This window comes from Solea senegalensis, linkage group LG1 (genome assembly GCF_019176455.1).
Source record: "Solea senegalensis isolate Sse05_10M linkage group LG1, IFAPA_SoseM_1, whole genome shotgun sequence".
In the NCBI taxonomy this organism is placed as follows: domain Eukaryota; kingdom Metazoa; phylum Chordata; class Actinopteri; order Pleuronectiformes; family Soleidae; genus Solea; species Solea senegalensis.
In genome coordinates, this window is record NC_058021.1 from 37,800,322 (window position 1) to 38,088,679 (window position 288,358).

General features: G+C 41.1%; 4 protein-coding genes across 15 annotated transcripts in view; 2 read left to right on the forward strand and 2 right to left on the reverse strand.

Annotated features, from left to right (window-relative positions):
* The window catches only part of LOC122765438 (beta-secretase 2-like), an 8,032-nt gene extending 7,609 nt beyond the window's left edge, over nucleotides 1-423 (reverse strand). The window contains exon 1 of the mRNA XM_044019692.1: nucleotides 1-423. This exon is cut by the window's left edge and continues 289 nt beyond it. Within this exon, the coding sequence (XP_043875627.1) occupies nucleotides 1-5 (5 nt within the window). The 5' untranslated portion in view covers nucleotides 6-423.
* A 13,649-nt stretch (nucleotides 424-14,072) lies between these two features.
* ntng1a (netrin g1a) lies at nucleotides 14,073-196,373 on the forward strand. Of its 7 annotated transcripts, XM_044022799.1 has the most exons (12): nucleotides 14,073-14,193; nucleotides 16,341-16,428; nucleotides 60,068-60,133; nucleotides 101,428-102,092; nucleotides 139,906-140,549; nucleotides 165,906-166,078; nucleotides 180,094-180,120; nucleotides 183,727-183,771; nucleotides 185,127-185,186; nucleotides 186,762-186,929; nucleotides 188,877-189,011; nucleotides 196,059-196,373. In XM_044022799.1, the coding sequence occupies exons 4-12, from the start codon at nucleotides 101,844-101,846 to the stop codon at nucleotides 196,313-196,315; spliced, it is 1,758 nt and encodes a 585-aa protein (XP_043878734.1). In that variant the 5' UTR covers nucleotides 14,073-14,193; nucleotides 16,341-16,428; nucleotides 60,068-60,133; nucleotides 101,428-101,843; the 3' UTR covers nucleotides 196,316-196,373. The 7 variants fall into 7 exon arrangements, with proteins under 7 accessions (XP_043878734.1, XP_043878760.1, XP_043878768.1 ...); XM_044022825.1 differs by lacking the exons at nucleotides 183,727-183,771; nucleotides 185,127-185,186 and having other exon boundaries at nucleotides 14,074-14,193; XM_044022841.1 differs by lacking the exons at nucleotides 186,762-186,929; nucleotides 188,877-189,011 and having other exon boundaries at nucleotides 14,076-14,193.
* prmt6 (protein arginine methyltransferase 6) lies at nucleotides 78,497-80,935 on the forward strand. Its single transcript, XM_044022848.1, has one exon. It carries the CDS (start codon nucleotides 78,499-78,501, stop codon nucleotides 79,663-79,665), a length of 1,167 nt encoding a protein of 388 aa, XP_043878783.1. The 5' UTR covers nucleotides 78,497-78,498; the 3' UTR covers nucleotides 79,666-80,935.
* Nucleotides 196,374-214,847: 18,474 nt separating the features above from the next.
* sulf1 (sulfatase 1) lies at nucleotides 214,848-250,590 on the reverse strand. 6 transcript variants are annotated; one of them, XM_044041577.1, is made up of 21 exons: nucleotides 250,343-250,590; nucleotides 237,861-238,160; nucleotides 236,872-237,111; nucleotides 236,127-236,278; nucleotides 233,494-233,663; nucleotides 230,410-230,560; nucleotides 230,149-230,324; nucleotides 229,880-230,008; nucleotides 229,373-229,429; nucleotides 227,052-227,178; nucleotides 224,769-224,976; nucleotides 224,041-224,287; nucleotides 223,846-223,942; nucleotides 223,656-223,750; nucleotides 223,448-223,519; nucleotides 222,703-222,875; nucleotides 221,909-222,051; nucleotides 221,534-221,657; nucleotides 220,274-220,307; nucleotides 218,537-218,587; nucleotides 216,857-216,966 (listed from the first exon to the last, which is right to left on the reverse strand). In XM_044041577.1, exons 2-21 carry the CDS (start codon nucleotides 238,033-238,035, stop codon nucleotides 216,933-216,935), a joined length of 2,655 nt encoding a protein of 884 aa, XP_043897512.1. In that variant the 5' UTR covers nucleotides 238,036-238,160; nucleotides 250,343-250,590; the 3' UTR covers nucleotides 216,857-216,932. The 6 variants fall into 6 exon arrangements, with proteins under 6 accessions (XP_043897478.1, XP_043897494.1, XP_043897485.1 ...); XM_044041568.1 differs by having other exon boundaries at nucleotides 223,448-223,522; XM_044041586.1 differs by lacking the exon at nucleotides 218,537-218,587 and having other exon boundaries at nucleotides 216,512-216,966; nucleotides 223,448-223,522.
* Between the last annotated feature and the right edge of the window lie 37,768 nt (nucleotides 250,591-288,358).

The following is a 288,358-nucleotide window of genomic DNA, read 5'->3' on the forward strand; positions in this document are numbered from 1 at the left end:
GCCATGGTTGTTGTTTTGCTGTAATATGTGTGTATAAATTATGATAGCAGCAGAGAGGAGTGTCGTAAAACAAGACTGCAGCTTCTTCAAAGTTTCCAGCTCAAGTTTTCAGTTTAGCCATAATGAAAACGCCTGTACTAACGTGACCGCCATTATGGAAACACAACTGTATCCCCGTTGCTACGAAGAATAAGGGGAAAAAAGAAGAAGTCGCTTAACATATTTAACATAGCAACATGTTGAAAACTGACTCTATCTCCACTGAAAACATGTTTGGCTGCTTCCATCCACTCCTCCTCCTACACCAAGCTAACCGAAATAGAGAACATAATTTCCGGTCAACACCTTCAAAATAAAGGACTCGTGAACAATTTTAGGCACCTAAAATTTTCTTAAACATCCGGCACACGGTCAGATTTGTACATTAGAAAGAATATGGCATACATAACCCCAATCAGTGGTTCCCAAACTTTTCACAGTCCTGTACCACTGCAGACATTTGACCACACAGAGTCTCTAAGTCAATTATTTCCCACCAAATAGATCTATTTTAACTTAATTAAATAAAAAAAATAGCAGAATTTATCTGTGTGTCTTTTAATATTTTTTTTTTTTTTTTTTTTTTTTTTTATTTTGCCCACCTCCTACAACAACTTGCACACCCCAATATTGGAATCACTGGCATGGATGATAGTGTTTTCCCACTATGAATTTTGGATAATAATAAATTATTATGGTGTCAATATTGATTGAAATAATTGTAATTACTGAGAGGCCTTCTGTTGTGTTTACAACTGAATATAATACACATCTTTACAATATAATGAAAAGAATAACTAAATGAGATTAATTTATTAAGATCCACCCAAAAGACAAATGATCTACTGTGAATTGTTGTATGTTGGATGACACATTAACATCAGAATTACTCTATTTTACAGATCAATTGTATCAGTGATCTGAAATAGCACACTTTTCTGGAAAATAGAATTATAAATCCCCACAAGTATCTTTCAAACAACAGACATTCTGACTACAAATATATGTAATTGCTTGCACTGAAGTTTTACATTCAGTCACAGTGATTTTAACAGTGATGAGTGAATGTTGCGTAGACCAGTCCTGATTTAAAATCCTGAGTACTGACTTAGACAAGACAGATTAAAATGTGTCTAGGAAATACAATAAAATAATATGAAGAAATGAGTATAAGTAAACGTGAGGTAGAATCTTGTATTTATTTATTTTTTATGCCAGATGCACTTCCTGACACAACCCTCCCACTTGGGGACTCAAACTGGCAACCCCCCCCACCCCCCATGTGTATTTTTTGAGGAATAATCTGAGTAAAAATGTTCAATTAAAAGTAATCAGATTACTCTTCCAGTTCACAACATTAAAATGAATCATTGCTACAGATTTACTGTAAAAAATAATAATGATCACAAAATAAGAGTGCCATCCCACACAGTTTTCCTTCTGCCCTGCCCAAACACACCTGATTGAAACTCATCTAGTGGGCTTTTATTGTGAAATCAATCTGGCCCAGTCGTTATCACTTCATGTGTGCCTGCCAGAACCAATATCCAGACTCAGAGCCAAGTATGAACGTAGAGAAGCACAACATGGATTGTTTGCGTCACTTAATCCATTGCCCTTGGATGTCTCATTATGGTTGTTAAGTAAAGCGAACTTGTTAGTCATGGTCAAGGACATTTCCTAATAATCTGCAATGTGCAAAAGTTGTAGTTATATAAAATCAATCATACATTTATAAGGTAGATGAGGTTTCTCAACCTTATCATTATATTTTAAGCACAACACCCCAAACAATTATGTGGCTGAAGTCATCCAGAAATCATGGCAGTCAGCATCAGTGTGTACAGAGCATCACATGTTACCTAAAAATAAAAAGCTTCTCTGTTTTATTCTGTACCTAAGCCCCAGCTCCTGAAATACAAGCTCTGGTGTAGATTAGTGCCAATAAAAGAAATCTCCATCTTCTTTCACACATTAGAAAGTGTGTGGTATTTGTCCATTGCATGTTTCAGCTGGGACAGTTTAATTTGCTGCTTTGAGACTTAAAAAAAAAGAGGAAGACCGATGTCACAGGCCTTCTTTATGCTGGTCATTTCACACAGAGACAACCACTGTCTGGCTCTGACTTCCTCATGAGTCCTCAGCTACACTGTCACATGTTTATCCCATTTCTCCCTTTCTCTCCCCCCTCTCATGGAACTTAATCACTCCCGTAACAATAACCTGAATTCCAGTAAATTCATCTTTCTGGTGCATTGCTTGTCATGCACTTGGTCTTGTGAATAACCCATTTAAGCACAATTCCCTTTTCTTCTTCACTGGGATACTTACTGGCCTGAGAGTATAAAAAGGGGGGAAGGAGGAATGCATTGTTTACTTGTCTGTTACTACAAATGAAATGCTGTGGGTCCGGATGTAGATCATGTGTGTTACAACTCCTTAGCTTAAAGGGTTTTTCTGACTCATTGATTTATTTTCTTCTAATCATTAAACCTATTTCGAAGCCGACAATCCTGCAGGACATGAACCAAATACTAATGATATGATATGATCAGACTTCATTTAATGTAACAGATTTCAATCAGTGACTATGATGGTGTTTCATAAAACAAGAAGAATTATGTTGACTGAATTTGACCAATAGCAATTTTTCCAGGAACTGCAGAGTTTATCTTAGTTATATTTTACTGACAACCTTGTGTTTTTTCCTTTAAGCCAGCGTGTCGCCATGGACTTTCTTCTTGCAGTTCCACTGTTTACCACAACAGGGCACTCTGCACCATTTCTCTGTGTTAAATCCAATCTGAGGGCCTGTAGCAGCATCTGTGTGTGAGCATTTGGGCATCTTAAGAGAGCCAGTGGCCCTATTTTGTAGTACAAATGTCCTTTGCTGGGACATTGCTACTTTATCTCACAGCTGTGATCATTACACCTGATGAGAGAGGAGGAGTGAGCGCTCTGCATTATCTCATGAGCATCCACTCCACCTTTGCCTCAACAACACTCATACAGATCCACTTGATCTCAGAAATTAGCTTGGGATCTTCAAGATATTTCCGTTACAGTTCCTGTACATTAATGAATTACAATCCAGGGAGCATGTCCATATTCAGGCTCACAATAAGTGACAATATGACATTTAAATGATATTTCTAAATTGTGATAACTGTTGGGGATTATTAGTCTATTGATCATTGTAGAATTACCTGAAGTAGTATAAAAAGTCAACAACTTTAGGTTAAAAGGTCAATAAATTGACCTGTGTGAATTCCACTGATCACATCTACATACTATATTATGGTCGTCCAAATAGTAGAGTCAGTACGTATCTAAGAAAGAGCAGCTGTGACCAAATAGCACATACTGTGCTGTGGTGGCAGTGCTGTTCTGGTGTCCAGCCCCTCCTCAAATTGTCTGCTGACCCAGCCACATCAGAGCACCCCCTCCTGCTACCACTGAGTGATTTGCAAGGCAAGGCTGTCCTTCAACAGTTGGTTGCTCCTGCGTCTGGAAGCATTTATTTCCCCTCAGCCTATCAAGCTGCCACTGGCCTCAGCCCGCTGTGATTGTGCTGACCACCAGACATGCTGCTGAAATAAAATGCACGGGCTGCAAGAGTTAGAAAAAAAAACACAGACATCTTTTTTCTTTTTCTCTTTGCTCATTTCTGAACGGTATTCACAACATTCTCCTTCATCTGAGACGTTGGGATGTCTTCCTTACATTAACAAACAAAGGGTAGTATATTATGATTCCTGACACGAAGCACAGTTTTATCAACAAGATCACATATTGCACCTCTTTTGGGCAATCACGACAGTGGTAGACACTTTGTTAGGTGGGATTAAATCAAATCTGCCCGAATCTTCTGCTTGAGTGGTCAGATCAAAATATTTGTCTTTTCTCACTGACGATTTGCTTTTGGGGCTGAAGGTTTATTTGTCGTCTTAAGGTTCTTTTCCTTTTCCTTTTGCCTAAATTGAGAAAGTTGTACAGTTATTGAGACGACTTTGTCACTCTTTTGTCGCGCTTTTCTTTTTCTTTTAAAAAGGCAGCATTTCATCTGCAGCAGACAGGTACAGTGTGTAGGCAGCAGATTCAGTTCCTGTCATTTTACTAAGCCCTGCAAGAATACTGAAGTAATGACTTAGCTGATGATTTAAGGAAAACAAAGTGTAGAACACCCACACTTCACATCAACATCAAGTTTGTTACAGCCAATCAGTTAACTGACGTTTTGTCGGTGTAAACTTTCTCTGCAGTGCATAACTGATTTTTGACAATTTCAAATCCCCAGGAATAACAGAAACGCCAACAGATCTGATGTGTTCTCTTATGTTTGCACGGCTGTTGTTGTCACTGTTCTTCTGCTGACTGGAGCCTGCTCTACTTATGGACTATTACATGCTTTCACAGCCAAAGGTTGCATAAAGACAACAAACCATGAGGTAAATGTCAAATATAAATATCAGAATTCACTTTGAAAAAGGCCAGGAAAATACTTAATACTTGAGCTGCCCAGGTGTTAGCAAGGGAGAACATGCTAATGAAACTGAGAGAGGGGTCACGATGTGGAGCAGTACCCCGTCCTGCACACATCTTAGTGACGATAATCCTGGCACAAATCAAATCCCACTGCCATAGTGAACCTGGATAATTGCAGACGGGTCTGATAAGCCCTTGTAATGGAACTCTGTCAATCAATTCATGCCATATACCCTCTCTCTCCGGGGTGTTTGCTCAGATTGAATGAAGAAATCCAGGAGCCACTGACATTTAGGTCTACTGCGCTGCTGATTGTGGGAAGAATGTCCCGGATTAATTTCATTTACTGAGAGAACGTAAAAGCAAATTTGCCGTATGAAAAGCAATTATGCCGCTGCTGACTGGAGCTTTTATGCTCGGTAAAGGTCCTCCTCTCATCGTTCGTCTGAACGGTAAAGAGTTCCCACGATTTACTGCATAAGTAGTTTATGAAAGCAAAACCCAGACCTCATGGCGGGTGCTGTTATGGCCACAAGGTCACTGTGATGTGAACTGTGAGCGGTTATTTTTCGACGAATCTGTCGATTTATTTTCTTGGTTAATTGATTAAATGTTTGGCAACATGACCCAAACTTCAAATGATGACGTTCTCAAATGTCTTGTTTTGTCAATAAACCAACTTATTAAGTTTTAATGATTTGTATTTTTGTTATATGGAGCCAAGAAACTATAATATTTACTTTTAAGAAACATAAAAATGTAGAGATAGATTAAAAAAACTCACAAACCATTTAATCAAGTGTAAAAAATAGTTGACGCGTAATTTGTTAATCGTTTCATAATTGATGAATCAACTAATTGTTGTGATCCAAAGTGAACCATTTTAAGAATAACTAGAGCATGTTTTACGATCTTGATTTGTGTACCATTTGCTGTTGGTTATCAATCATTGGACCACATTTGTACGCGGTTACAGCCAAACAAACAACAAGGGACATTTGATGAAGCAAAAACAGATTCAGTGCATTTTTTATGAAAAAACATGTTGGCTCCACTTACAGGAAATGAAGTTGATTACCATAATAAGTAGTGCAGAAATTAACAGCCAGATGTTTAATCAATTTCTCTTCACTTATTGTTTTTGTGACAGAGCTGTTGTGCAGAGAATGAGGATTCGGAACAGGATCACGTTCTAACAAAGGGTAAATCAAGATAGATATAAATAGATGTTGAAAAATGACAAAACACATTTTTTAGAATAAAGCATAAACGTGTGTTAAAAATGTATTAACTCCGCGTTTACATTAACATGCACTGAAACCTGCATCCTTGCAAGTCAAACTGAATTTATCGACTAAATTATAATCCATCTCCACAAGCTATTAAATAATAGAATATCTGACATATTAATGCATGTGGATGACTAAAGATGATTAAAGAATGCTGACAGGGAAGGATGAATAAGTGAACCAAGAGTGGAGGGAGTTTGACATAAGTAATAAGGTATTTCATCACACTTTAAAAATGCCTTTAAATATTTTTTAAGCAATGGAAATTTGGAATATTAAGAAACTGTAATGCTCCGTGTGTAGTCCAGCACAACGGCTCTCGAACAGTGATATTTTACAAGGAAACACAAGCAGTCATTTCATTCACGTACCGTCTACACAACACACATTAAGTATGAATAACACTCTGCAGTTAGTGCTGAATGATTTCCCGGAAACATCTAATTATGTTTTCTTCCGACAAATATTTCAGTTTGATTTGTGAAATCATTCTTTAAAGTTGAAGCTTCAGTTTAATACTTGCTGAAATGATATGGAGCATTGCAGTAAGTATTAGCGTCTAACAAATGTAGACATTTGGGTGGAGTGAACCTTTCAAATCGCAAGTCATATGAGAATGAAAACGGCACACAGGGTTAGACAACCACCATAGAAATGTCTTTTTATGTAAATGATGTCTGTGTAGGTTGGAAATTGTGGGCAGGAAAACCGCTTTGTTGAGAGATTTTCATGGACCTCAGCTAGAGCGTGCGACATCATCGATGATTTCACCACGGAGCACGTTTCTAAAATCAGAAAAGGACCAAAAAAAAAAGCCCATTTAAAGTTTCAACCATGTCTCTAAGTATGGCAACACTGTGAGGCTCCAAATTGCCCTGAGTTGGTCATCAACCCTTCTCCATTCATTCCTATGATACATTTTTTGCACTTTTGTTGGCAATTTTTGTCGCCATGGTTACTCAAAATGCTTAGAAAAGACATTCCGGCCAAACCACATGTTTTGTTATGGGATATGTGGGTTTTTTCTCAAAGCTACAGGACAAGTTTCACGATGAAATGTTGGCAGAAGAAAAATAGACACGGGAGAATAACAATAGGTGCTTTTTTTTGCAATGCAAACCAATGGGGAAATCCAGAGTAACCAATAGAGAGATTGGCGCCAGAGACGGAGCCAGAAACCACATCATCATGGGCTTTTCTAGCAGTGTCTATATACTTTTCCTCTCTACGTTAATGAATGAGCATTATTCAATTATCACACTGATTTAAAAGTAATTGGTGGAACATCCTGCTGGACTACATCATCCATCACCTCTCAGTACTTCATGGTTCAGACAAACACGTCTGAAATTGGAGTGAAATGCAACTTTTACAGCTCTTTAATGTGTCCACAGCTTTGCTGCCTCAGATTCTATATTATGTGGACCGTGGTTCCAACTTTTCTCACTAATTGTGCTCGCAGAGTGACTTTTCTGTCTCTGAGCAACTCTAAATGGTAAAGCAATAATTAATAGTCCCTTTTAAAGTAGGACTAACATCCATTAGTCCACAGAGCCTTGCAAAAATGTCTGGTTAGGATTTTGAAATACATTGGAAATTATGTTCCCATCACAGGCTGATCTGAGATATGCTGTCGGTCCATAGATTAATCCATAGATTGTATAACAATTTGAGGTTTTAATCATGCATACACATCAACCTTCTCAGTTCTAACACAAACATGTCCCATAATATGTGTGTGACCACAGATCACACACATAAACACAAATATGTTTTTATTTTTGCCCATAGAAATATTAACAGTTGCCGGGAAACAGGCCACTGCACTTAGAGCAGATCCACAACAAAACGGTGAAGCAAAGCATCACAGAAAGGAAAGCTGAAAAATCAATCATGGCCTTTATATTCACAGCTTCAACTCCAACAAACCCTGCTGCTTGAGTGCCATGAGCTGTTCTCTCTTTTCTTCCCATGGACATGCCCCCTCTGAGGTGGGAGAATAGTCTGTCTGCATGTTAGAGGTCACTTTCTACCCACCTGGTTTTCTGTCCGAGTCCCAGCAACTCTACAAACTTCAGGGGAACACTGGTTTAAAACACACTGGTCACACAGAGAGCTGTCAGTGCACTTGCTTGAGTGAAAGGCACCTCGGTCTTGTGAATGTCTCCCAGTGTCGACACCGTGCCCAGTGCAAATGTGTTCTCTTGTGTGGGCCCTGTCAGAACAAGGAGGCTGCACCAGTATTTTTAGACTTCACAACATGTTCCGTTACTGAGAGGAATCAGAAGCAGACAGGTCACGTCAACCTGAGAGAGAAGCACAACAACCTTGTCAACTTACTTATTCAGCACACACATGCTAATGATGACTGTGCATGTCAATATGTACGCCTCGCAAGTACGTAGTCCGACCATGCGCGATTTTAGTGCATTAAAAAACTGTATTCAACTAAATGCAAAAAGAAAATCTAAATAAACAAAATACACAAATCACCATATGCAGAAACACAAAAACAGCAGCAACATGTTACAGTGTGTGCTAGGTTGCATCCACACAAAATGGTCCCTGGCAACAAAGACTGAGTGCCTGAAAGTATATTAATCAATTATCTCACCCCTCACTGGTAAAATGTCACTTAGATATTAAAATGTTCAACTTCAAATGAAAACAAACACACACACACACACACACACACAATGACAACAATGTCATTTTAACAAAAAACAGAAGAAAAAAAAAATCACAAGCAATGCTCATTGCCACTATCGTTGGTGGAGAACATTGAATTCCTATTACATTCAAACATTAAGAGAGCTTAACAACCACCTAGTTGCATTGCTAAACAGTGGGATATTTTCTTTTTTATTTTTTAATTTCATTTTTAACCACAGTACTGTAATGCTGTGGGCAGCACTAAGCAGACTTTTCACTTTATGTAATAAAGCAGCAGCAGGAATTATTTCACAGGAGTAAATAGGAATCAGGGTCCAGTGAGAGGCCCTGGGGGCCAAACTCTGCCAGGTTGCTGGTCTCAGCACAGCTTTTCCTCGCCAAGCCTGTCTCATTAGTAACACAGGGGAATGTCATAGTAAGTAAAACAAAGAAAATGTGGCTGCTGTTTCATACTTTGTTCTAGTATTGATGCGAGTAGATTTTATGTCCATTGTGTGTATTGGTGTGTTTCCACTGACTCGGCACGGCATGGTTAAGTTGTGTTTCCACTAGCAAAGTACCTTTTTATTTATTTTTTTTAGTACTTGCTCTGGCGAGCTGAGTAAAGAAAGATAATTTTCACTGTGCAGCGCACATGAACAATAGGTGAAAGGTCTATTCCCCAACCTGTGTGAATAGCTTCAACATATCTGCACAAATGAAATGATTGACACCTCACATCATTCCCACGTGTGTGTGTCTGTGTGTGTGCGTGCAGGAAACCACCATGCAAGTTAGAGACACTTGTTAAATGTTCGGTGAAATAAGGAGGAAGAGGAAGGGCAGAGGAAAAGGTCCTTGACAATGATTCTAGAAATATTACATCATTCTGTCTGTGTTGTAATTGTGTGTGATGAAACACAATAAAGGAAGATGAGCATTCAAAGTGGTCCATGGCGAATAATGAGATTCTCTCCCTTTGACAGAGGGTGAAATGAAATGTGGTGAGGCCAGGGCAAAGATAAACCTCTAGGGAGATACAGCAAGAAACTTCATTGAGGTCTTATTTAGCATGGCCATCTTTTGCATCTTTTATGTCGCTTGACAGGTGCACCGGACAGTGCATGAATTATCGCAATCTGTCATGCCAAAGGGGCGGAAGGAAAGCCCTATAAAATGGAACTTAATTGAGATAGACTGTATTGCCGTTTGTGTACTTTAACCTCAAGTGTCTCCTTTTGTATTTGGGCCACTAAGCAGTACGTAGCATTAAAAAAAGCACATACTGAAAAATAATTAAATGACAGGGGTAGGTCGAAGCAGACTGACCAGCATCTGTCATTGGATCATTTGCTGGCTTATTTCTCAGGCGACACCGTGACCTTTCTTTACATAGTTGTCACACAATCTTGAACCCTTCTTGAACTTCTCATCATGAGGCTGCTATCCTTAACGACTTAGTCTGGAGGTGCAGGTCGAGAAAGAGTATAGGCCAAATTGCTGATAAAGATATTAGTGAATAGTGTTTTTCTGATAATGAATTTGGAGAATGTAAAAAAGGGATAGCTGCTTCTTTTTTAAAGTAAATTTAGTGTGAAGAAGTAGTGTATTCTGAACTGTACGGACCACAAGTCATTAGTCTTTCTTTCAGTCAGATAAAAATACTACATTAATCTCATTCAACAAAATGGCCGCTGCACACAGCTCCTACATAGACACACATAGATCCTCTTCATAATAATACCTTTTATAACTTGTAACGGATCAATACGCACCTGAGAAAGTGGACAGTGCCGCTTCAATGATTAAATGTCACAAGCATGTGCACTCATGACAACATTCCGGCTAAATCGCTGCAGCAGAAATGGTAACAAGTTCAAGGTAATGGATTAATCCGAAGGTCTGAATGAAAGAAATCTGCCATTATTTATTGTTAAACCATTAAAGCAGTATGTGTCACACTAAGAGGTTTGATATTTTGGGCTAAGGAGCTTGATTATTACATGCATACAGGTGGTTGGTTTAGAGACCTGGCGGCGGCAGCAGCAGTAGCTGCAAATCAGTCAAAAAAAATCAGGGCTACAGACAGCAGGGAGTTTGAAAGTGGAGCAAATTTATAGGACCATATGCACACAAACACAGGTTTGCTCAGCTATCCTTTTAAGGACTCTCATTTATTTCCATTCATTTGAACAGCCTAAAAAAAACCCTTAATCAGAATGTGTTAAAGCCTAACCCTGACCTTAACCTAACCACTATTTAAATCTTAGCATGAAACTTAACCAGTTCCTTAGAAATTAATTTCTGCCTCGTTATCACCAGGTATTAGTCTCCATGAGGACGACTGGTCCTGACACGGTCAGTGTTAATGCCAGAGAGAGAGTAACTGCGCGAGAGGGGTCCACTATCTGTACCTACGTATATTGTATTTTATAGAAAACACGTCAATAACACTCATATTAATTTAATGACTTTCAATGTCATTGTGCATCGACTTTTATCGGCTTAAACAGCGGGGAACAAAACATCCTTGCAGGTGGTGGTGGCAGGTGATTTTGAGTGTGTGTGTGTGTGTCGGGATTAGAGACACAGTCTGTTAAAACGCAGTAAAACAAAATCTCCCCTCTGCTAATCCATATGACCAGATGATGCGGTGTTGCAAAGTCCCTTTAATCACTTATAATGAAGTTTGAACAGAAAGGAGGCAGCACAAGCGCCCGTCCCTCCCCCCCAGCTCTGTCTTAAAGCTCACATCAACAGAAACTCGATGTGGACGCGCTGCTGATTCATCCAATCACTCAGGCTACTGTCAGTGTACAAATGATTGCATTTACTACTAGTATTTCACCACTAGAAGAAGCAGGTATCCTATCTGGAAAGGAAATTTCGCCTTTGGCACTTTCAACTAGATTAGGAGGAAATCATGATCAAAGGTGGTGGGATTATATTGGATATTTGGGGGCTGGTGGGTTGTGGACCTTAATGTATCCATACTTCACAGTCAGGATTGACCTAGTTATAGAGGGTTGGGTAAGGAGAAAGTCATTGGAGGAAGTCAAAAGAAGTAGCAACACTTGTGGTGAATATTTGGAACGATGCCACTCTCGGACTCTGTATGATCATGCGGATTTGTCAACATGACACGTGAGAACATACAGCACCAAGCATATGATGCTAAAACCTTTCAATAGAACAAATAACTGAAATGTGGTCTTGACAGACACCCTCCCTTAGTGTAAGTGGCTGACATCTCAGGTCACCACACGAGGAAGGCTTTTACTGTAATTTAAATTTAAAGGAATGGCTTTGCTCTGTGCCTGAAGCTTAGAGAAAGATTTCCCCATAAAGCTCTTGAAACATTACAACAATGTTTCAACTGTACATCTCCAAATTAAAATGTTTCTGTCCTGCCTATCCTCTCATCTCTGTGTACGGAGAGGGATTAACTTGGCAGAGAAGATTCTGACCATAATTCACTTCAGCCAGACCTCATTCCACCACTGAAGGACAGGTCACATCTAAATATACTATTCATTTTCTGTAAATAATATACATGTTTGCGTTGCTTTTGATACATACACATTTTTTTTAGTATTTTACTGTCAGTAAATGAATCCAGCTGAAGAGAGGTTGCACAGATATTTGGGAACAAATGAGGGTTGTGAAAGTCACTGCTGCAGATAATATTTTATTAACTGCATTAAAATCAAGTACTGAGGGATCACAATGAAAATTAACATACCGTGATTTAATAAGGAATGCTTAACCAAAAACGTTTTTTTAGTCTATCTCGCATCTGAGTTTTTCAACATATTAGGTTGGCTTTTTTGGACAAAAAAAGTGTGTAACTCAATTCATTATTTATAGAATTTGTAGTAAAAGTTTCACTTCTTAATATTTTATGAACTGATATTTTTGAGATTAATAACATTTTCTTCAGTCTGAATCAGAATTGGAAGAGGTTGTCTCTAAAACATGTTCATTAAACTTAAAGCCACTGCCTGAAGACAGTTTTTTTTTTTTGCATAAAAACCATAAACATGTGATGGGGACTAGCTGGCCAAGCACTGAATGAAAGTTAAATAAAACTAGCACCCTTTATGGCTCACAGTATATTTCCTGCACTCTCATTACTGTCAGCATAGATTTCTTGAGGCCCTGTCACAGTTAGGTTGCTGGAGAAACAACAAAAAGATAACCTTCAACAAGAGTGAATAGGCTCAAGATGTAGAAGTATTTCATTACCAAACATTGAGTAAGGTTCTGGAAGGTCAATTAAAATAGATCTGTTGGATGTGAAACAAGTAGATGGGCATGTGCACCCCAAGAACTGCTGCAAGAAAAAAAGAAACAAAAACCACTTCACACAGTGTGAGTCTCCAGATTGTTGCTGCTACCATGGTGGATGAGAGACAGTTCATTAACAGCCCACTGAAGACCATGGCCCTTGTGTATCCAAAGCACTCACGGGTATTTACTACAAAACACTTCACCACAGAGTATCAATAAAATATGCAGTGTGCATGAGACAGCTGAAGTTTCCTTCCGTAGCTAACTACTGTGTTAGACAGCATGTGTGTTGCCACATTGTTCCCTTAATATCTAATTGGTTCATATTATCATATTCATATTACTATGGACCATCATATTATGGACCATTGAAAAGGTAAAGGATCAAAGCGGTGGTACACCCTGGACAGGTTGCCAGTACATCGCAGCTCCAACATGCAGAGACGAACACTCAAACTCACACCTACGGTCGATTTAGAGTGTTTAATTGACCCAATCTGCAAGCTTTTGGACTGTGGGAGGGTACATTCTTTACGGATACATGCAAATATGCAATTGTCAAACAGAAAGGTCCTTGGTTGAACCAGTATCCAAACTGGTGACCATCTTGCTGTGAGGCAAAGAGGCACCTGCAAAAAGGCAGGTCCTAAATTTCGATACCTTCGGTGTTAATCACGTGATCAAGATCTGCTAATGCTGCCGGTGATTGGCTGTAGCATTACACGTGGTTGCGGCGTGCAGGAAGAATACAATGCTGTTACGCCCACAGACCGGGTTCTCGTGTGTCTGTGTTGTTAACTACACGAAAGTGTGCTGTGACGAAGGGGCTGAAAATGCCACCGAGGTCGATAGTGTGGCTCCATTTCAACAAACGTAATACTCATATAGAGCGCGACGCAACTTGTTAAATAGTTACCGCCACTAAGATCGGCGGCAACACGACACATTTAACGAAGCACCTGAACGCGCACGGCATCAACCTCAGAGCAGAAGAGCGGAAGCGCGGAAGCGCAGACATCCGCCTGATTTAAACTCACCGCCAGACTCCGCTTCATCCATGACGAGTACAGAGTACTGACGGCGCTGTAAGTTTACGTGTTTAGTTACGTTTGTTTACTTAAGTTAACGTTACTGCTGCGTAATATGTGCTTGAGCTGGGATCCATGTAACGCTAACTTAAGATATTAGTGTGTAGTTTTATGTGATGGCTATATAGCTAACTGAATATAGACAGCAACTGATAAAGTTTAGCCTGTTAAAATCTATTGCATCGGCTCACTGTTATGTTTATCTTGTTCTCACAGTAGCCTCTGAACCTGATGTGAGGAGGAGGACAAGGCCAGTCAGACCGAAAAAGAAAATGAGTAAAGAAAAACAAGACGAGTACCACAGTCACAACTTTATTGTTGAAGGTGTGCTACCCCTTTCTACAGTGGAGGTGAGTAAACTGTTGCTATTGTTGACCAGTTAAGCCTAGGTTATCTCAGCCTAGATTATGATTATGGTTTTTGAGTAATAATAATTCTACAACCATGTTATTGTTATGTTTTGTGTTCTAATGTCAAATGGGGAGATAAGACATTGATTTTACCTCTGTACGTTTCTGTGAGATTCTCAGTGAAAATGACTTGTCTCTTGTTTGCAATTGTTCTTTTTGCACTGAAAATAATTTGTAGTTCATTTTTTTTTTATGTAAAAAAAAAACTACATTGAGTGTAAAAATTCCAAATCGGAAAAATAAAAACTAAGGATGGATTTTCTCCATAATGTGGAAGTAATTTTCATTTTTAGAAATGATACCCAGCCCTACATGGGACAATGTCAACTGTCCCATGTAGCAAAAATGTGTTCAGAATCGATTTATTTTCAGAATTCCGATTTTATCAAGTCAAGCATTTTTTTTTTTAAATTACAGCCTTTCTTTATTGAATTCACCCCTCTTATTTCCATAAGCATCAATAGGAATTGGAAGCTGCGCAGACAGTTCCTACGTGTTCATGTCAAAAGTACCACTTTCATTGAGGCCATAGAACTGAACTCCTGTCAGACCATATAGACAAAAATATGCACAACACAATAAAGGCCAGACTGAAGGACTGCTTCACTGCAAAGGAACTATTAATCCTTGGTCACCTTGGCTAGTGTTGCCTGGTTACAGAGTTTGACCAGATGGTCAGCTTTTGTAAGAATCGCTGGCTCCTAACATCTTGTGTGTCCCAGACGCAGGGTGATGTCACCTACGTGATGCGTCTGTGTCGAAAAGATATGGCTCCAAACAGTAGGAGTGAGTCAGATCAGCGTGTTGTGAAATGAAGTTAGACAAACAACAGTGTTTCAGTGGCAAATTACAGTGATTTACCGTCAAAGATAGTTGTCTGAATATTGTCAAATTATGGCTCACTCATTGATGATGGGATGATTGTGAGTTTTGAATCAATGTTTTCTTAAAATATGCCAGGGAGACATACTCGAGCCATCATTCTTCATCCTCCCATTGAGCTAAAAAGGTCTTTAGATGAATGCTTAGAGTTTTAATAGTAAAGGCAGGTGTAGGATGAGAATATACAATAATAAATTATTTGTATTGTATCCATTTCTTTATGCATTGCTCACCCTTTCGTCTTTTCTATGCATTCTTTGTAACTGGCATGTGTTGTGAGAGTTGGTTCCTCACCTGTTTGTTCACCAGCTTGCTGTCATCAGGACACAACACACAAAAGTCATGACAGATACGAAGGGGGGGAACCCACTCCGAAATGGAAGATTGAGTTTTCCTTTCCTCCCCCACAACCCTTTTTGTTTGCCTTCCATTCCTCAAAAGTCAGCGTAATATCCATCTGGCTCTTTCCCACCTCTGCTGCACCTTCTTCTATCTCACAGCTTAAAAGATAGAACTGAAATGATTATCTTTGCCCAGAGATAATGGGCCACGACTCCAGTGTAAACTCATTTGGAGAGCAGATGTTCATACATCATATTTCACTCACCAGAACACAGAAATGATTACTCTGAAACCAGCTGAACCATGAGTGGAAAACTTAGTTTGAAGACTTCCTACTTTGTTGATGAACCGTCACACCAAAGTGTCTCCTGCTTCCAAGTGCTGTGGATTCTCAGTCAATCTGCAAACGACGGGACATTACGCTGGTGTTCCTCTACCTTCCTCTATGTCACACATACTGTAGCTGTGGCTGTTTTCCATAGATTTCCAGAATTGCATCACCTGCAACCGGGCTCCCGATACCAGATGTCACTTACACTGGTTTCCAAATCCATACTTTATCAGTTACTGTCCTCAAAATGGGAACATAATTTACAAAATTGGCATCATTTAAGAAGACCTGGAATTACATAAGACCATTAACTCTTTACTGACATTATAACTCAAGTAAGAATTGAAACTCCATTCAAACTGCTTTTTTTGCAACATCACAGAGGAAACTGGAGAGACAGAATTTCTGTCCATTTGAAGCTTTTCCATTATCATTTCTGTTTTGGTGCAACTTAACTCAGTGGACATCAATATTTATCTTTTAAGCTGGTGGCCAAATCCCCTCAGTGCTCTGTTTTTTATGTCATTGACAGTGAGGAGGAGCAGGTTCCAGACCCAGACGGTGGAAGTCAGAGCAGCACCTGCTTGGCTCTCAAAGACAAGTGTGGAATCGTCTTTGTGGTGAGTCTTACTGCTACACACATTATGTCATTCGGTGTGGACATGTTTACTACAGTTGATGACCAGGTTGTGGTTTAACATTTGCAAGTTTGCAAGTCCTCCATCCTAAACCACCAGATAGTATTTCTAATACAACCCCAAGCAACCTTTTCCTAACACAAGTAAATACAACTGATGATAGAACATCACATAAATGGTTATAAAGTATTCCGATAATCTATTCACAATAGAGACTCAGTGGACTGGTTTTATGAAAAGAATGGTGATCTGGGAGATAGAGAAAAGCTGATATTGCTAAGGATGATTCCCGAGTGACGCTATACATAATTGTTAGTTTCCCAGCATATAACAGTGATGTGTTTAGCATTAGCAATAAGACAAGGCAGCGCCACAGCTCTGGTTCTCTTGTGGGGTAATGTATTTACACAGTGGGACTCTGAATCACTAGGTTATAAATGGCTTAAGGCTGTGAAGTGAATGACAAACACTCGCGCTAACAGGCATTCATTAACAGAATGTTTGATATGACAACACACACTGTGTGAAGTACAGTGGGAGAGACTCGACGTGCTTTATCAAAACTAATAACTGCACGAAGCCTTTGCACAGCAAAAACCCATCCCGACTTGTTTTTTTTAACCGTTTAAACATATAAACTCAGACTGCTAAGATTTTAAATCTAATACAATGAATCAGTGTTTTGTTTTGTTTTTATGTCGTAGATTCTTTGTGCAAATCATCATTTATATTCGCTGCTGCTTGCGGGCATGTATCATGTTATTATAAGGGCTTTGCTAAGAGCTTTTTACTTAGGCGATGGGAGAACTCTTATCCTCAGGACATATGCATCCACAGGGGGACTTATTCAAAGGCCAAACGCTGAAGGTCATACACGCGTCAGCAAATACAGCGATATTACAGAATGTTATAGAGTGTCATTCATGGAGGCTGTAGGGGACAACATGTTCAACACATGATGACTCAACACTGTACAGGATGATCATGAAAGAACGATCCTGTTTGTCCACATCGATTCAGTCAATTCATACAGCAGATCAAACTACGTTTTGACTTAAAACGCTTTCTAACCTGAAAACCTAAGACTTGATGAAGATGTAAAAATGCATAACTTTTCTTCTCCTCAAATATTTGTAAGCATAAACTAGAATATTGCTGCAGCTATGTTGTGGGATACTAGTTTTACTTTTTACAAACGATGCAACATTTTATGGAAATTGTGTCTCGTGCAGCTTAGTGGTTGGTGGGTGTTGTTTTATGACTGGCATTTGAGAGCTGCCTTTCAAGGACGAGCATTGTTATGTCGTCTTCCAGTGACTAGAGAATGTCATACCCCAGTGTCTTCTAAGAATGTTCATACACAATAGTTTTTGCTGAAGTGACAGTTTGGTGTTTTAAACTCACTTTATCCGTTTGTGTGGTAATTTTGTGAGCATGTATGTTGCACAGCAGATCAGATGAGAATGTGCAAAGTGAGTAGTATTTTGTAGACTTTGATGTTGAGCTTAGAGTTTTAGATTTGTAGGGTCATTGTTGTCACGTGTCACTGGATTTAGTCAAGTACATGTACTTATTATGATATCCCAAAGTTCCATTGTACTGTTTACAATTTCAGCGTGTGAATAAAAGATAATCATGAAATAACTCAAGTTAGCTAACACTCATTGAGAACTATAAACTGTTCACAGTTTCTATTTTGTGTGAATAAAGAGTCAATAGTGGGTACATTTACGACTTAATCTGCTTTAGTGTTGGTTGTTCTGTTCCTTGAATTTCATACTGTAACTACTGTTGGCAATAAAATATCCTATAACCTGTAGTAACAATACATACATGCCTCTAATATTTAATCATTCTCATATGAGGGGCTTTTAACTGGGATAGAAGTAAAGCCTCTGAATGTTCTTTCATATATTTCAGACTGTATACCAAACTCATTTACCATAGACCACTCGCTTCTGTTCTCAAGGTGGAGTCTATGGACCCTCAGGTGTTTTTGAGGGGTTACAATGTGTCCCTAGCAAAAGAGGGATAACTTATTTTGAACTATAATTCTTCCCTCAGATATCATATCATAGATATCATCACACACTAGGTACACATACAAGGTGTTTAATTATGTGAAAGACTTGGTACATTTACATTAATTTTGCATACTTTTTATTTTTCTTTGCCACTTACCGTTCAATGCTTGACCGTAGTAAACTGTGAATCTCAAACAAATATTGCTAAAACAGTTGTGATTTATTTTTTCTGCATTAGTCATTGCAGCCCAAAGTCAGTGTTTGTGTCGCTTGGATCAGGATATTTTTGCCTGATTTTTCCAAACACAGTAGTTGGAATGACCACCTTCACCCAGGTGACTATGCTGTCAGTTAAAGTGTCTGTAGTGCTGCTGTCGCTTGAATCTCAGGGTTGTGGGTACTTGTGCTGCAAGGTTAAGATTAAGCCTGTGATATAACCATGAAAAAGAAAAATATGTTTTAACCACCGTTACCCTGTAAGTTCTTCACTTTGAACGAACTACAATTTATAATTGAACACATGCTCATTTGCAAAGTCTACACTCAACTGACATCATCTGTGGCCAATATCTGTGACGTGACGTGACGTGAACGTGATCAGCACATATTCTGTCCTCGTCACTTTTTTCATTATTATACAACAGCATAGACCTGGCTGCCATAGCATATGAGCTCACCACTAAATCCGACCACTTTCTCTGTGGTGAAATGACGCCTCTACAGCTACAGGTCTGGGGTTAGACGTGCTAGTGGGAAACTTCCCGTAGCTACTGCGTCGAGGCGACGCAGAAGTATAAACCTGACTTGTTCTAACTTTATTTAATGTGACAAAACAACAACAGCTGTGTGAGATACGTTATATTCCATGAGAAAATACATGAGAAATGACTGTACCTTGTTGGATGACATTGTTGTTTTCTACAACGCTGTGCTGATCTGAGGCGTGTCGTGTTGTCTGAATGTTATTTACAACAGTGCAATTACACTCTGCAGCTGTGGGGGGCACTTGTGAGTCGAAAATCTAAAATGTTGCCTAGTATTACTTTAAAATAAAAATAACTTTTTTATGCTTTTTGTTTGCGACAGTCACATTTTAAAAAAGTCATCTGTTTGCACATCACACATACTGACTTGAGTCAAAATGATTTGCAACGCATGCGACAGCGCTGTGACTTTCTCCGACTGCTTAACCAGAGCCATAAAGGAGAGAAAAGCTGCTGCAGTAAAAGTGCAAATGCTCTGTCAACATTTAATAATCCACAAGATTTATCGGTTTTATTTCTGTCTTGTGGTAGGTCAGTGTCTGGGTCTGAATCTGGACCGTGTATGGTCCCTCTGTACAGATCATCACACTCAATATTTAATATAGCTATTATCAATATTCCACCTATGAAACCTGTTTGCTCTTAATGCTGCTGCACCTACATGAACCACATTGGCAGGTCTTTCTGCAGATACCCACGCAAAGTGATGCAGATTTTGTACTATTGGTGCGATAAGCCACATGACCTTTTAAATATTATACAGATCAAATATGTTGGACTCTGATTTACTGGCCCTGAATCCCAGGAGATGTTAGTAAGTGTCATGGTATATAACAGTTAAAATCCCAAGAGTAATAATGTCTAATGTCATAATGTCTAAAATAAATAAAGTGTAAATAAAGTAAATCAATAAAGTAATAAAGTATATTTCGTAAAGTAATTGAAGTAAAGGCCAGTATACCGTAGGGCTGCAAGTAACGATTTTCTTGATTAATCAATTTCTTGTTTGGCTTGTAAAATGTCAGTAAATGTACAAATCTGGAAATAATGATGCTCTCGAATGTCTTATTTTGTCCACAAACCAAAATGATTCAATTTGAATGATTGAAAAACAACACACAAATAAAACAGGCATACAAATTTAACCCATCCTTTTTACACACCAGAAGTGAACACACACTGGGTGCAGGAGTAGTCTGCTTATCTGCGCCTGGGGAGCAATGGTGCTCTGGGGCAACCCAGCCCTTGACCCGTCCTAGGATTTAAACCCAGTTACAAATTACACTACTACACTGAATTAAGTTCACTCTTTACTTTGTGTGAACTAGATTTTTGTTAATTAAAAGTCTTAACTTTTGCTTTGATTACAGCTCTGTGCTGGTTACACTTCTCTGCTCAGATCACACCATGTGAAGTTACTTTCCTCTGATATTCAGTCGTTTCTTCTTTGCTCCTCATCTCTCCCTTGAGTATGTGTCTCACTCCCTGTTGTTCGCACATGGAGCGTGTCTGCTGTGCAGCTGCTGCTATGTTTTACACAAGGTTTACCCTTTGAATACAGCTCTGTAATCAAATAAATATCAGGCCTCGTCTTTATGAGGCTGCATCTCTGTCGGCCCTGCAAATATTTTATAATAAAGTATGAAATATTGATGAAAATGAAGTGCGTGAACTAAAACAGTGGGGTGCTTTTACTTTGAAACAGAAACAGGAAATTTACTTGCGGCAAATGTGATATACGTCATTGAAACTGTGGTGAGAAATAATCCTTAATAATTATGTTTATATTGTTGTGAAAGTTTTCACATATTCATCCTCTATTTTATGGAAGAGCAGGGTCCTGTTGCACAAAAGTAGAATTAAGATATCCAGGATATCTGAGAAAGACGACCTTAACCTGTGCCACTAAGGTCATCCTGGCTTAGTCCATCGCACAAACATCAAACCAGGGCGAGAAGGCATGGCTGGTCAAGCCAGGTGTAAGTTATCCTGCGTGTGCGTGTTCACGTCTCTTTAGAAGTAGATGTCAATCACAGATTTACTGATGCAAAAATGGAGAAGAAGTGTGGTCACCAAGCGAACAACGGCTTATAATGGAAACTTATGAAGAGATGAAACACTTGATACTTAAAAAAAAAAAGGATCAAAGAAAAAGCCTGGCTGAACTGCGAACCGACTGGACTGCATATGTAGCATACTTGCAGAGCTTATTTGAACTGATGTTATGCTGTTATAACACATTTTGCCCCTGTGTCAGTATCAATATTTTGTTAGCTGATGGATGGAGAGAAGGCTGACAAACACAACTTAGATGTCTCTTTGTTGAGGACATAGCGGCTAAATAAGACAAACGGATAAAGGATATGGACTCAGTTGTCATTTTTATCAGGTACATCAAGCTAGAACTACCTCCGTCTAATAAAACAGCCCCTGTAATAAATTACATTAAGTTTGTATGTTGAGTCATCTGTGTTATCATTTTCGAGGTTGTACCTCATTAAACCCATGTTTCTGTTATCAGGCTCACATTTACCAAAATCATTATGAGAGAAACAACGACGCAACCACCACTGTCATTTATTTTAATTCATAAATTACAGTCTTACACTTCATAAAAAAATTGGAATCTATAAAGTGGAAGACACAAACGCCACACGCTCATTGTAACTCAAAGCAAAAAGGGGGGGCAGCAAAATGTCGCGACTGGCATGAGTGATTCGTGGTAATTATTTAAGTGTGTGTGTCCGCACTATAATTGTGCAGCGATGTTGCTCCTCCTCTTTAGCAGGCTAATAAAATCCTAATCGTCATTATCATGATGTTTCTGAGTTAACAGTTTCCCAAGATACATTTCCTCACTAATTGAAATGTCTTCCAGTATGACAGACCTTTTGTCTGCAAGCCATAAGTGCAGTGAACTGAACAGCATGATAATGACGTTGAAAACATTCCAATTTATTCCCTGTAACCAGGCATTCAGACTGGGGGAGGGGAGAAGTTTGCAATGAGGCTTATAGAAACTCAATCAAAACACTATTAATGACATGCAGGGTTTTATTGACAATCTCCCCCATATCCAAAATCATCAGGAAACCATCTCACTGGTCTTGTTCAACAATGGAAGGATGACTGAGAAGCTTTTGCTCTCCATGAAAGAGTTCTACAGTGACAGTGAATTTATCAACACGTGAAAACACAATAGCCAGTGACGCGCTCTTGAAACCACGGTCATCTGCACCAGACGTTAGGAGAGGTTAACACGGGCAGTTAAGTTTTAAATAGGCTGAAAATACGCCAGACAGATGAGAGCGCAACTTCCTTTCCTTTCTTCCTGTCTGTATTCTGTAATATATGATACAGATTGCGGGCCCCAGTTGGAACAAGGGCCTTTACTGTTTGCATGTTCTCCCCGTGTGTGCGTGGGTTTTCTCCGGGTTCTCCAGTTTCCTTCCACTAGAGCTGAAACGATTAATGGATTAATTGATTACTAAATTAATCGTCAACTTTTGTTGATAATCGATGAATGGTTTGAAGCTTTATTCATGATTAAAACAATATTTTCAATTGTTTAAACTTCTTGTGGACAAAACAAGGTTTTCTGATATTTTATGGACCAAAACGATTAATCGAGAAAATAATCGACAGATTATTGAAGTTTAGTAAAACCTTGTTCATGTCTCTATTAAGCTGCCCTCATATCTTTCTCTCTGGTATTTAGTGGAGCCTTTATAAGCACTGCATAAATAGGCACTATAGCTCTTCCTTGAGCTGAAGCACATTTGCAGGACAGTACACCCTGCGAATACTGTTGTTGATTTAATCTTCACAAATTGAGCGCAAATGTAAAAGTTCACCTGTCAGAGCTGTGATTTCTGTTGATATTTTGGAAGGTTGCATACATTTCTGACGTTCATGTCTGCCAGTAAATTCCTCTTGTAGAGCTGAAGGTTTCTGTAGAAGTTTGACAGAGAGGGAGTGAAAGACTTGGTAGCAAACATAAATCATGTTGAAAAGAAGTGAGCGGCCCACACGCATTTCCAGAGGACTCTGTGAATACAAGCGCACTTCATCCATACATTAGAAAAGTGGCACATTTACAGCGTTTCCCTGCGTCATGGAAAAAAAAAAACTTGTGAGGTTTATTGTGTGTAAGTAAAAGAGTGAAAGCAAACTTTTGACCCTCTGTGTCTGTGTGTGCGTGCAAGTTTTTTTGCCCTTGTGCTTGAGGATTAAACAAACTGAAACTTCTTTTTTGCCACTGAAAGAGAAATAAATGCGCAGAAAAGCGATTGAGTGATAGAATGAACAGACAGGCTGACAAAAGTAGTGACAGTGAAATGATACCGAAATGATTAAACTCAGAATCCTTTAAACTAGAAAGAAATGAATGTGAAACCTCTGACGATGAAATTATGGAATTGGTATTAGGAAAGGTGGCCCACCAATCCCCTGATGATGAAATCTACAGGCAAATCATTAAAGTGAGTCACTTTTCTGATGTAATTTGTGGTGAACAACAATTAAGGCCCTGGTATACTTCTGCACACAGTGCGCGTCGACCCAACGCACATCGTGCACATGATGCGTTTTCGTCTGTGAACCAGACGTGTCCGAGGGAGCTGTAGCATTGGTTCTCTTCTTCTTTGGTAGGAATGCATCCAATTCCCGGCATCCAGACTTGTAACGCCGCCCGATGGTGAAGTCAGATACTACAGGACCCTCACGCACGAGTATACCAGGATCTGTGATATGCGACATATGCGCGGAAGTATACCTGGGCCTTTAGCAGAGAATAACTTTCCTACAGGACAGCCCGGTCACAACAGTCTCCTTTGATGATGTATTTGAATAAGCTCCACAAATGCAGCTTTTAACTGTAACTGCTCACTCCAAGGTTGACCACCAGCTACCTTCCTTGTCAGTGGCAGTGTTAGGAAAAAAAATAATTGTGGAGAGAGAGTTGTTATGAATAAAAAATGATAAATCCATGAAAAATTTAGCCCCGTCTATGCTGAGATTTTAGATTCCGACTTTGTGTCACTTGCAATGTACCACAGACTCAGTGATGACTTCAGGTTGGCGGCTGACGAGCTGAGACCTTTTCTTTTTTTGCGCCGTAAGCTGATGTCGTGTTGCATCAGTGGGCAAATAAAAGAAGGTGTTCCTTTGACTCATAGCTTAAGTCTTTGTTAAAGAAAGTGTCTCGTTCATAAACTAGGCATAATGACTCACTTTTGGCATTTTGGGCATTTGGATGAAGATATGACAAAGCACCGAGACCAGATTCATTAATGATTGCTTTTGTCAGAAACGGTGATGAAAGTGCTCCCAGTTAAAGTCAAGTTTAATTAGCTCTGCCAAGGATGTTCTGCTTTCATCGCCATGGGTTTATCTGTAAATTTGTCCTTCTCTTGCAACTTCCTGTCTATAGTTTTTGACAGATCAATCAGTTTTTCAAGTATGTTCCCATTAAATTAAGTTAGGAATCTATTCTTGTTATCTCTTATAATAGGCAAAAATATGTATATAATATCACTGCATACGTTTATGAACACAGCATTTTGGCTGTTTTTGTTCTATTACTATGTTAAAATGTACAGTTTATATTGAGACTATAACTCTATATGTGCAAAACTGTTTTTTTTTTGCTAGCTTATGAAATATAAATTAATCTATTATTTATTTATATTTTATATGATTGAGTTTTCTTAGAAATAGCAAATACATTGTGTATGTGCAGTGAAGTAAAAGGATTCCTAAACAGAAGCATCTGCTAAAGGAACTGTGCCATTTTTAAACACATTCACAAAGTGTGGAACTTGACAGAAGACGTACATAACTAAGCTATGGACATAAACATATCAGAAGTCGTCTACTGTGTAATGGCCCCTTAATGTAATCAATATATTCATCACAGTTGACATGACACCAACATATCAAAGGAATGACAGTCGTCGCTCAGTGCACCTCACAGACCTGAGCCTTCACCCTCTAAGCAGGTGTTTATTTTCTTTAATTATAATCATGTGGAAATGAAGTGAATAGAATTGAATAAACAAAGCCTTGAGCCAAAGCACGGATTCTATTTACAGTGGATAATTGGTATGGGTATGTCTAGACTCTAGCCTATTAGACACAGCTTAGTCGACCACGCCACCGCTGATACCATTGCTTGTATTAATCTGAGCAAATAATGAAAGGGAGAATGAAAAATGCACCTGAGGCAAATCTGTGGATTTTCTCGGAGAATAATAAGTGGGAAGCAAAGATGACAAGCACACTGCAGCGATGCATCAAGGAAGGAGTGAGGGTCATGCAAGATAGATGGATCTCTCATCCGCCTCACTCATCCATCTCCCTCTTTATTTGTGAGAAAAACATACAGAGCGTGGCATTTATATACACAAGAGTTTGTGTTCTCGTCTGTAAGCGAAGCGTTGTGATTGGTCATCCGTCTGTCCACGCCCACTCCTGCCTGTAATCTTTCCAGGTCCACCATACTTTCTTGTTTTGCAAAGAGACAAAACCTTGATTAATTAATGCTGCTACAGCTGTGTGAATCTCCATGACTTCAGTAGCCATCAATATATGACTATTGTGTATTGGCAATACAAATAACTTGATGCGTTTACTTGCTTTCAAGTAGGGTTTGAGATCCTGGAAAGGCTGTGAGAGCAGGCTGAATTTTGAATTGAAAAGTCTAAGCGTCTTTCTTTAGACTTCCTTCCACGTTGTGTCAGTACATTCATTAATTGGTTACATCGGGTTGTGAAGAGGATTTTAAGCAGTACGGTAAAAAACAAAAAAATGCTCCAGAAAATGATCTCCCACCCTATCATTAACTTGTCATCACTGGACTGTCTCACTGTACATGACTTATGCTTAATCTTTGGAAAAATCATCTAATAATTGATCATATATGAAATTCCTTTTAACATTAGGAATTAGATACAATGTGCAAGATAAATTATTTAATAATTTCTCCCGATCAGAACATATTGGCACTGTAGGCTTTTAAGTTTCCACACACACATAGAGGTGTTTTTGCTCAGGTGTCTGACTGCTGGGCCTACTTTCTTTAAATCTGACTATAGGGAGCTGAAAACAGTCTGAAAACATCTAAAGCAACAGCAACTGCAGGGCAGGTCCTGGGCGAATGATCACATTTCTCAGAGTCTTTTGAAAATCAGGTTCCATTCAATTTGTTGTAAAAATACAGATATATGGCACCCAGTGACCTGTTTAACCTCTTACGTATTGTTATGTTCCTCCACCTCTTCAAATTGCTTGCTGAGAACTATTTTTTTTTTTATTATTATTTTTTGTCTGTCTTATGTCAAAGGCTTTCTAGCTGTTTCTTTGCTGAAGGTGAGAAGTGTGTGAAAGCTTGAAGACTGTCACAGCCTCAGTCTAGACCTCCCAAAGGGCAAACCTCAGTGCAGGGTGAAGTGGCTTCAGTGCCATCACAGTGAGTGTGGGAGTCCATTTATTGACCTTGAATATCTCAGTGGACTCAAACATGTTGTTTTTTTTGTTGTTGTTGTTGTTGATGTTGTTTTTTTAACAGTGGCTTAAAGTCTTCCCTGCCAGCAGAATAGCGGAGTAAACATTTGCCTGCAGGAAAGATTTGTCATGGATCAATTGTCAAAGAGCCATAATTAGCTATAGATGGACTGATGGGATGAGTATAGATCATTTCAATTCATCTGGTTTACTTTTATGTTTCTGGCTTTCTCATTCATACTGAGGCAAACATGAACATTAATGTATGTTTCAGTATGATATCCTGTATATAGGTATAAGACTGTCAACTGCATCTGTTTAAACATAGAAATAGAAAAAAGCAGCTGAAATGCAAGAGCAAAAATCTCTCTTTAATGATTTGACATTTATTGCAATAATTATCATTTTAAAAACAACTGATAACATTGTTGGCCATAAAATCCAGCCCAATGAGATAAGAAATGTTAGCGCCCCAAAAATATGCCTATATTAATATTTAACCTTCTCATAGTCATAGTGAGCTCTGTTTCCCTACAAAACCACAGCGGTGGTGGCTGGTTTTGCTTTTCCTCTGAGGGTCCGGTAACATAAGCAGTCACTTGGACGGGGATGAGGAAGCTGTTTTTAATGATCCCCTGGGACGACTGGTATATTTACCATAATCGCAAGCCTGAGGGAGCATCAACTTCTAATCACCCTCATCTTCCCTCCCCACTGCAGATGAAGATCAGTGCTCATTATAAACCTCATAAAGCACCAGGCTTTAAGATGATTGTCTTGTCTCCCTCTGTGCTGAATGGCTTATACAAACTGTAGGAGACACTGCTTTGTGTGCTTGAATCATTTTTTTCCCGTCATAATTTGTTTCCAGGGACATGACTTGATGGTAATGATAATGAAAAAAAAATTTAAATAAAACTTAAACATTTGAAATTTCAAACTATCACTGTCAAATGAAATCAAATGGAATAAGTAAATTACCTTTGTCATGTTGCCTTAATGTTGCTGCTACTGTTCTAACAAGCCGTTCTAGTTTTATTCGACTGAACTGAACACGTCGCTGCAGTGCCCATAAATTCTTCACTGTGCAGTGATGTTTTCTTTTTTGTTTTTTTAAGTCACAGTACATTTTGACTGGTGAACCCAGGTACAGCGATGATTCTGTTTTGTTTTATTTGGTTTCCATTCATTATTCAGTTTGGTTCAGATGTCGAGAACGATGCCATTTGTAGACAGAAACATAAACAGTCACGCTTCATGTTATTCTCTCTGGAACCTGTAGTGACATCAGAGGCGTATCCATGGCTCCCCTTTGTTTAGCGTAATCAACAGCTGTTCTTGGTACAAATTAAATCCGAGAGAAGCTGCAGTTCACTAAAGGTTTACTAAGGTAACAAACAACACATTGAGCATATGTGAGTAAAACTGTACTGGCTTGCAAAGCTGATGTTAGTTGTTCATTTTTTTGATTTTTGACATCCTCACTTTCCATTTCAGCTTTTACTTGGGGTGTGAGTCATCCTCACAAGTCTGATGCCACCATTATGTCATTTCCATCTGCCTTACAGCTGTGAATGAACACCAGCCATTTCATTGTCTGCTATGATGGACCTTTTGGTTGTTCTGTCTTTGTCTCACTTCAGTGGCCAATTAGCATGACCCCCACTTTACATAATTACATATATGGGTAATTACTGTATCATACACACACACTTGCCTTGATTTTGGATAATGTGCGCACATTATTATCTTCATTTATTGCGTTAATGGTTCATATCATGTGGTCAGGGCGTGTGACAGACTTTGGTGAAGATGGAGTGAAATGTTATCACAACATGATGTGGCCAAATTAAGTATTTTCAGAGAATAGTAACTGGGTTATATTTAAGTTTGTACAAGGGGGAGAACATATTGCTTCCTGGGGGGAAAAAAACGTTGGTCTACCCTATTCGCAGATCAAGCGAATTAATCCCTTCTTTATTCTTAATCCCCTTCCTTATCATAAGATTATGAAAATCCAGATCCCTCCCTCCTCTCAGATGTTAAATTGCACCAATGATATAACTCCTGGCAGAAAAGAATGGAACATTAGGGTGAGAAAAAAAAGGGATGAAAACGGCTGCCAGCTCTTGTGGTTCAAGTGCTCTTTGTTTTGAATAGCCCTTCAGTAATTTCTGATTCCTCCACTCAGTGAGTGGAGTCCACTGTGCCATGAATAATGTCAGGGGGCAGTCAGGCTTTGGTATTCAGCGGTTGACAATCTCCTTAAACAGAATCAAATTGCGAAAAAACAGCTTTCACATGCACTTTCATTTCTGTGTGCAGGGGCACAGTTGTTTTCTCAGCAGAGGGCGTTTTGCACTGACACTACATCAACCTCGTTCACTGTGTCTACACTGTGTTTGTGTGCATGTGGACTTCTATGTTTGTGAGGACAAGTTAGAATTAAAAAATGTACAGAGTGAGGACACCCTGTTTGGTCCTTGAATTTTTAGAAAATTTGAGGGTTAAAGTTTGCTAAGAGTAGCTGTAAAGCAGCTATTCCTGAAACCGCTGGTTGAAATTTGAGTAGATTATCAGATTATATATCAGTAGCTGCTTAATAATTGTTTGGGTTCTGTTAAATGTCTCTCTGATAACCTACATGTCAAAGGTTTCTAATAATCTAGCAGTACATGTGTCTTACTTTTAGTGCAGAGGGAAAATGCTGAGGACAAGCTTCAGTTGGGACAAATGAAGTTGCTGAATTTTGTGTTTATCATGACATGTACAGAAGTACCATACATTTTGTGTGGAAAGACAAACAGAAAACGGCAAACTCCGGGAGCATGTGCCACTTCTTATTAAAAAAAAAATAAAAAATAGTTCTAAAAGTTCTAAAATTCTCGGTCCTACAGTTATTTGTGAACCCAAGCACAGAAACTTTAAAGTCACTCAAGAATAAAACTGATAAAAAGTGCACATCACAACCAGTGCTTTTTATTTTTTTTTACTGTAAATGCCTCGTTGATTCGGTGACTGAAAAGACTTGTATGTCAGATGACGTGAGCACATCCCAGGGCACCTTTTGTCTCAGGTTAAATTGAACAATAATTAAGTGTTTGACACTTTACAGAGGGCAAACAGGAGAAAGCTGCACTACCTGCCGCTGGTAGCATGGGGCATCTCTCTGAAAATACTGCATCATTAGCACATTATTAGTTTTCTAAATGTCACGCAGCCACGGAGGATACGACGAACTATTGGGGGACCGCCTTCATGCACGAGCCATGGCTCTTATTGTGCGTAAGGGTCCGATGTGACCCCTCAGAAAGTCACACTGGAGATCGTGATTAACCTTCTGCAGAGGATGACAGGGCGTGTGTGATTCTGTGTGCATGTTTGTGCTCCTGCCTCTGTGTTTGTGACCCTTATTTGTATGCATAGTGAGATGGAGGTGGAACGGGGGGGGGACGGGGGCATCCTGATAGTGAGAAAGGGAAAAAAAAAATAGAGTGTACTCATAAATCAAGTCAGTCCAGTCACTTTGCTATTGCAACTGCATTTTATTTCCCTCCTCCGTGTTTCCCGCCATTTGACTTCTCCATCTCCTGCTCTTTTAATCTCATCAACCTCAACAAGTCCAGGGGGGAGGGGGGGGTGGCGGTACGGGGGATGGGGGGCGCGGGCGAGCTGTCCACTGAGTCAGATGAGGTCTGTCGATATCTCTCATCAAACAGGAGCTGATCAAAGGCCTGCCTGTGCCCATGCAGGCAGAAGGATTAAGCCACCACATCATGCACAACCTGCTTGACAAAAAAGCCTCTCTCAACACGAATAAAGAGATTAAGTCAACAGTGAAATCAAATTCAAGGGGAATCGTAAAAAGGGGCCTGGGCTTCACGCTTCTCACCTGGAAAAAAAAGTCATTGTGTCAGTGTGATGCTGATTTTTCCTCATATTCATGATCACACCAAATGTATTTAATTTATCAGCCATTGTCCTGACTTGACAGCACCTCATTATGAGGCTCACACTGCCTGCAGTGTTCAAATATGTGTGTAACACGTGTTAAACACTTATGAAGAGTGGATCTACTACAAAGTTACAGCAGCATAAAGTTCATTCATTCACAGTATCGTTCTCTAACAAATCAGACATTATTTTCTCACTCAAACTAAATTTTTGACCCCTAAATTAAAACGAGACTTAGCCTTTTTTTTGTATTTGTTGTTGAGCTGTGACAGACGTGTAGCTGCTGAGGACAGGGAGCAGGTAAGCCTGAATCCAGAGCAATTTGTAACTGCTCTGGAACAATGTGGCGCGTCAACGTTATTTCCCAGTCCCACACTGGTTTCCACTTTCACTGTCCACCTTACTCTCCGTCATCCAGCCCCCCGGAAACAAGCGCTCCTCCTCAATAAAGACGACAGTTTATGATCGGACGTCGGTGAAGGCTAGATGTGTGGACAAATACCTGCAGGAGACTGTCAGGATGAATCAACCTGCAAATACGTTGTCTCCCTGGTGAGCTGTAGAGAGGACAGATGGTGTGATAAGAACTTGTGGCCCCATGTAGGAGACAGGTCTGACAAGTGCTGTGGGTTTTTTCTCTGCGTCTGTAGACTGGAACTTGTTTAGTTTCACTGAGATTTTTGAAATATGCAGCAGTATCTTCCATTTTCAATCTCAGTCATAGGGTATTTATAATAGTATTTTATTTTGTGTCTATTTTCTCTGCAGACACCTGTTTTGTAAGAATATTATTACTATTTAGAGAAAGTATAAGAAATGAAGAAGATACCATAGATTAATGTTTTCTGTGTTGTCTCAGCGGTTGAAACTGACCAGGGTCAGGTTTTTTCCAGTGCTCGTCGGAGGTGATGTGACTTTGAAGTCGTCTCTCTTTGACCTCAGCAAGACTTGCTAATGAAAAACAGGTATTCTTAATTTGCAATGCTCTCTGTCACATTTGTTTCTCACAAATAGATGAGACAGCTAATGGAAGCAGAAACGGCTCAGAAAGTGTACATGCATGCACGCACGATTGGCTGCGATATGTTGTGTTTTCCATTACCTCAGGTAATACATCGATGTCCCTTGGATTGGGAAATGCAACACACTCACTGACACAGTAGATGAGATTGTCACATGTCTGTTAACCCTTTAACACCGAGTATCGCAGACTAACACTTTCGCGTAAGCACACTCTGTATTACCGTAATTACACGACATTATGTGCTCTCGGAAAAATTCCAACGGTTTTTGAAAGCTTAGAAGTTGCACGTCAAAGGTAGTTATTATGGTAATTTCACTGCAGGAAGCCGGCAAATCAACAGCTTTGTCACCAGAGAGGAGAGAGTTGGAAAAACGCCTGTACATATTCTCCATTTTTTGGCCTGTTTTTGGACATTGAGACAAAAACTCAGACAAATGTTATTTTAAATGTTTTATAGTGTTCAAATTTCAAATTGAACACGGAAAATCTGGTGTTCATTTATTCATGAATTACACAAAGTGCATCACTGGGGTTAATAGATAGCGTTAACGAAGAACGGTCAGACTTGTTTGAACAGCAGCCAGAGGTTCCTGTAAGCAGCTGCCTAGCTATGTGAACATTAAAATAAATGAGGCCCACAAGCAACAGTGTTTTCAACCTATTTCATTAACAGGAACAGCGGAGGTCAAGTTTAGCTTGGGAAAACTAAGACACCGGTCATGGAGAACAGGTTCTAGTTTGTTGAAAATAACATTTTACTGTTTACTTTGGCAGAATGGAAAGGTGACGCCATGCTGTCATAACTGCACAAACTTGACCTTCATGGAAAAGTTGTCAGAAAAAAGAAGTTTAAACAGAACTTTTAACTTCAGAAAGCAAAGGTACATGTGGAAAAAAAAAACAAAAAAAAAAGAACAGTGCAGGATTTCATGGAAAGACAGGTGGATTGCACAAGCTTTTGGGTATGTGGTTCAGCCAGGGGCACGGGGAACATTTTACTGCTGGAGGGGAAATGGATTAGAATTAAATACCAGCAATTTATAATTCCTGGGAGCAAGTCTCAACTTCTAAAGACAAAAAAACCAAAACACTATTAGATTAAAAGAATTGAAAGAGAATCAACCTAAACATCACTCTGTGGAAAGACCTCACAAAAGCAAAGTATTCACGACAGCCAAGATTCTCACTAAACTATAAACTTTCTGAACAAAACACAAACTGATGGAGTGTTAGCTGCTACAAAGTGTTTATACGCTGCTTGCCAGAGAATGTGTTATTTAGAACTGTCCATGCACGTTTGTTTCAGTCCCTTTTTTGTTATAACTAGTGCAGTCCCCATTCAATATGTGCATGTCTACCAATATCTCTTTCCTTTCTCATCCAAGTAGAGATGAAACAATAAGGAGAAAAACAATGTGATTCAGTGACTCACTTTGAGAGATGTCTATACCCGAGTATTGGATACACAGTGATGAACAGGCTCTTCTGTAGGTGCTAACACCTAAAACATTGTACTTAAGTCAATAATCTTTAGGATTCTCGAAACCTTCTTTGCACGCTGTGTGAGGGGACAGAAGCGGCTCTTTTAGCTTTCTGTCCGTCGCATTTCTGCCAATATGTCTTGCATTTTTTATCCAGACGCTGCCAACGTTGGCACTGCACACACTGGTGCCCGTAGTAAGTCACCTGTCAATTTAACTGTTGGACAATTAATTATGCGATTCAACAGTCAGACAGATATCCCTGCATTCATATACTGTATGAACTGTGTATAGATAGATAGATAGATATACAGTATGTATATATATATATATATATATATATATATATATATATATATATATATATATATATATATATATATATATATATATATATATATGTGTGTATAGAGATACATATACACACATAAATAAAAGCACAATTTTACTCAAAATAAACACTTTCAACTTTATACATTTTGAAAATCTGGTAACTTTTCACAGAAACGGCACTTTAAACCAGGGTTGTCCAAACCTTTTCGTGGCACTGTATTCAGATTCTTCTCGGGTGTCGTTTACAGCAGCACTTAAACCATTTTTCCCCCTGATTTTTATCTTTTTTTCACTCATCTTTCTATTTTGGCCTTGCCATGCAATTACAGCACCCATTAATGTCTCCATTCTCTCCCCTGCCCTCGATAAAATGCCCCAGATCAGTGTCAGATGAGGACTGAAATAGTCTCCCTGCCACATGCATGTAATACACCGGCCTGGACGAATGATTCAATATTTATTCACAAACGTTGCAAGCAGACGACTTCAGTGCTTATGATATTTCTTCTGCATACACAAGCCAAGATGTGTTGCTTTGGAACCCTTTTTATAAGACATTATAACAATATCTATAGTCAAGTTAGTTATTCAATGGCTTATTTAACAGATCTATAATGTATTTTCTTCTTTCTTTTACAAATAATAATCCTTTATTTGTCATCAATAAACCACAACAGCCACAACACTATTTCAGAAATCCTGGCAAGATCGACTTTTCTTTCTTATATTGCAAGATATTGTCTTGAAATCCATTTTCTCTCAGTGTTGTCATGCTCCTTTTTTGACCTTCAAAGGCACCTTGGCATGAAGAATGTGTACATGTAGAGATTCTTACCAGAGTTGACAGTACACTCAGAGGTGTTTGGACAATATTGCTGTGGGATAAAACTGAGTGATCATCCTGTTGTGTGATGTGTGGGCGACAACTCACTGGCGGGCAGTTGCCAAAGGAACTGGAGTGTGCAATCGTGATGCATGGCATCGATACTTTACATGGGACATAAAAGGGACTCTGCATTGGTGTCAAACGTGCACTGGCAGACACAGTCGGGGTTATGATCCACTCAGACCACAGTGGAGACCAGTGTGGCCGTAACTGAGACAATTTTACAAATGCTGTCACATAAAACTGTGATAATACTGTTTCATGTCGTGGCCAAGAGAGGGAAATTCTGGAGAAGAGACACCTTGAAGACCCATAAATAATTTTTTTTTTAAAAAAGAGAGATTTTAAACACAGAAGGGATATTAAATTGCGGGCGGGGAAAAAAAAACAACTTACTGAATTCATTGTCCACAGAAGTCTCCGTGCATTAAGAGAGCGAGCCCACATGAATACCAAATGAGTGATCTTGCGTGTGAGGATGTGAGGATAACGCCACCACAGGGAGAAGAAATCTCAACCCACAAGCTGCACTGACCTCAGTATCCACAGGATCAGACATTATGAAGCATAAAGACGACTGGTTCGTCACGACCCGGTTCACATGCAGCTTCAGTACCAGCCAGCTGATGTAAACAATGTCATTTCAGAGGAGATAATGATGCATGTGAGACGCACAGTGCCTCTCGTTATTCAGCTGCGTGGAGGGGAACATTTCCCCGCCCTCTCGTGACTGCCGCAGACACGGGCGCCGAGTGAAATCCTGCAGTGTAACGTTTATCAGCCTGTCATAAGAGTCTTTTTGAATGAAAAAGGCTCATCATCTAAGTCCAACCTTCTTGAAGGGTGGCGGACACTAATGAGCAGTCATTCATCACTGTAATAAAACCAGCAGGGAGATTATTCCTGTAAGTCTCTGTGCTGCTGCTGGTGAATGACTGGTCATCAGCATGAGGTATGGGTGACTCTCAGGTGGTATTATGGGCTGCATTGCGTTCTCGTGACTGGATGTCAGTCTCAAAGGTGCTTTGATTGAATCTTTAATTCCAGGATGGTAGATTGTTGATTCTATTTTTAGACCAGATGATGACCTCTGTATTCTAATACACATAATGAAGTGCTACAATTTTGAGTTTATATTTTGTATATGAGTTTAGCTGTTTATAAAAATAACATATATCTAAATTAAATAGTTAAAAACAAATGAAAAATATATAAGCTTAAGTCAATTAAACTGTAAGTGTCGATACTCATTGTTTAGTTGAAAGTTCCCATGGGGCAATGCTTTGAGCTAAATGCTACTTCAGCATGCTAACATGCTCACAATGACAAACATGTTGATGTTAGCAGGTGTTTAATGTTAATCAATGATTTGATTAGTTAATCACGTTTCAGTAACTTATCAATAATTATAAGTCTTAGAGTTTTTAAAAAAAAAAAACAATAGTATTCTGTTCTTCAACCTTTTGATGTTCTCATATTTTATTTACTTACTTTTAATGCCAGGCCATGGGTATAGTTAAATCATACACTTCTAGAGACTATGCATATCATGAGTTATGTTTACAAAAACAATGCATGTCACATCAGTATATCTACTTCACTTTTATTTTAGCAACAAACCCCTAGACTCATGCTAAAAAACAACAACAAGTATCTAAAGCAATATTGCAACAAGAGTATTGTTGTTATAAAAACAGAACGTCACCACTGGTGCCTTCATTTTGGAAACACGCTGCTTGTCACAGACAGGAAGTTGCCTGTATCTAGAAGATCTGGTCAACAATGAATAGCTGTTCGGAACTTGCTATGGATCACTTGCCAATGAGCTAACTGTGGTTTGCTATGACACGATATGAATAATAAATCATAGTTGATTTAAAATGATTTAAATTTAACAAAAAATAAGATTACAATACTTCAGCAAATCACTTATCCCATTCCAGTGGTTTTATTACCAGATGATCTTCCATCCTTCACTTGTAATGCATAAAAGTATTTGGAGCTCACCGGATGAATGCGATTTAATATCTGATATTAAAATACAACTAAAAATCACAAGTCTATCATGTTATGTTTTTTTAATCCTAATCTGCTCATAAAATATGAACAAAAAGTGTGCTTCAATTTCCAAAGACTCCTCAATATCAGCTCAAACGTGGGTCCTCACACTTCTATATAGATATATGCACATAAACAGTGTCTGCTGCCTCTGAACGCTTTCTCTATAAACACTCTCAGCCAGCCAAATGTCTCCTCAAAGTCACTCCACTTCTTTTGTGGAAACCCAGTAGGATCCTGGGGAAGAGTCATGGCGCTGCCCCCAGGTAAAGGCCCACTCTGCCACCTGGCTTTTACAGGGAGAAGAAAAGCATTTTAGAGTGTATGGCTGTGCTTCTCTTACCATTTTATGGAAATACTGTTATGTTTCAAGTTCTTTGTTTTGGATAAACAAAACGACGAGATGGAAATGAGGATGAATAGTGGAGCCTAGTTGCAGTGCCTCAGGGAGCTTTTTTCAAACATGATCCCATTGAAATAAATGTCATTTTTTTACTGCCTTTATTGGAGAACAAACCACTCCCCGATGAGCCCATTAAAGCAAGCATTTTCTCATGTAAGGTTGAGCTAAATATTTATTTTACTCTGTGGCGGTTTTTCTGTCGGTTAACATGAGAGCTTATTATTATCAATACCTTTTTGTTCTGTTGTCGCTACTGTCTGTCTTTTTGAAGTTGGGGAAACTCTGCTGTGAATCGGGAACTTTTTCTGTAATAAATCCAGCTGGGTGGAAAAAAAAAAGTTATTTTTCCTTAATCAATCTGCTTTCTGATCTTTTTCGTGCTGAGGCCAGTGAATCCAATCAGAATGCAACCCCTAAGCCGTCAGATTGCACCAACAGAACTTGATGGTCTCCCAGCTAGTAAGCTGCCTATCAGATAATAAGGGGGGACTTGGATAGCGGCCGGCGTGCTACAGTGACGGTGGTCCTAGCGTTTTCAACTTACGTCCGCTGCGTCTTCGCTGGTCCTGTCTCACTCTTCTCTCCAGGGAAATCTCACAAGAACAGCTGTCCTTATCAGTGTGTCGGCTCCCTGCTCACTGCCTGCCTCTGCTGCATTCTCCATGACAGCGGCACTGAGGTAGCTGTAATCTGCCAAGACTTCAGCAAAATTAAACCGCCACCCAGGCCACAGAGGGAGAGGCAACAGGGAAAGATTTCCTGCTCGCTGTGATATAGCAATGGAGGCCTTAGACATTAATATAGCTTTGCATCTGCTCGAAAGAAGCACTGCTAAGCGTACAAATCAGGAGAGCTTAGCGCTTCCTCTGATGTCTTAAAGGGTCAGTTCACCTAAAACTTAAAACAGTGCAGTTTATTCACACGAGTGCTATCTCTGTCCTCCGGTTATCTATGATTGACTTTGTCCAGTGTCACCTCACAGTAATGAAGCTCAGTGAAATGCAGTCCGTGCTCCCGTTTGACGAGTTCTGAACCAAACGTTTTGGCGGATCAATCTCTGTAATTCACCCGCAGAACAAAGTGCTGGGCTTGTACCTCGTCACAAAACTCCATTTGACGTGTATCACAATCACACGGTATCATATAAGTTGTATGGCTTGAGACTCTTGCAGTGCAGCATGCACCATTTTGTTTTAGGCTCCTTCGCACTGACGACTTCACAGACACTTCGACACCAGAAAAAAAACACAGAATTAGAGCATATTTAGTCCTTCCACTGTTTGTGGCAAATGAATGGAAGTAAAAATGAACCCAGTGTGAAATAAATTAAGCAATATTTGGATTGTATGTAGTTCATAGTTGAGACAACCTGCCTGGTATAAACAGGTATGTGAATCCAAAGATGGACAGAACTCCAAATGTGAACTTCTTCATGTGCACATTTAAGTGTCGGGAATGGCTTCAAACACAAGTCTGTCAAGGCTTTTTTATGTTGTGTTTGACGTAGACATTAGATGTGATGCACAAAATAGAGGTGTTCACAGCTACTAGGAGCCACTGCAGAAGGGCTAAAGAGCTGCATGTTAACCTATGGAGCCACAGGATGCAAGCCCCGGTGCTAGATCATTACACTAATCAAGAAGCCACTAACAGTTAGGTGTTTGATGTCTCAGTATTTTACTATATACAGAAATACTTGAGAAAAACAGGACTCAATATAACTTTGCAGGTAAAGAGCTACAGCACACGTTCTATATCAGCTCATAATTGTGAATAATCAATAGGAACCCTGATAGGGGTGGAATGGTGGTGTAGCTGTGGGTAAACGGATGTAACAGTTAAAAAGGGAATTCATTCATTCATTCATTCACTCAATTTCTACTGGTTTATCCTCAAATGAGCGTCAGCTGACATAGGGCGAATGGTGGGTCACACCCTGCCACTCCATCACAGGACAGTGAATTAAGAGTGTCCCATTAAACTGATCTGTGAGGCAACAATGATAGCCACTGCACCCCTACAAAACTAACTGATTGTCATGAATGCTCCGTGATTTGTCACCGCCGAGGAGCTTGTGCCACTTCCACTGCTTTTCTGAAGCGTTCTGTTCTGCTCTTAAGCTGTTGTTAAGCCCCTCCACCGTGTCGTCAACATTGTGAGTGGTTCAGGGTAAAACAAAGTCAGTTCTGTGAAACCCAATTCTTCTTCTCCTTATGTGAAGTATCTTGGGAAAGCAGTGCAGCTCATCGAGGGCTAAAACAAGCAGAGGGAAGAGAGGCGTGAGGATTAGATAAAGTCTGGCACATACTGAGATGATAATAAGCAACACAAGAATGTGAGGCGTAAGAGAGAGAGACAGGGAGAGACATCAACCGCGAGAGGAGGTGGTTATACTGTAAAATTATTAAAGGCTGTGCAATATAGAATTTCATGATTTGAAAAACACAAACCCAGGTCTGTCAGATGGCTCTGCCTCACCATCTGTTATCTGCTGCCAAGATGCACAATAGGGGGAGATTTCTGATGCTGCATCATTTTAAAATCTAAACATAATAATACCTATTGCATTTTTCTATCATTATTATGATTCAGCATTCTTTGAATGATAGTTTATAGTTTCTTAGAAAGTGAAGCGATTGTTGTTGCGCATTCAAATAAATATGTGCAGTTACTGTATGTGTTGTAAATATTTCTAAAGCAAAAACATACCGTATATGTGCAGGGAACCATTTGCTAAAGGTGATCCATCAAAAGTCAATTGGACTAAAACTATGCATGCACAAATCTTTGAAGCACAACAGAATACACTATAAGGATCGAGGTCTCAGGTCCCTATTATTCTCCTTTTGTAAGTCACATGTGTACTTGATGATAAATGAAGATCTGCTGGTTTTATCAAACCCCAATCGTGTACTGTTGTCCACGGTCTTCAATCTTGTTGACTGACATCTTTTCCACGGATCTAAATGCACGTGTCACTGATGCTAATGAAATACCAGCCAGCTGAACGTCATTGCTGCCGTCTGTGTCCCAACAATGAGCCCTTTTTCAAAGTCATTTTGATCTTTATGTCTTCCAACCATCCATCCATCCATCCATCTACCACTTTATCCTCCATATGAGGGTAACGGGGGGTGCAATGTGCGCTAGGCGGGGTACACCCTGGACAGTTTGCCAGTCCATCACAGGGACACTAGAGACAAACAACCCTCCACTCTCACACTTATGGTCAATTTCGAATGTCCAATTTACCTAATCCCCATATTGCATGCAAACTCCATGCAGAAAGGTCCTTGTTCTGACCGGGTCGGGAACCTGGGTCTTCTTGCTGCAAAGGCGAGAGTGCTAACCACTGCATTTATGTCTTACCTCTATCTTCATGCAAACTTTGAATTAACTGGACTCCCCCAATTTTCTTAACACACGTCATGAAACGTATAAGTGGACGTTAACTGCTTTTCAGACTTTTTTTCCCCACTTTTCCATCATGTGTCACCATTTTGTTTGTCACCCTGTTTGTAGATTGAATTTAAATCGGGAAAGGTGACTGTTGCCATATACAGTAACACATTACTTAGCAAAGTGTTAACAGTGAACGTACTGGAAATACCCTGCTGGTATTTTTGCTCCATGGATCCTCTGGCCCCTTCTTGTCCGGAGCCTGTGAGTCTGGACACACAGACTGAGGGCCAAAGTGCTCCTGACTCACTAATGCTGCATGGACACACATGCGTGTGTGCACGCTCACACGTACACACACACACACACGCACTAAAAAGGGACATTTCTTTTGCAAAACCCCCCGGCCTGTAAAGTGCACTCGCTTTGATCACATATACTGTTTACAGAGCGAGGGAGAATCTGATATCGTCTCGCAGTATTATTCAAAACTATTGATTTTTAACTTTCATAAGAGGAAGGTGCATTATAGTAATATGATGCCTGCTCATCTTCGCGTTATGATGAATGGCCGTAGATGGCTCCTCAATCACTGGAGCTTTTACTCGTGTGTGTATGTGCACTGCCTCAAAGATAATTATTTGAAAATGTGTTTATTCCAATCTTTGTGTAGCATTTTTAGCATGAATTACTTTTTTTTAAACCTTACAATAAAACACAAAGCAGTGAAGAAGGGCAACTCTGTACTGGTCAACCTTGGTTGTTTCTAAATGTGCTGTAGGAATACAGTTGACTTGACCTCTAATAATGCTACTGACAACCTTTTATTTCACATTAACAAGGATGAGCATTGCATAAGGGATATAAATATATGAACAAATTATTTGGATCTGTACAGAAAATATGAACACTTTTAAATATGTGGATTGCTGCAGTAATAGAGCAGGATAAAGGTGAACAAGATTTATTTTTTGAACAATGTGGGACAGATTAGATCAGGGTTGTCAAACTCATTTTTAGTTCACCGGCCACATACAGCACAATTTCAAGTGTGCCGGACCAGTCAAACAATAACCTAGCACTAAATGTTTCCCTTTATTTTTACAATAAATTAAGTATCTTTTTAAAAAACGTATTATGAACAGTCTGACATTTCTTGAGAAAAATAAGTGCTATTTCAACAATATTATGCCTAAACTAACTGGATTGGATCCACTGGTGGGCCGGTTCTGGCTGTATGTTTGACACCCCTGGATTAGATGATCTTCAACTCAAATGGCAAAAAATCTAAATCAGTTTATTTAATCCAAACAGATACAGTTGCTGGGCTTGCTTTGATTGGCAGTTGTTAATGTTAACGACTAACAAATGCAGCAATGTTTTCAAAATGCAGTAAAGAAAAATTGACAACATAACCATGTGTCTTTGCAAATGTCTAAATATTTATATTTTATCGGGGAGTAAATGCATAATCCACAATTGTTAATCCTCGGAGATACCAACAATGCACTTTGGTGAAGAACATTGAATTTAAACATGACCATCGCTTGTTTACAACTCAAGTCCTCATTGCACTTTGAACAGAAGGCGAGACATCTGTGTGTCAGTTGCCTGTGAGTTATTTCAGTTCCATCAGATGTGCTTACATACTTTTTCCAAAAAAAAGGAGTCATGCTCAGTTATTGGCATTTACATAATCAGACTATGAAAGTTAAAGGAAAGGTCTCTTGCTCAGCAGTATTAGTTTATAAGAAGTTACAATGGCTGACATAAAAAGAGAAGGGAAAATGACTGTCCTCATCATATTACATGGGCTGTTCCTATGCTGTTTTACCTCCATAGTCCTCCTGGATGATTACAGCAGGAGCACAGTGGGAGATGAAATAAAGCTGTAAGGCTTGCTCTATAGCCAGCATCAGATGACTTAATCAGGCCATAAAGAAGGCCTCACTTACAGATGCTGTGTTGCCCCTGTGCTCCGCATTTCATCAGCCCCAGGGAAGGGTGAAATATGCTTCCTCTGAAGGTAATGTGCCCTATCTCTGTCCAAGCAGTGACAAATTTATCGCCCCCTCGACTATTTACAATCCATCCGAGCCATGATGATCTGGCTTGTGTTATTTAAGCTGCAGAGGTACTGCCATGTTGATAGTACTGCTCTTGTGAGGTGCCAACAAAGGGGCTCGGCAAAAAAAAAAGAGGGGGAAAAGTAAAAATATCCCTGTTTGTTTCATGTTTGAGGTTCTCTTGTTCAGACCTGAGCCACCGTTGCTGCCTTACCATGATGTGATTAAAGTAGACCAGGCATGACAAGCATTTAAGAGCTGAATTCAAATAGTATTGCATCGTGATTCCTGAAAGCAAATGTATTCCAGTCACTCTACCACCGAGGTGGGATAATCAAATTTTTCTACCAAATTGTCATGGTCTTCTGTGGCCAATCATTGACAAAAGTGGATGTGTAACACAAATGTCTAGAATTCCTTCTTACAGTAATCACAGAATGAACTGAACGTTGTTTTCTTTTAAGAACGTAACACGACCTGAAGTACAGATCGGTTGAATTTAAAGATAATTTGTTAGTGCCTTCATCATAACTTCTTTCACTTGTGCACACTTTCGAGAGCCTTCCAATATATAAAAACTGACCAAACTTGGTGTACAGACCAGGATTTGCAAAAATGGGTCTTTCTGCATGGAGTTTTCATGTTTTTCCCGTGTGTGCGTGAATTTTCTCCGGGCTCTGCGGTTTCATCCCACAGTCCAAAAAACATGCCATATGGGGATTAGGTAAATTGGACACTCTAAATTGACTTTACGTGTGAGAGTGGATGGTTATTTGTCTTTATATGCGTCCCTGTGATGGACTGGCAATCTGTCCAGGGTGTACCCAGCCTATCCCCCCCGTATCTGATGAATTTAGCTGGAATTATAATTAAAACCACATTTTGTGTTCCCACTAGCCACACTGCAGGTAGATAGCAAATGAATAAAGACAGGCACCACCCACACCTTTGTTTGATCTATAAGTGGGTTACCGTGGCAACCATGGCAGTAAATTACACACTTGAGTGTTGCATTTTTAAAAGAACATTCATGTGTAGCGTTGGCTTGGACATTTCACACACAGTGATTCACAAACAGTGTTGGATTCGCTAATAAACGTTGTTTCATTGACATAAAGCTTCCAGGGTGTGGTCAACATTTGCTATACTCAAATTATTTATAATTATTATTGATCTGGGTCAATTTTTTCAATTAAATAAAACCAGTTGATAACTGTGTGATTACCATAACTTAATAGTCCAGGTTTCCAGACAAAAAATGGAAAAGAGGTGATTTTTTTTTCTCTCAAACACAAGAATTTCTCTCACAGTTAATGAGCTACTTACATTTAATGAGGCTATAATTAGGCTCATTCCAAACTGCGATTCAAAACAGTGGTAACATATTGATTTTCTGATGCACTAATGTATGCAGCCATAATCAATGCAAGCTAGTTTGCTCTTCCTAAATTACAAATGGCCCATGAATTGCCAACAGTATTCTTTCATAATTAAACACGTTGCATATGCGTGAAGTGTCCAAATCTGCAATCAAATTAAAGTTTGGTTCCTGATGAGCGACACAACAGTATAATTCAACCCATGCAAACAAACGGACACATGATACGTCTTTTATGAACCATCGAACAAACGATGCACCTCAGCTGTTGTGCAGACTCGCCGCTAAGGTTGCTCTGTTATGCTGAACAGCTTCATTTTGCATGTTAACAGCTGAACACACAGTTCCAGGTTGCTGACGGAAGCGCAGCAGCTAATTTGAGCAATTCTACTGTACATTTAACATGAACATAGTGTCGTGAGATTGGATATTCAGCAACAGCCCCTCATCCTCCAACCACCCCCAACACACCTTCACAAACTCACATGAATGTATAAATTCATATAAATAGTTCCTTGTGTTTTTAAGCATTGGATATTACTCCAGAGATTTACGCTGGTTAAGTTAAAAAAAAAAGAAAATGCTGGTGGTTGCACTAAAGAAAGACCCAAGGACATCTCTGGGCACCACGGGCATTTAAACTCAAGTTTTTAGCATTTCAGTCTGGAACAAAGCGGTGGACAGAATGACTTTGCAGTAGTTTTGCTGTTCTACTGGAACAAATGTACCGTATTCAATATGTGAATAGGACTGCAAAATAAACCAATGTTTTCGATGTTAATGCCCGGGGACACTCGAATTGCACTCTCAGCAAAATGACTGATGAGACGGATCAAAGGATGTAGTGGAAGCGAAACCTGACAAAATCATAAATAGGGTGAAGCCTCGAGCTGCTTCAGGAAAACAAGTTGACTTGTTAGCCACAGCTCAGATCTTTATCATGACTCCCTAAACTCCCACGGTGGCAAGCTTTAAGTATTTGCCTCTGGAGATGGGCATGACCAACTCCAGCCAATGAAAGCTGGTAAATCATCGAAGAATCTCGTACACAAGACCAACCTTTATCAGATGGATGAGACCTTTGGGCCATCACAGAGACCAGGAACTCTCAAGCGAGCATGCGTGTAGTGTTAATGACACTACTGAGATGATTATGAATATTATTTTAACAGTAAAATACTCTCACACATGATGGTTTAACACCTCAGTCATTACAGCACCAACGTGAAAGTGTAGATCCCTAAATGTCTTTTTGACAACTTTTCAAGGTAGTTTTTAATCACCCATTAAATAAAATGATGCTGTAAATGTCATGGCTTGGAATAGCATTAACACCTGGTCATCTTACTGATTTATTTCCTTTTTTTTGAACTTCCCTTTGAGGGATTCCCCACAGCCTTTCACAGCATGTCCCACTATTCTGATAATCACACCTTCCAGCATTTACCCTTAAGGACCTTGGAGTCTGAGCTCACTTGAGCAGTTGTATTTGTATGACTCCTCTGTCGTTTCTTATCGTCATAGGTCATTTTAAGAATTAGGTTAGGATTTAGTTTCCATACAGATTTTGCAACAATTGGAATAGTTTAATAGTATTATATATAATAGAGGTTCACTAGCATTTTTACCCACTAAATCTCTGAGAACATTGATTTTTCTGGCTCTCTTTTCTTACTAAACTTGTTAAGTATTTTTGAATACGCTTATATATTTAGTTATTTTTATTGCGATTCATGGAATAACCTGACTAATTAAAGCAATGGAACCGTGGATCTCTAAAGGGTTGTTGGACTTTGTCTACAACCTTTCAGTTCATGGTCCTCTTGAGTCAATAGAGCAGGGCTGTCAAACATATGGCTTGCAGGCCACAACTGGCCCACCAGTGGGTCCAATCCAGCCCCCTGGATGAATTTCTGGTGTCTTACCTGTGTCTGTGGGTGGGAGGCTCGTGAGAGACATTGTCCTGCACAGTAAACCTTTAACCGTCTTTTCACAGAGGAGGAGAAGCATTACTGGACTTTGCAGTGAAAAGTGAAAAATATATTATAAAACACTGACCCCATAGCGTCTGCTGGGTAGAGTGCCAATCACCTTTTTCTTTCCTCTACTAACCAGGCCCGACATGATAGGCACAAGGATAGCAAACATGTTCCGCTGCGTACACACGCCCATCAAACTGGCACAGGAAATAAAATGAATACATTTAAAAATCAGTGACTGGATTCTGGTGGAATCTGACCAGTGTTTTAACATCCCCCTGTCGGCATCTCTCTACATGTAGGTTCTCAACATCCTTTGGCTCATCCCTGTGTCAATATAATTTTCTTCCCCTTGTCCAACTTCTCTTAGAAGTGGCAAATTATGATTGCTTGTTTTACTCTAACTGTCCTAGCCACTGCCTCCTAGTCACCTACACTTAATGTCTTCTATTGTAGCTTCAGGTCCATTGCCCCTGTCACTCTCTCCATCCACAAGTCTCCCACAGTCCTCTGCTTCCTCCATCCTCCACTCGCTTCAGCGCTTTTGTGATCGGAGTGACAGGCTTTACAATATGTCGCTGTAGATCTGCCTCACCTTTAATATTTCAATAAAATGCCAATGCAGGGTGATGTAGGACCCTGGGGAACGGCTGTTGTAAGACTGCACTCTCTTTCTCTTCTTCTCGGGGTTTTATTCTCGCTCATCTACCCTTTTCATTCAAAACAAAAGGCTAAACAAACAGCCAGAAACTAGTAATTATTGTAGACAATAGAGGGGCGCGATGGAGCCATGTTCAGTCATAGCTGAAGACAAAAAGTCTTAAAGTCTACCACAGGAGTGTTATTGAGAATGCTAATAAAGAGGGTTAGAAAATCTAAATTATATTTACTTGAAAATTAAACTACTCTGAGGACCTTTTTATGGTTTGGCTGTGAAGCATTGAGAAATGTGTAAAGAAGCCTGCAATTGGAGGTGATGAATTTCAAGTGAAAGCTGCATTTATTATAAATGGCACAAAGCACTGATGTATAGAGTCATTTGAGCTGACATTCAAACTCTGAAAAGGATAAAAACAACTTTTGTCATCTCCTAAATTGTGAACAATTAACCTGCGATGAATGCCGTAAACATTTTAATGTGCTAAAAGTGTTCATGTTTAACCTCACAGATCCACTAACATGACGTTAGACTCTTCAAAAACAAATAATCTTTAAGTTTGGCACCGTAACTGTATTACATCACACTAAACTAGACCTGCAACAGAGGCTGATACCCAAAAACAGAAAGTCAAAGGCACAGCTACCTATTACAGCGTCACAATTTGCTGCCAAAAATAAAACCACTGTCACACTTCACATATCCTTGGAGTAAAGCCAGTTATACACAGCAAAATGAATATTAATCAAGGTCTTTCCTGAGGCATCTTTGAGCTAAATGTGGTTAAATCCTCTTGAGTAAACTGCTGATAACAGATTATATCTACAATAGATGACTGAACACTGTGACTAAAGACCATATTTACTTTTACCATCATTATCTTCCATCAGCTTGTCCTATTATTGGGTCCTTTTATTTTCCTGATACATGATTGTTTTTTTTTCTTCTTTATTTTTTTTTAAATCACTGGTGTCAGTTTAAGATTTTGAAGCATCTATGTTACAACAGACAGATGATCCACATCCCTTAAAATGGATGATTTGTCTTTCATAAGTGAAAAAGGCGTCCTGATTTATGATCAGTCTGTCGACATTGTTATGACACAATATCTTAGCAGACATGTCGAGAGTGTGTGTGTGTGTGGTTGAGAGACAGAGAGTGAGACAATCTCCAATGAAAGAACATGGCCTGGGGATAATGGTGAGCACTGGGGCCTTTTGAATTCTTAATCCAGAAGACAAGAGGCAGGGATTAATCATGGAGGAGATCTATTTTAGCGACAGGTCAAGTGTATGTTTGATAGGCATTATCAGGGGGCAGAATGCTAATACGCAAGGTTACAGAAGTCACCAGTGTGAGCACTGAAACGCATCCAAAGGGCTTTTTATCGTTGTGAACTATAGCATTTTAAAAATGTTGCCTGGATGGATGTCTTGTTCTGAATTTGGTCAAAAAAAAGACATCAGACCACAGTAGCCCTTTGACAATGACACCGCATTTGAATATTTCATTGGAGTTACTATTTTAAAGCTGGATTGACATTTACACATTAATGAACACGTATATAAATACCTTGCAATAATGAAACACCACTGTGGACATCATGTTTTACAAGGGACTACAGACACTGCCAAAAACCCTGTTTTTGATAATGCTTGTGAAGTTTAAGAACGTGGCATATGAAAAGCTTTTCACATGGGAGTCATGGGAAATGGTACATTCTAATAATACGTCATTTGGTTCACAGTATTGCAGCTGTGGTGATTTAGTGCTGCTGAGAGTTTAAACCATTATAGCGACTGGCAGAACTCGGTTTTGGGGGTATATTCTGGGTTCATCTGTCTGTCCATACCATTTTCATAAAGTTGATTCATTCACTTGGACGAACTGATTAGATTCTGGTATAGGTTCAAATGTAACTGTTGCCTCACAAAGCTCATTTCTAGGCCATTTCCCAAGGCAAAGAATAAGGAAGAAAATACTTGTGACGAAATTGAACTCAAATGGCTGATTGTATAAAATAATGACTCAATGACAGTTTGAGTGAAATTGTTATGCTCTGAAGAGACTGTGGCCACAATCCCTACAACTTTTCGACAGTAATGGAACAGCGACGTTGACCATAAAGCAAGATAACCAGCTCCTTTTGCTGTGCCATGCTGTTGTGTGGACCACTAGTTGTGCTTTGTGTCGCATTAAATTAAATTACAGTTGGATAATGGGGCTGAGCCATTACACTGACTTCCCTATTAACAGAGGATGTTTTTTTTGTCTATGCTGTAAACTGATACCTTTTGCCTTTTGTGTTGTAATTCTGATAATGTAGCTCTGCTGTAATTAATGAACCAGAACTGATGTGTTGAAGATTGTATCTTTAACAATTATCTCTAAACTGATCTTTTAACTTTGGAGCTTGTTCAGTGTGAGTGTTGTATTTATGATCCTGCATGACAGTATAGCTATCTAAGCAGCATATGATATTGACCTTTGTAGACAAACATGGATGGATTTTTACCAAACTTAGTTGGATGATGAATTGGGATGGTGTCTGCAGATGAGCGACTCTTTAAACAGATTGGTCAAAGGTCAAAGTAAACAAATAATATTGTCATGGAAAACAAAATATAACACATTGCACAGATTTCAGCATCCTATAGGACAGTTAGGCTGGACATTGTCCTCTGGCGTTTGCAAGGCTTTTTTTGCCCAGAGAACTGCTGCTCATTAGATACTTTCTTCCTCTTTAAACCCTAGAGATAGTTGTTTGTCAAAATGTAAAATTTTTGAACTTAAGCAGGATGTCTTGATCATTATATAGATTATAGAGCCTATAGATCTCCTGTTTTGGACATCACACAACCATGGTAATGCCCTCTAGCGGGGTACTATGCTGTTTACTTCAGTAAACAACATATACATCGGGCAACTTGTCTCTTCTCCAGCTGTTTTCATCCTAAAAGTGAAGATGGTGGATAGCTGTTGTGTTCAGGGATACCAAACCAGTCAGAGACAGGCTAAGAGCAGATCCCCACAGATCCAGAGAGACGATGGAGGTGAATCACTGCTATGAAACGTGTTCAAAGTCTGCACAACAACATTAACGCAGCATTATTTACATTACGATGCCCCTGGCTTATGCCAACATTATGCTAGCCAGTGGACTCCAGAATTGAATGTTATTCACAAAGCCAGATTGTGTCCATTTGTTTCCCACCCGGGTCTTGTAAACTTACAGTGACTCTCTTGAGGAAGATGAAGGGAAGTTAATCAGGACGTTGAAGATGTCAGAATACTGCAGGTCCAGAATAATGTCCTCTCTAGCTTTGTCCAACCTCGTATAAAGCATGCCTGGGGAAATTTTAAGGATTACATATATATATATATATATATATATATATGTATATGTGTATATGTATATATATATGTGTATATGTGTATATGTATGTATATATATGTATATGTGTATATGTATATATATATATGTGTATATATATGTATATATATATATATGTATGTATATATGTATATGTATGTATATATATATATGTATGTGTGTATATATATGTATGTATATATATGTATATGTATGTATTTGTATGTGTATATATGTATATGTATATATTTGTATGTGTATATATATATATATGTGTATATATATATATATATATATATATATATATATATACATGTGTGTGTATGTGTGTGTATGTATGTGTAAGTTTGGCTACTGCTAGTTCAACAACGTGATTAGAGGAGGAAACATGGCTAATAACACTGAAATTACGGACCCTCCCGGTTTATTTAAGTCAGCAATATGGGAGCATTTTGGCTTGGCAGTTTCTTATATTTATTAAGAATTTATATAATTAGTCAAAACAAATACATAAATCAAACCGTGTATCGAACCGTTGGTTTAAAATCGTGACAAGAACCGAAACATGACTTTGGTGTATCGTTACAGGACTATTATATACACAACCGCTTCAAGACATGCTTTACCTTCTGTCTTATGATAAAGCAAAATTGTGTTGTTGGTTTGTCAGACTAGAGATTAAGCAGTAGTATTTTCAGCGCTGAGCAGACGGCAGTAGTTCCCTCAAACATCAGCCCAACCAGCAGGCTTTTGAGACCTGCCTGCCACAGACATGCAGTGAGTCAAAAGTCTGTGGATAACTCTGGAGGAGAAAGGTGATACCCCTGTCGCCTTCCCTTCAGTTCATTCAGACGTGAGCTCGATCAATGCACTGGCTCTGTGTGGACTGGGACTGGTGTTCCAAGGCGTCACTGTGCTCATTTGTGTAGACTACTTCCCAGTCCCCCCTTCTCCCACCACTGCAATCACCCTTCTGAGACCTTTCAAAGGAGAGCGACATAAGTTAAAAGACTCACCAGTTGGTAGCGTGTCCTTTTATCCCACAGTCGTTCCCAGCAATATACTGCTTAGCCCCACTGTGTGTGTGACCTCAGTGACGAGATAAGCAGCAGCTAGTCAATTGTTCAGTGATCAAGCATCAAGATGACATCATTATGCGCTGAAATATTAGCCGAGCCCAGTGTTATCTGCCCAGTCCCACATCCCCGTCACTTCTCCACATCCCCATTTTTGCATATTCATTAACCGCTTAATCTCCTTGACGTGTACCTAAAGGAACAAGTGGGATAACCTGAAGACTTCATGTGTGCCTGTGTTTATCTAGGCCGCTGCATGTGGGTGGATGTTAGGGTGCAAGGTGGACAAACTGAGGCTCAACTGGGTGTGTGCATACATGATTTATGCAGCTTATACTGAGAAAAGGGATGATAGACACGACCTTCCCTGGAGTCGGTGCCCAGCCTCCCTCTTTATATGTAAGATAACTGCAGGTGTGATGAACACATATGTGTGACATATTGCTTCTTTTATCCCTGTAATCTGGAGTCTGGATTAAGAAAAAAAAAAAGGTCTGCGTTAAGAAAAGAGCTGCAACTTTTTTTATTATTATTATTATGTGCGAAATCTCACATCGTTTTTTGTGACAGCAGTGATTCAACCAACAGTCAGAATATGAGAGGTTTAACTTTTGCTTTTCTGCGCCTCAAAAGGTGTGAGACTTTCTACATTTAGAAAAGGCAGCATTACCAGTTTAGTGAGAATGTCGAGCCTCTTCATCTTTACAGTCGTACTGAACATGAACACGAAAAGCACCAAATACTGCAGATGGATCTTACAGTGGAAATAGCATTCAAAATGCATGAACCATTTTTTTTGTGAAACAATAGGAGTAATTATGTCTCCAACAGTTGCATGACAACACACATTAACCACATCAATTAGAGTTGGTAATGCCTGAACATGTAAATTACTGCTACAGTTTAACCCCAAAATCGATTATGCTCTTGTCCACAAGGAGTTTTTAACCCTTATCAAAACAAGGCGCCCGTGTGATAAATATTGCATTCACTTGTTGTTTGTGAAACCTTGTACACAAGGTCAAAGTGTCACGATTGCAAACAGGACCTTGCATTGATTTTGTTTGCACTTGGCTGTGACACAGGCCACGGCAAAAACAAGTCAACCGTGTCGAGTGACAAGCTTTACGAGACGCAGATCTCCTTTGCCGTGTGTATTTTTTGTGTCTATGTTTCATTTGTGTGTGTGTGTGTGTTGCTGCATACAGATCTGCTGATAATTCACTCTGCACTTATCACAGTATGTCCCTTCACTTATTGTTACATTTGAGTCTTATTAAACACATTAAGCCATTGGACAATTTAACATGAATGAGTGCGACAGCTCATTAGTGCGTATTAAAGCCCTCCTCCTTGTTGACTCTGCATTTCAGTAAATATCCCTGTTTTTATTAAGGCCAAAGCAATCACAGGTAGCTTATAAAACACATTGGCTATGCTGTGTTCCGTACAGTCGTTGCTGTATACTGTATAATAACATATAGGCCATGTAAAGCTCTGGCAAACTGAAAATGCAGGCAGCATGTTTCCTGATTACTTTGGTGGTAAGGTGGAAGGCGACATGTTTATCCTCAATTTATGGGTGAGATTTGTGCCTGTGCATGTTTGTTCATGTATCCCACTGAGAAACTGTTGGTGTAAGACGTGTAATAGAGCACACAGATTATTATGTGTGACTTAAGTTTAGCGGGAAGACCAGGCGTCCTCGGGTTCATGCTTTCACGACACAGAGCTGATAGAGGATGGAGTGCAGATGTCTATTCCTCTCTCAGGTCACTTGATACACATTATCCTGAAAGGGTATTATGGAAATAGTGATCAATATGGCGAACAATATTTTGCCTATCTCAGTGTCAACAAAAAAGGAGCCCAGTCGAGGTGTTGCTCACCTGCTGAATGTCTCTGAGAGAGACATACGAGTGTTATATCGCCCACTCTTGCTGTCTTTATTTCATTAATGTTCAGTGAGATGGTGGCTGTTATTCCTGGAGGAAACATCAGGCTTTATAGCCAGTACCAAGGCTATATTTATCACAAGGATAAAGCCTGGAGTGGCCTTGTTCTCCTCAGTTTCAGTTCAACTTCGGGGTACAAATTATTATGACTTTTATTATTATATCTCATAGTCGCCCGATTAATCACTGCATGAGTCACATCTGCACACACATGTACATGTATGAGACTCCCCGGTTATGATCCAGGTTTTGATCATATTCACGAGATGCAGCTTAAAACATCAGTAACATGTGATTCATGAGGATCACTAAATAAGTGACAGCCATGCAGCCAGTGAGTGTCATTCTCACTGTGTGTGTGTGTGTGTGTGTGTAGAGTCTGTCTGCATTGGGTTTATTTCACAGTGGAAGGCATGAGTGTGACATATTTTGACTGGGTGTCAGAAATTAATTGCAAAGCAAAACAATGTAGAGAGAAGTGTGTTAGGTATGAATAGAAAGGGAATACAAATAAATATCTTCACGAATAATAAACACAGCTCCTGCTCTACAAACCCTTACAGCTGCTTAGAGATTCCTAACATGAGAAAATAATGTAATGCCAAGTCATGTTCCGAGACCCTTTTACTATTCTAAATGGCTTCTCAACCCTGTTTGTATACCGTCGTCTTGCTGCAAGTACCTGCCCATGTCTGCACACCACGTCAGTCTAATAGGACATGCATAAACATCATGCTATTATTCAGCAGCATGTGACTGACAACATGTAAGCCTGTGGTCGATTTATATTCACAGCCACACTCGCAGCCCACAGGCTTTTCTATAATTCCAGTCAAATGGGTTTGTCGGTGTGGTCTTGTGGTTTCTGAGGCCACTGTAGGCTTTGATATCTGCAGCAGTGAGTGTTTCTGCATGTTGGCTACGCACAGTTTGGGACTGAATGTTAATGTTACAGGTTTGTTTCATTATAAAGGGACACCTCTATTTTAATTGGTGTATCTACAGTCTAGAGCAGGGGTGTCAAACTGGCGGCATTACACTTGATTACATGTGGCCCGCCCACCCCTGTGCAAGGTGATGGAATAGAGACAGAATATAATGTATTTGCCAGCAATATTTTTATAATAGTAATAAAAAATTCAGTTGTAATCATTGCTGTATTGATTGTATTACACTCAACATGAAATTATACATATTTAAGATGTTTTAATCAGAGATATCCTCGTAAATGTTCTATTTAATTCTCTGTTTTTGTGCATCATAAATATGTTTTTATTGTGAATCATTTTATATCAAAACAAGCACTTTTACTTTGCAATTCTGTCTAATATCATAATGAATATATTATATTGCCCACCGGCTACTAAATAGTTGTTTTTTCCACTTTTTTTCCCCTATGTTGGCCCCCACTTGACCAGACTAGATGCTCATTGGCCCCCAGGTCATTTGAGTTTGACACCCCAGGTCTAGAGCCTCACAATGTAAATTCTTATGGTGGCTACACCGATACAAGGAAAATACGAATGAAATAATGAAATAACGGAACATTTTTGTTAAAAAAATTTTTTTATTAGAAAAAAATTATCACTAACTGAATCTGAATTGTGTATTTATAAAACAGAAAATGACACAGACATAAATAATGTCATGATATATTCTGTTAAATAAAATATTTATTTATCATTTCTGATGTTTGTGGAAGTCATGTGTCCCATAAGAATCACAGCAGTGACCCCATTTGAAATGTAACATTTTGCTCTGTACAAATGCATATTCAAAGTGTGATAAGAATTTTAAAACAAAGACGTTCTTAGCAGACTAGATAAAAAAAAGCCCCACCTCATTTATGCTAATAAAAGAAATATAATAACTGAAATATCAGCACAAAAGCCTTTTTTTACTTGTTTGCACATGCAAATCTGTGAGTATTCACCACATTTCTTTGTAGAATTGTGTGAGTGGGCAGTGTTTACACTCCTGTCATATCACGTTTGACTGAAGCTGTTGATCTAATATAAATTAATTAATATATTATTATTTCAAGCAACAGAAAAACAGCCACACCATTTCATAGATTTGTTTTATTGCCAAGGTGGAAAAAAAAGCCCTTAAGTTCCACTTTTCCACTTCTCATAGAAAAAAAACCTGTGCTCTTGCACCGTAATAAAATCCATCATCCACTGCTCCTCGAGGGAGAAGTGTGATCATAAGCAAAAATGTTTGACTAGGTCTCAAAAACCTGACGTTCTGGGCACAGTAGGACCACCAGCTTTACCTGTCTTGAATGCTAATTTGACATGTTCCTGGTTGAAGGCAGTTGGCATCTAAGATTTAAGCCTGGCAGTTTAAAAGCAACATTAGTTCTCTTAAATATTCCCTAAATAGTATCTGCAGTGTAGTTAATGCTCACCCACAGCATTCCAGATAGTTAGAAGACACTGTTCATGCATGGCAGAGAACATCAAGGATTTAAAGGCATAAGATGAAAGAAATAAAAGCACCATACTTATTTTAGCTCATGAGGACAGATACACCTCAAAGCTCTCAAATCACATGTGTTATATTTTAGTGAGTGCCAAAGATTTGCCTGTGATCAATCCCAGCACTGTTTAAGGGTGAAGCCTAACCATCCTTGGCTGATCACTTCTATGAACATCTCTGGTTTATATCACACAAACAACTATGCTTCTGTTTATTTCTCAATATACAATTAAACCATCATTATCAGAGCAACTAAACCCATTACGTACACTTTCAGGCCTGAGTGAATAGGAAACAGGAGCATAAAGAAGCTTTAAAAGGCCATAGATGTTTGCTGGCAAGGGGGGGGATTATCCATATGGATATGATGTGTTCTTCAGGCCATATTAACTCACCTGATGTTCTGTAACCACTGGTTAAAGCTGCTTGCAGTGCCACAGGCAGCTCATAATGGTGTGAGCTCTCTGGCTGAAACCTCCAGTCTGACAGTGCTTTAATAAGCTGCAGGCTGACACTTCGAGTGAGTCTGAGGAACTCAAGGTCTCTCCGAGCTCACTCTCTCTCTTCCTCTCCGAGCTCCCTCTCTGACGAGTGAATATGCAGCTTAGTTATGAAAAGGGCTGCAGGAACATCCTGGCTGAGGTGAAATCATCAGATCTTAAATGAGATGTCAAGATTCATGCATAATGACAGCGTGGAGTGTGGAGATGGAGCCAGAGTTCTGGGGTGTATTTACACACATTCTCTGTAGATCTCTGACTAAATAAATGTGCTATAGATATATACATATGTATATATATCAGTCAGTCATCATCTAACCGCTTTATCCTCCACCAGAGGCTTGCGCGGGGTGCTGTGCCAATCTCAGCTACATCGGGCGATGGGCGGGGTACACCCTGGACAGTTCGCCAGTCCATCGCAGGGCCACACACAGCTAGAGACAAACAATAATTCACTCTCACACTCACTCCTATGGTCAATTTAGAGTGTCCAATTCACCTAATCCCCACATTGCATGTTTTTTTGGACTGTGGGAGGAACTGCCGGAGAACCTGGAGAGAACCCACGCACACACGGGGAGAACATGCAAACTCCATGCAGAAAGGCCCTTGTTCCAACCGGGGCTCGAACCTGGGTCTTCTCGCTGCAAGGCGAGAGTGCTAACCACTACATCACTGTGTGGCCCTATATATTTAATATCCCCTCATGAATGGTCACAGTTCATCAACAGCTGCTTTAATTCCTCAGCATTTTTTTTCTAAAATTATATTCTATCCTTTTTTCATTCACGGTTTTGGGGGAAATTATTACAGGTGCTTTTTACTAAAGGCCATCCCTCAGAGCACAGGAGAGAATCTATGCTCCATGGAATGAAAAATGCAAGTGCTGCTGCATCAAATTTTTAAATATGCTGGTAAGCAGTCTGATACGCTGGCTCTCCAGGCGACGGGTGTCCAGAGACTCCCTGTCTTGTTATGCACAGTGACCTAACGCCGGTCTGCAGAGCAACTGGAGCACAGATATTGTTTCTAGTTCACTCCTCCTTACCGCCGTGTCGTATAAAGTTGCATTTCTGTGACCCTCAAAAAAACGGATTCACTGCCTCAGGCGACAACCTGATTATTTCCCAATCCTGATGAACAGCTGTTTCAGTCTTGGCCAGTGGAGAAATAAATGCAACCCCAGCCCACCCCCAGATTATTACTATCAGTGGACGTAGCATCGACTGAGCTCCTCACCATGTAAAAGAATGACACTGCCTCCGATAGAGCCCTATCACACTGTGTTTCCATCGCAGAGCAATAAAATGTAATATCCCTCGCTGTCACTCACAGGTTACATCATGCTCAGAGAATATGGAACAGGCAGTTGAAACACACAAAGAGAAGCAGGCTGTAATGATGCAGGTGTGGCCCCTTCAGTGTTGAAAACTGCGGAGCAAACTTACAGTACTGTTTCATGATGTAAGAGGACGCCGTACATAATTGAGTGCAGCTCCGGCTCCATTTATTTGTCAAAACCCAACCAAGGCTGAATGAATATTGACTGAAGCCGACCTGAGTGTGACTGACAGATTCAGAGTAAGCTGAGGCATAAACTGACCATCATGCAGGTGGTTGTTTGCCTTTATTTATGGCGATGGCAAGGAGGAAGCGACACACACCGAATGAGTTATCACCAGCACTGAATATGAATATAATACATTTTCAGACTCACCATGTTCATCTTCAACTCTTGTTGAACCGTAACTGCTGTCTTATATCATCTAAGATAATATTGTGATTGTTGTTTCAAAGAGTATTCCAATGTAGGCTGGGAGATCATTTTCTGGAGCATTTTCTACTGTATTTCTTAAAATCCTCTTCACAACCCGATTGTAACCAATTAATGAATGCATTCAGTCAGCTGTGGACCAGACAGGCCTGTAAAAACACCATCCAATCATATTGAACGGCTCGGACAAATGAATTGGATCGTGATGCATCAGTCAAACTGCCTTCTGCCCCCCCTCCCCCCCCGTGTGCGTACCCATCTTCGTGCCCTAATCGCTCAGAAGACAACTTGCTAGATCCAACGAGAGAGTCGAAGCAACGTTATGGCAGAAAAGGTGCCACAACAGGTGTTGGTTGCAAAAAAAGAGACGTTTTTTGGGAAAGCTACTGGCAAGAAAAAGGCTGATGCAGAGCGATCCAAGACCAGAGTGAACATCGGTGCTGCGTTTGAACGGTGGCGACAGCTGACAGCCCAGAAAGGCCTGCAAAGTGAAGCCATGTTGGCTCTGTTTCTACTGGACATGTAGGTTAACTTTATGTCTTTGTGAACTTTATTTATTGTTTTTCATCATCACATTGTCAGTTGAACATATATCCAAAAAAAAACTACACAGAAAGTACCGAAAGTTACCGGTGCTGTGCTGGAGGCGGAGCTTCAGAGGGAAGTCTGAAGAAAGGGGCTTGGACTTATGAATTTTAAATGTTGTCCACTCAAATAGTTTCTTCAGGATCTCCAACCCTATTTTAAAATGACTGCAAAAAAAGTCAATGAAACAAAAACAATGACAGAAGCACTAAAACTCCATACATTTGCTGAGTGCGTGCACCAGAAGACCTCGTTGATGCAGCAGTGAGCATCATTTACACGTTATAGTTACTTATGTTTATCAATTTATTGAAGCCCCTTTAATAATTTACCCTATTTACTCTATGTTCCACAAAAAGAACTTGAAGTTACTGTGTGAACTGATGTAACCTGACCTGAGCACGACAATCATTCCTGGATGTTTTCCGTTCAGATATCCCTGCTCTAGCAACTGCAGAATCAATTCAAGTGTTTAAATCTAAAGGCACATCAGAGCTACACATGTTGCTTTGGTAAACATGGTGCTGTGGTTTAAACTAGTCTGAGTCTGAGGCTGAGTTAAGTTGAGACGGGTTGGATGCTCAACAAACTCTACGAACCAATAACAGCAAGTGTGTTTCCATGCACTTACGTAACCGGGCTACAGTCGGTTATATCTTAAATGTCATGGAAACAAAACATTGATGGGAGAGTGAGAATGAGAAGTAGTCTGCTAGCTATATATAATAGTTTATAATCGCCACACAGAGAGCAGATTTAAATTAAACTATGGTTTCTACTTTAAAGCGTTACCTTAACCTCACCTCTGTGCTGTGTAGCAAATGTGACACTGTAATTGACACTAAAGGTGGTACAGGATTCTCAGCAGATATTTCTTTCCCATTCTGCTGAGGCGCTGTGGAAAAAAAACAAATCATGGGCTCAGTGTTATGATGCTTAAGAACAGGTCTTCACATTTGTGTTTAGTTACTGTTTTGTACCCTGTACTCATAATAAATGTCGATTTAGTTGTGCGGGGTATCTCGTCCTTTCACTGATACACTTGTCAATTTCCCAGCCAGCAATTACACTGAGCATCCAGCTGTAAATCTATGGACATATTGGTCTTAAACTAATGTGTAGTCAAGTGCATTGCCCCCCCTAATTGAGTGGAATGATACTGACCAGCAGCGAGTCAGTGCTACCATATTACACTATTATTTCACAGCTCATTATCACGATAGTAACATGCACGAAATTGAGCGTATAATTCCACTTGGTGTCTGAAGAACCTCTTGAGATTGACCATCGTTTTGTAAAATCATAGGTGATTTGGGAATGGCCTGATCCAATGGTTATGCAGTTTTGTCAGTAGATATACCAGTTATAAAACTGAAATACCATTAAGTGTGTGATGTAACTAACCAGCTTTATCTCTTCTACTAAAAATATGGTCATTTAAATGCACTTTTAATGGCACTGTATCATTCTTATTTAGGCAGAGCAAATGAAGCCTCTGCTAAAAGTGAAAGTAAACTGATCAACAGGCAAATAAAAGTCCTTTTAATTACACCATTCAGAGCTTTTGTCAGGTAGAGGTGCTATCACACCCTAATTCTTTCTTTTCTTTTCACATACTCATCCCCGGAGGCTTAAAAAAAGGTTGGCAGTTTCATTCTTGGTAGAGAACGGCAGCAGTGGTCAGCTTGAATTCATGTCAGCTGGATCACTTTTACTGTTACATTTCAAAGCCTACGGGGAGCGCTAGAAAAGAAGTTGAGAATAGGGATTTTGACACAAGCAGGTTCATCTTTCAAGTTTGAAAACATTAAACATTTTCACTTTTAAGTTTGTCTTCTAGCTTGGTTTGTAGCAGGCTGGTTGTGGATGAGAATAATTATTTGCAATATGGCCAATGAAACAAGTGAAACAATTCAGACAATCTCCTTGAACATCTAATAGAAAATGTGTTTTATGTCTGTTTGCAGAAACGCCCGGTCCAGAAAATGATCCAGATCCACAATTGCCAGATGCTGTCGTAATCAGAAAGTAAGGTATGATACACCTCCTACAATACTTTGAGACATAAAACTAAGAAATAGTATAGTTTAGTAATAGTAAGAAGGTATAAGGAAATAATTATGGAATGAATGCACCATTACGACAGAGTATTAGGGCCAAACAACAAAGAAATTACGTGGTAATATTGTTAGAATAAAGTTGTAATATTACAAGAAAAAAGTTGTAATATCATGAGAATGAAGTTGTAATATTTTGAGAATAAAGTCATTATCTTATTAGAATAAAGTCATAATATTACAGTATTCTGTATAATTAATTAATTTATTTTAAAATGTAATTGCTCGACTTAATCTCGTACTATACGTACTGTAAAGTCTATTTTAAACTGCAGGTAATGACAATTACACAGGATGAACAGAGGCACAAGTTGTCTACTCTATTGAAATGTTCTTTTTCTGTCAGTAATAAATACCATCTGTTCTCGATATGTGTCAGTCAAACAGGCAGATAAAGTAAACACATTTGGACGTGGCTCAGCGATCAGAGCAAAAGCTGCTCGGTTGCCATGCAGGACACTGGCACAGGCGGGCCCTTTGTTAAAGACATTCCTCCCATGAGAAGTGCACTACAGCCCACAGGAGTTTGCTTGAGTGCAGACGCATTCGAACAAAGAACTAGAAGCTGACATTTTCTCTTTCTTATTAGGAGACATAGCAAAAAAAATAAAAAGTTGTCTGCTTTGGGGAATTTAATATTACAAATGTAGGTGACGGTGTGCTGACTAATCTCCTCAGGCACAAAAAAATTTGGTAAAGGCACTTTTATCTTTGTAAATTTAAAACTATCCCAAATCTTCAGGTTTTACCACGCTTAATAAGTAAGTTCAGTTTGTAGGAATTTGCTCTCTCAGGCTCAAGTGTAATCACGGTGTATCTTATATCTTTATTTCACACATCAGACTTTATCGTTACTATATCGGCTGTTTGAAGAGAATAGAAACACATACTATTTAAAACAGATATGAACATGTTTGAACTGACATATTCATACCACTCTAATTATAGCATATGGGAATAATTGCATTACAATGATATACTGACTTAATAAAAGACAATCATTAATAAATGAATAAAAAATGTGTTCATATTAAACTTTCCTGAGTGAACCAATCTACTAGGGCTGCACCATACTGGAAAAAAACTTTTTTTTATTTTTGCAATGTATATTGGGATATTAAAATGTATTATATATTATATAGCATTCTCACCAGATGTGGCTCATCTGTGAATGAACAAGATTGCTGGTTAAAAAAAAGAAGTGTTTAATTGTAACGTAAAGAGAGGAGTAAACAAAGCCTATTGTACAGCTCTGTGACTCTGTGTGTGTACTGCACTTCTGTGTGTGTGTGTGTGTGTGTGTCCGTGTCCGACTCCCCGCCTGCAGTAAATACATTAGGGGGCCGTCCACACAGAAACAGGTTTAGGTGAATATGCATACTTCTTTTGTCAGAGAGGCGTTCCGTCCACACGGAAACGCTGTTTTTGTGAAAAGTGGGTGTGGGAAACTCTCACACCGACCCCGAATTTCTATGTAAACAGGGAATACGCAACTTTTCTGTAGCAAAACAAAAGCTGACATGAGAAAACATCGCATGTCCTGCGATGTGACTGTCGCACATGCGCACATCGTGATGACGATGCTCAAACAATACATCGTGCAGCCATAAAACTTGGGGGAAACTGTGGTTGGGAAGCACATTTTTTCAAAAATACTACCCCTATTCTAGTAATACGAAGTAAAATGCAAATTGGTGAAGTATTCCTTTAAGGTTTTCTTGAAATCCGACTCTGTTTTTGATACGACAGTCGATGTTTCCCTTTACTAATGCCAATATCTTCTGCTCTCACAAGGGTTTTGAAGAAAACAATACAGTATATTTTGATGTATTTTTAATAGTAATAGCCTTACACTTCACTATTGACTATAAACTCACTTCAGTTCAGATCAGTTTTACATATATATATACTGTATACTAGTCTAAAACATGACAACCACATTATGTCATGGCACTCTTCAGAGTAAATAATTCAAACATAAACAGTGACCGGCATGAAAAAGTACCCTCTTTACACCGTATCAGATCCTAACTCGTGCAAATACAAAACAAATATTTCCGACTGCTGTCAGCTCACATTAAGAGCATTCAGCTGACAAAACGTGGGCGGGAGGCACAGGAAATGCAGTGTATTTATCACAAGTGTTTGCAGTAACTGTGGCCATTCATCAAAAGTGTCTCGGCAAAACAAGACAACAGTAGATGAGTATTAAATATTGCAAGAGGTCGTGGCACAAGGGAACAGCCCCACTGACCAGTAGATGTATTATAGCTGCTCTGCTTCACTGTTGCTCCTGTTGGACTTTGAAATGCACAATGTTAGGATTATTTCTCATAGGTTTTAAGGCCAATGATGAGTTCAAGTGTACAGCTGTCTTACGTGAGAATATCACTAAGCAGACTTTCTGAAATATTCGGACTTTTTCAAGGACAGTTCTTCATTCAAGTTAAACAGACTTCAGACACTGATTTTCTTCTATTTACTGCTTCCACATACTTATACAAAGAACTCTCATTCCAACTTCAAAACATTAACAAGTGGGACTTTCATCCCTCGTTCAGCTCTTACTTGACCTTCACAGACTTCTCACTGTTGAAAGTTAAAAGTTAATGGAATTTTCAGCCTGTTCCAGAATTTCATGTTGGTGTGTATTGCATGGAAGATTCAGTTTTAGAGTGGATGACATCACACGAAAAAACAATTCAACTTGCTCTCTGCTTCAAAATGTCACTCTTCATATATGATTTTCTACCAAAACATAGACAAATTTGTCTATATGATCATTTTCATTACATTACATTACATGTCATTTAGCAGACGCTTTTATCCAAAGCGACTTACAAAAGTGAAAAATTTTCACTCAGGACCACAAAAAAAGGGCGCAGGAAGAAGAACAATCATATATGATACCTGCCCCTCTCTTAATGATAACGTATAGTATAAATGTAAAGTCAAAACTCCAATATTAACTACAGTCAAGCTATAAACACAATAAATAATTAATCTAACTCAAGTTTTATCCAACTGAATAAAACCATCTCTTTACTGTCTTCTGTAAACAGTATATTTGTTCAGCACTTCTGATCAGAAAACATTGGTGATTTTCAAATGCATAATGAAATGTACATAGTCTATGGCACACGCACATTAGCGTCACATTTGTGTATATTCTGATTTTAAAAAAGCAGGAGCCTTAACACTAGCCCATACAATTCAGGGGATTCCCAAAACCATCAGGCTTTTCCATTGGTCAAGTGTGAAAACGTATTGTCTCCAAAACCTATTTGGCTTCACTTGCTCCTGCGTAGTGACCCTCAGTGAGTCTTTACAGCTCACTTCACATCCCGGCTGATGCCTGGGAACATAAACCAGACCACTACACTTGCTCTGTTTGCTGCAGCCGCTGAGACAAAGGGACAGGAAATCATTGCCATCAAAACAAGTCTGGCAAAGGTCAGTCAAATCAGGGAAATTCAATTAGTCACCTTGAAGAAACACAAAGAGCCAGCAACAGACGTGGAAGACATGACACGAGGAGGATACAAAGAATGGATTTTGTTTGTGGTTTGCGTGTGTGTTGACGTGTGTAATCGGCTCATTCCCATTTCCCTATTAACACTTTTATAATTTGCATTTAGAGGAAACAGTTCAACCTGTCTAAATTGTGGTTGGACTGCATCACCACTGAGCACCGCATGAATTTCTGTAGCCTTTTTGTAAGAGATAAAAACTCTTATGCAGACAGTGCCGTGTTCCAAAAGCTCCAAAGGAAGAAGGACGCATAGTCTTTGGTGCTGAAGGCTGAAAAACTTCAGTAAGGGGGATATCTTTTATTAGTAGTTACATTGAAATTTCAGACAACAGCGTGCAATCTCATCCCACAGAAAGGTCTTGTTCATGCTGTCACAGAAGAAATATTGTGAAAGCCTGAAAAGGTCACCACTGGCAAATGTGTTGCTATTGTAGGAGCCACAGAAGAGCTGCTGAGTCTTTTCTGAGAGAGGATTGATTAGACATGCGATTCATTTGGCTGTTAGTGAGGACTCATTATGTCAGACACACAAAGGCCAAGCCTTTATTCATATAGTCATCACTTGTCACACATTGTAGGAGTTAGGAATTCACACAGCAAAGTGTGTAATGTAGTCAATAGGGTTTGATTTGATCATGTATACGTTAACCATTAGAATCTGTGTGCGGGTGTGGGTGTGTATGTGTGTGTGTGTGTGTGTGTGTGTGTGTGCTATTGTGAAATCCATTAACTTTATATTAAGATTCGCATCATGTCCCAGCAATGAAGCCAAAAACATCCCAATGACTACAGTTGCTGGCTCCACTCCACACTAGGGCTGTGTATTGGCTAGAATCTCGCAGTACATATCTCAATACAGGCGAGGCGTATATTGCAATATATTGGAATTTATTTAGCTGTTTTCACCCCAAAATAATATATATATTTTTTTTAAAACTCTCCAACTAAAAATAACATTGTAATTTGCATAAACAATATAAAGTTTGCTTAGTGAAAGGAGTAGAAGGGAGTTGGGCCTTAATCTGGACCAAAATCTGCTGCCAACTACCAGTTGGAGTCTTAATACAACAACAACAACAAAAACACTGTCAGAAAACCACCAGCACATTAAAGAATCAGTACAGTATAACAAAACAATAGATTGTCAGATACTTGAAAGTAGTCATTGGGAAAACACTCAATAAAATACACTCAGGTTTGTTAATAATTTGACAGTTTAAATATGAAGCTAAATCAAAGGCATTCTGAATGCAGCTTTTAACCCACCACTAATTAGCTGTGCTAATGTATAATACAAGCATTTCTTGTGTGCTACAACCTAAACTGTAGACAAGGCCACAATAACTGGCACTATTGATTTCATATGGGAATTTATTGGTTTTGAAGTAATGCTGTTTGTGCGTCTGATCTGATATTTATTATTTATACGTAGAACACTACAGTACTACTCAGCTTTAATCGCCAACACCAGAGGACACTATGGTACCAGTTAAGTGCTGTGCATTAAATTTGATTTAATAATTTCACATGGGAGAGGAGACCACATTTTATTTTGGGTTATTATTATTATTTTTTTTGCGAAACTGCTGCATCAGAGAGAAGACGCAAGCACTTCTTATGTAAATGAATGGTTTATTCTCAAAACAGGCCAAAGCTTGAGTTGCTTAATCATCACTATGTATTTACAGACTGTGTTGTGGTGCTGATATGATGGTTTCGTTATGAATGCCTATGCTGACAGCTGCATATGTGACCCAGAGTTAGAAATTAAATTCAATGGCTCTGAACCAATTTTACATATGTATTTAAACATGTAAGAGCAGCTTTTTGTGTTTCCTACAAAATCACTTTCATGCTCACTGATCCCCACTATCACCCTCCATATGGAGCCGCTTTGAGCCGTAGGAAATAAGCCAGCATAGACATACTGTAGGTGCACAGGACAGCAGTTCTAAAGTAAAAGGTGTAACTAGTATTGTTCCATAATTCCATGGACCTTTAGGTTGTCTAAACTCCACTGAAACTATACTAGCCTGAAAAAAACAAAACAATGAGCTCCTAACATTCAGGCTTAGGAGAACAGAAAATTGGCTGAATAACAAGCAACTCTTCTTATACAATAAAAAAGAACATACACACACATCCATATATATTAACATTATACACACATTATATATATTATTACATTAATCATTGCAGCTTTAAGTGTCAAAAATACAAAGTCAAACCGAACTCAGAGTCCAATTTTGGCAATTTGACAAACACTGTGGGAGAAGTATAAATTATGTTTTAGTCAATTCAATAAAATGTAGACCCAATTTATGTCTACAAAATAACAACCATCTATGTAAGTGACTTCAAAATATCAGAGTACTGGTAGTCTTGACTCGCCCCATCCTGTTTACCACCTACAGCTACAATATTTCTGGGGAGAAAAATTGATTTATTTCAAAAACAAAGGGTCACTGAGAGTGTGCTGAAGCCCCGTTGTCTGTAATTTACCCCCATGTTATGCCAAGTTAATGCTGGAATGGAAGAGATACTTCAGGAGGGACTCATTCCCCATGCAGTTAGAAAAAGCTCCATCCAACTGAGTGTTTTCTTATTATGCTCGAAAGAGCAGAGAAAAAGAAAGGAGCAAAGCCCACCCGATTATTTACAGCTTATTAGCCAGATGCAGTGGGGCATTACTTAGCTCCATGCTGCGCCGCCTGCCATCCTGACCGCATCCAGGGACCACACAGCAGAATCCTGTCATCTACAGCGTGTTGTACGTCTTTGCACTTTCTTCCAGGCAAACTCTTTACCAACTCTCCAGAGATGGAGAATGACCAATTTTAACTAAATGTCCTGTGCAGTGGCCCAGAGTAGCCATTTAGAAATTCAGTGTAATGTTCCCTCCGGCTTGTGCCGCCTTGCCAATTAGAGGTCAGAATGAAGGTATTTCTTTAGAGCACTGCTCTAGATAGATGATGTCATTGTTTGGCAGTGAACACAAAGCAAAATGAAGAGTCATGGCTCGCCAAATCTCCCAGTGCAACTTTTAAAAAGCTCCAAGTAAAGTAAGAAGCAGCTTCTGCGTACCCAAAGTGTTGTTAGTAATGGAATGAGGCTGCCTCCTCATTTCCCTTAGATTCAGTATGTGACGTCTGTTTGTTTCCTGAGGACACTGGTCGCATTTTTCGTGGTCCACATTGTCACCGCATTCAGATAAAGACGTCAGAGCCAAATAAGGCACCGTAGTTTAGGTCAGCATTCTGAGCTTATATGCTCAGATAATCACATGCTAGTGAACATGTACTGTAGGAATGTGCAAACTGTACATGTGCTGAAATAATTTGTATGTTGATCACATTTGGATAAAAAAAACATGCCCTTGAGGGTGATGTGTCCCGTTTTCACAGGAGTTTAGTGGCTAGCATTGTTGCCTCACAAAAAGAAGGTCACCGATTTGAATCTCAATTTGACCAAGGGTCTTTCTGTGTGGAGTTTGCATGTTCACCGTGTTCCGTGTGCATGTGGGTTCTCTCCAGGTACCTCATCTTCCACTAATTTTATCTAATTAAAAAACAACCACACAGAAATCTGGAATCAAATTAACCTCAGATTTGTCTTGTGTTTGAATTAATATAATCTTCTATAAATCAGACTGGAAATGACAGTCCTCAGTAGAAACCTTCAGAATAAAGACAGGAATAAAACCAGTTGACTAGTGGAAAAGATTGTGGAGGGGAGGATCCTGACTCACATGATGGGATAAAAACTCACTTTTGAGAATCGCATCTGATGTTTGCTGGCTCTAAACAATACATACTGCTGGGAGGCATTACTTACAATCTATAAAATGCACGGAGGATGATTTCATAGATTGGATGCGGTGTTGAAAACAAATTAACAAAATCACAAACAGCCAAAACACAATCATGACAGTGTCGAAGATAAGACATAATAGGAGTGGGTGCATTGGCTGGCAAGTGATCTCTGGACAATATGCTGTTGAGAGTTGAGTAGCAGTGGATCAGATTCCCTTTGTGCTGAATATCTGAGGTGAAAATGAAAAAATGTGAAGAGTGAGGATGGATTAACAAATTAGTTCCAGAGGTGTTCAGGGTGTGGGAGTGCAGAGGGCACATTCAGACACTTGCATTATTCATGTAGAATTTAAACGGCATGCATCACACGAACTTGATGCTATACCACTGAACTAAATCCACCTCTGTTCTATGCATTAGGCTCTATTCATTATATTGGAATCCTTGGAAGGCTGACTGCAGCATGAAATCCTTTTTTTCTGTCCAAATAAGTGCTTTAATTTCACAATTCCATTTCAGCTGACGGAGGCTGTGGACAGATCAATGTGTGCAATTAGACACACACACAGCCTAGCAATTAGCAGTTGTGCTAATGTGCTTGCATGGATTTTCTGATTTGGTAGGGGGAAAGCAATTCTATACATCTAAATCTGGTTGTCCAAGCAGCCTATAGCACTACAGAAGTACATTGGCTGCATATTTTTTGTTCCGTAAAGATATTCTTGCAATGAAATCTCTGTTAAATAGATATTAAAAAGTCCTAATTCCAATCAAGTGTCCCACAGTTCACTGCAGTTAAGGTGTGTGTCTTCACACAAGTCTTGAATCAAAACAGACATTTGGACAAAGTGTTTAGACTTAAAAAAATAAGTATTCATTCATAAAATCACCTTGAGATCAAGGATATATATGACAATAAATGGATATTTACGTAGTTTCTAGCTAGTATGTGTGTGTCTACTGCTTTGTGGGGGGCAGGTGCAGTTGACAGTGGGTTTATTTGAACCTCCTCGCTGCATCCAAACGTAATACTGGATGTAATACCAAAAAAATGCTGACTATGAAACCAAAAACAAATCCAGGACAGATAGTGGTCAATTAATTCCCTCTCAATGAGAAACTAATCTTTACAGAGTTGGTATTGCGGTTCAGTGTGTACATGCTAAAAGCCCCTAAAGGCAGAGGTAGGCAGGTTTGATTTGAGATAAATGAACCTGACCACCTAATACCTGAGTGCCAGTATCACTGACCCTCTACTTTAATGTCTATACCTGTGTCTGAGTCTATCTGTTCAGATAGACCCACCACTGACATGCACTCACTAACACCGCAGGTTTCCTCTTCCCCTGTCTTGTCTTCTGTGGGAGATCAGTACTTTAACAGAAAGTGAATACGGTCTTCTGTCCCTCTGAAAGAGCATTGATTTTTACTTTGCAGCACCCAAGGTCAGCACAGAGAACAAGCCAGGAGGATCTTATCACCTCAGAAGTACAGGCAGTCGTCTCACTCTATTTGTTGAAGGGAAAATAACACAAATGAAGTTGAGAACACAGCTGTCTGACTTCTCGTGACCTTGAATAATGGCAGGGCAACAAAATCACTGAACGTTTATAACAGCGAAGTCGTTTTGGCTGAACAGAAAACTGAACAGTCTGTGAAGTTGTCAACATTTCATTGCAGTCTTAAGTGATGGATGTCATTATTTTAAGATCTCTCCATGCGTTGTTTGTCTTACACTAAGGTTGTACTAGCACACCGCCTCGTAGGCTGTAAACAAATAATGGGCCTAATCATGGCAGGTGACAACTCTACCAAATGAATTATTTCCCAGTGAATTACTTGAACTTGGCCCAGAACACCAGCACAATTAGAACTGGCAGCAGAACACAGGAAGGTAAAGTGGCATCAAAGAAAGAGTGAAGATGATGCAAATTGTCCGAGTACAGGCATTACTCATTACAGTTTTTGTGTTGCTGTTGTTATAATTCCCCTGCCACATTAAGTACCACTCTGTGGTATAAATCACACTTAGAGAAACCTTTCCTTTTATGTTTTTGAAAGTAAAACTAGCACATAAACCGATTAATGGCGTGCCCGTGGCAGAGCTCAGTCCATCATTTGTCTTTCTTTAATGTTTACATCAAATGACCACACAGTGTGCTGCTTATGTATCATCAGATTTGATCTGATTCATTAAAACACACACACACAGCAGGATTAAAACAAATTGCACCACTTGTCTTGCTCAGACGGAAATCTAAACAACAGAAGTGACATGCGTCATTTTTCAGCGCAGTATTGTCTTATTCTTGTGTGACATACAGTAATGGATGAAATGAACAGATGGTTGACTAAATGACCAGAGACGTACTGCTGAGACAAAGCAGTGACCCCACACAGGGAGTGTTTACGGCTGTGTCAGCTCTTGTTAGACACAGAGAGAATGTTATGAGAAAGCATGTTCTGCAACTCTCGGTAATTAGTACACAATACACTGTGCTCTGTTAGTTTGAGGCTACCATCCGTCCATCCTTCATACACAGGACCAACATACAGAGACAACTATTCATTCATTCACATTCACACCTACCACACTCATTTTAAAGACTTCAGTTGATTTAACCCCAATATGCATAGCGAACTAGTTGAGGAAGCTGTGAATTGACTATAGGTGTGAGTGTGACATTGAGTGAGTTTGCCCTTTGTCAGCAGGAATTTTCTTGCAGAAAAAAGTATGATATATATCATATATCTGGTGCAGGTGTAAATTAACCATAGGACTGAGGTGAGTCGCGTTCCTCTTTCCAGTCTTGCTAAGCTAAGCTGCCGTAACTACATACAGTGATCGGTCATGTGTCTGCTTGATTTGACAGGCCTCTAATGTCCTCCTCATGAGAGAATGACTGAAAGCCTCTCAAGACATTACACAAATGCCATCATTTTCATCCATGAAGAATTGATCCTCCCATGGGAAACACATTTTACATTAAATGTATAATTTGCAGCTCCTCCTCTGCCCTTTGCCTTGTGCTGCGCGCTTCCTTTGCCACACAAATGAATTACTCTCCTGTCAGAGAATGACAAGAGAGACGGGAATGATTTTTTTCGCTGGTTTGAAATTGGTGTCCATCCATGTTGGACTCCTGATGTAACTGTAGAAATGCAGAAGAATGAGTCACAGAATACACCCTGAAATAACCAGTCTTTATGAAACAGCAAGAAAACAAAGAGGAAATGTCCTGTTAGCAGTTGCAGGTGAAGAAAATCTCAAGACACGGACGTCCTGCCAAAGAAATAGTTGTGTGATGTAGTATTAAAACAAGCTCTCTGATTTTTCAGCGCCTTAAATGTGAATAATTTCAAAGAAATCAATAAAACTGAAACATTCCATCATTCCGAAATCAACAATTTTCAACATTTTGTGGACCAAACATATATTTGATTAATCAGATTTTTATTGACAGATTTATCAATTATAAATATAGTTAGTTGTAGCTCTACTGAATTTCGAGCACTACTGCATACAGATGTGGAGGGTTGGATCTCCGGACTTCAGCCAGTAACAAAACTCAGAATATGATGCAGTGTCTCTCCAGACTGAAATATCTGTATGCTAAACTTAGCTAACCAGTTGCTGGCTGGAGCTTCATGTTTTAGCATATACAATATACAAAATAATTTAAGTCCTATCAGTTAAAAGTAGAAAAGTGCTATATAAATACAAACCATGTGTCAATCTTCCTCTGAAGACTTCATTTGTCATTATGGTTTGTATTTTGTGTCTGTATACTATTATACTGTATATTGGCACATATTTAACACAGCATCTACTCACTTATTCTCCAACAGACAATAATTTCATTTTACAGATTGCACAGTGGGTTTGTCGGTGAGTCAGCATAATCCCCTGGCATAGCAACTGTAATATGTGAGATGTTAGTAATTTAATAGAATTGCGGCGTAATAATGTAAGTGATACAAAGGAAGTGAGTCTGCAGGAAAAGCGATGGCATGAATTAATTAATTAATTAATTAATTCCCGGATGCTCTGGATTGCCAGGCCAAGATCCTGTGACGTATTTGGTTGACGTGAGTGAGCCCAGTGTGGCTGTGGTTGTGTGCTTGTGTTATTAGTGGCAGGAAGTTTAGTTGTGACCATTGCTACAACTTTTCCCCCTGATAAGAGCTGCATGGCACACTCTGTGTCCGTATATAGTGAGATGTCAAAGCGTGAAAATGGATAACACTCCTAGAAAAAGGCAAACCCAAATGAATGAATGTGAGAAACTGTGTTTTGGATTAGATACATCATGTTTGCCATGGGAAACTGATGAGTAAGAGGCTGAAGGAGATATTGAAAAGTATGTTATGACATTTACAGATGGGAGTTCTTTCTCTGAGAGAGAGATATCAAAGTAGGCAGCCATTGATCCCTGCAAGCGATCAATATGAAGCCAATCCACCTCAGTATTTGTTGCTCTGCAGTCTCTCCACCTCTATAGTGGGTGATTATGACACCACACCTCCACAGCTGAAGGCAGTGTGTGCACATGTTTGTGCATATATGTATTCTGTGCAGTATATGCATGCGTGTAACTACAGGCCATTAATTCAGGTGGGTTGTGCATGCATGTGTGTATACATTTTTAAGCAGGCAGGGTCTTGTTGTTTCGTGTGTGTGTGTGTGTGTGTGTGTGTGTGTGTGTGTGTTGCAGCAGCAGCTGACAAGTCCAGTCACGCTGACAGGACGCGCACAGCTCCCATGAGGCCGTGCGCACTGACAGCATCTGGCCAAGAAAAAGAACAGCTGCTGAGGGGCTTCCTGTACAAAGAGCCCACACGCTGTGCCCCTGTACTGTCCACCTCTTTAGTGACACTGTATTTTCTTTAAGTCTCACTTAATGTCTATTTCACTTTATGCATTATTGTCATGATCAATAATGTATATATAGTCTCTCTTTATACGCCACTTTTATTTGGTACACCTGCTCTAATTAGCCAATCACATGGTAGCAATGCAGTTAGGCGCGCAGACATGGTTAAGATAAGCCACTGGACTTCAAAGAAAAGCATCAGAATGAGGAAGACAGGTCAATGAGTGACTTTGAACATGGCAGGCTTGTCAGAGGACGATCTGAAAAAGAGAAAACGTCCAAGGAAAGACAACAGTAACTCAACTCAACAACGTTGCAGCCAATGTATGAGGAATCTCTGAAAGAACAACACACCAAACCTTGAAGCAGCAGGCTACAGTACATGTCCTGTATACCTAATAAAGTGGCCAGTGTGTGTCTAAGTGCGTGTAAGTGTGTGTCCTCTACAAATTCTACGTCTTCGGAACTTGATATAAGCGGGGAGGAGGGAAGAGAAAGCTGTTATAGATTTTTCACACAACACCTCTCGCTGTCCAAAAGGAAAAGGTTCTTCCACCTTTTCCTGCCATGCTTGACCAACCTTCACCTCACAAGCTTTCTTCTCCAAGAACTGGAACCTAATCACACAGAACTCCTCTGCCCTCTGCCTTAGACCCAATAATCGGTTGTTTTCATGGTGATGATTTAGTTGTGTAAACAGGAACTGGCCACGTTTAATTAAACAAGATGAGCTGGAAATCTGTGCAAATATGTGGCTTTTTTACCACAAATCCTGCACTTACCTCAGAGTCAGTGTTTGAGAGAGACTGGTTGTGTTGTGTGTGTAGTTGTGAATGTATGGAGTGTGGGGAAAATACACAAAGAATAATTGTTCATATTAAATTATTCCATATCCTATGATTTATGTCTCCTGTCAACTTTTAGTGCCAACACTGCATGCTGTGTGCCCTTTATACGTAATGGATGTAGTGTTATATACGTGTTATATAAAGAGTGGACAGATCGAGCAGGTGGACAGATGCGGACAGAAGCTAGCCAACAGGACTTCTTTGATCTTTACTTAATCTAAGCGATATATTAACCATAGTTGATTTACCATTATGAAATCATATCATAAACATTTATATCATAACATATCGTAGTTGCTAATTGCGGCGCAAGTTAATGGGCCAGTGTGTAAGATTGGTGACATCTAACAGTGGGAATGCAGAATACAACAAATGGAAGACTTCTCCATTCAACCATTCACATAGTCTCCTACTTCTTCTTCATTGGTTTACACATTAGATTTTGAATGTGGAGCACAATCCTCGCCTAAAGTGCATATACAAAGCTTATTCTAAGACTTTAAAAAACAAAGTATTTTTTTTAAAGTGACAATAAACTTACAACAAACCTACTTATCGGTAGTATATTCAATTTCTGCCAATAAAACATTCTAAATGTTACACACTGGACCCTAAAAATGTTAGGCTGAATACAAGCTTCACAGAATTGTTGTTGATGAAGCATTTTTACTTTTTAACCTGAGTGATATAATTCTACAATTGCAGTTAAAATGAAGGATAAAGTGATTATATTATATTTCACCATTTATTAAGCGTTCATACTAATAAGTAAAGCTACTTTGCTATGTTATAGGAATAATGACAGTTTGATTTTTCTCTACGTCAGTCATATCCCACTGTTAAGACAGCCTTTCCAGCTAGCGCTGTTTTCTGTGATTGGATTGATATTAAGCCCCACTCACCAAGCAGAAAAAAACATTTCAAAAACAGGAGAAGTACCGTATTTTCCGCACTATAAGGCGCACCTAAAAACCTCAAATGTTCTCAAAAGCCGACAGTGCGCCGTATAATCCGGACGAGACGGAGCCGGGCATGTTGGATCCCGTATTCGCCTAACTGTTTAATTCGGACACTGAAGAAGAAGAATTCGAGGGATTCGCAGATGAGGAATAACTTGATAAAGTGAGCTTTACATGTTTATTTTGTGTGTTGTGTTGTGTGACATTAACGTTTGAGCAACGTTGAGTTATTTATATATTGTTATTGCTTTGCACTATTTCGAGTGTTACTATATTGTGATAGCACGAACGTTTGATTTACCGTAACAGTATCAGACTGTTTTTTACGTGTTTATTGAATCCAGGAAAAGTTCCCCTCCACTATGTGATATAAATGTTGCACTACATGTTATACCCTGCTGTTGTTAAAAGATAAACGAAATACCACATCACATAAAACAGCTGTTTATTCATGTTGGGAGTAAACGGAGTTGTCAGAACGCTGGTTTGTAATCTATAAATAAAGTTTGACTGACCTATCTGACTGTTTTGTTGACATTCCCTTTAGTGCAGCGCCATCTAATGAATGCATAACGTAACCCCAGCCTCTACTGTAGCGTCTATTCTATGCGCCTTATAATCCGGTGCGCCTTATAATCCGGTGCGCCTTATAGTGCGGAAAATACGGTAGTCGCCATCTGAGCCTGGACCTGGCGACCCTCCAACCAGCTGACGCTGGACTTTCAGCTGTGAGGCGCTCGAACCAGACGTGTCTGAGGAAGCTGTAACATCGTTCTCTTCTTCTATGGTAGGAATTCCCTGCATCCAGACTTGTACCGCCACCTGATGAGGAAGTGCGATACTACAGGACCCTGACACGCGAGTACACCAGGGTCCGTGTTATTTGATGCACAATGTGCCGCACACTGCGGCACGCACTGCAGCGTGTGGACGGAAGACTACCAGGGCAGATACTAGGAGCTGTGTCATTTTGCCAATGTTTGGTGCTGGCATTGCTTTGACCTTGAGTGTTAGGGCGTCTGCCTGTTTTGTCTACCAGCTACAACATCTGTAGACCACCCAAGTGCACAGAATCACAATTTATATTCCACTGTCTATGTTTCACAAACAGGTCTTCCATCATATTGGAGATTCCTTTGCTTTTGGTCCAATTTTATTTTTGACCAAATGTTTGTGGGTGGCGAGCTTTGATATTTAGCTCACTTAAGGGATCACACTGCTTCTTGAGATAATGTTTGCTTTTTGTGTGTTTCTGGTCCAATATTATTAAAAAATGTATCCAGAAGGGAAAACGTCAGCTTGGAATACAATGTCAGTGTTTACTACAAAGGAATGGCTTATTTTCCCTTGATGGTTGCTGTTTCCATTACTCAAGCTGAAAAGAGTTCACCTCATGCAGTATAATTCCTGTGCTTTATTCCCTAAATAGTTTGAAAAGACTGAAATATTAGATGCACGCGTTCTCCCTGAAGTAGCAGAGTTTTAAAGGAAGCATGTGAAGCAAAGACTTCACATTTTCTGCATTAAATTCTTGTTTTAAAAAGAATGTGCTGAAAACAACAAACTACCCCTGTGCCTTGTTGTATTTCTCCTGTTAGACTGCTTCCTCCTCCTCTCTCTCTCTTTTCGTCTTCATAAACGGGATACAGCTCCTGCTCATTTGTCCAGTATCTTCTGTCAAATATCTCTGAAATGGAGGGTCCCATGAGAACGCCTTCAAGAGAGAGGAGAGCTGAGTCACGAGCAGCTGTGCGCTGCCTGCTATGACTTGAAGAAAGCCATCTGATGGACACTGTATGTAGATGATTGGATCAACAAAACTCAAACTCTGCATCCTTTAAAATTGAAAAAGCAAGATTGTCTTCTCTTTAGCAGCGTTTGAGGAGGTGGTGAATGATAGACGTTCATGCGACTCCAGGTTTTCATACCGAGCAGTTCTCACACAATCCTGTGAGTAATTTTTCTGAGCCATTTCAAACAATGAGGTGGAAATACTTTCACAGATCTTCTTAATTATTTCTTATATGTATAATAGTTCACCTTATAGAGATGAATCTGGACCAATCTGATTCTAAATAAGGAATTGCCACATTGAACATAGTGATATGAGAGTAAGCACGTGTTACATAATTTCATCATTGTCTAAAAATGATACAAACACATAAATTTGGCTTAATACATTTCTCAGATTATCATACAGGCTTGTTAATATCAAGGGAAAAACACACAAATAGCTTAAAAAAGGACCATTGCACAGGATAAAAACACTGAGGTTCAGTCATTGCCAACAGGTAGAATATGCAAACTATCCAATATGTTCAACCACACCTGCTCTTTCTACGTCTTGTATTACACCTATTTATAAAAAGTAATATCATTGTCCTTTCATGCCCTGACCTCTTGCAGTCCAGTGGATAATGACTGTGAGTGCATCTGGCTTTGTATACGTGCAGCTGCTCTGATCCTGTGAGGTTATTGTTTACATTTGTATGACGACAGAGCGAGTCTGAGTCAAGTCAAACAGAAATCTGACCAGCTGCACTGCATGGCACCGGTTGGTCACCAACTCTGTGTTTATCAAAGCGTTCAATGCTACTTAGACAGGTGGGCATCATTTGATCCAAAAGAAACACATATACTCTATATATGATCAGAGATTTGGATACTATTATGATCATATCTTGTTATATTTCTGCTTGAGTTTTTGACAATCCAATACTATGGAGTAGGGATTGCAACTTTTTTGATCATCTCAGTCTATCCATCTCTCCAGCTTGATATTACTCACTGATATAATTGTTGTGCGAAACCTATGTCACATCCATTGACCAGCTGTCACGTTGTATCTACCAGAGATCTTGCTTCGCCCTATACAACATGAGAAAAATAAGAATTTTGAACATTTCTGAACCAAAAGCAAACTTATTTACATGTCTACAGACATGCATATTATTTACTGTTTGTGATTTAGGAAGAGATCAGGTTTAGGAAAAACAAAAACAAAAAAACATTTGGTTTAGGCTAGGAAACAATGTTTTCCTTGTAGCATCAAACAACTTTCCTTAAAAAAATATATCATAGGTCTTAATAGGTCTCATAGGGCTAAAAGGTATTTTTATATTAAAATTGTATCTTTCATTTATTTCTACTTAATTCCTTATTTATATTCAACGTTGGATTGTATACTGCATTGTCTCTTTTTGCTCATTGTTTCTTCATTGAATTTGCTTTCATCTCATCCTGAGCATTTGCTATTCTTGTTTTATTGTTACCATGTTTTGTAATCCATGAAAACACCAAAGACAGTTCATCCTATGGAAATTCTGACAAAACAACATTTCTCAAAAAAGATATATATTTTCCAGGAGATTGGGCCGATTATCTACTACTGTCGGGCATTATTGTCCTTTATGCACTCTAACAGATGGTCCAGCATTTGTCAATATCACAGTTCAGACTGTTTTTGGTTTGTACTTAGCGTTTGTAATTAGTGTAACAAACTAACTGACGATTACAATCAGAGCAGAGGTGTCTTTTGTATTGTCAGGAAACTTCTAAAGACTCGCCTCAGGAGGAGAGCATCTGCCACCTCACACCCTTAAATAACATTTTCTTATAGATTTAACGCTCCATTATCATCATCATTTATATATGCGGTGTTTTTGTCAGACATTGCACTCATGTCATTTGTTTTTGCAAACAAAAAGTGGAGATGACTGTTGTTTTCATTAAAAACATTAATTAAATTAAAAACACTAATTAAATTTAATTAAATTCACTACGCGACGGCCCATGCTGCTTTGAGCGGGCATTTTGTTGTGTGACTCGGGACTCGACATGGCTGACCGTTGCACTTTACTGTCTCTACACGCTAATGCATCACAGTTATAAACACAGAAGCAAAGGGAAATGAAAAGGAAGAAAATAACACCGATCTGTTCCAGAATCTACAGACATTTTTAGCAAAATATCACTGCTGTAGCTAAGTACGTGTGGCAGTAGACCACACTACACCACTGATTTATAGAACCACTTCTCAAAACAATGTCAGTTAACATGGTAAACTAAAAGTTACACATCAAATAAAAACTATCCTGTTGTACTGAAGCTTTAGTGTTGTTCGTAGCTGTGGGTGAACATTTGAATGAATACAACTAAATGTATTGTTATTAGTCGAAGCTCATATTTACTACATTTTCCGTGACATTGAACGCAGCATTCCCACATTAACTCTGGGTATTGTAGTCTTTTCCGGTATGTCTCTCGTGCGCCGTAAGCCGCGGAAAACTACATGTTCCAGAGTTGTGAGTGCGGAAGTGGCGCGACTGAACCAAACAGAGTGCAGAGTTAACGGATTAGCGGTGAAGATGTCTCACAGTGTGAAGAAGAGAAAATTAGATAAAACCCGTCAGGATACGCTTTATTTTGACAGCTACTCCGATGTGACGATACACGAGGAGATGATCGCCGACTACGTCCGCACCAACACTTACCGGACGGCGATTGAACGGAACAGTGAGCTGATTCGTGGGAAAGTGGTCCTGGACGTGGGTGCAGGAACCGGCGTTTTGAGCGTGTTCTGTGCACAGGCCGGAGCCAAGAAGGTGTTCGCTGTGGAGGCCTGCTCCATCGCCGAGCAGGCGGTCAAGATAGTCCGGCAGAATAACCTGCAGGACCGCATAGAGGTGATCCGGGGCACGGTGGAAACCGTGGATCTGCCTGAGCCAGTGGACGTGATTGTGAGTGAGTGGATGGGGTACGCGCTGCTGCACGAGTCCATGCTCAACTCGGTGTTGTACGCGCGCGATAAGTGGCTGAAGCCTGGCGGCCTCATCCTGCCCAGCAAAGCCGAGCTCTACATCGCACCGGTCTGCGACCCGGTGGTGGAGGACCGGCTCCACTTCTGGTACACCGTCAAAGACCAGTACGGCGTGGACATGTCCTGCATGTCCGACTTCGCCCGCAAATGCATCATGAACTCCGACATCACGATGAACTTCGTGTCCATTGAGGACGTCCTGTCGCACCCGGCCCGCTTCGCCGAGCTCGACCTGTACTCGGTGACCGCGGAGGAGCTGCGGTCGGTGAAGGGCCACTTCAGGTGCGAGTCGTTCGGTTGCTCGGCGGTGAGCGGGTTTTGCGTTTACTTCACTGTGACGTTCACGTGCCCAGACAAGCAGCAGGGGCTCGTGCTGTCCACGTCCCCGTTCAAACCGGACACGCACTGGAAGCAGGCGGTGCTGTACCTGGACGCGCCGGTCAGCGTGGAGCAGGACACGTTGGTCAGCGGTGAGGTCAGCATGTTTCCCTCGGAGGACAGTGCCAGACACATATGTATCAGTGTGGACTTCACCATAGGAGAGCAGAAAAGACAAACCAAGATCTTCTCCATCCCTGACTGGAGCAGCGAGGCTCAGCCATGACACAGAGAACCAGGGCAGCAACGAATAACCAGTTATTGAATTACTATTTTGTTAATCCGTTTGTCTGTTATGTTTAATACCAAGAAGTTCTCTGGCCTCTTAAATGTCAACATTCATTGCCACTTTATTAGGTACACATGACACCAAATACTACTAATGATAATGATAATAAAAGCAAGTACAAGTAACATGAGTCTACTTTTATCACTTTTCAAGCTGTCTTTGCAATTTGCATATCATGAATGATGTGACATGTTTGACAAATCCTTGTAAATGACTTGTTTCTGATGCTTGGTTGTCCTTGCATTGACAAGCAGTTGAACAGATGTGCCTAATAAAGTGGCCGGTTAGTGTACAAACCAAAGCGATGTAGTTTGTGTTTGAAAGGAGCGAAGACACCAGAAAATAATCTACCTCTTTGGTTTGTGCACAGGTTGGGGAAACGCTCGTCTTTTTAGTTTTTTTAGTGGAACACGCAACAAAATGATTACTTGAGGAGAAATAAAAATGAATAGATGCATCGAGAATGAAAATAATCGTTACTTGCAGGCCTACCCAGTATTTCTCAAACTCTGTCCCTGTGTGTGTTTACAAAAGAAGTTAATTGAGACCAGTCTGATGATTGCAAATATTATTCTTATTAGAACTTGTTAGAGCCTGTCATGTATGGAGGGACTGCAGCTGACATTAGAATTTATACATACACATACATAATTTGACAAATATAAGGGTATAATCTAAACACCTTCTCTCTGCATTTTTATGAACCTCATAGGAAGGTTTTCATGTTCCTAAAATGCAACAAAACCCAGATGTTTGTCAACCTGCAAACATCTGGCATTCTAATAAATTCTCATCAAAATGCAACAATGAGATCAAAATATTGACTTGGCCTAGCTGTGGTCAGGCAGCAGGCTGTGCCGTCCAGGAGGTGCTTGACTTTGGCTGCCACTCAGTTGCTTTTTTAATTGAGAACCAGTTTGGGTCATTGTCTGCGTTTAGAACGAGTACACGCTCATGTTGGCTTGGATGGAAACATACAGTTCCTCTCTACATTAACATAACATCTCTACATTACTGTATCCCACAGCAGCAACAAAGGCCAGTATTATTTTTGAAATAAAAGTTCTCGGACTGATTCCCACACTTGACAGTTTCTAATTATTAATTGATCAAAAGGTTGATTGTCAGTGGGTTTTCTGTTGCCGTTTGTGTGTGTGTTTTTATGACTGAACAAATGTGAACTAGAGAAATAAATTCTTGCATTGTTTCACGTGTCAAAACTTGTCTATTTTTGTACTTTTTTTTGTAATATATTCACGTCTGAAGGATGAGTCGTAAAATATCAGGAAAAAGACCATTTTGTATGGCTGTGCAGTTTAAAAGCATGTAAATAGTTGTTTATCACAAATACGATGGGTCACAACTTTATCGCAAAAAAATCCCATGAATATAGAATTGGTGAACTTAAATCATTCCTTTATGTGACTTTTATTACTTTTCATGACCTGATCTCTAACGTTAGCAAACGGTCAGACATTACATTAAAACAAAACAATGACTTTGCGAATACAAATCTTTTTTTGTGGGATTAATATTTTTGCTGCTTGTGCTAAACCTGCCTGTACTGCTGTGCTGTTTGTTTTTAGCTGCACTTTTGACACTTATATTTAATGACGCTAATTAATACACTCCTAACAGTTTTTGTAGATACACCAAATACATTCTACGTGTTTAGGTGCATAGTTGTTTTTTTTTGTAGTTCTTTGAGATATGAGGTTATTCCAGGATCAAGGACAATGTGTTTGTTGAAAAACCTTTTGTAACGTAAGCAGACACTGGAAACTGTGCTGATTGGTGCACTGACCTCAAGCCATAAGCGGTTGTTCAGCGTTAACACGTAAAGCACCTTTTTTTGCAGTGTAATTACATTGCAGTTGATTTTTTTTTAGCATGAGCTGAGCCCCATCAGCCCTGGAAACATGGCTTTATTTTTACATTTGTGATCAGTACAAATGTGAGTCCACTAATGAATTTAATCACAAGCTATAATGTTCATCAATCGTGACCATTGTCAGTCAGACCTTTAATCCTTAGGACTATTTTTAAACTTGCAGTATATACAGGGAATGTGCAATATAAAGTGTTTTTTCACCACAACCTAGGCAATCTGATTATTTCCACCAACTATATAAACGCACCTGAGCAAAAAGTACTTTAAATGTTTAAAATCAAATTTTGAAAGTTGGAAATATGTCACAGTTCGAAGTTCAATTGGCTCGTTTTTATGAACCAAAAGAAAAGACAAACGCTCTATTTTGTGACAATGATCGCTACCTTATATCACTACTAAAATACAATATAAAATGAATCATAACTTACCCATTAGTGGACGAAAACAACCTAAACACAACCCCAGGATGTGCATTGCAACTATTTTACCATATTTATAACTTATAAAAACTTTAGACTCGAAGTACAATATGAATAACGAGAATGACAGAGATTTAAATGTTAGAAGATCACATCACAGAAACTTTTTGTTTCAGAACAAAATGCGTTCACTCCAAGTTCATTATTCAATCTGCAAGATTAAAAATAGTAGTGTACACATTCGGAGACTGTGAGTCACCAGAAAAACGTTGTGCGGTGGATAAGATGGGACGTAAGTTCAGATATGGGAAGTAAAGCAAACTCACTACGCGCTGTGTGTTAGTTATGATCTTGAAGTTGTTTAAAATTCAAATGAAAGCCCTTGAAACTATCTGAAGTGTAAAAAAAAAAATACCCGTTCGTGTAGAGGAGTTGGCATTTAAACTCCTTTAAGGAAGTAGAGAACTGTGTGTTGCTTATATAACAGTGTCTATTTGAACCTAGTTATCATATATGTTCTGGTACCTTCTAGTGCATTTTATTTATTTATTTTTTTGTCACCACTTCATTCTACACTTTTTACTCCAAATAAATTCTGCACTTGTAGCCACAGTTGCTGAATCTCTTCTCGTCTGCGACGAAAAAGCCCTGCAGGCAGAACAAGGGACAGTGTCCCAAGAATAAAAATGCAAGATGCAGCACAGGCAGCTGGAATTAAACCCAGAATCACACTCTCGCATGCATGGCCACTTCTGGCTGCTAAGTGCCAAATTAATTGTGATCCATTCCTGCTTGGAATGATTCGGAAACCATTAGAAACAAGTGTTGAAACTCGAAATGGAATTATTTGTCTTGTATTGCACAGCCATTTGGGAGCCAATCAATAGTCAATGTGCTTAATCTAACCCGTTTCAAGACTCATTGTTCAGAGGAGGATGGCAGAGAGATGGCACAGCCCAGGATTGGAACATCCGCACTTGTGTTCATCTTAATGGAAATATAATTAAATCACTGCATTTCCTTCATCCCGTCTTTCAAATCTTTCTTGTATAATTCCTGGAGTTATGTTTCATCCACACCAAAGTCGCTCCGGTCCAGTTTTTGACATCAGATATGATGATAAAGCTTTCTGTCCTCACTCAGCAAATTAAGCGCTTTGATTTTACAAAAAAAAACATTTGAAATAAGAGAACACACACACACACACACACACACACACAAATCCATCCATCTGTTTACTCAGTCAGTCAGTCTTTCTCTACACTGAGGAGAAAAGTGCTGGTGTATTCAAAAAGTTTTCTCTCAAATGTGCAGATGAGAAGTTTAGAGACTTTGTGTGGACGGTTATAATGGACTGCTGTGGCCACACGGAACGTCACGGACATCGGAAGAGGACACTTTTTATTTGACAGCGTGTCCTTGATTGACCGCGGCCTGTGCCGCTCGGCTCTCAGCATCAGTCTAAGACATTTGTGTTTCATCTGAACTGAACAGAAATAATAAAAACAACAGCACCATTGTGAGGGTAAACACAACATCTTCATCATGTCAAAGAAATGGAAATATGTAAACCACTTACCACCTTACATTGTGAAACGCAGGACACACTGTATAAATCAGCCAGCACCTCCCCGTCACCTGAGGGAAATGAAGTAGTTCCGTGTGTGACGAAAGTCATGAATTAAACATTCAAAAACTAAAAATGTAAATCTCCATAATGTCGTTTGATTGGAGATCATTGTAAACAGTCATGGACGGATATTTGAATCTCCCGTTGCTGCGTTTGGTGACCGGATTAGCTTCAATGTCTCCCTGGATTGAGCAGCGTGAATGCTAAACTTTAGTTTATAAACAATAAAAACATAAAGAGAAAATCAGTAAACGTGTCTCTGGCGAGCTGGAGCTGGATCGCGGTGGCAGGCGGGATCTAATCATGGAAGCTCATTCATCCTGCTGTGCTAATGACACCAGGAATAAGCCAATAGGATTCAATTCCCACAGTTGGTTACGGTAACCGATATTTCTGTCAGCATATCCTGTGAGGACAAATTAGGAACGCGTATTGACAAAAGCTAATTTGTGGAGCAACCCCCCCAGAGACGTGGACTTCATTTCTCTGGGGCTCAGCAGGACGGACCATTTGTCACCATTATCACCGGCACCGGGAACTGACCTCTGTGCTTACTGAAAAACACCTAAAATAGCTCTGTCCATCTGCACGCCGCCGCGTTTTCCTCAACGGCAATAAAACAGAACACTTATTTAAATGAGGAGCTGAATATTTATCTCGCCCCCGAGCTGAGCCGAGCTGAGCTGAACTGAGCTGAGCTGAGAGAGCCGCTGCCCATCACAAACACGTCCCGCCTGGACGCGCCGAGGTGTGACTTCACGGACAGACACACGCTCACTGTACAACACGGACAGATCTCGGGGCGGAGCATGTTAAGAAAGTAAATTCCAAATCACTCACAGGGCCGCACAAATCTGACCGCGATGGCCCCAATTCACAATCAGCCCGAGGCAGACAGCGCTCAGCTTGTGACAGAGGTATAAATCCACCAAACCGCTGCCCCCCCCTCACGTAATCCCTTTTCAATCATGCACTTTTTTGGATTATGCTCCGATGTAATTCTTCTCAGGTATTGTTTTATAACTTAATATGATATTTCAATTTAGGGCGAGATGTGTTATGGGTTGGAGACACTGTGCAGGATTGGATAAGCAGGCGACAGATTGGAGTGGAGGTTAGTGCCATGCCTGAGAGAAGCGTAATAACCGTGGACACAAAGTCCAAATACAGCAGATGCACAAAGGTGGTGAGACTGACCTGATTCCGTCCAGCAGAGGCCTCCCATGATGCAATGTGAAATCTGCACTGTTTTTCCAAGAAGGTTGTGTAGATGGACACTTGATGAAAGAAGTGTGAATCCATCATCTTGATTTACGGGCAAATAAAATGCCCACAAAGTCAAAGTTTTCAAAGAAAAACAAGAAAATGTTACAAAAACAAATTTTATCTGCGATGCGGACATAATAATTATGAATACATAGTTTTACCTGCATCTTTAGCACATGAAAAACATTACACCAGCTGATCGCTGATCATAACTCACATCATGTATGAAATGCTGTCTTAAGACCTCAAGCTTTGACATTCAAAAATACTCTTCATCGTGAGATCTTTACTTTGCAGTATCACAGTATCACAATGTAATATCGACACTGAGAAACCAATATTAAAAGAACCAGAGTCGGTTAAATCCACAAACGTGCTACAGAATAACTGCCCACATAGCAATATCCAGCGGACACACATCTGCTTATATCTGCATCACGGTTATTATAGTGATAACGAAAATGAACGAAATAACGGAAACTAAAACTGAAAAAATGTGCTTAGTTTTCGTCTTTGTAAATTCATTTCATACATAATCCTTTTGGCTTCATATCAATTGTAGTTATTTTGTCTCCGCTGCCAATTTTGAAAGGTTGTATTTAAGATTTCATTCATTCATAATAAAATGCTTTTTAATTTGTTTTTGTTTACAGTGTGGAACACAAGGCTGTGCAAGTTAAACATATCATTAGTTGTGTAGTTAATTGGGTTGAGTTGGTTTATCTAAGTGAATCCAACCTCTAGTCTTTTATTGGTTTTATTTATTTATTTATTTATTTTGCTCATGTTTTTCCTCCTGGCTCACAAGCGATGTGATGCGTCTCATGAGGGTTCCATTCTTATTATTCTTTATGTTGTTAGGTAAAAAAAACAAAACACACAAACATAACTGCACACTAACTGCATCCAACCTTCAGTCTACTTTGCTGTTATATGTGATTCAGGGATGGTTGCTCACTTGTCCTAATAAACTTTTAAAATCGCAACTTTTGCGGGGTTTTTAACTCACATGTTACAAAAAACCCAGACCAAAAACTAAAACTAAGCAATTAATCCCAAACTATATGATCTGCACCACTTATAATGCCTCATAAATAAGGATTCAAAAGCCTACCTGCAAAAATATTACATTAACTGTCATCACTTTACTACAGCTGTACTTCACTACATGTCTATTCAAGTGACCCTTCATATGGTTTGTCTGTGTCAGTTTGAGCTCGTCCAGGATGATGCAGATCAAACTACTGAACTCTGACCCGCTTGAAAGAGTGCGAGTATGAACAGCTACAGCCTCAGCACTCTCATTTACATCCACCAGCGAGGAGGAGGGAGAACCGGGAATAGAGCCGATGATAGACAAAAATGAGTAGGACGAACTCCGTCCTCTGTGTCTGGCAGGTCCCCAGTCTTCCCCCTCTGCAAGTAAACTCGTACATTTAGCATAGCATTGTCCCCTCAAAGCGCCACGAAGCCGCCAACTCTTGGGTAGGAGGATGTGGACACCTGCAGGTCAGGAGCGTCCTGCTCGTGGCCCGAGAACAGTGGCGAGTCTGTGGTTTTGTGGTGTTTCCTCGCTTACAGCTGAATGCTATATCTTAGCTACGGAGGAGGAGGAGGAACACTGTTTAACGACATGACTCCCTCTGACACTGTTCTGACTATCGGTGCTTCTCCCCCTCGGTTCTCTCAGCTCCTCACTGTTGAATGAGGATGAGATCACCAAGGCTGTAGCCACTCCACCGCGCCCACCCACCTGCCATGTGCCCGCCCACACCAGTGCAGCAGAGCAGATGGACATGAACCTGCTTGTGTTTTTATCAGCCTACATGTCTGACCAATTGCTGAGCAACATTTCTGATCACATGACTTGTGTTTACAATTCATAGCGCAGTTCAGATTTGCCTTTGTAAACATGAACCGAACAGTGAGCACTTTACGAGCAGCAGATAATAAGCAAATTATGTAAAGTCAAAATCTGTAGATACAGGTCAGGAGCTTTTGTGTCAAACATCCAAGTGTTAACGACAGTAGTCGGTGGAGAATGGCCAGTCTGGTTGGAACTGACAGAAAAGCTATAATAACACAGAAAACCACTCCTTGCCAATTTGTGGAGAAAGGACTAGGAATCTGAGGCTGCCGTGGACACAGACTCACCATTACTGGGCAGATGAAGACTGAAAAACAGTGCCTGGTCTGATTAATGTAGATTTCTACTGAGGCTACAGAAGGCAAGACGAGCCCTATGTCAGCAGGCCACTGCTGGTGGTGGCGTGGTGGTGTCATGACTGACTTTGGGCCCACATTTATCCTTTCATGGCCTCAGTATTCCGTCATCTAATACTTCTAGTACAGGCATGTCCAACATTCGGCCGGCGGGCCAATCACGGCGAGATCTCGGTGAGAGCATCGGTTTTATAATGTGTTATTTATGGCCAAAGAGGGACTTTGTCACAGGTCACCCTCGTTAGCTCAGCTGGTAAGGAGTTGCACTTTGAGACCAGAATCCTGGAATAGAAATCCACCTGTGACAGACGGATACATGCCCTCATCTCATATTATGTTATTTCTAGACTCTAGCTGTGAAATAAAGGCATTTGTGTTTTAATTTTTGTCACTCCTATGTGGAAGATTTGGTTATATTTCCATTTCAAAATGACAACTAGCCATTTTTATAAAACAGTGCATTCGGATGTAAATGTTACTGTTAAAAAAAGGTCTGAAGTGACCATTGCCCCCCAGAAATCTTCACATTATCAAATCTGGCTCTCTTCTGTTCTAGTATAACGGACCGGTCTCATGAACATGAATCCAGTGGTCGAATAACAGATTGACAGCCTCAAAGTGCAGCTGATAAATCTGCAGAATGTGCGAGACAATATCACAAACCTCACATGTTCCAGTGTCTGGAGAAATTGACCAAATTGAGGAAGTGCGTATAGCGTTTGTACGGTGTTCCTGAAAGACGTCTTCATGAATAACAAGCCTTCACCTCCACATGAACACAACATTACCCTCTATTGAACAGGCATAAAAATCCAATACCTCTGTGCCTGGCGTCACTAGACATTGATGTGCGGAATTCAATTTTCTCCAAACCATCATAAGATATGACACAGAGGGAAAATAAGGAAACAACAGCACACAAGGGTGGAGGAGAGATATCGGAACATGAGGCCACGTGATTATTGGTCTCCCAAGTAAAGAGCCATGTATTGAACCCGGCGATGGATTTGAGGGCACATGGTGTCGCCTGTACTTTGTGTGTGTGTGTGTGTTACTGTATGTGTAAAAGCGACACATCCTTCTTTCATTCTCCTCACTGACCTCTTACATACATTATTATACACAAGCCATCGCTCGGTGCTGAAGCACTTTCAAGTCTTTTATTGGTGCCTGCTTCTTTTTTTCCCCTCCATTTACGGTCGCCGCGTATTTGTTCGCACTCTGCCTGAGCTTAGTGTTTTTCTTTTTTTTTATGCCTTGCAGAAAAGACAGTATAGCTATGAGCTTCAGCGAATGTATTGTGAGAGAACACATTATATGGTGTCAATGCAGTGGGTCAATAAGTGGGAATCAAATGTTCTCTTTGGCAGATTTCATGCGTTCACGTCTCTCTTTTTCTTTTTTCTCTCTTTTTTTTTTTTTTTTTGCTGCTGTTAGATTCTAAAAAAAAAAAAGATCATGTCATGGAAGTTGCCCTTGGGCTCAGAGAAGAGAGAAAGCGGAGAGGCAGCTGCTTGAAGAGCCGTGTCCTCGGCCTCACATCCCCATCAAAAATAAACTTAAAGCAGTGTCTGCTCCCTCCAGTCAAGCAAAAAGCACCGTGTTGTCGTACTCTTCATCTGTGGCTCTTGACTGATTGCACTGACTTGATAATGATTGAACTAAATTTGCCTTTTGTTTATGGATTTCTGGCTCTGGCTGCTTCACTCTTAGCATTGATTGTTAAAAAAAGGAATATCAACAGCTGGAATACACACTCACCGGCCACTTCATTAGATACACTTGTTCAGCTGCTTGTTAATCCAAATGTTAATGTTTGATTTACATTACCAGAGTGAAGTGGCTTTTATCTTGTCTTTTTATCCCCCCCATTGATACGATTCAGATCTATGACCCCCGTGACATTATTTCAGAATCCATGTGGAGGTGAGTGTGATCCTCTGGAGCTAAATCTCACCCACAAACTTGCTGCGAGATCAATAACGGCACATCTTCTCTTATTGCCCACTTCAATATCGAGTGGTCTCACGCGATGACGCGCGCCGAGGCGTGTTTGTGTGTCTTGGAGAGGACGGTCACATTTGCAAGGCATTTGTAGCGAGGAATATGAACACTGTCAAATCTGATGGGTCATGAATCAGATTGGAACAATGGAGCTGGTTATCTAGAACGGCCCTTCAGAATGGAGAAGACAGGTGATTGAAGTGACTGAAGTGGCGCGGTGTTTCAGAAACTGCTGATTGACTGTGATTTGTATGCACGACAATCTCTCGGGTTTACAGGGAATTGTGAAAAATATCTAGTGGGTAAATGCCTTGTTGATGCCGGAGGTCAAAAGAGAAAAGTAGGGATGCACCGTTACCGATACTAATATCGGGTATTGGTTCCGATACTGTCCTCATGTACTCGCATTTGTCTTCACAAAACTACTTTACATATCTCAATATGCGGATGTGTCACAATGTCAGGAGTTTAGAAACAAAAGCAGAACAGACAAGTCATTTGATAAAACATCTAAAGAACCAAACAATTTGCTGCTAAATTAAGTATTAAAGTATTAAAAATCTAATGTAAATATCATGTCTTTCAGCTTGTGATGTCAGACCCACATGTTTTAAGTTTTAAGAAAAAGACTTGGCCTCACTCTTCCAATAGCGATAGCATCCAGCGTTGTATTTTGTTTATAGTCAAAGTGAGGCGCACAAAGTTTGTTTTCAAAGTAATTTTTGCTGTAACGGCGTTATTAAACACTCAGTGTCAGCAAGTATCACATTTAAGTAGTTAGTAAAAGTACTCGGTCAGTAAAAAGCAGAGCATCCCTGATAGAAAGGAAAATACTCCTTACAACCAAGGTTTGTTGAACAGCATCTTTGAAAACACAATTCTACAACCCTGAAGCAGCAGAATGCCTCACTGGTCACTTTATTAGGCACACATAATAACTTAGAAAATGGCCAATGAGTGTAGAGTACAGCAGAAGCAATAATTATCATAGACGTAAGTTTTGATCACTTTAATTCTGTTATGGAATATAACCAAGACCAGAATTAAGTAATTGTAAAAACTCTTTATGTAAGCTTTATGTGGCATTTTCTTCAGTAATGACGTCATGGTTCGGGTGCGTGGCAGCCCTTACAGTAACACCACGCCATCTCATTTGGAAATGATGTACCATCCGTTGTTTTTTTTTCTTCCTTTTGCTGTTATGTGACGCGACAGTATCTTACTTTATATCACAAAGCTGTGGAACAGTTTCTCCCACTAATGGTTGCCAGTGATGTTGTTCATTAGATGTGTGTGGGATCCAAGTGATGTTGTGACAATGAAAATAATATACATACATTCTCTCTCTATATATATATATATACATATATATATATGTGTATATATATATACATACATACATATATAGATATATATATATATACATATATACACACACATATATATATATATATATATATATACATACATATATATATATATATATATGTATGTATATATATCTATATATCTATATATATACGTGTATGTGTGTGTTGTTGGAGCAGGTGTATGTGCTCGTGTGTTACTGTCAGCTGCAGCTCACAGGCTCCAGCTGAGGAGTAAAGTTGAGGTGAAAGTCAGTTGTCAGAAGCTCAGCGCCTCAGTGTGTCTGCGAGCAGCCAGTCTGCTCACTGACTCGCCTCAGAGCCGCTTATTAACCACACACTTTGGATCTTTATTGTTATTATTAGTACTGTTATCAGTGTTTTCATTTGATCAGTTCATTAAGAAAACGTTACGTTCATCCTGGCTTGGATTTTCTCCTGTCCGAGTCTGACGCCGAACGAGGAGCTTCTTCTTTCCCAGGGAGCGGCGAAGGCAGGCGGGTCGCTCTTCCGGCGAGACTCTCGCTCTGTATAAGATGTCCCGTTTTAAAGCGGATTTATTTGGCTGCTACGGGCGACATGACCATCGCTGCTCGACGGTATGAAGCACTGGAGACAAAGGTGAGAGGCTCGGGCAGCGTGTCCCCTGGCTGCTGCTGGGGCGCGTAAACTTTTGAAGCTTTGCTGCGACGCGCGCCGAGTGGGTGGTCAATGTGTGTGTCTGTGTGCGCGTCGTAATAAGAGAACGTGTATAAGAGGACTATTCTGTGAACAGGCAGGCACGATACCTTTTAATTATTTAGGTGCGCGTCATTTTATTCTTTATTTCAGCAGCCCACGCCACGTTCCCCGTGTCTCTACACACGCTGTAAATGAAGAAAAGGGTTCACTTTCTGTGACAGAGATGCATTTTATTCTATTTTACGCACAACTCACCTGGCACTGGAGCAAATGGAGGGCACGTGGACGCGCGTCACATTAATTCTCAGATAATATTAACTCACTATTTTCTCTGTCGTTTGTTAAAAAAAGAGCACATTTATTTTTAAACATTTGTTTTCTCAGCTTGGTTTTTTAAAAAAAAAAAAAAAAGACTGACGCGCTTTATATGTCACCTGTCTCTCTGTCAGTATCTCATCAGCACAGGTCAGGGTGATGCGCGGGGGAGGTTGTGACTTCTGTGGGCCTGTAAATGCTGCTGCATCACACACACATTCAGCTTTCATAAAGAGAGAGTCTCGACAACCTGCTGCGGGGTTGACCTATGCGCCATGACCTTACCTCTCCACGTCCTCCTCTCATCCATCCCCTCGTTCACCGTTCGAGAGAATCAGTCAAAGGTGTGAGGTGTTGCTGTGGCCTCCATTCCTCTCATAAACACCCGCGTGTCTGTCACCCACCTTTATTTGGGAATGTCATTGTATTGTCGAGAAAAAAAAAGACATTTTAAAACCTTCTCCCTGAGAGGATAACACGTTAAATTATTATTATTTTCAATGAAATGACATTTCAGCCTTACACCAGCTTTACAAAAACACAAACAAAACAACTGAATAATCACTTTTATTCACAGTTTTTTGGGTTGATTGTGCACTAATAATCACAAAGAGTCAAATATATATTGTCTTCCTCACACCAGCATTTCTAGATTATTTAAAGCCACGCGTGTAAACTCCACCAGAAGCGGTTCAAACTCCAGGCGATTCTCATCTCCCCCGAGTTTTTAACTGGTCCCAAAAGAGGATGGCGCGCGTAGACGTGGATGTGTGTGGGTATAATGGGAGGGGGTGTGGTGAGCTGGAGACGGGCTTGGATGAGAGGAATGGTGGGGGGAGATACCATAGTAGGAAGGTGTGTGTGTGTGAGTGTAGTGGGGGGACAAGCTGAGTGTGCGTCTCATCTAACAGAGCTTAGGAGCGGATTTTCTTCCCCCGTCATCTTCGTCTGGGCGGTCGGTGGTGCGCCGTGCCGTGCCGTGATACGCACGGCCAGCAGAAGACGCGCTGATGCGAGCGGATATTCTCATCAGCTGAGTCTAATTGCTGTGATTCCTCTTCCAACTGTGTGATTGGCTGGGCGTGGGATCAATTCATAGGACTGGTGATAGTTGAGTGAGGAGGAGACCCCGCGCGCGCAGGAGATATTTGGGAAGACAGGGCGGAAAAAAAGAGGAGAGGAGAGACGCACGGCGGCAGGTCAAAGTTTGTTTTGCAGTAGTGGAGATATTCTTTGCTGCGGACATCACTCTGCCTCAGATTGACGCCGTGACGGAATGACACTTTGAGAGGGGATGATGGACACTTTGGCACCAGAGCTCAGAAATCCTCCCGTTTCCACGCGGCGCGGTGCTGACTGAAGCCCCCGGGACGGTGATCAGTCACTTATTTTCAAGTGGCAGCTGGGATTTCCTCATCCTTGATCGTTTTCTCGCCCTCGGTCGCCGAAACGAGAGTGAGAGAAATGGTGCGCACAGCGATTCCTCTGAGACTGACGTGCGCACTCATCACATTGCCGTTAAGGAGCGCGTCTTAAAGCAGAGAGCCTCTCTCTTCGTTCATGTTCACTCTGAACTTGTTGAACGGCGTCAGAGAGCAGAGGGAGCGGGGTCTGCGCACGAGCGAGCGTTCGAGAGACGTGAGTTTCACCTTTTTCATTGCTGAGTTTACTTTGAGTGCGTTGAAGCAGAAAATCGTCTCCATGCGTAAAAGTGTCGCGTTATCAGCGGTGGGAAATGTACTTGTTTTATATCACAAGTCGTGTGTCTTACGTAATAAATATAAACAACTTAAACACCTCTGTGAACTACAAAGAAAGACTTAAATTTAAATGTACACACGAGGCCACAATTAATGCGTCCATAACTTAACACAATTTCCTCAGGTCATTTTTTTGCAGGCGCCCCCTCGTGGAATATTTACCTAATCGTTTCTAATCTATCACGTTTAATCATATTTGTGTCACGCTGCAGCCAATTGGCCTACTTTTAATACGCCATTACACTGTATGAGCAAGTAATTACAGATAATCAGTTGTTGTGGAACATTATCTCATTTTATTCTTACCTTTTTATGCTTTATAACACAATAAGTTATGATATTATTATACCCTTATTTATGCAAAACTCTGTATGCTTTTGACTCATATTATTTATAAGGTATATTCACTGTATTCCAGTTCAGGTCAGTTTTTCCGTAATGTGACTAATCAGTTATTTCAGAGTTGTGCTCATTAATCACGGTTGACCCCGGGTTCAGGATGAAGGCACATGATGAATGGATGAATGTAGTGTGCATTTAAAGTGTGGAAATTACAACATGAGCTGTTCCTCTAACTACAGATGAGTTACTGATCACGTGACGCTAAACATTACAGTTTACAGTCACAATCAACAGTGGTTTCCGTCTGTTTTTCTTACTGTTTAAATGTGTGCTCCTCATATAAAAAGATGACAGCCACAGTGACTCATTCTTTTTTGTGACTGAAGCAGCTGTTGCTTTAAACATGTGACTGTTGCCACCTTTTCACAGTATTTCCTCTCGGAGAAGGCGACCGCGCGGCGACCACATTCCTCCGAGCTAAAGTGGACATTTTAAGTCTCCACACATGTCACTGTGTTTGCAGAATAATGTGTTAGCAGCCTTTTAGGAAAAGTGTTTTTAATAATGCATAAGGTGTTCCTGTGTCACAAAGAGAGCATGCTTGGTGTCGAGGAGAGGCAGAGGCAGGAGGGAGGGGAGATGTTGTCTCGCTCTCATTGGGTGTCCTCTGTGTCGCTGTGTGTGTGTGTGGAGCCGGAGTAACTCACGCCCGAGGGTGTTCAGCTCGACTTGGGGCAGCGTCACCCTGTCAGAAAGGGCTGCATCGTGCTTACACGGTGCGCGTGTGGCAGCTTGAGCTGCACAGGGCGAAGGGGGGGTGGAGTGGATGGAGTAAGCCAGAGGGAATGATAGACGACTGTGGCAGAGGCAGCTGGTGGAGGCAGGTTGAACACGTCTCAGGCGCTCAGGGACTCGCTTGTCTTCAGAGGCCTGACCCGAGTGGATGTGAGGAGCCGCAGCAGACATACAGAGGGCAAGCATGACTTTTTGAAAGTGGCACCAATTCCGAGGTTTTCTTTATTCAACTTTCAGGATAGAAAAGTCCCTCGACCATGAGAAGCAGACAATCTAAAGTAATGAAATTGTTTCCCGGTGAGGAACGTGGTTGAATTTCTATTGCATGTATCACATCACAGGTGGAAAACAAGCCCTGTGTTGGGTCTGTCTGTGGAGCCACAGCTTTGATTCCCTCTGAATTTGCCCACCCATCTCCAACACAGTCAGTTAACCAGCTGTCAGCACTCCACACATTCACTACCTGTCATCATTATTAAAAGATCATAAGCCTGCCCATTCAAGGCGGCGACATTTTAAGGAGTGGGAAAGAGCTCTAAGTGATGGGTTGACTCGGAGGCAAGCCCCAGGGATGCATTATAGTTATGCTCGCTGCTCGACAGGAAGGCTGGCTGTCATGTTTGCATGACCATGCTCCAATCTCCATATGTTTATTCATGAGGACAGTGGCTCTATCAGCAGGTTGTTAACACAGAGGATTAGAGATTCTGGAAAGGCAGGCAGAGATATCAGGGGACTGGAGCCCAGAGAGCGGGCAGTTTTTATTTTTTATTTTATTTCATCCTTTTTTATGTAAAGCCTGGTCAGATTCTATCTTCATCCGTCTTTCATCTGCTTGTGACTGTCTTCAACCCCCGTTTTTCCCCCTGCCTTTCTCTCTCCTGCGCTCCTGTTACACTTCGTAAGGCACTGGTGGAGAATATGAAACAGGTAGAGTCAGAAAAGATGAAAGTACGTATAGACAGGACAGAGGCAGGGTCAGAGCCTGCCCGTGAAAGTGCATAAGATGCGTGAAATTAAAAATGAAAGAAAGAAAAATAGCCCAAATATCAGTGGTAACCATGTAATTATGTCACCTTACTCTGAGCTGAGCACATGCTTTAGAGCTAAAGTGGACCTTTTTTTTTCCTTTTAATTTTAGGACACTTTTATTTCTTGAATTTCAGGCAGTCAGGTGTGAAAGAACTCCCCCCCCGTGGGCCACTATATATAATTCCTGAGAGATTATGACCTGATAGTTCTGAAAAGTGTGTCCCGGGTGAGGAAAACTGGGCCTTTTTGATTAAGGAACGGCTAAAAGCTCATTTTCTGGGGGCGGTGGGAAATGTTGGCACCGCCCAGCCGACAGTGAGGAAGGAAAGTGCTGATCCTAAGCAAACCACTGGTCAACAAAAAAATACAGCAATCAATATGAGCAAAAATTGAAAGGAGGAAAGGTGCGAGAAGAAGTGTTTGCTGACAGAGGAAGGAAAACACTTTTAAATGATGATATTTTCAGCTGGAGTCGGAGTCGGAACGAGGCGCTGCAAAAAAAAGCGAAAGAGCAGCGTGTAAGACGAAGGCCGTGTTTATTTGTTCATTGGAAGACATGCATGATTCACAAGTGACTCCTGGAACAGTAAAGAGCTGATGCAGGGGGGGGACACACATGTAACGTTCCCCATGGTTTGGAGAAACACTCAGTCACGCTTGAGTGGCCCTGGGGATGAAATCAAAGTGGACACTGGGGGCTGTTTCTCAGGCTCGGGCCGATGCAGAGGACCGCAAGAGGTTGGGGGTGTAATGGGCGGCTGTTTTGGTTGGTGGCACTCGTCGTGGTATAGTGGTTGTAGGCGTGTGAGCGCGTGTGACCTAACTAAGGAAAACAAACCCTCACAGGCCATGTGAAAGATTCATGCGATTGAATATAAAATGGAGGCGGCAGGTTGCAGCCTCAGCGGGTTTGTGCAGTCCCTCCATCGTGTCAGGCCGTCTGTGAGTGTACAAACTGTTATAAATATAACAATAATATAATGACAGTTTGTACTAGTCCTGAAAGAGTCACTTTTATTTTGTATTAGTTTGTATTATTAAGTTTTTAAAGTGACTTTCACTCTAAGCTCACCCTGAATCTGAGCTTGACACGTGAATACGTCTGCAGGACTACACTCACATCATGGTCCAATATGCAGATTATGTAATTAAATAACAGACAAATAAAGCAACTATCAGGGATGTCGCCTTTGTTACTTACGGCCGTAAACTTTGGAGCACACTGCCCTTACAAATAATACTCAAAACTTATCCTTTTACTCTAGCCTTCAACTAGTTCCTTTTTATTTCACCCTGTGTTGTGTTTTATTTGTATTTTTCAGTTTATTTTAAAGTTAAAACAGGGATTTAACCTCTTGGCTCCAGCCATCCTGCGTTTTATTTGCTTTTAAAATGTTATTTTCCTTTTTATTGTGAAGCACTTTGAGCTGCAATCCTTGTTTGAAAGCTGCTATACAAATACAGTTTATTTTTATAACTATATGAAGGCTGAACAACTTGTTGAAAATGTGTAAAAATTGCATTTTCTTCAGTCTGATCCTGCAATTATGAATTGATGTCAGTGCATAATTATTTTGAATCTCAGTTCAGTTCTCCGTTCACCGTGTAAGAGATTTAAAAAGTGTTCACATCACCAACAAAACACTAGCTTCTGTGTATTCCATTACAAGGACAATAACAAATAACAATTTTCAATTTGTGTAGATAGAACCGTCAAAAATAGAATCATTAAGATGCAGCCTTTGCAATTTGCCAATTGCAATGTTTCAAATTGTTGTTTTGACTGGAAATGATGAATAATGAGTTGTTCAGCCCTAAAGGAACTGGTAACAAAGGATCATAAAGTATTTTTGTCTGTGTGTTACGTTGAAGTACGTTGATCTTTTTTGTTTCTACTGGTTTTACATAACAATCCTCTCCATGCGTGTGCAGCTTCAAATATTTATGGTTTAAAACCAACTTAAGTCGTTTCTGCGTCAGTGTTTGACTCTTCAACTTCCTTTTTGACATCTAACACTTCCTGTTTTGTTGAAGTTGTGCTTGTCAGTTTAGACAAATATAGACTTTGACAGTTGTTTTCTAAACTGTGAGCATGAAGATGTAGAATCTGTTTTTCTTAAGTTTATCATGGAAACATGTTCTCACCTTCTTTGACCTCCCACTGTTACTGTAAGTGTTTATAGCCACGCGCCTACAGTGCAGTGTATATTCCTGTACATAGCAGAATTTCAGACTTCCTGTGAGCACACCTCCTCTGATGTCCTCAAACCTGATCGATGGTTGGAGGAAGCAAAAAAAAAAAACCAACAACCTTTTTTGTCACTTAAAATGCACACCCACACTTCTCCCATCTGCCTCTCTCTCCCTCACCTCGACTCCACGGGGCAACAGAGGGTTATAAGCAGGGAGTAATGAGAGGAAGGGGCCACTGTGTCCAGGATGGTGAAGTGATAATGACCCCTGCTTTTGTGATCTCTTTTGCTTGTTATGGAAGCCTCGCCAGAGCGTGTTGTCTCATTACCCGTGACTCAAGCCTCTCTTTATCCAGAGGTTGCATGTCAAGCACACACACACACACACAGACACACACATACACACACACAGAGTCACTCTTTGGCCATCCTTTACACGCCTCCTTAACACGGTAATATTATGTCTCTTAATGGGAACAGGAAGCTCAGAGCCAAGAGTTCCTCTGGATAATTGGCTGCTTCTTCACCTGCTGACATCTCCCCCATTGACATTCTTACATTTTACATCGGAGGTTCTTCATTTCTCCATCCTCCGCCCTCTGACTTGCACCACTTGCTCTTTTTGTACTGATTTTGCAGCGTTGTTCTCGATCATCTCCGGCAAAATTAAATCCCATTTTCCAATCGCTTTGGAGGATTAAACTTGTTTTGAACGATAGGGTGGATTTTTTTCTTTCTTGTGAACTTTCATGAATTGTATTAAATTCTGGATATTTGTGACAGCATTTGTCGCACATTTCCATTTTCATTTACTTTTAACCCTTACAACTCAGAGCATTTTAGCTGAATTTTTCCATGTTAAAACGTACAGTATATATAAGAATGGGCAATATAAAGTGTCTTATATCCTTTATTTCAGCACATCCTATAGACAATCTGATGAAAACGATACTATATAAACACACCTGAGCACAGAAAGTACTCAAAATGTTTAAAATCGGATTGAATTTATGAAATTTGGAAATATGTTATGGCATAAAGTTCACTTGTCTTTATGAACAAAAAGAAAAGAAAAACGGTCCATTTTGTGACTTCTGCACAATTATTGCTACTTTATATCACTACTACAAATGTCATATAAAATGAATCATAACTTTGACTCAACAACACATCAGACGGGACAAAAAAAACACATTTTTTAAAGCCCGGATTTGTGACCTATAAACACACACCCCCAGTATGCCCATATAAGGAGTTGTGTATTAAGCCCAAGGCAATTTACTATGAGTGCACCTGCGGCAAAGATCAGAGAATTCTTAAAGAAGTTTACCCCTGATCTTGGTTATTTCTGCGAATAATGATTTTTAGATTCATTGAACGACACAGGTTCAAATATGTGATACAGATCCAAACATCCAGTTTATGACACTCTCAGTTTATATGTTGAATAAGTTGAATCATGTATATAAATGTGTGAAATAGGGCAACATATCGTCTCACACTGTCATTTTTCAGTGGTAGTTGTTTTTGTCATCAGGCCTCAGACAGACAAGCCAATAAATACCGTTCCCTACTCATCATGTGCGCATGTATGTGCTATAAGAATATCCACTGTTCTGTCGCTGTTCTCACGAGCGTCTGTTCCATGTGTCTGTGACTGTTAATCTCCATCAGTCGCCTGCAGTGTAAAATCATCATACCTGCGTGAGTATCCTCTATGCACGGGTTCAGCTAACTTGCATCCAGCTGTGTTTCTGGTCGCAGAGAAATTACAGTGATGGGCGACGCTAATGATTGCATCACACATCAAACACCACGTGAAACGAACTGAAAAAAAAAAAAAGAATATTTAAATTAAAATCCCCATGGCATTAATTCAAAAATTGTAGTGTTATATGTTGCGTACGAGTCCATATACAACTGTTTTTCCATTATTTCTTTAAAAAAATATTTCACAGGTTGCTATGCCATTAAACACACTGTGAGATTTTTGATGATGTACTGGGGGGGAGCATAATAATTTCCATCTAATCAAGTGCTGTATGAAAATATCCTCCTCATCATCGCCTTCCTCAGAGACATCACTCTCAGCTTCCTCCTCAGTCAACACGGCAGCTATAGACGACAGTGTTGGACCGGGTTCCGTGTTTTGCTATGTTGTCACACTGTGTCGTAGCCGTAAATAAAACACTATTCCCGACTTTAAACACCAATCAATGTGGCGTTTTAAATGGAGAAACCATGGAGAAGAACCTTGCATGCTTTACATTGCTCCAGTATTGTTCCATATATCACCTGCTGCCTTGAAACATGGGGAAACTCATTCGTTAAATCTTATACAAATTCAGTTTTTATGCTACAAAAACAAAAGGTCATCATGAAATCACATTACAGAGAACCTTTCAAGGCTTTACATTTACAGTCATTTTGTATGAGTTTGAATTTCTGTGTTACAATACTGAGCTGAATCACAGGTTGATTTTTAAAATCTTATGACATCACATACCTGCAGAACATGAGTAATCACAGGAGAGTAAAGGATAAAAACATAAATACTCACATGCTTGACATTGTATGGTTAGAAGATACAGATGACAAAGTTGTGTTTTAATCATTACAACATACGTGTAGGTCATAGAACATTTAAGAAAGATTAAAAGAAGACTTTTCAAATTGACAGGAATGAAATTATTTCAAATGACCAAGCCACATATTTAAAGAAATAAACAAAACAATCTTTAGACAAAAGGAAAAGTGAGGCCATGGCCCACAATGGTTGGCAGTTATAAATGAATGCTTTGTATCCTGGGAAGTAAATCACTGCATGTGATATAGTGCAGTGGCTCCGGCTGTGGACAGATCTACCATTTAACAGATGAAACTTGAAAACAGTCACGGGATATTTATAAATTGCAAACTGGGACTGAATAAAGTTAGTTGCCACCTTATTCTGTTCATTTTTGCCCGCTGCGTTATCACAGCCATCAAGTCCAATCAGCCCGATGACAAGAATATTACAGTCTGTTTCCTCTAAGTGTCTGAAAAAGTCATTTATTTTTCACATATAGTCTTTATCGCCTTTGGTTCAAGACATCCAGGTAAAAACTATTCATTATAAGAAGAAATGAATATGTTTTATAAATAACAACAGCAATGATGCAAATGTAATTCCAGAGTTTTTGTTTCCTGTGGATCTTGGTGTCAATGCTCTATGATAACATGGAACATATTGGTATTCAATAGAGCTGATGCAGCCAACTTTCATTTTTGGAATACTTTGAGTAAAGAGGATGTTTCCTCCACTTGACTGTCTTCTTTTGTTAGACACATGAAAAGCTGTTTCTGAAACTGAAATATTGAAGTGGAACACGCTAAAGTTGCTGTGTAATGTTTTAGACATCACAGCATGTTGGGTAAATATTACCGTGACTATTTCTTTGTTGTTTTTTTCTTAATCTTAATGTACACACTTTACCATTGTAGCCCCTGCGGTGTTGCTTATACAGCGGGTGTATAGGGAGGGGTGAGGATGCTGCAACACTGAATGCCCGACACTGCAGAGTGAGAGGAGTGTTTGATGTGAAAGATCCAATTTAACCTGACGGTGTCACTTACTGATTTTTTTCTTTTTTGTCTTCTGATGCACAAAAATACCAACATGGCACCTCTTACAAGCTTTCATTCACACGTACACCCTTTTACCTACACCACGACGCCAGCTAGTGTTTCCTTATCGTCAATATTCAACCCCCCTCCTTCTTCTCTCTCTCGTTTCTCTGCAGCCGTGTTGCCACACAGGACGCAAACCATGACTGACAGCCAGGCAAGCTGAGACGACCTGTCACTCATCTTCCTATCAGCGTGTCAGGGGGCTATCTCCTTTTCACCTTGCCCCCCCCCCGCCTCTGCCACCTTCTCCTCCACTGTCTCTCTCCATCCCTCAATCCTCTCCTCTTATCTTCTCAATGGGTTGGTAACCTCAACATCATCATTGTATCCACTGCTCCAGGGCGAGACGTAGTGAAAACGAACAACACACACTTCTGAACCAGCCCTCGCTCCCTGAAGGGACTCTGCTATGCGTCCTTACTCCAGCTGAGTGAGCTGCAGTAAGACAAAGTACAAAAAAAAAGGATCCCTTGCTCGCACGTCTTCAGGAGTTATACCTGCTCGAGAAGGAGCTGAAAGAGGACCAGTCATGCGATTCCATCTTGCATTGACACTGCAGGCGCTGTGGACCGCTGTTTGCCAGGCGGCCATGCAGCACTACCCTGCAGCGTGGGGCCACTACGACGTATGCAAGTCCCAGATTTACACAGACGAAGGCCTAACCTGGGACTACATGGCCTGCCAGCCTGAGGCGCAAGACATGACCCAGTACCTGAAAGTTACTTTGGATCCCCCCAACATCACATGCGGGGACCCGCCGGAGACGTACTGCGCTCTGGTAAGTACAAGCAAAGGAGTAGAAAGACAAAAACCCTTATTAGTATTGCTATTGGTGTGATAATGGCCAAAATCTGATCTGTAAATATGTAAATAAAAGACATAAATGCATCAATAGGCACAGGCACCATGATGTAAAAAGAGATGTCTGCCAACACCATCATGTGACCATGTCATGAGAGAAGGCTGCAAATGGCTGTTTTTTGCTAGATAGTAAATATAAGTATAAGTTAAATGTAAGTTTTTTCAGCTAAGAGGCAAAGACTGCATTGGACTGATATCAGTATTGGTAGAAATTCAAGGAGGTGATTTATTGTGATAAAAGTGGTAATTAGTCATCCCTAACTGCAACTAGTTTTTTTCTGTGTGTATATCATGCAACTACTGGACTTGTTCTGACCTCAAAGCTGCAACAGACACTTTCATAGCCTGTATGGCTTAGACACATGGCTGCAGAGCAAGAGCTAGAGGTTTGTGCCCATTGACGTCACGGTCCTCTGTTTAGAGAGCTGCTGCTTCTCAGTGTGCACGACAAACACCAATCTGATGGGCTTGTTGATGCCGATTACTTCCACAAAAACGTGACTTAGACGATGCAAACGGAGGAAAAAAACCCAAAAAAACCCACGCATGCTTCGAACGCTGTGATTTTGAAGTGATGTTGTAGTGTGTCCATTTTAACCACAGCTGGATGAGTGAGTGGTTTAAAAATTCAAACAACCTCTGGATGATGTTGCGCACATGTGGACTAAAAATACATCAGTTGTGTGAGATCCGAAATGGAGCACGATTTATGGGCAAATACACCTCTCACCGCTGTGGCCCACTATAATTACATATAATAGTATAATGATCAGTCTCAGCATTCACCTCTGATTATTTTTTTATTCTCAAAATGTATTTTTTGTACAATATTTAGCCAGGTTATCCCCGTAGCTTCTTGGATATTCAGAGCCGCTCCCTTGGATCGAGGTAAAATGTCCCAGTATCAAGACAAAATGGTATAAAATGGGCATCTGAGAAGTGACACTGCTTAGAAACTGCAGTAACGCGTCTAAAAATATTGACACTGTGAGCTTGTTAGCACACTGACATCAACACTTCGCCGTTGTTTTCTTAACCCACAACTGAAACAATACAAACAATGATTTGTTCATGCTGTTTTTCGACCAAAGCCTTTTAATTCTAATGGGGCGTTTGATGAAAGCTCAGTTTAATTTAGTGTAAGACTTGAAGAATCACAAATCAAATTTGCCACAATTGACTTGTTCATAAAAAAGGCTCCATATTGTTGCTCAGAAGTAAACTCCTCATGCCTCAGAGGTGCGGCTTTGTTAAAGGAGAGGGATTTAAAATTTAAACAGCACAATAAAAAGCAGTGATTGGATGAGTGGTTTGCCCTGTTAACGTTTCTGTGCCGCTGTTGATTCTGCGAATAACATCGCAATCGTCAAAGCCACAAATTCCTGGTGGAGCTTGAAAATAAAAAGAGCGAAAGCTGCATATTAGGTCAAGTATTTAATTATCAGAAACTGCTCTGTTCTGCTCTCCAGGTCCCTCTTTCTTTTGAAACGCACAGCTGGTCGCCTCAGATTAACACTAACAGTGATGAGTCCATTTTGAGTCGTCGCGTGTTACCAAGTCATCAAAGATTCCCTCAGAACAAATGCGCTCCTCTCCAAACGGCTTCAAGAGCCCTTTAGATAAACACTGAGATGTTCCAGGAATGTAGTAACTTGAGGAGTATAAATAGACGGTCGCATCAGCAGAAAGTCAGCTGAGAGCGGAGAGGGATTAACAAAACACAGATGACAAAGACAGTGAGAAGTGAGAGAATGATCAAGAGGGAAGTGAGAGGGAGTGAGCATGGAAGAGAGACAGCGACTCTGAGGACTCGGTGCAAAGCAAACTCTGACTGCAGAACTAATATCTCCTGCGTGGGGTGATATGGAAGCTCCAAACTGTGAATTATTCAACATGTTTTGTAGCTAATGTGTTTTATTCATAGGACGCATTATTCAGCCCGACATCTCTCAGGCACTTTTGAAAACTCCCATGATCACCCAATGTTGGGTAAATTGGGGTTGAGGAGGTGGGATGCCGTTAAGCGGGGGTGAGAGGTCACGTGACCTGTACTCCACAACTTGAACTTGAATCCGGTTTTAGCTTCGGGAACTGGTTGAATCGTGTCCATCAGCTGGGTCTGATTTGTCACAATCATTATAGCTTTTTAACAGTCTGATTAGTGCTTATTAAATTAGCGGCAGTTAGTCTCGTGCTGCTCGCCTCGTGTCTCCGCCAGTCAATTTGATTGGAGTGCTTCAATTAAAGACGCAGTGGCTGGATCCCTCGTAACCTTTTCTTTCTCTGTACTCAACTAATCACAAATCACACAAACGCCACTGAAATACGACCCCCGATGCTTACCATGGAGGCTAATTGGTTTATGTTTACCCCTGACAGTAACATGGCTCCAGATCAGCATTGGAATAATTATCATTGATATTCCAGCTACTCTGGCAGCCGGTGTGCAGCTACAATGCCAATAGTTGTTTGTATCGTAAGTCGGATCATTGCAGATTCAGGGCAATTATCATTAGGCCATGTTATCGGAGAATTTCATCTCTCTGGTAATTGATTTTACGCTCACAGAGGCGGGTGTATCTTAAAGCCCGGTGTCTGCTTCCTGGAGTGCTGAAGGTAACAGACACCAAAAGCCTGTGAGGAGACAGAGACGGAGAGAGAGGCAGCGGCTCGAGGGCGTGGTGCTCATATGAGCATGGTTATCTCAGGTTGCGGCCTTCGTCTCAGGGTCACAGACAAATGCAGACAGCACCTCTCCCTCACACACTCACACTCACACACACACACACAAACACTTTACAGTCTGCTTCTAGCCCAGTGACCTTTTCTATAGCAATAAGCTGGCATTCACTGAACTCTGGCACATGAATTTGCCATCATATGAGATTTCACTGTCCCCTCCAGTTAGACTCAGACTGGCCTTTAAAAATGTGGACAGGTTGCACACACACTCACGCCCCGGATGAGAGTGTTGTGTTGTGCGAGCGTGTCCGCGCTCCGAGGAAGTGCGTTCTTGTTCCAGATTTCACCAACTTGTAGTCGTAGAATCAAAAAGTTAACGTTGATGAATAGTTGCATTGCAATTACTCCCAATACGTCGACGTCCAGCCCTCGTGCCAGGCGGTGAACAGAAGCCCTCTCAACGCATACAAATGTGTTTAATTGACTCCATTGCAGAGATTCACGCTCTCCAACTCGAGAGGCCCAGGTGTCGCTGATAACGTTAACGAAGGCTCTGTCCGGCCCCACTAATTAATTTCATTATTTACACCTGTGCTTCTCCTACTGTGACATGTCATGTGAACATGACGTCCAGTGCCGCTGCACATACCTTGCATGTGTAGGCTCTAAAATGTGATGCACACGGCATTAAACATAGAAGAACCACCTTTCTAGGAGTAACTTTATAATTTATACTTCCCTTAAGTGTATGTGTGTGTGTGTGTGTGTGTGTGTGCGTCTGTCTTTATGCGTCCCCCATTCATGTACTAATGTCTCTATTTGTGCCATCTATTTACAACCAGGAAGTGCTGATGAATGCTGAAACCTGAGCCCTGGCAGGCCGGTGCATTTCATAGCCAATCAAATCTAAATGAGGAAAGGAAGCAGATTATTAAAATGGCTGTGCAGCATGTGGCTCTTTGTCCTGTCTTGGCACCAGTGAGAGGGTCATGAAAAGACATGCTGTTGTACTTCTTCTGCCCAGCTAATGAAAAATGTAGCATGTTGGAATGATTTAAGGTGTAAAAACTGGATGCTGGCTTCGTCTCCAACCACTGGCAAAGTTAGACGAACCAGTTAAAGGAAACAGAGGTTGGGGAAGCACAATCTTTCAAAAATACTACCCTTATTCTAAAGCTAAATGCAAATCAGTGAACTTTATCTTTAAGGTGGAACCCCTAAAGCTCCAGTGTGGAACATGTTTAGATCTTTACATTAGGACTCTGTGTACTCCTGTCAACAGTGTTTGACTCATATATAGTGTTGTGTGGTACATGAGTCTGATGGATGGTGCAGTATATGCTTTGCAGTCAGGTAAATAAAACACGACATTGCAGACAGACACATCGGGGAAGAACTGATAGCTCAACAGTTGTCTCCTTCTGTTGCGTTGCATAATCTAGAGACATCATTTAAATATTGTTTTTAATATGCATGTCAGCTCTAATGAATAACACTGACACTTTTGCAGCCAGTAGTGTGCTTTAATTTTCAGTTTGAACTGTTGAAAGGGTTAAAACTCTATTGTAGCTTCGATGTGAGGTGCTTCTTCTTCCTTGTTCCTCTTTGAATCATCCCCGTGCTTACCTAAGCTGATTGTGCCTTCAAAGGGCCGGGTTATGCTTTCCATGTCCATTCAGAGCAGCCAAGAGGTCTGCAAGGGTCCACATGATGTAAGAGTCTGCCCGAATTAGAGCAGACTGTACCCACCGACCAACACACACTGCAAAGCGGCTCGTCGTGGACGTCAGGGGCTGTAATATGATGATTTTTGCCACGTCTATCCAATCACCATGTAGCTCACCGCAGTGAAAAGAGCTACTCCGTGCTGTCTCGTATCGATCAATTAAAACTGAGCTTCCGCTGGTTTTAATGCACACTGATGCTACGGGAATGTATCAGACGACCTGTGATAAAATAACTAAAGGAACCATTGATGTGGTTTATTGCTTTATTAGCGTACTTTTAGTAATGAAATGGTACAAGTATGGATATAGTAATATTGTTTCAACTTTTAATATGATTCATTGTTTATTGTTCAAAAATGTTGCAGCGAGAATGAGCAGCGAGAAAGTCTGTCGGGCTCCAGTGAAAGATTCTCGAGGCGTGCTCTGCCGTGGGCGCCCTCTTACATTGTGATATACAAATCTGACCTTTTTCCCAAGCTGATCCTGATTAGAGGTTTCAGACAGATAAAGTGTTTTTATCCGCCCCAGCCCCCCGCCCCCCGTACCCGCCCCACCACCACACACTCACACACTGTACCGCCTCTCAACAGGCTCCGCGCTGACATTTCCTTAAGAGACAGTGTGTTGTCAGCAGTAATATGTCTCGTATTGTAACACTCAGTCAATGTAAGGCTTAGTGGAGATGAGGCGCAGTGAAAACAGACAGTGACGTTTTTAGGCTACTCAGTTTTTTCTGGGGGGGCAGATTCCAAAGCACACGCAGCAGAACTGAAGACTGAAATCCAATGTTTACTGAAATGTGTGTGTGTGTGTGTGCATAAAACTGACCTTGTCAGGATCAATAAACCAAAAAAATCATCTCTGAGGAAGTGGTTAACTTAAGGGCTAAGATTTGTAGTTAGGTGAAGGTTGGGGTAGGCATTAACTGATTATGGTTACGGTTAGGGCTTGGTTTTAGGTTCACAGTTAGAAATAGGTTGAGGATACAAAAACATGTGTGTGTGCGTGACTATTGATCCATATATGCTCTGCTGTTCTTATTCCTGCGTAATTCCCCAACTGGCAGCTTTTGAGATACAAATTGTCCACACTTGGCTTCAGTCTGTGCTCAAGGGAGTAAAGTTCTTTTAATGTGACTTAATTAATTAGTCCAATCAACCCACTACAAACTATTTTAATTTGAAGTTAAGGTAGCAAACAAAGCACCATAGTGTGCATTCATGGCTGCGCTTGACAGAAAACATTCTCCTTTACGAGCAGAGCAGCTGTTGTCATCATCTTCCAGCCATAAAGTACATTTAGTTCAACAAGGTTAAAGCTGCAGTCAGTCTTCAGCAGCAGGTTGCTGCAATCTGTCAGTTAACCCAAAATTAAATAGTAGATATAGTAAATAAAAGAACAATTAAATATAAGGTTTTGATGCTTTTCTTTGTCAGTAAACCTCTTTGAGTCTCATTCAGACAAAACAGGAAGATATCACCGTGGAATGAGATGACATAACTGGTATTTGTCTCAAGTTTTAAAGTTAGGGTTTATATGAAAACATACTTTTAAAAAATAACAACAAAGGTTTGAGTGAGATACTAACATTTTCTAACTGGCCACAATTAGCCCAAGAATCAGTGATCCATTGATAATCATGATCAGCCTTTTTTGCACAAGCATCTATTATATAATGCCAACCAACAATGCACTCGATGACCCTGGAAATATAAAGTGCTAATACCAAGCCAGGCTGAAAGCAGCATAGACTCCATGTTCTGTATTGAGAATTCTAATTATCCCAATCCATGTCAGTCAGCCTTGGAGTCCGTCTCTGCGTGATTTCAGCGTCTTTTGCACATAAATATGAACGGTGTCAAACAGCCATTTTGGATCATTTTGTTCTTTTATTGCTTTTTTGTGATGATTTCACAGAGTCACATGACTTACACTTCCAATCGCTCTAATGCTTAACACATGCAAAGCTCAGGGCTACAGCATTTCTGGGTATATGCTTCACTTTGACCACTCGTCTTGGTGAAATTCATGGTACCCATAATTCTTTGCACATGTTTCACTAGGCATTTAAAATGGCCCACTATGCTTTTAAAAATTAAAGTATTTTTGGTGTCAGCAAAAAATTGTCATAACTTTAGTTTGGCACCACTAACAACTTGACGCCATAATCTGCAGACTCACTCTAGCTTGTTCCACGTATGCTTTTCAAGAATTCCACGAGGGAGTCTTGCCTAGTCTCTGTAGGACCTGACTTTCAAGTATCTGCTCTACTAAGGGAGGATCCTTTAATTAGAGGAACACAGTTTATTTTCCATCGTGAAATAGACAGTGGTTAAATCCAAGCAGATGTTTTAAAAATGGCAAAAAAAAAAAAGTCCACCTGAACCTTTTAGTCCTGACACAAACCGTCACCAGATTCTCCTGTGGATCCTGCAGCTGTAACCTACAAATATGCCTCTTTGAAACCTGCAGCCTGCTCATCTTTTCCTCCCATGTTCCCCTAATCTCAACTCAGCAGCATAACGTGCTTTCATTGTAGTTTGATGGATTCAGCTGAAAAACTACCAGTGCAGTGAGAATTCGTCAGATATTGTCTATCACGGCACAAAGCTGTTGGACAGTCGGGGCTGTATCTTTCTGGCCAGTTTGAAGGTTATACACACTGCAGTCACAGGAGGCTCTCATCATATTCTCTCTGACCGATCCTGCCATAAAGTTTGCATGAGCGTCGGGCACTGGCTGAATTTTTATCATTTTCTTATTTCCTCCTACCACTCGCGCTTCCAGGCCTTCAGGTGTCAAGGCTAAAGCAGACGTGTCAGTCAGGCCAGACCGAGCTCAAGAGAAGTCCATTAAAAAGACGTTGGCAGAAAAGACACACTTCCTGTAATGGGCATGTTGTGGCACAGTATGGCTACATGAGACAGAGTGAGGAAATATCCAGCCGGTCTTTTTCGAAGGTCAAATCAAAGGTTTACTGAAGTGTGTGTGTGTGTGTGTGTGTCTCACTGACTCAATCTACTTATCTACATAAAACACATTATTTTGTAAGCCTTCACAAAACTGTTATAGTTTTTTTTAGTATTCAGTCGTTGTGGATCATTTATGAAATGTATGGAGCCTAAGGGCAACATGATTGTCCTTCATATGGACCATGCATTTGAATAAGATTGCATTGGATATATGCAGTGTGCGTGGTAATGTTCTCCACGTGTCTCGGACTTTATACCCAATCCAAAACAAACCCATGAAAGACCTCATTTTAATGAGAGCCAATCACAGCCTGACTCAATACAGTCAACCTGAAGAGGACAAAACAGAAGCAGCTGCAAATGAGTGAAAGTGAACTAAACCACAGAACACAGATCAAGTCATGTCATCCAGATTCATGTTTATATGCTTCAAAGATGCATTTGTTTTATGGTAAAATCCCCCATTTCAACCTCCTCCTACAGTAGAACTGGATGATCGACTGACAAAAGCCATTGTTCGTTTCAATATTGTGACTTTGAACAGTCTTTATTGGCAAGAATGTCAGGTGAACAGTATCGCCAAAGCGTCAGAGATGTTCAACATTGTTATCATGCTGTTTTGTTTTTCCCTGCTTTTCTGTGTGAATGGAAATGAAAAAAAGCTGCAAACAGGAGGGTGCGCCCACTCTCAGGGAGAAAAGTTTGTGAAAGTGAAGTTGGCGAATAGTTGGTATGCAGAAAACATCAGGTGTTCCTCTGTGATGTTGTGCTGTGTGAGCGTGTGACTTGTCTATCTGGGCTCCATCAAGGTGTTCAGTGTTGCTTCACCGTTTACACTGCCATAACAAGATAAGAGTGGGTCTCCTTGACTCCCACCTCCCACAGGGTTTTGTGCTGACTTTTTATTTTCAAAGTTTGGAGGGAAAAAAAAAAACAACATTTCCTTCTTTTGCCAAAAAAGTGCCGAAAGGAAAGCTTGGAGAGGCAGAGAAATGGAAAACCTGGTTGAACATAGAATCGGATACTATTTGTTTGCACAGAGAAGAAGGAATTCATTCAAAGACGTTTCATATTTGGAAACAAAAACATGTTTTGCTCCCATACGGCATTGGTTTCCATATAGTGAAATGATGAATTCTGAGAAAATTAGTATTGAACATATGTCAAGGAGGCAATGATACCTCATTGCTCAGATTTAGCCTCTGAATATGTTAAAGGCTCTCGCTATTGACTACAAATCACAGAGAAATAAAGACTTGTCTCATGGTCGAATGCTCACTGCACTCAGTGGATTTGAATTGTGCATAATACAAATCAGAAATATGGGTTTTTCTAGGACACTGTTTTGTTTTTGTTTTTTTTTCTCTATCATGTATAGTCTGCAATTTATCAAATGAGTTTCACCCCCTCTTAGAGCTCTAAATCCCTTGTATGGTAAAGTGGGCTTTTGTTGCATTTCAGTTTGTCATTCATAGAACATTATGGTCTGCAACCCTCTCCAGAAACACACACACACACACACACACATCATCATCATCTACTTCTGTACACAGGACATGGAGAGAGAAAAGAAAGACATGAAATACAGTAGTGGGCTGCTGCAGAGATTGTTGCTGTTGACTTTTAATTGATCTTTAAACCTCTGGCACTGATTTCCCAGGACCCACTTGCCTGAGCACTGATCTTCACAATATCCCCCTCCCTCTTTGGGACATGGGAAATGAATGGCAAGCAAACCGCTCATGCCGGCCAACACAGACAAGCTTTCATTGCCCAAAGACATGGCACTCATGAGTTCATTTATGCATGTCGGGGCCTGTTAATGTAAATTACTGCAAATACGTGGGTGTATTCTGAATAGAGCTATTCCAATAATCCCATCCCTCATTTTTATCCATGGTGGGGGGGTCAGCTGCTCCTACTCCGCATTTCAAAGCAGCAGTGCCTCCTGTCCTTTGTCAGCAAAATAAATAGCCATTTTTTGTGTGATGTGTGTGTGTGTGTGTGTGTGTGCGCGTTTGTTTCTATTTATGTACTTCTCTATCTGCGTCCACACTGCAAGGCTTTCATGAATTCAGTACCGCAGCTCACATCTTACTATTTTAGATAATGCTCACATCTATTTTAAGATGCACGCCACGGTGTAAGCCAGACTAATGTGAACTGCTGTGCTGGTGTAAAAGAAAAAGAGGAAAATTACAGTTTTTGTTATCAACACCACTCTCAGACAAATTGCAATTACACCTATGTTGTGAGGTGGAGGTGTCTCAGGTGCGACTCTGTGTCATGCTGACAACTCAACACTGCAGTATTCAGATGCCAGTCACATGTAGGCCACGCACACTGGGATTACTTCTGTGTGATGTGATCATGTCATCCTGGCGAGAAATAATAATAATAAATAAAACAAATACAGTTGCAGCTCTTTGTCTTCTCAGATGTATTAGAAACATCAGAAAAGAAGAATTTACCAAAGACATGTAACACCTTCAGTTTTCCTCGAGGTGTGGATATGCTTGAAAGCAGGGCTAATAAAAGGTAGCATGGAGACTGGTGTCTATGTGGAAGTGGTTACTTTTAATATTCTGAACTGAGGCAGGTGGAATTTGTGTCTGGGTTTGCCAAGAATTACAAAATGTTTACTGACAAATTGAGTGAAGCGGTACTTTTATTTCCCCGAGTTATTTTTGCAACCAGCAGATTCGCCCCCTGGTGGCTAGTCGGTGTATTTTTACTTCTACTACTGCCTCATACGACAAAACCGGAAGACTATGTTTTCATATACAGTCTATGATTGGTGTGCATACTATTTGACCTGAGAAATAATAATGATGAATGCTAAAATGATAGGTTTTAAACGCAAGAATAGGATGAAATATTTGTGGACTAAAGTTTAGTAGAAGCCACACGGTTTGTGTGCGTGGGTTTTCTCTGGGTTCTCCGGTTTCCTCCCACAGTCCAAAAACATGCAATATGCGAATTTGGCAAATTGGACACTCTAAATTGACCTGGTGTGAGATTGAATGGTTGGCCCTGTGATGGACTGGCGAACTGCCCTATGTCAGCTGAGATTGGCACAGCTCCCCCCGCGACCCTCATGTGGAGGATAAAGTGGTTGAGGATGGATGGATGGATGGAATTTAATATGAGAGTGTTGCTCTCCTCTCAGACAGCTTTTAGGTCCATTCTGTCATCTTTCTTGTTTGAGAGAAATGTGAGGCCATTGTCCTGACATCTTTCAAAAATCATGCATGGATTACCTTGACTGACAGCTCCCAAACCCTAAGATCTGTTTTGTCTGGCCCTCACTGAACAGCAGGCTAACTCTGAATCAATATCAACTTTATCCCTGATGGAAATTGAATGCTGAATGTGAACACGAGTACCCCCTCATGAACTGCATAAGAGCATTTTTTCTTTCTGAGCACAGACAGCAGCTGAGCTCGTGTAAAGTTTGTCGGGACCTTTTTTTTTTCGGAGCATAAAAAAAACGACACTCGGGGAGATGAGAGGCACACAGATGGACCTGTCTTTACAAAACAGAGTTGACAGAGACGCTGTCCTTTTAAGTTACTAATTTGACATGTATCGTTTGAGATGACTACTCCTTAACACAAACGGGCTCGATTACTAGATCAAAAAGAGACAAAAAAAGCCACTTCTGCTAAAACACACACAGGGGTAGACACTCAGGAAATTGCACAACCATAAGGGCTGTCACTGAGATTTTGGGAGAGCTCTAAAATGGCTCCGCAGTGCACCGTCCCACACATGACAGAGTTGCTTTGTAAGCTAACATCTGGCCCACAGAGGGTCAGACTCGCCGCACGCGATGAAGGCCTGGAAAATGTGCTGGCTTAATTAAAGAAGAGGAATAACCAGTGCAGCTATTTACACCTAATTCTGACATAAATCCACAGTTATCGCACTGGTGAGACTGTCCTCTGCCCAATTTAGGAAGTACCCAAGAGCTTTCGTTAATAAGCAATCCTCCTGATTAAGCGCAGTCGAGAGTTACAGGCCCTTTTTCTGTGGGAGAGAAGAGGACAGAAGGGGCTGAATTTAACTGGAGGGAAGGTGGTTAGCAGAGTGCCATCATGGATATTGAGATGGTTAGCGTTTTATTAACCCGAGTCAGGACAGAGAGAGAGAAATGGGTAAATTGGGTGTAGACCTGCAGTGTCTGCAGGACTTTAGCCTAAGGGTACTGGGATGTATACACCTGCCATTTCAACCGCGTCATTTGCTGAGGCAGTCCTGTCTGCCTCAGTCAATTGCTCCACTAATTAACCAGTTGTTTTATTTCCTGTGGCTACAAAACTAGTTGTAGTCATTGTGTTTTCAGGCTTCATTGTGTGAAACGAGGGGACACTCGCTAGAACCGTCCCCACGAGGTGCCAGGCACTTACGTGACGAGGGTGCAAACGGTAATCTGGTCATTACATTTGCAAGTACAGTGAGCGATTGAGAGACTTGGCAGGGGAAATGCATTTTTACATCCCCTCTGTTTGTGCATCAGAGGCTGTAAATGAAATGATTTGCTTCGAGGTGCCAGGCATTAGCTGTTACTCTGGGACACACATTGTTGTCACGTTGAAGGCTCTCTTTCAACGACATTCAGCATGGATTCAGACTGAACGTCTACCACTACCACTTCCTCGTCTGAATTCCCTTGGCTCACATCGAGTGCTTTCTTCTACTTGTATTATTCGCTGGCTTTCTGTCTCACCGTCGCCCATACTGCTTTAGAGAATACCAAATATATACTGAGAAATGAATGATAACAGATCGGCTGTCTAGTGCAGTTCATAAATCCCAGATTTTTCTATAGGTGATACATTTCTCTTAGGTCTGCCGTGCACAGTGTGGCGTTTTCATAACTTGCCTCGCACATGCAGAGTTTTCATGGTGTGCTCTTGCTTAGGCGTGTGCCAGGGGAACGGAAATTGTATAGGCAACAAAATCTACTCCAAAACCAGAAAATAGTACAGGTTAACCACTTGAGGGATGAGTTTACACTTTCCACACAATGCAGTTCAAGTGATAATGTGACTGAGCACAACATTTGTTCTCATACATCTCAACCATGTCTTTTTTTTCTCTATAAACAATAATAAACTCTACATTAAATCAATATTTTGGCTTTTGTTGATCAGAGATTTAGATTTAGATCAAAATAATGTCCAGTGGCTGTTTTCAGCGAGGTATTTAATCTCCCTTTGTTTCCAAATGGCAGAGATTCAGTAATCCACTTATTTCCTGGAAAGATGGCTGCTAGACAGAATACTGTAATACAACAACTGCTGCAAATCAAATAGCAGCATGACAACAGGTCGTCTGCCCCATCCGGTATCACATTTTTGATCATCTGCTTCCATTTCTAATATTTTTGTTGCCCCACACTCGACAGTGTGAGTCAAGGACATTGTGATTTATTTCGCTCTATGATTAAAACCTGGCATTTAGCCAGCTGTAATTAGCTTAGCATAGCACTCCGACTGGGTTTTTTTTTTGGCTTGTATATTTTCCATGCTCAGCTACGCTAACATCATGCACAAACAGACAGACCGGAGTGGATCTTCTGATGTTTCTCTCTTAGTTTGTTGCCACGCCACGTCCCGCGTCACAAACCGGCTGCACCAAAACAGTGGCGCTGCACTGTCAGTAAATCTGAGACTCATTTTCACGTTTGCTCTGCAGTGACTGAGCAATTTGTTTTAGTCCCCGCTGAATAAAATACGTCCTGGTAATAATACTAATTAGCTCCCCTAATGCACCCACTCCTCTAAATTCCCCCTCTGGTGTGCAATTGAGATTGGAAGCCATTCAGCTCTGCCACCACCTCTCCTCTGTCTGTCTGTCTGAGACTTTGCACCATCATTTAAGGTGAAACTGCTGTTTTTAACTGTTCAAGGATTAAGCTACGATATATTCTTTAATTCTTGGTGGGTCAACGGAACGTTCCACCATACACTTGTTTCTGGTCATTGTAAATGGTCTGTATTTATATCGACTATTTCTTCTCTTGATTACTTCTTCTTTTTTCCTGTCATCTGTCAACTTTTTACATTTTACATGTCAATACATTATAAAATATGCATAAACTCTGGCCTCAATTAAAAACATGGCATGATTTCTTTTTTTCCCCACAGCATATCAACACTTGACATTGATAATGGGTCTGATATTCATCAGCACATCCTATTTTTCTTAAACACCAAACACATTCCTGTGTCGTTGTTAAGTAGGGCAAGAGGGAATAGATTTAGCCAGTCAACCTCATTTTGCCAACTCTTCTTGGAAACCAAACCAGTCCAACCGTGTTCCTGTACTCACACAAATCCTTGATAATAAGCGATTTCTTATTGTTCACCAAAATTCAGTAACATATGACAAAAAAAAGACCATGTTTAACGAACGATATATTGGAGAAAAAGCTGGATGGAGCCTTGTATTCATCGCTTCTGGCTCTTTTGAGCCCACGGAAGTGTTCTTAGGAAACAGATCATAAAGCCAGTGTGTGTCTGCATGTGAGCTGGTGTAGGTGTGTTTGTGTGTGTGTGACTGTGTCTCACTGTGTATCCGGGTGCCATGTGGCACTGAGCGACTCGGCTTTGCTCTGCCAAGAGATAAGAACTCAGGGAAAACCACTAGCTGTGCCAGCCTACTGGATTTTTACCTCTGAATCGTCTTTGTTGGAAGTTGCATGTGCTCTATTTGCGAACGTGACGGATCCTCCAGAGCTCCATATTGACTTCATATGCCGCACACTCTCAGTGTGAGAACCCGAAATAGATTAGTAATGACAAAGCACCTGCAAGAGATGAGAAAAGCGGTTAAATCCGCAACAGCTTGGGAGAGTAAGGTTGTTAAAGCGTTGTTCATGGATGACGGGTTCACATGGTGATTAGGACTATTAGCATGTAATGGGCTGATCTAATTGTTGTGATTATGTAAGTACTTATATTAATATAATACCAGAGATTCGGTTTCAGCGCGTGTGTTATTGCAGATCAGTACACGGTGAAATAAAGTGTGACTGGTCCCTGAAGTTGAGGTGTTAGACTGTTGTGCTGCTGGATGCGTGCCTCGCAGAAGACGCTTGCCAGTGAAATGTTGGCAGCAGTTGGCAACACAGGTCTGCAACAAGAGGGCAGTGCGTGCTGGGAAGTGTAGGCGGAGTCTGGCATATGGTTGGCAGTGCTCACAGGCCTTTGCCTCAACAGTGCTTACCCTCGCTGCACTGCCCTTTTAGCTCGTTTCAAGTGTAGGGAGCTGAGACTTCAGTCCCTGAGTTATTGTTATCGTGGATGCTGTTGCGGCTGATATTTGTGCAGCAACGTGAGTCACTCATGTTTATTTAAACCTTCAGTGTCTAACTTCTGTGGCCAAACCACTGCGAGGTGTTGCTACCTCCCAAAGGTTTCAGAGACCCAGGGTTTATTTCCTAAGATGCTTTCATATGGTTTAAATTATACTATGTCTGTGTCCTGCTGTACCCGCGGTGTCCACTGAAGTGCATGTTGGGGATGAACATGAGAAGATAAACATGCTGCAGCCTCAACCTGCTGCACATATCAGATTAAAAACGGATTCTTTACAGATTAGATTCACGTTCTGAGCTAAAAGTGGCTTTTCAACGGCCATTAAATGGCCCGCCTTTTCGGGAGCAAATCAATATTTGATGTAAATGCTTGATAATGAATTTTCCATCTAAAACATACTGCATAAGTATGTCTTACTCACACACACACACACTGCACGGCACTCTCTCTCACACAGTAACTCATCGACGATGCTAACTCTGTGCTTTTTACATGCATCGTCAAGAACCTGCTCGGACAATACGTCTTTAAAACCTGTCACTCACCCTGTCTTTTGGTTGAGAGTGTGAAGATTTCATCTTATTTTTTTATTTATTACATAGTTTGGTTTTCCCTGTTCCTGTTTTGTGTTTGGCCTAATGAACAAAATATATATGGTTTTTTTCCAGAAGGTGTTTTAAATGATTGAAATGAGTTCTAATCCCATATTAAAGTCCTGTTGAATGATGATATCCTGTTCAAGAATACATAACTTGTTATGTTTTAATGTTGTGACTCACGGGTGCATTTTATTGAGTGACGATTAAATATAGGATGATATCATTTGAAGTGTAATAAAATCACTTATAGGGTTTCACAGGAACTCGTCTTGCCACCTACAGTGTATGGAAACACTCTCGTCATGCCCACTGACTGACTAACTATCTGATCTAAAAACAAATCTTTGTTAATTGTGTGTGAGGCAGGTGCAGGATTTACGCTTTAATGTGTTGAGCTTAAAGCATCTGCCTAATCATAACGAACCCACTCGTTCTTCCCCAAACACGATGGCGGCTCCCTGAAGCAATTACTGGAGAAATGAAAATGAAAACTCCCGCACACCAGATCAGTGTTTGCCTTTGCTGTATAATTGCTTGTGGCGTAATTCTTCTTTTTGCCCCGTTTGTTTTCTTTTTTACGGACAGTTAACTTATCTCACTTATGAATATTCAGCACAGAAACATCCACATAAGGTACATTATATGTTTGACTGACAGCCACTAAACAGACCCTCTCCTCTCAAACCTTGTCTTTTCAAATCCCTTCTGGACACTGCCTGGCTGCTTCCAGCATAACAATTTAAATCCCACCTGATAATTCCTCTTGTCACACTGACAGCTGTCATCAAGTCAGCCGTGTTCACTGTTTAGTTTTCTTTTCAAATTAGCAAGTGGATATTCTCACAGTGGTCTTTGTTTTTTTTTTCCCTCTTCTGAAGAAGGAAAAATGCACCCTCAGGGGACGTAAGCGGGCGCGGAGTTTTGTTCACGTTGCAGAGAACTGACAGGCAGTTTGATTTGACATTTGTTTTGGTTTGGTACTGCAATTACTGAAGTTCAGAGTGTTTCAGTTTGGATTTGTCTGGAAGGTGCTCATGCTGCTTAAATACCTGTTTGTCGTGTGAATTTATCGGGGTTCATTTTGAAGAAAGCCTTTTAATCTTATTATTAAACACAGTGGGTTTGCGCTCATTGTTAGACGTTAATCCGTCACAATGTGCGTCTGAAAACACGGCGCGGTGTCTACAAAAAGACCCGCACGTTTTAAAACCGACAGGGAAACGACACTTTTTCCTGCTCATACATATGCAGTCATAGGAGGGTCGAGGGAAAAGTGGGAGTTTCGTGCAAAAAAATAGGAGGTGCATAAAGACTGACTGATTATGTATTCTCGTGCATGTGTGAAATCTTAGCTCGCAAGCTGTTGTCAGAAACAAATTATCATAATACTGTTTATTTTTATCTTTTGAACAAAGAAAGTTATAGAATATAAATTGATGGTACTGCATTTGTGTTACCATGGTTACTGATTGTATACAGGCATGCGCAGTGTAATTAAAAGTTTTAAAGTTTGTGTGTCACAGCAGTTTCATGCAGCCGTGCTATGATGACTCCGCCCATGTTAACCATACCAAACTGTGTAGAGCCGAGCCGAGGCTTACTGGGACTGTCTAGTGGAAAAGCACCATTAGTAATCTTTGTACATGTGTAGAGCTGAAACAATTCATTTATGAATTGATTATTAATCGGTTACTAATCAACAACTATTTTGATCAAAGCTTTTTTCATGATTAAAAGAAGATTTCCGATTGTTTAAGCTTCTTAAATGTGAGTATTTTCTTCATTTCTTTGCTCTGGATAACAAAGAATTCACTAAAAGTGAATCTTTTTGGACATTTGAGAACATCATCATTTCCCGGTTTGATGAACACCGCTCAACATTGTTTTAAGATTTTCTGGTAATTTATGGACCAAACGATTAATCGATTAATCGAGAAAATAATCAACAGATTAATCGATTATGAAAATATTGGTAGGTTGTAGCTCTGTACATGTGTATATCTGCGTTTGATAAAGATGGCTGTATTCTAAACTAACTTCAGATGTCATCTGAGGTAAATTTGGATAGGAGCAGGAAAGCATTAGATTAGATTAGATTAGATTAGATTAGACTTTAATGATCCCACACTGGGGAAATTCACATCATACTTTAGCCGTGTGTAAAATAGCCAAACACACATCGTGTTCAATTACACCAGCATTGTGGCAATGATTTACATTCACTGTGGGTCATAAACTATGGCATAAGTGGAGTAATCAGCCAGTGTCATGAAAGCAGCATCCAATAATATTTAATCAGCTGACAAACCTGCAGGGCTGAGGCACGGCCAACCGGTAATCACTCACCTCTGCCATTACAGCAGCCGCGACCCGTGACTGAGGTTGTTGAGGTATGCAGAGCACGCTGGCTGAGGCTAAGTGGAAGTACAGTACGCCACACTGTGTGGTGATGCTACAGTGAGCACGCAGAGCTGAGCCTTTTTTTTTATTTATTTTTTTATTTTTTTATTAAGTGAGTTGTATGTGAAGCAGACTGTGGAGAGGATCAGGACCAGCCTGAATTATTGAGATGCAGCCTGGCCTGCTGATCACACTCTTCCCCTGGTGGAGAGATGTTGTTGTGAGGAGATGGTGGGAGACGTACAGTAAACAAACCAGGTTTTTCCCTTACTTTTTCCCTCACTACATCAATACAAATAAGATTCTGTCTTCATAGAGCGTTTGTAAAAATGAGCTCTACATCTTATCTGCACCCATACCAACACTTCCTTGTTATATAGTGTTGGTGTATTTACAGACAAAATGATGCCATCTCCAGGGCGATTGTGATAGGAGACAGATGAACAACACCTCCACCCCCTCTCCAGCAGCCGCCACTGTAGGTGTTCTGATCGCATTTGTTCCAGTGCAGCTACAAAGGCATATTAAGCGCCATAACACCCTTTCCCTCATCCTTTCATAATAGACTTACTTTGCTCGAGGTGACTCCCCTTTTGTACCATTTGTTCATGTAAGTGCAGAACTTACATCAGCGGTTCACAAGGAACTTCAAGGCCTGTATTCAAAAAAAAAAAAGAAAAAAAGATGGCACATGAAAGTGAACCTTGCATTCCGTGGCTGGTTTCATGTTGTTCTTACAGAGCGAGTACCTAAGCTTGGAGCTCGAAGATTATTTCCTTATTAAGAAAGCTTTTGGTTATTTGATCATTAAAAATCGATCCATTAAAATGACTTAAACACAAGGTGGCAGCAAGCAAGCATTTACAAGGTGTCTTGAGTGATTTTCGTTAGTTTCTCACAGGTCTGTGAACCCTGCATTACGCCCACTAGCTCTCATGCCCTGAAATGTGTTGATGTTTGTTTTCTTGGAATGGAAATTTGCCCTCTGACAAAATGATGTCTAAAATAGAAAAGGTATTTAAAGCCTGTTTTATAGTCTTTCCTCGCAAAGACTGCGGTGAAGTTAGTTTGAAGAAAGCATTCGGACCAAGTGGTACAGTATCACCTGCAACCAGGCTCTTATTGGATGGAACCAGCTGTCAATCATGCTGATTGTATAGTGTACTTTATCAACTATTTTCCTCTTAGTGCGGACACAACATCTGCATTAATTTGCTATTGAAGAAAATCAAAACTAGCACATTTTTATTACTAATATAAAATATAAAGTGAGAAGTAAGACGATTGCTCATAGACCTTTATTTATTTTTCCAACCAGTGGAGTCACCCCACTGGTGGCTATTCAGTATACTGTTTGGTTTGTGTTGGATTCAGGTCACGTGGGATTTTATATACCCTAGTGCAGGGGTGTCAAACATACGGCCCGGGGGCCAGAACCGGCCCGCCAGAGGGTCCAATCCGGCCCACAGGATGAATTTGTCAAAATGTCACACTATGATTACAATCTAAACGTAAGGTCAAATGCAATATTTTTCACTTCCAGATACCTGTGACTAAATGTTTATGCCTTTATAGATGATGTGTAAATAGTAAATTTAGGCATGATATTGTTGAAATTTCTCAAGAAATGTCCTGTTTTGTAAAAATATCCCTCATTAAATGTAAAACAAAGGAGAAAAAACAAAGGAGTTCTTGTTGGTCATAGGTTATTATGCTATTATTTTACTATTTTTATTGGTCTGGCCCACTTAAGATCAAATTGTGCTGTTTGTGGCCCCTGAACAAAAATGAGTTTGACACCCCTGCCCTAGTGCTTATTGACCATCATTGCAGTAGCAGTAGCCATGGTAACCAAGGTAGCACAAAGTTCAGTGGAGCTCACACTAACAACGCCGGGCTCAGGTTGGGTCTGGACACAAAGAACACAAACATCTGTCCGGTCCAGTTATTGTTCACTTGTACTCGTGCATCATATCAGTGAAAAATCAGCTTCACAGTCAGCTTTGGTGTACAAGTCTCAACAAAAACACGGATGAATAGTGGATTGATAAAGTAGTGTTTGGCCGATGCAGGCCAACATTTGAACACATCGTCATTTTAGTCATCACTTGTGTTGCGGTGGCGCGTGCACTGAAAGGGAAACTGACACTGAATGCTTTCTAATTATGTGAAAATTCAGCTCAGCACCGTCGATTGCTTTCAGCAGTTTATTGATATTTAGGAGGTTTATTAAATCAGGTAAAGTGGATGACATACTTCCATTGTGAAGTAAAAACTAGAGGGTTTGGCAAAGCTGTTCTATCTCGCTGCCAACACACACTCTCCAAGGGTTTGAGTCTAGAGCTGCAGACACACACACACACACACACATACACGCATACAAACACACCTTAGTGAAATGAGACCATTTCACTGTGTTTGTCTGAGACAAGCAGCCTCATGTTCTCTGGCATATCTATGTGGATTAGTGTAACATAACAACTCAATTTTTTAGTGGCTTGTCAATGAATGCCCAGTTACCTATTTTGAGCAATTGCTAATTAATTGCTGGAAACTGGGGGTAACGTTCGGTGATGCGAAAGAATAAAATCACGCGTGTTCAGCATCGCTCTCATGTTTGACAGGCTCATATACAAATTATCGCCTGATGTGAAAACCTGGCTGCTGCTGCTGCTGCTGCCGCCCCAGACAGATTTATTCCTGTACAGAGCGTTTGCTTGTTTTTTCCCCCCCGTTATTTCTGTATTTATCTACTTAATTTAATTCTGAGTGTCTGCTCCTTCCAAGTCCAATTTGTCACTAGTGTTTACCGACTGATGTCAATGTGACACTAAAATATCGCTTGCTTTAATTTTAAACCAAAGACTGAAATGAAAAGTGGTAACAAACCAAGTCACCACATCAGTTTCTGAAACTGAAAATCCTCACGTGTCGCACAGCCTGGCACCTGTTGGTCAATACCAACCATCGGCACAGTTCACTTCTACATGCCTCTCTTGCTGTAAACGGGAACATCGTTCACAAAAATTGACATCATGATCTCTGTTGCAGAAGAGCTGAGACTATTGATTGAGACCATTAACTCCTCGGGAAAATGTTTACTGCTGTTTTAAATCAAGTGAGTTGGCTCATTTTCCTCATCGACTTTCATTCAAACTGGCAAAGTGGAATGCTACGTCTGTTTTTATACAAGTTCCTAAATCCTGGACGTCCTGATTCAAAAGTGTGGTACACAGGATGTGACTCCTGACATCGAGATGAGGTGAAACACAAGCGTGAAGACACCGTGTCACGTTGTTGAAATAGATGGTAGCTACTAATCTGGTCTCCTTTCAGTTGTGCAGCAGTTATTCCATGCAGTCGAGCATCTTCCCTCACAAAGGATCTTTGGCAACAGAGAGGCTCTTTAGTTTGATGTCAGCCTCCTGCTCCGGGATCAACGTGTCATCTCTGTGACAGGTCATATATCCGTTTGTACATTGGTGCATTGTGTCGTCCTAAAACATCATCACCTCCCCCAGTCATCCACACACACACACACACACACACAGAAATGTTTGTGCAGCTACCCTTTATAGGACAGGCATAGATTTCCCTTACTCTGGAGAGCCTGACCAAAGCCTTATCCCTAACCTTAACCAAAACCAGTTAAATCATCTAACCCTTACCTTAACCCACTAATGACAAGGTCAGTGTTAGTGTGAAAAAAAAAAAAAAGTCCTAAAGAGGTAACAAATACAAGCACACTCACACACATTATAGATATTTTTCAAATCCAGGCAGTGGGCTGATAATGGCTCAGAGATCAGATCTATAACTAAGGCTGAATTACAGCCTCATAATACTGTTGAGTCAGAGGAAAAGGGGGAAGTCTGATACTCGGCAGTGATACGCATTATATATATATATATTTTTTTTTTTTCTCCTCCACCGCTTTAGTGATGCCTTATTTACGCTGAAATCAAATGCCATTTTGAGTGGTATTGACATTGTTGATCCCTGTTGCATCATAAAAAGGCTGCTCTGATTTGTGCAGTGCTTCTGATGATGTGCCCTGTTCGCGTTTTACTGAAACACACACTCGGTCTGTTTAACCAACAGTGAACTGTGTTTACTTTTTTTCATGCTTCATTTGAGTCATACCTTCTTTTTTTTTTCCTCTTCTGCACCCATGCAGCGCTCGCCTTACCTCTCCCTTATCCTTTTTTTTTTTTTTCCCTCCACTGCTTCCCTGCCAGCATATTCATTCTGAAAACTAGGCCAACAGAACGGGCAGGCAGGCAGGCAGGCAGGCAGGCAGGCACAGAGCAGTTCATCGGTGCAGTTGCAATGAGACATAAAGGCTGAAGTCAAACAGGCGGACGCGAGGCACAGCAATTTCCAAAACCGCATCCATGAGAGTTGTCGAGGCGTGTGCCCGCTGCCGTGTTTAGTGCATTTGTAACACATCCGCCCGTAGGCTTCCACAACTCTGTCACGTCACATGAAATCACTTTTGGGGGGAGGAGAAGTAAAAGAAGAGGCGGCGCGGTGGAGCCGCAGGAGACGAGGACAAGCAGAGCCGTTAAAAAAAGATCCTTATTTTTTAAACTGTGTGTAAAATATCCCTATGTTTTAGAGCTAGTAATGAAGCATTTAAATGCGCTGATATTTTTGATATTACACGTACACAGAAAATTGATAATGACGAGCACAAGTAAAGAATGAATTCACTTTAAATGATTGTGAAAAAAAGTTTCCTATTCATAAATTACAAATAAGCTTTTTAATTAAACAATAATGCCGACAAACAGTTCTTAATCCATTTGGAGCCATATGCACAGTGATTTGTTTCTAAGACATCGCTGACAGAAGTTTTATTTACTTGCTTTCCAACAGTTTTATGATTTATTGTTTATTATTCATGTTTACATGGTTGGCAGTACCAGTGTGGTTGTTTACCTGTGTTTACTGCCCATGTAAAAAATCAGAGCCCGTTGAAATGGGAATGAATGAATTAGGCTCTCTGCATAGAACTGCTCATAGGAATGAGAAGCAGCTCACGATGCTTTAATGCAATAACGTGATTATGCTTCGTGTCTGAACGGGAATTGAACCAAGTCCTTTTAAGTTCAGTATGTACAGCGTTATTTGTACAGGGGTTATAAAAAAAATCAAAAGCATCATGACACTTTACTCACTGTCCCAGTTTATAATAAACAATGTAACGGCAATTTATCAGTTCCTTTATCCACGTTAAAAGTTAGAGAAAAGTGTCGGCGGTGACAGCTGATGCAGAAAGTCGGATCTTATTGTTGCTGATCGACTTCAGCGCTTTGAGCTCTGTAATAATAAAATCCTGACATTTGTGACAGTGTTTCCCCCAAAGTCGCACACTTTATGAGAATAAGTCATTCTGGTTGTTGTGTCTGTCACTCGATCCATAATTAGTTCATGTGACATCTACCAGTCTAGTGCTGACGCGGTGTTTGCAACTACCTGTCAATCAGAGCTGCAGCTCATTTGCAGAGAAGCTGGTTGTACGTATACATTAATTAAAATGACAATTTAAAACAACTTAAGTGTTTTTCAGGTTGTTTTTTGATTTTCTTAATTGTCTGTCACTACTAATTTTCCATTACAGACAATTCAAACCAACTTAACATTCATCTTAGCCTTAATGTTTTCTCTATTCATTCCAGTGAAAACAAACATTTGGACCAAGAGTTTGCATGTTCTCCGCGCGTGTGCGTGGGTTCTCCGGGTTCTCCGGTTTCCTCCCACAGTTGAAAAACATGCAATATAGTGATGAGATAAACTGGACACTGTAAATTGACCGTAGGTGTGAGTGTGAGGTTGTTTTGTCGCTATATGTGTCCCTGTGATGGACTGGCAATCTGTCCAGGGTGTAGCCCGCCTTTCGCCCTGTGTCAGCTGAGATTGGCACCAGACCCGGACCCTCATGTGGAGGATGAAGTGGTAGAAGATGGATGGATGTTTTTTTTCTTGTTGTAGGGACAGTCAGCACAACCAGCCTGTTCCTGGTGTGAATTTGAAGACGGGGAGTCGGCAAATATGCTTCGGATTAATGGTGGTTTTATGATTACATTGTCTCTTGAGTGTAAAAAAAACAAAACAAATAAAAAACAGGTTCTCCTATGTGGCGCTCCAACATTTAAATTCAACATTTAAATATGTGATCACAGCCTGTGCACAGTGATCACAAGATCAAGCACTGCCGCTAATCCCGCTGTAAAATGGGCTGAAGCCCTCAACCAGAGTGTGTCTGCATGCACACACACACACACACACACACACACACCTCTGTGTGGTCTCATTAGTTTGAATCTCTTGGCTTAATTAATCACTAACCGAGTGCTTAATTCATCTATAATTTCAGCTGAGTGGAGTTGATTATTGCAGTATTTCCCTCTAGCCCTGTTAAAGTTTTTGATTTCCCTGTCTTTCTTGTCTCACTCCCCTCACTTAGCTCTCATCTTGTGTAATGGCAGCTCATCAAGAGCTCGCAGACAATCAGCTGTCGGAGCATCCTTGACTCCCTTCTGAGGAGCGTGATTGCGACGGCGGCGGATGCTTGAAGTTATTACCGCGGAATCAAGTGGATCTACTTGTGTCCCATTGTTGCTGACTCTGCCACGGTTCACTCCTTTTATTTAAGTTAGGTTATGAACATAATGTTTCCAGGGAATCGATGCGTTTAGATATTTTTCATGGCTGCCTTTTGCTTTCCACTGATTCAAACTGAAGGAAATTGTCATGCCACGCTGGTCAAACAATAAAAGTCTGAAATTTGAAATTGAAAGTTTGACATGGCAACTGTAAAGGGAGCAAAATTGGTTTATTTGTGTTTCCAGATGTCATTGATTCTGGGTCAAAGAGAAGAAATATTTATGGCCAAGTTGAAGAGTTTCATATATTTTTCTAAATGTACTAAGCTGTCATAGAAATAGAAATGGTACCAAGTCAGTGTCTGTGTGTGTGTGTGTGTGTGTGTGTGTGTGTCCTTGTTTATATTCAGTCTCCTGTGTGACTCGCTTTTAGGAAGAATTTCTCTATGCGTGCATGCGTGTGCACGCACCCAGTTTGTCTGTCAGTGTGTTTGAGTGTCGTGAGCTCAAAGAAAAGGAGAAGGCCCGCGCTCTTTTCTCCCAGGAGTGGTCTGCCAATCATTTCCTCAGATTCAGCTGAAAGAAGAAGGAAAAAAAAAAAAAACGTAGGAAAGGAAGGAGACAGAAGAAGAACAATAAAGAGGAAAGGAAAAGAAAAAAGTCTCCCTGTAGAATGACTAAATAGACCTTCAGTGATCTGACAGAAAGGCCTGGAGCTGAATCCCAACTATGCTGTGCACACTTAAATATCCACTCTGGGAACGCTGAGCTTTACCACACTATTGATTTTAATCATCACTTAAACACTCAGACATTTTAAGAAATAAATGAAATAAGAGGCCCTAAAGACTACAGTAAAGAAAATAGAAATGTTTTTAACCCCTGTTTGGATTTTTTACCACACTCTCACTCGTCTACCACATTCACAGACCTCTTTTGAGATAATTATCAAGTGCTAAATTTACCCCCTGCTCTGGCCACTGCTGATGGAGTCACAGAAGCGCTCTTTAGCAGGAAATAGATTCTCTGCAGACGATAGAGCCACTAATGAGGGGTGACGCTTAATGTGGGGAGCTTGATTGAAAAGGCTTCACTGGGAGTGAAATGTGACGGCACTTAAACGACTGCGAGAGCGAATATCGCGTGATGGACACTGTGCTGCTCTGGATGCTTTTTCAGGAGCAGCAGACCACAGGAGATAATGTGTACTGTATTCTCATCAACAGACTACATCTCGATGATGATCACATCTCTAGGTAAGAATTAGGGCTGAACGACTGGCGGAAAATACAGTATTGCATTTTTTTTCTGCTCGATGTTGTAATTGATTTGAGATATAATTTAAAATAAGTCAGGGTTCATCTTCACTATCAGCCCCTGGTTCAACTATATCACGGTCCAGAATAACTTTCAGTGTTCTACGCCCAAGTTGAAAGAAAAGAAAGCCTCATCATTGAGGATCATGGTCCCTTGCATCAGTTCTTCCAGCTCCTACCATCAGGCTGCAGCTCTCAGTTTCCCCTCACTAACAAAAACATTCATATGACTCCTGATCAGCATCGTGAATAAACGATAAGGAAATGTTTTTGTTGGATTCTGATTTTAGATGAAATCATTTCATTGTCTTATTTGTGAAATTCTGTTTGGAAAGATTTAAGTCCTTTAATGTCGTGCAGTGTAATCGTACAGTGGCTTGTGTTAAGCCTTTAATCGCGTACATGTGTTTGTGGGGAAATGAGGCGAGAAAATCGGAAAAATTCCAATGGTTTCTGAAAGCTGCGAAGGTGCACATGTCAAAGCCAATGTGTGGTTAATATGTAATTTCTCTCGTGCTGTTGCAGGAAGCTGGCAAATCAGTGTCTTTGTTGCCAGAAAGAGAAAAAGGGAAAAGCGCATGAGCATAGTTTAAATTTTTTGACCAGTTTTTGAGACAAAAACTCAACATATGTTAGTTTAAATGTCTTATACTGTTCAAATTTCAAATTTAGAACGCAGAATGTGGTGTTCATGTACAACCACAATGTTTTTTTTTTCATTTTATACTGTTAATAAACGGTTAATAAACATTTTAACATGCAGAAAATTGTAAATAACTGCCAGATATTGAAAGTTATTCTGGAAAAATGGGTAAAAGCACTTACTCGCAGGACATTTTATTGTCCAGACATAAGACATTTTTAGGCTTAGGTGTTAAAGGGTGAGGGAAAGCTGCTGGGATAGAACATAGTGACTCGGCGCTGTCCGTGGTGCTGAAGTGGATGTTCTGTACTGTTGCTGCAAGGATCTGCCTTTAGCTGTAAATATCTTTATTGCCTGGGTATAAGAGAGTTGGACAACATGGAGTAGTGATATCTGTGTGAGTAAAGAAAATAGCTGTTTTGCTGTGATATACAAACTCACAGACATTTGTGAGATAGTAAGAAAATGTAATCCATTGATTCTTGTACATGACACAAAAAAAAGTTAGTTTGTTTGTTTGTTTTTATCCATGACACAATTCAATTCTCAAACAAATGTTTCAGTAGGAAGTGTTGTGCCTGCAGCACTTTTCAGTCCGTCTAAGCTGTCGGAACTCTTTTTCCGGGTCAAGAATTCTGAATGACTTCATTTCAGAGTGTATATGTTGTTGTTTTTATTTGTTATTTGATCATTTATACTGAATCTTGCTAAGACACATAATCCACTGTTATTATTTGTAAAGTGCTTGATAATTTGAAAAATGAGGGTATATTCATTTTAATCTGGATTAAAGAGGTGGATAATGTTGAAGCACAAGTGTTGAGAGCCATTAAATAGAAACTATTGTTGATATCAGCCTTAATTAATCATTTAACTTTCGTTTTTATGCTTCGGCACCGGTGACGGCGCTAACACCACTTAGGTGTGTTCACATATTACGGTGCTCATGCGCTAATGTGTGAGGCAGCCTCATTGTTGCAGGAGATTAAGGTTTGTGTCCATGGGGGACAAATGGGGGCAGCTCCCTGTGTTGGAGTTAGCCTCTTAGCTTGGTCAAGGTGACACTGATACATGCCTCTCTGGAGGGCTGCTACACAGGAAATGTGCCGTTATTACGCCATTAAAAATAACAGTGGACGGAGAGATGGTGAGAGGGTAAGGAATGGCGATGGGGGACAGGAGTGCGATGTAGCCTCTGCATCATGATGTCAATTCCTGGGGGAGTTCTCAGCTAAAAGATCAGGGGTAATCATGGCCACAAGCTTGTGGGAAAAAAAGGCAAAATTTTGACGTAATCTGACAAGACACTTTGATTGAGAGTTGTTGCACTGCAGCAGCCTGGAAATCGATTCTGCCGCGGTGTATCGGCTCACTGAATGACATCCTCGCGAAAGATGGAAGACACTTGTGACATTTGTTGGAAAGTAGCAGAGATTCATTCATGATCTGGTGCAGTCTCAACGATATATTCCAATACATTTTTAATTAATGTTAAAAAAAAAAAGGAGCCAAATATGCGCCTGAGATTTGAGCAGTTAAGCTCACAGTTTTATTTAACAAGCAAAACATCAATGTCTGTGGCCAGTTCCCAGCAGCATTCAGCCAAAGATTATTACTTTTTACATTTTCTAGTCAAGGCAATCATAAAATAATACTGCTAAAGTTCTCTTTGAGGCTTCGATATCTGTAGAAAATAAATCCATCCAGTTTATTGTTGCTACATTTTGCATTTTACCCTGCTACAATTATTGTGTCTGAACAATGACTTACAGATAAGATCATTTGTTTCATAGACCTGCTGCATGAAGACACCGTTGGATTAATTAATCATTTCCAAACCGGAGCACTTTTGTTGCACCACAGAGTGAAAAGAGATTATTGTATCATGCAACAAACTTAAAGAAAAGTGAGTGTTTATGTGTACGCCTATAGCAACTGCAGTCAAAACATTTAGCAGATGGATGGATGGTTAAATTAGTCGCCTGAAATTGGAGAAAAAATATTACTACAAATGCTACTGCAGTGGCCCTCTGGCAGGCCTCCCTTTATTGACAGTGAAACCTTTTCAGATGGCCCAGAATGCAGTGGTGCGTCTGGTCGTCAATCGGCTCAAAAGGGCACATGTCGCTCCGCTTAGCCTCAACTGGCTACGCACGGCTGCCAGAATCAAATTCATGTCACTAATGTTTGCCCACAGAGTGACTGCTCGGCCTGCAGCCGTCTACCTGGACTCAGAGTGAGCGCAACCGCAGGACAATAAAAGCAGAACAGTCCAACTTGTTCCTGTTTGTGCACGTTGAATTGATGTTAAAGGAAGCAGTCAAAAGCAATTACAAGTGTGGCATTCCTCTTCATCTTCAACAAGCCCGGTGTTCACTTCTTCATCTCATTTCTTCATCTTACATTGAGCACACAGTTCTTACTCTACTAAAGCTTTAGTGTTTTCCTCTCAATTGTTAGTCACACATGATGAAAGTTAAAATAGCTGAAAGAATGTTACGGTCTTTTTTCAGAAAGCTTTCTTAGGACTTTAAATCTTAAAACTAAAGCATCAAGTATATTCATAAATAGCATAAAGAAGATAATATTTGAATTTATAATCAATTTATAATCTATTGTCTGCTTTGTTTTATACTCCAGATACGCAGAGCCGAGACGCGATTCAAAGTTCAAAGGCTCTTGAGTACAAAACAAAGCAGTCAATGCACATGAATACACTGAATCAACTTTTATAACCTCTCATGGTCCATCTGCAATACTAATCTGAATTCTGTAGTAGCAGTATGAATGCAGACTTGACTAAACTGAGTTAAACACTGATCTGTCGTCTATCATCCATCCATCCATTATTTATACTGCTCATTCTTTCAGGATTTTCGGGGCTGCTGCGGCAGATGGCAGAATAGAGCCTGAATACGTTGCCACTCTATCAGAAGATTGACGTCCCAACACACACACACATAAAAAAGAACATTCAGATGATACAGATGGGACGGTCTGCTGTTGTTCTGTGCACAAGTTTCCTTCCCTGTGCCATTCTACTGTAAAGATCCATTAATCCGTCAAGTTAACCGCGTGTGTTAAAGGAATACTTACAGCCGTCCAAGCACTTCAGCTGTAGCTTTTGATATGTGTCCTCGCCCTGCACTTGCAAATATACCATCTCCTAAGCAGGGGATATTGTCCTGTCCTCCAGACCATATCACAGTAGCACCCGGTGGTGCTTGCCACATAAAAGATAATGGAATATAAAATTGTTTTTATATCTCGCGACTGTGCTGAAGCCGAGCGGTGAAGGCCTTCCTCACCGTTGTTTTAGGCCTCATGAATCTGCTAAATCGCTGCCACTGATCACGAGGACATTTACACATGGTCTCGCCTCATAACCTTTGCTCAATTGACTGGACGGCACACGCTGTGGTGCTTATGGTGGTTGAACGGTGCAGCTCACTGCATTAGACCAATGTGTGTTTTCCCTCGCGGTGCTCCTAAACAGCATTATTCATGTGTTCATGACTCTTAGTCCATGGTCCACTTGAAGTTGATGGGGAGCTGGTGGAGCATTAAGTGTGTGTGTATTCATTTATATTACCTCTTTGAAACCTTATTATAAACACTGACAATTCTACGACTAGTTGTCCTTATAATTACCAAATCCCTACTGAGGCAGATCATTTCCACGGCTTTGGTTGAAGTCGGGATTAACATGTTAACTGTGGTGTGTGGGGGTGAGGAATTAGATTAGTGTCAATATTTTCAAAAAGCACTTTTTAAGAAGCAAATAAAATATCAATTTAATCCTTCAAAAAGATTGTATTTTATTGTTTGAAAATATACTTCTTCTTTGTGCTCCCTAATTTGATTGGCTACTGAGTTTTGGAGCGACAGTTCAGTGGAACAGAAGCAGTCACGGGCCTGTAGTCGCTGTCCGTCTGGAACTCTCTTCTCAAGTTTTCCCCCGTCGACATCCGACAAAAATAATTGTTATTGTATAACTTTTGTCAGATTATAAGCGTTAGATACTTACAATTATTTTGTTGCAGACAGACTGCGACTCTAAGCCTGTGACGACTAACGTTCCATTGAACTGTCGCTCCAAAACTCAGTAGCCAATCAGCAGGCAGCTTCCTAAGGCCCGCCCATGGTCAGTGTCACAAACAAAAAACCATGGCGCAAAGTACAAGTGTATATTTAAACATTAAAATACTGAAGTCAAAAAAGTCTAAAGAAAAAATCGAATTCCATATTAACTGCTCATGGCTATGTCAATGCTGTGTCCTTACAAAATAGTGTTGCAAAGCTTTGTGTGTGTGTATAATAAAATAAAAATAATATAATAATATAATATAATGTCATTTATGTAAAACTTAACGTGTCTCTTGTCTGTTCAAAAATTAAATGTTGTCCAATGTTATAAAATTTTGCTTTAAAGCCCACATAGACCGGAAGCTCCAATTAATGCTGCGTTTGTGTGTGTGTATCTGCGTCATTACCTCGTTTATGAAACCCTAAAGTTTCAGAACAAACACTTCAGCCACTGCTGAGAAAATAGTGTTGTATTGTTTTCCTGGGCTCTGCGAAGCGGATCGGCACTTCCTTAATTTGATGTCGTCATCAAAAATCCTCACCACTCCTCTCACCACCGTAGCGCCTCCTGGTGCGGGCACTAGTCCGGGCACATCCGGTTGCGTACATTCAACCGCAGAGGAAGAAGAACTACTCTCGTTGTAGCTGCTGAGATGCAGAGCATCCACCGTGCCAGAGGGGGAGCTGTGTATCTGAGAGCTGGCCTATCTATTACGTCACTTCCAGGTACTTGGCCAATCACAGGACAGTAGGAAAGCTCTCGTTGGCTGGCCAATCACTTTCACAGTCCACGTTCTGGAGGTGTGGTTTTGGTCTGAAACAGCGCGGCTGACGAGAGCGTCAGTGGGGAGATATTTTGATCGGCTCGTTTGCAGCGATTAGGAGGTTTTTAACCATGAAAACAAGTTAATATATGTAAGTAGACCTCCATAACTAACATACATGTGTGATACAAGCATTCTATGTCACCTTTAAGACGGAGGTCTCCAACTCACGGCCCGCGGCCCACTTGTGACCCCTCAATCAATTTTATGTTTTCTGCCGTGTAATATCAAGTTATGAGAAGTGGCTCACAACCATCTTCATCTTCTTTGTAAACACACTGCATGTGGCCGAGGCACAGCTGCCACTGAGGTGTGCAGATGAGAGGGAGAGTGAAGGCAGCAGTCTGTGCACTCACAGGCATGACCCGTGCTACAGACAACTTACTGATCAGGAGCAAAGGAGTACGCTCTCATGTGGGCGTGGCTTATCACGCAGACTGCAAGTCGAGAGCCAGGCAGCTGAAGTGAAGTGAAACTTAACTTATAGCAAGTGAAAAAAGGAAAGAACGGTGTACTACTGTACATGCTGTAAATGTTTCCTAAAGCTAGAAATGGACCTTTAATTCTTAACCAGGTCAAAATATCAGCGTTCAGTGTGAGCAGCTGCAGCGTTGAATAAGCACAGAGAGACACTGGCTTCAACCGTCAGAGAAACTAAAGGTTTTGGTATAAAAAATGTAAACCCGACTCCCTACATCCTGTACAACTCACACCACATTACACTCGAAGCAAAGCTACTTCCTGTGTGAAATGGAATGTAGACAGAATACTAAATATGTCCGTTAACAGCTGTCAACAATATGGTACAAATAAATATAAGTTAGGCTTTTACAGCAATTACATTTCATCTTACATTAAATTATGTATGTTGAGTGTTTTAATTTACAGTTGTCCTCACTGTATGTCTGGTTTTGTTGCTTATAGATTTATTTGCATCATACATATGTTTATTGTATTGTGATATCTATATATATATATAGATATATATATCTATATATATATACATATATACAGTATATACATATAATTCCAGATCAAAATAAACATGTTTGTTTGTTTGTTTTTAAAAAGGTTTGACTTTTTCACCAGACTCGACACTTTTTGGCCGAGAGGTCATATGAGTTTGACCCGAGGTTCAAGATGGCGATGTACCTGTCAAAATAATTAGGTTGGACCTGTCCAGGTTCTACCCCACCTTTTGCCCTATGTCCACTGGGATTGGCACCAGCGCCCCTCCGTCTTGTGGAGGATAAAGCGGTAGAAGATGAAAGAATGAATGAATAAATAAACAAAATGTATGAAAATGTAAACTAAAGCCTGCCTCATGTCAGATACACTTGGCAAGAGGAAATGTTGAGTGTGAGGTGTTTCTGGTCCCCTGTTGCTTGGTTGACCATGGTCCAGGCCAGTCGACCTCCGCTCGACCCTGAGCCATATGAAAATATGATTGTAATCCTTGTGAGGATTTGGCCTGGGTGTCTATTACCACTGTAATCTGTCACAGTCGCATCCAATATTCCATCCACGTCCAGGTTAAGTCCCTCTCTCTGTCTGCTCTACCCACTATGGGAGAAAGAGAGAGCGGTGGTCCACAACACGGTGTTGGCACGAGGGAGAGAAGGAGAGAGAGGGGTTTTGAAATTGAGAGAGCATTGCTTCAATCAAGCCGCTGGCTCGGGGTCAGGAAATCTATCGGGGAACACAAGGTCTCATTAATGCAGCAGGGATAGCTTTAACCCCCACCTCTATCTTACACACACACACAGGTTTGCACAGCTATTCCTCTGAGGACACTGCACTGACTCATCCTCATTCACGTGGCTAGCCAAAACAAAGCGTTTTTTACAAACTTGGCCATAACCAGTTCATGTCTAACCCTAACTTTAACCTAACCACAGTTTATATCTCAGCCCTAAATTTAATCTGTTCTTTAAAAAGAAAGTTCTGCTTCATTAGGACCAGGTTTTGGTCTCCATGAGTAATTCTGGTCCTGACAAGATCGCTGTATATGGCAGAAAAAGATCCTGAAGAGATAACAAATACAAGTACACACACAGGGTAAAGTAAAAACACGAGAGAGAAATGGAAGACAGAAAACAGATGTTGCATTTCTGGGCATGAATTTGTTTATTCAGTGTTCTCACACACAGTATTTGCGGTTTTCTATTAAACATGTGTTACATGTTCTTTTTCTGTTGATGTACTGTATACAGATCATTATTGCGTGAACCTAATTTATTTCTAATCAAGTCACTTTTGTCAAAAATGCATTATGCAAATCAACTAATCCCAACTAACTAATGGTAATGGCGAGGGAGCGCAGTGTCCAAGCGGGGGGTTGGTGTGGAAAGAAATCAAGTGATTTTGAGGTAAATTAAAAACTTACCTTTACACAAGGTAGGAGCTACAATCACTTTATGAGTGCAAATAAGTATTTTATGGGCTGTACTGACATATTTAAAGTTATTCAACCAAATAAACAGGAATAGGTGAGGTATAATCTGCCAAATCTTAGCCTCATGATTGAAATCAAGTGATTTTAGGGCAGAAAAAATGTTTATGTTACAAGTTAGGAGCTGTAGTCACTTTTTGGGAAGTGGGAATGAACATTTTATGAGTTCTTCAAGTGTATTCCAACAAGTACGAAGGACTGGGTGAGGTATAATCTGTCAAATATTAGCGTCATGAATCAAAAGTGCGTGAATTTTAGGCAAAATGAAAACCTACCTCATAACGTAGGAAGTGCAGTCACTTTTACGTGAGTTAAGCAAATGGGATTCACACATTTAAGTTGAGAACGGGGCGAAACAGCACCTTGTATGAGAGATCCCTAAGACTGAATGACTGAGTGTTTGTCAGTCAGTCAGTCATCATCTAACCGCTTTATCCTCCACCAGAGGGTTGTGGGGGGTGCTGTGCCAATCTCAGCTACATCGGGCGATAGGCGGGGTACACCCTTGACAGTTTGCCAGTCCATCGCAGGGCCACACACACAGCTAGAGACAAACAACCATTCACTCTCACACTCACTCCTACGGTCAATTCACCTAATCCCCACATGTTTTTGGAATGTGGAAGGAAGCCGGAGAACCCGGAGAGAACTCACACACACACAGGGAGAACATGCAAACTCCATGCAGAAAGGCCCTTATTCCAACCGAGTGCTAACCACTACACCACCGTGTGGCCCCTGAGTGTTTGTAACAGAGTAAAAATAATTCTTAAATAATAATAGATCAGACTGATTATCTGAGTCTTAACCTTGCAAAAGTGCTCTTAAACCCAACAGTTTTCTTGAGGGTCTGTTGAGTGATAAATACAAACAATAAAATATCATCTGCACCTCAGTCAAGTCATTCAGGAACCACATCTGTTTGCATCTGTTTTCAAGATAGAAACAAAAACCAGGAATAAAAAAAGAGAAAGGTAGAAAGGTAGAAATAAGAGGAAGAGATGGAAAGTGAACTCAGTTTACTATCTGGGTTACAAGTCCAAGACATCTGTCACACAAACTGATCGGTAAGATTGGTGGGAGCCCATTTATCTAGATGGCTCGCCGGCAGATCGGAAATTTATTTTCCCCCATGTCTCATCCTCTATCAGAGGTTACAGTGCGATCAGGCCAAGGCTGTCAACCACCACGGTCATATCTTATTTTAAAAGTAGACACAGTCATAACATCAGTAACTTATCTGCTCTGCGTTTCTTCTGTATATGTACGGGAGCCCCGCTGTGACCTCTGCTTCTGTGTCAGAGACGACACAGAAGCTTCTGTTTGTGTTTTTTCATTCACTCTCTTGTCATTTTGTTCAGAGAGCTGCCTTAAAAAACATCAATTTAAAATGGGCGGGAGAAAACAGACCTGATGATGTATTTGCAACAGATGCATTGAATTTATTCACATCCACCAGTTGAGTAGTAAATTATAAGAATGTGCGTGAGAAGGATTTGTTGGAGGATGAAGTTCAGGTTCCACCTCCTGTTTTCTTGTAAATGAAAAAAATGAAAATTTGATGCCTTGAATAACAGTTCCTTCAGAGTATGAACATTTGGTTCAGACTAATCATGTTTTTTACCTTTTGAATGAAAGTATTAGTTGTATTAGGAGGGAAAAACACTTCCCCCGTGACCTAAACACTACAAATAGTGCTGCTCCGTGGAGTGCAGCTGGGTGGAATTAGTCAAATTCATTATCCTCTACGTTGCTGCATTGTTGATTTTTACTACTCTCTCCGGCAGGTAAAATTAGCCTGAATAGTTTGACAATAATGGGGACAACACCTGAAGAATTTAGAGCAGCTTCCTGATGATTGGTGAAGTCTACCCACAAACACATTCATGTATTGCACTCGTTATCTTTGGCACCACAGCACAATACTAATAATGGGATTAAGCAGATGTGATTTGGGTCGCTGCCAGTTTCACATAACCTAACAGCAACCTTAGTCTTGGTGTTGTAAATGTAATGTAATATTGCAATAGCAGCCATCACCCCATCCTGTTCTCTTATCGCCATCATCATCACACTGGGTTTAATAGGAACAACTTTTCTAATTAATAATAGATATGCTGTAATCATCATCATGCTGGGTGCTGTCATTTATTTTAATGCGTGTCAAACCCTCACCCCTCAGCGTTGGCCCACAGTAAAACACGGAAATCTCCGTTTCATGAAGCGTTATACTCAGCATTTCATCTCCATTCTCTCCTCCAGGCTGACCGGTGAAGTTATTGATCCCCATAAAGGCCGTATTTTGTCATTAGGCGAGAAGCGGAGGAGACAGTAATGAAAGCTTTTTAAACCGAGTGTTCGGGGCAGCGCTGGACAACTGGCTACGGTTGCCAGGTGCTACACACAGCAGATTTTCAGTGGTTCGGCCCCAGGGATCGATAGGGATACATCTTTGTCTGATTACATAGATTTGACTGTGAGGACGGTCGTTTTTGTGTGTGTGTGTGTGTGTGTGTGTGTGTGTTGCGGTAATAGCTGATCACTGGATCTGCCTGATTTGGACACCAAACATTTTGTTCTCAGTCTGACGTTATTGGGCAGTTCAATGACACTGATGGTGGCAAACCTATAGTTTCTATGCTCAACAATACTTAAATAATTAAAGATTAACCTGCCTGTCAGTGCACACATAGTTTAAATTACCACTATAAGCTACAGTATAAAATACTGCTTATATATTACATAGTGATAATTTAAATCCGAAAATATGTTTTATAATGCAACACTGACAGGTGATATTCAGCTGAATATGATGCTCATTTTATTTCTATTTCTCAGACTTTGATACTGGAATACTTCTAGTTTTACCTTTGTTTACTATAGTAAACTTTATCCGCCTCTCTGTACAGAGCAGGAATGAAAAAAACAGACTGAACGAAGACAAGACAGAAAAATAGAAGACGTTGTCACTGAATCAGGTTATTCATTAGAATATCTCATTGCATTTCAAGCATACAGACACTTAGCATACAGGGTAAATTCAATTCAATTCTGCAGTTTCTACTGCTTAGTATCATATATTACAAATTGCAGTATAAATAGCAAGTAATTGGGCAAAAAGAGAACAAAATCTACACCTGTGCTGAGGCCCCCACTGTCACCAAATCACAGTTTAGCCCCCCCACTGCCCCACTCCTTGTTCCTTTCTCACTACAGCAACAAAGTCAGCCATCCTGCATGTCAAGTGTGTTTTTTAGAGACACTCCGCACCCCCAAAGCAGGCATAACTGTCGCATATGAGATATTACACATCTGTCTGTGGATACACGGTGCACCAGATGCTGCAGTTAATGGCACACCTAACCTCCTGCCATGAGATGATGCAGGGAAACCCAAGTGGAATTTTCCACTGCCTTCTGTCTTCTCCACCTGCTCCCAGCTGCTGTTGTCCAGTGCTAGGAGACGCCTGTAGGGGATGGTCCAGACAGGATATTAATGGGTCCCACCAACAGTCAGAAGGCCTGACAGAGCCCCGTTTCATTGTCACCTTGCCTTGGAGGACGTGGAAAAACTTACAAAGCATATGAGCCAAATGGAGCTGTCTCTCCCTCTAACTTACTCCATCTCTGCCTCGTCGCTTCATTAGACTGTCTTACATCAGGGGCCTGCTCCTCTGCTTGTTTCCTCACAACCATCCCCACGCACACACATCCACGCGCACAGGGTGACATCTCCCACCTAATCAAGTAGTGGATTATCTTGTCCTGATAAATTGGAGCTTGTAGCACTTGAAAGGTCCTCGTGGAGGAGCGCCTCCTCCCCTTGACAGCCAGATTGAGCCCCCAGGGAGCAGGGAGGGAACATCGCCTGGTAATGATTTGTGGTAAATCGGACAGATGTTTTTTTGGAAGGACCTCTTTCAAGCAAAGGGGATGGTGGATTTAAAGCCACAAGTCAAATTAAGATGTGAGGGAAATGGCTACAAATATAAAATGGACATAGGGATGTAGTGATATATATGAAGTGATGTTCAACTAATGTTTCTTACTTTTTCCCTCTTTCTTTTTTCTTCCTTTGCTCTCTCTCTGTCTTGTAGGAGAACCCTTACATGTGTAATAATGAATGTGATGCCAGCACTGAGGAGCTTGCCCACCCTCCAGAGCTCATGTTTGACATCGAGGGCCGTAACCCTACCACCTTCTGGCAGTCCTCATCCTGGAAGAAGTACCCGAAGCCCCTCCTGGTCAACATCACACTGTCTTGGAACAAGACCATTGAGCTGACCGATGACATTGTTCTTACCTTTGAGTCAGGCCGGCCTGAACAGATGGTCCTGGAAAAGTCGCTGGATTACGGACGAACCTGGCAGCCCTACCAGTTCTATGCCACTGACTGCCTGGACGCCTTCACCATGGAGCCCAAGACAGTGCAGGATCTGACCCAGCATACCCTGCTGGACATCATCTGCACCGAGGACTACTCACGAGGTTATGTGTGGAAGAATGACAAAACTGTACGCTTTGAGATCAAGGACCGCTTTGCGCTGTTTGCTGGGCCGAGGCTCCACAACATGGCCTCTCTTTATGGCCAGCTGGACACGACCAAGAACCTGAGGGACTTCTTCACCATCACAGACCTGAGAGTCCGCCTGCTGCGGCCTGCCACAGGGGCAACAATGGTGGACGAGAACAACCTGTCCAGATACTTCTATGCCATCTCTGACATCAAAGTGCAGGGCAGGTAAGATGTTCATTTATCATCAGAAATGCAATGGGGTGGACTCCACACTGGATTTCCAACTGGGTAAATTGGACTGTTAACTGCCTCTGGGCCTCAGTGATCCCAGGTGTACTTGTCAATTGGTTTCGCTAATTCGATTAATGGAAAATTTATGAGGGAATTTGCACCAGTCAACTAAAGTGGGGTCATTAGGCACCCAACAAGAGGTTTCTGGCCTTGGGTGCTCAAGCAGATTAGTCCAGCCATGGGTGTAATGATGATTCTATTGGCTAACTCCTCAGCAGTTTTTCTGTTGGTTTACTGCAGTGACAGTACAGCCACACAGTAGTGAAGAAAAATGTCTTCACTGTTACTATTCTTCCCAATTAGGCAGCAGATCCATAATGATGTGCAGAGTTCATCAGTCGTAAGCATGTCTTAATTAACCAAGCTGCTTACGGTAGGCTGGAGCATTCTACATTTGACGTCGAAATTCATTCAGCTGTCTCTTAGCATTTCACCCAGCTGGTCACTGCATGTTGTAATTAGTGTTTGATTTACAGTATCCACACGGGGTCATATAACATGAAAACAAGAAGCCATTATGCTGTTAGAGGGAAGGCCAACAAAAGCCTCCCCCGCCTCTTCACAGTACTACAAGAGTCACTGGGGTATACACTCCAGTGGATCTGTTTTACACTGCGTGTGTACTTTTTTCTTTCAATTTAACAGATGTGAATATGGTTGTAAGGGGTGAAGGAATGAAGATTTAATTACTCTTGTTTTGCTCTTCACACATGAGAGGGTTGCAGTGCAGAAGTGCAGAGTGGCGGAACGTCACAACGATTCGAGGACGCGGGTGGAGGTGTTGGAGGCCGCGGCTCACAGCAGAGCTTGTGTCACATATGGGGAGATGACTACAAATAGAAACATCGCTAATGTCCTGGCAGTCATAGAAAATATCAATTGGAAACCAGTTTGTGTGTGTGGAAAAAAGCCTGCGTGTGGTGCCTTTGTTCAGTTTGTTTCCAATGATCAGCACCTCTTGTATTTAATACTATTAAGTCCATATAGGCAAATACCCTTTAAGCAATTGAATGAATCTATAAATTTGTTTTGTTTTTTTAAATGGAGAACAGTGTCGCTGGAATACAGGCACCCTTAAACACAAGGGGCTATAATAATAAATGTCTCGCTCAGAAATTGAATTTCTGACTTTTCTAATGATTGAGAAGGTCATTGAGCAAAAATAACTGCAGGGAATTTGCGAACACAAAAGAGCTGTGCGGGACAGCCATTCAACACCTGCTGAAATGAAGGCGGCTGTCATAAGCACAGATTATTTATTCTATCTGACTAATCACGACCCAACTCATACATCCCTGTGGGGCTGTAGACTTGAGCAATAGCTGTGTGCCACCATTGGGCTGTGGTCGTTTACCAGTCTGCTGCTTTTAGAGTGACGCTCGCCTGAGAAATGTTCCCCACTGTTTACCAAAGGTAACACACAGTTCAGCCCTACCCCCCCTCCCCCCCACAACACCTTCCCTTGGCGACTCACTGCTCAGCCGTTTTCTCCATGCATCGTATACAAGACATAAGCTCCTTAACCCCCAGAATACAGTTCTGTGTGACTCAGTGGGAGCGATTTTGCAGGGGCAGGGAGGTTGAATCTGGCATATTTCTCTGTGCTGGACTCGGCTGTCATCAGCCTGGATCAGGAGCGATGAGGGGGTGTGGAGCGAAGTACAGTGGGAGGTTTTGTGTTCTTGCCACAGCAGTGTGAGAAACAAAGAAAGGAACATAAGCTCTTTTGCCAAAGTAGGTCAACCTAGAAAAGATGTAGAGGGAAGAGAAGGAGCACAACTCTGCTGCACAAGTGTGAAGAAGAAGAAGTCGTCTTTGCATCTGTTAGCCCACATGTAGCTGAAGTTGTTACTGGAAAGCCAGAAGTGTCATGCATGACCATTCTATTGTGCCTGATTACGAGGACGGCCCAGGCCAAAGTCGCTGGGGGGAAAAATCAATGCAAAGAATTTCAAATCAAACCAAGCATGGAGCTGGGAGATGGATGTGAACAGTGCACACTGCTCGCTGGCTTTAATGAATCTGACACGCTCACTGTTCCATTGTATCAGCAGTGGTAAATGGGTTTGTGGAGAGAGAAAGCGTGAAGAGTTGGGAGGATTTTCTAATTATCTACTGTATGACTCTGGCATAATTGCTCTGCCTCTGTTTTTTTTTTCTCGTGCTTTACAGGAACCACTTCTTGCAGTTTCTTACCCCGCCCTTCTCTCCCTCCCTCCTGCCTGTGATCAATACAGTGTAATTAAACCTGGACAAGATTCATGCCACCAAAGAATGTCTTTCTGGCCCTCCGTTTCTCTCTTTTGGTTTCTATCCTCCACTCGCTGTCTTGTTCTATTTCTCCTGTGCACAGCTGTTGTCTCTGGGCCCCTTGCTTTGAATAATATGGGAAGATCTAGCCTCATTTTATTACTGGCTATGGCGATGTGAGGGATAAACACCCACCACACAGCTGTAAACGTGAAACATAGAAAACACCTAATAGCATAAAATGTAGGAATTACTTTTCTTTTTCTTTTGTAAGCTTACAAAAGTCACTTGTTTAAAAGTTTACTTTTAAGGTTTGCTTATTATTTCAGGCCCTTTCCACTGTTAGTCCATTAATTTAAATGTGAGTCTGATACCATGAACTAAACTCCCAGCTTACTTACTATTCTGTTTGGGAACAGCAAACAGAATTCCCTTGATTTACACCAGAGGAAATTGTGACGCAATTTCCAAAGCATACCATTCACTGTATGTGCCACAGGACATTATCAGGGAAGGTCAGAAACTGCCTCAAGGGTCCACAGTCACTTTGACTGCAGGGTAGACGGGTAATTCACTTGAAGGGAAAATCGGTTATTAGACCCCTTTTCTTGGTCTTGATTTTCCCCCAGCCTCTGCCTTAGCGACTGTGAATGCCCACACGTATCTCAGGAAGACGCCTTTTGTCTTTTTTAATTGTCCTTCATAGCGACCTCTGTGGAGGTGTCGTCTCGACTTGCTGCATTTTCCTCTACACCACTGAAATCCAGCAGCTCTCAGGACACAAGTCACGTTGACAAATTAAAATTATTATTATTATATGAAACACACAGCATCAGATTTCAGCTTCACAAGACATGACAGTGAAATCATTTGAAATGATGTGAATTTGTAGAGCTACAGGACATCAGTTCACCTCTTCTTTCAGACACTTCTCTTCAGATTTTGACTCTCGAGTGTAAGAATGAATGAAATCTAATGGTGAGAGCAGATGACTCCTCCACTCACCTTTCCCATCCCCAAGCATGTCAGGGAACTACGGTGGCCTCCAGATAAACCAAAGAAGATGTCCTGTCTTGATGGGTTAAACCATAGTGGGCAAGACGGTGGTCTCCATAAAGTAAGGCTTTTGCACAAAGGCTACACATTTAAAAGCAGTTATACACTTTATAATATACATGAGTATTTATTTTAATCAATTTAATAATAAAACTTTAATTTAATAAAACCAATAAACCCACCTAAATGTTACACACTGGACCTTTAATGAATTACTTTCTCCTTTCCCCTCATCTGCCTCTCAAACTCACCATCACTGTACAAGACTCTGCTTTTCAAGGGCTGGATATGATTATTTTACTCAGTGGGCCTCTTTAAACCTGGCATTACACTGTGCCTGAGTGTAAATGAGATGCATCTCCGCTCCACCCACTGCGACTACATGAGCGAGAATACATCTGTGGCTCCGGGCCACAGCTAACGCCACAGCGTTCATTTTCCACTTTTGAAGACGACTTCTTCTCCTGCTTTGAAAAGCAAAGAGGAGTTCGTACATTAGCATGACTTTACGCGTGACTAACGTTGTTGCTGTTATTGATATGGTAACACAGGACGTGACACCGTCGTCTGCTGCCGGAGATCTTTACAGAATAAAAGGGGGAAGTGACATACTGGGGGGGAAGACCCTGATCAGATAATCAGATGACCTACCCATCAGCCAGTCTTCGTTGAGTTGTGTTCACAATAATAATTCTGTAATTTGAATGTGATTTAAATGTATCCCTGCACTAGTGACAGACATTTTTCAGTAAAGAGAATTTTACATATCAATGGCAGTTTGGGGAGTCTTCGAGAACGTCCAATAACAGACAGCTGTATAGTCTCTCCTGAGCTGTGAGATCAACTGTTCAGTCTGAAGATTTAGTGCAAAAAGAAAACATAAAGTAAATATGGAGTCAGAGAGAAGTGAGTTTACCGTACCTGTTTCTGCTGCAGGCTGTTGACTCCATGGGTGCATAAGCACCAGCAAATCACACCCCAGTCTGTATTCAGACTGTTGACCATTATGTTGCACTGTGGATGAACCAAAACAAAAAAAAAGGATCTCTTTGGTTCTGCTGCATCCATTTCGATCCCATGTGATGACTGAATCGCTGTTTGCGTTGGATTGCATTTTCCAAATGTATTAAATCATCCACAAGTGATGGAGGTGAATTTTGTTTGTTCACTGGGTTCATTACTTTGGTTAATTGCAGTAAGAGGACTGCGTATTTGCCAAGTGCTGTACTGCAGCTTGTTACACTAAACCCTGAGGATGAATTATCACTTCTGAAGAGCGACTTCTGCCCGTTGTATATTTGGATCAAGTCCACGCTTGTACAAATCAATAATACTCACATGTGCGGGCTCTTATCTGAGGCCCGTCTGCAGGAGACTGGAGACATCGCCTGTCCCGCAGAGCAGGGGTCAGGCTTTTGGTGCATTCTAATTGCTGTGTAGTTCAGTGCATGTGTGCCTTGGATACAGCTGTTTCAACTACAGATCAGCAGTTTGGTGAGTGATGGCTCTATCGGCTCTCCCCTAAGGGAGGAACAAACAAGAAGTCAATCTGCTTTTTTTCCCGCTCCCTCTCCCAACATAGTGCTTGGCTTGCTCTTAGTCTTGCCTGTAGTCGACAGATAATCTATTTGTGCTAATTTCATGTTTCTTGCTGCCCACTTCCCCTCTGAATAAGTCATTCCACTTGTCTACCCTCCTTAGTCTCTCCCCTCTCTCCCTCTCTCCCCTCTCTCTCTCTCTGTGCTGCCATAAGCATCTCTTCTCCGTATGCTTTGCTCTGCATTTCAGCTTTTTTTGGAACCTTTGTCGTCGTCACTGTGCGGGGGAACGCCGTGTATGTAGGATAGGCTTTGTGCTTGGTCCAGATAACTTAGATAACCATCTGTTAGCAGCTACTCCACATATTAGTTTAATGGCTTTAATGAAATGACCCGCACCCTTTCCTGAGCCAAGCAAAAACTGAGTTAAGTGAGATTTTGCAAAAGTCAATGAGGCTTTAAGCCGACACGTCTAATGTTTGTATAATGTGTCATAATAATTGTGGACTGAGGGAATGACCGTGAAGGGTCTGGGGGTGACACATCGAAATGGAATCATAGGAAGCAGTAATGTAGTGTACTGTTCTCTCGCTCTTCTTTCCGTACTCCGACTATTTCTGTATTCTTGCCTGATTCATGCAGAGATGATCCCATTTTTAGTCCATCGTGACGTCATCATATTCCTCCAGTTTTGCACTATGAAGTTATTTTCAGTGTGTGTGGTAAAGCAGCACTGGTGGATAAATACTCCAGAAAATGCGTTAAAATGTGTAATATTTTGACATTGAAAGGAAAATGTACATAAAGTACATTAGATTTAAGGTAAAAGAACTAATTCTGCAGCATAATGTTGCAGTTACAGCTCCTTCTCCTTCTTATATCAGAGTAAAGTTAAATACACTCTTGTACAAACACAAATATGAATATGAATAAAAAGCTTATTAAACATGTATTTTCACATACTAATCCTTGTTCTCTGTACACAGTTGGCTTTCTGTTAATGAGTGATCGGAACACAAAGATATATTATGAAATTGAATTCTTCTCCAGGCTTGGTTTGTCCTTTAACTTTCTTTTAACACCCCCCACAGCTCCGTCTGACTTCAAAGTGTACATAGAAATATTCTTTCTGTATATTTTCCACCTAATTTCCTGCACAAGCGGAAGCATAGGGTGCGTCTCAACTTGTGACCTTTGTTTTACCACTGAAATGTACCTCTTCTCGTTTGTAGGTTCATGGTCACCTGCTAAGATTGAGCACTATCTTGAAATATTAACACTCCTGCAACTTCTTGAAGTGTGATCTTGAAACACTTGATCCCCTGGTTGCCATCACAGATGTACTGTTTTGCTTTTTGACAGGTTACGAACCTCATTTATCTCAGTATGACATGTTTCCGCGCATGGTCTCTGTCTACGTGTGTCTGTGTTACTCGTTACTGACAGAGCTCAGTCGGCCTCAGACACAACCCAACAGCCTGCAGCTGCCTGTCTATTCCCTTTGTCTCTCGCCTCCTCCTGACTTCTGTCCAGGCCACTTCTCCCCCTCTCTGCCTTTGATCCTGATCCCCCCGGTTCATCTCCGGCTGACACCCGCCCTGCCTGAGTCTGCCAGGTTGAGGAGCTCAAAAGAAATTTTTAACATTCGGGGCAGGAACCTTTTGCTCAGCCTGTTCATGTGCTCTGGAAATGTGTGCTTGATGAAACTGTCAGGCCTTTGAAAAGTATGCATAAGCTTAGACAACAGCATCTCAACCACTCGTGGTTCTTTTTCTTTCTTTTTTTGGACCAACCTCCAGCTACAGAGAAGCGGGGACAAGACAGCACAAAAGAAAACTCCCAGTATGAAATACTTTAACACCTAACCCTCACACTGTCAATACTTTTTTGTTGTTGTGTTTTTTAAACAGAAAAGAACCAGAAAATGTCCTCTAACTAAGTGCTCTTGCCCATTTTTCCAGAATAACTTCCAATATCTGGCAGTGGACAACAGAATACACATGTTCAATTTGGAATTTGAACAGTATAAAACATATTTACAATAACATTTTAAAAAGGGAAACTATATATGCAAAGGCATTTTTCCAACTCTCTCCTCTCTGGTGCAGAGACGCTGATTCGCGGGCTTCCCGCAACAGCGCAAAATAAATCACCGTAATAACCACGTGTTGGCTTTGACGTGCAACTTCTCAGCTTTCAGAAACAGTTGGTGTTAAAGGGTGAAAATGTCATATTAACTCCATTTAGAGTTTTGAACAGTCTCAACACAAAGCCACCTGCAGCCCCGCTTTCGTCCACATGCACAGACAAGTGGGTGCTCACTGGCCATATAAATAGATTGGAAAGCTGATGTAAGCCACTGGCACCAATGGTTAACGTCACCCATGTAGAGGCAGCTGTAGTGGGCGTGTTTCTATGTGAGGCGTTATTAACATAGAATCTATCAAATTAATTGAATATTCCCTGCGGCAAATACTCCCCAAACAACACACGTGTGAACCACGGAGGCAAGAGAAATGAAAATAAAACAATTAGGTGGGGGGATGGATTTTGAAAACGGTGGTATACTGTCGTGCATAAGCGGTGGCAGAACATGAAGTGTGCGGCGTTGGCAGGAGTGTAGTGGACTGTATCTAGAGGCCACAGCTGCCTGAGCACAGTCATCTGCATATGGCTGCTGGCAATGTTGGACCATCATCTCCAACTGTCTGTGTCCTTTATGGCTATGGGGGGAAAAAAAATGGGGCAAATTCCTTAATGGTGGGACAAAAATATTCTGATGGTTGTCAAAGCCTCGGCGCAGATGCTTAATTAACTTTCATTAGTGAGCTGGGACCGCGTTTGCCGCCGTAGTGGTGAGACTCTGTTGGTTGCAGTGTCCGTCAGTGCAGAGTGAAATTACTCAACCACTGCCGCATGGATTTCCATGACATTTAATACAAAGATTTAATCCATGATGAATGTTAATTAGATTAGACGTTGTGAGCATGTTGACACTAGAATTGAAGTCAAAGCACAGCTGAGTTCAGCCGCACAGATCTGCCAGCTGCACAGTCATTATTTACAGTATGTAAATGTATATAATTAGCACAACATAACTAGCGGTGACTTATATTGACCACAAGTGTAAATGCTCCACTTAGGAAAAAAAATGACAAAAATCCTATGTAAACAGTTTTTTGTTTTTTTTCAGTAGTTTCAGTAGGTTTTTATATTTCAGTAGTTGCACGTATTTGTTGCATAAAAGGGTCTTTATCACACAAAGATGGATTTCATGAAAGACATCTGGCCTTTGCCCATGCACGCTCTCTCTGAAATGAGAAATAATGTGCTGCATCCTCACCCAATTTCACTTTTGTTGAATGCACGTCGCTGAATCTGTCATCTTAAATTACCTGTTGCACCGGTTAGCCGTGTAAGATACACAATAACAATAAAGATTCAAAGGGGGAGGCTTACCTAATCAAGTTCATTTTAGGAGAAAATGAGCGTGTCATTATGTTCATTATGAGAAATGAACATACATTATACATTATTGTTTGGTTTTAAAATTGAATGACTTTGACAAAATGTGCCTAATTGTATTGCTTCTGCATTCTGAATAATTTAATTTGGTAAATGCTCAGTGATGTTTCAACTCATTAAAAGACACATATTAAAGCAATAAGTTGCTCTACATTGAAAAAAACACACATTATAGCCAAGGTGCAGAGAATAAAGACGTTATTTATGAAGCATAACAAGGTGTGCATTGTTCCGAGTATCACTTCTTTCTATTGTGGTTCCTTTTTTCTGTTTTTTTTTGAATACAGAAACTTTACGCTCGGTGTTCAAGGGCATCATTCTGAGCCACAAATGTACAAACCAAACTTTTAAAACCTCCTGTCTTTCCCCGCGCTGCCAACCACTCTCACATACAAATATCAGGATGAAAGAAGGGGTGGATTTTGACTGCTTAAGTCTCTGTTTGCTGAATTGACCCTTTCCACAGACAATCCAGCTTAAAGCTCCCGCTCTATATTTTCATACGGCCCCTGATATTTTCTGTGTTAAATATTCATAACACGGACGGCAGAGAGGTTTTATTTTAGCTACTTCCAGGCTCAATGAAGCTGCTGTGGCTGTGTTTTTTTTAAGGACGGTTGCCTTATAGAAACCTCTATAGGTGCATGTTGTATAATGTGACATGATGGATGCAGTATTTTCTTGTGAAGCAGATAAAAAAAAAAAGTAAAATGACTGGTGACTTTAGAAGGAGACCACTTGTATGGTTTCCTACCATATGGCAGTGACTACATGTGAGGGACCTGTGCAAACTGAGTGGCTTTAGCAAAGGCAGCAGCAGTGACAGCACCTTGGAGATGCAAGTCTACATTAGGGAGGCTCTTCTCTCGGCAGATAGTGAGTCACTGCTTTGTGGAGAGACATGGGCTGCGCCAAGTAACCACATCTGTCTATGAGCTGGCTCATAAATACTGTATGTGTGTGCTCTGAGCATGTGTCAAGTAATATTAGAAATGATGTCGTGCTTTGACGTTCAGCTCTTATGTTTTGACTCAAAGCTTCCTCCTGTGTTTATTCCATGCTACTCTACAGAGTGCTATATGTTATGAACGCTCGCAGCACTGTGACAATTATTACAATTGTTGATAAAGAAATGAAAACTTTAATGTTTTTTGCTAGTTTTACTAGATTTATTTATTTTATTTTTTTTTAAAGTGACAGACTGAGTGTTTTTCCTGTTTGAGATCAGTGAAAAAATGCAGCTTGTTGTCATGAAATAGCACACTTCTCAACTTTACCAGTGGTGCCTTATCTGAGGTCAGTTTTTCTCAGTGACGATGTAGATTAAAAGGAAATCACATCCTTGGAAGATTTTCGTACGTACCCACTGCAGAACCGCTTGGTTGTAAGATAAAATCGAGTCGCTGAAAGCTTTATGTACAAATAAAATCAAGTGATAAGCTGCCATGTCACTGACACTGACGCCGCAGAAGGTGTACAAGCCAATCCCTTACTATTTATCACAGACCGGAGGAATCGACCGCGTCCAGAGATATGAGGAGCAAAGCTACGAGTGACATGAAGATTTTATCAGCAGAGCAGAGGACAGGAAAGCGTCGCTTCAACAAATCCCTTTCCCCTTTCTCGAGGATGAGGCGGCGTTCATTTTTCTCTTCCGCGGACGAGGCTTACACTTTAACTTGATACAATATCGCTTGTTTTCCTATTGAGCGCCGCAGTGCTGCATAATGCGGATCTTATATTTTGAGCATTGATTTCCCCCTCGATGGGTTCACCGTTATTAGCAGCCGGCACAGGCAGCAAATTGGATTTATGTCTTGGACTGGAAGAGTCTGCCGCTGATGTGTCATGCAGGACCACACACACGCTGCACTGGTATTTGTTGTATGGGAATGTAGTCGCAACACACAGTATTTCCACAGCTCAAAGTGCATGAGTGTGTGACATTTCAGCCCCCGGCACGCAGACAGGCTGACAGCGTCTTCGATTCCTCTCATGATCCATGCATCGATACACCCAGACAAGCCAAACAAATGTTTACCACAGAGTTGCTTTAAAATACCAACGGTCTCAATGGGTCCGCTGAGCCATCATCTAATCTGATTTCTCATGAAGCCTTTTCCTCTCCCGGTTAAAGCAGTCATATTGTATAGAACTGGGGTCTTGGGCGCGGAGATATCGGCAGCATTTTTACTCCTCCTTACTTTCGACAGAGCACACTCAACATTCATGTGGTGACCCATTTCATTAATGGAGAGGCCTTTTTCAACGTGTCTTCGTCTGCTGCATAATGGGCCCTCCTGTCAGGGTCTCATGACTAATCTCCTCATTGACCTCTCCTTCACTTGCAGTCCCCACCACCTCACTTGAGATTTGGTTACTATCAGAGAGTGGGGGGAGGTGCTGCATTGTAAATTAAATCTGGACAGCTTTAACCCACTCCTCACTTAAACTCTGTTATATTCTACTGTTTTTTTGTTTTTTTTTACAGGCATGCAGCAATTTGTATGCATTGATTCTTGCCTTATATAAATAGTCGGACGTATAATTTGTGTCTAGGAGGAAGATAAACACAGGTGTGATTATAAATTGATATGATGTTGACCTTCTGACTTTGTCGCCCCACATGACTATTCATTAGTCACTACCTTACCAAAGTTGATTGATGAAAAAAGGTGTTTAAAAATAGATTTTGAATCCTGTAAAATTCAGCTTCATGTGAAACGGCAGGGGGCCAGAGTCTGTGAACGTCACGGTTTGTCGGTGTGTGTACAGAATATCATCGTATGTTACGTTGATACTGTCGAGAAGCGACATTTTTCACCGTTGTGGTGGCAGTTGAATGACATATTGCACGTAAACATAGACAGGGAGCTGGTTTAGCAGCAGTCCTCCACCCTCTCTCCCTCTCTCGCTCTCTCTTCCTCAGCAGCACCTGCAGCCTCACAGCAGGAGTCTGCTCTTCTTTCTCTTCTTCATTTCCTCATCTGTAGGAATTTTAAATAAAGTGTCAGGGTGTGTTTTTTAAATTGAGGAAAGTCACACATCAGAGCAAAGACATCTTACCTATAGCAGAGAGACTATTTTTATTCTTTACTTCAATATTTTTTCACATGTTCTAAGCCACCTTTTTCTAACAGAAATTCTGTATTTACTTTTCGGGGTCTTGAAGTACATCTGTCTTATTAATAATAATAATAATAATAATAATAATAATAATAATAATAATAAGTACAGACCCCTTTCACAGCAATTTGGTAACCTTAAATCTGTCATAATGAACTCACAACATGGAAACGACTGCAACCTTTCAAGACTAGTAGTTCTAACAGTAGCTAATTGACTAATTAACACTAATCCTGTCTAACGTTACCCTATTGTGCATTCTTTAAATACAAATACACCTTAAACCTTTTAGATTTTGAAATTCTTTCTTGGCACACACATTATACTGGAATAGACAGCAAATGTAGAAGAAGACAAAAAAGACACAGTTATTTCAAATGATTTCAGAATACTGATATACTGTATATACTCATCAGGCCAGTGTCACATATGACTCTTGTTATCCATGGTCTCATTATGAGTCCTTAATTGTAGGAGTGTGAAAATGATTCATCAATGATTTTGTCACCTGACAACTCGTGCTAATGAAATGAAGACATATTGTATCATAAGACTCACCTTACAGAGGTTAGAAACAAGGGGTGATGACACATTATGTCTTATTCACCTTGTATGAACTCAAAGGAATGGATGAGTTCATACAAGGTGATCGGGCATTTCCAATTTCTGTAGCTGTAGCAACTGTTTTTGTTTTTTCTGTTACAGTCGTGCAGGTATCACTACAACAAACAATGCTTCGACTTTTTCTTAAATATTGTCAAAATGACTTTAGCATGCGCTATGTGTATGTTATATGATTTTTGGATTGTATCGGATTTTACATTTATATCTGTCCGATATCCAGTTATTTTGACCTGTATCGCACCGATACCGATACTGACCAATACCGACTCCCATCCCTATTATTAAGGAGTAAAAGACTCTGCATTCACCTTTACTGAGAGGACCACGGGAGCACAAGATTCATGAGACAGCTGAAGATGAAATATCTTTATTGTAATGTGTTGGAATATCCGAGTTTAAATCAGCCCTTACTCTTTCCCATATTCGGTTTAAGACAAGCAAGATGCAACATTGTGTGATTAAATGGGAATCGATGCTCAGTAATATGGACATGATTTGACTGGAAGTTCAGTTCCCTACCCTTGCCGACAAAACCCGCACACACACACTGTGACAGCACTGACATGAGAAAGTTCTGAACCCCCCCAAGCAAGACGTTTGATTCTGAAGACGACAGGGAGTGATGAATAAAAACCGCCTGATAATGGGATCATTGAGTCATGAAAATCGATTCTGAGTGAGTTATCTTTTGCGGGGGCCAATGAATGTAGGTGCTCATTATGTGTGGCCATTGGACGGTGCTTTAGCCTTCAAGCAGAACAGGAGCGTACAATAGTGCAGGGGCTGACAAAAGAGGAGAAAAATAACAATCAAACAAAGAAAAAGTGTTGTATTGAATTTTCCGGACCTTTGCTCCTTTAGCAGGTAATGTAACTTACTGGAGCACAATGACTTAGTGGTGATGTGGGTTGATGACTGAGACCATGGTGATTATGATGTCAGCTGATGTGATTAGTGGGTCTGGATGGACTTCAATAGGTCTGGGCTTCCTGAGATGTCCGTAAATCAACAGCAGGACACTTTAAATTTGCTTCACGGCTTTTTTTTTTTTTAAATTTTTTTTTTTAAGCAGCAGTTTTACTGACAACCTGTTTAACTGCTGAGTTCATCTTAACAAATGAACACTGTTAAAGTGTCGTTAAAGGTCCGGTGTGGAATAACTAGTGTGATCTCATGGTAAGACTGCTGATTGTAACTTAGCTTAACACCACAAGAAAGTTTCTGCTTCTTTATCCCATCACCAGATATTTACGTTACATTGCATCTTCATTTACAGTATTTTATACAATGTTCTAAATGTTAAAATGGCTTTAAATTCCATTTCCATCACCGTCCTGGATTAAACTGCTGTTCTTCATCCTTACATTTATTTAGAATTTGTATTTTGTCCCGCACACTTGCATTTTAAATTTAGTTCCCCCCCCCCCTTGTCTGTCTGAAAACTGCTTTGTATCATTTAGAAGTAAATTATTTCTTGCTTTGACTATTATTTGCGCCGTTTTAAACTGATTCAGATCCGGACATTTTGGAGCTTGTGAATTCAAATATCGTTTAGATTTTGGTTTCAGATTTCATTCATTTCACATATTAGTGTTGTGTATTAAGAAGCATGTTTACATCTGTTGTGTTACTTGATTACCATAAACACTGCTGCCAACATTCACCAAATACAGTATGTTGCTGATTTAATTGAGAAGGAAAAAAAGAACATGGGAACTTTTTAAAAATATGAGTAAACTCAATGTCTCTGGTGTGGAGTAAGTCTGCAGTTTGTGTGTATATTTGGGTGTTGTTGGGGTTTTGTGATGCTTAATGAGCAGCTCCTTGAGATTGCACTTTAAATACATCTATTACTTTGCAGCGATATTCTCTGTTTCCGTCACTTATTTGCACTGCGATAATATTGCTGCTTGTAACGAGCACTGAGGGTAAGGAAGGCAATAGCTCTTACATAATTGAACTATTATTCCTATGCTGCTGTGACCAATTTGGCAATGATGAATCAGTTTCAGACACAATTTTGTATAAAAATTCATTCCATCCTTATATATTTTGGGGTTTCACATTGGAACATCTTCAAAAACACATTACTTTATCCCAAATATGCAATTTTTTAGCTGTGCAGCCTTTCTCTCTCTTTTCCACAGCTCAGAGATTGGATGTGCCCCCAAATTAAATATAGACAAATGCTATCTCACTCAGTGGAGTCTGAAAACTGCAGCACTGTCACTATTCAACGATAGATGCTTTTTTCTGTGCGTGTGTGTGTGTGTGTGTGTTTGTGTTGCTGAGCACACATCTCCCTCCCAAGTTCACTGTCGTTTTTTTGTAGCTCTCAAATATATGTTATGATATTATTTGGCCACTTTTAGATGACGATCATCGGTCTCCACCTCAACTGTCATGAATTCACCACAGACTCTTTCCTTTGTTTTGATTTATTTATTGAATTTTAGACTGTCAGTGAGTCTGTATCTAAAGGTAAGGTTCATTCTACGTTCACATAAAAGAAACCCCAAAAAAACAAGACCGATAGGATTTGATGCAGCTTCATGTTTCGCTCTTATGTGGCGGAAACGGCGAGTTTTCTTGTTCATTGATGGTCTCGTCTTCTCCTTGAGTAATTCTTGACGCAGCGCCACCTTAGGTGAGGAGGGGAATATGTTATTCAAACGGTTTTGGGTTTGACTTATCCAGAGTTCCAGGTCTGCATCTTCTACTCATTTAATGAAGTGGTTTCCTCTGATTGGTGGTGAGAAAGCAGAGCTTCTCTGAGGTTAACCGGTGTGATGTTTAATAAGTATCAGGGCCAGCTCACAGGAAGAGACGCATTAGGACGTCGGCTCTTTGGTTTTGTGTTGCCTGAAGCAGCGTGCGTCTTCACAGGCTCAATATTACATGTAACCAGAATCGAAGTATTCTTGTTCAAGTGTTAATAATCAATGAGGTACTATGCACCACATATTATTTTACCCACTTTCGCCCTAATAAGTGTATTTTGATCCTTACCCCTAAATAGAATCAAAAGCTCTTTTTCTAAGATCTATAAAACATTTTAAAATTCTACCTGTTGTTGTATTGCGTTTCATAAGGAAGATCAACATCTGGGCATTGATAGTGCGGAAAAATAAATCTCTCAGCGGTTGCTATGTCCTTCCCTTATGTTTAAAGATAGTACACTGACAGCTCAGAGCTGCAGTTTGTCTGTCCCGATGCTGTTATAATCAGGAGTTTGGCAGATTTTCTCTCTCTGTGTGTCTGTGTGCACCGGCTTGTGCCCAGATGTTCAAGCCTGGAGATGCTGCAATATTAAATCCGTATCTTATTTGCACTTTTGTTATTTTCATACAGGCTATGATTTAGGAAATACCTTATGCAGCAGTAACAATACAGTAATAAATAGCATAATAATGATTAATAGTAGGGTTAATATTGTGGCAATACTATAATATTTCTAATGCAGTTTCCAGCTTGTTAACAATTGTAACAACACAGTGTGATAATAAGGTTATAATATATTTTCCAAAGTATAGCTTGGTAATGAATTCCTTTAGGCTATCGTCAGTGTAATACCTTGATATGAAAATGTTGATTACATTATAACGTTAAAATCAATTTTCCATTGTTAAATTAAATTACACCAAAATAATACAACACTAACAATATAATTTCCCTATTTTGAAGTTATTACACATCTTTCTCATGTAAGACACACATGCTGGAAGCTGTATCTTTAAGATCTCTTGGATTAGAATAAAGGGTAGTTCATATTTTTGCTGCTAATCCATCAAGTTAAAGCGATAACTCAGTGAGCACTGCAGCACACTGACCGCCAAACAATGCAAGCTGCTGTGTAATCTTTGCATAAATGACTTCAGCGGTCAGTCGAACTCCGTCTGACGCAATGGAGCCGAAAAGTGCTGCAACATCTTTGCGGTGTGAGTCTTTGTGGTGACCTGGAATGCACAATTACAAAAACTGTGGTCTAGATTCAAACACACACACACAAACCCAGTTCTTTTATTTAAATCACAGTCTCTCTCTGTGTCTCCAACACACACACACACACACACACACCTGCATGCCCTGCTTCAAGCACTTCTTTACATCACTTTCCACTCTCATTAATCACCTGGAGGCCTGCAGCCTCTCATTTGATTTAGTAGATATGTGGCCCTCTGTGGTCTTTTAACTCTCAACACAACATCGCACACTGTAACCATCCTAATGACCCTCAGTCAGAGTTTAAAAGAGAGCGATGCTAAAAGCCCTAAAAGTTAACTCTTCTTCTCACTGGAAAACTGCCAACACGTTCTGTAATTACACCTGCTCTTTGGGTCCAATCCCTGTTTCAGATTCTGCCCCCTAGTGTGCGCGGCCGTGGGAGATTCACTGCCGCAATGCTTGGGATAAAGCGCTGCAGAAGGGACATTATCAAGAAGCACCAAGATGACAGGAAAATAGTTTTATTATTATCCCTTTTTTTAAAAAAATGTCCTTTTACTTCATCAGTTTTGTTTCCACTGCTTCTCCGTGAGATTGTTTTAGAAAAATAGTGACGCACTTTTTCCTCAGACAATACATTTGAAACATGAGGCACACATATTTTTCCACACCATAATACCAGGAGTGTTTGGGCAGTAAGACAATTATTGGGTCATCATGTAGCAAATAATGTCAGGGATCACATTTTACAAAACACTAAACAGTGGATTCAGTTCAGTAACATCATCATTTTTGGATCCATTTTTACGTAATACAAGTGAAAGTACTCGTCTAAAAATGTACTCAAGTTAAAGTAAAAAAGTAGCTTGTTTAAAAGTTACTTTTTTAACAAGCAAAAAAAAGGACACAAATCTCACATGAATTGTTTGTGCTGACAAAATAAATATGTAAACATATAATGTGTCAGTCAAATTGGGTCAAAGGTCACTCACTCAAGGGCCTTAATTAGTGCCAATTCACCTGTCCTCATCATGAACTGCCAGCGTTTCCCGTGTAACCAACATTTCTTTTTACTCCGTAACAGATGTGATGTTGAAACGAAACATACTAAAGTAAAAGTGAAATTACAAATGTGAAGTACACAAAAAACGTAGAATCAGACACTAATGATATGTCAGAGGTCTGACGCTGCAGCCACAGGCGCGTCGTCTCATTCTCACCGAGGTCAAAATATAGTCAAACTGATGAACGATGCTGTGGAGTTACTTCCTTTAAGGGCTCCAATCAGTGATGTCGCTTATGAAATGACAAGATGGGTTATTGTCACTTCACTCCACCTCCGTCCTCCCTCTCTAACTCCTCTGCAGCACACTCTGTGTCTTTAGCTGTGAGCAATATCAGTGAGGCCCCCGCATGTCGATTCTATTGAACCGGCTTGGCATGTCAGAGGCAGTAAAGACCTCTTGATTGACTCCTGCTTGGATAGCATGTCCAAGTCCATACATTAGTAATGCTGAGTATTCGATAGATGGATGGCCTGGACGGATGAATGTAGGCAGCCCACACATTTACCTCAGTGCAGTGAACAGGAGATGAACTGCACTGGCGGGCCGATGACAAAATAAACTACAGTGTTAATGATAAATACGTGTTAGTTTTGCAAGATTATATTGTATTTTAGATTTATCACTGTTTGTTTTAGAGGAAGATGCTGCAGTTGTGTTGTTTTTTTTTTGTTGTTTTTTTAAGCTGACGGCCATTGTTCAGTTCTCGTGTACGACTCTGAGGCTTAATTGGCTATTGTCATATTTACAGTATGCACTTTTTGAACGCAAACACAGGCTTGGAAGTGCAGCTGAGCAGTAATGACTAGAGCCTCTGCAGAGACTTAGCTCCCCTCCGCGAGGTACTTTGTTCATGTACAGTACGTTGCCTCTTTATGAACTGTGATGAAAACTGTTGTTTGCCATTTCTGGCCTCAAATCTTCCCCTCTGCATCTCTCGCTCTCTCCTGTGTGTTTCTACCGGGTTGTAAACTGTACAAATAAATAAAACAGAGTACTGACTCTATGTTGGCATAAGCAGAAAAACAAATATACTGTAGCGTATACTGAGCATGGCAGATCGCAGTGATTCTATTTGATTTTTTTTAGATTTCAGTTCAGGCAGCTTCACCAGGCCAAAATATCAGAATGAAAATAGTGAAGTGGCTCTCGTGTTATTGCTAAATGAGTGGAGTCCTGCACTAATATACAGTGTCAGTAAATGTATTTCCTCGTGCCAACAAACTGAACTAAAAGCTGACGTTTAAAAGAAAGAGAATTTGCCCCCATTTTTTTTTCTTTCCCCTTAACTGCTTTGTAGTAAGGGGAGAAAGAGGGATGGGGAAGAGGTGTATAATTAGTTTTTGGCCGAGAGGGGAGGTGTCCATCCCAGGGGAGCTGGTGCTGAGTTCTCACACCTTCCATTTCCCACAATGCACTGCAGACCACAGGAAAAAAGGTAGAGGAGGCAATTAGCAGGCAACATGTTAGCAGACGGGCTGATGTGCTTTAGACCAATATAGACAGCAGCTGCAGGCGAGTCAGTGGGGAAGAGCCCATTGGTGTACAGTGTATCTCTGCAGTGTGTGTCTGTGTGTGTCTGTGTGTGTTCAGAAAAAACATATGAAACAAAATCATTGCGCTTTTTTATTTTAAATGTTTCAGTATAGGTCTGTATAATTATATTCTCTGCAACAACCCCCCCACCTGCCTCAACCTCTTTTTCGCAGCCACCCCTGTGTTTCCATTTTATTTTCATTATCCTATAATTGCAGCGGAATATTCTCTCAAACACCTCCTGCCCGCCCCCTGCAACCCCTCGTGTGTTTTCACTCATTTACAGCAGACACAGGCTAAAAAAAGGCGTTTATTAACCAAGGGTTTAACCCAATTGGCTTGTGTATGAAAACACCTGGGCGTTAGATTGAAATTTAATTGCTTCACTTAGTTAACCCACTTAAGGAGCATGTTGAGTCTAGTCGGTTCAGTTTGTTGGGATCAGCAGCTTTGTGCGTCGGGGATGTTGTCGGCTCGGATTGCAGATAATTACTATTAATTAGCAGCTGATACAGTTTGGCTTTGAAGTCACAATGAGCAAAATGGAGAGAAGCTGGGGGAATGAGTATTGGCTGAAGCGATGTGAAAGAAAAGGCTTCATGTTGCCTTGTGTGTTTGACTGTTGTTGTTGTTGGCATCATCAGTACGAAGGCACAATATGTCACCTGCACCCACATTGTCAGTCAGAATCCCATTACCACAGAGGTCAGAGACACAGTGCTCTCAGTGAGCTGAAGCTCAGCATATTGCTCCGCTTGCATTTCCACCAGATAAAGAATAATAACAATAAATATATGCCCAATGATATCATGTGCCTCCCACACTTCACGGGGGAACTTCATATTCTTGTCAGATAGGGAAAAAAAAAATATATATTGCTCCTTCTTACACAGACAAAACAGAATCAGAACTCTTTTTTTATTCCCTCTCTCCTTTTTTGTTTTGCCACTCGAGCAATTTAAGCTCACGGCCTCATGAGCAATTTTGTGAATACATATCAGGGCGTTTAGCTCACAGGCAGCGGCTGGCACACTCAATAATGCCTTGAGCAATATCACTTTGAGAGCATCACACAAAAACAAAGATGCTTTAGCCCAATTAATATTTATGAATAGGAGAGATAAGGGAGCAGAGTTTAAAATGACAGACTGGGGTGGATGGAGAGTGATATGAAGAGGATGATACACAGACTGATGGAAAGTCAGAGGCAGACAACCCACGGAGGGAGCCCCAGAGGAAATGAAGACACGGCATTTCCTATTTCCCATTAAAATGCAGTTAAATACACATTTTGCTCCGCTCTTTCTCTGAAGCCCTTGTTGCTGGTGCAGCGGTGAAGAAGCCTCACCTGGTTTCCACGCTGAGGAGCCGCGGCTGATTGGCAGCAACAACAGCACTGATGGGCATTAGACCCCGCGGGCCATCGCTGGCGGTCTCACTCATTATGCCGACAGCGCTATTATTTCTGGCCACTGATTAAAATGTTGGCGATTGTAAAAGAAGCTGAAGGTTAAACCACAAAGGGCTCAATGTGGAGTCATTTTTTTACACCACATGTGCACTCACGCACAAACACACACACATATCTACATATTAACAAGCCCCAGACTTTTTAAGTTCTAAAAAAACACATGTCGTGTGAGACTTGAGTCAGTTCTTGTTGTGATTTTAACCACTTAATTGGAGACACTTTCAAACACGTTGTTATTTCTCACACAAGAGTTTGATGATGTCGGTAAATTAGCGCGGGATCATGACAATCATTCCCTTGCTTGGTTTCCCTGTGTGCTTGCGCTTCATGGGGAGAACTTTGGTGGAACATTAAAATGAAACAAAGCAAAGGACAATTCATTAGCCTGACTAGGACGTCTGTCTCACTTGTCACTCGTTTCATGACAGACATCCCAGAGACCAGTAAAGCAGACATGTAATTAAAATGCTACCGACCAGCTAAATTGTCTGTTACCTTGAATAGAAATATTTATTCTATGGATTTAAAGAATGTCAGCAATGTTGTTGGCTGTTGTGAGTACACTTATCATCAAAATGCATTAGATTTGTCTTGTTTTTAGATATTTTAGTGCAGTAATGTTACATGTTATTAGAGCTGCAACTAACGATTATTCTCTCGATTAATCGATTAATCGTTTGGTGTTCAGAATATCAGAAAACCTTAAAAAATGTTGATCAAAAATGATTAACTTTTAATGATTTATTTGTTATCCAGAGCAAATAAATGAAGAAAATATTCAATTTAAGAAGCTTAAACAATCGGAAATCTTGTTTTAATCATGAAAAAAGCTTCAAACCGATTATTCGATTATCAAAATAGTTGTCGTTTCATTATTCATTTAGTAATCGATTTACGATCAATTCATCGTTTCAGCTCTACATGTTACAGCTGCTAAAAGAGTCCAATGTCTTTCAGAGCCTTGAAGGGTCTTTCATGGGAACACTGTTCTCGTACAGACTCACTGAGCACATTAACGTGACTGAATAGTTCCCACAGCTGCTTTCACACAGCCTTGGTTCCCTCGTTGTGACGTTTCGAGTGCCAGTCTAATTACAGTTCTTACGCTACAGCCTGAAAATGAAATGTGCAAACGGAAGGTATGAAACACGAATTAGTAACATTTCTGGCGAGCTGAAAATACAGGTGTCAATGGCTAAGCTACTTTTATAGACACTTTATGTTGCATGATCTTCTTGCAGAAGCAAATCCTGAACATCTCAACTCACACAGCCATGAGCATGAGCGTGTTTTATGCATCTAAAGTGCAGCGAACCTCGCAACATGTCATTTACAGAGCGTGCGTTAATCAGCTTTAGCTGATATAATCACCCACTGGTGATATTCGTCATTTAATTACTTCAGAGATGTAATTAAATAATCATTACATATTTACATTACTTTATAAGAACATGACACAGAATGCAATTAAACCCTAATTTAATTACAAAGGGACACGTTGATGTCACCTCCTGATCCAGTGAACCAGATAATAGCTTTGTGTTTAATTTAATGTCATCGGAATCACAAGCACAAGATGCAGTGCAAAGCTGCTAAAACTGTGTGCTTTTCAGATAAAAGCAAATCGTAAAGAAATTAAGATGAGGTCAGACCATTGGTACATGACTCATTATGGGACTATATTGGTTCTTTTCTAGTGTTATAAACATTTTAAAGCACTTTACATTGCACTGTATTACTTACATGTCATTCATACTATATACTCGTGTGAATAGTGTATGGTCTGATGTAGGGCTGCAGCTAATGATCATTTTCATAATCTATTAATCCGCTAATCAATTATTCTTGTTTGGAATATGTCAGAAAGTCTTCGTGTTTACCAAACCTGGAAATGATGATGTTCTTGAATGTCCACAAACCTAAATTATTCAGTTTTAATGATTTCTTTGCTACATGGAGCAAAGAAACCAGAAAATATTCCCATTTCAGAAGCTGAAAACTCAGAGCCGTGCATGTTTTAATTATTAAAACAGGGCTTCCACAGGTCCTTGAAATCCTTGAAAGAAAACATTTGGAAAAAAAAAAACTTGAAAGTTTTTGAAAATTGCCCTGCATTGCTTACAGACGTAAACAGCACTAAACGTAAACAATCTTTTCCTTTGTAGTTCTCCGTAAAGACGGCATTTTACACATTACAGATTCTAATAACAGAAATGGAGACCGAATGAACCGAGCCAGGGGAAAGAATGGTTTGTTTAACTTTACGTTGCGTGCCGTTTCCTTCTGCCTATTTAGTGACTTTACTCTAAGCCTGCACAGAACAAACTTTGAGTCGTTATTACAGTGTTGCGGACACTGTCCACTGTCTCTGTCCACTGCTGTCTTGAGATTCCATGCAGAATAACGAGTGAATAACATTAAGCAAGAGAGAGATCAAATGATGTGTTGCCAGGGAAATGCCAATTCCAAGATCTCTGGCTCACCAAAGAAAATGACACAGACTGACTTTGACCAAGACCCAGAGGACAATCATTTGGTCTGGTGCAGAGCGTGCTGCAGATCAATAAAAGTGGACGCCATGGGCGACGCGGCTATTACAAGTTGCCCTCCCATCTTAAGCTGTGTCCGCACATTCGATCCTTGAATTTGAGGAAATTGGACCTTAAATTGATGTCAAAATAGTTGACGATTTATTTAGTTGCTGCGCAGACGACTTGTGAATAAAACCAGAACGCAAAACAAGTCCTGTCTTTATACGGCCTCCTGGACTTAACCGAGAGGTTCCTTCATTTAATGGTTGACAAATGTTTGAATGAGGGCACTTGAGCTTTTTGAATATTGGTGTTTTTTTTAAAACCTGGAACTTGATCTGAAATGAAAGCAGCTATCAAACGCTAACCCAGTCAGCTCACAGGTTTGCAGAACAAAGCAGATATTATGACTGTAGTAATTCCAAGATCGAGCTAAACTGTGGAGAAGTAGAAGATACAGGGTGAAAGTGGCCAACTGTCACCAGAGTTTCTCACTGAGATGTCAGTGAACACAAGTGTCAGGCTATCTGTGCCATCCTCTTCCCTCTGTCTTCCTCCTTCTTCCTTAAGAATGAATACAAGATGCCTTTCACCCGACTTACATTATAAGAGATGGAAAACAGCCGAATAAAAGGGCACTTTCAGACAGTCAGACAGACTTGAATTGTGCTATTTAGTCTGCCGCTCAACATTTCCCCTGAAATAAACAAACAGCCGCTGTGCATTTATCTGCGATGAGTCATGCCTGTTGGAAGTCAGATTTCCTGTCTTTATTTGAAGTTGCAGCCAGCGTTGGCATCGTTGGGACTCATGAGACGCGAGTGGATACAATGAGGTTATCTGTGAGAATCGGCTTCCGCTTGCTGATGTTTTTGGGAGTATGTGATAAAGCATGTCAGTGTTGGGTGTCAAGCAATGAAAGTTTCCAGCTCATTCAGTGAAGAAGGCCACCAGCGTGACAGGAAATAGGAGATGGACAAAATAAAGTCACTGTTTGGAAAGAAAGGTTCTCCTCATAAGTCGATCATGTTGAACTCGTTTGAAGTGTGCAGGGGTTCGTCTCAGATTTTAAGATTGTAAGGGTGTAACTTTTGTTGTCGTTGATGTTGTTATTCTGCCTCTGTTTGGTTTCCGTGAGCAGAAACAATGCAAACTAATTTGAATGCTTTGTCCTTGATCCAAAAACACCCTCTGACGTTTTGTTTATACCCGGCAACGAAGGGGCCGGTGGGGGCAAGAAGCAGTTATCCCCTCAAGCAGCTGAACAACTGGGGTTTTAAGCAGTAGAATTAACTTCAGAAACTTTTCTTACACACTAACCTGCCATCTCGCTTCACTAATGTAATGCTACTGTTCCCTCCATTCGTCTTTTTTTAAATTTGCACAATTATCGCTACTTTATATCACTACTAAAAATGTGATGTAAAATGAATCATAACTTTGACTCATACTCATAAGAAAATGAAAAAAACAAATCTTTTAAAGCCTGAATATGTGACCTATAAACACACACACGCAGGATGTCCATATAAGGAGTTATGTATTATTTCCACAGCAATTTACCATGGGTGCACAAAGGTTTAAATGAATCACTTCCTGTGTGCAGCAAGGGAATGTTACCAGGTGGCAAGAGATCTAAACTCTGCAATACTGAGAAACAGCAAGTGTATGGATGTTGTGTATGAGTGTATGACAGTCTTAATCAGTGTTGTTTGATCTCATTTGACAAAGGTTTGAATAAGAAATAATAAAAATGATGCACTAAAGCTTTAATAACACTGAAAAAAAAAGAAACATTTGCTGCACTTTGTCTTGTTGTCGCAAACTTCCCCAAAAAGGGGTCTCGTAACTCCACGTCCTCTCTATTCCTCGGAGTACATTATGCTGAATGCTGAATCATAAATTAATTTATAAGATAGATATCCCCTCAATGCTCATCTTGCCACAGCAGAAAATGAACTTACTGAGTTTATTGTAAAATGAACGGTGAGCAGAATGTGAGCGAGGATTTAGTGCACCTTTAGGGAGCCCCTCTTTCCAGATTGAAAATATGCTTCCGAGCTCTCATCTCATATTAATTCGTCTTGGAGAATGTGCTGTCGCTCCGTGCCGCCCTCTGGCTAACCGAGCTATTCTTCGCCTTGTAGAGCTACAAGCTTCAATGCCTTCATTCTCCCAGTGCTTGTTCCACAATTTAACTTGGCTTGTTTTCCTCAGCCTCCCCTTGCACCTCTTTGTCCCTTTTCCCCCCTCTCGATCTTCCCTCGCGCATTGACTGTGACCGTACTACAATGATGCATTCTCCAGTGGGACAATTAAAACCGAGCTACCTTCCTGAGTCGAAAGGGGAGAAGGTAAAGGGAGGAAATAATGATGCCGGACTTGTTCTTGCAATCGTTTTTCTCCTTTTGAACTAGCGCCTCTTGAAGTTGAAGAAGCCGCTGTAGCCATGTTCTGTTGCCGCTGAAGGACACGCTGTCCTCCAGCCACATTGTCCGACAAAATAAAAGCCTGTCTGTATTTCATTCAGTGTTTGAAAATTCACTCGCGTTCATGTGCTTGTCCTCTTTCAACTCCTCCTCCTCCTCCTCCCACTCCCAAACGCCCCTCTCCCTCTTTGACAGGTGCAAGTGCAACCTTCATGCCAACAGCTGCGTATATGACAAAGAGAAGTTGAGCTGCGAGTGTGAGCACAACACCACTGGGCCCGACTGTGGCCGCTGCAAGAGGGCGTACCAGGGGCGAGCGTGGAGTGCTGGCTCCTACCTGCCCATCCCCAAGGGCACGGCTAATATCTGTGAGTACACACCTAACCTTAACCTAGGTTTAATCCTACAATTATCCTAACCTTGACCTAAAACTAACTTCATTATGCTGAACATGTTTTCACAAAGGGAGCTGGATTGTTGTCCCCATACACACACAGCCTAATAATAAATAGATAAATGACTTTATTCCAGATGAAAACATGAAGATTGTACTTGAAACTTTTTACTTAAAATGCCACGCACCTATACCTGAATACTAATTAGCTGTGTTGTTTACTGGGCCTTCCTTCTTTAAGGAAAGAGAATTGTATTTGTTACAAGCCAAGCATCAGAATCAATCACTGCAGTTAGCTTTAGAGAGTGTTTTCAGCCCTGAAACGTCAGAACAACTCTCTGTGAGCAGGACCACACTCTTTAAAGGTTGTCTAACATCCTCATCCTATACACATGATCATAAACATTGGATAAACAACCACAGGTTTGACATTGGGACCACTTAGTCTAATACAGGAAGTATCTGTGTTTCTTCAACAAGCCTTTTCCAGGACCGGCCTACAGGCTCCTATCCTAAACGCGTTGTAAAACTGTCCTAGGTAACGCTTGTGACCTCAAAATCAACCCAATGCAATGGAACGCACATCTTCGACACATTCAAGACGAAGAAAAACAGCTGTGTTAATGTGTTCATCTAAGTCGGATACTTCAGCTGGATATAATTTTGCAAGAATCAAGGGTTTTCCATTTAATTGTAAAATATTTTTCATATAAATTTCAAAGCAATCAGGTTTCAAAGGCATAAAAGACAGTGAAGCAAAGACAGGAGTCTAATGAGTCAATGTTTGAAACAGATGTATCACGCCTAATGGAATTGGACAGACTGTTCGCAGTCATGTTAATTTATGGTAAATATGGGGAAACTGCACTAAAAACAATAGTTTTGGGAGGCCAGACACAGTAAATGTAAAACCACTGAGAAAATGCAACTGCCAAACTCAATTTCTTCACCACGGTGAACACAACCAGTGTTATTTTTAACAGTATACTTATTGTATCTACCTTACCTCCATGTTTACACAAGTGTTAACAAAGCAGCGTCAGCTGTAGCACCAGGTGTGAATGTCTGAATTCACTCTGTTACCATTTTCCCATCCTTTACAAAACAGCCATGACATGAAGTCAGTGCAATGACTGAGAAGACTGCATTCCTCCTCCACCGTGTGTGCACCTTGTCAGGGTTTCATTTTCATTTTCACTTCCAATTTCAAGTTCTTATAACCTGTATTCAACAAGGGAAGTGACTTGTAGACCTCATGAAATGAGCACAGTGATGATGTAACTTCCATGTCATTTCTGACTAATACAAACTCAGAGTGTCGAGTCAAGTCGCTGTTATTGATAAAGCCCAACATGACAAACACAGGTTCCGTCTATATAGCAAGTAACGCCCTCTATCCTTAGACCCTCACATCGAATGAGGCAAAACCCCACAAAAACCCATGTATACGGAAAAAAATTTAATAAATCTCAGTAAGAGCCAGAGAGACGGGATAGACAGATACAAGTTCAGTATTTTACAAAAACATCCAATCAGTTTTCAAAAAACGTGTGTGGTCCACGGACACAGGAAATATGGGAGGAATCTGAAACTACATGGCCTAGAGAAAGACCTAGTGCAGAGCTTGGAAACGAAACACAGGCAGCAGGGGTTTGAGAAAAACAGTCAAAGGATTAAATCCTAAAAGGTAATTTACAGTAGGCCGGATAAACTAGACTAATTATAATGATTGAAATGTCATTAAAAATGAAACCAGCCACCGTATTGCTCAGATAAGAATCCCACCGGCAGTGAATCAGCAATCATGCCACCTAATGTAATGGCAAGTTAAAAAAAGTGAGTTTTAATTTTGTGATTTAAACTGACTGGACAGAGTCTGATTGCTAGATGACTGCAGGGAGGTTATTCCACAGGGAGGGAGCGTGATAGGAAAAAGGCCTGTGACCTGCTGACTTCCTATTCACTCTGGGAACCGTCAGGGGCCCAGTGTTCTGTTGAGCGGAGAGCTCGAGACGGCACATCAGAATTTATGAGGTCAGATACGTAAGAGGGGGCGAGCCATGATTTACACTTTCGTAAGTCAACAGAAGCACCTTAAAATCTGATCTTGCATGAACTGGAAGCCAATGAAGAGAAGCTAAGACTGGTGGATCCTAGGTAGTCTAGATGTAACAAAGGTATGGATTAGGCTTTCTGCATCCTCCGCTGACCGAAAAGACCTAATTTTTGTAATATTGCGAGGGTGAAAAAACATTTCCTTGATGTACTTATTGGAGGAACGTAAGGTAACACCAAGGTCCTTGGATGCACAGACTGTGTGGGTATCTTAAAGCTTACCTGCTTTACTGGTTCATGCAGGTGCAAAAAGAGGAATATCAGTCAGATAATGTGAACCAGCTCAGCCCATTGCAATGACAGAGAAGGACCCTCCCTCCTGTCTGTGCCACTGTCCTCTCACCTGTGCACCATGTTCTCTTCACCTGGCAACCAAATAGCCCACAGATGCACAGATCTGACCCCAACCTTAACCTTTTCAAGGTGAGGAAATTGCCAAACTGCCAAAGTGCTGCTTACATGGCCATTGTGCCGCCATGAGGATAAGCTCTTTTTAACACATGGTGCCCAAATTGCAAGGATTTCAATTTTAATTGGACATTTGGCTATTCAATGTTTCCCGGGCAGCTGTGGTGTCATTTCAACATTAATTTATAGAGAATAGAGCTCACATGTGGCTCATAATTGACTGAGAGTTAGGAGGAGCTCTAAAGATTTCCTGTCAATGTTAAGAGTGAAGTGAAGAACATAGTAAAGAGGCGTAAAAAAAACCCAGCAAGAGTCAAAAGTTATTGGTTTGCCAAAGTCAACAGTTGGGTACACTCTAGGGTGGTTAATCATTAACCCTTTGTTGATAATTGATGTCAAGAATTTAACCAATTAAGTTTTTTTTTTGGTTAATTGACAGACATGTCTGTTTCCTTTCAATCGCATGTCATTGTTCTGGATCGCACATCCTGTTTAATAAAGATTTTAAACCAGTAGAGGGCGCACATCAACAAAAGCACTAATGTAATTACCAGAGGAAGTTGTCAAAGAACATGGAAACAAATGTGAAGCTAGAAACGTTCTCGGTGATAAACTCTCTTTATCACTTTGTCTCTTTGTTGACAAAAGCCATATTTTTCCCAGGTTATCGAGGTATTATCAGCGTATCCCAGTGACAGCGGCAGCATCATAAGACAGCACTTCCTGTGACAGACAGACAGCTTTTCTATGTCATAGTGCAGAGTCTGCTGTGTCACGAGTCGTGGCTGATGACACCGAAATCATTTGTGACTAAGAATAGATGCAATATAGAATAGATTAAATATATTTACTCGCACGTGTGTGAGGCAGTTACTTGCTCGACCAAATCAGGAAACAAAGCCACTCTGTCTGCGCTCGTAGACTAAAATGTGCAGTAAATCTACGTTGAATACAGTGATTACATTAATGAGCAAACTCTTTATTTACATGCCATTCAAAGTGAAGAATAAACGGTATTACATCAGTCAAAGTCAATCCAGTCCAGTCAGGAGGGTTTGCTGGCAGAAACTGAATTTACTGCTCATTAGTTTATAAAATCGCTTTAAAATAAAGCCTTTGGGTAACACTTTAGATTAGGGAACACATATTCACTATTAACTAGGTGCTCACTAACATGCATAAATAGCACATTAGCCTTTTATTAGTAATTATTAAGCACGTATTAACACCTTATTCTACATAACCTTATTCTACCTCTATTATGACATGAATTTAGATTTTTCCTGATTAAGGTGTTAAAATGTGCTTAATAATTACTAATTAAGGTCTGGTATGCTAAGTACCTAGTTAATGGTGAATATGTGTTCCCTAATCTAAAGTGTTACCAGCCTTTTATATACCAACACCATCCCATAGTTTCCCATGCATGGGAAAGGGAGGGATGAGCGAATGAATCGGGTTAGGCTTAGGTCAAACGTTGAGAAGCGAATCAAAGCGCACGCTACTGATTTGTTGACAGAGAATCATCACTTATGTGCAACCGTAGGGAGAAAGCTCGTCTTTTTCTGGTGATAAACAGCCACATGTCAACAAGAAAGAACTTTGTCTTCTATCTTATCGGTGAGGTACACTGGAATTATGTATTTACGTAGCTGGTGCTTATTTATTTAATAGCTATGTAATTTACTTATCGAGCCCACACCACACAGAGTAGAAAATGCAAGTCAGATCAGGCTGTGCCGTTCCAAACCCCAGATGTGGCGACCTGAACTGAAGGCTTTGGACCTTTAATAGACATGAAGACAGAATCTGTAGTGGCAAGTGGTCCTGCCATTCATCAGCCAAGTGATAGGCGGCGCAGCCTATCATCCGAGTGAGCAGACATTACTTTGAAAGCCCCGGTGTTTATCCCGCCCTCTCTCCTTTATTGCATCCACCGTGATTTCTGCTTTTATCAACGCTGCTTGAGGACTCTTGGCCACAGGCTGATGACTTATTCTCCCTCCCAGAGGATCAGCGTTATGAGAGTTAGGGAGGGTTAGTGAAATGGCCTCCCCCAGAGCCCAGATTGACAGCACATTATTAAAAAAGGTGACCCACAGACAGGTGCTCATATAGACATGTGCACACACACACACATTCATAATGGCACATGGACAAACACACATACACACACTCTCTCCTCAAGTGATGAAAAAAAAACAGTCTTAGTATAAACTGCATTATTATTCTTTGTCTTGGAGGGGGCATAACATAATAACACTGTGGAAAATCTATATGAATGCAAGGCTGTCCCTCCTGAATAGAAAGAAAAGCACTGGGCTGACAGAAAAACGCACCTTGTGCTGTTTTGTAATTTTCAAGCTCATTCAACACCAGATCCAAAAAGTCTCCTTCCTTCAATATTTTCCCCCCGAATCCATTGAGCATATGGCAGCTCCGCAGAGACAAATTTGTCAAAGATGAAAATTTAATTAAGATTTAATTTCTTTTTACCGTGCCCATCAAGTCGTCTGATGCGATATGGAGATCGATGAATCACCGTGCGGCGGGGGGGCAGAGTTGGGGGATGTTGTGTCATATTACTGGGACACTGTGTTGAGAGCACAAGCAAAAAGAACGGGGGGCGCTTAAAAGTGATGAAGAATGAAAAGGAAGGCAGAGATACAAGGAGGAGAAGTGGGCATCACTCTCTGTCACAGCTAACTCAGCCTTCTGGGGTGGTTCTGTCTGTCTCACTTTCCCTCTCTCACCCCACCACCCTCCCACTGTCTCACTCACTCTCGCTTCCTCCCTATGTGCAGACAGAAGGAGAGGGATCAGTTTCAGAATTAACCATGGCAGTTCATTTCACTGTAGAGCTGAGGGAGACCGAGGGAGATATGGACCTGTGCTGGTGGGGGGATATGCAGAGACGGGTCTTCTCTGAAAAGTTGATTTCAAGTAGTGAAATTGTTTCTCGAATTTGAAATGAAATGCAAAATCCTAACACTGCGATCCGAAACCTGGATTTCAAGGATTTGACTTTTTATTCCTATAGGTTCAAGAAAGAGACGAGCATAACTTAGCCAATGTGTTAGACATTGATATCATTAAACTCTCTGCAGCTGAAGTTGGTTGACATGAGTGCATACTTTAACTAAAGAAGTCTAATGGTTATTCTTTCTTTGTAAAATTAAAATCCCAAAATATCTAATAAATAGTGTATAATATAATATAATATATATAATACTTGGATGATAAAAAATGGATTGTGTAGTACAATTTATTTGTCCTCAAAATTCCGGTGCATGTGCTTAGTTTCTAAGCTCTTACAGAAAAACAATGAAAATAGGGACAACAGTTACCACAGTTGTAATAAACTGTAATGCCATTTGATATTGATTGTCGCTGCATGTTGAGCCTTTATGCAACTCCTCGTCTGTCTCAGTTCAGTTAGTTAGCGGAAATTAAATAATAGCATTTCTCTTTTTCAATTTCAAAACCTCTCTGCAGTTTGACAACGTTATAGTTTCTCCTCCAGCTAGAAAACACTCTGCCTCCATCCAGGAAAAAAGTATGTGCAAATAATAATTTTAAAAAAAGGTGAAAGACGAGCTGACATTGTGCAAAAGGAGAGAAAGAATCCCCTGATGTTTGAGAAGGCTGTGACTTTCCTGTACACAGCGACAGTAGCAGTGAAGGCAAGAAAAAGTGTGAATCAATGACCTGTTTTTCATTAATTGGAGTTAAAGTGTGATCTGATCTTCATCTAAGTGCAGACAAACACAATGCACTTCAGCTGATAACACACAACAGAATATGATCTTTTCCTGTCTTTATTGAACACCGCCATTAAACATTCACAGAGCTGTTGGATAAAGTAAGTGAATCCTCGGATTTAATAACTGGTCGAACCTCCTTTGGCAGCAATAACCTCAAACACGCTTCCAGTAGCTGGATCCAAACTGCAAATGTTCAGGGAAGTTCGGACCATTCGTCCTACATCTTCGTTCACCCTCGAAAAAAAGATCCTAATAAGATCTGTTTGTCCCTCGAGAAGATGAATAGATTTCCTTGTCGGGGCAGGATTAGAAAACACTTGCTCAGATTTAGCCGCAGCCAGCCTGGACTTTATGGATCTTCTTGATCAAAGAGGTAAGAGATGTGGACATGAGTGGATTTCACCGCTGTAGTGATTCATGTCCTGTCTCGGAAGAAGGTCCACAACAGCTGTCCTCCTCCACCCGGTATCCTCTTTTTATTCCAGAAGACAACTAATATTATTTTAAATGATCTACAAATTGCACTTCAATATTAATTAATGCATCACTGCAAAACACTCCATCTGCAAGGTGCTGATCATGGAAATGTAACCACAGACACACACACACACACACACATACAGCGGAGAAAATAAGTATTGAACGCGTCAACATTTTTCTCAGTAAGTATATTTCCGATGGGGCTATTGGAATGAAATTTTCACCAGATGTCAGTAACAACCCAAGTTATCCACACATACAAAGAAATAAAAACAAATGAGTCCACAAATTAAGTTGTGTGTAATAAAGTGAAATGACACAGGGAGAAAGTATTGAATACACTTGCTGAAATTGATTTAATACTTAGTAGAAAAGCTTTTGTTGGTAATGACAGCTTCAAGACGCCTCCTGTATGGAGAAACTAGTCACACACATTGATCAGTTGTGATTTTTGCCCATTCTTCCACACAAAGTGTCTTCAAATCTTGAAGGTTCCGGGGACATCTTCTATGAACTCTGATCTTCAGTTCTTTCCAGAGGTTTTCAATCGGATTCAAGTCGGGTGATTGACTGTGCCATTCTAACGGCTTGATTGTCTTTCTCTTAAACCAATTGATTGTTTCCTTGGCTTTGTGTTTGGGATCATTGTCTTGCTGAAATGTCCACCATCTTCAGCATCCTGGTGGATGGCAGCAGATTCTTCTCAAGAATATCACGATGCATTTCTCCATTCATCCTTCCTTCAATTACATGAAGTCTGCCAGTGCCAGATGCTGAAAAACAGCCCCACACCATGATGCTCCCACCTCCAAACTGCACTGTTGGTATGGTGTTTTTAGGTTGATGTGCAGCGCCATTTCTCCTCCAAACATATTGTATGTTATGACAGCCACAGAGTTCAATTTTGGTCTCATCTGACCAGATTATATTTTCCCAGTATAACATTGGCTTCTCTAAATGTTGTGCAGCAAACTTTAAGCGAGCTTCCACATGCCTTTTCTTGAGCAGTGGTGTCTTGTGTGGTGAGCGTGCATAGAGGCCATGGCGGTGGAGTGCATTACTAATTGTTTTTTTTGAAACAACTGTACCTGCTTCTTCAAGGTCTTTCTGAAGATCTCCGCGAGTGGTCCTTGGTTCTTGGACAACTCTTCTAATTATTCTATGGCCTCCTCTGTCAGTAATCTTGCGAGGAGCACCTGGTCGCGGTCGGTTAATGGTGTAAAGATGTTCTTTCCACTTCCGAATAATAGCTTCAACAGTGCTCACTGGAACATTCAGAAGTTTAGATATACATCTGTAACCAATGCCATCCGTATGTTTGTCAATAAGCTTGTGAAGGTCTTGGGACAGCTCTTTGCTTTTACCCATCTTGAAATGATTCTTGAGTGTCACCTTAGTAAAGAGAAACCTTTATAGGCCACCAATTAGGACTTATCCACCTGATATTAATTTGCACTGATACGGGGCAGGATTGCTTCCTAAATACTGGCTTCCTGTGCCTTCTTACACCTTTTTTTTCTTCATGTGTTCAATACTTTTTCCCTGTGTCATTTCACTTACTTACACATAACTTTTGTCATGGACATTAATGTTCTTATTTCTTTGTATGTGTGGATAAATTGGGTTGTTACTGACATCTGATGAAAATTTCATCCCAATAGCCCCATCAGAAATATATTTACTGAGAAAAATGTTGACGCGTTCAATACTTATTTTCTCCGCTGTATACGCACAAATACGTACACATCGTGCATCATACTCTTGTGCAGGGAAGCATATACATGTATATTTAGTCCTTTCTGATTAATCTTCACACTTGGAGAGGGGATGTACTCATAGTTCAATGGAATTACCAAAGCCCAAGGGGACTGAACTCATTCTTACATGAACACAAACATCCATTATTGCACTAAATATATGGGCCTCATATGTAGTATGTATGTTGCCCATGTTGTGTTGGTGACAGGGGTTCAGATTCTTAGATTTTCTTAAACATATAACGTCAAACCAAAGCTATTTAACAGTTAAATGACCCATAGGTAGCACACGACTCACCGCTGCTGGAGTAATGAAGCAGTGATGTTATGAAATTGATGTTAAACTGGTAAACATGCGTACGTTTCATTTATGTCAAGCATCACTTGATTAAAAGGGCAGTATTTAATTTGACTGAACCGCCCGTTAAATGTGAACCCAGCGAGCCAAAGTGAGTGTTGTTTTATTCAGGCTCACTTAGCACAGTGCGTTCGTGTACCTACACGTATAGACCTTCTTGCTGCTTCACTTTCACCTTCACTCACTCACTCATTTTTGCTTTTATTCCCTCTGCGGGTGCTTGAATTTCCATTTAAGTCGCAATTTCTTTCATTTGGTCACTGTGAGACTCGTCTCCTCTTATTTAGCAACCTTTTTTCATATTGACTCTCCCTTTGCTATATCCTTCTCCTTCTCTGCCTATTGTCGCTCTATCTCTTGGTTTTGTTTCATCCTCCTGTTCTCCCTCTCTCTCTCTCTCCCTCCCTCCCTCCCTCCCCCTCTCTCTCTCTCTCTTCCTCACAACACCCCAAATCACCCCAGAGACCGAGCTTGTTTACTCTGGCTTTTCCACATCTCTGCTGTGTGCAGCTGTGACGGTAATCTTTCTTTCAAATATTTGTTTCTTCCATCTTCCACATTTTCCTTCCCCTAACTCCTTCCCCCATTTCTGCCGCCTCCCCCCTTCCGTCCGTCATACGCCTCATTCTGTCCCTGCAACCTTAAACTGTGCTCCTTCCAACTCGGCTCCCAGGTACTTTAAGACTTGCCACCTTCAATTCACATCTACACATTGAGAGCAAGTGAGCGAGCCAACCGCTGTGCCAAGCCAAAGCCGTAATTTTACTCCTGAGGAATTCAATCAAGTTGCATATCGTGTGCTTGTGTTTTGGGTGGCCTTTCCGCCGCTAACCAGTTAGCAATGCCTGTCACCATCTCTGGGCTGCATACGGCTGAAGAGCCTCAGATGATGATGGATTGCTATAAAATGATGGTGGCCAGGAAAAGTAATTACCAACTTTGCCTGCGGTGGAAATTCAGCAGATAAGCCCCCTTTCCAGAATCTTCCAAGTAGCACCAAGTCAGACTAGGTGAGACTTATTGAAGGTCAGTGCAGAATTGATCCAGACTCAAAAGATGTTATGACGCCAACAAGCTCACACTAACACACAAACAATCTGACTTTCACACCAGCGGCTCAGTGTTCTTCACAGTAGAATCTAAAAAGCCTTATGTCACATTTGTCCTTTCTCTGTGTACACAGTAGACACGCTGAGGGTGAATAAATGACATATTAGCGTGTTCAGAGAAGAAAATGGGATGCATGCCCATACGTCCATGAGAGAACATTTCATTATGGCTCTCTGATTATCCATTAGCAAGGTTACAGTGATGCTCTTGGATTTTTGACAGCATAACTGGATGTGAACGAGTGAAGTATGAACACAACAGCTGTGGGACTCTGTGAAGTAATATTTATTGTAAATCAGTCAATGCCCCGCACGACTTAGGCTGTATTTTAATGGTCACATTGTGTGTGCGTGTGTGTGTGTGTGTGTGTGATGGTCCCACATGCACACGGATCATGTTCAGTGAATCATACACCCATCAGAGATCATGTTCACCACCCAGTGGCTCGCAACCATGATCCCTGCACAACTCATAAAAATCAATGGAGCACACCGTCAACATAAACGGCTCCTAATGCTCTTCCTGTGCGATAGGACAAAATTAGATTACAGCCGTGCCCCATAATGGCGGGGGCAAGGCAGGTGAAGGGGATTGGAAATGATGGTGATTGAAAATTAATCGAATGACCCAACATGGGCTCCTGGACATCTGCTCAAACCCCACAGGTTGTTCATAAAGCGGCGAATAATTATACTGACAGAAAAGTGGTGCTCTAGATCAGGACTCTGAAGAACGTAGTTTCCTAACCTCAAACTCATCAAAGTGTCTTTGTCTTAAGCGTATGTATTTACACTCTAATATTTATGTGAAAACTATTTTATTTTACAGAGGCATTATATTCACATCAGGCAAAGCGAGGTCAATACGCAGTGCAGTTCCTAATGAAAACAAGGACATCGAAACACCACTTAATGAAACTGATGCACACGCAGCAACTATTTTACTATGTAGAAATAAAAACAAAAGTTCTGTTCTGTAATTATAATTTCCTCTGTTTTAAATCTGTTCTGAGGAATATTCACTGTCTTACAATTACAAACAGAAGTCTGAACTGTCCATTATAAAACAGACCTTTCCCTTTCTGGTTTTACATGTATATCCTTCTTACTTTAATGTAGTGAGTCCCTTGATAATCTTCTAAACTACAGATGTAAGTAAATACTCTGCCTCTTCTTTAGTTCTCATATTTTCAGGTTAAACTTAAGGAAATGTGGTGTTTAGTTCAAAGTTGAATGCACAACCATAGTGTGTGGTGTTTGTGTAAGTAGATGAAGTAGATTTAGTAGTTTTTTTTAATGTAGAGTGGTATGTTACATAAATAATTATAACTAACTTGGCATTTTCTAACGCTGCTCCCATTGTTTACTGTTGCCATGATTGCCAGGCGTCCGATTATCACAGTTTATAATAATAATAATGAGGGATAAATTGTTTAGTTTTCACTTTTTAACACCACTACAGAACTTACATGGAGTACGATGTTTGGGAAAACACGGCAGTGATGCATGTCGATCATTTCATTTCTTTAGGAAGTCAAAAACACGATTTGAAAATGCTTTGTTAGGTGAGTCTGCCAGTGAGGTGCATGGTGCCGTTTGACATTTTGCATTTCTTAAAAACTGGTTTTCCTGCATTTCCATGACAACAAGCTTTACTTGGCCGAAATGAGACGAGAAGCTCACCCAGAACCTTTCACCAAGAAGCATCAAAACCACATCTGTTCTCAGAGTTTGGATATGAGGAATGAAATACAGGATTAATATTATGAGTATGAGTAAGGTTGTAAGGTAGGCAGGCCTTACTCTATTTGTATTGGTGGTTAATGGGTCTAATAGTGACTTATAGCTGTAACATAAACATATTATTATTATATATAAATGTCAAAGCAACTGATATTAATTGAATACAGTTTTCCACAGTTTGCTTGTGTCTGTATTGTGATACCAGTGCTGCCAATTCAAAACTTGGTGATTAAGGTGATTGTGATTGTCTTTTAGATTGTCCTTGTCCTTGTCCTTGTCCTTCCCGTCTCCTGGTTAGCATCTGCTCAGCCCCTTGAGGTTTGACATCTATTATATGATCTGCGTCCACGTGTCAGCATAGCCTCCTGTACTTCACGGCTTTTCGACAGGTCACAGATTTGGCTCCTAAATACAGCTGCCGGGCAGAGATGAGAGGATGTGTGATTGAAAGGATGACAGAAGTTTGATCAAAGTCCACTTGTTCGGGTCCACACACACACACACAGGACATCCTCAGGTTACCCCTGGGTACATATAGATATTTTGTGATAGCTCCATCAGATGAAAGGGCGCACAGATGCCTGCTTTCTTCCTCAGCTTCCTCTACTATACAGTAGGTTGGCATAGATGACGATGTAGAAAGAGGGGAATAAAAAACACAGAATATTACTTTTTCTTCTTCAGTTTACATGAGCACATCCCTTCTACTGCCCAGCAGGCTTCCCATCCCATGGTGAGCGGGTTGTTTGTTTGTGTGGGCAGAGTGCCGTATTAAGGGTAGGAGGAAGAAAATATGGGAAAGAGGGCCTCTGTTCACACGTGTTTGGAAAAAGGTGGAGCTGGAATCAGTGTCTTGGAAGCAAATTCTTTACTGAAGAAGATTTAAACCCGTTCTCATCCCGAGAGCATCATATACCGCCGCTCAGTCCCGTCCCTCGGCGTCGCCTTACAGGCGCACAATGTACACTTTCATGTCTGAAAGAGACGCACTGGGCTTACACTTGACTCCAGTGTAATCCCACTGGTGGTGCATTAAGACACTCGGAGCAGAGCCGCGGTAAAATAAAAGACAGAGTTTGAGGTTAATGTTAGGGCCAAGAAAAGGGCTGAGGTTAGGGTTAGGATAAATATCCAGGTTAGGCTTCGTCGATATTCAGCATTGGCTCACACTCAGACTACTTTTTTATTGATATCATCAGCATTTCCATGGGCAATAATAAATCATAAATAATTATAAATAATATAGTATATATATTTCCTTGTCAGTGACTGCTTAGTACTGGCTTGATGCTGACAGGGACATTAAAGTGTGGATGGCGCCCGGTGCGTCGCTTGCAGACACAGAAAGGATGTGCGTCTGTAAGGCGATGCTGTGACAAAACAGCAGCATATGGCGCTCAGGAACGGGGACCAGTATTTTCTCACATTATCTAAAGTTGTCACATATGTGGACAGGTGTGAACATCCAGTATTAAAAGACCTAAGAAATACCCAAATCAAGGTGTCACTAACGGGATCAGATGGTAAAATGATAAGAGCAAGAAGCCTGTGAATGTCTCCGTCTCCTTAAACTGCCAGCCAGCTTCCTGGTGCAGGAGAGATCTGGTCACCATGGGGATGAGACAGACTGTATTATCTGCTCAGTGGATGTCTGGCACAAGGGATTGCTCGATGGAGGAACAGACAGACAGCAGGATAAGTCATATCCTCCTTTAATGTCAAATGCTGAATATTCTATCTATGATGCCATTTGATATGTGTGTGCGTGTGTGTGTGTGTGTATATGTGTTCATTTTTACGCGTATGAGTCTCTGGCAGCACGTGCTAAAGACAGATGTACTGGGAGGCATCTTAAATCACTTTACTAAAAAAAGTTACAGCGTCTGAATGTCGTTGAGCTTGTTTGAGTTCAGTGACACTGGTGCATTTTAACTGTGACACCAAGTAATAAAGGTAATAAAGGTCAAATAAGTGGGAACCTAGCCTGGTGTCAGTCATGGGGACTATTATTGTGTTCACACTGAATATGAAGTGATTTGTTCACTTATGCACAGATAACACGTGTAAACTTTGTGCTCCGCTGTGTCTCCCTGCTCCCAGTGTCAGCACATCCTCCATGTTGTGTTGTTGCAGGATTTGAATTTTGGGACTTTTTATGCTGTACCACCGTCACAAAAAGCATAAACAGTGACTTTGTTTGTCCTCTCAAGTTGTTGCTTTTGGGTAATGTGTGTTTTTCTCTCCCTCTTTTGCAGGTGTTCCTAATAACATTGGTCCTGTTAGTAAGTAAACAATTACAAAGCAGCTATACGAATGCTTGATGCTTTGCTTTGCCTGCTGTGCCACACTTCACTGTGCATTCCTCTGAAACTTGTGCCAAATGTTCATTTCTGATTCCAATCATCCTACAACGGACCACTCAACAATTGTTGAGTAACCTTTTATTGGCGTGTGGGTATGGGGGCAGCAGGGGGGGTTAGGTAGAGTTATATTGTCATGATGTGGGCATATTAATTTACTTTTGCCAGACTCAACCAGATATCACTTGCCTGGCTCTGCATGCTGAATGCCATTTGTTATTTTTTCCTCTTCCCCATGCATTATAAATAAATGGCATCTAGACTTTATTAAAGTGCCAGGACCTCTCTGGCAGTATAATGTCACAGGAGGTCATTTTAATATAAGCTGCAAGCGCCTTGGATGGTATTATCTTCATCAACCAGTAGCCCCTAAGGAGGTGGAGGAAGAAGAGAGGTGCCACGACTCAGGTTACCGCTGCCTGGAAGGCTGCGTGGTGCAGGAACCACACGACTGTATTGAACAAGTCAAAGTGCATTCACAGCCTGGCTCACTTCTCCTTAACTGCTCTCACTAAGTCGCCCTCGCTTCCCGGGGCACCACATTGATTAGGCGTGTGCCCCCTCCCTGCCCAGTCCTGGACCCACAGAGACTGGCTGCTGAAAGAAAGGTTTGTGATAAACTTGCCCAGTGACAAACTTATCTGGCTTCATTCAAAGTTTGGAAGTAAGAATTGGTTGGTCGGCTCTGGAATATACAAAATAAATCAGTTTCAAAGAGTTTGAAGTTAGTTAACCTTTCAAATTTAGCTGAGAGACATTGTTAACTTTTCTCTTTGTCATCTTCTTCTTTGGCAATGTTGCATCTTCTCCTCTCTTGAGAATCACTGATGTCTCTGAAACCAGGAGCTTAGGGACAGCTAATCTGGCTATGTTAATGATTGAAATTTAGAAAATGAATAACGCTAGTATATATCCAAAACTCTCGTTTCAGTGGTTTTGAACCTCTCGTGTAACTCTAAACGCTAAAAAGGGAGCACGTACTTTTCCCATAACATGAAATGACTTGTCAGCTCTCTTGTGTGTATGGTGCTCCATACATTAAACATATGCTCAGGTTTTTCTGTCATCCAGTTTTTCCGAGCGTTGTTTTCACCATTCGAGGGCTGAGATGATTGCAGGGCAAGTTTACGTAATCTTAAAAGAGACGTGGAGTGAGAGCTGATTACTCCCAGGTGGGTTTTAATCAGGCTTTCGAGTGGTGAACACTGGTTGTAAAGTCTGATGCTATGTCATGAATCAGAAATGGACATGTGGCCAGGAATGCAAAAGCACCACCCTCCTCCCCCTTGCTTGCATCCTCCAACACCTCCTTACACCTTAGAAACGATGCTTCCAGCCCCCATGCATGGCCTCTGCTTAGTGTGTGTGTGTGTGTGTGGGTGTGCGTACATGCTCTTCATACATGCTGCTTACATATTCACATGGGTCCTGTTCGTTCCATCCAGGCCACACCATGTCCAAAGGCAGTCCTCAAATCTTGTAAGGGGGAGTGTGCATGCCAATAAGTGTGTGATTGCGTGCGTATGTGTGTACTGGGTGGGTGGGGGGGGAGGGGGGGGGTGTGGTGATGGAGAAAGGACACTCCGACAAAGAGTCTTCACTCTTTCATCCATATTGGCCCGCAGGGCTTCAGAGTTCTCACAAGTGGCTGTCTTGTCACAGCTGCCGCTCACACTAAAAATTAAACAGTGACTCAGTGAAGAGGGTGAGGATGTTTGCAGTGCAAACACGAGTCAGTCTCATGTCTGCGTTTTTTTTTGTTTTTTTTTTAAAAAGCTATGGATAAAATGGAGGAAAGAAGGTTAAGATGTCCTTGAGAGTGTCAAACGGGTGAGGTGCAAAAACTAGAGCGAACTAAATTCAAAGCCCTGCCCTATTTGTGTTCCGGTTTGAAGGTAATTACATTTCTTATCGACTTTTCTCGATTCTATTTCAAGTTTATTAAACCAAGCAGAATTGTCTAATGTGGACCATTAAAGTAAAATTGATATATATAAAAAAAACTCTGTAAGATTGTATTTCATTGTGGGTGTGGCATTGATTCAAATCTGTCATTTAACTCACCTTACCTGAATATCCTTCATAACAAAACGTAATTAATGGAACCCAGATGTGTGTTGCATCTAATCAATTTCCAACACAGAATAATTAAAATGAGTTTACTTTACCAATTAGACGGTATAGATCCTCACAGAGCCGCTTAATCTCTCTCTTATCATGACGTGTTTTATTTTCTGTGAAATAATTCACCTCGTCAGAGAAAGATCGCTCCCGTCCTCACAAGAAAAAGAAACAGAAACCGCTCACGCGCAGATGAAAACATGACACTTCACAGTCTTGCAGCTGTAAGCCCTTCGTGTGGTGTGTCCCTTTTTTAAGCTCTTTATTTGTTAACATGTTGTTTTCAAAGAGCCTCTCATCAAGACTCCACTGGCTTTAACCCAGTGGAGCTGCCACAGTTGTCATCGATGCCAGAATCCCTGAGCTGGATCAGCTGTTGAACTTATTTGGGGGGGATATTTAAAAAGAAATAATAATAAAAAAGGAACAAGAGACTCTCTGCTATAATCTTTTGCTCACGTTGTTTCAAAATCAATGACAGCTAATGTCATATGGGTTTATGAGTGTTGGTGTGTAAATATGCCAGTAGTGCGTGTTACTAAAGTCCAATGAAAACTAAAGGTTTGAAACATTTTCTTCTTTTGGATTACGTCCAAAAAAGATTCATCTCGAGGAGGAGCAGTCATTTTCAGGGTGACAGGCTTTTTGCCAAGACACCACTGGATGTTAATTACCCACGATTGCATGATTAATGGAGTCAGTGGCAAAAGGACAGAAAGATCAAGTGAAGAGATGAAGGGGTGTTGTGAGAAAACTTATCCATATTCCTCCCTTTGCTCGAGCCCTCTCCATTTCCAACCGCAAAGTATTTCCCTGACACGGAAATACCGACTTGTATGTAATTATGAGGTTATGCTGCCCACAGCAGTCCGTCATTCCAAGTCCCAACACCTGCCATTATTTATTCATTGTTATTCCTCCACCAGAAATACACTGTAATTAGATATTGATTACATAGTCGATGTGATGAATTAAACAAAATGCCCCCTAACGTCTTAATTTGGTAAACATAGTTTAGACCCGCTTGCATAAATCATGACTTAAGTACTAAGTTTAAGAGGGTTTTTGTCTTTCTTTTTTTCTCTCTTTCAGTTTCTCACTCACCATTGTCATCGCCATAAACATGCACATACACAGCAAGTGAATAGCACAAATTACATACAACGTCTCTCCAATGTCCTTTTACTGGGTCTTTGGATGCATTCTCTTTGCTCATCCATGTCAGCCCTGCCCCATCGTATTTGATGTGTCCTGATTTCCCAATTTTAGCCATGCTGGACATGTCCATGTCTCCGGTTGTGTGTCCACTACCACGTAGTGTCCCCACACACCCCTCTAGACTATCTGTAAAAAATGCATTACAAACGTGCACGTGAATAACTCCTGGTTTCTCTCAATTGCACGCAGTTCGGCCGAATGTGTCATCCCTAGGTGTCGCTAACCGAAAAGAAGGTAGGCATCTCAGATCATGCAACAACTCTGTTTTTTCACAGATTCACTTTAACCTCGTTGTGTTTTTATAGAAAGAAATAAAAAACTACTCTTTGGGAGTGAAGAGTATTTATGGATAGCATTTTCCCCCTTCCAGTCTTGGTTGTTGTCTTGTCCTGTCTAGGATCATGATAAAGGGTTGTGGCTCCCTCGTTGGAAGCTTGTGTATTCACTGGGTGGTCATACTCACTTACTGGAGTTTAATTTTCGAATAAAGACTTTCAGACCGACCGTGGCGAATCACATATACGCTGGCGTCAACTGTAACCCTTCTCATTCACTGAATAAATTTGCCAAACTGCATTATGGATCCTTTGTTACAATTTGCTCGTGTTGCGTGCATATGAAGTTGAGAAATCTTTCCAATCAAAGGTCATTAAAATCACGTTATGTCAAGTGTCACTTTAAGTCACTTTGTTGTGTTGAGATCAACACCTCACGTTCCACATGGAGCTCTAGGACCAACCATTTTTCTCCCCATTGCCAAAGTTTATCAGACCCATCCACGGCCTACACAGCAAAAATCACTTTAGCAACGATAGCAACTGCAGATGTGACAGGCACTACTCGTCGGTCCACCATTGAACATTATCATTAACACAAGTCAGCCATCAGTGCGTCACGAAGCAAAGCGGGAGCGTTTCCTCTGTGGTTTTATGCAGAGTGATTTCAGGTTAGCCTAATATGTCTTGTGTATGGGACGTGCAGCCACCTTGCAAACAACTAGCACCCAACCACTTGGCTCTGCATTTCCATGACTGCAGCCAAGCACACATGCGAGCTTATGTCACCCAGTACCATGGCAGAAGCAGAGCCTATTATTTCATTTTCACCATTGTCGGTTTTATGAGCGGAAAAGAAATCGAGGGATTGATGTGGTCACCGAGAGCCAGCTTCCAGACCCGCTCTCCTGTGCCCTGAACTATAGGGTGAAAATCCTTGGCTTGCGTCCACCAAAGTGTAGTGTAGCCTGTCAGGAGACAGTTTCTGTCTGGGAAATCACACGCGGAGGCTTTTGAATTATACAAATCACTTGTTAATGAAATGAGGCATAAAAGAGGAACCATAATATTTGAATTGTTCGCCACTGAAGGCATGTGTAACAGATGCTGCTACACGCAGCCAACTTCACTTGGCAATGTCACTCCTTATTTCTCAGTGCCATCATTCATCATTATTGCGTATGTTTCTTTTTTTTACAGTTATAGTCATTAAACATGAGGCTCAGTATGATTAATTCTCTGACATTACATATTTTGTGTTGATCGAAATATTTGTTTTGTTTTGTTTTTGTTGATGTTGTCGTTTGCTTCTAGTAGCACCTCAGGTTGCGTTGTCCACTGCCCCTTCTGTCTACGTTGCAAACAGCAAGCGAGGTAGGAGCTCTGGAATTCAATGAACATGTCATCCCCCCCGAGATGACCCCGTCCCCCCCCAAACCTTCCCACTTGTGAACTGGTGTTTCTGTTTATTGTAAGCCCCCAACCCCATAGCACAGACCTGAAGCTAGAGCACTCTGCATCCATGTCTCCAGCTCAGTGCTGGACCAGTGGTTTTCCCGTTAGAGGGCACAATGCAGATCCATTCATCTATGGAATTGTTTCTAAACACTATAAAAGTCCCTTGGAATCATATCTTTTTCAGTGCAAATAAAATGGGTGTTTGAGCCCATGAGCCTATTTTTGGGAGTGTATTTCCAAGACTCAAGACTTTTTATTCCCCGTGTGTGCATGATTTATGACCATAGCCTATTTCTGGAAAGCAGAGATTATTTGTCTTGTGAGAGTGAGGTATTTATTGTAGCTGGCTAACACTTAGACAAGACTCACTGCTTCAGGTGAAAGGTAGAGTGGACGAGGTGGCAGACGCACTGCTCCTTCGTTTCCAAGCCTTGTTGGGTTGTTAGTAGCCAGACCTGACCTCAATACAGATCCTTAATAACCACAATCCCTTGGACGAAGCCCCATCTATTCTGGATCTGTGAGTGGGCTTTGTGTCCAAGCGGCTGCCAGTGAGGCTTAAGGGTCACATCTGTCTGCACCGTGTCACATGGTGTCAGTGGTCAGTCAGCATGGCAGACTGATCCTCACTTGGAGAGAGCTGAGCTGGGGCGACCTCCTCCTCTCCCCTCCTGTGCTGCACCCCTTAGGGGCAGGGCTGTCAGTGACTATCATAGTCTGCAGCATGAGGTTTTGCAGTGCAGCTGCAACTCCATATTTCGAACTTAAAATGACATAACACTGTACAGCAGGCAATGACACACTCTCCCAACTGCAGCTCACCACACACACACACCACAGTTGCCTTACTGACCCAAGGAAGCAGGTTTGCAACAAGTATTTTAAACAACTACAAAGCGACTTTAAACACATTTGTTTGATGAATTATGGGTTTTCCAGACTTAAAATTCACCAGGCATTGCATTCCATGGGTTTGTGACATGAAGAGGCATTCAGAGTTTCATCTCACCCTCTCTCTCTCTTATCACGTCAAACCAGATAAACCGCATTTACGATCTCAATTACACGACACAAAGCAGGATTTCCTCACGCCCTGAAAAACACATTCCATTCATGGTTTGACCTGCCGTATGCTGTGTGGTGTTCCTGATGTGACCATGTTTCTGTGCCATCATCTCAAGAGTCTTCCTCGCCTTGTTGTTGTGGTGTGTTTGAAGTGATGTGATCGCTCCGAGCCCTACTAACACTCTGCTTTTTGATGTGATGTCTTCTTCTAACTCTGGCTGTGGTCCATGCCAGACGGATCATGAACAGTCCTCCCTCTCATCCCCTCCCCATCATCCCCTGCCTCACAGGGCAGTCATCATTTTAAACCTTGCATGCCATGGCGCCTCGCTCAAGTTCTTGCTAACCCCACCGTCGTAGCAACAGTTTCTACATTCCCTACCGCGTCTCTCTTTCTCTCCTTCACACTGCCTCTCTCTTTGCAAGACTGCGAATGCTTTGGCCACTCCAACCGATGCAGCTACATCGAGCTGCTAAACACCGTCATTTGCGTGAGCTGTAAGCACAACACTAGGGGCCAGCACTGCCAACTGTGCAAGCTGGGCTACTACCGCAATGCCTCTGCAGAACTGGACGATGAAAATGTGTGCATAGGTTAGTCCCCTACTTGGCCCCTCTCACTGCCACCCTGCTTTCACACACTTTCCTTCACCTCACCTCCTTTCTATGACTCCCCTCCCCCCCCTCCCCACCACCACCACTTCATCATCTGTGCACCCTCCCGTCTCCATCTCTTTCAGTGGTCTCCACATTTTCCTCCTCAGCTTCTTCGATGGTGTCACTCATTAACCTCCCTGTCAGGATGAGTGTTTTATGGAGGACATTAGTAAGTCAGCTTCAGTCAGACGCACAACAACTAAAGGCTTGTGATATTCAGGTCACTCAGGTTACCGACTGAATTTAGAGTTAATGCTGTACTTCAAAGCTGCCGTGCTTCCTTTCTAGCTTGTACTTAACACAGTGAGATAAGCATTGCTTCAAAAACAGATGGACATACCGGAGAATAATAGAGTATGTGCACAAACGGAAACACCTACTTTATGAAAGGTTTTTTTGCATAAAGGGTGGAACCTCTTTAACACAAATTAACCAAATAAACCAAAGACAACTTAAGCAAAGTAACCCCTAAAGACATAACTTTGTTACATCCATTGCAAAACTGAAAAGAAGCAGCAGAAGAGACCAGCTGTTTCTTTGTGCTTCTCTTCTTTATAATAATATGACCCAAAATGTGTATTATGATTATTTTTACTAAAAATGTTAATGGTTCTGATTTCAGCTTGAAATTAAAGGTGTTTTTTTGGCCTTTATGCGGGCTTTCATTTTGCATTGTTTAAAAATGTGAGGAAATAGCATTTCACATAAATCCTTAGGCATAAGTTTGGTTCCCCATATGATTCCGTAGCTGCCATGTGGAGTCTGAGCACTCCATGTGCCATGTGCATTTGTGAGTCCTTGGGGGTGATGGAGGGGCGTCTGACAGGCAACAAGAGTTCTGAGAGAAATGTCGCAGAGAAGTCACACCGCCAGTCCAAGGTGCCACACAAGTGCATATGTCATATATGTGAAGTGGCCTCAGGAGCAGCAGCTGAAACCTATCACAAGGCGTTAAGAGTCACCGAGGCGCAACCTCGTGCCAAGCTCGGTGTCACCCTTCCTCTCTGTCACTGACCGCCCCCCCCTCCCCCCGTTTGTCACTTGCCGTCACCTCGCTCCTCTTCCCTGACCCTTGGGTGCCACTCGGGTGCAGCCACGTGCAGACAGAGCTACCACAGACGGTGCAGCGTGATGGTCAGGGACTGTCAAAATAGGTGTCACTTTGGCTGCAGAGTGCTCCAGTGGCTGTGGAGCGCTGAAAGGTCAGCTGAGTGTAGGTAGCCTGGGACATGACAGGTAGTTACTGTTGTTGTTTTTTTAAAAAGGTTTTAAAAAGAAATAAACAGGAACTTCTGTTGATGGTAAAAAGGCATTTTACGGTTAATCAAATTCTTATCCAGTATTTAAATAAAGAAGGATAGGGAAAAAAATGAGGGAGAATTAAAGAACCAGTTACAACAATGCCCATTTCAATGTACTCCACTCTCATTCCTCTGAAACCTTCACATTCATCTGTCCATCTGTCCAAGACATGCTCGTCACATGCCCTCTCTTCTTACCATCCTCTTCTGTCTCTCTCTCTGAATGAATGAATCAGATTTAAGAAAAGCATGTGCAGATTAGCTCATTATGTCCATCATAATTCAAAGCTACGGATAATGCTTTGCATATTTGCATATTTGCATCATTGCACGATGTTTATCTATGCAACAGTTAAATAAACGATTGTATAAGCTGTAATGATTACAACGTGTCCACGCATCAGAAGTCAACTCCATTCTTTTCTCATTCTGTCTCCATAACAGTTGAAATGGTAGCATTTTACTCTAAAAATAACAAAGCGCTTTGGTGAGCTTCTTGTTGAGTTTGAGGACTGCGGTCCACGCTGTGAAAATGAGGAAGTCATGTTTCCAGCCTGTGTGTATGTGTGTCTTGTTTTTCCAGAGTGTAATTGTAATCCCTTTGGCTCAGTCAGTGATCGGTGTAATGGCACAGGATTTTGTATATGTAAGGAGGGCACTACAGGGCCCAAGTGTCAGCAGTGTCTACCCGGCTATTTGTGGGACGATGGCTGCAAATGTAAGTAGAACCACAACCCTCCCCGTGCAGCTCCTGCCTGTGTCTCTCTGCTCTCCCTCTCATGTCTTTTCTCTCTGTGTGATTCCTAAGCTCCACCTGGAAAATGACTGCCGAGCTGCCTTCACGCATAACAGACTTACCCCAAAACATGCAATAACCCAGTTTACTAAGCCATTTGATCACTAACCGAACCTGCTTTATTATCAATATCAACCGCTGCTGCCCTTTACAGCGCGCAGAACGCAGAAACACAAAGGCCTGATGGGATGCATGCTGCTCAGTAACGGAGTTATTCAGCTATGTCGCACATCAGCAACACAACAGCTGAGTCAATATTGATCGCTGGACAGGCCGCCTGTGATCTGTTTGAGTTGCCGTCACCCCATTGCCCCGCCCCCCCCCATTGCTAGTCCATGCCAATGACAATGTCATTCAACATGAACATTGTTTGAAGGAGAATGCAGGTCATTTTGACTTCCAGTCCATTTATTATTGCACTCTCTATATTTCCCTCTGGTCAGTGTGCAGTGCATGCCTCGTCTACTCTCTTTTTTTTTTTTTTGTTCGCCTTCAAATGTCACCAATTTTTCATTGTTTCCTTCACGTCGAACTTACAGCAGGTAGACAGAAGTGCACGCCTCATGACAAGGTGTTTACTTCACTCTGACAAGTTGGAAAAAGAACCCCTCCCACCCTTTGAACTTTGATGGTGTAAATCCACCACTGCGAATACTGCTTAGACTTTGTGTTTTATAACTCATGCATGGACAGTTTAAGTACAAATCTTTAAGCTTTCTTGGCTTTCGCTCACGTGCCTCGCGTTGGTTTAAAAGCGCCGCTGAAATGATGGCCTGCAACCGCTCATAATTGCTGCTGATTGACATTTGACCCCACCTTTGCGACCATGTTATTAACTGCGATTATACTAGTGTAGGTTTATGCGCCGAGTGGTGACACCTATGTGCCTGTTTCCTGTAGCTCAACATTAATCTCTGTCTCTGGCTAACACTGGTGTCCTGAATAAAGCTGCTTGAATAAAAAGGCTATAATGTTGTTGGAATCAACATTATACTGTTAATTTTTATAGCACATTTCATAAAACAGATGAAGAGTCAGTGTAATTTAAGACTTTTTTTAATCTTATCATTCACTTTAAACATTTAAAAGCTCACATCTAATGAGTCTCAGGATACGATCACTTTACTCTCCTAATACATTTTAATTTCTCTCTGTTATGTTTCCTTAAAGAATAAATAATGTTTTCTTGCACAGTCGCTGTGATTGCCTCAATAGTCTGTGTGCAGCAATGGGAAGATAGTATAAATCCTACAGTTACTCTCATAAAATGAAATTACTGCAGTAAAGGTCAAGACAAAACTGCAGGAGATTACTTTAGTGTATCACAATCAAGGCAGTTTACTCAGATAATTACAGTTTTAGCCTAAATGTGTTCTTCTAAAACTTAATCTGCTGTTAATACACCTTCAGTCCAAGTGAGTGTTTCTGCCAGACAGCCACTGCAGGCTGCTTCCAAAACACAGCCACCACTGACCCTGGCTCGAATAATTCAACGGTATTAAACAATTTAGTCAGTGCATGCAAAATGTACAGTTAATCGAAGTGAAAGCTGAGTAAAAAATAAAATGGAACCACCTGAGAAGTGTCAGGGTCCATGCAGAGATTCCTGCAGGTGCCTGTGTTTTTATTGGAGCTTGTTTTTGCCTCATGTTCTGTTTCAACACTTTATTTTGAGACGTACGACTTTTAAATTAACAATTATCCTTCATTCTAAAGTGCTCACAAACATGTGTACCTTCTACGGCATCACTTTTATTTATCGATCACATTAAGTATTTTATCAAGGATACATCAATAATATGGATAGAATTTTACATCGACCGTGCCTCTTTCATATGAGCAAACTTTCATGCTTAAAAGCATTTTTCAAGTTTTCCTGGTGAATGTTAGTTTCTTAAATTCTTTAATATGATTTTAATGCTCAAGGAAAGTTCAATGAGCAGAAAATACTTAAAATAAAAAAGAAGAGAAACTGCACTTGTGTTTACTGAAAACTGAAATTGTTTACGACAGAATTTCCCAAAAACCTTGAAGCGGTTGTTTCTGAGTATGTGTTGTATGTGCTCCTTTTTTCCTTTAAAGCACCTGAAACTGTGCAAAATGATAACCTTGATTCATTGTAACTTGAATAAAACGTTATGTGTATAGTTCCTGAATTAGATGGTTGTTTATTAACCCTTTAACACTGACGACGCGTCGACGCAATCACACTTTGCATCGCCGTAGTTACGTATTACGTGGTTAGTATGAGTAGTTTTCACGTGTCAGAGCTTCAGTCTGAAGCAGTTATTGAGAGAAGTCGTGCTGAAGTCGACGTCTGTTGCCTCAGACTGTTTCTCCACCTTCAGTGGCATCTGAGAGGTTTCAGTGAAAACACAGCACCTGAAAACTCCCTCCGTGGGATCAATATGTAGATGTGATTCTCTCTCTTGCTGTTACTCACTTTGCTTAATCTGCTTTTGTTTCAGCTTGCATGTTTGACTACATTTCCCAGAGCGCCTTTCAGCAGCTCCCACCTGAGGAGGTTCCCTGCACTGTACACGTGTAGAGAGAGCGAGAAACTGAGAGAAACTGAAGACGACTAGTGTTGCGTTATATCTGGTTCTGGTGCACTGGATTTGACAGTTTACATGTTTTCCACTCTGCGGAGGCTGCGTCAGAGAGATGAGTTTGCTCTCCTCTGCCGTGGATTTCACTGAAAATTCAGTTTTTTCCACTGGAATTTGAAACCTACAAATGGTTTACTTTGCTCTCACACCTTAGGTTTAGAGGAGAAACAGACCAGGCACATGTTTTTTTCCCTGAAGATTGTCCCGCTGAGTTGCTCCACAGATGGAGCAGTTTGGAAACTCTGCAGTCTTGCCCTCGCCTTGCTACCCCGCTGCTGCGGCGCTCATCCTCTATGCATGGACGAGACTCGATCTGCATGCAGACTGAAGAATGCAATTAAAAGTCAGATCTCTTGTCAAACACATCACATCCCAGACAGGCACACCTAGTTCATTGGTCGTCTCTCTCTCTCACTCGCTCTCTCTAAATATTATCACTCATATCAAAAGCAAACGCGACACATTTTGTCATTGACTTCCTGCACGAGCTGCTGTTTACGTGTGGAGAGAAGGTGATAAAGGTAAAGGTGCAGAGCTCGCAGTCTAATTATTCTTACTCCCACTAACTTTTTCAACCATCCAAACTCCTCCCCCAGCAGAAGATCATTACCCATAATGCCCCTGTGCTGTTATTGCTATGAACTTATTCCTGCCAATTTACAACAGTGTCTTTAATCTCCGAGACTTGTTTCCCCTCTAAATGAAATGTCTCTGTGTACAAATGTATTTAATGTAAAGCTAACAGGTATTTGTGTTATTTCAAACCTAAAGAGAGTCAGAGGAAAATGAATGATATCCGTCTTTGTAGTTTGAGAGTGTATTTGGCCTCAGCCTCCGTTCTGGAACACAAGTGAACCAGTTCTAAATTGAGGCTGAGGAGGACATCCATGCTGTTAAAGGTAGTGATCCCTCACAGCTATTGTTAGCCAACAGTGTCGTCCTCCAAGTGGAAAACAAACCGCACAGGTTGCTCCACTCTCTTTGCGTCACTTTGCCTGTAATCTGAGCGCCAGTGGACGGCTGTGTTATCTAAATCTGGTCACATCTGGTGTCAACATCTGTCCTGGGAGATGCAATCACAAGTGGACAACTCTATATCAGCTACTGCTTAGTTGATTATTTCACAGGAAATAAAGACCGCTTGATTCTAAAGAATCCTGGTATTTAGCTGAGTACAGAGGAGTATTTGAAATTGTATACACGTTACATTGCAGTATAGTAATTACATGGCCATTTATTACCAAGCCATTACCTGGGTTTACTTTGGAAATAATATAGGATTAGTTAGAGGTAGACTGTTTGACCCTTAGTTTCAAGCAACACGGATTCGTGCCGCATGTGCACCCTTGGTAAATTGCCATGGGAATAATATAATAATAACTCCTTATATGGACATCCTGGGGGTGTGCGTCTATAGGTCTATAGGCATATTCATCTTCATCTTCTTATGTGTTGTTGAGTCAAAGTTTTGATTCATGTTATATCACATATCTAACAAAAAATATAGATACAAGCGATAATTGTGTGGAAAATTAGACCAAAATACAGAATAGACCGTTTTATTTTGTTTTTGTTCATAAAAACGAGCCAACTGTAATGTATAAAATATTAAGTACTTTCTGCTCACGTGTGTTTATATAATCAAATTTAGAACATTTATTTTTTAGATTTTCAGATTGCCTATAGGTTGTGGTTAAAAAACAAGACACCCTATATGGCTTATTGCTTATAACCTCTGCATATACGTTTTAACATAGTAATGGAACAAAAAGCTCTGTGTTCTAAGAGTTAATTTGGCCAATACTTATTTGTAAAATAATAATAAAGTTTCATGTAATCAAATTTTAGTTTTGTATAGAAAATACTGTATATGAATATGACAGAGTATTAGGGCCAAACTGAAAAGAAAAAAAAACAAGAATAAAGTAATTATTAATTAAGCAAAGATCCTCATCTGCAGCCTGCAACAAGATGAGAAATGCGGCGCAAATACATTTTAAAATTAAATTAAATAATGATACAAAATTTCGTAATATAACAAGAACTAAGTTGTGATATTACGAGATTTTGTATCCTTATAAAATGATATGTATCATTACTTTATTCGATTTTACTCTCATAATATTATTACTCTAGTCTTGAAAGATTTTGCTTTTTTTCTTTGTTGTTTGGTCGTAATATGAATGCATTACAGTACAAACATAAAATGTAGATTGGAGAGACAGCCCATAAGTATTTTAAGCAATGTTTGTATTATTTGTTGTCATTAAAGCAGATTTAAAAACAAAAACAACAATCAATTTCTGGCCATTGGCTGCTCTGATTTATGAAAAGCCACATCTGTCAACCTCTAATATTAACTCCTTATTACAAATGATTACCATGCTATTACCATATTGTTTCTGTGCTGTAATGTAACGTGTTACTGCACATTTTCCTGATTGCATGAAGTGTTGTTCACACGCTCCATGTGTGAACAACACAGCAGTCACACACTGAACACCCGTCCAGTGTGGATCGAGCGTTAGAGCTGTCCATGTGTGATGCAGTCACTCTTAAACCGTGGTGTAAATACTGTCTCTAATGAAAATATCACAGCTCTGCCGTCCTTGATGTCATTTTTTCTTTAACGCAAACAAAATGTAAAGCACTTAAAAACGGGTGGAATGAAGTGGCTGCTAGTTAAAGGAGTCTCTTAAGGCCTTTACAAAGGCACTTGATTGATTTTCACCATGGTCTTGGAGGATGTGTTGCCTTATCCGACTTTCCCCAGAATGAAGCGGTTGTGGTTTTGTTTATTGAATTGTTGCTTGAGTTTTCACTCAGTGGTTGACTTGGTCGTGACATTGATACGTCAGCTGGTTGCTGAAAGCACAACTTTACTGAGCCAAACAGCAGCCTCTGTTTCTCTAACTAAACAGACGAGGCACAAATAGGAATCGCAGAGTCAATGTTTCTTAACAAGCCTCCCATCAAAGCCCCATTTGGCTACTCCTGGGGGACAGCGTGCATCCAATTCTGAGTATTAGGAGAGAGGCTTGGTATTTGTTGTTGTGATATTTATGTCCCATAGAGTTCATAGATTGCTCACCACATTGTTTTCCACTCCCATAAAGGACTGAAATGGGCAGAAGTGGCCTCTGTGTTTATCACTGTTTATTTGTCTCTGCTGGTTATTAGTTTGTGCTGCACTGCTTTGTTTGCCTCCAGCTTGCTTGACAGCTTGCCTCCACTGGGAAAAGAGTGGTCTCAGTGTCCCAGCTCTAAATATACAGCGATTTTCACCTGACGTTCAGTTTATCTCAAGTCACTGCTGCGTGTGGGGAAAGCAGCTCGGGCTTTGACTGAAGAAACTATAGATTCTTCTCTCGTAAAATAACACATTTAATAAGGTTTGTGTGTGAGAAATGAACAATATTAAATGATCATTGGCTTTTGATGATTGCCAGGTATTTATAAAGGCTTTTGTTATTGTAGATGGACGTATATTACATTATATTATATTATATTATATTATATTATATTATATTATATTATATTATATTATATTATATTATATTATATTATGTTATATTATATTATATTATATTATATTATATTATATTATATTATGTTGTGTGATAGAAAAGCCCTTTCACTTTTCACTGTGACGGTTTCATGTTGTTTTTGTACATATTTACAATCACAATGACAAATGTACACTATTCTAATGAATATGCATTTTAAAGAAACAGTTTATCAGAATCAGGAAAAGTTGAAGGAATGTTTAAAGAATTAGATGAGAGTGAGATGTTCTGATTGTCACCACTCTTGCATCTGATAAGGATAAAGCACGTCAAGCGCTCCCTGATTTTAACCCTCTTGATTTCCAAGTGTCGTATGTTGCCTATTTATGTTTCTTTCTTTGTGTATTCTCTCATGTAAATGGGGGCAAATATAGTGTAATGTGATAATACGTGAGCGCTGAGGTGCTGGAACATTTGATAGGTGATTTTTGTCTGCTAATGACGCAGTTGTTTTTTTTCTTCAATCTTTATGCCACTAAACTTACAGGTGTGAGAGTGCTATAAGTCTGAACATCACACTTTCAAGAATAAAGTGAAAGAACAGATGTTGAATGAGTCCGTTAGGTATTTGACGGAGAATAGAATGCGGTGGCACTTTACTTGAAGAAATCCTGTGAGTTTCCAGCAGTGAGATTCAGTGCTTGTGACACATCCCAGTTTCTCCCACAGTGACTGTTTTGAGTTGGAAGTGAAATTAAATGCTTTTGCACTTCAAGTGAAATGTTACTGAAATAACTCTCCTTCATATTTGTCGCTCACCCCTCTCTCCTGTCTTTACATTGCTCCCGCCGCAGCCCGGGTGTGTGACAACGAGCTGCTGCGCTGCCAAAATGGCGGGGCGTGTGTCAACAACGTCCGCTGCACCTGTCCCCCGGCCTACACGGGCGTGCTGTGCGAGAAGGCCCGCTGTGAAAATGAGCTGGGCGGCTGCAGCGGCCCCGATTCGGGCCAGGCCTCCTTGATGCCTCCGTCGTTCCTCAGGCTGCTGCTGATGCTGCTGCTGGGCTCGGTGCTGCTGAGAGAGGCTTCGTGCTGCCCCGCCGTGCTCTAAAGAGACCCATGACCTGGTGGGAGTGATACAATCGCAACCAACACCCAACCCCCGCGCCCGACCCTCCACCTTGACCTGCCCATCCCCACGTTCAGATAATCAACCACCCATTAAAACAAAGAACAACCATGTGCTTTCTGGACTGTACTGAGCTTCTCCGCCCGCCAGACGCCAGTGGAGTCTCGCACTGATGAAAAGGGAATGTGCCAGACAAGTGAAGACTTTTCATTTACTTTCAAAGATAATAATATAGAAAGGAACAAACATATACTTTTCAAAATGATATTATAAAAAAAAAAATATATATATATATATATATAAAGGGAAACTGAGCGTTTGCCGATAAAGAGTAAAATGAGCAAAGAACAGTAAGCCACCCCCCTCCCTCCTCCGTCCCCTCCCCTCTAAGCCATACCAGGTACTTGAGCTCCTTCCAGTTTGAGTAGGGGATAACTGAGATGACAGACTTGTTCACTTACTCTCTTATTGCCACGGCAACAACAGCTGCGACCAATCAGCTTCCGCACAAGCCGACTGTGGCCGCCGATCCCCTCCGGGATGCTTCTGTGAGTTAAATGTTGGCCGGACTGACGCCGAAAAAACAAATCTCGGAGAAAGTGTCCCTGCAGAACGGCGAAGGCCGGGCTTGTGAAGCGCGACCGTGACACTCGAGCACACCGACGAAACTAAAAGAGCAGAAAACACAGGACGCGTACTTTGCTGTCAGTGCAATGTGGAGAGAAGGAAATCTGTGCTGACTGCCACTTTGTGACACACACACACACACAAAAAAAACCTTGCTCTAGCTTCCTGTCTCTCCTTCAATCTCTATGTCATCCTCCCTCCTGTTCACCCCCTGTGTCTCCCCCCCCCCTCGCCATGCTGCCACTGACCTGTGCTTTCGTGAACGTTGCTCTCTGTAAGCCCTCGTTGGTTGAAAGATTCTTTTGTCCGATGTTAGTGATGCACATGTGTAAGAAGCCTCCTCTCCCCGCCCGTCCTTTTCCTCCCCCAAAAAGATCCTCCCAGATTCTTTTTTTCCGACCTTAGCGCCGCCACACACTCCCCCGCCATCGCGGTCGGAGGTTTTCACCTGAGCACAAGAAAAGGTGCACAGAGAACCGTCAGTGTATTTGCAAGTTCTTTTCTCCACTGAGCAAACAAAAAAAAAGAGTCATGTCAAGTCCTTTTGTATCTTTGCCGAAGTGTGATTGAAAAAAAAGGAAACCTTTAATGTATCTATTAAGAAGTCCACATGCAGAAGCAATCCTTTACCGCTCTTCTTTTCATTTCTCTTCCACTTCCTTTACTTATTTTATTTCTTCTTATTTCTTTCTCTTTGTTTTTTTTGTTTTTTTTTTAGTTGTGCAGTTGATTTTTCTTTGTATTGGCAACGGGCTGGCATCAAAGAATATCAGTTTACATATACAGTATAAATAAAGTGTAATAAAATCCCACCAAAGGACATTATAAATGTTTTGTTCTTGCTTTAACACTCGACAGAATTTAAGTGAATAAAAGTTTAAAAATGAAACGGTGTGAATCGTGTGTGGATCACAGGTAGGAGCAGTACCGTACATCCCTGATGTCTGATTACGCAGGTTCTGCGTGTGTTAATAGTTTAATGTATATATTTATTTATTTATTTTTAAATACAAAGAGCGACATTTTTTCTTTTCCCATTTTGTCCGAAGAAACTTGCGTACACAGACAGCGAGTCTGAGAGTGTCACCATCATCTTTTCCAGCTCCTGAATCATCAGCACCAAAGTGACAATGTTTCTAACCTGTGTTTGCTGTTTTTCCTTCTCTTTCTCTTTAACCAAAAACATTTCGTTAAAGAGAATTAAAGCAATCTTGTTTGTGACTGTACAGATGAGGAGTGACTGTGGTGATTCATATTGTCCTGATAAATAAAGCTATCCGCAGCGATATTGATCCCTGCGTTAACATTTCATTCACAGACTGAGACGCTCCTGTTTCCCTAAACTGTGGAGAGATAAAAGGGAAACTGATTAGAAACGTAAGCGACGACAAACAACATTATCATTTTGTGGTTATAATGTGCCGCGTCGACGCCGTCGTGAGGCTGAAACGCTGACACATGAGCTAAACTAATATGTGATCAGTGGAACCAGACCCCTCCCCCCTCCTCCGACAGGGCCTCGCTGACAAAATTGATGGCATAAAAGTCTTGCGGTGGTATTTCCGTGCTATTTATCTTGAATTCAATCTGGTGAAGATTTGTTTCAGTGTCGTGCATTGTCGGAGGCACTGAATTAAATATTTACAACTATCGATGTCTCCCAGAGAGCCCGTGTTCAAAGTTTATATAGTGGTTCTTGTCAGACACTTGACAGTTCATCCATAACCTGAAATATTCAGGCCCAACTTCGGCTCAACAGACTCCATCCTTCTGTTTTTCAAAGTTTGTCTCAGGCGGGGGAAAAAGAAGTTATAGCATCGACAAATTCAGCTGGCAGAATGAATTTCGACTGCGTCTAAACTACTGTTTTTCTTCTACTGCGTTATCTCCTCATTAGGAGGCTGACGATGAACAGTGAAATAGACCTTTTAAGATCTTTCACTGATGTCAAATTGGCTCCATCAGTCCCAAGTTTTGTATCCGTACATTTTTTTTTTATTCTGTCGGTTTTTTTTATTTTTTTTTTGGAGGGAACAAATCCAAAAGGACAAGAATGAAAAACAGATTTCTGCCTCCTTGCCAGCTGTTTCTCCGATGCCAAAGAAATGATTCAGAGATTCCTACTCTTGCTTGTGTCTGATGCACAGCCACCACATCGCATCCAAATCTGTTTCACTGTCAGTGAAAATAAGACTTCAGTTTGCTGGGACAAATAAAAACAAGTCGTATATACATATATATATATGTATATATATATATATGTATATATATACATATATTTGTCCCAGCAAACTGAAGTCTTATTTTCACTGATATATATATATATATATATATATATACATATATATATATATATATATATATATATATATATATATATATATGTATATATATATATATATATGTATATATATATATATATATATATATATATATATATATATACATATATATATATGTATATATATATATCAACAACTCACACAAATGTCGCTTTAAAGATATCGTATACTGTTCGAATTTCAAATTTAGCATGCAAAATATTCCTGTACAACTACAGTGTTTTTTTCCTTCATTTTAAATTGTTAATTTAAACTGTTTCAACATGTAGGAAATCATAAATAACTGCCAGATATTGAAAGTAATTCTGGTCAAAAATGGACAAAAGCACTTAGTTACAGGACATTTTCAGGCTTACGTGTTAAAGGGAGGAAGCAGGATGTGTGTGAAAAAAAACAAACTCTTGTTTTCTTTCCCCCTCGAACACTCGTGTGCAACCAGATAAATTCAGTCAAAGTCACTTGTTTGTCAAGGTCTCCGATAGTGGCACTAATTTTAACCATGCGCTCTGCCCAGGTGTCAACACACCATGCTGCGTGGAGAATTAAAATAGTGTTGATGTCGTTCGGGGAGAGGACTTCATCCTAGATACCTCACCTCCAGCAGCTGTCGGTTGACCTATGAAGCCACACAGCTACTGGATTATCTCCTCCCTGTAATTTGTGCTTTGTGCATGTGTGTGTGTGTGTGTGTGTGCGCGCATGCATGTTTAATTGTTTTTTTACTGCCACCTTGATTTTGCGAGAGTGAAATGACGCACACCCAAGGGTGGTTAATGTGTCTTTAATGCCGTGGCGAGAAATCTTACTAATATAAGAACGGGCAGTGTCACTCACTGGACACCGTAGTTTAAGGGCACAGCTTTTCTTTGTCTGTCAGATTTAAAGGTCAGACATTCAAAAAATATATATATACTACTAACGGTTGATGTGGACATTACGGTCACTCTGAGTTCTGAGCTGCAGTGAATCCTGGGTATTTTTAGTATATATATTAAATATATTTATTAATTCATTCATTTATCCACTTTAGCTTTTTATAATAATATATTATATTATATTATATTATATTATATTATATTATATTATATTATATTATATTATATTATTTTATATTATATTATATTATATTATATTATATTACATTATATTACATTATATTTTATTATATTATAAAATATTATGTTATATTATAATGGAATTTTGGACTCACACTTCAACTTGTATACTCTCTGTTGTCACTGTATGAAGGTTCAAAATTAATTTAACTTGAATATCAATGGAAGTTACCTAAATCCATCGTTGTCATTTATCTATTTTATAATGATTCATTGTTTTTGTTTTGTTATTTGACTTTTCAAGCGGCTGGTGATGAATTATTTTTGTGCGTTTGAAATGAAATAATCTGATTATATAGGGTGAAATACGTTGAGGAGAGAAGTGGAAACAAGCCTGAGCAGACTTACATTAAATCGGGCAGCGAGGTATTGACCTTGCACCAGCACCCTTATTCCCGCTATGGTTGCGATGTGTTTGTTTGTGCGATGATCAATACACTTATTGAACCACACACAGCATATATTGATCACTGTTTCTTTTTCCTACAGTGGGTGCTGAGTGGTCGGTCCTTCCCACCCCCTCCCTCCCTCCCCAGCGCTCACTTCTTTCTGCACTGAACCCAGATGTCCAGTATTTGCCCATTACTGGATACTGAGGCTGCTGCACAGCCAGAAACCCACAGAGTTTGACTGTAACGGTTTGATTTCCACACGCTGTTTTTTCCCTCTTTACAAATAGTTCTGTTGAGAAGGTAAAAAAAAAACATCTTTCATTTTAAATCACACTGGCTTTACGGGTAATCTCAGTGCTTGTGTAACCAATGAATACTTTTTAAGGTTCCATTTTTCAAAGGTTCAGATTCCTTTGGAGACCGGGACACCTGAGAGTTTCCATGGGAATGTTACCAAGGTAATATGCCTTCTTGCTGGTGATTAAGTGTTACACATCGCGGGTTTTCAAATCCCTCGAACATATTGCTGTTGTATCCTTTTTTTAAGGGGGGAAAATGTCAGTCGGCTCCTGCAGTTTCAAACACAGTAGGAACTGAGTGATATATGATATTTTTATTTATGATGTTTTTATGGGCAGACGCTAATATTAATGTTAAAAGCCACAGTGCATGACTTTTGGTGATTTTTTTTGTTGGTCTTTGTGAACAGAAACGATGTAAACATTATCTGTATTTCATCTGAAAACGGGCTCTGCCACGCAATACCGTCAGCACAGGGGCGCGTGAGAGCAAGAAGTATTTGTGTTTACAGTCATACTCCAACCTAATGCCAGGCATTTGGCTTTACTAGCACAATGTTGCTGTGTGCAGCGTGCACACTACTATACTGTGAAACATAAACAGAGTTATTCATGTGGAGCTGATGCTTAATCCCAATCATATTGGTGTAAAATGCATAGATTAGTTCTGATCTGATACTTGGGGGATATTCCTAATCAGCATTGTGTGAACTTAAGCACTCTTCAGACAGGATTAGTTTGACATGGGAAGGTGGAGTAATGTCATTTCACGACAGGACATCTGTAATATTAATGGACAATTCTCACGGGATAAGGACTGTCACTAAAAGTGGGAGGGGTCAACCGATGTACGCACAGCTGTCACCTCTTTGCACACGGTTCCAAAATCTGGACTGCACGTGCAGCGTGTGCGTTGATGACACAATTCGCTGTGTGCAGAAGTAAAACAGGGCCTTAAAACATGCAGGGCAGTGAGTCCCCAGGACCAGGATTGTGAAACACTGCTTCAGATATTACAACTTTAAGTTTAGATGTTTAGATGTTTGGATGTTTGGATGTTGTCTCCCATGTGTTGTTTCTCTTGCTGGGAAACAAGGTTAAGACAAATAATCTGTATGCAGGACCATACAGTATGTAGACAAAACAAACAGATAAAAAAAACCCTCTAAAATCTTTATCTTGTGATTCACGTAATGTTGGTACAGTCTGTTTACTCTGTGCTGGGACACATCATACGGCGCATGGGAGACAAAGTGAAGGAGAAGTGAGACTTGAGGGGGTGACATCTTGTCGAAGTGATGATACTGTGCTGTGGTTCAGCGTTAAGCCACCGGGAATGGAACTTTACCCATCATACTTTTAAAAACGCTTGACATTTGTGATGATTTTCCAGTTCTGCGTCGAGAAAATGTTCAAGTGAAATCCCAGAGTGGTTGAAAGATGTCAAATGCAGCTCTGATGGCAGCAGAGTGAGGAAGGGATGAGGGAACATCGCCAGCCGCCATCACACGGACACAAGTCGACAATGACATCCTTCTCCTGATCCACTGACTCGTGCGCCGGAAACTGGAACCCACCGCCACGTGTAACTGGTAATCCCGCGAATGGAGTTACCGTACGACTGAGGAATAATCACATTCATGAGAGCGATGCTGCCTGAGCCGCCTGAAAAGCCTCGGTAACGTTATAGCTACACATACAAAGTGGGAAGGACAACAAACCATGACTTTGGTTAAATCAAATAAATATTAATGAAGAGTGGAGCATTTGATATTATGATAAATCCTCGCTGTGTCGTCTCTGGAGACGTGACAAATAAATATAGGCTGTCTTCATGGACTGATCCTCATACGGGTCGATCAATCTTCTCTGTTGAATTTGTTATACAATAACAGACACCACAATTTGTGCGATCACACAGAGAGATGTGATACGTCTTGACTGTTCCCATTTCCTGCACAGTTGTTTTTAAATGATACAAAAACTGTTATATGAAAAACTCAACTATCAACTTGTTTCTGATATCTGGATGTGATTTCAAGTATTTTCAGGATGTGAGTCTGAAACTTAAACGTGAACAGCTTTGTATTTCAATCCATCAACCGGACTTTATTTATATTTATAGTGTTAGGGCTAACCCTAACCCTAAAACAAAATACACACACACCCCTGAATATGAATTTAAATGTACAACAAATGTAAAAAAAAGAAGAAGAGATGAAGTTGGAAGTGAGGAACCAAGACCACAGATGATCAGACATTGGAAAATAAATGTACAAATGAATGAACAAAATACAGCTGGAAAAAATAGAAAATAAATGATTAATAATAAAAAATAGCAATATAATACTTATTTTACTTGTATTACACCAACAAAAGGGAGTATAGATGAAGGGAAATGGACAAAAAATGTAGGAATAGATAGAAGAATTTGATTTAAATTGATAAAATAACAAACATGATAGATAAGAAATAAAAATATATATAAATGTTTAATTTGATCATTAAAACCAGTTTTGTTTTAATGGCTGATGCAGTGCATGTTCTTCCCAAATATATAGATGTTTTATTTTTGTTAACACTTAATTGTTCAGTCTTAACTGAATTAAGAGACAAAACAAGACTGAGATCTATTTTCATCATTTAATCAAATACCTGTTAATTACAGCCAGCACCTGCGGGTTTAGTGGATATTCTCCGATCACTGCAGGTGGAACATGAGGTCACGACAATCGGCAAATAGGAACAGTAAAGGTGCTTATTGTCACACCTGAAAATGTGCAACAAGAGAGTGAGGATGGAATTAGACAAGCACAGCGTGAACCTGCCACACTAATCAGGCAGAGGTGGAAACACATGAGTGGGTGGAGTCTTTAAATATAGGCCCCACAGTGGGTCCGTCAGACTTTACATGTGCGTTTTGGTATCAGTGGCTTTAAAGTTTAGATATTTGCAAGTTTTGTGTGGAGTGGAAAAGGCAAATCCGTCTCACTTGACACTAAAATAAATAATGTCACTGCATGCAGAAGTGGTGGCATTTGATATAACAGCTTTTGTCCCTGTCACGCTTCAAACTGTGTGTGTGTGTGTGTGTGTGTGTGTGGGAAAAAAAGACAAATGCACTGATTAAGTGTAGCTTCTCACTTGCAAAAGAGATTCTAATCCCAATGTGACTTCCCAGTAAAATAAACATTAACTGAATAAAATGTGTGTGCAATCCTGTGTCGGACAGCGTGTGCAACAGCAGCAACATTTTTTATTCATTTTTTTCTATTTTGAGTCAGGCTTTGATCACATACCTGTGTCCAAACTCAACATACGGCCCATATAATAAGAATCACTGATCAGTAACCCGCTAATTGACTGAAACTAACGTGAGCCAACGAGTCATCTGTCACATCGCTGTCACTCTGGGTGGTTGTTGGTGCAACAGGTTTATTCATTCGCATAAAGGCGAAATCACACGAGTGTTCGTGGTCTGTGTTGCACTAACAGGACCAGAGACAGCTGTCTCATTACGAATGAATTCAGCACCATGCCCATGGCAAAACACCTGCTGTGCCAGAACAGTTTCAGACACATGAGGCTCTCAGCATTAGCTTTTGTGAACCACAAAGAGCTAAGAAAACAGCTCTGGCAGTTGAATTCCAAATTAAAAGTCAGTCACCGGGGCAAACTTGTCAGTCAGTCATGGTAATGTTTTCATATGTAGGGCACAGTCTGCAAAAAAAAAAATAATCCCAAATTTTGTTGTTGTTTTTTTATATTAGAGGAAAATGAGGCCACACTTGGCAGATCCTGATGTTTTCATTTGAAGTTTCTTTGACTGTAAAAAGCATAAGGTGGCGGTTAGAGAATTAGCATCACTGCAGGATTGTTCGCCATCAAAGAGACAGGCTAATTCCTGCAATCTTTTGATGTTGTCTGCAGGTACGCACCATGTAACGGTGAATGGGAGCGAGAGGACAGTGGCCTGAGGCAGAGAACGAGTGTCATGCTGCCTGCTAACTACAAATAAGGGCCAAGATGGTCATCTGTGAGATCATTAGCCAACATTCCGCTATCTTTTCTTTTAATTTGGGAAACAAAACAGATTGTTTGCTGCTATGAAAACTTTTTTTTTTCCCCACTTCTGGCATCCCTGGAGCATTGATAAAGAAAATCAGCCGTATTATGGTCCAGCTCTGCTAATAGGAATATTTCTGCAAGCGCTTTGGCAACAAATCAAACAGAAAAACCTTAATTGGAAGGTGAAGAGACAAATGTGGCTAAAAGTTCCTTGGACTGGCAACTGGGCCTCTGGGTAACCTCCGGGGTTTGAACAACACGTCGCGCTGGTTGGCAGCTCCATCTGCAGCTTCAACTGGGGAGAGTACATGAAGTCCCGCTTTGTTCTTCTCACCTACAGGAATTAAAAGTGCCCTCGAGCAAACCACGTTCAATCTGCTTCAGTACATCTGTGTTCATGTTGATTTACACAGCAAATGTGGGGGTGATGCTGAAAACAAGCAGGATACTCCAAAGTAAAAACATTCAAAAGTGTCAGGAGAAAGTTGTCTTAGAGACGCAGTGCAGGAACTATTTCCACCAGAGTGACATCATCTTTGAACTTCTCAAACCAATACTTAGAAATACTAATAATGAGAGGATACATATGACCTTTTTGTTTCCTAAAACTCTTGTTCCCCTGCTTTGTTGGTTGGCACTGATGAGCAAATGCAGTTGGTAACCTAGTTTGTTGCCTAGGAAGAGCTTCATTAGGGAGCCAAGGAAAATACCATTTTTGCTTTCATGTATCCCCAAGGAAACAAACAGGTGTGCGAGCGCAAATAATTATGCATGGCATGTTTGCACAGCTTTGCTTAGGTGTGACTTAAGTGCTTAAAATATAAATATACCTGAGCCTTCACTCAGGTGACGGATATCATTTCCTGTTTTTAAAGCAGAGTCAAAAAGCAGAGTGAAGGTTAAGGATGATATGAATTCTGGTCGGACCTGACACAAACTTAACTCCACATTTTGACCAGACCACGTTTCAAAAGGTCTTCATTATTACATGGATCATCAGTCCCACTCATGAATACAGTTTGAAGCTGTTGGAATACCAACGGTGTCGCTGACTGGAATGAGATGGACAGAACTGAGGAGGATGAAAAGGAAAAAAATAATGCTCCAAAGAGCAGGAAAAATCCGTTTATACCACGGAGGCAATGACACAAGTCACTGCAGCGTCTTGAAGCATGTTGATTGGCCACCAATTGGTGAATATAGTAATGAAGTTTGTAGTTGTTTGTTTTACACAGGATAAAAGAGCAGTGATTTCTGTTATGAGACGAATGAGGTGAAGTTTATAACGTTTAATAGAAATGAATGTCTGTTACAGTCAAAGCATTTACACACAATTAGATATGAGGTGGAAGAAGCACAGAGTGCAAATAAAGAAAGACGCCTTCATACAGCAGCGCGGCTGATGGCTGAAAGCACCAAGAAGTGTCTGCTTTTAGAAAGAAAGTGTAGTACCGCATGTATTCCATTTAGTCAAAACAGCCGTTAAACATAAATAGCCTTGAATGTTTAAATTAAAAACACATTTACCCACTTACTGCTGGTCTCTGTGACCTGCAACAACACAACAACGAACGTTTAACATCGTGGTTTAGAGGGGAAAAAAAAAAAAAATCACTCACATTACCATTTGAAAGAAATCTGAGCAGTGAGAATCATCGGAGTATTTGCATACGACCTTGTGGGAGTGTGTTCCGTGTGAGACAGGCAGCCGACGGCCAGGAGGAAAGGAAATGGGCTTGTAACTGGAAGGTTGCCGATTCAAATCCAGAGATGGGTCGAGGGATTGGGTTAATGAGCAAGGCACCCAATCCCCCATTGCTCCCTGGGTGCAGATAAGTGCTGCCCACTGCTCCCGCTCCTGGCTTGTGTAATAAAGATGCAGAGGTTAAATTCACTATCACTGGTTGGTGTGTGTGTGTGTGTGTGTGTGTGTGTGTAATTCTAATATGCACATCTAATTAGACAGCTTGTGTGCACTCATTTACAAACTCCACTCATCATGGTAAATGATGTAATTCCAGGATTTAGATGCAACACTGACGGCAGGTATCCACCACAAACTGTACTTTAAACCATTTTAAACTAAAACAAAGCTTCACTGTGATGTGTTGTCATAGGTATTTCGGTTTGTGCGTGGGAGAAGAAGTAAATTCACAGCTTGTCAAACATTGTTCTGATGATGGAACTGCAGTCAAAGTGTAGGAAATATGCCTGATGTTAAGATTTCTGCTGTTATTGGACAGTGTTTTTGGAAAAATAAGATTATTTTTAAAAAGTCTGTCATTTACCTTTAGTGGAGCAGGATGTGGAAACTGGACTTTTAACTTATCTATAGCTTTATAACAAACCTTACTAACCACTTTAGCATTAGTTAAGAATTGGTAAATATGTATTGAAGCATTCATCCTAATATTAATAATCCTTAGTATTTCACTTAATCAATTGCTTCTTTAGTGATTGTATTTTCATACGTATTGACAATATTTTTTCATAGTATTTACCAATGATTACCCAATATTTCAACCTGTCCTCTAACTATAACATAATATAATATAATATAATGTATTAGTTGTTTGAATTAACCCCCAAATATCAATCATAAAAGTTTCCTAATGTGTTCCTAAGTGTTGTATATTTCAACTCAAAGTAAAAAAGACAGACAGGTATATACTGTGCAGATAATTATAGCTTGTTATTCTTTCCATGGCCATAGACAATGCTAATATGCAGCCGCTTGTTCACTGACATTAACTGAATTACGTGACCCCGTCTATTTCCGAGGGAAAGACCCTTTTAGTACATTTAACCATGAGCGGTGTGCATTATTTAACAGGTGTGTATGGTGATAATAATAGTCAGTCCATTTCACTACATCTCTTTGATTAGCCTACGGTACATATACAGCGTCAGCTAATTGAATTCAATTCCTGGTCGGACTCATAATGTGTCTCACTCTCTCATTTCCTGCTTCACTCACATTTCCCATCTTTGGTCATTTGGCCCAAGTTCATCTCGCCACCTAACGAATTCCTCTGCAAAGTGAAAAATGACATTTTGGGTCGGGGACTTCAAGGATGGTCAAGTTAATGAATGGCCACCAGATGGCCCTTATTAGGCTAATGTGTTCCCCCTCTCTGCAGCCCGAGCTCTCGCCTGGGGACTTACTCTCACTCGCTGGCAGCGTGCATGTGTGTGTGTGTGTGTGTGTGTGTGTATCCGTCTGTCTGAGTTAAATCAGGTTAACCTGAGGAGACGGAAGGACGCAGTGTCTCCTCTTTAACTCAGCCGCTGTGTTTTTTGATGGGGTCAACTGTCCACTGTGGGAGACACTGCTGTCCCGGTCACTCCAGAACCCAGCTGACCCTCAGCACCTCTGGTCTGACAGCCTGAAACCAGCCAGCGCCACCACTGCACTGAAGTCTAAAGTTTACGGGCAAAAAATAGGATTGGAGGGATGAGCAGCCAGGATCTTTACCCTCCAGTGTGACAGGATGTTAATTGCCTCATTTATAATTCCTGCTCATCAAAATGAGTAATTGTTGTAATGCATACATCGACCACAAAGTCCTTTGTTAAACTCCAGAATCATGCCACACACGGTAATTAATTGAGTTAAATTTATTAGATCATTGCCGGTGTAAGTCGCCGCTGGGTCTTTGTGTTTCTGTCCACGAGTGTTGTAGCTACAAGCGAGGCAAGAGAGCAGAGCTGTCAGCTCGGTTTCAAATGAGGCGCGTGTGAGCTGCTCAACAAGTTTCCGGAGGCTTCCACGTCCTCTCACCAGCTGCTGTGATTCTGCATTATGTACCAATCGCCTCATGTACGTCACATCTCTTATTTTGTCAGCAAAATATTTGCAATAATCAGGATAATGCAAATGTATATATATATATATATATATATATATATATATATATATATATATATATACATATCTAAAGTTGAGTATTTTGAAAGGTGCCAGCTATTTGTTAGCTTCCATGTTTTTGCAATAAAAGAATCTTTCGCTTCCCATATTGCGTTATTTATTACTAATGTACCAGAATAAAGGACACATGATATTTTGAATCGAGTTAAAGTAAAAAAAAGAGTTCAATATCCTCTCAAAATACAGAGCCGATCGCCCTTGAGCCACCTATGAATCTTTAATGAGCATAATTGCGTTGATGCCACATATCTACAGTACGCATTTAAAGCAAAAGATAAGAAAATATCCACACTAAAACGTTGTGTGAAGGAGGTGAAGTGACATATTGACTGAAGTCGAATGAATATAATGTGAATATGAACTCTTGTTGAACTGTAACTACTGATAACTATTTAAATACTCCAACCATTGTGGTTTGTTTTGAGGAGGAAAAGGATAGTATCCAGCGTGGATGGCTGTGTGTTCAATGTGCTGTCGTAATTAAATAAATGACTACTTATTATCACTTGTTTTTGTACTCATTATACATCTGTTTGTGCCATATTTTCAATAAAGCAATTCAAAATGGGCAAACAGGTTCAGTAGTGAGGAGCGCCGGAGTTCGAGTCAAGACTTCGATGTGTTTTGACATCGTAATGTTTCACTGATATGTCTCTGAGCAGGAGAGTATTTGAGCCTGTGGCTGGAGGCGATGTGTTCCAGTGTGAGCTCGATTTGTCTCAAACTCAGAAAAATACCAGCAGTAGATATTTGGTCGTGTATTTTTGTCCGGCAGTATTTTATGTTGTGATGGCTGAATTATACCTTAGGGCAAAGTGCCTGCTGGCTCACTGTCATGACTTCCAGGGACAAGTGAACGGTAGCCAGTGTTAACAGAACTTGTTTTAGTCATTTTCCTACTATGACATGTCACAGTGTCTGACAGAAAAAGGCCTCGTGCACTTTCCTGACACTTCCAGCCATACTGTACGTTAGTCTTTAACTCAGTTGTGTTTGCATGCAGCTGTGACTATAACCAGAAAACAGGTTATTGGGTTAGAATGGGAATTGTGTTTAGTGCATTCATTTGTTATTAAATGCACCAGTGTATATAACAAATCTATGACTGAATGAGCAATCGGTGTGTGAGCACGGTTGCCACAGCAGACTAAATAGGGCAACAACATCATGATCCATCATTTTGAGGATATAGAAATGTAATAAGGGAGTGGGAGTGACCTCAGGCAGGGCTGCAACCTCATGCAGCGCTGGTGTGTTTGTGTTGCCATGGGTGGAGGTGGAGACATAACTGCTGACGCCACCACATTTCCAGGAATGACAAATGGAATCTGAATACATCTGTTGGTGCTTCAGGGGACGCTGGGGAATGGGAACATTGCGAATGGCACGGTTTCCAGTTGAGGTTGTAATAGAGGCAAGGGGGAAACGGAACTCGACTCAAGACCCCGGAATAGAAGACCTGTCATCTCCATCATCTTTCTGCCACACAGGAGGAAGAGTGAACTGCATGACTGGAAGCAGACACAGAGAGCGGCTACGTCTAGCCACAGTGGAAAGCTTGACTAAGTTTGGCCACCGTTGTTCTTAATATATTCTCATGTATTAAGAACAACTGCAGCTTTAAGCGATAAATAAAGGTGATTATGCTTCACCATGTCACCTTTATTTATCGCTTATTTATTGCTTTTTATTTATAGTGACTCTGTGGCATCTGCAGACATGTGAGCGAAGCCTTATTTAAGTGTGACAGCGTGTTTGCACCTTTGAATTCCATGCTGATGACGATAAAAACACTACGGCATTTACATTTGAAGACCTGTGTAATGTGTGTCGCAGCAGGGGCTGGATTCACTTTTCGCTTCACACATCAACAAATGTGCCTTTAGCGTGCAACACGTACACACGACACGTACTGTAAACTGTAAATGCTATGCACAAACAGTTCAAATCTGTCGTTTCACAGTAACCGGGGAATACGTTGATCACGCTGTGAAAATGTATGCATACATATTTTAGCAGCGCAAATAAAAAGAACAGACCTCAGAACATTTAACAGAGCAATTAGAAACGTGAGCGTTGTATAGACGGATCACCAACGTATCATGGTGCTGTCGGCGAGGATCCAGTAACACAAGGCACGATGAGAGGAGAGAAGCAAATGAAATGTAACTGAGACGCTAGCTTTTCATACACACTGATGCGCTCGCTCATCTGCTCCGCCAAATTGGAGTGGATCAGTGTGAGCTTCGGCCGCACGTGCAAACCACAGGGGAGGGAAGAATTCCAGGATCTCCTGGATGTGCAGGAAAAACTCTGCCGTGTGGTTTCAAAACCTTACTAGTGAAATAAAAAAGAAAAGTGTTAAATAATAATATAATATTTCTCTTTAGGTTGCTTCAGTGCTATGTCACTAAAATCCCATGAAGTGCCTTCAAACAATATCTTGCTTACACTGAAAATAATTTGTGGAACCCTGTTGAGTCCAAAGCTGAAGAAAAGACTTCCGACTGAAATTCCAGCGCTTAAAGATAAATGAAATAATTGTATGCTGTACTTTATAAGAGTAAAGTCATAATCTTTCGAGAATGATGTCGTAATATTATGAGAATAAAGTCGTAATTATTAAATCTCAGGTGCAGATCAGCTGCGACCTGCGTCAAGACGAGGAACACAGGGCGTTTTGTGAAGTTACATTTAGATTGGGGCTTCGCAAATAAAGACGTATACTTCATCTTTTTGGAACGTCATCTTTAGCATCAGGACTTGTGAAGGAAACTGAGTCTGCTTGGAAGAAAGAAGCACACAGATGTGGAGGAAATGATCTCTTTTGTGGACTGGAGGAGGAGGAAATGGCCGGTAGTGGTCGACTGCAGGGATAACGCTGGTTACATCTGTGTGCTGCTGCTATTTAATAATAATACATTAGATAATGATAAAAAAGAAACTTATTTCTCTTAAAAATGACGACTTTATTCTCGTAAAATTACGACTAAATGCTCATACTCATACTACTCAAACACAGAATAATGTCAGCCATTATGTATCGCAATGATTAACTTAAAAAACAAAACAACAACTGAACAATGGATGATGAAGAACCTGTTGTGTTCAGTCGTCTCTCGTGCGTACTAAGTGTGAGGAGCCACAGAATGAAATATGACATCACATTAGGTTTTTAAACTCGGTGTATCGCTCCACAAATGCATCATCGCGCGCCGCGGTGTATTATGCGCGTGTTTTGACATTGTATAAATGAGAATTCATACAGTTTAGACATATTTTACTCTCATGTAGCCACGGTTACTAATGTGTTAGTATAATGGAATCATTTGAAAGTGTTATGTGTGTGACACACATGATTCTGTGCATTTACATTTTAATAAAAGCCTCTTCTGTGCAAAAGCCTTTTGATCATATATTAAATACATTTAATTCCAATTATTTAAGGCAATATTTGTGCTTCCATCTGTTAATTCTGTGCGTGTGTGTGTTTTGCACACGGCTCGCATTATTTGTGTTTGTATGTGCGAATAAAAAGAGGAATACAGTACAACAGGAAGCTGCAGCCGCTCTGAAAAGTGCACCAGAGTAAAGTAGAGTGTGTGCCTTCATATCATATCCACACCAGCTGGAATAAATGCAATCGCTGTGCACACACTTTGCTGCTAAACAATGCCAACCCCTGTGTCAACACACACACACACACACACACAGGACTGTACAATCATCACAGCACATATATATATATATAATCTAAATTAAAGGTGTAGAGTGACGTAGCCGCGTGTGGCGGAGGAAGATGCATGTAACAGCCAACAATGTGTGTGTGTGTTTTATGGTGATGAGCTTGTCAGATTGTGTTCTGTAGACAAAACCTCAGTGTTTATGCAGCACAGGTAGTCTCCAGGAAAAGGAGGTGGGGGAGTGCTTGATATTTACACACAGCAGCCATAGCGTCTGGCAACGATGATGACTCCCTCATGGCTCCATAAGACAAAAATAAACCTCCAGAAAAGCAGGAGCGAGACAGAGGGGGGAAATAGACTCAGATATATGGAGTCAAAACATGGCAGATGTGATGAGATACGGACATTTGGAGGGAAGACGGGAGGGCGGGGGAGTGGATAAATGACTGCAGCACAAACATTGAAACCTGAGTTCCGTCAGCTCAGCGTGCCATTTTTGTTTCACTGGTTCTAACTTGACTAATTTAGACATTAATTATCTCTGCATTATTTAAGAAAAAAAATGAGGGAAATGTCGAACACTGCCATACATTACAATGTTAAAGGACGGGGAAACGCAAAGCTGCTGCATGAATTCATATGTTTCAAGAAAACTGGCTTTGTAGATTCTGGGAAATCCTCCTGGGCGCTAAAAACTTGAACCTATTTTAAAAATATACAGCGTATAAATGTAAATTAAAGCATAGCTGACTCAGATGGGGTTTTTTCGTCTGCCATCCACAACTAAATGCAATTAAGTTAAAGTGTTTCCTGGAGTAGTTACACACACATAGGAAACTGCATTGACGTTCATTTGCACAGTGTAAAAGTGTTATTTGACCATTAACCAGTTGATGCTCTAACCTTAACCACAATTATTTTAAATTTATTTTAAAATTCCTAAAAATCAAAGAAAAAGGAAATGAATAAAACTGAATGGCATTATGACAAGTGTAAATTAAAAGTACAGATTCCAAAAGTGCTCGGGTGGAGTTTCCATGTATCCGCTGCCATTGTGCCAGTTTATTTTCAGATGTATTACAATCCGAATAACCAGTTTTCATTCAGAGCTGCTCTTTCATTCAAGGACATGAATATTTATACCTTCAAGGGCCTGATTTACCGCCACGATTTTTGATTTAATATGTTTTATTAAAAGATCTTTATTACACATTCATAATTAATACGAGCAGTTTCCTTGTATGCTGTACAAGCATATTTCTAAAATGATTTGATATTTGAAATTAAAGCCCTGGGTCAGGCTTATTAATTGCTCAGTCAAGTCAGCACTGTTGTCTTGGACAGTCATGTCCAGGGTGTGATAATGCAATGGGTAAAGTTTAGCAAGTCCTCTTCCTACAGTGGGTGTGCTGTAAACTATTTTAAAGTGGTTGAGTGTGGAATCAAAAGTTTGCCGACTAACCTGAAGATACAAATAAAACTGGAAAATTCCGGGCAAAATTTTATCGTGTCTGCGTCTTGCTGACGATTTCGTGTGGATTAAACCTTAAAACTTGAAGCTTTTAGACCGGGGGGGGCCTTTTTTTTTAAAAAGGGTCACTTCACACCTTTTTTAAACAGTGCATTTGTAGTTAAAAGTTATTGTTTAATTAAAATGACTCGTCTAACAATGACATTTTTGACTGATTTTTGGACGACATACTATACTATGACTTTTTTGTCTGATTTTGGACGACATACTATACTAAGACTTTTTTGATTGATTTTGGACCACATACTGTACTATGACTTTTTTGACTGTTTTTGGACCATACTATAGTATGACTTTTTGTAGTGAATTTGGACAACATACTATACTATGACTTTTGAGTGATTTTGGACGACATACTATAGTATGACTATTTTGGGTGATGTCAGGCTTTTTGAGTCGACTGAAACTCACTTGAACACTCTCTCCTTTCATGAATGTTCTAGTTCTTTAATGCACTGTGAGCACGTAAGGAAACACTCGGTTTACAAGCTGCAAGGTACAAATCTGGACACAGAGACATCAGAGGGAAGGAGGAAAAGGGATTTAATTCTTTTTTAACAGCTTTGTGGCTTTCCTAAAAAAACTGTTGTTCTAAAACATCTACATACACGTTCAAAGTCAATGTCAGGTTTTTTTGGCAGAACCTGTCCTTGAGTGGTGTCTTAGAGATGCAGAAAACATAAAAACATTTATGTACGTTTAAGTGAGGATTATCAAAGCACTACATCATACAGCTCTAGATGGCATTTGAGGACATAGAAAGAAAAAAGGTACACAGTGAATATTTTTGATCCCCTGGTGATTGTGTTAAGCATTTGCTTGTGTTTTTTTTTTTATTTCAATTATGCCGTACACGGTGCCAAATGTGCAACCCTTCAAAGTAAGAGCCGGTGCAGTTCATAACTTAATTGTGCCAAGTTAAGAAAAATAAAAGCTTTTTAATGTTCTTTTTTTGTTGTACTGTTTTTCACAGTGTCTGGAGGAGTCATCTAATCCAATGATTGTCTAAACGTTGTGATCCTTTCATTGCCACATACACAGAAGTTTAAAAAACATCTACTACAGGGGGATTTAGTCGTTTATAATAAAACAGGAGTAAATTTTCCCCGTCTCAAGTTTTGAAAGTAGTCATTTGAATTAATCTTAATCATTTAACACAAGCAGTGGAGGGCGGAGGATTACAAAACTATTATTATTACAATGTGGAAAAGTCAAAAGTGCATTTGAGGTCAGTTTTCTAATAATTGTCCTGTAATACAGAGCAGGTCTATGAATAATAGTGTCTTTAAAAACTGGACCTAAACTAATGACTGATGCTCAAAAACTGTTAAAACCACTCACACTTTTCCTATTTTTTTATAAAAACAAAAAAACGTATTAAAAAAAAATTGACGTGTTCTCTCTGAACGGAATCTCATGTTTTCTTTACGTTTAGCTGCATTAAGGCTTCTTTTTTTCTCTTTTCTAAATATATATATATATATATATATATATATATATAAATGTATTTGAAAAAACAAAACATAACACTGTTGACTCAAATTGTAGGCACTTGTAAAAAAATAAAACAATTTTAATACTCATTACACAACTCTGACTGACACGAGGTGGCGTCACTCGCCACCCGTAGCTCTCGGCGAGCTCGTCTCTATGGCGAGCAGCGGCTGATTGGCCGGCCCGGTGCTCGCGTCCGCCTCAGAGCATCTGACTGGAGGGCGGGGGCAGAGAGCCGCTGCCCTCGTAGTCCGAGGTGAGGGGCAGCACCCGCAGTACCACCCCGACACTCTGCGGGGTGCTAGTCTGTGTGGTGGGGGGGCTCCCGGTGGTGCTGTCCTGCACCTTGGGCTTCAGCGTCTGTGGGGAGAGAGGGAGGTAGCCCTGCGCCTGAAAAATGTCCTCCTCTTCTTCAGGGTCCAGGCCCAGGCCGAGACCCAGTGGGCGCGCCACGTCTACGTGACCCAGCCCGGGCTCCAGCAGGCTGCCGCGCCGCGTCTCCAGCTCCGTCAGTCCGTTCCCACTGAACGCATCTCCTTCCATCTCCTCCAGCTGCTGCGCCCACATGTCGCGCTGGAAGATGACCCCATCTCTCCTCGGACCGGATGCTGCTGCTGCTGCTGCTGCTGATGATGATGATGATGATGGTGCTGCTGCCACGGGTGACGCAGCCTTCCCGAGCGCCTCAGGTCTGTCGTTGACTGTCTCGGGAAGGTCGTTGGCGACAGATTCCAGTTTGCTCTCCAGTAGCGGCCTGGCTGTGGGTGGTGCTGATGGTGTTCTGCTGGGGGCGGGGGTGGTGAGGTGAGCCTCTGCGGCCAGGCCCGGCCAGATGTTGCCGGCCGGCGCCGACTCCCCTCCGCTGCCCTCTTCAAAGCCCCCACCCCCGGCCCCGGAGCCCAGCTCTGGCAGGGTGGAGTCGTCAAGCTTATGGGTTCGGTTGAATTTGTTAAAAACGTGTCGCAGTGCAAACATATTATCTACATCCTTCTGAAAGTTGGCCCAGTTGTCTGGGCTGGTGCTGTAGTCAGGCCTACATTCATAAAGGCTTTCGTTGATGCTGTACAGATCCTCCAGTCCCTGCCAGTTCACCTCCTCGTCCGTCAAGTTGGGAAGCTTAACCCTGTCGTCCGTCCCATACGGGCAGTGTGCTGCCAGAGAGAGAGAGAGCGAGACGAGTGTGAAGAGCTGGAGCAGAAACAACACGGGGGTCTTTTTTACAAGTTGACTCACACAGCATGCAGTAAAACCCTGTTCCTGTATGAAAGCTCCATGGAACACACACACACCCACACACACACACACACACACACACACACACACACACACACACACACACACACACACACACACACACACACACACACACACACACACACACACACACACACACACACACACACACACACACACACACACACACACACACTAGGGCTAAACAATTTGGCTAATATTGGTGATTTTTCTGACAGATATTGTTAATGAGATTTGACTTTTCGCTATTTTCTCAGCAATGCTTCAAACTGAAGTCAACAGTTAGTGACTACACTATAGTGACTATAGTGTGGCGCTATTGTCTCGTCTAAACTTATAACTTGATACAACTGTTGTTTTTCTGCTCCTGGTCTCTACCTCACCTCTATCTGTCTCCCGCTTTTCCTTTCACCCCAACCTGTCGAGGCAGATGGCCGCACATATTTAAGTCTGGTTCTGTTTTCTTCTGATTTCTTCCAGTTAAAAGGGAGTTTTTTCTCTCCGCTGATAATAGTCAGGTATATATCACGACCAGGTTCTCCCTTCGTGTCTTAGCGATTTGTTTTCTTCCAATTGTTTTTCCATTTTCATTAAACCATGTATCTTTGTATTTCCAATAAACAAATCAAAAACAAAGTTTTCACAGTAATAAACTGTTTGCCTCTCGATCAGCAACACCCGAGCAAAGTGACAGGTGACTGTGTCAGCCTCAGGCAGAATATAAGGAAGGAAATACCACCCTCTAGTGGTTGAGGGGGGGACTCACAAATAAAAACGAGACATGGCTCCTACAGTTACTGGGTTTTAGGTTTAAAACAAGATGGAGCTACCGTACTCTAATGCATAGATGACAACTTTGAGGTATGAATTCTTTCCAAAATGTTTCATTATTCAAATCTATCTCACACACACACACACACACACACACACACACACACACTTAGGAGCATGAGATAAACTCTATAAACACAGCATCCACATGAAGCTCAAGCTATGAGTAGTGCAAAAACACATGCCGCCTTAGAAATTGGAATTAGAGAATCAGACTGAAAAGGAAAGAAAAAAATCACAATGGGCCGACGTACATAAAAAAATGTAATGGCACAGTAAATGAGCAAATGACAGGCTTGAACTGGACTGAAATGCCAAGTCAGGCAAACCTGGAATAAAAGAATAAAAGGAGCAGCAGAGGAAACAAAAAAACAACACAATGCTCAGAAGCAAAGGAGAAAAGAAAGTGAGCTTCCCCGATGAATGGTGCATCCCCAGGTAAAAAAGATAAAGAAATTCAATTAAAGCAAAAAATAAGAAGCAAAATGCTCTAGTGAAGGACTAAATCTGTGTCCGGCTCAGTTCTGATGTCTGCAAGTTAAACTCGAGGAATGAAAGAAGCCAGCTTTCCATGTGAGATCAGCTTGACTGCAGCTAGAGGACGGAGACAGTTGGACAAGAGGCTCGGGGACTCACAGGAAGGAGCGGCTCGGTCTCCTCTTTGACCACTTTCGATGCTGCTGTTGCCTGGTTAGCATGTGCCAGAGACAGAGGTCAAACAGTCAGTGGGAGGAGACAGAGAGGTCACGGCAACTCAAGTGTCCCGTCTACCACGAGCTATATGTGACAGCTAGTCTGCCTGTCATGTTACGCCACTGTTCCACTACGTGGTCCCGGCACGACTTGACTCATCTCATCTCGGTGCAGCTTTTTCATCAGTGGTAGCACCTGCTACTTTTTTTTAGTTCCTGCTCTGGTGAGGTTCAAAGTGACGTCGACAGACTGTCGGCCACTGATTGGTCAGAAAGTGTCGTCACTGGAAGAGTCACGAGCGTGACGCCCGACACAAGAATCAAAGCGAACAATGCCGAACTGTAGATCAGTTAAAAAGACTTAAAACTCCTGAAAACGTGTGTTGATCTCCAACATTTAGCAAAGGAAGTGTCTAAATCTCAATATTTAACAGAGGAGTCTGGTGTATTTAGCGTCAGCACTGCTGAAAGTCGCCGATCGCGAGCTGAATCACAACTCATTCAGTTGTATTTCAGTTCAGTGACTGTGTGTTCCGGTCATGCAGGAAGTACTGAACAAATCATTTTAATGAACTGATTCTAATGACTCTGTACATCGAAAACAACTGCTTTAAAAGGCACTAGTCACTAGTTTGACCTGGTAGATGACCCCACCTGCGCTGAAGAGGAACTATATTGTAATGGAAAACTAAACCGCGTAGAGTCGAGTTGTGCCGTGCCGAGGCAAGGTGTGCCGGTGCCATGTAGTGGAAAAGCGGCATTACACTCATGTGATGTTGACTTTACTCATGGGGATGGCTGACAATGGCATGGAGGGTGATTTTAAAAGGAGTAGTTCAACATTTAGACAAAACTGAGTATTTTTGTGGCTTCCTTTGTGGGAAAGAGAAAGTGAACAATCTTGTTTTTTCTGCAGAACTGTCAAACTGCTCCTTTAAGCTTTTCATGTAGATGTACAGTGTGTGATGATGATGAGGAGGAGGGATGACGCCGTGTCATGCAGTGTCTTCTCTTATTCATTTCTTATTTAACAATGCTACATTAAAGCTGTAGTGCGTAAGTTTTGGTGTGTTATGTGATTTTTCTGATGTTGAAATGAAATGTTTACGCCGCGTCCTTCATCTGAAAACGGGCTCTGTCACGACTGAAGGAGCGTTTGCTGCAGCACAGGCACAAGATGAACAACCAAGTTTTTATAGGAGCTTCTTTGTGTTTTGAGTCATAATCGACCTGTTTGAGGTCATGTGGAGCTGATGGATTCAAGTATTGCGTCAACTCATTTGACAGTGACTCACAACAGACATTTGTTTGTATTTAAAAGTTACGCAAAACAGCTTTAAAGCACCAACGTGTGGATCCATTCACTGCTGCACTATTGAGCACAATGGGTGAAAAATGTGCAGCACAGAATATCGCAGAGTGCTAATTCCATGTTCAAGAGGAGAGAGAGAGAGCGAGAGCAGGTGAAGGTGAAGTGTGCACACACGACAACAAAAACAAAAACAAATGCTCTGATGTGTTAGCGTGTCCCCAGCATGCAGCCACAGATCAGATGAAGCGCAGACACCGCGCGCATGGATGTTATGAGTGGGAATGAGGCAACTCGAGCCATGCAGTTGTTTGTTAAAGAAAAAACAAAAAAAAAAGAAGCCACTGAAGATAAATAAAATTGGATGGATACCTGTGTGGCTCATAGCTTCCTCCATCTTTACCTCCTGATCGGAAAAATAGAAGCAATCCATTGTTAATGCTTTGATTCAAGGAGACGTGTGTGTGTGTGTGTGGGGGGGTGGGGGAGGGGGATGGGGGGAATAAATAGATCATTCATATATTGAAGATTCCTTCATGCACAGCTGCTACTCCCTAAGGAGAAATGCAATTATTGGATGATCAGAGGGAGGAATGAGGAGAAGAGATGTTTGGATTTAACTGGAGGGGAAACAAAGGAGGAAAGGTTCGGTCAGGCTGGATGGAGAGATGAGGAGTGATGAGATTAAAGTGGTTTTTGGAGGTGGAGTTCAAGTGGGTTTCCCCCCTTCAAAATAAAACACACAGTGTTATCCAACTAGGTGATAATTAATGGTGGTGTAAGTCAGACTCCACAAATAGATGCAACTAAATCTGTGCCAGAGTCAAAGTAAAACAATCCATGACTGAACTTCATGTAACCACATTAGCAGTTTCACTGGTTCATGGATTCATCATACATGAACGAGTGAAGTGTTGGCACGGTCCTGACATCTGACATGTCCGCCGTGCCAACACTGTAACACAAGCCGTGCTCCACTCTCCACACACACACACACACGAATCTAGGCTTAGGTCATCGTGACACATCACTTATTAACCGCCGCCATCACTGCACATGCCGCCCTGTGAGGAGAATTGGACCATGTTTAACAGAACGTTAATGTGGCTGATTACAGCGGCGGCGATGACGGCATCATTCAAATAACATCTCTAACACCACGTGAGTCATAGAAGGCAAGTTACACAAGTGTAACGTGGCTTTACTTCACTCTACGGACAATAGTATTGGGGAAATATTCCTGGACTGAGAAAGAGAAGGGGTCAAGAGTGTATGTGTGTGTGTGTGTGTGTGTATGAATGAGTCATCATGAGGAACATAAACAACAAAAGGACACACAAAGATAAATCCTACACCTCCACCTGTAAACCCCCAAACACATGCAGCATGCAGGTACAGTATGTGCAAACACACAAACACACACACACACAGAGACATATACCAGAAAGACTGGAACAGATTCAAAACACAGTAGAAGAGTATAAAGAAATGACAACAACCACCACTAATTCATTATATCATATCAATATAATTGATTGATTATTGATTCACTCCAATTCTCCCCTTGTGTAGAATCGGTCCCTAAAGGAAGGTAGTGGCAATGAAAGGAGGGCAAGAGAGTGAGTGGTTTACCTGTTTCTGCGCCTTTAGGTCGAGGGCTACACTGCTTGTGCCCCTGACAACTCCTCATCTCCATGAGCTGAGCATGGAGCGCGTTGAGAACGTCCCGATCCACCGAGTACACCGCGTTGGTCAGCTGCAAAGGTAACACAGTCACGCGCACACGGAGTTATATTTGGAGAAGTGTGTATATACAGCACTCAAAATCGGCTAAAGGATAAAAATACACATAAAACAAAAACACTTGACAATTACTAATGAGGGACCTTTTAATGGCTGGGTTTCACAATGCAGGAGCCAATGAAAATGGTTTTAGGGATAGAGAGAGTGAGAGAGCGAGAGAGCAGAGCGACATGGCTGAATGACAGCACGCAGACATTCACCCACCTGATAGGGGTCATTGTTGAGGTCAAAGTACTCCAGGAAGCCAGTGGAAAACTCACAGAACAGCGTGTTGTGGGTCTCGTTGATGGTTCTCAGGCACCAGTAGGTGTTGTTGTTGGAGCTGGTGCACGCACAGAATCCACCCACTGGACAGTGATTAAGAATTTGTCAGTTTCACAGACACCAGTTATGTCCAACAAGACGTGTTTATTAACAAGGCCTCTATATAACTTATGTGGGAAGTGATGAGTAAATCAGGAATACACTCCTCTGTCAGAGAATGATTGTTTCATTGGAAAACTGAGCACGAGGGCCCGTTTTCTTTTCTCAAATGTATTCTTAACGTTGCAGTGCGTAGCTTCTGCTGATTTTTTGTTCTTCAAATGAAAATGGGCCATCAGACCTGAGGGGGACAGACTGAGGGGACAGCTTGTGTGTACACAGAGGCGAGAGGTTTATTACTAAGGCAACATTTCTGTTGACATTGACAACGAATAACTGTGTGCAGCAAGCAGGGAACATCAGCAGGCGCCAAGAGATCCAAGCCGGATCTACTATACTGAGAAGTACACAGTTGTGTGGAGCCGACAGGCTTGATCAACATTGTGTGAACTCATTTGACAACACTGCGGGCTTTGAGGAAGGTCCTATGAGAAATACACTGTACGTCGGATAACTCGAACACGTTTTTAAGCTGAACTGAATTTCAGTGTGTATCTATTTTAAAAGACCATAATGCTTTGAAAACAAACAAAAATGATTTACTGTGTGTCTTGAAGTGAGTGCACTGTACATACGTGACCAGAAAGGAGGCGTCTGCCAGTGGTCGTTGTTGTGTGTGAAGCATGTGAGTCCAGGCAGACTGCAGTCGTCTCCCTTCCTCTGCCTCTTCTTCTCCTTCCTCTCCTTCTTCCGCCTGCGGATCTCGTTGTACAACTGGGTCTTCCCGTCTAGTTCCTGCGTGGCCTCCCTGTTTGAACACATCAGCGAGAGAGAATTACAAAAACGGTGGGATGTAAAAATGACACGAGGATATGAGAGTGTGTTTACTTTCATTTTTAAGCTCTCACTATGTCCAGTTTTCTCTGGGATGACATTATAACCTCACACAAAAGACATTGCAGGGTAAAAAAATTGCTGCTGTGTATTGGGATGATCTGTTTCCAATGTTTCCTGGTCCTGCTGTGTTTGAGGGACTGACTGTTTCCCCCTTGTACTGAGTCATTCCATCTTTCCATGTGACTCAATCCCTTCCAGACACACATTGTCATTTAAAAACCACAATTCACAGAGTCTGACACGGCTCCTTCAGAAACCGGTGTGTGTGTGTGTGTGTTCCGAGTTCACAAATATCGACGCATCAAAACAAACATGCAGGACCGGTCATCTGGGGATGTTTAGACTTGACATGCAGTGGCCATGCAGACGTCCAGCATTATAACCACAACATTTATGCTTTGAGTTAATAGTCATGGTCAGGATTCATTTACAGGACGACACTAAAAGGAAGAAAACTACAACTAAAGGTGAGGAGGAACTCACTTAAACGGATGAAGCTGATCATTCCTTCCCTTCTGTCTGTCTGCCTTGTTTCTGTCTCCTTTGATATAATAGCTGCTTTCACAGACAGAAACACAGATTAAAAATCACGGGTTAAGAAAACATCTGTGCAGTCCAACATTGCTCAGCTACAAGCGATAAACAACATGCATGTGCACGTATTCTTGAGATTAAATCTAAAATGACTGACCTCTTCTTTCCACAGTCACATTCACCGGGCCGTGTCCTCTTCAGGTGGCCTCTAACTTCTCTGAGGTTTTTGATTTTGTCTTGAAGTGCTTCGATCTAGGTAAAATACAACCAAAAATATAAATTATATATACAGTATATGATAAAAAAAAAGTCCTGTGAAAATCTCTGTGTACAAGTTGTATCTTCACCTCCTGGTCCACATAGCTCTTGTGGTCTTTCCAGGCCCTGGAGGACTGGTACAGTTCTCTTTCACAATGGACACTGTCATTCATGAGAATATAGCACCTGGAAAAAAAAAATGCAAAAAAACAAACTGTTAAACAATAGACCTCGAGTGTAAATGCCAGAGAGATTTTTTCTCAAATCGAAAACCAAATTCTTACTTGTGGGTGACCTTCACCGAGTTCGGGTATCCCACAGCATTTGTGTCGTCGGCCAACATTTCCTCTGAACCGTCGTCTGTCCCCAGGTCAAACTCTGGTCCCTCTTGGTTGTAATGACGCTTTGAGATGACACGGCGGCGCACAGCCGACTGATCGTCTGCCTGGAGGTCAATGTCGTATATCTGACCCTCGAACTCCACAGACAGAGATCTTGTCTGCCGGGTGTGGACAAAACGTGGCCGATAGCCTATTAAAAAAAAACAAAAAAACTCAAGTTTTAGTGATTAAGCATCATTAATTGATTATTTATGTGCTTTCAACTACTTTTACTGCTTCAGTTATATTTTTTTAGGACATTTCTTTACTTCATACAACATAACTAGAACTTCATTGCTGAGCTGGACTTTTTACCAAACGCCACTAGAGGGCGTGAAAGCACAATCCTAGCACAGACTCACGAAGCAACATCTAGAGGCAGAGCAAGTTCCAAGACTTGTTGCAGGATGTTTGCATAGTCTGTGCATTTGTCTCTCTTTTTAGGGTATAAATACATCAATCAGAGAAAGAACACTAAAATGGGTAACAGGTTTTAAAGAGGGCCAATGAGTGTTGTCCATTATGAGGAGCAGCACTGGACACAGATATCAATCCGGTGTTTGACATGTTGACTTATAATAATCTGTCACATCTCTGTTTTCATACGATCATTTTTCTTCATGTGTACGTACGCTGGCCGTTTGAGGAAGAGAACTGGCGATGGGAGCGGCGCTCTGCCCTGGACGATTTGAAGAGACCTTCGCCACAGTCGCAGCCTCTCTCCCGGTTGTCATAACTGCTGCGGGGCTTTAGACTCCTCTTACTGGAGCCGTCTTTCACGCCGCCTTTACACTTCTGTATCCTCCACTTCCCTGTGATCTCCTCCACGCAGTGCCATTTCTGCAAGCAAAAAAAATTCAAATAAACCAAGAGAAATGGAAACACTGCCTCTGTAGAGACACAATAAATGAAAACCATTAAAAAGTGTCCTTGATTTCTTTGAAGAGCTTCCCATATGGCAAGATTTTACTTGTGGCTAATAGGTGTTAAAGATGTTAACAGTGTGAAAATTGTAATCTCTGGTTTCACAGCAAAGCCTCTGGTTTTGTCGGGATCTTAGAAAGTCCTCGAGAAAATCAAGCGTTTGACAGACACTTCAGACAGATCTGAGCGTGTGGGGAAGAATGGCATCCAAAAGAAGCAGGAAAGATAAACCAAAATGACCACATGAGATGAATTGGGTCTGTCTGGTGTCTAGAAAACAAAAGTGGAAACCCCTATCACTCTCACACGGAGCAGGACTATGCCAAATGCGTCACCAGTGAAATTGTGTAAATACGTATCCAAGCACTCGCCTACATCCTCTGTCATTCAAAACACTCGTTCCCAGCAGCAAAGGAAAGTTGAGGCTAATTGCTGTGAGCAGCGCCCTGGGTTAGGTCTTGAATAAATGGAGCAGACACATCTGCACAGTGGAGCACAACGAATCAGTGGTGAATGTGGGAATAAAGGTCTTAAAAAAAAAGGGCCCATAAGTCAAATCAGGTTTCTTTTGGAGCATTCATATGATGACTAAGAGTCTCAGCCCTTTCTCCTCTTGTTTTTGAGGCACAACAGTAACATTGAAGCAGCAGCAGCAGCAGGACAAAGACGGATGAGAAACCCAGGCAGGAGGAGAGGAGCATGAACATGAATGACCATGCAAGCTGAAACAAGAGTGGATGAGTGCAAGACCCAAAGAACCGCAAGACACTCACACTGTCATATACCCCAAAAACATGTCCCTGGTGAGTAAATCCGGCGTACCCACAACAAACCCATCCGTTTATCACATGATTGATTCTCAAGGGCCGCAACAAAAACACAACAGAGGCAGTGATCTTACAAAAAAGAACAAGAAACTGAACAAGAAAACTGGTCTGTCCGAACCGAGTGAACCATGTCACATTCAGAGGACAAAAAAACAAGAATGGACGAAAGGCCCCAATTTGACTGCAGAGATGTAGTGTTTCACATGGAGCCAGAGGGTTTTCTTCAGTGACAGGGAGGTGAGGTAGCATCCGAGGGCATAAATTATACAGTCGATGAAATATACTGTAATATTCTGAATGAGCGCAGGAAAACAAAGACGGAGATCAAGCAGACTTTGCCCCTGTAATTGTGTAGGAAACATTCCACTGTCTTTAAGGTTGCTCCCTGGGTGGTCATGTTAAATCATAGCAGAAGGGCCATCTGTGACCAAATCTATGCAGCAACGTACACTATAATGTATACTATTATCAGCGTCGTGTGATAACACATAACATCAGACTTCAGTAGTCAAGGGTTCGACCGCACCCGGCCTTCATTTTGATGTGAACGACACACGCAGTACAGACAGACAAGCACCTGTGTCTTCAGCGCTACGTTTGCACGTGTGACTCACACAGTGAAACCAATGCCAGTCCCGCGGTGGCGCCTGGTATTAAATACAGCGACAAGACGACACAGACACGGTCCTTGCTGAGCCTATTGTTGCAAACACACATTTGTGACCATAAAATGGATCTGGTTTGAATTAGCAAGCCCGGCTGAAACCCCCGCCCGTCATTTAACGCTACCTGAAACTTGTAACAATTTGTATTGTTCTGGTCCGTCTGTTCCAAGGCCATGCGCTGTACCACTTGGATGTCGGTCTGCCAGAAAATTTTAATGGGCAAGGATGAAAGTACCAGCCACAAAACACCAAACAAATTAATGCACCACAAAAAAGTGAAGAAAAGAAAAGGCTCCAATTATGGACAAATAAGACTTCAACCGGGGGTTCTGCAGAACAGTTCAGCAGTCAGCATGGAGGTGATTTCAAGAATGGTACTCGTTACTGTTTGGAAAAGACTGACTCCACTTTTCCACACTTGGGTAGAACTTATTTCTGTTCACTATGGTTGAGCAGAAATATAAGTTCTCTTGTGTTCACATTGGTGCATTTGTTTTACCTGTCCGGGCTGTTCACATGCCGTCTGGAATTCCGCCTGCTGGCAGGTCTCTTTGACCTTCTTGTACTTGGGCAGACTATTGGTGTGCGGAGCGTTCACAGAGTCATCCTTCTTCCTCAGGATCTTTCTGCACGAAAAAAAACGAAGAGGAAATCATCAGTAACAAACAAACCTATTTAGGCGAGTCAATAATATGCAATTTGACTGTTAATATTGAACGAAAGAAAGCTGAAATGAAGTGTTGTTTAATTTCCTGTTTTGTACTTTCTGTCACAGCAGCACTGTGTGTGTCTCATGCTCACAGCCAGTGAATGGATGGGTTATGCAGCATCAATGTATGCCAGAGGGTCTGGGCATGGACTTCAGCTCCAAGCTGTTTGACCTCAGGCTTGGCATCACTTTCAACTGCCCAGTCTCCTTCTCCTCTGCCACCACCACAAGAACTGGCCGCGTCTCTGCTAAGGCCATGCCAACCCCCCTTATCCCCTGCTGTATCCCCACCTCCCTGCCAACATGGCCTGGCCGCTCGTGACCCACAGACAGAATGACGGCGACAACGTAGCAAAGAACAACCTGTCCCCTTTCAAGAGAGGGGCGGTTGTTTTGTCCAGTTCCCGTCTGCCACCACTGTTCCAGGAGAGAACAGCCAATGTTCACACACTGGCCTGGCTGTAGTCTCTAGCCTTTAGCCATGGGTGATTAAAGAGCTAACAGTTGCTGTTGGTGTTGGTCCCCGATGGCTGTGTTACGTGGATGATTAAGATTCTCAAATAAAACAGTCAGTCCCAGCTGTCAGTCAGGATTTCACAGGCTCAGAGGTACAGTTCTGTGAGGCCATGCAGGGATATTAAATCATAGAGCGTGTCACATGATCCGTGAGAGAACTGTACAAAAAAGCATTAACTACTGTGCGTGCGCCTGTGCCTCCCCCATCTGTGCCTGAGTAACAGAGGAAAAGGTCCGTGGAGGCTAATCTCGCCATTAAAAGACAAGTGCACAAGCAGACAGCTCATATAAACAGTGTGGATGAATGGCAGAATGGATTAAAAGAGCTAATGCTGTGACAGGTCTAAGGTCACACTCTTTCCATTTCACACACAGTGGTCCACGGAGCAGCCACCACTCCCATCACACAAACATATGCCAGTGGGAGACTGGCTGGCTCTTTTCTTTTGTACTCTTGGCTACACGTCTGCAGATGTTGACGCAGTCGCTGGCAAATGAGCAAATAATTGGAACGTAAATGCAGGGGCCGGGACAGTGATTTGGAAAAAAAGTAGGGATTGTGAGTAAATGATAGTTTGGGGGCTGTATGAAAGAACGTGACATACTGTAATATACAGTGTCATTACTCAGACTGCCAGCACAAGCTGGTCTTAACCACTGTAACTGTTTTCACATCTGTCATCCTTTAACGAATGCCTCAGTGCGTCGCTCTGCTTTCTCATTTCACTCATTGTCTTGCCTTGGGTACCTGCGTCACGCGAGGATCGGCACGATGGTATTATTTCTCGCCGTGTTGTCAGGTTTCTGTCAGTATACCCCTGGCATTAGCGCAGGTTAACAAGTTAAGTGAACAAAAGCGGGCTGTCAGATTGGAGGTATCATTTTCTGCAACATATCTGGCAGCAGAGGAGAGGTTAACTGAAAAACTGACAGGGTTCGTGAGAGAGACATGTACGGTATGCGATTGCGTGCACAGAACAGAAAGAAGTCTTGGGGGTGGGGCGGACAGTGAAGCCTTGGCTGTAGTGTGGCTGCTGCATTCCACACCGGGAGGGCTGGTGACATGTCTTTGAGTGGACCGAGTGTGAACCCTCCAGCCATTCCTCAGGTAACATCATCCTGAGCCTGGCTCGCTTTTGTTTATTTTGTGTGCATCTAGCTTCACCATGTTATTGAAATGTATCCTCGGTCTGCACAAACAGGAGGCTGAGTCAGGTTGAGGGCCCCGGATCATGTGGTCAACATATGCAGGACCCCTTAAGAACACAGAGACTGTTTGTTTTTCTTGTAAATGAGAAAATGACAACGGTTGCACATGTGTCAGCGCCTCCACTGTGAGCCGTCATAATTTGCCCGCCCGCATATAGCTTTACCAAACAATATTTCAACCTCCTGCACCGTTACTGACCTCCAAACTGAACTTTCGGTCAGGAAATGTCTGTCAGATAACGAATAATTGGGAAAAACCTTTGTGTTGTTGTACAAGGCAATGTTTCTGGTTCATTGAAATGTTTTTGAAGTCTGTGTCACACAATGCTCTGCAATGACATGGATGTGCCTGTGGTGTGGAGAAGGATTAAAGAACTCGAGCTTACCCCCTTTCCACCAGGAATGTGTCTCTCCAGACTTTGGGTTTCCGGTTGGGTTTGAATCTGGGAAGACAAAATGCATCGCGTTTATAGAATTCATATGGCCAAAGTGCACTCGCCATCACTCTCTGAGCATTCGATGGATTGTCTCACTGCTTTCCGTTACTATGGAAATGTTTTCTAACAAAACAAAGAAACTGACGGTAACGACGCCCTTTTCATGCACAGAGAGTAAAGAACGATGACTCTGTATGCACACGGGAAGATTTTATAGCGGCTTTGCAGGAGAAAGGATGATTCAGCTTACAAACAAATCCATAAAATGAACCTCAGTTAATCTCAGCCAAAGAACATATGACAAATTGCCCTGAACCCACTTAATGCACAGCTGGGAGTAAAAATAATCCTTTTGGTTATGAACATATGCATTCAATTATGCACATAACATGCAAAATGTGCAATTATTGTACAAAATATAGATTACACAGCACGGCCTGACCAACTCATACAGACCTATTGCCAGTCCTATCCTGCTCCAGCAGCTTAAGTATGGACTTGCCGTCCATGTCTGGAGGGGTGTCAAGCCCGGCGATGTGGAGGATCGTAGGAGCTAGGTCGATGTTCAGCACCAGATGAGGGTTTCTGGAGATGTGCACACAACATTAAGTTTACTTTAGTGAGATAATGTGTTCGGAAACACATACAAACTGTAAGAAACTTTGAAAAGATACACACAGTATAGTACATGCATGACCTTTGTGATTTCAGTTACTTGTACTCACACTGCCCCTGCCTCCACGTTGGGTCCTCTCAGGAAAAATGGCACACGGATGTCAAAGTCGTAAGGCATCGACTTGCCCTTAACCAACCCAAACTGACCAATGTGGTAGCCATGGTCGGCTGTGTAAATAACGTAAGTGTTCTCCAGCTCTCCAGTTTCCTCCAGCATCTCATACACCTGGGTAAAATGAAGAAGTATATAAGGTATATAATAAAAACGTAGAAATATACAGTTTTAAAAAAAGGGTCAATAAAGAACATACCTTTTGCACCGAGTCATCCACAGACATGAGCGTCTGCAGCCTTTTCCGGTGGAGATAGTTGGTGAACTCCATGTGGATGGGTCTCATGGGGCCTGTGTACTGCATGATCCAGTGTTTGTCCATATTTGGGGCATAGTTGTAGCTGGGGGTACTACGATGGCACAGAAGAGGAGGAAAAAAAGACATTTGTATTAAGGTTTGATGGAAACAACTGTCATTGAGCTCAGAATCTCGACAGTGCATGTAACAGCTACGAAGAGCTCATTAACAACCCCTCAAAAAAACCACCTGTCTGCTACTTTTCGCGAGCTACTGCTCGGTAACAGGTGCCACAGTTGTCCCCTGCCACTGACACGCATCAATAGCTACCCTGTTTGTCGAAGGAAATGTCTTAATGCTCGGCAGCCAGCACCTTTGCTGTTTTTCCACACCTCTCCCTGACCATCTCTCTCCCCTCACACAGAGACGAGAGTCTCCTCGCTCCACTGCGCTCTTGGCACAGACAAGTCATTTGAGGGTTGGCACATGCTTAAGAAAATAATGGGCCCCAAAGTCATGTTTGCAACAACTTCTGGACCTAAAACCCAATAGGTCATGGTCATTTCAAATGAGGGAATAACAACGAGAGGATAAACAGCAGTGGGAGGGAGAGGTCATCTTGTTTGTGGATTTAAAGATGAGGAGAAACTGCTCACTCGTCTGTGGTATTAGCTATAAAGTAAAGGAGGAAGGCACACCACAGGCAAATATTGCAAAGTTGCAATTTAAAGCATAATATAATCATATGTAAATAACGTAAAGTGAAAACCTCTGAATCTGGGTCAGTTTCAGAGCTGTTAATGTTGGGATGTAATATGGCAATAACTGATGATTTTTATTTCCTTTAAAAGTACTCTATAAACACATTCCATCTACAAATAATCAGTATTAACAGTAACTTAATGAAGACCTGTGATGGGAGATCGTAATTGAGTGAGCTGGCTTCTGCCCTCATTTCCGCCTACTTTGTGAGAAGGGTGAACTCTTCACCTACCTGGCCAGGCGGTCTATTAAACCCCGAAAAGGGGACCTGTCTCTGGGCAATTGGACATCATCGTATGGAACTCTGGGCACAAGGGAACCAGGAATGCAGGGGAATGAAGCCAGTCCATAGGGACAGTCACACCTGTCACCTGTCACATACAGGTCAGTGGCCTGTTGCCGTATAAGCCTTGAACTACAGAGGGCCAGGGGCCCATTCTTCACCTCAGGATACCATTTTAGAACTTAACATAGACAAATCCTGATAAGACTATCAATTCACTCCCCGCTATGGAGACTGTCAGAAACCACAACCTCTGTAGCGTTTAAAAGAAGTGAAACAGGGTAAAAACACCTACACTAAAGAATGTTAATGACATTAACATCAAACCTTCCCCCTGCTATTGTTGCTGTCAGAAATACCTACGCTTGTTTGATTTATGGAGGCAGCTCCTCCTCCTCCACTGCCACGCAGTCTCCTCCAGACACCGTGCATTACACAATAGCTGCGTGTGTGATCTACTGCAAAAAAAATGACTGGCCAAATAAAGCTGTACAGGCATATCTTTCCATTTGTGGAAGGATGCCAAACCTCCTTGAACTCAAAATGGAACAATGTCAAAAAAATATAATCACAATGTATGAAGGCATTTTGCTCCACAGCCACTGAGTGTGTGGGAAAAAATGCTCTTCCCATATCGGTTTTGAAGGCCTGTTAACAAACCCACTCCTCCACGCTGAGTACCTGGGCCGCTGCAGCAACTATTCCACATATTCCACACACACTGCACCTACACAAAATCACTGAGGCAACCCAGTCAGTCACCCTCGGGCCCCAACTCCACCCCCTTCACCCGAGGGCTTGGGGTAAAAATAGATTAATAATGTCACAAAGGGTGTTCCACAGCACACAATGCATTCTTCTCATCCCAGGAGCCGAAGGGAAAAAACGACTGATTGATATGGACAGGGTCAGGAAGTCCTTTGCGAATTACGCGCGAGGGGAGGGGAGGGGAAGGGAAGGGTGGACAGAGCAGAGTGGAGATGAGAAAACGAGAGCAGACACTGTAGACACAGCGGGAGAGATAAAGAGACAGTGATACACGGATAGAGTGACAGACACAGAGAAAACAGACAGTGGGGAATGTTAAGTGGGATAGAATGAGAGGAAACACACTGAGCAATGAGGAAGAAAGGAGCCTCGCAGCCTTGAACCTCCTGCTCTTCTTTGACACCGTCCTCCCCCCGCCTTGTGGAGAAATGCACCCTGGGAGCATGCTGGAGTGCCTACCAAGAGATGGCAGGGCGCGTTGCCATGGAATGAACCGGAGTATTGCAACGCCGCCACAGCTCGGCGATGAGAGTTGTGGCAGGCCAGTGTGAGCTTGGCATGCGGGTAGTGCTCGGTACAAAAAAAGGCCACCACTGATCTTCTCCAAGGTTTGAGCCTCAGCTATTCTTGGAAAATAAATTATTTGGATTTCACGCGTGCTGAGTCGTCATTCCCAGCAGCTTTTCAGCGACCTGTCTTTGTTGCGAAATTGATGTTTTGGTACAGCAGATCATAAAAACGCTTATTGGATGTTAACGAGGTAAATTTGGCATGCATACTCATAAGGGTAACTCCTAGACCGTTTGTGACCATCATGTGGAGGATAAAGCGGTAGAAGATAGATGGATGGATGGATGGATACCGGAGAGCAGAGAAATAGAGCTTTGCGCCCATATACTTGTCATTACGGTAGCCCCTCAGGACTTCCGTGGAATGACCGTCCAATCACAGACAAGATTCACCAGCACGTCACACATTTGTGACGTCAGCTTCTCAGTACTGTCATTCCCAAACTGTTGAATAACAGCCAGATATTGAAAGTAAACGTTATCTTGGGGAAATAGAAGCAGAAAGGGGCAGAAGCAATCACTCTTTGAACTTGTTTTGACAATACTACAGCCATAAAATCAATATAAATCCCAGCATAGTCATAAGAGGGTTAAATTCCCATGCATTTAAGTGGCTGTGTGTTTTAATGGCTGCAATAATGGGAGCAGGTTATTTTAACTTACATGTGCTGAGAAGCATTCGGGAAGTGATTGGCATAGTGAGGCGCAGAATCTTCCGGGCCATGAGGAGCAGCGTGACTGATGACCATCATCACAGGACGGTGAGGATACACCTTTTTCGATACGCGGAAAAAGTTGATGCTGTCGTTGGTGATCAAATCTGTGAAATAGTCCTGGGGGGGGAAAAAGGAGCAAAAAGCAATATCATGAATAAGTGCCGCAAAGGCTGAATGAATTCACATCTACAGGAGGCTAAAAAATGAACGTGGAACGGGGAGGGGTGTATGCAAAACAACACAAGCCTTGATAAAAATTCACTCGCAGTCCAATCAACATGACATGTTGTTTTCCTTCGTCCAGTCATTTTCAAATAAATGGAGAGGGGCCAGTGGGGAAATGAACTGGGGCCATTGAGTGCACTACACTACCAATCTGTCGAGTCAACAGCTGGCAGCCTGTCGGTGTGTGCGTGTGTGCGTGTGTGTGAGTGCGAGTGCATACAGTACGTGGGCTGTTGCTTCATCAATGAATCTCTGCACTATTGAATGTGACACCATTTGGTGAGAGGAGCCTGGTGCGCTTAAATGGTATGTTGTTATGACAGCTCACAACCCCACAGTGCCTCTATCCATTCTCCTCCTCCTGTTTAGCCTAATTTGATTTCATTGGTTCTCTCTTCCCACAGATTGACTCGTGGAGATAAGGAAACAAAATCAAATCAGACCCAATAACCTAAAAAGCTGTGCGCCTCACTAATTATGAGGAAAAAAGATTTGATGTGAGAGGGGTACAAGGTTCTGAATTCCCTGGATCCCTTTTTTAGAGGCATGAGTGTGAAGAATACGACTGAATGGATGAAACTGTAACATTTTCTACAGCGTTGTAACATCACACAATTTGCAGACATATCTAAACTTTTATTGTAGGCATGGCGGAGTGTTGTTTTTTTTTTTTTTAAAGTACAGTAGATCACACCCTTAACTAAAACCATGACAGTCACTGCCAAGTTTCCAGCAGCAAGTTAACCATTCTACCTGCAGTTTTGGCTGTTGCTGCCTGGCATGCAACATGCGCAAGGGAGTGCCAGGTTAAGAATGAAAGGGTAAAGGGTGATTTCCCTGAAATGTCAGATGTGGGTTTGGCTGATTCATCCTGTCTCTATTAATAGGCTTTATAGCCAGGGCAGCTTTAATGGTCTGGCAGCTGTACATGCCCATGGAGGCTGGTGATTGTGTGCACATGGCAAAGCGCTGCCATGTGCACTTCAAAATCTGAGCCACTGCTGCGAAGGCCTCTGGCAGGTCAGAGGGAAGTGACAGTGTCATGGGGAATGCCCGGGCACCAGCTATGACATGGTCCGCGAGCGGAGGGGTATCACTTTTCTCAGAACCATTTGGAGATGATTATTAGTAAGTGGCCGCCACATAACACAGACACATTCACACATGATTTGATTTCCGGGTGGCATTAGAATGTGATTCTGAAATGTTAAACCTATATGGGCAGGAAGCTGGGGTTTTCGGTTAATCCCTGATCACCTCAAACCATTAAAAACATTAAATCTGGCTTGCGAAACGGGCTGCTTTGTGTCTCTTTGACGGTTGTCTTCTGTCATGGAATTAAAAGGAAAAACAGTGAATGGATCATATTCTCATTCAAAATGGCTCGCTAAACAAAAGCTATAACCTCGATGAACTCATCCTCCCACAGATGGAAAATCAGATGGGATGTAATTGGATGAAATCACTGGGTAAGTGCCTCATCTAATAACAATGACTCGGTGTGCCAGATGTGTGGACTATCATGATCTTGTCGCCCAGTGTGAATCTAAAAATGAGGATTTGTGGTCGACCTAGTGGTGGCAAGCTGATGGGTTGTGTCAGTAAACAGCAAATAATGTAACCATTTGGTGTCAAACCACGTCTGCTGACAAAACACATGCCATGTAAACACCTGGGCATCATCTCGTGGGTGATTTTACACCTCAGTCCAAGTTGGCAGAGGTGCAACAGTCCAAACATTTGTTTGCCCATCTTTCAGACAGCCCATCTTGAAACCTGACATGTATCCAAACTCTAAACCCACCATGTGGATTCCTCATGTACTCAGGAATATGCTACCTGAACAGATATTGGCATGGAGCCGCAAAAACAAAACTGACAGCTCTACGAAAAACATTTGGGGGAAGATTGATGACTGGTGCCAAGCAGGGCCATAAAAAGACAGTGTAACCCCAGAGTCCTTCTCCGGAGTCTGACAGTGATAAAGTGAAATTTATCCTACTTTTTTTTTTTAATTATATGGCATGTAGCAAAATGTCATGGTGACACAAAAAGAGAGTAGGAGGAAGGGGGCAGAGAGGCAAAGCATGTTCAGGGTGGTATTTATCATCTTCTCCTGAAGATGCTTCAATTCCACAGGGTCTAAATGCCACCTCCAGTCACTTTCCCTTTTAATTCTCAAATGAAAATTCCTGTGAGCCTGGATCATGACACCGTGACAAGTGAAGTGTTTTACTGTCTATATTTATCGGTGAGTGGAACCTGTAATTTGACAGGCAACGTCTTCACACTGAGTCATAAATGGGGAAACAAATGAGAGATTGCACTAATAAGTCGCTCTTGGGAAACACATACCTTGGCAAAATCGGCACCATGTTTCTCCTTGTACCCATTCCGACAGACGGTGTAATTATAGAAGCGGGAGTTTTTGATCAATCCGACCCACTCACGCCACCCAGGCGGGATGTAGCTGCCATTGTACTCATTGAGATACTTGCCGAAGAAGCCTGCAGAGGAGAGGTGGAGAGAAAAGGACACATTATTTCAAATAGGTGGTCAAGCACCTGGGAGACATTTCAAGTTGTTTGCTTATTCATATGAAACTCTTAATTCTCTGTGTCTGTGTGAATCTTGTGTGCGAGTACATGACATACTGTACAACGTTTCTTTGCAAGCCTCCTTTGCCCTGGCTTCACTGCACAGGATTCTCGGACAGGCTGGGCAGGTGGCCAGCCTGTCCGAGAGACGGCTAATTGCAAACCAACACATCAGCACAAAAACCACAGGCTGTGCTACAAGCCTTAGGACCCCACCGAGCTGCCCAATCCAACGCCTGCCCATCACTGACACAAACACTGTCTGATAAGGCACTGTAGTAACTCGACATGTTTATCGTGTTTGTATTTCTCATAGCAGACCGGTAGAGGAGGCTAGCTTAGGGTCAGGAGAACATTTGACCTCAAAGTAATTAAAATGCAGCTAATATGGGTGGAATCATCGTTGTATGAAAATTGACACTTTTGCTAGACGCTGCAGTTTCAGTCACTTCTTATCTTTAAGTCACACAGTGTTGCCGAGGTACGTCTCCATAGTCACCAACCTGTTCTGTAGCCGGTGTTGTTGAGGTAGACGGCAAACGAGCGTGGCTCGTGCTGCAGTTGCCAGGAGGGGGACGAGCAGTTCTCGTTGTTGGTGTAGGTGTTGTGGTTGTGGACGTACTTGCCCGTCAACATCGAGGATCGAGACGGGCAGCACATGGGAGTGGTGACGAAGGCGTTGGTGAAAGACGTACCTCCGTCTTCCATGATTTTACGCGTTTTATTCATCACCTGTAGAGAACCTGGAGGGTAAGGTACGAAGGTCAGTGTTAGAGGGAAAGTTACATAACTTTTTTTTTCCCCTAGGAAAATACTATTGAATTGTCTATTTAGAAAGGTAACCTTTTCTTTAGAGAATTCTGAGAGGCAGAATAATTACAGTTCAGCAGTAAACAGTAGAGATGAATGGATTACTAAATTAATCCAAAACTATTTTGATAATCGATGAATCGGTTTGAAGCTTTATTCATGATTAAAAAAAGTTGTTTAAAACACAATTGTTTAAACTTCTTAAATATGAATATTTTCTTCATTTCTTTGCTCTGGATAACAAAGAAATCATTAAAAGTCAATCATTTTGGTTTGTGGACAAAACAAGACATTTGAGAACATCATCATTTCCAGGTTTGACAAACACCGATCAACATTCTTTAAGGTTTTCTGATATTTTATGGACCAAACGATTAATCGAGAAAATAATCCACAGATTAATCGATTATGAAAATAATCGTTAGCCGCAGCTCTAGTAAACAGGCCAGATGGCCATTCAGCTTAGGCTTATGGCCTCTAGTTAATATTTCATGTGTGGAGGAAGAACACATGCACACAAAGACAGTGATTAGGACAGCATAGACTGAAGAAGTAAATAGAAATGTCACAGAAAGTTAAATATATTTATAAAAAGGTTTTTGTAAATAAGGAACCAATTGAAAAGTAAAAAGGACACATGTCCTGGGTTTCCTGGAATTACAGGACATACGCCAGGTATTACCCAGCTCAACATCCTGGTCGTCAGTCATAATGAGAATGATGTTGGGCCGGATGTTTCTGCGGTCTCTCTGGATGCGACCCCTCAGGCTCTGAGCCCTGGTGGTGGTGAAGGCCCCGCTGCCTGGAGCCCATTCCAGGGAGAGCAGGGCAAAGCAGGCCAGCCACTGAATCAGCATGGTGCCCCGAGATGACAGGCGACAGAACAGTTAGATGGAGGGATTACTGGAGAAATGAGGGGAAGGAGAAGAGGTCCAGTCGGGCCGCTCACTCACACCCGGGCAGCTCTCACCACCGTGGTCGACTGAGGAGACAGAAGGGGAGAAAACACATGATGTCACAAAACGGAACATGGACTGACATAAAAGAGAAATAAATAGGCAATTTTAATGCAGTAGCATAGAGAATCACATTAGAAGGACGGATTAAATTCTTTCTAGAATCATTTCAGCATATTTACTTCACATTAATTGAGCGCATCTGTCACAAATCACACTCAAACATACGTTTATCCATGAACAAAGAAGCCACAAAGGATTGTTCCATGCTTCAGCCCTCGAGGTCCACCAAGAAAAACTTACCCAACAGTTCAAACACATGTTATGTGCTGACACAAACCTTGTCAACATCATCACTTCGCACAACTTGAGCTAAAATTAGGAAACGACTCAATTGTAGCAACCCAAGCAAACATTTTAAAACAACAAAAAAATAGCAGTCAAGATCTACAATCACGTCTCTCACCTCAGGGAATCCCATGTCTTTATTTTATCTGGTCTTTTCTCGCTCTCTGTGTCACATATCTCACACGCACACAGAAAACCCTCCATCGACAAAGCAGTTGTTCAGCTCAGAGTCCAGACACTACGCCATTGGCTGTCTGCGCTCAAACACCCACGGCCACTCTCCCCCGTGAGCCAATCACCGTCCACCTTCCACCTGCCACTCAAAAGTCACTCCCCGGTGAGTCAAGCGTGACAGAGGGCTACTGGGGAGGATGGGACCACACTGGGGGGGAGGGAGTTAGAGGGTTGGGGGGCACAGGAGGCGGAGAGAGGGTTCCGCTACATTAACCCCAGTGCCACTGTAACACTTTGGAGATTGGAGTTATAGTGGCATGGTTGCCCATAACAAAACATCTTCACATCCTTTTACTTAATGCCAATGACCAATATAAAGTTTATACCAATCCTTATGTCAGAAAAACAACATTTATAGACTTTGGTCATTGTGCTTTCACCAAAACACATCACAGATTTTTAATATGTATCTATAAATCTTCATTACATGATTGATTGCATGAAGTCACGCAGACAAAAATGCAGATAACTTTGTGTAACAACAGTATCTGTGAAAGAATCCCTTTTGGCTACAAGACTGAACCGAGGTGTAATGAATACTCCATCATTGCCTGTGAAAAAAAAGTGCCTTTTGGGCAACAATCCCACTGAGTGGCACCACACAGCTCACCATTCTGAGTTAATGTCCTGAAAGCAAATGGCAGGTATACGACACCTGAGCCCTGTCAAACCTCACCGATTGCCAACCCCCCATACTCTCATTTACACAAAGGGCCGGCCCAAACTGGCAAAGACTTGATACTACAAGGATCTGATTATTATTTGAGACTGATACTTCATGGCAGACACTGTAAGTAAGTGTTTAGCAAATCAAGAAATGCAAATTATTTTTTGTCATTAAAGCAGCATTAGTTGCCTCTTGAATTCACAATGTTCCCCCCACTTGAATAACTAGACTGTGTAGACCAGTGAGTGTCGGTCTCAACGCAACATATTTTATCATGCAGTATAATTTCCAGAGAGCAGACCTAGCATTTCATGTTTTTTTGTCTGACAAGCAAATCACAAATCATTAAAAAAAACAAAAAACAATATAACCTCTTCCAAACAAAAGTTTGGGTGAATAACAAAAAAAAGTCATGCTCTTGGCATAACTCAGAATTGCTTATATGTTCTTTCCTTGACTGGTTGAATGTTGCCTATGACAAGCAGAGCCTCAGACTGAGCTTCAAGAGCACTTTGGTCAGTCCTGCATTTTAAACGGGCAGCGTCCGGGCCAGCAAGTCCAGTCATGGTGACAGGCTTGAGCAAACATTGGCGCCATTTGGACAAACACCCCTCCAGTGCAGGGTGGTAGAGTGCACAGAAACTCACAGTGAATTACACACACACACACACACACACACACAACACAAACTACTGTACAAACAAAATCAAAAGACACTCTCCCACAAGAGCAAATTCTGCTTCAGCGATGGTCCAAATCCTCCTACATAAAATGGAAATTTATCCCAGAAACAATAGCCACAACCCAAACGTAAAACAAATTTGAGTCTATTTCTGTCAACGTGTGGAAGACGAGATGAAATCAACAGTAAGCGGGCGAGATTGATGTTAGCACCCAGTGCGGATTTAAATTCACATGCCAGTGGTTCGGAGCAATAGCCTCTTCTTACAACTTAGAGAAGTGGCAAAACAGACAAGAGGGCTCATTGTGGAATCTAACACGAACCTTGTGGTGTTGATGTGGTTAGCTACAGTCGTATCAATAGCCACCCTGTCTGAAATTACTGAGATGGCAGGACTAATAAAGTGCCACACATAACGACCAGCGGGACACGGGCCAGAGTTGTGCAGGCAAAACGTCAGAGCTGTAGCCACGAATGAGAGCGAGACTTCCCTTTGTCCTTTGGGTTACCTCTCATCCTAACTTAATTTGGTCTGATCCACTTTTCTCAAAAAAGGTCATTTGAAGTTCACTTATAAGCAAAAAAGGATTTTCTGGAGAGAGCTCCGTGTCAGCAGGAAGATCGTTTGACAGCTGGCAACCACAAAGTGACTGCTCATCAAAGGAAGCACCACCATTTTTTTTTTAACGGAGCATTTACAGTACATGACTTATCCCATGTGACACCTAAGACATTCAGCTACAAGAGGAAATTCCAAGCTAATCAACAAGACGGGTGTGCAGAGAACAGCAGATACTCAGTACATTTCCATCCACTGTTAATTCAAGCTACAGCTTTAGCTCGACTACGCCATTCATTTAAACTACTGTCCTGGTCCAAATACAAGCACTGGTGGGGCATCAGTTTATTGACTGAATTGAGTCCGCCCCTTCGATGCTAGGTGGCGACATGCTACTTTTCTGCCCAAAAGATGTCCCAGCCTGAACCTCACAATAATCTCCAGGTTCAAGTCAGGAATGGGAACTGTGGCGCACGTTAGTCTGGCAGAAATTGTACTATAGCAAATTTCTCAAAGTCTGTTTCAGTTGGACTAAGACCCTTTTTTTCCCCTGACGTCATGTGAACGTACAAACTATTTATGATCCAAATCATTGAACTGCAAGCGTCTCTTGCAGCTTTTAAGTCTAAAATACAACTAACAGGTAAAAACATCTTATGTGAGTGCACTTCATTAGACACATTCCCACCTGCAACAAAGATAGAAGTTATGTGGTACATGGAAACATATGTATTAATTGTGTAGTACTGAAAATTCCCGTCAGGGAAAATATCAATCTTATCTCTGGATATCCGCTTCTGAATTGAAAGTTGGAAAGCACTTATATTATCCAGATTGAGCAATTTAAATACCTCTCTAATCATCGCTAGTTATCAGGATTAACTGCACGAGATTAGGCGAATTAGATCCGCATGTTTAAACAGAGTTTCTTGTGAGAATGTTGTTTTGTACACAAACTTGAAGTGTTGTCCGGAGTTCTTGCCTTAAGGCACACTTCAGGATGAGAGGCAGTGAGGATGGAGCTCAGTACAAACCACTCCAAGCACTGTTGGATGTGTTCTCATCCACTGTAAATACACAAAGCTTAACATGAGAACATTATAAAAATCTGAAAGTTATTATATACTTGGCCTCGAAGTCTCTTCTGTTAATGCCAGTGCCTCTTACTTGCCTCCAAGATCAGAGTTCAAATGCATATTTACAAATTTCATAAGCCCCCTGAGAGCCCTCTGTGAGAATAATGTTTTGTGTCATTTTTATAAACACTTAATTTTGAACAGCCATTTACTCGTATTTATCTCATCTAGCATTTTGTAAGTTAAACAAGTTTCTTTATAACATGTGTGGAGCAGAAAAGAAGTCGTTCTGCCTGGACAGAGTCGCAGAACTTTAGAGCGTACACTGTTCCTCCGGATTGTTTTGGGGGATTAGCGCTAATGACCCTTTAAATGAGCCTTTACTGTACTCATGATTAAGCTGGGGGAGCAATATAGGGGATGGATTTGAGGAACGTAAAATGCCCAGGGGTTCAAAAGGACTAGAACAAAAAGGCCACTATGAAATTTTTTGTCCCACAGCTGCCAGATACATAAAAGACGTGCAATTTTCAGATTAATGGACATCAACACGAGGGACTTTTAGCACACCTCAACACCTCACTAATCTTTACTTTCATGACAGTGGCTAGTTTTTTTCCCCCTACATTTCAGAGCAAAAGCTCTTTCATTTACTCTTCTTCGGCACAGGCACCCTTACTCAGTGATTGGGTACAGCTACAAAAACAGCTGTGCTTTGTGCGCCTCGAAATGAAGCTCAACATAATAGATTTGCTGCTTGTGTAACCATCCAGGGCAGTGATACTCGGCTGGCTGGCTGGCAGTTGTGCCCTCCTGTTCGGGCCCCTAAACCACACACCCTGCTGCACCCTGACCCTCCTCTGACCCGAGTGGTAATATGGCTTTGATGGTGGCTTGTTTAACCTAACCTCAGCCACCTGAGGCTACCCACACACAGGGGTTAAGAGGGGAAACTGAGGGAAGAAAAAAATACTAAGTGCAGGGGTTCAATACAGAAGTAAAATGGTCGAAAAATCGTGTAAAAATGTGGTTGTGATCACCTGCATGTTCATTTAAACAGAAATCATGGCTGCATCTTTGAGTTTATGTTCAGTCTGTGCATTCACCATCGGTCACGGGAAAACAGTGAGAACTCAACTGAGAGAACATTAATAAATTCTTCAGTGAAAAAAGAAAGATTGACTGCCATGAATCCATGCATCACTTAAAGCAACATGTCTGGAGGTGATAGGGTTCACTTTCCCAAAACAAGATGCAAGTCGAACACGAACCAGATGCCATGCTCCACTTTAGTAAATCACCCATTCATAAAAGGACCTCGCTATTAAGGACAATGGCAATTTCAAAGTACCTCAAATCCCTTCTTAGTTCTCTGCATTTTCTCTCTCTCTCATTCTTGGTCCCGCTCTACATATGCAGTCCATTTCTATGGCAGCAAAGTCACAGAGGAATAATGGTAGAGTGGGGAATTAGACCGATGGCATACTTTGAATTCTGTAAGCTGCTCTGTGACCATAGACTGCATGACTACCAATAATGGTTAAAAGCCTTTCAGTCTACGGTCATAACTCGGACATTTTTATTTCCCTTTTGTGCAAAAAACTCCACACACACACGACAGAATTGTGACAGAGTGAAGATATTATACATGTTCAGTTGCCAACTGATCTGGAAACAATGGCGAGAAGATAATGATGGAGAAGAGAGTATGCTTTTTTTTGTTGTTTGCATTTTTCAGCGTAGACTCACCTCTCCACATTTCTGATGGGAAAATGATTATGGCGAGGACTTACATTAATACTGAGGTTCATCCAAATACTTCTGTAATACCAGGAAATTCAGCTGGTTAGCTGCCATCAGGACTGATGAGGAGTTTTTTTTTATAATGAAGAGGGCCTGTGTCAGGGCCCGCTGCCCCCACTAGGCCAAGGGCACCCACCAAAACCCAGCAGTTGACCACACTGGGCTCCCTGAAGGAGAGCTCTGTCCCGGTGCACTCACTTGGCTTTGGTTTCACACTGGGAACAGGCTCAAAACCTTAGTGTTTTCAAACTCTTAACTTCACTGATCTGTTTGACCAAAAAGCCCAAATTGGTGGAGGTTCTATGACAAAATTCCAGAGAAAAAAACAAACCCAAGTGCAAAGCTGTGAGGCAAGCTGTGAGGCAAGATCACTGACTCTTTGTTGTTTGTTGGCAACAACTGGTTTTTACCTTGATAGGAAGAATCCATGTAAACAATACAAACCGTCAGATGTTGCAGGAAATGATTGCAATGATTCCCATCCATCAGTATGCAGTGTGTTTGGGGTTTGGGGCACAACGCAGGCCACTTTAATGAGGAAGAATGGCCTCAATTCAGTGAAATGTGAACCTGGAGTGGGCGCATTATTCATAGCTTTTAGTCAAACCCCTCATGTTTCAATCAGCCCTGGTAAGAGACTCTTTGTAGTGCCAAGGCTGCCAGGCCACCTCATCAATATTATGGATACATCTTAGTGTATAATTAAAAGAATCCCGGTCCAATTGACTTCAAAGTGAGAAATGCTTACGGGCCACGAGGTGGTCTGCTGGAAATCATGAGGGGGTTTGAGCCAAATGATTACAAATCACACCAGGTCGTTTCACAAATGGGGAAAGCTGTGTGTATTTATTTTTACGTCATGGGTGTGTTCCTGTCCTGGAGGTGGTCTGTATTTTTATGCCCATACCTGGAGCTACGAGCATGCTTTGTATATTTGAGCAAAGGCCTCATGCTGCTACATGACAAATAGGGCTCAGTGTCATTGGCATCACTCACACATACCCGTCATTATTATGTTCAATGCCCTGGTGGAAATGTAACGCACATTAAAATACATGGACCTTAATGTTTTCTTCTTTTTTCCCCTTCTTCCTAAGATGTGCACTGTTTTTCCAGGAGGCGTGGTTTTCAAGTTATATTCAAATTTATAAGTGGAAAAGCAGATTTACCTACAAAGAGGGTGAGGAAAAGGGGCGAGGGGGTGTGGGGGTGGAGTTGCGGTGTGGGGGTCGAATGAAAGGGATTTCAAGTGTGCTGTGAAAACGTGGAATCACAATCAGAGGATAGGCAGCCAAAGTCATCACGAGAGGGTAAAATAACCACTTTCTTGTGAAATCCTCTCTAAAGCTACGACTGGAAACCATTTGCGATGGACGATCTTAGATTAATAACATACAGCACATTTGTATTCCTCCAGCAGCCACTTTCTTGTCAGAAGCCACACTCTCATCAGAAACAGTCGATCAGGCTGCGAGAGAAAGTCCAGGCAGTGTCGGAGCGAGAGGGAGCAGAACATATTGCTCACTCACGGGTGGCTTTCGTGTCTCTTTGACGTGTCGACTATACCCCAGATAAATTACTCCTTTCACCACAAAAGAGAGCTATGGCAAATTGTTTCAATGGGTTTCCACTGAGGTAATTGTCAAAAATAAAGAAATTGACTTCTTTTCCATGAATTCAGCAGTATGGTGGCAGAGAGAAAGAGAGATTTATGTTTTGTTAAAGCTCTGCAGTTTACAGAATTTAACAGCCCTGTAATTTTTACCAACTACTGAAATGAAACGTGTGACTTGAATTCTCTTTCTCGTGTAATGGAAAGTAATAAGAAATGAAGCAAAACGGGCTTTTCTTAATGCACTACACAAATAATTGGTATATCCAATTATAAATGTGCCGTTATTGTAATTCAATTGACCTCAAACATGTTAGACCTTATCGAATCAGAGCGATCCACTGATCCATAAAGGCATGTACTACTGTGAATGAAAAGTCAACGAGCAATCCACTCTTAATTGTTTTCTTAACCACTTTAATAGAGCACAAACCGACTCCATTCCAAGTGGCAATAATTATAAAGAAAAATTCCTCAGGGGTGGGACGGAGGCGGCTCAGTCAGCGAAACCTGCTCGAGTTGTAGTGCTGCTGCCTGTGCATGAAACCAAACACCCCTAAAATGTGGAGCATGTGTAGGCATATTCTCCGGGAACTGCAGACAAACATAGACCATGAGAACCAGCCTGTGTGACCCTGGACGCCATAAACAAACGTCCCCATGGCTGTGACACACCAATACGATACCGCTCATAAAACCGTATTTGTTCGATTGCACCTGTGCCTGCTCAGCACTCGCCTCTGTACACGCCAGTAGCTCCGTGTGCGTGTGTGCACTTGGATATCAAATTCTCCGTGTGTGTGTGCATGAGTCACCGACTCGAACAGTCAAGAGTAAGAATCAGTCAGACTCGAACACAGACAGACACGTAACCTGTAATTTCTAAACAAGGGAGCTCTTCGTTCTATTGCCTCTGGCTCACTGTGTGGCTTTCCAAAGCATGCAGTAACGTCATGTGTAATTGAATCAACTTTATCCTGCCTGGTTTAAAAATTCCACATCTTAATGTATTTGTAAAAAGGTCTCAAATGTGATATCTTAAGACGGACTAATTAGCTTACAAAGACTTAAACGGGAAGTTCACCCCGACAAAAACGCTTCCAGTCCTTTGCAGTCGAGCCCAAGTTGAAGGAATGCAGTCAATACATCATCCCAACATGCTCGAGAGATACAAGCCAAACTCCACTTGCCACGGGCAATTCAGGGAGATAATGTATGCCATCCAACACTGGACCTTGTCAGTATAAACAAAGTTATTCAACCTTCTACTCTACAACTGTTCAAAGATCCAGTGTCCACATGGCAAAGTCAAGCTGTTCGAATAAGGGCGAAAAGGACCAGAGGCTACCAGTAGCACATGGCCAAGTCTATACACACACACACACAGAGACAGAGGCACATGGACAGAGGAGGGGAGTGCTGGCAGAGGCTGAATGTGTTTGTCCGCTCTAGGGGAGAGGAAAAGAAAGGGAGCAGAAGAGCTGAAACAAACGCATGCTGGCTTCTATTAGTTGAGCTGTGGAGCGGGATGGAGGGGTGAGGAAACTTATTCATTCTCTCTGCACCCGACCCAACTCACCCCACCACGTCCATTCCCATCCCTTCAACCCTCCCACCCCATTATCTCCATTCTGGAAAGGCAGTGGATGAAAGGGACAACCCCCCAGTGGCAGCACTTCTCCCTCCCAAACTTAAGCCCACGAATTCTGACGGCTGCTTAATTGTACGTGATACCGACAGGGCCCTTTCTCTTTCAAATCTAAAACAGATTGCTTCTCCCTGGGTAGGGGATTATTGGACAAGAGAGATGACAAAGCAAGGACAGTGCAGCTCTCTGGGGGGTGGACGACAGAGGGGGGGGTAAGCTCGTGGATAATGTGTGTATGTACACATTCTTCTGTGTTTTCTCTCCTCTGTACATGCCACAAGAAGATTATGTTTGTGTCCATGTGTTTCAAAAGTGCACACGTGTATGTGACAACCGAGAGCGTGTGCACAAGATCCAGGCCCTGATAACAACACGATCTGGTCCCTCCACTTCAGACTCTTGCTGTCCTTCCCTCTTTATCACATGTTCACACCTCTCTCTTTCTCTTATCTTTCCACTTCCCCTCTCTTGACCCGGCCTTTGCTTTGTCCCTCTTAAGTTCGTGCTGCATCTACGTGCAGGGACATTTGAACAAAAGCAGCTCCGGGCATCACAAAGAAGCATTTTCTTTCCCTTCTCTCATTCGGTTATGAATTTCTGTGCAGTTTTAGTCACTGGTAACAATCTCACATCTTCTCTCACTCCATTCACCCTCATGTCAACAATTAAAAAGGTGCTGGCTGTTGCACAACCTATTTTTCACAAAACATACATACTTTTCTTCCAACTAGTAATCAAGGCAGAGTCTGAAGACAAAAGGGGGACGAATGCCAGATGCATAAAAGGAAAACATCAGACATTCCTACCAGAGATGAGCTGGATGTGATGTTTGCGTGACCTGACCTTTACTGCACAAATGAGAGGCTGAACAAACACTTGGGGGTGCTATTGTGAGCTCCCAGATACCCCAAAATACATCTATGATGTGTGCGCCTGTGCTCGTTTCATTTCCCTGGAGATCTGTGTTGTAAAGATGAGAACACTCCTCATTTAGGGCCTGCATGCATGCATGCGTGCGTGCGTGTGTGTGTGTGTGTGTGTGTGTGTACTGCAACTCCATGGCAGTGTTTGATCAGTGGGGACAACAAAGGCACTGAGAAAGTGGCTGACTCATCTAAAGATAGTCTCTCTGTCTTCCACATAAATAAAAGCATGCCAAATGCTCACTGTTCAAATACCGGCCATTTGCAGTGATAGGGACTGTGCAATCTACTCCAGCTCTACTATGCAATCAGACTGGTATAAGGAGCACTATCATTAAGCTGAAGAGATAAACAAGTGCCAGAGGAAATCTTTTCTTAACACGCTTGCACACAAAAGAACTGCAGATAAATGGCATCTTTTTTCTGTAATTGCAAAAAGGTGAAAGATGCAGGAAACAGGATGTTCCACACGTCCTCCACTGAAAGGACCGCCATCATAATATACCGTATAGATCATTTAAATTATTATAAACAAATATTTGATCAAATGTTCCTAGGATCAACTCGATTAAGAGTAATAAAGTGACTGTCACTGTAGGGTCCAGGTACAAAGGTACTATTAAACTGGAGCGATGGGAGAATCGTGTCAAAACTTATCCAGAATATATAAATGTATAAATATATATAAATATCTTTATTTGAAATAAAGGAGAAAGAATGAAAATCTGACCTTTAAAACACCTTTTTCTCCATGTCTGCAAATACTGAACACCATTAAAAAAAAACCCCTGTTTTATGCTTACAACACTTACATACTCAAAAGAACTAATTACTTCACTGATTCATTACACACAAACACCGACACTCACAAAGTACATTTGAACGATGGCAACGCCGCAACTAGAACAACGTTTGTCTTGGCAAGCATCTACACCCCCCCCCCTCAGCCCGGCCCCCCCAGAACCTAATTATTTGCAGCAGCAGCTGCTCATGTTCTTGTTTGTAACACAGTGAAGCTAAACTGTTTAAAGGATCTCCCTTCTCCTCTGAACTGGAGGTCAGTACAGGGCAGTACAGCAGCGTTGTGTGCTTGTGTAGGGTAATCAGAAAGTCTAGGTTGAAAACTCAAGTGAAGGGTGGATTTATGGGTTCGACAACACCTTCGAATGAAGGTGCTCCATCTTCTTCAGGACTGCTGAATAAGTAGCACTAATTATCACTGCCAGAATATTAACAGCTTATGCTAAGTGTAACCTTGTAAAATCAGTCTTAGACCAAGCCAAGGCATAACAGTGCACGAGGATAAGTTTTTAAATGAACTCGTAGTGGATCATATTGCCTCAAAAGTCAGGAGAGCAGAAAGATATTTCTGCTCTGTGTAGGTTCTAATTCATCTAGGTCATAGTTATCTAAAAATTTAAACGGAGGAATTATTTGGAAATAGGAAAGGAAATCTTTTACTTTAACTTTGCTGCCTACAATGATTCTAGCCAAGTTCTTAAACTAGCGATCCAAAGGTTTCCCTCACTGAGCTGCGTATTAATTGCACATTTTCACCAGCCTTTAAGTTCCAATCACAATCTATTGGTTGCTGTGTTTTAAACGCTGCAAGAAACAAGCAGGAAGTGTAACTTTGACTGTTTTACCAAGGTAAACACCAAGTCATACAAGAGCAGCTTTCACCCACACAACCTCCTCTCCTCTCCTGTCCTGTCCTCTCAGCCTGGCTGCTCTTCACCTTTCACAGCTGCACAATCTCCATTTGCAAACACCTCATAGACACACACACACATTATGCAGGCACACACATACACACAGTGCCCGGAGCGAGGTATAAATACTATACATCATATCCCCACTGCGCCGGCAAGTTTCCCTTTTCACTTGACTTGAGTTAAATAGCTGGAGTGAGGTGTGCATTCCCAGAGTCGCTGTTTAGCACTGACAGTTTGTCCGGGGAAGTGCTCTTCAGCAGTTCATCCATTTAGCGAACACTGACACAATCTGCCAGAAGTGCACTCTGAATAAGATTTATGAAAAAACGTATCTGGCCCGAAGTGAGGGAATGTTGAGTGCCACACTGAGTCTCTGGGACGTAGGAAAATTGCCATTTCATTCCCCTGTTGTAAGAACTAACATGAGTAGGCAAAGACCTTCAACCAAGTTTGTAGGTAAAATAAGCACATTACGCTTTCAGAATTAGAACTTATAGAATCCTTTCAGTGCCGCACTTCATTATACAGCATACTTCTGTAATGACAGCAGACTTTTTCAAAGGACCAGAGGGTAAATTAACAGATGGGTGCTTATGTATTTGGGGAAAAAATGACATTGATGGAATGCGCTGCCTTCTAATCCCCGGAGACGGAAGAATTTGCAACGGAGGGAATTCCTGTCATTCAAGGGGGAAACTATGAAGTCCTGTACTCACACACACATAGCTGCTGTACAGGGAAACACAGACTCAGTGCAGGAAAAAAAGCTCAGACTGTACAAATCCCTACCTTAAGACTCCCAACTCCTGACAGTAAGTTGCATGAGAAATGTTCTCCTACCTGAACAAACTAACAGGCACTGACATTGCAAATTACGTGGAAAGAACAAGAAAACACACACAAAAAAAAGAAATGAACCAAGAGAGAGAGTTGTGCAGTACCTGAAAGGCAGGAGAGCAGAGCTCTGGTTGAGTGAGAGGCAAGGCTTGGATTCCTCTCTGAGATTTCTCCTCACAGCTCCTGCACCGGGTCTCCCTCCGCTCATGGAGGGGTTTGTGTGTGTATGTGTGCGCTGGGATGTTGGAGTTGAAGAGTAAGGGGGGACCACACAGCTCCTGGAAGACAACCTCTCTCTTCTAATCCTCTCTCCAATGTGATGACACTCTCTAACCTCGACCATCTGTTGAAACACGTCCCAGAGCAGTCAGCACCGCGCTGTGTCAAGAGCCCCACTCCCCTGCCCAATCACAGGCCGGCTGCTGGGTGGCTCCTCGCTGCCAGGAGGCAGGGACAAGGACACAGCTCAGTGCAGAGGGAGACACACACACACACACACACACACACACACACACACACACTAGGAGATGGAAGCAAGAAAACCCCCAGTCATCGTAACCTGAGAGCCAGAGTAGGAGGAAGGGACCAGGAGAATGAGAGGAGTGGAAAGAAGAGGAATGGGAGGGGAGACAGGGAAACAGAGCCGGAGCAGAGCAAGACGGAGAGAGAGCGAGAGCGCTGGTTTAAAACAGAAACGAAGACAGATGGAGACAGGCTTTTCTCATACATAGCTGGTGATGTTACTGAACGATTCTCACACAAAACACAGACTAAAAAAACCCACGCATGGAAATCCAACGTATCTTACTCTCTGTCCCAGATCCCTTTCCTCCCGCTCCTCTCCCTGTAGCCACAGAGCATGTGGTCTAAAGAATAAAACTTAAAAAGCAATAAAATTCTGTATTGGCTCCATGGTGGGAATGCTGTTGGCACTAAACTGTTACATCTGCAGGCACAGAAGCACAAGCAACAGCCCTCACACCTCAGTGTGATAAATCCTTACAGTCCCACGGCTGCATTCCTGCCCTTCACCACCTATTGCCTTAAGTTAAAAGGAAGGGCAGAGGGGAACACACTAAAATTACAAAGCTGAGGAAAGAGCAGGCTATAGGGAGTAGGAAAAAGGAAAAGAAGTGAAAGATAAGAGCGGGGGGTATGCGTTTATGGCTAGATGGCAGCAGATTGATGAGGCAAAACATCTATAAGTTACCATCAGCCTCCAAACAATAACGCCGTTACTGCAACATTTCCTAAATTAATCAACCAGGTCTTGACCCATTCATGCAAAACATAGGGAACATTAGGTGAGAAAGGCTGTCACGTTAATCATTTCGGTGAACCGCTCTCCCACTCGCTGATCCATTAAAAAAGGATTACGAGTCCCTGATGATATTCAAAGGCGACTTCAAAGAGGGGAAAAAGCTAATGAGTTAATACCCATTTGATATCCAACAGCATCACACTGATTTAATCAAAGGTGTGAAAACCCAAAGAATGGCTTCTAAATGGTTCATTTACATGAAATAAGCTGCCTCAACACCCTGGGCTCTGTTTCAAGTTGTTCTTTGATGACTCCCATTAAGTCCAAACAGGTTTACAAACAGTTGTCAATGAAGACTTGACCCCAAATGTATTTATTTATGTGTTTCAACTCGTAAAGAAGTATTTATTTAAAAAAAAACAACAACACTGTAACATGGTCACTATTTTCAGTGGATGCTCCCAGTTACATTCCCCTCAGGTTTACCAGGATATTAGATTAAAATAAACAAAGCCTATTTTCACCAGGGACACGCAAACCTTTCCCCGGTTGGACTGATGTTAGAAACAGGGGCAGTAGTGAGGGAGAGAAAGGGCTGTGGGGGGAAAGAGCTCAAATTAGATTAACTAAATTCACAAAGACTGTCCCCAGCCCCTCCTGCATGGACACACAAACCCCAACTCATACCTCCAACCCAAGTCCCCATTCTCACGGCCGAGAGATTTCCAAAAGACCTTCAGGCAGGCCAGGGGCGGCCAAATCCCCGGGCTCTTTAGTGGATTAAAGATGGCTGCCTTACTAAGGCAGAGGGGCTGTTTTTTTTAGAGGATGAGCACAACTGTAAACATCATAAATTCATGCAGGCAGCAGAGGTTATCAGGCACAGTATCTGGGAGGAATTCATACTCTCCAGCAAGGCCCCGTGTAGGAATCAAAAACGTTTCAAGAGGTGGAAACCGGTCATCTAAACTAACAACAATGGACTGACGTGTGATTTTGCATGACCACGCTTAATCTCTATTTTCACTTCCGCTGAGGAACACAACAGCAACAAAAGCAAGTGTAGAGGGAGGTCTATAAAACGGCCTCGTCTTATGAATGAATGAATGACCTGCAGGAGGGGGGGGCAATGATTCTCCACTAACCCCCATTCTTCCGAACCTCATTTCACCAAGCTTATCAAATTTATATCTAACACAGAAACTAGTTTAATGGGGAATACTTCACTTGTATTTACTTGTAGCAAAGCTTTTTTTCTTGTGGCTCTTATCCCAGATTTATTCTTTAACAAAAGCCTTTGCCGTCCAGCTTTCCTGCCATCAGCTGGGCCTGCAGGTGCAGGCAGAGGCCAATATTGGGGGGCTACTCGGTTCGCTAGTTCCATTCTCTACAGATGAATGAGATACACAGGGGTGTCATAGCTGTGATCCTGCTTCTGTGCTAGTATAGAGCACAAGAACTGAAGCTGGGGTGTATCTGCGTGATGGTGAGGGCATTGCCTTTTGCGACGCGACATTATAAATATGAAGCACATGGCTACTGATATGTCGTCTTTTCACAGTGATACTTAGGTTACATGACTCATGGATTATGAGATCAGAGCAAGGTGCTGCCTTTGCTTTAGTTCTGCTGGTTTCTTATGAGCCCACAAACTCCAGCGAGTTAAATCAATGTCATTTCAAGTTCACGCTAGGGGACAGAGGCCATGGAAGAGTAGGAGAGAGGCACGCACAGGAGGAGGAGAAGGAAAAGGCAGAGTGGGGACAGGAGTCTGGCCGAGACAGGGGGCATCGATAGTAAAGGACAAAATAGAAGGATGAAACGGGGAAGAAAGGAGGGCTGGCCTCTGTGGTTCAGTGACAGCTGAACATGCATGTGGAGAGAACTCTCCGCATGTCACCCTCCTGCTGTGCTGCGCATGTACTCATGGTCTCTGTGACTTGACACGCATGAAAACCACATATGCGCGTGGACACGCATGGCAGCATCTGAGACACGATAATGAATAAAACCAATTGTCAAATCCCTATAGAAACATTTGATAATAAAAATCTATTTTAGGATTGACCAGTATTTCGATTATAGTTCTTTTTACATCTTGTTTTTAGTTAGTAAGCATTAAATGTAGTTTATAGATTTAGATGTAATTATCAGTTACAGGGGACACCAATAGTTGTGAGTAGCTTTAATGAGCCTACGCACTTATCTTGGTCTTCACAATTAATAGAGTAATGTATGTAGATGTAAACATAGTCTGCGCCTACTGATTATTCACTTCAAAAGGTAACAAACCACACATTGGAATAACAGTTCATCACTTCCTAAAAGGTTGCCAGTCATTGCTAGAATAAACACAATGACTGACACCTATTCTTGAAAACCTAGCACCAGGCAGTTAACAGGTAGTGCTGCAAACAAAGTGAGTATACTGACACATAATGAACCCATTAGGAGTCACGCGAGATCAAACGTTAGGTCATGATAATAGGATTTAAAAAGCCTAATCGTAATGATATCAGCTAACAGACTACAGATGTCAGTTGTGCTACCACCTCTGTCACAGATATTGACATCAATGTAAAGAGTTTGAAAGTCTTTAAATTGAAGATATTATTGTGTTAAACTGATCCTGAGGACTTTAAACAACATCATTTCATTTGTTCAGCAGTAAGCACAATTATGGTTTGCGAATAACTTAAAGCAGAAGTGACTACCCTTCACTGAAAACTGTTGTTTCCATAAGCCTTGATGGCTTTATGTCGCAATCACACATGTCCTACCAGCTTCTCCAAACTACATTTGACACAACTCATCTGCTGCTCATTTTTAAGTAAATTACCAGTTTGATTTTCAAGCAAAATATCAAAAGACAGGTTGTTCAACTTTCACATTCAAGTATCTAGTTCAGAAGGAATGAAGTCTTATCGTTGACTGGATAATTCTTGGCAAGAATAAAGGTAAGTGCATCCAGATTTCAAAATAACAACAAGTGTCAGAACAGACCATAATTCTTTGGCTCCCATTTGCTGCCAGACACTATCAAACACACAGGAAGTCTTACTGATCAAGCCTTAACACATTGTGGGGAAAACAAGGGGGTAGCCCATGTATTTTGAATTAATGGAACCATTTTTAAATCTCAAAGTCTATATTAAGATTATGTTAATACCACGCTGGAATACAAGCATAAAATACCTTTTAATCACTTGCTTTTCCAAACATAAAATATTTTCAAACCAGTGAAAGTTAGCAGAATAAATCCGGTAGAAATGTGTCAGACCACCCAGGGAGCCAACTTAAAGTGGGATTAGGACCTTCCACAAAAGTGCCAGGGAACAGACAATGGGAGAAACCAATGCTATCGTTCCCCTGATCTGTTGAATCATAAGATGACAAAAAAAGATGATTTGGAAAAGGTCTTAGGGTTCAGTAAACGGCTGGGAACCATAGCTGTAAGCCATGACGAAATGAGATAGATAGACCAAGGAGATACTGATCACACTCTCCCTGGGTCAAAGTAAGATGAAAGACATTCTGACAGCCAAGGTAATGGGAGTCGTGTAGTGACCAGGTTCCACAGACAAACCCCAAGGGATTTATACACTGGAATTCAGGGTGTAGGAATAACAAACATTAATACCATTGGTTGCAATTTCTCCGTTTGTTTGCCATTTGTATTCTTTTACCGATTCTAAGACTGAACGTGTTGAATGCGGATGCTCCAGGCAGGTAGGATAATATATTGGACTAAAGTGTGGGATCAGGTGTGCATGTGCTGACCTTCTTTTTTGTATGAATGGCACAGACATGAATGCGTGAGAAAAACTCCTCCACAACTCTTTGCTTGCACAAAACATGTAAATTATACTAGAGCCTTGAAGAAACTACAGGGGTGTGATTCTGTGCGACGAGTTAATCTGTTTAGGATAAATTACGATTTAGCCTCCACCTGAATATGAACTCTGCTGCTGGCCTGTCAATAAGCCAATGGCGTGATTTGGTCTCTAATGAATAATTTTGGAGTCAAAACCACATTCTTAAAGGGTTGGTAAAGCATATCAGTGACCATGTGAGTTCCTTTGCAGCCAACAGTCTCCACACCACCAAACAACAATGCCTTCAACAAATAATAATTCCCTTTCATACCCCGGACTCCACAGACTCCACTCAGTCTCTTGGGTAATAAAAACAAAATCTCCCCAAAAAGTGTTTGTTTACACCGATAAAATCAGGCCAACTCTTTGTTAAACGGTCAACCCAAATAGACACGGAGAGAAAGCCATAATTGTCACAGAGCCGGCGTCCAGCTCCTTCCTGTCTCAGAGGAGATTTTCAGAGTCACATCCTCACCAAGTGGTGCTCCGTTTCCGGAAGCCTGACTTGCTAATCCTCTCAGGCAAGACGGCGAAAGGCAGGAACAAGGAGAAGGAGGGAAAGCGGGTATGTGGGAAGAAGGGTCCATGTATGCTACAACATTCAAAACGCCTGGTTGAAAATAATCCCATGAAGCATGTCGCCAGTGACCTGTTGAGCAGGAGAATTAGGATTTGCGCAGAGTACATAGACTCTTTTATGATCCTCTCAGAGGCCTTAACTTGCCCCAAGCGGTGATAAGGACAGAATATTCATTTGTCAGCTGAACGAACAAGGGATATCAAGTTCAAATATTATGGCATGTTGACATGGTTTTTCCCCCCAACCATCATCAGACTTTTCACACAGCATCCAATACGTATGAATGGAAAAGCAAAATGCTGGGTAGTCCACTGCAGTGCTGGTGTTCACATGGAAAGCAGGGTACACATGCGACGCTTAATTAGAATACAAACTTTTTTTTTTCCTGTGACCAGTAAGATGAAAACACAGGGATGTGGATGTGGCTTTTAACGGGGTGTTTGTTGGGTTCCTAGGCAATAGGAAGCGCTGCGGCTCCATGTGATTTGCGATTTGCACGAGGGTGGGAAGGGAGGCCTTTTAATCTGCGTCCTGAACTTCCTCTCACTGAGAGAAAATCAGTAACATTAACATTTCACCACGACACAACTGTACAACCACTGGGATGTTTGTAGGCCACACGACTTAAGTCATTATTTGGACGAGAATAGGTGAAGAGCTGGACCCTCCCCTTCGTAAGGCGCTCTCATCCAGTCTCCTCTCACCACTCCCTTGTTTTGCTTCTTCAAAAGATTTATTTCAATTACACTATTCTTAGATTTCTGGTCATGTGCATGGACTGCACAGAAGCAGCCAGAGGGACTGTCAGCTCTCATGACTGTGGAACCACAGGAGCCAGGTGCAAATTCCAGTGATGCTTGGGTGCGTTTAGATATTTCGGTGTCTCTAGAAATCTGGGCCAAGTAGCCCGCTGAAGGTGATGGCCAGCAGAGATGTCTGACAGCAAGACTTGCTTTCACGCCTGACGTCAGGCTCAAGTTTTAAATTGTTTTTACTACAATGCGTACTGTATATCTGTGTGTGTGTGTGTGTGTGTGCTTGCATAAAAGAGTGCATGAGTCAAAGCAAAGGCAATCCAATAGTGGTATGTTTGTCTTGATTTAAAGACTAACCTATAAAGAAAGAGCAAATAAAACCTTTTATTAGATTAACTGACGCAGTAGTATTCAATTATAACACTAGACTGGAGTCTAGCTCCATGCACCATCTGAGAGGAGAGAACTCCAGAGTCTGGGGCTGTGTGGGTGGGTGAGCACTCATTTGAAGAAAACTCCCAATAATCCAATTAAGCACATAATTTTCTTTACTACAGAGGAATTGAATCAACTGTCAGTGAGAGCAGGCAAGTCAGAAAAAAGTGAAAAGAGCACAGGCAGAGAGAAAGTAAGGCTTTACTGTGTAACGTTCAGTTGCCGCAGTGAACAAAATGCAAACAAAGCTGTGGAGAAAGAGGCTTTAGATCTGAGCAAACATGGTGGGGCCTCCCATGCGCCACTTTGTAACTGTCCTGCTTGGCTGGAGATCAGCTCTCTTGTCCAGGGTCTAGTCTTTAGCAGAGACGCCTTGACCAAGAGCCAAGCTGCCTTTTCACAAAGTGTGTGAACGTGAGGGCACACGTGCTTGAATATGCATGAGAAGAGAGGGGGGCGCTGATCCACAATCCTGGGTACTGTTCTCTAACTGCGTATAATAATCACACAAGCAAGAGAAATGAGGTATGGGGAAAAATGTCTGTGATGCTACATAAATTATATAATTATGTGACAGTGAGCCATACTGAACATAAGCAAGGAATTATCCAAAAGTTCATTTAGTAATTTTGTTGAATTTCCTTCTCTCTGAAATGTATGAAACTGTTTCAGCGACTACGCTGCAGCAAAAAAGAAAAGAGGAACATTACAGGGGAGAAAGACAGCGGAGGAATTCAGAATATCTTCCTACTGAGCACTTATCTTCCTTCTTGGGGCATGGAATCTCAGCCACAATGACAAGGCCAAAATTAAGAAAACAGGCATCATCTTGGTGTAAATATTTCAGTCACAAAAAAGGTTCTCCTGTGTGTTTATTTTATCTAATGAAATTTGTAATATATCCATTTGGGTATAACTTTAAGAGGAGAACCACTTTCTATGAGAGAATATTAAAATTAATTATTGATCCATCAGCCTGATAATGAAGGCAGGAGGGACGTAGGAACGAAGGTAAGAAAAAAGAAAGTACTCTAATTTGTGCAGGTCGGACTTTACTCACTTTTTCCCTTTTCTCCCCCAAGCCTTCATATCCTAAAGAGAGCCCCTCTTAATTCCTCATTCTTCATTTCCTGTTCCTGTGCGAGTCCAGATGGCCAAAGGATCCAGAGAACATCCGTAACAAAATAACTAAAGACTTTTTCTGCTGATCAAGCTGGTGCCGATACCCATAAGTGAGCAACGATATATATATATATATATATATATATATATATATATATATATATATATATATATATATATATATATATATATATATATATACACATTACAGCATTTCTTATTTTAGAACATCCACAGGCTTACTACAACACAGACACATTATAATAGCTATAACAGAGACAAAACAAGGCATATTTAAGAAGCTCACATTTCTAATTCAGCCACTGAACTCAAGAATCCTGCAGCCGAACTCAGGATGAGGGTTCAATCCGAATTCCTGACAAACTGGAAAAATAACGTCTCGTTTTATATGGTGATGAATGTGTTTAGCTTGGTGTAGGACACGCTGAAACCATACACGTAAGAAAGAGAAGGATAAAACATGTTGAAGGCTTTATGGACCCCTCGACACTTATTGTACACCACTTGGGCTGACGGTGAAATCAAAACTGTACGCCTACTGAATTAAAAACAGTCGTAAATATTAAAGCCTATCGTGTAGATAAACATCGAGCTTTGAGAATCCAAAACATCACAGCTGTGGAGGGGTTCTCTGCACTTGCCCTTTCCCATCCAGGTATGTTAAGAGAATGAAGGGATATAAGGTGACAGGTTTATGACAGGTAATAAAGACAAGTACTCTGCTAATCTGATGCCCAAGGCTAAAATTAGTGGGAGACCCCTACCTGCACAAAAATGCAATCAGAAAAACTTGTAATGCGCTCTAGCCACACACTCGCAGTCATATCTGTAGCCTATTCATCTCTTCCTGGCATCCAGAATGCATATAGTGGATTATTTATATCCATGTTATGCTTGGTTTGCTGTGTTTTCCCAAAAAGTGGCCATTTAATCTGTCCCGCTGTGCAAGAATTATGAGGCAGATAGCGAGAGCACCAGCTGAATGATTTAACTCTGGAGTGAATAACTGTCATGTAAAGTATAGATAGCGAGACGACTGTTTTACACAGCGGAGGTGGCTGGTGGCTGTGAAAGAAATCAAGGCTGTTCTAAGTAGATGTATGACATAGCCACAAACTGTAAACTTAATGATAAATCTCGCTCTGTTTTGGAGGTTGTCTGAACCCCATTTTAGACGAAACGGTAACTCAGCTCCACCGCAAATATGTAAAGTCAAAAAGTGTAACAGCAATTGCCTTATAAAAAAATCTGTTCTGTGCACTTTCCACATCACATCAAGTTTGCCATATGAACCCCGTGCTCTTGGCATCATCTGGAACGGCATTACACAACAGTGGTCGGTGTCAAACAGCAAGTTGGTCTCTCTCCTCCCGCGTCACTGGCCAAACAGAAATCACAACCCCAAGGGCTTAAAATCCAAGTCAAAGAAAACTAAGCTGCTGGCACGACAAATGTAGAAATCAACGGGAATTCAAAGGGCTTTCACTTCAATGTTTCTACTACCACAATTAAGAATTCCTAAGAGAGAGCCCAGAGAATAAAACACTTAAAACGAAGCCCTTTTACACTGCATATGACTGACAAGGCTATATTCTAAATTACTCATAGGGGAGAAAGCAGTGTTTGGCCGAGATGTGTATGTGCGGTGCCAGTGTCCTGAACACGAGCCAAATCTTTGGAGTCAGTTGTCAAGGGCATGCGAGCCTTAGCCATGAAAGCCATCTGGAATGAAGCAGAAATGCCACTATTTACTGCTATAAATAGAACAAATAAGGCCCGCAATCAAAGTGATAATCCCTTTGACAACATTGTAGCTTTGTGGTATTATGGTTTTTACTTACTGTTCCACGACAAGTCGGGTGTCACCTAAGCATGTCGCATTATTGGTCCGAGATAACCTGACCTCGAAACACATTGTGTGCAGTGTGCGCCGCAGGGTGGGCATGTCAACTTTGACCTGGGTCGAAGGAGTCGGTGATCTGGGATTAGTGGAGTACGACACTCGAGTCTCAGTAGATTGCCCTTGTCTTAAAGGAATCCTCTTCAGCGCAAGCGGCACGTGCAGCAGCATGGAAGAGGAGATGACTGATAGACGGGCCGTCAGGTCACGTTTAAATCATTTTTTTCTTCATCTGGCTGGAGAACTGAAGGATTAGTGGGTTTTTAATTATTTTAATCTGCTATAATACATACATGTATACAGCAAGCCTTCACCTCTCCAGATGTCTATTTGTTCTTTTAGTTCACAGTAAAAGAAAACACTAGGAGTGAATTTTCCAAACTGGCAACCCCATTGTCTCACACATCCAGTTCTATATACACGCACACAAATGGCAGCAGTCTCTTTTTAAAGTAGTGCCTATGAAGCTGATTCTCATTAGCAAATAGCTTCTCTCCTTGTGGCATTGTGTTTGCTCTGTCTTGCTTGACATGGGGGCAATATATTAAAATGTATGAGTCTTTATTCCGACCCCATTCAAACAGAACCAAGTTGGGTTTGCCCAGACCACAATACAAAACACAGGAGCACGCGCACATGCACGCACACATGCACACAAGTACTAACAAAGAAGAGTTGACCCCTGTCATTGTTTATTAGTAGGAGGGCCCAATATCTATGCTGGCAGTGTGTCCAAGAAGAAATAGAGCACTTGGAGTCAAAAAGTGGCCATCACATTATTTGCAGGAGGAAAGAAAACATACTTCCAATCCACGGACACTGCTGTGCCAAACCAAAAGAACTATTTATTAAACGTAAACTTTCTTTCTACTACTTTTCACCTTTTCTTCAGTTATTTGTGAAATCCTCTCATGCCAGCGTCCACGTTTAAACTCAATAAAACTATTCAATATGACGAATGAGCCCCAGTTAATTTGTTTCCCCTCCTCCAAACAAACAATGATACCAAACAAGTTCTCGAAAAATTGAGCTTGAAGGGGAAAAAAAAAGTGCAATCTGCTAACACATCTATCTCGCCAAGGGGGGCAAACACGCTCAGACTTAATACAGAACACATTGAAGTATTAAAGCCCCACATCCCCTTAATGTTAGCAACACAGCAGCAATCCTCACAATGTTCCTTTAATCCCCAATAAAATGGGCCTCATTAAGGGGGAAAAAAAGATCAGGCTGTTTCTATTTAATAAGGAGATGATATAAAAGGGTTCAAGCCTAATCTCTGAAAATGTTTTGCATAGTCTATCTGCAAGAGGTTTTTTTTGTCTGACAACAGCATCAGCTCTGGGCTCAGTCTTGAACACATACCAATCATTATTGGCAAGTTTGTTCTGGCCATTCATTGGATAGGAGGAGGTTATCTGATATCAGCTCTCAGTGCTGTGTGAACCAAACCCTGAGGCGGTCTCTCTCTCTCTCTCTCTCTCTCTGTCTCTCTCTCTCATTTCATGATTTGTACACAGTCCGGGGCAAAGACTGAGAAGGATAGTTTCCATTGGTAAAGAAGCAGCAGAGCCTAATCAAGTTGTTGCAGGGAGCAATCCCTGTGTTTTGTCATGTCGATGGCGGCGGTAGTCAAATACTGCGTGTCACTGTACACACAATGGTGTAACAAGATATGACTATGTAAAAACAGAGACAGTCAGGCTGCAGCGCCCTCAAATAAATTGACTATTTTTATGTGCATCTGGATATTTCCAATAATTTCAACAGCCATCTTAATATATGCTGTTACCACTCATGTGTTATTAATGCTTTGAGGATTATTTACTGCACTTAGTTCCAGTGTTTACAGGAACTATAACAGTCTTCCTGATTCTCATGCCAGAGTTTGAGAGCAAACTTGGAGATTTTATGCATTAGAAATAGCAGTTCATGACAGACAAACAAACACAAACCGAGGCTACTTCCCCACATCGGTCTCTAATGGCTATGGCTTGTGCATTGTGCGCCTGTAACCCTGGGAGTTCAGGGGTTTTGGGGGCTAAAGGAAAGCTCAGGTGGATCCCACACCGCAAATAAATCAACCTGTACATATATCCTCCTTTAACTCCTTTATTGTCCTCCAGGACCTCCCAGTTTCCCACAGCCCGATGGGGCCACAAGCAGTTGTATTATAACAACACTAAATCATCTTAACCGCCAGTCTTTGACAACTTGCACTGCATTTTGCCTTTCTACTGTATGTAGTATACCTTATATTGGAAAGTATTATAACTTTTAGTCCAGGAGTTTGTCTCTCACTTGTCCTGGACTTCTTCTGACTTGACAATACAGACAACAAATTTAAAATGTGACTCACTAAGCTCAAAACTTTCCTTTAGCTTGTAGCTGGGGCTGGCTCAGGCCTGCCTGAACCATTCCATACTGCTGCTATAGGCATCGACCACTATCAGCTGCCAAGTGCTAGGTCATATGGGAATATTGGGTGTGTGTGAATAATATTTTGGACCTCCTCTACTTGAAATTTCATCTATTATGATTAGGTGATTTATAAATAAAACTGACTCAAGTATAAGACTTGCCGTCCATGATTTCTGACTTTTTTTTTTCTCTCTCCATAGGCCACGGGTGTATTTGGGGTAATACTACAAAGGGTATGATTCATAGTATGTTTCAATTAATTCGATTTCATATTAGGAGGCCTGGACAGACACACTAAGAATGTTTTTCATGCTACTGGCAGTTTTACAACTTGCACAGAGCTGCGGCGTTAGGTACTCAGATTTTGCGTTTCAGGACAAATACCAATTTCATTTTATTGCAGGGAAACCAATGTGTCTACATACGTACAGAAATAAGTTTCTTCTATGAATTTAGCTGAACATATTTGACTATAAAGTAAGATTTTGATCACAAATCATCTAATCTGAACTAACATACAGTAGAAACCTTTATTTCTACATAATACACAAATATGTCAGCATACAGTATACGGTTTTCTTAAGAAAAACGGTTTCAGAGCTTGCTGCTGAAATAAATTTTTACAGATTTGCAGTTTTGTGGTCAAGTGGTTGCAAGGACCTCCCGAAAAAAAACAACAACATGTGGGCCACACAAAGGGGCAGATTGAACAAAACATAAAATGCTCTGGATCATTAATAATGTTTTTTTTCCTGCAGTAGCAAAAGACAATACTACATTTATTTTCAGTTCAAGTCAGCCCAGTTCACCTTAAATTTATGGCTTTTTTAGTTTGTGAGTCTATGTTTGGCATTCTATGATCTTTGTGGGAGGAAGCTACCAATGTGGGATTGATTGTTTGCAACACTGAGCCTTCCTGGTAAACCCTCTCCCTCACCCAAGATCCCTTCCAACGAGAAGCAGACCTGGCTAAGCATTGGTTGTGGTGTAACGGCTTTCAGCGATTTTGTTCTTAACCCCACGGCTTTTTTAAAACCTCCGGGGGGGCATTTGGAAAATGAAATGCAAGTGCAGTGGAAACCTGGTCCTCCTTCCACTCCTTGTCCTGGTTCAGACACAATAGACAGCCCTTGGTGAAGACACACATCTCACTTTGCTAAATTGACCGTGGCTCATCCCTCAATACCCACTGTTCTCCTGGGGAAAATTAACTCCACCAGGTGCAATGCGGGATCTTTAGACACTTAGGAATTTTTTTTTTTTTTTTTAAATCGTTTCCCTCTCCACATTCCTGCCATAGGTGTGGATAGTGGTCAGACATGTCTGCATAGCCTTCATCGACACCTCACCAACAAGAAACCGTGTATCATGTTCACAAGTCGGTATTTCACATTTTCTGATGTGTGCAGCAGCAGCAGCATTTGCTGACGAGTCATTCGATACACCTCTGGCATAAGTCTGCTCACAAGTGCAGCACACAATCTCACTCTATTAAGCATCACATTTTCAAGAATTTAGATGCAGGGCAAATTGTCCAGATGGCCCTAACTCAGCAGTAGTCATATTAGCTTTCAAAAGTCCCAGCTCACTCCCGAGTTTACCATTTACCTGGGGCGGCAAGGCACTTCCCTTTTGATTTCTGCACAGTTGCTCTGATCTGTCAAGCAGAAAAATAACCAGAGGCTACTTCAAAGGCTTCAGGTCTCCTCACTGCTACCGAGTCCAAAACGCTATTGGCTTCATGCGAGGAGTCCGAGCTAAAAGGCGTCTTTATAAGAAAATTGCTTTCATTAAGATCACTGGAATCCTTTGAGGGTCAGCGGAAAAAAGAAAACACATGTTGACAAGCACAAATGTCTGCACCTTCTTATAAACATCAAGCTCAATATGCTTCACAATGCATTTGGAACCGTTTTTTTCCCCCCATTTTGTAAGACAGCACACAAAGGACAGAATGCAGGTATTCAGACAGCAAATGTACAAGACGTTGGGCTGTTGGAAGTACTTTCCTGAACAACTAGACCCTGTTCTTTACACCAGCGACTGGCATGACTGGTTTCTGTACTGGTGAAATCATACACTACGCAGTAAAATTTTATCTTAAAAGGGTGTTTTACGGTGTCCACGCCAGGGGGGAGGCAGAGGGGGAAAATTTTCGCTGTCACGGTGCATACACAGCAGCTAAGTGGCAAAAAACACCAGTTATTCTGCACCTCAAGTTCCCTGTAACATTCTATTTACCATTCATTCTGAGAGCGTGGTTTAAGTCCAGTCCATTCATAAAGCATTCAGACTCTCCTCTCTCCTTTCTTTTTTTTAAGGATTTTATGAGCTTGAGTCAAACTGAAAAATCACAATGAGACAAGTATGAAGACCTTTTACTTAGTGGAAGTGATTTGTGCCACGAGTCTACTAGGGCAGTCTCTCCCAGAGTCTGAGTCAGGATCCACACATGGGTATTTTGATTAACCAAATTTGGAAGGTGTGTGTGTGTGTGTGTGCGCGCGCGCATGTGTTAGGGGGGTTGGGGTGAGAGATTTGCGTGTTTACTTTTAAAGATAACATACGTAAAACAAAAAATTGTGACTCATTTATCAAACATTTATCTAACACCTCTCTACGAAATGTCTGGTTACTGTATTAAAAATGATATCAGGCGTAAAAAAACCAAATATGTTCTATGCACATATTTGCTGCTATCACAATTATCGTCATCTTCTTTTGAGAGGTATGATGGGAGTAGCGCTACAAGCCATAAATAAACACAGTAAGACATTTGAGTAGAGTATGCAGGAATGAATGGCACCAGAGTAGAGGAAGCCACCATGACACCAAAATAAGTAAGATTTGATGATATTATGAGGTCGAGATTAGCTAGATAGATTGTTATCTAGATATAAATAGTTATATATCTATATGCAAATTCATCTGCATCATGGTAATTGTATTATTTTGAATGCATATCTGCTTATGATAAAATAAAATGTTTCTGTTCACTGTTTCTTTAAATTATCCAAATTCTCTTTTCCATAATTCCGAAACTAAAGTACAGATGCAAAGTTTCTGAAAAGGTACCGAAAATGTTCCACCACTTTGCAACCCTACTTCACATTCACTTGGCTGTCTTGGCCATCATCTCAAGGTTCATCTTAGACAGTCAACCCTCTTCTGAGACCCTGATTGCACTGAATTCTTGCACTTTTATCAGCTCAGCAGCAAGATGGACCACGATTAATGAAGTGCTGCAGTGATGGCCGTCCTTGGAAGTTTTCTCATACTTTCAGACAGGATCTCTGGAACTCAGCCAAAGCAACCATCAGGTTCTTAGTCGCCTCACTTACGTCCTTCTCCCCTGACTGCTCACAATGCAGGGCAGAAAGCTCTTGGGAGAATCCTGGTTGTTTCAAACATCTTTCATTCAGGAATTATAGAGGCCACTGTGCCCCTGGGAAACTTTAATGCAGCAGAATTGTTTTTTCTAGCCTTTCCCAGATCTGTGATATGACACAATCCTGTCTAAGCTCTGCAGGCAGTTCCTTTGGCCTCATTGCTTGGTTTAAGGTTTATGGCTAATATGAATTATCAGTCATGGGACCTTACATTGACAGGTGTGTGCCTTTCTAAGTCATGTCAAGTCAAGTGAGTTCAACACCAATCAAGGTGAGGAAACAGTCAATGTAATATGTATAGTAATATATAGCTTATTTTTATTCTTCCTACATAAAACAATATTGCAACATAAAATGTGAAAAAGGTGGTGAGCTAAGCTAAAGACTCCAAATGCACTACATTTGTCACCTGGCTGATGAGATCAAAAGAGGACCAAAAAAAACAAAGACAGATTCAAAAGCCCTTAATTTAAAAGGCTTATTTCAACACTTAAAGGTTGGATGTGAAATTGCAGGTTAGTTGCATTCACACCCTTCAGGTTGACCTGGAAAAGCTTTCCAGCTGGAACTTTGCTGCAATGGCATACCCGATCCCTGTCAAGTCAGCTCGATATCAGTGCATGGAAATGATTAGACTACGGGAGCTATGGAAGAAGTCAAATCCGGAGGTATTTTTTATCAGAGTCGAGGCTCAGGACCTGTTCTGGTTGTGGGTTAAAGGGCGTCCTCGATCAGTTCCTTGAAAATCAAACCCTTAGGACAGTGTAATTTGTTATCAAAGCTTTGACAAGTATTTAGGCGCAGTTTGATCCAGTTTTGTCAAGAAATGTAACTCTATGGGAAATGCACTTAACAAGACAGCGCTATAAAGGCTCCTCAGAGTTAATGGGAAAAGATGAAGTGCTTTCACACCACATGAGGTGACGTCTTTGGTAATTCGACCACAGTCATGTTCAAGCTCTTTTCTACTGAATACGGGGTAGTTGCTTTGTCATCAAAAGCACACTGCCAGAGGGATTTTCAGCTCACAGCAGCAGGCCTTGTAGATAATAAGGTTTCATTTAAGCTACCTCTCGATCATAGCTCTCAGGCTCCACGTAGCGTGCCTTTCAGAAGAAGTAAAGACATTAAAGTCTGACTCTCTATAGATGCCTTTCGGAGGATGGTGGGGTTATGAGTTTGGCTCGTGTTACCTGGCTCTGCTGGAGCTGACCTGAGTGGGACCTACAGATTAAGGAACCATCTGGAAGCCGCAACCTGAGCTCACAAGAGGATGAACTGCAGGGTCTGGCCAAGACACCACTTTCACTTATTTACAATGATGTGCATGCACGTGTATACACAACGGCTTACACTGTTGCTCATGAGTACTTTAACGCGAGCTGCCTCTTAAAAGGGGAACGTTACTCCAAATGATCTCCCACATCTGCCATTTCTTTGGCACACAGTTACTCAGCCACACAAACCACAGAGCTGTGACTGTAATGTCATCAATCTGTCCAGCTCTGGTGACAGAGACAAATAAATTCATGGGCTCACAGACTGTTTGACTTTGTAAAGCCAAAGAGGGTTTATATTATTGTATTTAATCTAAATCAGAATATCACCTGATGATTCTCATATCCTGCCCTTCAGTCTTCTCTCCTCATTAAACCTCTATATTCGGATGACCTCATAGAGATGAAAGCAGAGTTACAATTGTGCACGATACTTAAAAGTTAACTGAAAAAACCAAGGGATCGGGGGCAAATAAAACTTGTCTTTAAGCAGAGACAGAAAGTCTGAGTAACTTTCAAAACCATTATTGATACTTTAATTTCAAATTAGCTTCTCAATAAAATGTTTTAACTTCATCTTACAAACTAACTACATAAGAAGCATTACCCTATTCACCACAATGTGGTTTAACTTAAGTCACAGTTTCAACTCTTAAGCTTTACCACTCAAAGTTTTGATTTAATAAGCTAACTATAGCCTTGTTCCCCATTACCAAGACTGGGAGGCCCAGCCCCATAATCTACATTTTTTTTCCTAAAATAATTCCACATTTTTTACCTCTCATAATATCATTTAATAATTCCAATTCATCTTGATGCATAATGAAGAATGCTGAATTAGCATTTCCTATTGAATAAAGACCTCATCCATTCAAATAACTATCCAGAGGTCAGCTCAAGTGCAGATGGGAAAATCCTTGAGATTTGTAATGTATTTAGGTAAACTGAAATACAGCAGTATTCCTACAGTAAAGAATGAGGGCTGAACAATCCAATTAATGACAGGCAGCCCCACATTACCAATATCTCCAGGTCCAGATGTAGAATACAGTAAGCACGATGTTGCTTTGCTTTGTTTTGCAGCCTTTTGATCTATAACAATGTTCAAAAGTTCATCTGCAGGAAACGTTGCTAAGATATTATAAGATAGTTCACCCCACAGGGAATGGAAGCCAAACAATGCCTAATGTATTCATGTAATGTATTAGATTTTGGCAGCAGCTTCTCGATGTTTGATGAACAACATTAGGATGTATCCGCTGCCTGCAAGTCTTTCACCTCCTGTTTGACAACATTACACAATCGCAGCTCGACTTCGCCTTGCTGATGTTCCTCAAAAGTCACATGGTTGACTTCTTGACTACAGCATTTTCCACTCTCCTAAAAGATCCATGAGACTTGAGGAGCTACGTTAGGTCCCTGTGGTGGCAATCCTAATCAGTCTGTTGCACACAACACCAAACCAGAGGACCAGAGCAAGGCCTGGTTTCCATCTGAGAAAACAATAATGGCTCCTAATGCTATCCTTAGGACCCCTGTCCTGTCAGATAACATGCGCTGATTGATCAATTTATAGAAATGAATTAAAGGAAGCTTTCATGTTCCCATTAAAAAAAAGTTCCTTCCCTGCAGCAAACGTCAAAGTCAATAACCACAGAAAATGTACACTGTGTCTCTGCATGTTGAGGAATACCTCAGATATAAACACAGAGGAATGATTACACAGATTGGACAAAATATGCCACGACCTCACTAAACGCACTGAAACAGCTCTTTCATATTCACTGTCATCTCTGTCTGCCTCTCAGTCTCTTGTGTCTAAGCGATGGACCCATCAGCAGCCAACATAAGGCAGACAACACACCAGCAACTGCGATGGACTTGTCTCACGATCTTTCAGAGCTCTCGACTCCATCTCCCTGATAAAATGCCAGTACTAATGACAGCCTCGTGCTCTATATGTTGCTATAAGCACAGGCCTCACAGCAGCTGCACTCAAACAAGCTCACCAAAAACATGAGATCAGCATACCATCTGCTAGTTTCGTCTCCTCCAGATCATTAATCAAACTCCATATTGCTGGAGAAGATATTGCCCCCCCCACCACATCGTTAGTAGTGCAGAGGCCCACGTTGTTCAATAACATATGACATCGCTGTGTAAAACCTGTTGTGTTTACTTCAATGAGCTCATAATGGTCATTATTTATAGTGCCTTAGTCCAAACGATTTTAAGTAATTTGATTTTACACACTTGAGGAGTCGAATGCCATTGCATGGATGTGGGCACAGGACAGGGTGGCACCACTACAAGTACTTTAAAAGTTCGAAAAAAATGACATCTTGAACAAACCAAGAAAATACCAAAGACCCCCTCCAATTTTGGTTTTGTGGTACCAGATGTGGCTAACGGCAAACAAATCGTCATCTTTGTGTCATGACAGAACACCAATACACAAACTCCCCAAGCATGGATACAAGTATGACTTGTCATACTTGTATCCATGCTGTGCCATCCCAGAACACCACCACTTACCTCAGACCACTAAAATGAGGTTGTGGGTGTAATCTAATTAAAGCGAAATGCTTTTTAGCAACATGTTACTCTTGTTTTGATACAGTGGAACATGAAGTAAAAATATCCATGGTTTACATACCAATGTGGAATCTACCTGTCATCACACACCTTCTAAACAAAATTCAAAATGGAATATTGTGTTAAATGCCCTGAAGATAAAATACAGAGAAAAGTGCCCCATATTATTGTAATTAAAGGGGATTCATTGTTGCAGCTCCAAGAGACAGACATGGACCACCAGCACAAACAACACCAAAACATAAATATGGGGCATATTTCTCCTCACAAAGGACCACAGGTTGTCAAAAGCAATAAATCAATAACAACTTTGGCATCCACATGCTCCTTTGAAAACGTCGTCTACAACAAACGATGCATGACCACCCAGTAACTACACTGCAGCAGGTCTGAAGGAGACTGCTGTAAGAAAATAGTGTAATTCTTAAAGTGCACGTAAAGCAATGAAAATATCTCTTCTGATATTTACCACCTTGGTAAATTTTAATAATTAAAAATATTCAGCAACATGCTCACACTCTTTAGTGTAGTCCAATGCAACTGAACATCACTGTTGAGATGAGATGAGATGAGATGAGATTCAACTTTATTGTCATTACTCAAATACAAGTTTCGGGTAACGAAATGAGGTTTGCATCTCACCAGAAGTGCAACAAGCAGAAAGTGCAAGAATATGAATATACTGTATATGTACAGAAGTAGATTTGTTCTATGGATAAGTATAAAATAACAAATATGAGCATAAATGAGTGCTATAATTACAATTATATTGTGCAGATTATTATATACAGATACGGTGCAGTGAATACCCTATATTAAGAGACATATGGATAAATGCTAATTTACAGAATATTTTACAGATTATGGACATATTTTACAGGTTGATAGCTTATTGAGGTGGTATGAACATTCTACATAATAAATAAACAAACAGGAGAATACATTCTTCTGTTCATCAGTGTTTGTAAAGAATATTCAACCACATTTTCACAATTTTAAGTCACACTTGACATACTGTGTACAAATACAGCCCCAGTTTAGCTTCAGTCTTGGCTTCGCTCTCATTTAATGGAGTTTTTCCACTATACAGTACAGAAGTAAAGCAGTTATTTTCAGTATACTGAATCATTAGTTAATTAAAAAGATTAGTTCAGTACTTCCTGCATGATGTTTGCGGGTCTTTTTAATTGATCTACAGTTAGGCATTGTCCAGTGATGACACTCTGTCAAACAGTGGCCGGTCACCATGTACCAGGTACTATCCCTAATGGAAAAGCAAAACAAAATGAGAGTTAAGTCGAGCCGAGTCGTGCTAGAAATGTATACTGGAAAAGAGCCATTGTTCTCCATCTCACAGGAGGAGTTCTTCTTCTGTACTTCAATCCCTCATCTTAAGTCATTTTTGAAAAAAATTTTGCAACGAGATTTCTGAAAAAAGACATCCCAGCTAGTAAGCAAACCAAAGACAGTAAAGTAGGAGCAGTTGCAGTTTCTCATAAGTGAATGGTAAACTGCTGTATGAGAAGGTATTAGCCATATTTTTTGACACGCCTAAAATATCCTGAACAAAAGACGTGGAGAGAAAGTGCCTTCAGTCTATGCTCCATCATTCTTTATTCCGCAGTAAAAAAAAACTCACATACTCTCAGTGACTATATTTTCTATTATCTATCATATATATGGTGAAAAGAGGAGACATTCTGTATTTGCTTTACACACACTCTAAGTGACTTCTTTTCATTGTTGTCCAAGTTCTTCATGAGAAAATGTTTGACACAGCCCACCCAGCAATGGCAGACTACCTTGGACATTTTTTAAATGGATATCCATCAAAACTGTTGCTGGTTTATAGAGTGACTGCAAGTCTAGGTTGTGTATTGATTTATGGCACTGAAAGTTTAGGACAAGTAGCAACCTTGTTCTGCTAGCAGCTGCAAAGACCAGGCCTATGGGCCTCAGCTGAGGGGCTAAATGTCAAAAAACCAGCGCTACCTTCCCCCAACCATGTGAAAACCATCCAACCAAATAGGTTTGAAAGTGCTTATGTGAAAGTAATGGAGGGGTATAAAGAAAGCAAGTATTGTTAAGAAAAACAAAACCCACTTCTTCCATTCTTGTCATAGAGTCTTCTGTATGAATGACTCTCTTGCATTTATTGTGCATAACTGGACATTTCTGAAAAATGTCAACCATTTCCTCTGATAAATATCTGCGTTGTCCAGCCGTTGAATATATGGTCCTCTTTACCAATAACTCACATTTAAAGAGCAGCTCTAGCTGACAAAGTAGGATACCGTCTTTGAGTTGGTTCATACAACTGAGTTTCTTTATTGCTAAATGCTTCATAAACATGCCTTTCAAAGAAATATGGCTGTAATTGTATAGTGCAAGTAGCCTATGGCAATCTGCACGTATTAGTGTGATCAAGTTGAGGAAACTAGAACTTGTTATCCAAGGTTTGTACACAAATTCATCATCAGGCTGCTTTAGTTTCTCCTGAATAACTTGTATATACTGTAGGAAGTGGTTTAAAACAGTTGTGGAACAAAAAAATAATTAAAAAGGTTATAAAAAGGTGTCAATTCGACAACACTACCAAATAATTGAGAAATAAAAAAAAACAAATGTATCCACTCGTTTACGCCAGGTCCAGCCATTAAGTAAAGGAAGTATTATTAAGTTGCGGATATTTTTCTTAAGAGCTGTTGGACCACAGCTTTGACACAAGATGGACGGACGGACTTTTGTGTCTTCTTTCCCGGTAAAAGAGCAAAAAAGAGATAGGGAGTATGTAGTAATGGGTGTAACGGGAGGTTCAGAAGCTGGTATTTGCTGTTAAATGAAACATCTGTGATGGGAGGTGCCATTTTGATAAACCCAGTGAACTACCAGCCTGTGTGTCATTCAACCTCAGACACAGACGGCTGTTTATGCTTATATCAGTGCCCAATATACAGTATATAGTCACAACAAAACAGCACATTTTTTGAAAAATATCTAAAGTTTTAATTTTTCAATAAACTGCTACTGTTTCTGGCCTGTCTGTTACCAGAGGATCATGTTGAGAATTCCCATCTGGTGAAGCGAAGCCAGACTGGCTCATTTTCTAGAGGTCTGAGTGGATAATACTGTAGATGGCTGTAGCAATGTCCTTGACGGTTTTTGTGGCTATCCTGCTTCGTACTACTTAATGAGCGAAAACATGCTGACCATCTTTCTGCAGCCTTCCAAAGGTTTAACATTTTTTCTTTGTTTCTTCAACTAAGCCTTTAAAAGTGAGAGCCAGCCGCGACCTGGTAATCCTGCGAGTGAAGTACATCTAGGCATAGATGCCACTGAATGTGCAGGAAGGGGTAGGAAAGATCTGTTATTCCATTTAGCAGCTGGTGCCAGCTTGAACTAATGACTTTACAATGTTTTCTTTGTTTGCTTACTTCTCAAAATCTGCAGCATGCAACTATTCCTGATTTTTTTTTTTTTTTTGCAGAGGGTAAAATGTAATTCGTACATAAACATTTGAGCAGATAATTTCCATTACATCCCTTCTGTGAATCTCCACTTCCATATAAAAAAAGTGCACTTAAAGTAGCTCAGTGGGAAGAGGAGAGATCAGGAAGCCACAACTCCCAGGCAGTAACTCAGAGCAGAAGGACAGTAGGAGACAGGCAGTGAACTAAAAGATCATGCTAAGAACAACAATCAATAGAAAACACCCAATCTCCCAGGTTCGAAACAAGACAGCAACAGATCTTTTTTTTTTTCCTTCCAGCTCTCAACATGTACTGCTTTTATGACACTATGTTCACTAGTTTGAATGCCCAGGAGAGACATCTGAACTCCTTGTCTGTGCAAAAACAACTAAGGTCACATTAACTTGGCTCTATTTACCAACATGATGAGCACAACAGATCATTATCACCAAGGCTCTGTTCAGAAAAGGATGGATTTCTTTCTCAGATCCCTCTTATTTTACTCTCCTTTTCCTTGACAGGCTTTCCAAAACCAACTCCTTGCCAAAACTCATTTCCTAGATTAGTTTCTTAAGTGGATTGTAGCGGTCATTTGATCTACGCAACTTGTAAACAAAGGCTAATGTGAAACAGCACTATGTGAACACAAAGCTCAGAGAAACCTGAGCTTGGCAAATTAATGACTAAATTGAATTGAAGATACAACATTTTGTATGAAGAAACAATCCCTGTTGCTGCACTCTCCACACATAATCTATGCTAAAGAGAAATATGCCAGTAAATTCTGAGAAATCCCAGATTATCAAGTAACAGCAAGCCCTCGGGAGAATAAGGTGAATAAAACATGCACATTAGTATGACTCATAATATATTCTCTATTCCATTCCAACTTGTCCTGACACACTGAAAGTCAAGAAAACAAAATCAAAATATAGTCTGTAATAATTCCTCTAGAAAACTGAACTCTAGTGGTGACCCTGTCAAATTGAGACAATTCATCACAACTGGAGCTCATCAGAATCTGTCGGCTTAACCCTGAGGCTTTTCATATAAAGAGCAAACCGGCCAACCAAAAATCAAACAAACGTAGAAACGTGGCGAAGTCCGCCACTAAATCAGCTAAATTCAAAACAAGCCTATGTAGCCTTACAGGCAGTTCCTGTATTTATTCCAACCCCACCAAAAGAACCATGATAATGTGACAAATAAAGGATGGAAATTAAACACATCTGTTGATATATTTCAAGACTTGACATTGAGGCTTATGCAGCACAAATGGACAAGAACTTTACTTGCCCCACATGACAAATTAAAAGTCATCATCTTGGCTGTACGCACCAATGAGGTCAATTTTCCAAAGTGTATAAAATAAAAGCTGTCAAATAAACGCTTTGGGGTACTGCAAAAATATTGTGTGCCAATATCTAATCATCAGTATAATGGTTTGTGTTTGGCTGGGTGGAGTGAAAGATATCGTCATTACAACAAAATCTGGGGAAAACGAAGTAGTTCCCTGATTATGTCAGCAAACCTCTAACTATTATGAATATTGTTATTAAACATCACAAGAATGATCAGTGATTACTTTGCAATTTGCAAATAAACTAATTGTCTAGACAAATGCACTTGCCTTTGGCGTCATAATTAGGACAAGTGACTTGCCTCATATCCCATGGAATATTCCTGTGTATGACTGCTGATGCTCAATTTTCACTTAAAAACACATGCAACGTCTTCCAGTAAAAGCCTGTCAGACAAAGGAGGCACAAACTTACGTGACTGGCATAAAACTGGACTGAAATGAAAAACAGGGACAGGCTTGAGGAGCAGGAACCACCATGCCACAAGAAGAAAAAGAGTTGCGTTTCTGTCTTTGATGTAAAGTTAATAGGCTTTCTGCTTGCATCAAAGTTGGAGGTCTCGACTACGGTTCTTTTGTGTCAATCTACTACACTGCAATGTTTGCACAAGTTGCAGGAATGAGCCACTACTAATGGGGGCTATTACAGTATTGTGAGGGTACTCTACTTGACGGTAACCATGCTTAGCTACTGAGACGGCAAAACTGCCATGAAATTCATGGGGATGTTACCAAGTGACTTTGGAGCTCAAACTGATGTTGGAGATGGTGGTCAACATTTCTACTTGTTCAATACTTTTTGTTATGGTTAAAAATGTTGCTTTAGGGCTGCTGATGATAGCATTTAGTTTTCAAACAGCTGTTGCCGAGTACACAATGCAACTCGCCTGGCAGTAAACCCTTTGATGGGGCCCAACTAAAAAAGTTAAATATCCAAGAATCCAAAATCAACCGTACTGCCAGCCTAATTAAAAACATGTATGTTTGTAACAGTGTAAAATAAAATAGCTTTGTTTACTTTTGAATCACATATATGCTGCCTCTTAAGTATGCATCACTACCCACCTTCCTTCTTCTTTACCCTCTCAGACCTTCTCTACCTGTCTGCCTATTCCATTCACTCTATCCTCCCTCCTAGCTCTACCTCTTCTAGCTACCATTCTTCTCTCTCAGTATTCAAACCTCATTTATACTCTCCTGCCAATATCAGACCTTAGCTGAGACGGTGTGTTTTCTCAAGGAAATGACTCATAAATTAGAGGAGCTCCTAGACTGGCCGTGAAAGAGCCAGACAAGCATACACACTGATTAGTCAGGCTGAGAGAAAGGCCAGACAGGCCAAGGTTGCGGGACCCATTCTGGGTCATCAATGACTTGAAAGACCAGCGAGGAAACTATACTGATCACATAGCACTGGCTATGGTCATTTAAAATATCAGAAATGATAATACTTGCCACAACTGAGCTGATCACCACTTCGTGAACATCTGGTGATTGTTAACCTTTGGTTGTGTAATGTGTTACTTTACTTCCTACACGATATATGGTTTTGTAGCAAAAACAAGACATTCTACATTTTATGCACTAATTAAAAAATAATCCACAGATTAATCTATAATACTGAAGATAATAGTGAGTTGCAGCCTTACAAAAGAAGTGGAGGTGGAGTGTAAATATATATCATTTATCTCACCAATTAAAAATATTTTTTTCAAGAGTGCCTATGTCCAAGAAGGCAGCACAACAACATGGTCACAAATAAACAAAAGCACACCATCTGACCAATACAGGATCAAGGTCAAAACCAATTATGACACAAGTGCAGTTTCTCTAAAAGGGGTTATCCTCTCAACACTGTGTGTCCCTACATTTACACCTGAGACAAAGGCCAAATTAAGACACATGAGGCAGACACAACTCAAGTGTCAAATAAGGTTCTTGCAAAGTTTTGTCATTAGGATTATCTAATCTGAAAGTACAGTCCAGCTCCTTTTATTCATCAGACACAAGACAAGAGGTCTATTGGGAAGAATCAATACCCCATTTTATGGTTCGGTTAATATTAATGCAACTGCCTTAATATCAAGTTGTAAAAACAAAAAGTCACCTGATGAATTATGATAGCACTGAGTTTATGGACTTATTTTAATACTTGGAAAAAAAATTGTCCTTTGAGGAAGACCAGGATAATATGATGGTGCTTATCTGAGTGTTCACCCACAGCATAGTTTATGGGGCAATGATAGCATCAAATTCTGAGGAGCAGACATTTTGCATCCAAGTCTGGCTACATGTCCAGGATTTTGTCTGTTAGTACATTCTGTAAACATAGGGGTGCATTTTAAAGAAGGAAGACTGCTACACTTGTTTAAACCTGTGCTGTCCTTTATGCGAAATTGCTGCATAAATCAGTTCATATGTGAAAACACTCCTTCAAAGCATGCTCTGAGCACAACACTCACATCTGCGGCAGCTGCACCCAGGGACCTTTGCTGCATCTATTCACTCAGTCATCACATTAAGTATAAATGCTTTAATGCATTCAAAAATCTAATGGACGTCATATAAATGTTTTTTTTTTACTCTTTTAAACACTCATTTACTCTTTTACATTGTTGTGGAGAGCTGTCAGATCAGGATACCCGTCTCAACAGCACAACTTCAGACAGACAAATGACGTCTGAGGCTGGGAACTAACAAGCTAATGAACGTTATGCAATTACGTCTTAAAATGGATACACATAAAAGAGGAAATGACAGCGTTTAAAGAGCGACTCCAGTAATTCCAAACTTGTCCTGATCTTATCAGTGGGTCTCAGCTGCTCTGTAAGCCAACATCTCCAGTCATAAAGTCAACAGGTGACACACAAACACAAACAGTCACTTACACCTGGATGTTGACTCCTCCTCTCTTTAACATGCACATAGTCTGGAAGTTGGCTTAATGACACACCATGTACAGTAATGACACTCGTGCAGAACAGCAGCTGTATTTGCTTGTGTCTGGTTTGTGGGTTATTAACAACACTAAGCTATTTTTAACATCGACACCCATAACAATTTCACCAGCTTAATGGACACATTAAAAAGTGTCATGGCGCTCTGTCCTATGAATGAACAACCACGATGAAAGTATAACTCAAAAGAACCTTCACCATTTATTATGCAGGACGGCCATTTACGACCTCAACCTGAGTTGACAGTCTAGGTCAGTCACAACATATAATGGACTTAGCACCTAACAAAAACAACCCTTGAATGGTAAGTAAGTGTCCTGCAACTTTCCATTCACATTTTTATTGCGAGAGACAAGGAGATTTCAGTTGTGAGAGGGTTTATAGGTTCTCCCCAAGGATCCATGGGGGCATAACACTTTATTTCAGCACATTCTCTTGAGGGTACTGTCTAACCCGCTGCTCAGACGGACATAAATCCAATTTGTATGCATACTGAAATATCAAACACACACATTGCACATTGAGCACAGGGTATACAAGTGCCACACATGTCAATCAGCCCAACAGGATGCCATCCATCTTTAAACCCAGACTTTGCAAGAATATAAAAGAACACTCACTTCAGCCTCCTGGCTGTTCAACAAGGTATTCAATGCTTCAAGTCAAGCATGGTCCTCACATTATTAAATGAAGTATTTTTTCCCGTAGAATGTGTTTTAGTGCAGACAGCAATAAAGAAAGATGCTGGCAAGTCTGACTCTCAGAACACTGCTATATTCAGTCCGACTCAAAAGACCATTTCAAAATGGCCAGGTGATGTCTAGTTTTTGGGGACAAATTCCCCCCCAAAACAAATTCTGTGACAGGATTATGAGTCTGGATAGTCCATATGCTTCATTCTTAATAGAACAAAATGGAGGGCCCTGAGGACACACAGTCACTCAATCACTTACCCCGAACGGTCAGCCTGGTCAGGTTTGCTTCTCAGCAAACAAAAACAAAACCCAAGGACAGGACAAATTAGCATTTTATAGTCTTGGGTTGTAAGGAAGGTACAACAGAGAACAAGGTGGGAGGCGGAGAAAAGGGCGGACGGGAGGAAGCAAGGGGCTTTGACCAGAGATAAAACATGACAATGGTTGCCATGCTTACTGTTGTAAAACTGTAGCTGAGTGTAATGAACCCAGATGGTCACAAAAGAAGACTTTAGGAAATAATGGTTGATCATGTAAGGGTACAGGGTAAATATTGTTTAATTTAAGGCAACTGAATTAAACCTAGAGCAAGTTAAAAGCTAGTGCTGTTGTGGACTGAAGAGGACATTAGAAATTAAATTGGAACTGGCATTTGTTCAGTGAACTCACCAGTAGTGAGTGCATCAAAGGAATTAAAATAAAAAGGGCTTCCTCTGCAGTAATGTGGTAATCAACATATTCAACAAAAATAATGTATGAATGCCCTTAATCAAGACAAAGTAAAAGCATATGCAATGTGACACGCCTTAAAAGATCTTCAAGGCTGAGGAACAACTGAACCAGCGCGGTGGAGACAGGACTTCATTGCAAATCAAATCTATGCAAAACCACCTCAGCAACACAACAGTCTATACAGTGTACTCCTGCTGTGATGGACTGATGGCAAAATATAATACAAAATATATTGGGCTTGAGTTGTGGGGCAGAATAAAAAAAAAAGTTTTTTTAGAGCTGAAGCGCTAAAGCCTCTCTATGTCTGGAATTCCCTGAAATATTTAACAAAGATTTAACATCTATAAAATTGAGGTGGATGATAAAAACCTGAAGGCACTGATTCATGCCGTTAATTTGTGTTATAAAATCTCTCCTTAGTATGAGCATGCAAAAATGGTGAACAAACAAAGGATAACTTTCAAAGAGGTAAGAAAAGAAAAAATATCACCTGTGTGTCAAGTCATCAGTTCATGTTACGACCAGACATCTAAATGTTAAATGGCTTTATAGCACCATCCTCCTCCTGATGAAACCTGACTTCATTCTTACCTCAAGAAGAATGAACAGGGGACATGAGCTAAACTCTTGACCTTTAGTGGTGTGTACTACTATGAGAATGGAAGGGGGTTAATTGCCAAATTAAGATATGTTTAATGTTGTAGGATTTCAAACCTTCAAATAATGTCTCCAAGATTATTTTGATCGTACATGAACTTACAAAACAGGAATGGCACCTCTGTCAAAGCCTGATCAGGTTCTGCATCACCTGCATTGGCACTATGTAACTTCTGGTTTCGGGTCCGTGCCACATAACCACAACATACGTCACAGCCGGTCTAGCTCCACCCTGATCACCAAGAGAAGGGTGCCAAAAAATGGAATGGTTGGGGGGTGGTTGTTTTTGGCATTATTCCTGATGGAAACACAACCAAAAAGTACCGTACTATAACAAACCAAACTGATCCAATATCTTTGGCTCGTCAACAAAAGCACATATTTTACGACAGTTGTAACGAACAGTACGGAGAGCAAATCCTACATCGTGTTACTTTAAGTATGAACAAATGGATCTTATTTTTAAGGAGTTGCAGGAGTTTAGAAAAACGATGATGATATGAAGGTCTCTCATCGTAAAGAAGGTTTAATAGAAAATAACATTATTCCCACTGAATTGGTACAAATTACAAAAACACTGACTTGGTGTACTGTACCACTGTCTTATATAACAAAATCCGCATCTAAGGCTCCAAGATAATAAACGTATAAATCCATATCCATCAAAACATTGTAAAAGCTTCCTGTTGGCTTTCAAAAACCAAACATGATTGTATAAAGTTGCTTGTTCAGAGCAAACAGAAAATGATTTGTGAATACACATATACCTTGACAGAACTAATCAAATATCACAAATAGATACAATCGCTCTACTGAAACTAAAACCAACAAAGACAGCAGTTAAAGTGGGACCTCGCTTCCTCTTCCATTACTACCACCTGTGCATACAGTTTAAAAAACTGCACTCACACACACACAGAGCAAACTCCTAGCTGATCTGAGGAGGTGGTGTTTGGATAAATCTAAGAGGACAAGTCCCTGTTGATCCCACCACACCCACTGGTTTCCTCTCTGAAGGGCCTGGAAAGTAAATAACAGCAGGACAGAGATTATTCTGACTGCTGCTCTCTTCCACCTCAAAGACTAACACATAAACTTGTACTTGTGTCTTTGTGAGAAGAGTCAATTTTCACAATGCATTACTTCCCAGCTCCCTGTTTTAACCTCAGCAACAATGCTCATCCCCAACCCTAACGTCACTCATGCCATCTAATCGCTAAACTGGTCCTCACAGAGACAGAAGAAAACCAAATTCATACACACACCAGCACACAGGTTGTATGGCTCACACCCACTATCTCTCACATCCTCTGACATCCTCATCACCTTCCCCCGCACAATCTGACTTCCTCCGTTTTCGCATGCCTTGTAAACAAACACACCGAAGCGCTAACAACCCAAGTGGCGATCATGCTGTTGCGTGTTACTCCTACACACACTTGTCCATGATGTCGGGGGAAAATACGCAAGTTGTTCCCAGAGCTCCGAGTCACACACCCACAAATTTGCTTATCATTCAGTATGTCCGACCATCAATGAGTTTCTTTCCCCCCATCGCCCCCTCATTCCCGTCTTCTTCTTCACTTTCTTGGCCAACAGGTCCTTCCATCTGTTGAGCAGCTGGTGGAAGAGGAGGATGGGGAAGAGGGGGAGGAGGAGGAGGAGGGGAAGGCCCCTGTCTCATGCTGCAGCTACTCCAAGAGTCCAGCTTTCTCCCACTGACTGTAATCGCTCTACCGTGGGTCTCATTAGGGCCTGACCCAGCAGTGGGTTCACCTCCTTGAGATTTGTCACATCCACACCGCAAATATTCCAGGGTTGAGTATAGAAGCAAGCCACTGGCACAAAGTAGATCTAAATTGCAGTAGTAGTAGTAAAATTACTAACCACTCTTCATTTTGACATCAGTGGACACAGTCCCAGTGGCAGAGGGTCGTCCAAAAAACAGTGTACACTTTGGTTAATGAATGAAATGCCTGTGATACAAGTATCACAGATCTGATTAGAGTTGTCTATGACGCCAAAATATGAAACGGCACCATTAAGAAAAGCCTGTGTGCGAAAATATTTCACTCATCAGTCTTTCTCTCGCACTCCTCCTCCTGACTCTCTGCTTCTACCTCTCCTCTGACAGACAGGTTCAGGACGGGCAGGTCTGGGGTCGACCACATGTAACCCGACCCCTGCCCCTTGCCAGCTCTCGCTCTATAATGATTGTTGGCTCGCTCCCATTCCGCGGTGTTGGTTTAACCTGACGTTAATGTGCACACGCTGCACTTCTGAAGCAACGTTCTGTTCCACTGGGCCTAGCATACATCTCGCCTCTGTCACCTCGGCTGTCAAATGTGGTTTTTAAGTAGCAGCAGCGCTATCTTCAACAAGAAAGAGCACACTTGTACGTCTGTAATCAGGTATGTTATTGCTCGTCACAGTGGGCAGGCGTATGTTAGCGGCGCTGCCAACAACCTGGCAACCTAAAAGGGTTTGGGAAATTTCAATGCTGTTAGACTGGACTTTTTCTACACAGTGATTTGCAAAGACAAACACTATAAAAAAAAAAACGTTCCTCCACATACAGTATATAAATGAGCAGATTCACATAATATGAGAGTCTTAACAAGACAATATACAGTGTGATAATTTACTGTTTTTACCATTGGTTGCTAATTCTGTCATTAAGTGAGTTGCCACAAGCAGTTCCTGATTTGTATTGCCATGGAAACATGACCTTTAGCCTTTAAACTGGTCATGCTACACCTGTCACTAAATCACAACTGCACTGTGGGATCCCCCTCCTCCCCACTTCATGTTATTCCCTGTCACTCAAAGGAAAATACTACTAATAACACAATATTAATATAACTGATAACACACCATCTGTAATAAAAAATAAAATAAAAAACACAATCATTTCTACAACTACTGAGATATATTTGAAGAATTACAGTACAACACTCACTCAGTGGAGATATTGGCTAAACTCAACAGTGTCTGTCTAATGCGCATTTACTATTATGTATAATCTTCAAAGCAATGTTCCCAACCACACTCCAAACAGATTCACATGTACTAAGTGAAACCATGGGCACCTCATTGTGGCAGAGAAAACTTTGTGCCTGTGTGACCCTGGGTGCAGTGCTGTCTGAATCATTTAGCTTCTGGCAAATTGGTCCCAGGCATGAGGCCAGACAAGAAGTGAGTGACTAACACCTACTGTATCACAAAGGAAAACATGAAGCATATTACTTTTAGTGGATCGGAAACTTTTTTTTTTTTTGTACTTGAAATGCTTGTAAATCCACACATTCTTGCTGCAGCCTATTGACGACAGTTCCATATGATGTGAAGACCGAATATACTTTTCTTCATGAAAGCAATGTAGTGTGAAAAGGTACTGATACATCATCACGCGCCAGAGAACCGTCTCAGTCGTTTTCTATTAAAGTCTACTGGTTTTAACTTCAAATATACACTGTATTCAGTAAAGAGATGTGTTCCTTGGACACAAGTCCTGGAGATGCATTTTGTTTCTCTTTGAAAATGTGCTGCTGTTCTGTGAATCCCCCTTATGGTTCTCCAGAGGAAAGCAGAAGTACTGAGCGTGAAAAGAGAAACAAACCCAGATGAGTTCAAAGTGCAGCCTTTGAAGCAGAGCCTGACCAATACTGGACTTTCCTTTGCCGATATTGATTTAATGGAGAGAGGGGAAAAGAAACGACACACATGTTCTCTTAAGAGTTTTTAGATGAATAAAGTATACTGTATATATGGTGGGTTACTGGTCTATTTGTTTATGACCTGATTCATTTAGCTGTGTTTTAGTGTCTCAATTCACTTGTTCCCTCTCTCAGCTAATAGCTGAATTGGCAGAAAATATCTCTGTGAGCATAAAAAGAAAATCTGTGAGAAGCCACTATCAAGAACAATAAAACTGTCTGGTTGCTTGAATCTGCCATGATCTGTTTTGAAATGTAATACATGTCCATGAAGCCTTCGAGGACAAAGCTTAGACAAAAGACTAGTTGTATATATACTTGGTCAGAAAGATCATTTGTATCTAAAACATGTTTTCAAGCCCAAAAAGTATAAAAGGGAGGAAACCAATGTTGACAACAGGCCTTTAAATTTACTGACCTCATCTCCACAAACCCCCACCCAACGCACACAACTTTCTCCGCCTGTCCTCCGTCTCCCATTCAGACAATGCTGGGCGAAAGCCCTAAGTCTTCCTTCATTCAATAAAGTGCCTGTCAATTCCAGCCGACGTTTCCTCGTCTCTCCAAACACGGCGAGGCAATGTCAGTGGAAAAGTTCACCAGAGAGAAATATCCTATGTGTGTCCTCATCCATTCTAGCGGTGTGGACATGGGTAAACAGTCTGCCTTCACCACCCCTGGCAACGCCTTTTCACTTCACACCAGCAAACCATTTGACACCAAACACACACTCGCATTGAATCGGGGGTTCTTAATGGCAGACCCAACACCGTCTCATGAATCCGCAGAGATGAACGTTTTTTGCACTCGCAAACATAAGATGACTTTGCGGCTCTTTGTGATGCTCGTCGCAAATCCCTCTGAAAACACGGAGATACTGACAGGAGGAAACCCCGCGTTCTGGATCACAGCACTTTGAAAAACACTGTTTAAATGGCAAGCCTTCAACCATCGCACAATGAGGACTTATTTGATGTTTGCATATGGTAATCATTGTCCAGACATAAAGATTTGGCTTTTTGTGGAGTATTAAAAACAACATACCTCAGATCTACAGATAAACATTATTCTCAGTAAGTGCGGTCTAAAACTAACATCTTTTTGCCTTCAAAAACCCTTTTGCAGGTTTAAATGTTTTGTTTAAAAGCAAAAGGAGCTTTGAAAATGCAGCCAAGCTATTGTTTAGTCTACCATCAACTCCATTATCATAAATATCCAAATATAATTCCATTTGTTGAATTCTGACCAGGTCAAAATGCAGTGGAACAGGTGCAGAATATGTAGCGGTCATTAAATTCCATGACTCTCTCTCTCTCTCTAAACGCATAGGCTGCCTCAGTTCAAAGCATAATTCCTCTTTCAATTACATGTCACACAGACACAGAGCAATGCGATGGGAAAGTTCACTCCTCAATTGGTGAGTTTGCTTGGACAGATTGGACAAATATTTCCTTTGTGTGGTTGTCTCCTCTCCTCTGTTCGGCCCCGACAGCCACAGAGCAGGGAGTGAACAATACAAACTGAACTGGGAAGCCGTTCTACCCAAGACACATGGCTGTCTCACCAGATGCCCGTCTGTATACATTTCCCCACTAGACTAAAGGTATCAATTATGTTTATGAGGGAGAATGAGCTAATAGTATATTAAAGGCAGCATTTACATTTCTAAATATACTAGTTTTTGCCTCCCAAAATAACTGTATACCATGGTAAACTGCAGTGTAAATAATTCATTTATTGCAATTAAAAACTATGAATATATACATTAAAATCAAAAATGTATGATTGTTGTTATTGCCTTTTTTTCCAGCAAACAACACATTCAATTTGAATAGCTACCAAGTAAACACAAATGCTCACACCCTATAAGAAACCCCTCTATCCACTTTTCATTCCAAGCAAAACACCACACACAGTAAGACAACTTCAGATGTCTTTGGCTCCATATGGGGCCATCTACAGAGTCGAAGGTTCTGTAATAGCACACCAACTGCAGGGACAAACAGCAGCCTTGACCACATGTTCCTGTAAATCAAACCCCCAAGACTGCTCTTCTGTGTCAGGGTCTTGATGTCTAGCTCTAAAGTGCAGGTGATGCCATTAAGATCATTTCATAGTTCTATTTCACAGCCCCGGCAAAGTCAGGGGTAGTAAACCTATCCTGAGGAATGAGGAAAACATTGTAGATCTGTAAACCTTTGTTGACGAGTGACAAATTACAAGCATTCCCCAACCAATGACTAAAACACCCAGGACATGTCAAATTCACTTCCGGTTTCACTTCTGGAGGTATTTAAAATACGTTTTTTTGCAATAAAGAAAACTGAGTAACACATTTTTACCAATTCTGTCATACTTCTCATTACCGTAACACCCCTAGACCATTTGTGATATCTATAAAATTCAAAACCTATTGGACTAGCGAACGGAAGGGAAAGTTATCTTGGAAAAAGGGGCAGAAAGAACTTTTTTTTTCTACAGCCATAAAATTGGAAATGAACCAAATTATTGATACCTGTTAAAGGTAAACATATGTAGCCAAGTTAAAAGGTACTTAATAGTACAACTCTCATTTAAAGAAGTTGGAAGCAATCAGGATTGCAAAAGAAAGATTAACATCCTCTGCACAATTTTAATATGTGTCCAGCTGCAGAAAATGTGTAAACTAATGATAACTGATCAGTTAATACACTACATATTTCAGCATTTAACTTTTTTGCATAATTTGAAAAAATTACACCCTTGTTATTGTTCTAACAAGTGACTAAGATAGTGAACCAAGTGTGAAAGACAGAGCAGCTCTCATTAATATTGTGTAAATATTACAAACTTTTTGTTTTGCAACTTTACAATGAGAGCCTCCTGAAAGGATTATACACCATCCTGTAGCAGTGAAAACAGAAACTTTGAAGACAACAGGCTTCATATTAAACCTGTCAACTGTCAAATATGTACATCTTTGAGAGGGACACTGTGTTATCTTTACACAATTGGGGATTTTTACTTCATCAAATTAATGAGAAGGTGTGCAACCAGCTAAAAATATCATCAGAAAACACTACAGTTAATTTCCATCAGCCTCATCATCTGTGCCCTCTTGTGGAGGGCTGGCACAGTTCAACCTCCTCACATCTTCTCCCTGCATCTCCACAATTGATTTGAGGAGAGGGGGAAAAAAAACAAAACAAAAAACAGCTACAGGCAAGAAACATTTATTCTAACAGTCATTCTTACATGCTTCTCTCTTCTTTCTTTTCTCCCTCAAAACTGTTGGCAAGCCCCAAGAACCTCTCAGCTTCATGGAAAAATATCAGGACCTAGTATCAGCCCAAAACCCATCATTGTTTGGCCTACACTTGAAAGACTCAATCGTCAGCATGCTATAGTCATATATTTAAGTCCAACTATGATCTAACTTGTCAATGACATCACTGAGGCACACGAAAATTGCTCGGTTATCAATGATTTCTCTTCATTCATTCCCTAGGCCCCTTAAAATGAGCCACAGGGTGACATACGTATCACAATCAATTTAAGAAAAAGGGGGGATTTTAGAGGCAGCTTTTACCCCACTGAGATGATGTAAGACACAAAGGCTGTTTCATTCGGATCCAGTAACAGGAATCATAGGGGAAAAAAGAGAAGAAAAGAGCAGTCAGTGCACAGAAGTCTGCGGCTTATAATGTTGAAACAATTTTCTTATCATTACAAAGGGTTAATGGCTCACACAGAGCTCCAGGACTGAAGAACTTGAAGGCCTTCAATAAAAAGGTAGGGAGTCTCAACTGAATGGATGGCTTTCTTTAAGGAGAATTAAATATGCTCTCAATAAAAGCTTCTAATCCAGGTTATATATCTTATAAGTGATGATGTTCCTTTTCTGCACAGAGTTGCCTTGGATACCAAGTAAGTAGGGTTTCCTCTACTCTCCAATAAATCCATTTTATCTTCTTGTGTGTTTTTTGGCCGACACCAATGAGATCATTTGTAACACAACACCACCTACGAGACAGTTTGTATAGGTCTCATTTGTAGGGTCAGGTTTTTTGCAGTTCTTCGCCCACTGCTCTGGATGCTTGTGGTTCCTTCTTGATAGGTGACTACAAACAGTGTGGCCACATTTCTTTTTCTCAGCTGTTGGTTGAGGTATCCTACCTGCTGTGCAATGCTCTGTAGCAACATTTTCTTTTCAGTCAACTCTATTCCCATGACTGAAATGACCAAGTGAGGTTTCCTCGGCACTAAATTTGGAAAAACATTGCATTTACAGCTCTTGATGAAAATGACCCCAAATAAAAAATGAGGGTCTAAACTAAAATCTGGGACAGCTGGTGTAGACATCCAGTCGTTCTTCACTCAAAATCATAAAAGTGAAACCCAGAAACTGGAAAGCACTTCTTGCAGCCAGAGCAAAAACTCCTATGACTCACACAGATTCAATGAATTTTATCTCAACTCTGCCGTAAAAAAGTAAAGGGAACTCATCTTTTAGTTTGTAAGATGACGCTCTCAACATCTTTATCAAATCATGACAAACTCCGTCATAACAACAAATGTAACTTGTTAATGTTCCGGTCCAACCATCACGCTTCGGTTCAACCAATCTGATGCTAATGCTTCACGACCCCGGAATAATTCCACTTAGCAGCGTATTGCTGGGAAATTGACATCAGACCTTTGGCAGCATTAGTCTTTGATGAGGGGAAACAGCGTCATCTCTGTGATTGGGAGGAAGAGAACCAAACACTTCCATTGCTACTCCCATAGCGACATTTAATCTGTCCTTAGCTAAGATGGACAGGCTGCTCACCCTTGACCATCATCAAATGCGTAAAGATAATTGTGATGACAAGTATGCGCAAGAAGAAAAAAGGTCCGTCATACATTACTCCCCAGCGAAAG

Coding starts and splice junctions, on each gene's coding strand:
- prmt6 (XM_044022848.1), top strand. CDS start 78,499: ATGTCTCTCGTGCGCCGTAAGCCGCGGAAAACTACATGTTCCAGAGTT.
- ntng1a (XM_044022799.1), top strand. CDS start 101,844: ATGCGATTCCATCTTGCATTGACACTGCAGGCGCTGTGGACCGCTGTT. Junction 180,121..183,726: donor TAATAACATTGGTCCTGTTA/GTAAGTAAACAA, acceptor AATTGCACGCAG/TTCGGCCGAATGTGTCATCC. Junction 186,930..188,876: donor CGATGAAAATGTGTGCATAG/GTTAGTCCCCTA, acceptor TTGTTTTTCCAG/AGTGTAATTGTAATCCCTTT.
- sulf1 (XM_044041543.1), bottom strand. CDS start 238,035: ATGCTGATTCAGTGGCTGGCCTGCTTTGCCCTGCTCTCCCTGGAATGG. Junction 236,279..236,871: donor CAACACCGGCTACAGAACAG/GTTGGTGACTAT, acceptor TCTCCTCTGCAG/GCTTCTTCGGCAAGTATCTC. Junction 216,967..221,533: donor ACCTAAAGGCGCAGAAACAG/GTAAACCACTCA, acceptor TCTCTCTGGCAG/CACACTGCCCGTATGGGACG.